General features: G+C 41.2%; 11 protein-coding genes across 31 annotated transcripts in view; 6 read left to right on the plus strand and 5 right to left on the minus strand.

Annotated features, from left to right (window-relative positions):
• Positions 1–4,757: 4,757 nt before the first annotated feature.
• On the plus strand, positions 4,758–15,630 carry efcab14 (EF-hand calcium binding domain 14). Of its 3 annotated transcripts, none has more exons than XM_061693849.1 (10): positions 4,758–5,478; positions 6,958–7,106; positions 7,226–7,371; positions 7,906–8,004; positions 8,103–8,210; positions 10,344–10,496; positions 11,892–11,982; positions 12,069–12,197; positions 14,210–14,378; positions 14,495–15,630. In XM_061693849.1, exons 1-10 carry the CDS (start codon positions 5,300–5,302, stop codon positions 14,502–14,504), a joined length of 1,233 nt encoding a protein of 410 aa, XP_061549833.1. In that variant the 5' UTR covers positions 4,758–5,299; the 3' UTR covers positions 14,505–15,630. The 3 variants fall into 3 exon arrangements, with proteins under 3 accessions (XP_061549833.1, XP_061549834.1, XP_061549835.1); XM_061693850.1 differs by having other exon boundaries at positions 7,229–7,371; XM_061693851.1 differs by having other exon boundaries at positions 14,210–15,630.
• On the minus strand, positions 14,855–16,825 carry znf830 (zinc finger protein 830). The gene has a single exon (XM_061693853.1). It carries the CDS (start codon positions 16,747–16,749, stop codon positions 15,742–15,744), a length of 1,008 nt encoding a protein of 335 aa, XP_061549837.1. The 5' UTR covers positions 16,750–16,825; the 3' UTR covers positions 14,855–15,741.
• Positions 16,826–16,867: 42 nt separating this feature from the next.
• LOC133411449 (ankyrin repeat domain-containing protein 13C-like) lies at positions 16,868–28,336 on the plus strand. Its single transcript, XM_061693848.1, has 13 exons — positions 16,868–17,664; positions 18,354–18,395; positions 20,130–20,234; positions 21,912–21,997; positions 22,096–22,141; positions 22,214–22,280; positions 22,646–22,790; positions 22,895–23,026; positions 24,942–25,103; positions 25,178–25,257; positions 25,346–25,444; positions 26,699–26,799; positions 26,883–28,336. The coding sequence occupies exons 1-13, from the start codon at positions 17,295–17,297 to the stop codon at positions 27,011–27,013; spliced, it is 1,566 nt and encodes a 521-aa protein (XP_061549832.1). The 5' UTR covers positions 16,868–17,294; the 3' UTR covers positions 27,014–28,336.
• Positions 28,337–30,533: 2,197 nt separating this feature from the next.
• Positions 30,534–39,992, minus strand: LOC133411624 (serine/arginine-rich splicing factor 11-like). 2 transcript variants are annotated; one of them, XM_061694196.1, is made up of 12 exons: positions 39,533–39,992; positions 38,279–38,412; positions 34,007–34,122; positions 33,853–33,933; positions 32,442–32,479; positions 32,245–32,378; positions 32,033–32,102; positions 31,839–31,958; positions 31,622–31,711; positions 31,435–31,518; positions 31,167–31,341; positions 30,534–31,006 (listed from the first exon to the last, which is right to left on the minus strand). In XM_061694196.1, exons 1-12 carry the CDS (start codon positions 39,652–39,654, stop codon positions 30,815–30,817), a joined length of 1,356 nt encoding a protein of 451 aa, XP_061550180.1. In that variant the 5' UTR covers positions 39,655–39,992; the 3' UTR covers positions 30,534–30,814. The 2 variants fall into 2 exon arrangements, with proteins under 2 accessions (XP_061550180.1, XP_061550181.1); XM_061694197.1 differs by lacking the exons at positions 38,279–38,412; positions 39,533–39,992 and adding an exon at positions 34,322–38,144.
• Positions 39,993–45,292: 5,300 nt separating this feature from the next.
• Positions 45,293–54,918, plus strand: rpe65a (retinoid isomerohydrolase RPE65 a). The gene is made up of 13 exons (XM_061695071.1): positions 45,293–45,414; positions 45,967–46,049; positions 46,180–46,330; positions 47,416–47,523; positions 47,588–47,729; positions 47,798–47,945; positions 49,002–49,216; positions 50,392–50,531; positions 50,606–50,735; positions 51,698–51,812; positions 52,912–53,006; positions 53,083–53,194; positions 54,389–54,918. Exons 1-13 carry the CDS (start codon positions 45,404–45,406, stop codon positions 54,532–54,534), a joined length of 1,596 nt encoding a protein of 531 aa, XP_061551055.1. The 5' UTR covers positions 45,293–45,403; the 3' UTR covers positions 54,535–54,918.
• A 549-nt stretch (positions 54,919–55,467) lies between these two features.
• On the minus strand, positions 55,468–59,860 carry LOC133412079 (RING finger protein 11-like). The gene is made up of 3 exons (XM_061695127.1): positions 59,266–59,860; positions 58,802–58,971; positions 55,468–58,614 (listed from the first exon to the last, which is right to left on the minus strand). The coding sequence occupies exons 1-3, from the start codon at positions 59,386–59,388 to the stop codon at positions 58,443–58,445; spliced, it is 465 nt and encodes a 154-aa protein (XP_061551111.1). The 5' UTR covers positions 59,389–59,860; the 3' UTR covers positions 55,468–58,442.
• A 529-nt stretch (positions 59,861–60,389) lies between these two features.
• Positions 60,390–102,920, minus strand: LOC133411137 (voltage-dependent R-type calcium channel subunit alpha-1E-like). Its single transcript, XM_061693064.1, has 46 exons — positions 102,604–102,920; positions 98,322–98,427; positions 97,330–97,469; positions 88,976–89,079; positions 87,759–87,917; positions 86,714–86,904; positions 85,711–85,814; positions 85,396–85,511; positions 84,436–84,489; positions 83,446–83,526; positions 83,137–83,346; positions 82,950–83,062; positions 81,800–81,912; positions 81,538–81,669; positions 81,074–81,143; positions 80,179–80,296; positions 79,463–79,530; positions 79,263–79,330; positions 76,121–76,867; positions 75,765–75,979; positions 75,557–75,689; positions 75,352–75,481; positions 74,858–74,917; positions 74,672–74,778; positions 74,296–74,307; positions 73,101–73,197; positions 72,840–73,000; positions 72,399–72,536; positions 72,115–72,316; positions 71,501–71,665; positions 70,479–70,589; positions 70,305–70,385; positions 70,099–70,218; positions 69,152–69,217; positions 68,519–68,610; positions 68,261–68,435; positions 68,063–68,190; positions 67,272–67,368; positions 67,091–67,196; positions 66,347–66,454; positions 66,172–66,272; positions 65,981–66,087; positions 65,801–65,900; positions 62,947–63,079; positions 62,692–62,855; positions 60,390–62,448 (listed from the first exon to the last, which is right to left on the minus strand). Exons 1-46 carry the CDS (start codon positions 102,918–102,920, stop codon positions 61,954–61,956), a joined length of 6,615 nt encoding a protein of 2,204 aa, XP_061549048.1. The 3' UTR covers positions 60,390–61,953.
• A 15,200-nt stretch (positions 102,921–118,120) lies between these two features.
• klhl14 (kelch-like family member 14) lies at positions 118,121–129,619 on the minus strand. The gene is made up of 9 exons (XM_061694476.1): positions 129,562–129,619; positions 128,005–128,908; positions 126,505–126,626; positions 121,829–121,918; positions 121,453–121,531; positions 120,709–120,899; positions 119,649–119,807; positions 118,981–119,138; positions 118,121–118,271 (listed from the first exon to the last, which is right to left on the minus strand). The coding sequence occupies exons 2-9, from the start codon at positions 128,883–128,885 to the stop codon at positions 118,131–118,133; spliced, it is 1,821 nt and encodes a 606-aa protein (XP_061550460.1). The 5' UTR covers positions 128,886–128,908; positions 129,562–129,619; the 3' UTR covers positions 118,121–118,130.
• Positions 129,620–166,481: 36,862 nt separating this feature from the next.
• On the plus strand, positions 166,482–203,020 carry dtna (dystrobrevin, alpha). 15 transcript variants are annotated; one of them, XM_061695234.1, is made up of 23 exons: positions 170,337–170,567; positions 177,093–177,160; positions 180,113–180,193; positions 180,268–180,481; positions 181,261–181,346; positions 181,881–182,035; positions 182,118–182,223; positions 183,870–184,036; positions 184,184–184,308; positions 185,512–185,520; positions 185,806–185,889; positions 186,025–186,066; positions 189,017–189,112; positions 190,599–190,680; positions 191,280–191,386; positions 192,811–192,924; positions 193,679–193,775; positions 194,895–194,918; positions 197,476–197,635; positions 198,302–198,391; positions 199,345–199,571; positions 199,665–199,703; positions 200,801–203,020. In XM_061695234.1, the coding sequence occupies exons 1-22, from the start codon at positions 170,551–170,553 to the stop codon at positions 199,680–199,682; spliced, it is 2,169 nt and encodes a 722-aa protein (XP_061551218.1). In that variant the 5' UTR covers positions 170,337–170,550; the 3' UTR covers positions 199,683–199,703; positions 200,801–203,020. The 15 variants fall into 15 exon arrangements, 13 of the variants coding, with proteins under 13 accessions (XP_061551208.1, XP_061551218.1, XP_061551212.1 ...); XM_061695224.1 differs by lacking the exons at positions 170,337–170,567; positions 186,025–186,066 and adding an exon at positions 166,482–166,614; XM_061695228.1 differs by lacking the exon at positions 189,017–189,112 and having other exon boundaries at positions 186,013–186,066.
• A 907-nt stretch (positions 203,021–203,927) lies between these two features.
• On the plus strand, positions 203,928–216,463 carry mapre2 (microtubule-associated protein, RP/EB family, member 2). Of its 2 annotated transcripts, none has more exons than XM_061695238.1 (7): positions 203,928–204,008; positions 209,104–209,231; positions 210,539–210,684; positions 210,765–210,981; positions 212,177–212,319; positions 214,903–215,061; positions 215,221–216,463. In XM_061695238.1, the coding sequence occupies exons 2-7, from the start codon at positions 209,111–209,113 to the stop codon at positions 215,323–215,325; spliced, it is 891 nt and encodes a 296-aa protein (XP_061551222.1). In that variant the 5' UTR covers positions 203,928–204,008; positions 209,104–209,110; the 3' UTR covers positions 215,326–216,463. The 2 variants fall into 2 exon arrangements, with proteins under 2 accessions (XP_061551222.1, XP_061551221.1); XM_061695237.1 differs by lacking the exon at positions 203,928–204,008 and adding an exon at positions 204,019–206,337.
• Positions 216,464–217,113: 650 nt separating this feature from the next.
• spidr (scaffold protein involved in DNA repair) overlaps positions 217,114–220,741 on the plus strand; it is a 46,372-nt gene continuing 42,744 nt past the window's right edge. For 2 of the 3 annotated variants that reach the window (XM_061693433.1, XM_061693434.1), the window contains exons 1-5: positions 217,114–217,421; positions 217,582–217,740; positions 217,823–217,886; positions 218,639–218,812; positions 218,891–219,021. In XM_061693433.1, coding sequence (XP_061549417.1) covers positions 217,407–217,421; positions 217,582–217,740; positions 217,823–217,886; positions 218,639–218,812; positions 218,891–219,021 — 543 coding nt within the window. In that variant the 5' untranslated portion in view covers positions 217,114–217,406. Of the gene's footprint in view, positions 217,422–217,581; positions 217,741–217,822; positions 217,887–218,638; positions 218,813–218,865; positions 219,022–220,741 lie in introns of those variants that run through there. The other variant, XM_061693435.1, reaches the window with a different exon arrangement.

Genomic DNA, 220,741 nt, shown 5'->3' on the forward strand with positions numbered 1-220,741 from the left:
TCATTATCTGGCCATTCAATTTGTGTCATTGATATGGACTAATAGCTGCCGCCTGCCGGGGACCCTAGCAGTCGCCTGTCAGCAACAGCTAGTAAGGGGCCCTTGTGAGGGGGATTCCTGACAGAGACTCATTGTAGTTGTAGTGTCTAAAGCTGTGCTTTGTCGTTGAAATGGGCCAATCGTGGCTGTCTCTTGGACCCTGTTCATCCCAGGGCCCTCTGCAATTGCCTCTCTTGTCCAGGCTGTGCACCGTAGATACGTGCCAACGGGAACGCTAAGCTAGGAGGGTCAAAGTCATCTACGCATTCCATATGAGTGGAAGGCAAGAAAAACAAAAGACCAAGGATGCCGATACATTGTGCTACATACAACTGTGTACAATGCTGTACAATTATGACAAGGGAACTGCGAGTTCCTTTCACGTGTTATATATATGTTGGATTTTATTTTCTAATTTAGTGTATTGATAGCATAAGCTTTGGCGTTCACAAAACAGTAACCCTCATGAAAATCGGTTGACAAATTAACACGTAACGACTTCATTTCAGTTTTCATGCTTTGCCTTCGACGGGAACGACGACCTCCCCAAGATGGCTGCCACTCGTACGTCGTATGCATTCTTCCCCCTGGCTCCTTTCATTAGCCTACATCAAGCTATTTCCTTGCATGTGCTCGACAGCCAATCCCCTCACTCACTGGCTGATTGCTGATTGAGTGTTGAACACTTTTGTTATCATGTCGTGTTGTTGAAGAGAGGCCACAAGTAGCTTTTAATGTCACTCCTTCCACATTAACACACGGCCAGTCCGACACACGACCTTTTTAATATTGCTGGCAACATCCTGTGAGAATGTGTGCGTACTCTCGTTTTTGCTCAATGTGAAATATTCACAATGACAAGCCCCGTTATGGGTGGGAGAAGTTAGCCTATAATGTAGAAAGTGATCTAGTTTGCATGGCCTCCAGACTCTTGTGAGTGTGAGCTCATTTGTACTTGACTCCAATGAAGCCTTCGAGTGAGAGAACATTGCCCCCTGCTGATGCCACAACACGCAGGAGAAAGTAAAATAACAGGGAAGAGCGTCCATTTGCTCTGGCGCTTTGTCCTCACTAGTGTCCAGGTAAACTGGAGCCTAGTCCATCTGACATTGGGCCAGAGGCGCGTAGATTCTGAACTAGTTGCCAGCCAAACAAGCTCACTCACATCTGCACCTATGGACCATTTAGAGCCTTCAGTGAACCGAACATGCATGTTTGGGTAATGTGGGAGGAAACCGGACTACCCGTAGAAACCCCACACAAGCACGGGGAGAACATTTCAGTAATATGTGATTGAATTCAAATGTCTCACCAGCCATCATTCACTTTTAAGACGGACGGTCAAATTCAAAGCTAAATTTCATTGGTCAAGTAATTTCCTTTAAAAAATAAACTGATTGACATCAAATTTCTCAAAGTCTAGCTTGATACACTGGACAAAAATCCTCTGGACCATGGAATTCTCTACTTTGAAGCCCCTGCCTAAACAAATTTGATTGACTTGAGGTTTCTCAACGATAAGCTCAATATACCGTACAAAATTCCTATGGAATGGAGTCTTTATTGGCCTGTCTAAATTCAGTACATTTTTTTCGACAGCCATAAAAGCATACAGTTCTCCATAGCAGCGTTCGCACCTGTGCAACAAAATAGATCGAGAAGTGGTGAATGAAGAGTAAATTGCTTGGCGAGGGGAAGGAAAATTTGGTATTCTGACCGCAGCTCCTGCTTCCAATTGATGATAATCTGTATTCACAAAGTCCTCCGTGTCAGACCAAAGCCTTCAAATAGCAGACAATTCTATTACAATTCAATGCATCGCTGTCTACGCTCTCTGCAAAGCACAACAGCAAATGTTTTGTTGTTGTTGTTGTTGTTGTAATCACATTCAGCGATGTGACATAAGGCCTTACGACCCAGAGTTTAAAAAAAAAAAAAAAGGATGAAATGAAACTCCAGCAGTGCTCGAATTCACAGGCCTCACGCTGGCAAGGATGTGTACCAACCACAGCGGGGCGCATGCCCCCCCCCGGCCCCCACCGGGTGATCCGACACTGATTGAATTTTATAATCTTCAAAACAATAACAACTGACACATTAGTCCTGCTAAGCTATGATAATATTAACGTTGTGTGGGCACCATGTTATTATTATGTGAGGAATTCTTTTTTTTCTGGGCGTAATAAAGCATCAACAGTTGGGCCACATCTCAAACTGAGATGCTAAGGAGCCCTCAGTGGCTATTGTGTGTTGAAGTTCATACCGGCTGGCTATTATTAGTAATTCTCCGCAGTAGTTTTGGAGGGAGCGCGAGGGCAGCAGGGGTACTAAAGGAATATATTTTTTCCCCAGCAGAAAGCGGGCCAGTGGGTGTCCAATTTTCATGAAAAAGAGCTAAAGGCCAGTGGCCTCTCACTTTCAAGAGTCTTGCTGGGTCACAGCGACGGTCGGCGGGACGGCCTGCTGCAGACAGCCACATGGCGGCAAAAGTCATTATTTACACAATGTACTGCATTCAGGATATAAATAAGTAAATACGAAGAAAAAGGACTACTCGATGTCCCTTACGCGGCTCGCCAATTAGCTTCTCACCCCATGAGTTCGATTGACCATCTAATTTTTTTGTACTGTGCAAAAAATCCTTATGACCCAAGAATTAAAAATAAATCCTGTACGCTGTCTAAATTTGACACACCGCAAAAAAGAGTATTGTTAATAACCTTGCCAAATTTCAATGATTGCAAAACAAATCGCCATTTATGTAAAATAAGGCTTCAAAATGTCGACTGAAACCACGTCTTGCTTAATTGTTAACTCTCAAACAAATGCTACTACTATGACTTGGAAAAACGGATTCTTTGTCTGGCATCTGTCTTATGCCTACACATATCTACAGTACATGTTTGACCTGCGAAAATATATCCGTTTAAAGCCTCCAGTGACTGGAATACAGTATATCCCACCGGGTTGCCACGGGACCTTTTTCCAACAACGAGGCGCTCTAAAGCTTCCATGCCAGCCTGATGCCACGTTTGCTGTCAAGTCTCCCATATTTTTTCCTCCCTCCACGCTTTTCAGTCTTTCACTGCGTGAAGTGCACGCACTCACGGCCAACATCACGGCTCAGGTCTGACTGACTTGAAATTTCCCAAAGCAGTCTTGCTTAAAGGTGGCGTTTGCAGTATTCAAACCGCGTTTCTGACTAAGGCCACACCCCTCACTAACACGAACATGCACGTTACATATGTTTAACCTTGTTTTGTCTCAGGATCTGTCCAAGTCCTTCTTTTTAAATTCTGTTGCTTACTGGGGGTGCAAAAAAAGTGTTGGGTTTTTTTTTTTTGTTTTTTTACTGGAAACTCTACCTTTAATTGCCCCTTGGCATGGCACCTCCACTTGGGCAAGCCAACCCCTCAGCTTTCATGATCAGTCACATCTGACACCCTTGAAGTCTGAAAGACCTGAAATTTATCAACAATCTAGTTTAATATACCCTACAAATCCTTTTCGGTCACATAATTTCACAGGGATGTTATTAAGTACCAAATTTATACATAAACAATGTGAGTTAATTAAGTTCATAGGTCAAGCCCCTCAGCAAAAAAAAAAAAAAAAAAAAAAAAAAAAAGTCTGATTGACTTAAAATGTCTCACAAGTCTTTCTTAATAGAAAGATAGCCAACCTCAAAATACTCAGAGCCATTTGGACCGTCTCCCACAGAAAAACAACAACAACAACAACAATGGGGAGTGACAAAACCCTTCTGACATCTAAACAGAGAACACAAACTCTTTTTTCTGCATGGGTGGTTGTGGCTCAGTTGGGAAGGGCCACAGAGTCCAGTGCCCGAAGGGGTGGCGTTTTGGAATTGCGGCTTAACTGTCCGCTGCCGAAGTGTCCCGAACATCAAAATTGCTCCCAGCGGGGCTGGCAGTACCTCACACAACAGCAGCCGCCCATTGGCGTACGAATAAAAGCGCTTTGGCCACCGTAATGGTGGAGACAAAAGCAGTATGTAAAGTGCAGTCGATTTACAAGTATTTGAAACAAAAACATTTTAAACTATAAAGAAAGACGTTTGGTTGAAGCCTACTTTCAAATAGTCAATGTCTATTCCTCCTCGTCTTCATAAAATTAAAACCTAACTTAAATTATCCACCTGTAGCGAACCAAAAATGCAAACCCAAAAATGCTTCTGTGTTCCGTCATCATTTTATCGGGTGTGAAGTGTACACTCAACTGAACACTTGAAATAAAAGGGACCATTTCACCGAATGGCAACTAAACTATTTATTTTATTTACCTGGTTAATGTGATTTTTGCTCCAGAACTTCAGCGCACAGTGTCTGCACATCAGGGCAGTAAGACTTCACACCTCTTAAAATTTAGAAATACATTCGAAAAACAAATGAAATAAAATAGAAACAAGCATGACAGCACCACATGTGGCTCTGGAGCCACGGGTTGCTGACCCCCTCTAACTCAATACCATAGAAGGATATTATTATTATTATTATTTTTATTTTTTACAATACATTTTTAAATTTACTGTAAAGTTTAACAGGGCAAACCCCTGACTAAGCAACACAACAGCTTGATAGTTAGTTAAAAAGTGTCATTATTATGGTTACAAATGCTGCATACAAGTGGGCGGGACTAGAGCGAGACCGGAAGTTGGAGCCTGATCACTCCACCAATCAGCTTTGCGCTAACTGGAACGTTGCATCTAAACAATATACTGTACTGTACATGCAGCAAGGCCGAACCGACCGACGCCTCAAAACACGTCGCAGCAAATTTGACTTTTGACATTTAATATGTCGTGTCTATATTCATACGCACTTTAGCGTTGACAGAAAAAAATGCTCGTCACAGGCGCATTTCACTTTGAATGCCGTGGAGACGACCTTAGCCACTCGTAGTTGTGTTCGCTAAGCGTTAGCAAGTTGCCAAATGTAGCCGCGTTCGCCATCCGGCGGATTTTAATACGAGCGTTAGCATTTAAAGTTATTGCAAGCGGGGATTTTTAATAACAGTGCGGTTATGTTAGTCCATTATTTATAATTTCGCGGTGGTTGTCTGTCCTAGAGTAACCGGCGTCGTCCGTCCGGTGTGTTTATTTCCCCGGGACACTTTCCGCGATCGAAAATCTGGCGTTAGCTTAAACTCCAACCTCAAGTCAGCCAGCAAGCTGGACAAAACGTTGGATTTAGTCGGCTTTAAGTCGGGCGCGGCGGGTTCGCTGACCCCTCAGAAGAAAATGAAAAAGAGGAAGGAGCTAAACGCCCTCATCGGACTCGGGGACAGCAAGAGGAAGAAGGCGAAGAAGGGCTCCGGTCACCGGCTTCTCCGAACCGAGCCGCCGGACTCGGAGTCTGACTCCAGCTCGGAGGAAGACGACGAGTTCAACAGCATGAGCAGCGGAGCTAGATTTGGCAAGTGAGTGCTCACTGTTATATGTCCATAAACTGATGTCATCTGTGCCTTATTGGTAAAAACAACATTTAGAACGTTATGTGTAAACAATCTTAAATATATATATATATATATATATATATTAGCACGACTACTACAAGTCACATGACAGCACACAAAAAAAAAAAAAAAACGGAGAATAGTCATACAAAGACAAAAAAACTGTAGAACAAAGTGGGAATACTACAACAATTTTTAATAAACTGAATTTTTGGAAAACTATTTTTTTGAAGACACTTGATATGGCAATTAAAAAAAAGTAAAAGGGTAATTTTTTGAGGAACAAATGTACAACATTACAATAAAAGTTTTAATAAAGATTTGCAAGAAACATTATTAATTTATAAAATATCACCTGTAGAAAATCTGGTCCAAAAGAAACCCATTAAATTAGAGTAAAGCAGTGTAACTTCATTATTTCTCAACATTTCTGCACGACCCTTTAGTTTTGTCAGGTACTATGGAAGCTCTTCTCCAATTGGCTGAGAAGTTTCAGTTAAAAATATCCACGGATAAGATCGTACGGGCTGAAATTCCGAGGGATTCTCCAAGTCGACGTGTTAAAACGGTGTCACTTGCCCTAAAAACTTGATTTAAATAGTGCAAATGGAACATTGTTAGTGACAAGTGCAGTAGAATAGGTCATGTGCGTTGGGCATCAATTGTTTTTTTTCCTGAATATATTTGTAATGGGGAAATGAGAGACCTTTGAAGTGGGCCTTCTGTGTTTTTTAGAAAATTCCACAAAGATGGCGGCCACTTTTTAAGTTGCTAATTTTAAATGATAACGTTCTATGATTAGGATAAAGTTGTGATATTTGGAGTGTTAAATCATAATTTAGAGAATCAAGTTGGGATATAAGGAGAATAAACATGTAACAGTGGAAAATGTAATGAAACTAAAGTCTTAATAAAAGGAGAAAAAAAACATAATTTGATAAAAATAAAGTGTGTCTATAATGAGAATGACAAAATGGGAAGATTACAAGAGGGAAAAAAATCTGAATTATAGTAGTTAGGATATTTTACAGTAAACCATTTGTAATTCCTGAAAGAAATACAAGAAAAAAATCAGGTCGAAATTTTCCATGAGGAATTTGGTGCTATTACAAGAATAAAGGTGAGAGAGAAAAGCTGTAATTTTATGGGACTAAGTGGGAACTACACAATCATGAACTTAAATCTTAATTTAAAAAAAAGTTGCAATATATTACGAGAATGTCTTTATGTACATAATTATGCATTTTCTACTCGTAACTTTACAAATTTATTGTTAATTTCCTTCGGGGCTCTACCACTCTGTAGTTTTATGGCGCCGCCGCCTTGAACATGTAAAACGTACAAATCCCATGGCGTAGCAAACCTCTAAAAATATATTTTTCCCATGAATAATTAAAGAAGTATTGCAGTGTGTCTAATGTTGACGTGTTTGTCTGCTTACAGGAAAAGTTACAGTCAATGCTGCACTGTGTGCTACCCATTGTTTCTCTTCATTATCCTCGCTGCCTGTGTCATGGCCTGTGCTGGACTCTTATGGATGCAGATTGCCTTGAAGGAAGATCTGGACTCAATGAAGGAAAAACTGCACAGCAGTAAGATACACTTGAATGCAGCTGCTGTTGTGTTGAGATGGCCCATATAAAATTTTGAAGCCTTTTAACACTGCTGTTTTTTTTTTTTTTTTTTTTTTTTTTAATTATAAATGTAACAGTAGAATCCAGCCAAAAGGCGTCGTCAGCTGAAATACCAAAACTCAGCGAGGACCTGAAAAACAAGGACAGGAAGCTTGATGACATTGAGAATGGGAACAAAGGGTTGGGCAAACTCTGGTTCAACCTCACAGAAATTAACAGAAAGGTTAGTTGTCATCTTAGCTTCTTAACTGATTTTTAAAAAATGTGAGAGACTCCAGATGACCAACACAGCACACAACACATAAAATAATAACTCAGGATAATCGTTTAGACACCTCTGATAATCGGGCTTTTGCTGACTTTGGTCAGAAGTGAGGAAAACTGCTCAAATTGGGCATCATTAATGGTAGTGTGTTACCCTGATCTACATTACAACAGGGCTGGGGAACCAACCATCTGTGGGCCATTCAGGGCCCACCACAGCATTTGATGCCATCTTAAATCAATTAAAACTTCAGGAACTGTGAGGGAAAGAACAATGTTTTTATTTTGTTATTTTTAAACCTCGGGAACTGTGAGTAAAAAGAAGGCCCAAAACATTGTGAAGATTGTGATTGTGTGTTTATGAGATGAAAAAGGTTCCCCACCCCTTAGTTGCAATAGAAATCAAAGTGGCAGCATTATGAATTCATGTAGTATTTTTCAGTGTTTTTTTGTTTGTTTGTTTTTTTGGGGGGGGGGCATTGTCCTCATACAGATCATTTTGCTGGACGCTGCTGTAAGCCACTTAAAGGCCAATTTGAAATCGGCTTCCGATTTAATCAGCCTGCCCACTACAGTGGAAGAACTTCAAAAGGTAAACAATACGGAGTTTAAAAAAAAAATACTGTACATTAGTTAATGTTTAATTATTTTTCCAGTCATGTTTTTTTTTTTACCTTTTTTTTTTTTCAGAGCGTGGCTACAATCGGAAGCACGCTAACAAGTGTTCAACACGACGTGAAGACGATGCAGACTGTGCTCGAAAGTCAGACAGATTCGGACGACGGGCTGAAGACAACGGTAATTTCGTACACTCCAGGCCACAACATTAGTTTTTCATTTAACAGTACCCGCTCATTTGTAGGGGAACTCCAGCGATTTCACGGGTGAACTTATTTCCTCGACGTCGCCGCAGAAAGCAACCATATTTCAAAATGCATGCCTAACTATAAGGCAGTGGAATCATGTGATTTATCCTAGTCAATTGGCGAGGAAAGTTCATGGAATGCTGAAAAAGTTAGCAGTCAATATAATTAAAGTAAAATGCATTGTACCGGCGATCGCATTATGTTTTTTGGGGGGTTTTTTTTGGTTAAGGGTAAACGAGTAATCTAAATATTTTACAAATAATTACAATTGAGAGTCATAATTATACAAGTTGATTAAATATTTTACAAAATAAAATAGACAAAAATCATAATTTTACATTTAAGCAATATTTTATCATAAAACATTTATTTTACGAGAATAAAGCGGAAATGTTTCAGTGAAGTGGAGAATTAAGTTGTGATATTGCGAGAAATAAGTTGCAGTTCGATATTAAAGAATAAACATTTTACAAAATTCCATAATTCTACAAGCTAAAGATGTTATTTCATGAGAATAAAATCTTACTATTACAAAGAAATTTGTTGTGATTTTACAAGAATAAGGTGGGAATATTACAATATTTTATTATTTTTTTTTTTTTTTTATTCAACAAGAATAAAGTATTAATATTACAAAAAATATTAATAGGTAGATATTGGATCTTTTGAGTACAGTCATGTAACTGTGTCATGTAGTAGCTGTTCTACTTGTTTGTCCTCAGCTCTTGTGCTGCATATTAATCTTTTAATAACGAGGGCTTGCATACGGCCGAGATGTCAGCGGATATGCTTTGCTGTGGCTGTAATCCAAACCAAATGCTGGTTTATGTATTACAACATGCTTACGCAACATACATTATATGCTTTGCTCGAGTTTGCATTGCAGAAGACGCCGGGTTAAGACGGGGCTCATTTCTCGGCTCCATCTTCGTCATGGTTTCATTAATAATTCATGGAGCAAGTGCCAGTGTATTTCAGGAGATTACGTTCAGAGTAAAAAGTAGGTCAAACAGTTGAGAAAACGAAAAAGGTTGCCCTAGAAAAAGATGATGAAAACACTGTTTTTGTACTACAGCCTCCATAGTAACCATGTGTTTTGTCGTCGTTTGATGCAGCTCATAAATATCTTGGAGTGTGAGATTTTATATTTTTTGCTTTATCTTGTGAATTTCAGTCGTTTGGCAGGCAACATGTTTTAAAGCAGACTTGGAATGTGTTCACACCGTCCCTGTTTTGTCTGATTGAAACAAACATTGGCGCCTTGACGCCTATGGGTAAACACTTCTTTGATAACCAATCACTAACTTTCTTATTTTAGGGGTCATCTAGAATTGCAATCTGGAGAGTGCAGCCAAAATTCTTGTTCCACTGTAGTTTCATTCACGCCATAATGCCGTGCCACAGATTCATAACTTCTGCCCTCTTTGATCAAATCTAAAAGTTTCACTTTTTCACTGATGGTCATCAGAATCAGAATCATCAGTATGTCCAAAAAAAACACACAAGGAATTTGTCTCCGGTAGTCATCTTCTTCTTCCTCTTGGGCGCCCCGGAGGAAGCTTTCGTAGAGAGCGCTTCGGCGGCATTGTAAGGATTGCTTCACTCATCAAAAAAATTATCGCTTAAACAAAAAAAGTTATTGCGAACACAACAGCGTGGACGAGACTGGCGAGACACAGCAAGGGAAGATGCTGGGTGAGGCTCCGATGATGTGCAACCAATCAGCTCACGGGATAAATCCACTCGTGCTCTCATTGCGCGATGTCGCGCCGGGAACCAATCACGCGCCTTGTATGGTTGCCCGTACAGTACAGGCATGTACAAATCCTCTGAGTCGACTCATCTCTTTGTTTGGCATGCAGGGAAACCTCTCGCGCGCATCAACATGAAACCACGCGTCTTTCCGAAATATGGCTGCCGATATGGCTGTATTTAAAAAAAAAAAAATAATTTCTATGAATATTTTGGAAAAACCCGCGAAGCACTGAAGCCGCAAAATGTGAAGCGCGAAGTGGCGAGGGAACACTGTATTTATATGTGCGTGTGCATTCGTGTGTTCTAACAGGACATAAGTGACCTGAGGAAAGCAGTGAGCGAGGCCAACCAGGCGGAGGCGAAGCACCACACGTGGAGCGACGAGCAAATCCACACGCTCCTGTCCACCGTCGCCGAGCTCCAGCACAGAGTGTCGTCTCTGGAGAGCGGCTCCCAACAAAACGTGAGCTTTTTCTTTGGCTTTGTGATAGTTATTCTAACAGGGGGAGAAACCTGAAAACCAGAAGTACAGTAGATATAAAAAGTCTATACACCCCTGTTCAAATGTCAGGGTTTTGTAATATAAAAAATTTAATGAAGATAAATAATTTCAAAACATTTTTTCCCACTACTAATGTGACCTATAACCTGAACAACTCAATTGAAGAAAAAGATAGAGGGGACGCAAAAAGAACCCTGCTGAGATTATGTGGTTGCACAAGTGTGCACACCATTTTATATCTGGTGATGTGGCTGTGTGCAGAAGTAACCAATCACATTCAAAGTCATGTTACATGGGGGTCAGTACACAACTGCCCCCATTTAAAATGGCTCTTAAACCCCAAATAAAGGTCAGCTGTTGTAGGTGGCTTTTCCTGACATTTTTTAAGTCCCAATCAACTGGAGAAAATATGGCAAAACAGTGACATTACCAAGAAATGGATGTCTCTCCAAAACTGATAAGAACAAGAAAACTAGTCAGGTAGGCTGCCAAGAGGCCAACAGCAATATTGAAGGAGCTGAAGAAATGTACCTGTTATACCTGTTTAGTACCTGTGACAACAATCTCCAATCTTCTTCATATGTCTGGGCTATGGCAGAGAGTGGCAAGATGGATGGCCTTAACATACAAAGAAAAACATCCAAGACCGGCTACATTTGCAAAAAAAAAAACTTGAAATCTCACAAACGCCACAAACACATTTGGGAAACTGTGTTACGGTCTGATGAAACCAGGATTGAACTTTTTGGCCATCATTTCAGAAGGTACATTTGGCGCAAACACAACACTGCTCATCACTAAAAGAACACCATACCTACAATGGAGCATGGTAGTAGCAGTACCGTGCTTTGGGGCTTTTTTCCTTACCTGGAACTACACCCCTAGTCAAGATGGAGGGAATTATGAACAGTTCCAAATAACAGTCAGTGCTGGCATAAAACCTACATGCTTCTGCTAAAAACCAAAAATATGTCTTGAGAAAAGCCTACTACAACATCTGAACTTCATTTGGGATTATTCAATTTAAATTGTTTGCGAACATTTTTTTTGTTAACAATAATCTTGGCATCCAACAAAACTCAATGCAGCTCTGCTTATAATGTGGCGCTAACATGATAGCAGGGGTGTCGCATCTATTTGGGATGTGGGTGTAACTCTCTAGTTCCGTGGCCAGTTTTTTTGATTTTGTATTTTAGAGTGCTTATTTTAACACTTGTGTAACAATTTTAAAAAATTGCTAAATACATGAGTGCGAATTGTGTTGCAGATGTGCGCATTTGTTATGGTTAAGAGTTTGTTCTGTATCTATAAAAGATTAAGAGCCCACAATATTATATTTTTCTGCCATTTTTCCAGTTGAAAGATGCTGAATTTCAGCCTCTGATCAGCAGCGGACCTCAAACGACTGAGATGACTGAGGCTCAAACAACCAAAGTCTCATCATCAGGTGCTGCATTGTCAGTGCTAAAGCAGCTGCTCACTGCCTTTTACTTTTCTTACTGTATCTTTTTTATTTTTACTATATTTTAACAGACAACTTCACGGTAAGTCCTGATCCGCAGACTAGCAGACGCCCACGCTTCCTCCTCCCGAACCGCTCCAAGAGAAACACTGATGTCAAATGCCAAACGAGGCGCTTGCTTCCTGGAGTCACTTTGAAAGGTGTGTAAAAAAAAAAAAAAAAAAAAAAACCACCACCAACATTCAGTCAAAACCTGCATTCGACATGTACACTTTGTTCCAAATTATCAAGAATATCCTGTTTTTTTTTTATTTTCCTAGACAGTCAATGCAATTTACTGTGAATAAAATGTTTGATGATCAACAATTACATTAGCTTCTCTAATAATCTCGATTTTATTTTGCACAAATCCACCCTCATCAAATTTCCTTTTTAGGTTGTTCCACGGGTTCTCAATAGGGTTGAGGTCAGGGAATGATGGTGGCTACACCATGAGTTTCTGTCAGTTTATACCCAGAGCAGCATTGTCTTGCATGAAAATTATTTTATCGTGGAAGGCACAGTTGTTCTTTTGATACCGGGGCAGGAAATCGTCAGCTAGAAACTCCACATTCACATGCCCCGTTATTCCCAGCCCAAAACACCAAGCTGCCAGATCCTTTCTGCTGTTGCAACTTTTCTGGGACACGGTGGTCATCCACCAACCATTCAGAACTCCATCAATCTGGACCATCCAAAGTAGTCTGGCATTCATCAGTGAACAAAACCGTTTGAAGCAGACCTTCTCCCAACTGCTATCTTAATACGATCTATTTGCCTCTCATGAACTTTCCTTAATGTCTTTATCGGAATTAAGAGTCGTCTTATTTAATAGTATGATGATTTTCTTTACATGTCAAGTGTTGTCGTTCCTTTCCCGCAGAAAGAGCCCTCTTTCCCCCCCAATTACATTATTATACTTGTATACAGTAATCCCTCGTCTATCACGGGAGTTAGGTTCCGGACCACCCCTGCAGTAGACGAAGTCTGTTAAGTAGCGACCACATATTTTTGGAAGTATTTATACGTATTTTATAGCTATATGAACCACCCCAGACTCTTTATTTTAATCTTTCCCACACTCCTATTAACCTCTACCATAGTCTTTAACACCTTTTAAACTCTTACATACAGTAATGCACAGTAATATTGTACACCATGTACATTTTATTCTTTGTAATGTATTTGAATGATTTATTTATTTACGGTTTTAATGTTTTAGGCTAGGAAGTGTTCATTTTACCACAAAAATAAATAACAGCATAGACTCAAAATCCGACAATGTGGCCAATTATGCACCATATGAATGTGAAAATCCGCAATGCACTGAATCTGCAATAGGTGAACTGCGATTAATTGAGGGAACACTGTGTATATTCTGCATAATGTGGAATGTTTCTGATTTCCTGGAAGTAGGCTCCACTGAGAAACTAATCGAATCTGTCTGAGATTGATAACGGCGATCTAAAGCAATGATTCCCCTAATTTTCTGCGAGAGATTCTTAGTGTGTCATGGGAAATTATCCAATTGCACTTATTTGGTCAGAAAATGATTAAGATCTCAGTGTGTGTCTTTAACTCCTGCAAATATATCAACTTTGTGTCCACCTAAACTGGACCAGATTTCACACTGATTAAGTAAATTTGTGGGTAAATTGAGATCCTTATTTCAGGAGGAAACAAAATGCAAAAGCTTTCTCAGAACTACATAGTCAAATATTTAACATAAAAATCCTAGCTGCTTAATGCGAGTGGTACCTTGACTTCTGAGTTTACTTTGGTCAGTGACCAAGCTTGTAACTTAATTTACTTGTACAGCAGATCAGTTTTCCCCATTGAAATTGAAATGCCATTCATCAGTTCCAGCCCTCCAAAACACAATTTCTGTTGCATTTTTAATTAACAAAACGTGTGATGTATTGAAACATATGAAAAGACAACAGAATGTAAAGAACTAAACTAGTTGTATAAAGTGTAATAAAGTCAAAAGTCAAACGGTAGTGTCCGTGTGTTGACGTGTTCCTTTAAAGGGCGTCGCCGCATAAATGACATCAGGTGCTGAAATTTGCAGACAACACGAAGCAAAAAATTGACAAATTGACAAAACTCTTACAAATCGGAGCGCTCGTAAGATCCCACTGTAATACCTTTTTTTTTTTTTTTCGTCCATAAGGTCTGGAAGAAATCTTCGCTAATGTCGATGACGATCCGGCGAGCCTGACGTACGAAGAGCTTTGTGGGAAACTCGGGCCGTCCCCTCCGAAAGCTCGCGCGTTGAGGTGCTTCGACAGCAACGGCGACAAGAGGTACTCCCTGACGGAGCTGAGGGCCGCGTTCAGAGTGTGAGCGAGTCACCCACGAACAGCAGTCAACAATATTCAAGGAAGCCCAGCGGGGTCTGGGGTACGGTTTCTGTAATTGCTGCACTTTTATGTGTGAACTGATTGTCTTCTTCCAGTTTTGTTTGATCCAGCACAACCTTAGCCCGTCCCCAAAAAGCTTCGTCGAATCCAATCATCGACAGAATCTTCACTTATAAGTATCATTCTCAACTGACAACTCGACACCATCAGTCGCTGAGATTTTTGTTCTCCCCGCAACCCTTCACGCTCAACTTGTATAAGCGTGAAATGTATTTATAGACTTTTATGAATGTTTACAAACGGACTACTAAACGCAGATTCTGCCAACCTTTTTCCCATTTTTAGCCACTTTCCTATCTTAACTGAGACACTTGATTGAGCCTAATCCTGTTCAATTAATGTATTTAATGCATCTAAATAGCTTAAGTGTTTTTCCCCCCCCTCTTCCACTCAGTCCCGTCCCCCCCCGTTAAACAAGATTTGAAGGGCTATGTTCACTTGGAAACACCAAGATATTTATGTAGCAATAATTAAGAGACATAGCATGCAGTTGAGCAGAGGTGGGCAACCTACAGCACATGGGTCAAAAACACAATAAATAATTGATCAAGGTATCATTTTTTGCAGTATGGCCCATGAATAACTTGATAAAATAAGAAAATGGCTCTCCATGCCTGCAGTAGGCACATCAAGATGAATGTGTAACAGGTAGTACAACAAGCACTGACATCACTCTTATAATGGACTTCATATTATGGGCAGCCTAATGGTGTATTTATGGAATTTTCCATAAAATGACCACTCTGTAAATTCTCATTTCATTTTGTTCAAGGTGTTGGAGGAGTTATTTTAGAATTCTGAGCTTAAACATTGTTCTTTTAAGTTGTGCTTTGCAAGTTGCTTATAATAATGTAACATGTAAACATTTATTTATGACAAAGCTAGAATTGTCAACCACGCGGCGGTAGTTCAGACATTGAGCTCGGAATGCAACGGCAGGGGCCACTGTGAAAGGTGTTGCTGTAGATCAGGGATGGGGAACTAATGGCCTAAAACACATTTAACCTACAAACGCTCAGAAAGTATAATTAACATTAGTTTGATCATATTTTTCATTGATTTAGGATGGCTCTTGGAGGACTGGTTCTCCATCCCTGATCTAAATGCTGCCACGATGAGATTTTATTTGTGTTTTGTTTGTGAGCATCAATGAATAAAGAGTTAAAACATTTTTGGGATGGTGGTCTGTGATTTGAAAGACGTTTCACTGCTGTTTCCTGATATTTAATGTTGACAATTACAAACATTTCAGTTGGTGGTGAGTTTTACTTTTGTACATTAATCATGCCAGTGCTCCTTTCGCCCTCCAGTCCTGGGACAAAAGTCCAAGTAGTTCTTCTTCATTCTCCTCTTCTTCCTCCTCCATTTTGGTTTCAGTCTCCATGGGTTCCTCCCTCCTCGGCTGAGACCTTCTTTTCGCCACGTCCCTCTTGTCCCTCAGCATCTCCACCCTCTTGTAACACTCGATCTGCTCGTCGATCTCGTCGATCTGTCGCTCGAGGCGGCCCTCCTCGTCGTCCTCAGCCACGATAGCCTCCGACTTGGTGTTCACCTGCCGTATCTCCTTCTGGAACTCTTCCCACTCCTTGTCCATGTGGTCCTTGGGCGCGTCCACGTTGCGCACCTTGGCGTCCCGCACCGGATCGTCGAAGAAGCCTTCGGGTAGCGCCTCGGCCGTGTTGTCCTTTTTCTCGGCGCTTTTCTCCGGCGGCGGTGGCGCCTCCGCCTTGGCGATGGAGCCCGAGTGGGAGACGGCTGGGGCGGACGGGATGGAGCTGTCAAAGAAGTCCGCTGGTAGTCCGGCGGCTTGAGGAGCGGCGGCGGTCGTCCCTGCTACCACAGTCGCCTCCTCCTCGTCGTCATCATAGACTCCCGCGAGGAAACTAACGCCTTCAGACTTTTTGACAGAGTTCGGTTTCGCAAACAAATCTTCAGGTACCGCCGAGGCGGACTGACCTGCATCCGGCGTTGATTTCGCCCTTTTTCCGTTGACGTCCTTGTCGTCGTCCGTCGCTTTTCTTTTCACTGGTTGACTTTGTGGTGTTTGTTTCCCCTCTTTTTGCTCGCTCGCTTTCTCCTTGTGCAGTTTCCCGAGTACGTGAGCGGGCCACAGAAGCTCCGACTTCACCTGCGTATTGCACAGCACACAGCTCAAGTGGCCCAAGCTGTTATATTTAGCAAACGGGGACTCCACGCGCTTTTTCCCAGACGTTTGCCTTTGCTTCTCTCTCATCAAGCGCCTGAGTTCCTCTTGATTCACAACTTTCTTCCCCTTCTTCGCCGTGGCCATTCTGGCGAGAGAAAAAACAATAACAGCACGGCTACTCGAGTTAGCTTACTGGACGAGCTGAAACTATTATGGCGCATGAAAATGACGTCAACAGAATCTCTGTGAATCCCGCGAGAGTAGCTCAACTCGAGTGGCTTATTGAACCGTCCCGTCTGTGTGTTTGATATTTGCCGCAAAGCAACCGGTTTGAGATCAATATGCTTCCAAGAATGAATGGAGGGGACGTTCTTCTAATTGTTTGTGGCTCAGTCTTGGCTACGTTTTATTTTGATGTGTGTGCCGTTTAATATTTAACACCTTTGAGGTTTTTGTCGCCGCGCCCACCGTGTACTGTATATGCATGTATATATATTTTTTATTTCGGGCTAGCTTAGCAGTAGCACCGCTTGTCGGATGCTAGCTTAATGTCGCCGTCAAGTTTGGCGGTCGTAAAGCAGGGGAATTAGTCATTTGTATCCATTTTCCCCATTACTTTTCATTTATTGTTAATGCCGACAAAGTGTAGTTAGCTAGTAGCTAGAGGACTTGAGGTCTTATTTGCCGTCATGACAGGTGAGACGATACTTGCCGCGCGCAAGGATCACTACAAAGGCAACAAAAATGCACAAGTCGTCGACTCGTTCGACGACACCACCAACGGGACCATCCCCAGCGGGACTGCTCACCATTTGAAATCCAACAAGGCTTTCCTGAAATCGGTCAAACCGGCGGCACTGCACCACCAGCAGCTGCAGCTGAATGCAAACAAGCTTAACGGCAACGCGTCCATCGGCACCATTGTCAACGATGACAATAAGAATCCGATCATCCTCACCAACGGGGACTTCCCGGTGCACGAGTGTGTGTTCAAAGGAGATGTGAGACGGCTCTCCTCCCTCATCAGGATGCATAACATCTCTCAGAAAGACGTGCACGGTAAGAACCATCCCATCAGTTCATTGTTTTCCACATCCTGCACATATTTCAAATAAGTGTCTAAATGCTGAAGAGCGTATCGTATTCGACACCAAAATTATTTTTCTTATTTCATCAATGTTGTCATTCTACATTTCTCTCCCGATTCAAATCATTCCAAACTCAAAATTCGGGGTGCTCCCCGCACCCTTAAATGTTTTTGAGACAACCTAAACAAGTGTAAACCCAAAGAGTACAGAAATGTGGGAACTATTTTCCACTTCCCCCAAACTCCTACTTGTACCGCAATTCCATCTTTTCCATGGAAATAACTACCATTGAAATGAACGGACACATTTTCCAAATTTAACTCATCCTTCCACATTTCACACCTTATTCAATTGATTCAAACTGTTGCGACCTCAAAATGTTCAGCCTATACAGGTCATATTGGAAACTCTTTTACATATCCCCAAATTCCCACAGTATTACACATTCTCCATGACTCAATTCACAAGTAAACAATGATATTTTACATATTTACCTTCTCCTTCCACATTTCATGACCGATTCAAACCATTTCAACTTCCAGTCTCACATTCTACATTTAAACCGTTCAATTAATTCTACAGCATTTTAGTTCAGTGTCAGCTCTTCAGCATTCGCATGCAATTTCTAAAGAATTTGGATTGAATTTGTTTCTGTTTTAGGTAATACACCTCTCCATCTGGCTGTGATGCTGGGCCACAAAGGTAAGCGTGCATTCACGTGACATGGACAGATGTTTACAATCTGTTGCTCAAGATTAGAATAAATAGAACACATGGAAAATTATGGAAATTGACGTAACCTGTTCTAGCGTCAAACTGTCGGGCAATTGTTACGTTACATTTTAACATTCTGAATCGGAATGGTCCTCAAATAAACGTTATAAATGCAGCAATTAATGCGAGTCGAGTTAATTCATTGTGCTTTTTATTATTTTAAACCTTCACAGGAGCGTAAAAGAAGCTAGCCACTGTACAGTAAAATAAATAAATTAAATCATTCTTTGATTTATGATGAACATGTACCATTTAAGGTGAGTCAACTTCATTGCACGTTGTACCATATTTGACACTCTTATCTTTAAAATGAAGTAACCACTGTGTAATAAAACGTAAACTAACATAAAAGTACTCACCCTTTGATGCAACGTAGCGTTTTAAGGAAGGATATTTAAGGCAACTTACCTTTATAAATTAAATTTTTACGTAATTTTTTTTTTTTTTTTTTTTTAACATTCTGAGAAATATAATTATAAAGTATAAAAAGAAGTTAGCCGCCTTATAATAAAACACATTTTAAAGTACTCACCCTTTGATGTGTGACAGAAATTTAGTGTTTAAGGTCTTGTGTAAAAATAAATTTACTTCACAATATCAATACTTAAAAAGTAAATTGTAAAAAGGATGTTATTATTGATGGTATTGTCACTTTTAACCACGTTGTACTGAACAGCCTGGCCAGAAACATGTACAACCCCAATTCCAATGAAGTTGGGACGTTGTGTTAAACAAAAATAAAAACAGAATACAATGATTTGCAAATCATGTTCAACCTATATTTAATTGAATACACTACAAAGACAAGATTTTTAATGTTCAAACTGATCAACTTTATAGTTTTTAGCAAATAATCATTAACTTAGAATTTTATGGCTGCAACACGTTCCAAAAAAGCTGGGACAGGTGGCAAAACAGACTGAGAAAGTTGAGGAATGCTCATCAAACACGTGTTTGGAACGAACATCCCACAGGTGAACAGGCTCATTGGGAACAGGTGGGTGCCATAATTGGGTATAAAAGGCGCTTCCCTGAATTGCTCAGTCATTCACAAGCAAAGATGGGGCGAGGTTCACCTCTTTGTGACCAAGTGCGTGAGAAAATAGTCAAAGAGTTTAAGGACAATGTTCCTCAACGTACAATTGCAAGGGATTTAGGGATTTCATCATCTACGGTCCAAGTCCCATACAATTGCGGCCATACAATTCTAAGTTAATGATTATTTGCTAAAAACAATAAAGTTTTATCAGTTTGAACATTAAATATCTTTGTAGTGTATTCAATTAAATATAGGTTGAACATGATTTGCCAATCGTTGTATTCTGTTTTTATTTATGTTTAATACAACTTCCCAACTCATTGGAATTGGGGTTGTATAATACTTTATTTTGCTGTAAGTTCCTATTTGTTTGTATGCATATCGCACTTTTCTACTTTGCCTTTCCTGGCACCTTTCCTTGGTTGCATATCCCCCCAAAAAAGCAAAACACTTGTGGCGTTAATCTTTTACATTCCCTCTAAACTGAAGTACTCTTACATCATGCATCGCTGGTGGCGATTTGTGTGCTTGATTTTGTGACTTTTGAGGCATTTTTAAAAAATGAATACACTCTGAATACACCTGTTTATACATGTAAATTTTTTCTTCTTCTTTTTTTTAAGAATGTGCCCTTCTTCTTCTGGCCCACAATGCACCTGTAAAGATGAAGAATGCACAGGGGTGGAGCCCTCTGGCAGAAGCTATCAGCTACGGTGACAGACAAATGAGTAGGTTGCTACACTTCCTCTAATACGCCGTCTTTGTGGCTTCATGCCGCTTGTATTTACATCTTTGAAGTGGCGGACACACATAGCGAGCTAATATCTTAACTGATTTTGAAAATGTTCAAGATTCCACACATGACAAGGAAAAAGTTGTGTTGTGTGTTCATCACTTCTCTATTGCGCACTGCTTTAGAAAATGGATGGGGGGATCAATTATAAAGGATGTTATATACCTTACGATGTTCTACAGCTCGGCGTCAAGACATTTTCCAGAACTGGAGTTCTCTGTCTTAGAATGGAGGAGCCCTGTTAGTTGCTTCTCTGTGCGTGTTAGTTGGTGGATTTGATCCGAGCATTTATGATTCTGGCGTGGGGCATCAGAGCAGCTTTGGCGCACAGCCCGAATGACGGCTTAGTGTCGGGAAGCTCGTCGCAAAGCTTTACATATGAACAGCATTTGGGATGCCTTCTCTCTTTTCATGCTGTGAATCTTTTACAGGCCTTTAAAGATGGAAGAGTCTGGAGTGAATAATTGAAAAGTAGCCTGCATGGCAGCGCTGCTGTTTTCCTGCAAGTGTAGCCACTTTGCATGCACATTTGCACACGTACCAATGCAACCGTTTTTAATAGAAAAAGTTAAATGAAGGGTGTGCTGATATTTGTGGTTTAAAAAAAAACGAGACAGGTTTGTCCTCCATCGTCACCTTTAGCCGCTGCAAAGAAGTGCTTTGTCAGCACGTTACAGTCCGCTGCTCCGACTCCCACACTGCATCTTGAGACGTGTTAGCTTAATATGGAGCCAGCCGCCCGTGCATGGCACGTGTGATTAAGTCGCTGCTGGAATTGTTTTCGTAATGGTGCACCGCTGGACTTTAATATTTACGGTGTTTACTTTTCTTGCTTTTTATGCACTTTTAATGCATTAATTAATGTCTTAACTTAGCCAATGTGCACTCAAGTATTTTCTTAAGTGGTCACTTCATTTTGTACACAATCAAACAAACGGTATCAAAAATTGTGCCCTTACAAAGATAATAGTGCTCGTGCATGTTACTTAAGCCTTCTTGTTGTTACTTCTTCACTTTGGCCCTGACACCAGTTTAACCGATCGACACGAAATTGCGTGGACATGTCTAACATAACAGGACACATGAAAAAGTTGCAAAGACCCGTGGCTGAAATTGAACAGGAAGTCGGCCGTTTTGGTTTTAAGCAGCCCTTTTGGGGCCAATTCCAGGGCTCATAGGAGGAAATTCGTTCAAATGAGCTCCAATCGCAAGACAGTATCATGCACAGAAACTGTTTTGCTAAATTGGGCACAGCATGGGGTCACATTTTTATTTTTAAATTGGTACAGACTGAGTGATAATTCATAAAACAATAAGCTTATTATTGTACTTATAGTGTAACATAATTACCATATTTCCTCAAATATTGGCCTCATCGGATCATCCACTTGAATTGCCTCGAATAGACACAACTGCCCTCGCTGTGACATTTGTCGGTCGACATTGTCACCGCAGCTCACGCAGCGCTAGCACAGCAGACGTGGCATCTGTAAAGCGGAACATGCTAGCATCTTATTGAATGACCTCTCTGACAGCGTTGATCAGAAGTGAGTCTTCTGGGTGTGAAGGCACGTGTCAAGAGGTTAATTCATTTTTGCTTCCTGTCCCGCAGTCACAGCAATACTGCGCAAACTCAAGCAACAATCCAGGGAGAGTGTGGAGGATAAAAGGCCAAAATTACTGAAAGCCCTCAGGGAGGTGAGCATATCAAATGACATTTTTATTTAATTAATTAATTAATTTATTTTTTTACAAATCTTTGCACTGTTCATCCACTAATCTGCTGTTTCTTGTAGCTTGGCGACTTTTACCTGGAGCTGCATTGGGATTTTCAAAGCTGGGGTGAGTATTTTGTGTAAATGTCTTTAAATGCAAATACTGTCAAGACTTATAAGTGTCTTTTCTTCATTACAGTGCCTCTGTTGTCCCGAATGCTTCCCTCTGATACTTGTAAAATCTACAAGCAAGGCATCAATATCAGGTAGCCACAAATAATGAACATTAAAATGTTTTATATTAAAAAAAATCATGATACAATAATTGTGTTATTATATATTAATGGGGGGCTTTTTGTACAATTGTATTTTTTAATATCACAAAATAGTATAAGTTTCCACAAATAATGATAACTGGATTACAATATTATTGATTAGATCATATACTTTGGGGAAATATAATAACCATCCACCCATCCGTTTTCTACCGCTTAGGCGAGATCGGGTCACAGGGGTTGTAGCTTTAAAAGGGACGCTCGGACTTCCCAGTGGCTCATTTGCATGAGACACAACCAAGGCTATTTAAAAAAAAAAAAAAAAAAAAAAAGTCACATCCTCCCTTCACATTCAGACTGGACACCACCCTCATCGACTTCATCGACATGAAATGTCAGCGCGGAGACCTCAGCTTCATCTTCAACGGCGACGCGCCGCCCTCGCAGTCCTTTGTGGTCCTGGACAACGAAGCCAAAGTGTACCAAAGAATACACCACGAGGTCAGACATTGTTCACCTGCAGCAGACGAAGAGGGAGCAGCAGCACTTCATTGGCTTGTGTGTGTGTGTGTGTGTGTGTGTGTGTCTGCGCGCGCGCTTCAAAGGAGTCGGAGATGGAGACGGAGGAGGAGGTGGACATCTTGATGAGCAGCGACGTCTACTCGGCCACCTTGTCCACCAAGTCTATCACCTTCTCCCGTACTCAGAGCGGCTGGCTCTTCAGGGAGGACAAAACTGTAGGAACTTGTACTCTTATTTCCTCATATGGTGGCTATCTACATTCTCAAGTGTAGAGAGGACTAGCCAAATGTATTTTTTATATGATCATACATTTAAAACCATTTCCAGAATTAATAAACAATATGGATTTAATATATAGTGTTATATTAAAATTTAATATTTAATATTACCATGATTAAGCCAGTCTTATTATGTAAAACAATCTATTATGTAAAATGTACAGTGGGTACGGAAAGTTTTCAGATTCCTTTAAATTTTTCACCCTTTGTTGCAGCCATTTGTTAAAATCATTTAAGTTCATTTTCCCTCATTAATGTACACACAGCACCCCATACTAACAGAAAAAAAGTAATTGTTGAAATTTTTGCTGATTTATTAAAAAAGAAAAACTGAAATATCACACAGCCATAAGTATTCAGACCCTTTGCTGTGACACTCATATATTTAACTCTGGTGCTGTCCATTTCTTCTGATCATCCTTAAAATGGTTCTACACCTTCATTGGAGTCCAGCTGTGTTTGATTAGACTGATTGGACTTGATTAGGAAAGCCACACCCCTGTCTATATAAGACCTTACAGCTCACAGTGCATGTCAGAGCAAATGAGAATCATGAGGTCAAAGGAACGGCCTGAAGAGCTCAGAGACAGAATTGTGGCAAGGCACAGATATGGCCAAGGTTATAAAAAAATTCTGCTTCACTTAAGGTTCCTAAGAGCACAGTGGCCTCCATAATCCTGAAATGGAAGACGTTTGGTACGATCAGAATCCTTCCTCGAGCTGGCCGTCTGGCCAAACTTAGCAATTGGGGGAGAAGAACCTTGGTAAGAGAGAGGTAAAGAAGAACCCAAAGATCACTGTGGCTGAGCTCCAGAGATGCAGTCTGGAGATGGGAGAAAGTTCTAGAAAATCAACCATCCAGAAGTCCTCCACCAGTCGGGGCTTTATGGCAGAGTGGCCCGACGGAAGCCTCTCCTCAGTGCAAAACACATGAAAGCCCGCATGGGAAAAAAAAAAACACCTGAAGGACTTCAAGATGGTGAGGAATAAGATTCTCTGGTCTGACGAGACCAAGTTAGAAATTGTTGTGGCATGTGTGGAGAAAACCAGGCACTGCTCATCACCTGTCCAATACAGTCCCAACAGTGAAGCATGGTAGTGGCAGCAGCATGCTGTTTTTTTTTTTTTCAGCTGCAGGGACAGGGAGATTAGTTGCAATCGAAGAAAAGATGAATGTGGCCAAGTACAGGGATATCCTGGACAATTACCTTCTCCAGAACCTCAGACTGGGCCGAAGGTTCACCTTCTAAAAAGACAATGACCCTAAGCACACAGCTAAAATACCGAAGGAGTGGCTTCAGAACAAATTCGTGACTGTTTTTGAATGGCCCAGCCAGAGCCCTGACTTATACCCAATTGAGCATCTCTGGAAAGACCTGAAAATGTCTGCCCACCAACATTCACCATCCAACCTGACAGAACTGGAGAGGATCTGCAGGGGGGAATGGCAGAGGATCCCCAAATCCAGGTGTGAAAAACTTGTTGCATCATTCCCAAAAAGACTCATGGCTGTATTAGCTCAAAAGGGTGCTTCTACTAAATACTCAGCAAAGGGTCTGAATACTTATGGCTGTGTGATATTTCAGTTTTTCTTTTTTAATAAATCTGCAAAATTTTCAGCAATTCAGTTTTTTTTCTGTCAATATGGGGTGCTGTGTTCCATTAATGTGGAAAAATGAACTTGAAGTATTTTAGCAAATGGCTGCCATATAAAAAAAGGTATGAAATATTTAAGGGGGTCTGAATACTTTCTGTACCCACCGTATGTGTGTTTTATTTTCTCTTCTTTCTAGTGGACATTTGAGTTTTTGGGTACGCGTAGACTAACGTGCACTTTGACACGGCGTTGCAGGAGCGGGTGGGCAACTTCCTGGCAGATTTCTACGCCGTCAACGGCCTGGTGCTGGAGTCCAGGAAGCGGCGCGAGCACCTGAGCGAGGAGGACATCCTCAGGAACAAAGCCATTATGGAGAGCCTCAGCAAAGGCGGCAGCATCAGCGAGCACAACTTTGAGGTGAAAGGTGCTTCTTTTAATTTTATTTTGGGTTGCTTCGGAATGGGAAAAAAAACCCAAAAACTTTTTCACAGTCCGTGAGAAGACAGTCCCTCTCGGCGCCGGCCCTCAACACCATTTCCTGGGAAGAGTACATCACGGCAGAGCATGGAAAGTAGGTAGTCATTATTTGACGTTTTTTTTTTTTTTTTTTTTTGTATCAGCAGGACAATGTTGTGATGGTTTCCTCCTTGTGAATGCAGGCCTCCTCATGTGGGAAGAGAGCTGGTGTGCAAAGAGAACAAGAAGCACTTCAAGGCCACCGTAGCCATGAGCCAGGACTTCCCTCTGGGCATCGAATCGTGAGTACCCGCCTTTGACTTGACACGCAAGGTATGAGATAGCTGTTACTAGATTGAAACTAATACAGGAGCTTCTTTAATCCAGATTTAAATTTAGACTCTTATTTTTAGTGAGGAAGTTTTGCAGGGGTGTACACTTGCACTGTTAGTAAATACCTTGAGTCACTCTCTTTAAAAACCAAAGACTAAGTCCGAAAGCTTGCTGTTCTGATAGATTGCGACCTGACTTTCAACAGTCATATCAAATCAATTACTAAAACTGCCTTTTACTATCTGAAGAACATATCCAGAGTGAAGGCTTGCATGTGTCAAGCAGACCAGGAGAAGCTCATCCACACTTTTATCTCAAGTAGACTTGACTATTGTAATGGTCTTCTGACTGGACTCCCTAAAAAGAGCATTAAACAGCTGCAGCTCATTCAGAATGCTGCGGCTCGCGTTCTGACTAGAACAAAGAGGTCAGAGCATATGACTCCAATTCTAAAGTCTTTACACTTTTAGAATAGATTTTAAAGTTCTGCTACTGGTCTATAAATCACTATAAATGGTTTAAGTCCTGAATACATGAATGAAATGCTAATGGGATATAAACCCAGTAGGGCTCGTGAGATCGACAGACTCAAATAGTGGAGCACAGAGTCCAAAGCAAGCATGATGAAGCAGCATTTAGCAATTATGCAGCACACAAATGGAATAAGTTGCCAACAGAAGTGACGTCAGCCCCAAGTGTGCTTGTTTTTAAGTCCAGGTTAGAAAGTTTTCTTGTTTCCCATTCTTTTTCGAGCATTTCCACTTATATTAAATATTATTATTTATTGTTATTATATTATATTATTTTTTATTTTATTTAAAAAATATATATTTGTTTTCAGTGTTTATAAGTGTTTTTTTTCTTTGTTTTTAAATGCTTTTACTCATGTAAAGCACATTGAGTTACCTTGTGTATGAAATGCGCTATATAAATAAATTTGCATTGCTTTGTTACCTATAGTGGAAACGCTGTACTGACCGACTTCCAAATATTTGCGTGAGCACACACATATTTGCAATAATTTGTTCCACAGTCCAAACTGTCACAAAATCTTTATGAACTGGTCAAATTTTAACATTGTGAATTGTCATACAACTCCAAGCAGAAGTTGACCAGTATAATTTGAGTACGTTTTTTTCTTAAACACTCTACGAGAAGCTAACCAGCTGCTAATGTAGTATCGCTAATAAAGGGTGTTGTTGTTGTTGTTGTTGATTATTCAGCTTACTGAACGTGCTGGAGGTGGTGGCACCCTTCAAGCACTTCAACAAGCTGCGGGAGTTCGTCCAGATGAAGCTGCCCCCCGGCTTTCCCGTCAAACTCGGTACGCACGTCGCCCCCCCCCCCCCCCTTTGTTCCGGCGACTTGGCTCCCCTTCGGTAACACCCCTTTCTCTCGTTTCCGCAGACATCCCCGTGTTCCCGACCATCACAGCCACCGTCACCTTCCAGGAGTTCCACCACGACCAGTTTGAGGGCTCTCTCTTCGTCATCCCCTCCGACTTCAAAGAAGACCCCAGTCGCTTCCCGGACCTCTGACCGCCTGGAAACTCAATCCTCCATTGAAAATCACTCCCGCTATTGCATATATATACTAGCATACTGTAGTTCTCAAAATGGCTGCCGGGGGTATATATTTACTTAACTGCAGATGGGGCAGGCCTTTATCTTTTGGAATCGTAGTAAACCATATTTATCGAGCGAGTTTAAAATGAATTAAAAAGGACTTGAGTTGCATAAACACGGACGCACATGTTGTGGCGCGACCATGTTGGGAATGAAGCTAGTCATCTCGATCACTAGATCATCTTGAACTAGTTTACAACACGCTGTGGGTTAGACAACGCACCGGCCCACAGACTGTTTACGTGCTACTGTTTTGGTTAGCAACAGCGTTCAAATGCATTTAGTCGTCAATGTCTATGAACTGAGATAATTACATTTAATGGGCTTTTTTTCCCTGATGAAGAAAAAAGGGAGGTGTTAATTCATCGTAAGTAAAACCGCAGACTTATTGGGTGCGGCGTTGACTCGAGGGGAGGCCACCGTTTTAAGAAATCTGCTTTCTATGTTTAAAAAGGGAGCTGATGGTCGGCCATTTTCTTGCTGGATCCAAAGCAAACCTATGCTTTCATGCTGCTATTCTCCTCAAAGGACTCATTAAACCCGTTAAAGCTAAACATATTTCTTAAAGAGCTAGATTAACTTTGCTGAAAATTTGATACAAATTCGTACAGTATTCATATTCAATATATGATTAATTGAAAAGTGAAGTTTTGTTTTGTGCAAAAGGACCACTAAATGAATGGTCTGTTTTCAATTTAGAATTTTGTCTCGTTTAATGCTTCAGGCTTTACAGGTTTAATATTCATATTCTCATTTGTTTCAAGTGTCCTGACACTGTGTTGTGTAAATAGTTTTGTCTCTTCAGCAAACAAACAAACAAAAAGGTTATATCCTTATGCTTAATTATGCATTTGTACATATATGTCTCTCTACTCATGGACTTACTCTGTGTAGCAATACATTGACGGTACGCAAGAATGTTTATAATTGAGCTCCGAAACGCGTTCATGTTCCACATTCAGGTTAGCTCACGTTTACCTCGTCGCCCGCCCGTCTTTTCCATGGTCCTGTCAAAGATTGTAACCCGTGTTCAGGTTTACTGTCGTTGGCATCAAGTTCCGCTGCTGCCATGTTTGAGGGCACCTTTTGTGGTACACAGTTGAAACGAGTATGTCACACCTTCAAACACCTTTTGTGCTGACAGTAGCTTGTCTGTTATTATTTTGTATCAACTAAGCTGTGAAGTTGTTGCCACTCATCCTTCCCTTTTCAATAAAGCACCAGCATCACATTTCACTTTGTGTCAAATGTTCAACTTCTACCATAAAAGTGTGTTTATAGATGTCCTATTAAATAAATATGCACTTAATTCACTACTTTGTTTGCTACCGTTTAATTATTAATGGTCTTTTTTTTTGTTTTCTTATTGGACTAGCAGTAAGTAATAAGTATGATATTTTACATTATAATAACACTAGCTCATGAGCTACTAAAGTGATAATGATACTATAATTATGAGGTACTAAGTCATAATTATGATCTTGTGAAAGGAACGAGTAACAAAGCTGTGCACAAGCTCTACGGAAATCTAAACGTGAGCTTGATGAAGGTCTCGTGTACTTGTACATCACAAAATGTACTAATAAACTCCACCGTTCAACTTTTTGCCTGTGTTTGAACGTCACACAAAAGGTGACGTAGGCGGTAGGCGGGGCTAGACCTGCTGATGTTTCGGTTGACTAAGTAAAGGTAGTGTGGTTGCCACGCGTTGAAAAGAAGTACTTTACAATGCCTATATTTACCCAGTAAATCAAGTGGCTCATCTATATATATCTAATTTTCACTAACGTCGTCGGCTTACTACCCTGAGAACGTCTGATCTCGCAAGCTAAGCCGGGTCGGACCTGGTCAGTACTTGAATGGGAGACCGCATGGGCATGCCAAGTGCTGTTAGCCTTTCGCACCTATAATATTAATTTACACTGGGTGCTCTTATTACTTGTACATGGAAAATATACTCTATATATTGATACTGTACATCATTATGAATATATTAGTGGTGCCTTGTGTTACTGTTTGTGCATCATCATTAATTCATTGGGACGCCTTTGGTTGTGCGTGACATGGCCATCGGGGGGCAGTATAATCCAGTCATGAAGACACAAATCAAGGCTAACCACAGCAACCACATAGCTTTGCCTTAAAGCTGCTTAGCTTAATGCTAATAACCAACCTACAAAACGCCATTGAATAGCATCTACGTGGCGGTGTTAAATGAAAAAGTGGCAACAACACATAGACAATATAACTACTCACATGCCTATTTTCTTTGTGCTCTGTGACAAAATACGAATACTTTTGCAGTTTACTGAGTGACAGCAGTTGTTAGCCTTGATTTGTGTCTTCATGACTGTAGGATACTGCCCCCCGGTGGCCATGTCAAGCACACCCAAAGGCGTCCCAAAGAAATAATGATGATGCACAAAGAGCAACACAAGGCACCACTATTATATACACATTGATGAACAGTATATATAGAGAGAGTGTAAGTAATAAGAGCAGCCATCGTAAATCAATATTATAGGTGCAAAAAGGCTTAATTAAAGCACATGGTATTCCCAGTGGGTCTCCCATCCAAGTACTAACCAGGCCTGACCCTGCTTAGCTTCCAAGATCGGGCGTTCTCAAGGTAATATGACCGGAAACCGACCACACGTGAAATTTAGATGGAAATAGATGACACAATATTCCTAACGTGCCGCATGTTTTGAACCAGACTATGAAACCCTAACTCTGTTTTTAAAACCTACCTTGAAAGCCTAACCCTGTTTTGAAACCCTACCGCTAATGTGAAGCCGCACTTTAAAACCCTAACCCTGTTTTAAACCTATTTTGAAACCCTAACCCTGTTTTGAAATCCTACTTTGAAACCCAAACCTGTTTTAAACCCTACTTTGAAACCCTTAACCCTGTTTTGAAAACCTAACTCTGTTAAAACCTTTACCCTATTTTCAAACCACCCTTTGAAACCCTAACCCTATTTAGAAACGCTACTTCAAAACCCTAACCGTTTTAAAACCCTAATTGCAACAGTCAGAATGTGTGACCTTTCTTTCTTTTTGGGCAACCCCAACAGCCCAAAAACATTATCTTGCCCTTCCAACGTTGCCTCACTTTCATCAGGACGCAAACATTCTAAAAACGTGATTCCCCTTAAACCCAACTCCATACTTGCATAGAAACCCTAAGTTTATAGAAAATTTAGTCATTAGACACTTGTTCATGTATAAACAATATCTAAATAAGAAAAATGTAAAATTGTTTAAACTTGTAATGCGACAAATAAAAATCAATCTCTAAACCTTATAATTGGCACTGAAAATAAACTAGTCCAGCCACTTTCATAGTGTATTTAACTAACTGTCTGCGTATGTCAAACATGTTGGTCACCAGAAGGCGCAGATGAAAGAAAAAACAAACAGACTACACAGCATCATTTACCAAACGGGTTTTATTTATATAAAAGAAACCATGATAAAAGAAACGTTTCAAACATTTCCAAATAACGAGCTGCTAACATCGACGAGGGAGAGCCTACCAAAAAGAAAGCATATGAATTATATGTGTAACGTGAGCAGAAAAGCAACACAATTGGACTTCCAGTTTAACTGTGACAAAGCATCAATGCGCTAAATGTGACGGGTGGAGAGGAGGCAAATCATGATGGGGAGAGTGTTCTTTTTTTTCTGCTTTGAACCGAGCGTGACGGCGCGCTTAGTCGCTGACATCCATGTCGTCTTCGTGGGCGTCGCCGTCATCGTCGTCGCCGTTGGCCTGCCGCGAGTCGCCGTTGCCATCGGCGAACTGAGGCGGGTAGTCCGAGTCAGAGTAGTCGGACGCCTTCCTCTCCTGACGCTCCTTTTCGCTGTCGTAGCCCTGCTCCTCTTCGTCGTAATCCCTCGTGATCTGAAACCACAAAACAAAACTTTTTTTTTTTTTTTATGTGTAAATGCAAATAAGTTCCAGCTACTTTGCCGGGTAGAGGGGCTGCTGTAGAAATAAAAATCGATTTTTCTAATGATTGCAGGGTAAAACCTAAAAATATATTTGTCATTTTTGCTTTTACCTTGATATCTTCCTTGTCTCCTGCATCAGACTTGCGGTCCCGGTCCCGGTCCCGGTCCCTCTCCTTGTCCCTGCTTCTCTTCTTCTTGCTGGTGGACCTGTCTCTCTCCTCTCGTCCTCTGTCTTTATCGCTGCGGCGCTCGCGCTCCTTGTCGCGCTTCTTCTCCTTCTTGTGCCTGCGTGGCAGACAATAGAGGCCACTTACCAATCTCTCAAACAAAATGAAAGCGTGGTGTTTTTTTTTTTTTTCTTTCTTCCCTCCCGCTGACCTGCGAGGTGACGGAGATCTGGAGCTCCGTCTCTTGGGCGACTTCTTGGGGGAGCGGCTGGCGCTGCGGCTGCGCCTGCGCCTCCTTAGTCAGGCGGACCACAAGTAAAAAAAAAAATATATATATATATTTTTAAAGACATTATCGTGGTTGATACGATTGAGTTGGTTGATGTCCTGTCACTCACCGGCTGATGCTGCGTGATCTGCGAGTGGTGCTGTAGCTCTTGGGCGGCGTTTTGGACCTCCTCCTCGCCGCCTCTTCTTTCTTACGATCTCTGCCAGGAACATTTGACGTTTTAGCTCACTTACGGACTGTGGAGAGGCTGCTCGAAGGCTAATCGACATTCACTTAGTATGTATACGATTGATTGGGGCACAATGTGTATTCTGACACGTACGTACCTGGATCTGCTCCTGGAGCGCCTGCCTCTGTCTCTGGAGCGGCTCCGCCTCCTGCGAGGGCTTTTGGAGCGCCGCTTGCTTCTGGAGACCGAGCGCCGTCTGGACCTGCTGCCGCTTCGCCTGCAACGTTGACGGCGTTACCATTTGTTTTGATCAACATACAAAAAGGTGTACATTGCTAGTGTTTCTCAAACCTGCGTCTGGACCTGGATCTGGAGCGCCTCCTTCTGGACCTGGACCGAGAACGCTTCTTCCGGCTGTCATCTAGTGGAGCAACATAAGATAGATGTGTGAAGAGATAGATGTGTGAAGTAGTGCAATCACATAACTGAAGAATGAGAAGGAAGAACAAAAAGAATGACAAACAGAAGAGGAAAAAAAGAAAAATAAATAATCGTAGACTCACTTCCGGGTTCGATGGCGGCAGAAATGAGAGACTGTGCCTCTCGAACCCGCTTCATGGCCTCCTCCATTTCCTTGTTGGCTGCGTCGGCTTTGAGGCCGGCGCTCAGGTTCAAGCCGGCGGCCAGTGGGTTGAGTCTACGGCAACACGTGTTAGTTTGTACGTTAAAAAGTCAGTCTGTTCAGTCTGTGTCCACTTACTGAGGATCTGTCATGAGCTTCAGCAGCTGGTCAGCAGCCTACAAACACAAATAATACAACACTGTGAGTACAAGCTTACACTTCATACACTTTGGAGTCATAGTAATCATCAACCTCTGTGCCGAGTATGCCCTCGCTCTAATGGCTGTTAGCATCATAAGGGATGACATCAGAGCAATCTAATTGGTCACTCCAACAATGCCATACCATGATGTCGTCTTTAATTCGCTTGGAAGAGTCAAACAATCTGAATTCAAAAGGAATAATAAAAGAACTGTATTGTGTGAAGCTGATTGTTGTTCAATGACATCATGAAGCCAGCTAGACAAAATGGGAGTCCATGACCAGTTGAGTGAGTCAACTAGTTTGCTCTCTCAAGAAGTGTGTGTCAGCTAGACTGTTACACAGGATTTAATGTTTGTTAAAACATTTTAAAATTCATGATCATAATTGTGTCTGTGTCATTTTTAACTTACTGTGACTATCAATTACCAAAATACAAACATGCATGCTAAAATTGTTTTTTATGTCTGTGTAGATTCATCCAGGTGATGGTCATTTGCAATGGTTGAATCGGGGCAACTCGATTTTTCTTGTTTGCTGAAAATGTAATACATGATGTAAGCTATTGTACTATTAAGCTAACAATTATAAAAATAAGCATCTACAAAATTTAAATTTTTTATTTTTTTTTTTCAAATGAATGAATTATTTCCCATGGTCAATCAAGTTTTCAGCTAATAATTCATTTAAATGCTTATATTTTAGTATTCAAATTGCAGGTAGGTGTAGTGCACAGGTGTCAAACTGGTGGCCCAGGGGCCAGATCCAGCCTGCCACGTCATTTCACGTGGCCCGCAAGTGTGTGCATCGACTGTGTTCCTCGCTAAAATACAAAAATTGCAAATTGGCTTCACTTTGAAAAGTATTGAAAGATTGCAAGCATTTTTTTGTTACCAACCACCCTTTTAAAATAAAATTGATTCATACTGTAGCTGAACAGTTTTTACTGGCTTCTGATTTCAAAAGTAATTATCCATTTATTTGTGTACATGTAATAATATGAGGCAATCATATGGGTTTGCAGCCATAACGGCCCTCCGAGCGGAACCAGAACTGTGATGTGGCCCGCGACAAAAAAGGACTTTGACATCCCTGTTGTAGTTTAATGGAATATTTAAATGTTTTACATTTATTTTAAGAAACAAAAAAGTTTGTGATTTTGGTTAGCTATGAACTCATATCAAATTTATATTTAAAATATGAAAATGTTTCACTTTGTGGGGAGTAAATTTATACAACTTGAGTCATTTTGAATTAAACTGAAATAAATAAAAAGAACCATTGTTAAGTTTTCCACCATATTCTAATTTATTGAATTACACTTCTATATGTTGTACTGTGTGACCACCTGAGGATTCATGTTGGGTCCTGGGAATCCAAATGCAGCCATTGCATCCATGTTGAGACCAGCAAAGGGGTTTGCTCCCATCTGAGCAGAGAATAAAACTGTTAATTTGCTGATTTAAATAGATTCCCAGCAAAGTGGAGGTTCGACATCTTACAGCAGGATTGGGCATGGGGTTGGGAGTGGGGAGAAGTCCTCCACCGGGCAGGATCCCCGCAACGGCGTTTGCCGGCGCCAGCAGGGACAACGCTTTAGCCTCGTCCGGGATGGATCCTGAGGGGAACACAAGGCGGCGTCAGGACGGGAAGCAGTGACTGCGTGCGCGTCAAACATGTCCAAGAAAAGTGCCTTCACACTGAGAGGTGTTACCTTCCAAGGGTGTGCAGACTTGAACACAATGATTGCAGTGACACAAACTAATGCTGGCATACAATCACACTAAGTCCAATGAACACTGCCAAGAATGTATCACCTGAACGTGTTTGCTAAGTCATGAACCAAACGTGAGCAAGCCCAGCTCTTCTCCAATGGGCAGTGAGTTTTCATTTAGACGGTTTACTCAAACAAGCGACTCACTCACGGCGCCTTCGCTACTAAAAAGCACACAGAGAAAAAAATCGGAGATACAAACAACAGAGAGAATTTTAGGGCGGTTGGCAAAAAGTCTGACACAATGTCTCCAAAATAAATAAATTAATTTTAAAAAATACACATCACAGTGAAATATACCACATGATAGTAGCAGCATCAAACTGCTGTAACATTTTTTTTTCTCCTTACCTGTAATTGCATCTATTACACTCAACTACTCAAGTCACAGGAAAGTAAAAACTTTAGCAGCCAAAAGCATTTTTCAATCTTCCTTTTACTTTGTTTGATGGTCGTGAATTAAGTATCACGGCAAGTAAACACACCCCTGATTTAAAAACACAATGTGACCTGGAACCTGTACATTTTCAAAAGGAAACAATGCAGGCATAAAATAAGCATTCAAGCGTGACTTCCCTAAACTTAACACCAGGGTCCTCAGTTTGCGTTAGGAATTTGGACGCAAGTCCATCACGAACATACGCTACTTTAGTAAAGTACGTATTCTGCCGCCGCTGCGCAAAACGCAGTGATGCCTTGAGGTACAAGATTAATTCGTTCGGTGACAACTCTCAAAACATCTCAAACCTCTCTTATCCCATTGAGAATGGAAACACCAGTAATAATAATAAGAATTCATAGAATGTAAAGAATTAAATGTTTTTTTACTTTTTTTTGTTGCTTCAATTCAGTGGACATTGTACTGCTCCTTCTGGTGTCCGCACCTTAGCCACCTGGGAGCAGCATAATACTGACATACAAATATACACGGAGAAGGTCACAACTTCTCAAGAAGCCACAGAAATATTAATTGTGCTTCATAGAGGATAAAGAATATGTCATGAGTGCTGCTTCACCGATTGTGTTTAAAGGATTATAACATTGTAACACTGATGCTATTAGTTAGCCTGTCTATGGTGTTTTGCATTGCATATGAGCATTAAGCTAAACAATTTCCCCAAAGCAAAGCTAATAGCCTGTCTATGGTGTTTTGCATTGTATATTAGCATTAAGATAAATATATCTACCCAAAGCAAAGCTATGTGGTAATCTTAACTCCACAAGTAATTCTCTATGTTTATGTGGACAGTAAGCATTAACTGGGCTCCAAGACACTATCTGAAGAATGGTTCACTATTTGCCAAACTGCTGCTTGTTGCAAAGTGAGCAGTTGCATTCACTGCTACCACACAGCGCTCAATCTCCAATTTTAGTTTAAATCAAAGCAAAGGAAGGAGGAAGGAAGGAAAGAGAAAAAAATATAAAAATTAACCTAACCCTAATCTCAAGGCATCACTGTATTTTGTAACATCAAACCGTATGTTGAGGCTGTTGCAAACCGAGGAGCCCATGCACTTAACTTTTTGGTATGAGTTTATTAGCATGGCACATCTAAACTGGCCATTATCTGCAAGCTGGTCTTCGCAAAGCCATACAAATGCAAGGGTATCTTTTATGAGGTCAGATTTTCAATTGGGTTTAGGTCTGGGGTTGGTCTTCTGTAATTGGATGTCATTCTTCCTCTTGACTTGTTTTGGAAGAGCTCTTAAGTCCCACCACCTTGACTAAAGCACCCCAACAGCATGACGCTGCTTACCCCGCAGTGAAGTGCCCCTACCCCCTTTAATTCCTCTAAAACTCTGACAGTCAGACATTGTGGACACACACACACACACACACACGACAACATGTAAACAAAAAGAGCACACTGGAGAAAGAGAGAGGGGGGGAGAGAAAATGGCTGCAGGAGACAAATTAAGTCGGATGGTATTTTCTGCAGCAGCGTTTCAGTCTACGGGACTGGCTGAGCCAGGGAAAAACAACTGTAAAACACAACAACAAAAAGAAGACCACTGTTAAATGTGAAACAGTGTAGCAACATCCAGTGAGTCATGTCGGCGGCCATCTCAGACTATTATGCAAGTGCTTTTAATGACTACGCCTGGTCTCAAACCTGTTTTGGATACAGGTTTGTACAGCGTATGCATCTTGACAATATATACGCTTACAACTAATCACCACGTTGTCTTCGGCATGTCCCAATTCAGAATCAAGTGCTTATTTTGGAAACTTCCTGGTATATCCGTAAGGTGCACTCTCACTGGGCCAACAGTCCCATAACGTGCTCACGCATGGTTAGCCGCAGCTGGTAACTGTACAAGATTCAGCTGTGCCCAAGCGCGCACACAAATGTCTACACTTTATGATACGACGCTGCATTACTACTTTAGTCACCACTTTGGGGCTCATTTTGAGTCATTATTATATTAGTGCCACAAAGAAATAAATTAAAAAATATATATCTATACTGTAAAATTACAATGTAACAAAATAAAGACAAAATAAAAACTACATATAATATAAATAACTTTTACAGAAAAAGGGTCAAAATAATGAAGTAAATTTTTAGTATACTAACCAAACCTGCAGTCATTGTCATACTTTAATCTCATAAAATTATCTTTTTTGGGGGTGGGTGGTGACTTTCCCTATAAAGTGTGGCCTTTTTACAAACTCTCTACTCAAATAATTACAATTAAACTTACATCTTTTTTCCCAGTAATAATTTGACTAGTCTTGTAATTTCAACTATTAAAAATACAAGCATTTTTCTCATATTTTGACTAATTATATTTCAACCATTCTCTTAAAATTTTAATTCTCAAATTTCACTTTATACTAGTGATTAAAAATATTCTGGACAACTTTTGCCTTAACATAGAAAATTTTCATGAATTAGTTTTATTCAATAAAAGCTACTTTTCTCGCATTGTGACTCATATTTAGTATATTATCATAATTATGTTATTGTAATGCAATTACCTTTTTTATATTTTGAACATTTTCTTAAAATTACTCCCCCTCCCCCTAGATTAATATGATTTTATTCTTGTGATGACACCATTCTCTTCCAACTAAAACTTCTTTGGTCAGAATATGGTGACTATTTTCTTAATATTACAACTTTTTTTTAATAAACTATTTGACCCTTATTCATGTAAAACTTATATACCTACAATTCTAAATTTGTTTTACAACTTTGTCACTGTAGACATCACTCTCCAGAGTGCTGCTAGACGGTTATGCAAGGTTGTAGTTAACTCGCAGATGAACTGATGGAGCATGATACAGTGCCCTTAACATTAGTGAAACAATCATGACATTAGGTATCATGCGTAATATGATTTTGCTCTTTTCAGAGGGTACAAATGCACATCTAAAAGCATGCTTGAGCATCATAAGGTACCTAGTGTGAGTGCAACCTGCGTTATACAAATGTTTAATAGGTCCATGTTTGAGCAACTCTGTAACTTTACGTAACATCTAGTGCTTCGCTCTAAAGCACCTAGGAGAGATGGGAGTTAATGTAAGAAGAGAAAGAGAGAGAGAGACAATAGAGGACAAATAAGAGAGGGGCGGGGCTTGAAAGCATCCGGGCCTTTTGCAAATGTTTACAGTCCCCTGTTGGCAGGCAGAGGACCACTTTCAGCCATCAACCAGGAGGCTGCTTTTGACTTCTTCACTACAAATCCACACACACACTCGCACACACAGGCGCGCACACACAGTCACACACAAATGACAGAGAGAAGTTTAACAGAGGATAGTCCGGTATGGGGGGAGAACTTAAATGCATGATTGAATTCAGAACCCACAGTTTGAAATTAACCAACTCATTTTCCATAAGGCAGATTTTTGGTATGCTGCCATATATCTTTTGGTCAGAGAATTGCATTGGTACAGTAAACCAAAATTTCCATTACATATAATGTGAATACACTCGTGGTTAACAAATGAGCTGACTTCCGAGTCGTTGGCGGGTTTTCGCGGGGACACAAACCTTCGGCAAACGGGACCACGATCAGAGCTCGGTCGACAAAAACAGTGTTGGTCAGATGTTGGGACACGCCAACAGACTCTGGCTCCTGGAACTTCACAAAACACACACGTGATGTCACCGGCATAGGGGAGTCACTGCGAAAGAGGGGAAAAGAGTCAATTCTTTTATAGACAGCAGTAACCATTGGCTTGCAATGTAATAATACATCAGGATAATTCAACTCGGAGATGTGACTTTGTGACTATCGCCTATTTGCCATTTTGGTGCTTGGGCCAAAGCTCAGTCTAAAATAAATGTAGTGCATTGGTGTTATTTTGTGGAATCTAGGAGCCATTATTTCTGACATATGCATTTAAAAAATAAGCACCAATACAGAAAATGGCTAATGGGAAAGTAGTAAACATCTAATAGTTGCGAAGCAGCGACATACATGGCGGAGTCCTCGCTACATATAGAACTCAAATCATCTGCCACACTTTTTTTATTATTATTATTTTTTTTTAGGGGTAATGACGTTAAGATGAGTTCAAACTAATAACATGCTTTGGGATCATTGGTTGGGGTATAACGGGTTAAAGTTAAACGGTTGATATCAGAAATTACCAACATTTGGGGGGCGGGTGGTTCGGTTTCACGCAAATGTTCGCTATTCGCGATATTACAGATGCAAACAGCAAAGTGCTCAATGGACGCGAGATTACAGATGCAAACGGCAAAGTGCTCAATGTACTGCTTAAAAAAATATATCCACGGGCAAATACGGGAAATAATCGTTGCTTTAGTCCATCTTGCTTTGTGAGAGATTCTACCATTTTGTTTGCAGCTTTTTTGTGTGTTAATTAATTACTTCATTGTTGAGTTCGAATCGTTCTCTGTGGAATCGTAAAAATGCACTGTGTACTTACTGATATATACGTACTTAACGTAGGTTAATTGAACAAACGCATGCATTTGCTTATCTACGTTTGGTTGCATTTTGCAGCGAATCCCATTTGTAACTCTGCTTACGGGGTTGTTTTGAAGCCAAAGAATTAAACCCATATGTCACAAAGGAAATATTGAAATTACAGGCACAAAAAAAGGCTTTTCCATCGCAACAATTTAGCCAAGTTAGCTAGCCAGGCTTCACCCCTGGCATTAGCATGCTAGGCCTTATGTAACGTTTCGGACTGGCTTTCATGGTAAACTAAACAATTAGCCACAAAACATATCACCAATAAATTAAGTCATTAATAAATCGTTTTGTTGACTCACTCTGGCGGAAATAACTTGAGCTCTTCGATGGTTCCCAGGAAGCCAAAAAGAGTTCTCATCTGCTCCGATGTCGTGCTCGGCGACACGTTTGTCACCTGGACAACCTTCGTGGTGTAACTCATTTTTTCCACTTAACAAACAACAACTACGTCAAACAATTATATTTAGTCACGCTTACGGTGACCTTTGGGTGGTAGAAATAGCGATTTTTTTTCGATTTTTAGCGGGTTAGCTGCTAACTGGTGCAACAACGGACTACCACAATTCTGCGGCCATCTTGGGGATTAAATGATGCGTTCCAGTTGTAGTGGGAAATCGAAATTACAAAATTCCCTGTCGTACATTGCAAATTCGAACACCTCCCCTAGGCTACTGTGTTCGACAGAGGTAGACAAGTTTTGGGCCCACGACCTTAAAATATGAGTGAAACGACGTCGGTTTGCGTGCTCATATATACCCGTTTTGATGGCCACGACGTCTTTAAAGTCTGTGTCGTAACGACACGTCCTTCATGTATGCTTATTCATATGAAAACAAGACAAATATGCGGATAGTCAAAGGAAATATGCATTCCAAGACCCTATTGTTTCAAAAATAATGTGATCAAAAAAGACCCCTATAAAATATTGGCAATCACTGAAACTTTGTTGTTGGTTTCGGCTGTATTTTATGCGACCACCTATGATGTGACGTACAGACTCTCCGAATTCCGCGGTTGCGTGAACGCTCCATCAGTACGCGTGCGTGCAACTCAAAAATGGAGGACGGTGACCTGTGATGGTGACAGTCTGTCGTATCGTACAACCATTATAATAAGACGCAACCGGTTTCAGAACCAACAGATTCTGATGTTATCATATTTGACAGCTCGTCATATAATACACCGGCCAACTTTAAATAGGGTTCAATACTAACCGACCTTTGTAGTGACACGTTTTCTTTGCGACAGGACGAATCGATTTACGCCAATTAACCCGCCTCATACAACAATTTCAGTACTGTGTAACGTTTCCTCTCCAACGTTTTGATTGCTGAAAAAAGTACATTTAAGTTTATTCAAATACCAAATAAAATTGTTGACACTACACTTCCTGTCTTGGACCTGTAGTGCTTTTATGGACGTGTGTATAAAGTTACCACAATGACTGACATATATCCAGTCCTTCTGTTAGTACTGTATAATTTGTACAAAATGTGTGTACTGTACTATGTTGTCCACTTGAGGTCGCTATCCTCGTATACAAATGTGTCAGAAAAGTTCCAGGACAAAAGGGGACCGTCAGTATTTCAGTCCTCAACAGGGGGTTGGCATCGGCCCCGTTGTCATGGTGATGAGTCAGGTGGCCAAGATGGATTGTTAGCTCTGTGAGAGTCATATCCCATAATATTTCAATGGCAACTGTGCAAACTTCATCCTGTGATTAAGGGCGTGTGACGTATCATGAAAACTCATAACAGGTGGGGGGCGGGGACATATCCAGTGATGCGGAATGTAGAAAAATGGATTAATCCCAACTGTTCAAAAAGATGTCTCCATGACAACCGAGCAAACTGTATTATTATATATGGGTTATTCCAGAATTGGAGGATATTTTTCTATCCTCCTCATGAAATTTCAAATAATATATATATATATATAAAAAAAAAAATATATATATATATATATTTTTTTTTTTTTTTTTTTTTTTCAGTCATGACAGAGTTTGGTATTCAAACCAAAGCAACCCTGTTACTCCAAAAAAAAAAACATAAATATCATCCATCCATTTTCTATACTGCAAGTTTTTCTATTTATTATAATTTTGTTCTTGACCAACACAACCATCATGTACTCTTGAGCAAAACCTCTAACATTAGCATGGATTTTCAACCTGGTAACTTAAATAATAGTAATCATAGTAATTGGACAGAAAATGGTCCGTTTTTTAAAAAATGTCATGCCTAAATTTTCCTTTCATTCTGGAATGGACCATATAGTGTCCACACTATATATTACAATAGTATTTGTTCTAAAAGGACAAAATAAAAGTAGTGTGGCATGATGACTAAGCGTCATAACTCACTTCTCCCCTCAGTATGAACAATGCGGCGTTTGTCCAACATAATCCCCCGTTTCCCTGGATTAGAACTGTACCGAGACAAGAAAATTATGACATTTTACGTCCAAGAACCTCTGGCCTAAATTTATCAAGTCAGCAATGACTTTATATTTTTATTTTAGATTTTGGACCCGAACACCAGGGGGTCCTTTGGTGCCCAGAGACCGAAAAACAAATGGCATCCAGTGCCAGTTTCACCAATTGGCACAAAATTCAGTAGGCATATTCATCTTGGCACGACACACAGAAAAAGTCAAGAGAAAGGGGCAATTTATGGATCTCATCTTTTTTTAACATTTAAAATTTTCAGTGTAAAATATGAAAAATAACAGGAGAAAAAGTTGTAATTTAATGGGGAAATACATATATTTCAAAAACTAAAATCAGATACTTTTAAGAGAAAATGTCAAATATTAAAAACAATTTTTTAAGAAAAAGTGTATTTTCCAAGAGTCTTATTTTCAAGAAAAAAGTCAGGCATCGTTGTGAAAAATAATATCTTCTGCATCCTCCTCTCGAACACCAACTGCCGTCATGTCTTCCCTCACGACATCCATCAATCTTCTCTTTGGTCTTCCTCTCGCTCTCTTGCCTGGCAGCTCCATCCTCATCATCCTTCTACCAATATACTCACTATTTCTCCTCTGGACGTGTCCAAACCATCCAAGTCTGCTCTCTCTAACTTTGTCTCCAAAGCATCGAACCTCGGCCGTCCCTCTGATGAGCTCATTTCTAATTTCATCCAACCTGGTCACTCCGAGAGCGAACCTCAACATCTTCATTTCCGCCGCCTCCAGCTCTGCTTCCTGTTGTCTCTTCAGTGCCACTGTCTCTAATCCGTACATCATAGCTAGCCTCGCCACTGTTTTATAAACTTTGCCCTTCATCCTAGCAGAGACTCTTCTGTCACACAACACACCTGACACCTTCCTCCACCCGTTCCAACCTGCTTGGACCCGTTTCTTCACTTCCTGACCACACTCACCATTGCTCTGGACGGTTGACCCCAAGTATTTCAAGTCCTCCGCCCTTGCTATCTCTTCTCCCTGTTGCCTCACTCTCCCACCACCACCCCTCTCATTCATGCACATATATTCTGTTTTACTTCGGCTCATCTTCATTCCTCTACTTTCCAGTGCATGCCTCCATCTTTCTAACTCTTCCTCCACCTGCTCCCTGCTTTCACTGCAGATCACAATGTCATCTGCAAACATCATGGTCCACGGGGATTCCAGTCTAACCTCATCTGTCAGCCTATCCATCACCACTGCAAACAGGAAGGGGCTCAGGGCTGATCCCTGATGCAGTCCCACCTCCACCTTCAATACATCTGTCACACCTATAGCACACCTCGCCGCTGTTCTGCTGCCATCGTACATGTCCTGTATTATTCTAACATACTTCTCTGAAGAATGTCATCAGGACCAACTACTTTTACATTTTTCATCCTCTTTAATGCCTTTCTAACTTCCCCCTTACTAAACATTGCCACTTCCTGGTCCACCACACTTGCCTCTTCTACTCTCCCTTCTCTCTCATTTTCTTCATTCATCAACTCCTCGAAGTATCTATCTAGCACACTACTGGCACCAGTCAACATATTTCCATCTCTATCCTTAATCACCCTAACCTGCTGCACATCCTTCCCATCTCTATCCCTCTGTCTGGCCAACCTGTATAGATCCTTTTCTCCTTCTTTAGTGTCCAACCTGGCATACATGTCATCATCTGCCTCTCTTTTGGCCTTTGCCATCTCTACCTTTGCCCTATGTCTCATCTCAATGTATTCCTTTCGCCTCTCCTCGGTCCTCTCTGTGTCCTACTTCTTCTTAGCTAGCCTTTTTCCTTGAATGATTTCCTTTACTGGGAGGTTCCACCACCACGTCTCCTTCTCTCCTCTCCTGCCAGAAGATACACCAAGTACTCTCCTGCCTGCCTCTCTGATCACCTTGGCTGCAGTGGTCCAATCTTCCGGAAGCTCCTCCTGTCCACCGAGAGCCTGTCTCACCTCTTCCCGAAAAGCTGCACAACACTCGCCCTGTCTCAGCTTCCACCGCATGGTTCTCTGCTCTGCCTTTGTCTTCCTAATCTTCCTCCCCACCACCAGAGTCATCTTACACACCACCATCCTATGCTGTCTAGCCACACTCTCCCCTACCACTACCTTACAGTCGGTAACCTCCTTCAGATTACATCGTTTGCAAAGGATGTAATACACCTGCGTGCTTCTACCTCCGCTCTTGTAGTTCACCCTATGTTTCTGCCTCTTCTGGAAAAAAGTGTTCACTACAGCCATTTGCATCCTTGTTGCAAAGTCTACCACCATCTGTCCCTCCAAGTTCCTTTCCTGGATGCCGTACATACCTATCACTTCTTCATCACCCCCTATTTCCTTCACCAACATGTCCATTACAATCTGCACCAATCACGACTCTCTCTCTGTCTGGGATGCTCAGAACTACTTCAGAATCAGAATAATCTTTATTTGCCAAGTATGTCCAAAAAAACACACAAGGAATTTGTCTCCGGTAGTTGGAGCCGCTCTAGTACGACAACAGACAGTCAATTGACAGAGAACACTTTTGAGACATAAGGACATTGACAAAAAAAAAAAAAAAACAGTCAGTGAGCAATAAAGGGTTGCTAGTTGTCTGGTAATGTTGTCTAGCTCCTTCCAGAATTTCTCTTTCCCCTCTAGGTCACATCCTATTTGCGGGGCATAGCCACTAATCACATTATACATAACAGCCTCAATTTCAAGTTTCAGCCTCATCACTCGATCTGATACTCTTTTCACCTCCAAGACATTCTTAGCCAACTCTTCTTTTAAAATAACCCCGACTCCATTTCTCTTCCCATCTCCACCATGGTAAAATAATTTAAACCCTGCCCCTAAACTTCTAGCCTTACTGCCTTTCCACCTGGTCTCCTGGGCACACAATATGTCAACCTTTCTCCTAATCATCATGTCAACCAACTCCCGAGATTTTCCTGTCATAGACATTCAAAGTCCCCACATTCAGTTCTAGGCTCTGTGCTTTCCTCTTCTCTTTCTGCCGAAGAACCCGCTTTCCACCTCTTATCCTCCTTCGACTTTTACCCACAGTAGCTGAATTTCCACCGGCGCCCTGCAGGTCGACGGCGCCGGTGGCGGACGTTGTTAACCCGGGACACGACCGATCCGGTGTGGAATTCTTTGGATGAAAGCTCATATTTGTTTGGCAAAGTTTTAAGCCAGATGGCCTTCCTGACGCAACCCTCTGCATTTATCCGGGCTTGGGACCGGCCTACAGTTTGCACTGGCTTGTGCCCCCCATAGGGCTGTATTAATCACAATAATAAACATGGTTTCATTAATACCTGTGTCAAACAAAAATGAAGGCGTAGCTAACATTGTAGCAAAGCTCGGTATACTGTACAGAATGTATACTTTGCATGACTAAGCACCTTATTAATTGTAAAGGTCAACAACTGGCCCCAAAACCCCATTGCGACATATTTCTAATTCTGTGTGCACCACAAATCCGGCTTCAAGCGGGCCTGCGACTGAAACATCCAGCACGGGATATATCGCAGCACAATAGGATTCTTGTTCACACTTGAACCTGATTGGCCAGAAATAAAGGGGGGTAAAAAAGAAAAAAAGAAAACTAAAAGCTTGACAACGCAGCTTGTGAGGTGGCACGAGATGGATAAATAGCTCCAGTCTGGCCAGAGAGTCCAGACTTGTACGTCAAGAGTTTGCCTTGTTTTATTCCACACTAGAGGAATCATGGTCAGCAGGTAAAATTGGAATTGAATCAGATATTTTTTTGTTTTATTACCACAACAACACAGAAGGTTTCCTGCAAATAATTTACATTGTTTAATCTTATTTAATCACATTCAATTTAATTTACCAGGATTCCATTTTAATACGTGTAATTGCTACTAATGTGATTTAATTTTGTTATTTCATTTTATTATGCCCATTTTAATCGTAATGGATTTAATCGTGGTGCATTTCATTTTAATTTAATTTAATATATTTAACTGGACTGTATTTTTGCAACAAAATACATTTGAATGGTTTTAATTGTCATTCAGTAATTGTTATTTAATTTGATTAAATGTAAAGTTATTGTATTTAAGCCACAGTAATTATATCTATTTCAATATCAATGTTATTTAATTGGATTACATTTAAAGCAAATGTTTTGAATTTGCAGTCATTGTATCGATTTACCTTTTGAGGAATTTAACTGTAATTCATTTCATTATAAGAGATTTAATCATGCTTAATTGAATGTGACCTAAGGTTGTTTAAATTAGATTTTATTTGATGCTTGCAAACAGATTTGAACACCCAGCCGGTGGCTACAAGAAGATCTTCGAGACCTGCGAGGAGCTTGCCGAGCCTCTTCCCGCAACGGTCATAGGTTCCCTTTTTTTTGTGTTTTTTGTTTTGTTTTATTTATTTATTTATTTATTTATTTATTTTACTCCATTATGTTGGATTATTATGACAGACCACTTGGACGCCTGAATGTCTTGTGTTATTTTCCCCAGGAAGGATTCCTTCCTTTCTGAGGGGAAGTCTTCTGCGTTTGGGTCCGGGTCTTTTCGAGGTGGGAGACGAGCCCTTCTACCACCTCTTTGATGGACAGGCGCTCATGCACAAGTTTGACTTCAAGAACGGACAAGTCACCTACTTTCGCAAGTAAAATGCCTCAGAAGACTTTGTTGAATAAAAAAATCAACGTTATCGTCAAAACAATCTGTCGTAGGCTGGTAGTTTGAATTTAGAGTCCTCCCCCCCCCCCCCGTAGAAATGAATTAATCCAGTTTGTGGTCAAATGTCATCATCATCCAGTCAAACCTTTATTAACTGCAGGCAGGCTTTGTTAAACTAAGTCACATTTTTACATTCTGAATAAGTAAGTAGATAAATTGAATGATGAGAGGTGATTCAGACATCTGTAGTTTATATTATTTTTTTACATTGTCATCGCAACACGAGTCCAAAAATATGTAAAATTACACTCGGTTAAAGGTGTAATTTTAGGAGAATAATGTTGTAAATTGGACAAAAATATGTATTTCGGGGGGTAAATGTGTATTTTCAACAAAAAGTGAGATAGTTTGAAGAAAAAAGTTGTGTGTGTGTATATATATATATATATATATATATATATTTAGAAAGAAGATCCAATCTTGTGAAATGAAAATCAAAATGTAATTTAATTTCACTTTAGGGCATACATCAAATTACACTGGGTTAATTTAAATGAGGAAAAATATCAGATATTTTTGAGATTTTTGTCAAGTTAAATACTTCAGTTGCTAAGCTATGTAAATGTTGCCTTTTAATGTCAACACAATTCCATTCAATCATTAAGAACTGTTTGTTTTTAAACATTTATTTGGGTTGAATTGGTAATTAGCTTTTATTCATACATTTTAATGAACTCATCATAGCTTTTTATGTTTCTATGTTCAAGCCGTGTTCATGTTCAAACTGTGAAAAATGTTACAGTGGATTAATGAGGCTAAATATACTTTTTCAGGGGGGGCGGGGGGGAACCCTCATTTTTGATGAACACTTATGCCTACTATGCAACTGAATTTTAATGTTGGTTATGATGGTGGCACTTGGTGTAAAACGTTTCAGAACCACTACTTTAGAAGATCAATGTGCTGCATCCTGGTGTTTTTGCGTCACTTTTGGGGCGTACTTTTGGTCCAATGCCGAACTTGTGTTGCGCTATTATCAGAAAAGTTGAACGACGCGTTTGCTGTTTCTAGATTCGTCAAAACGGACGCTTACATGCGGGCCATCACGGAGAAGCGTGTGGTGATCACCGAATTTGGCACATTCGCTTATCCCGACCCCTGCAAAAACATCTTCTCAAGGTACGTAGACGACAGTCACTGGTTTCTCCCTCAGTGTTTAAAACATGCTGAAACCTGCGTGTAGGTTTTTCTCCTACTTCAAGGGTGTTGAGGTGACAGACAACTGCCTGGTCAACGTCTACCCGGTGGGCGAGGACTTTTACGCCGTCACCGAAACCAACTACATCACCAAAGTGGACCCCGAGACTCTAGACACGCTGAAGAAGGTGCGCGCCGTGGGAGAAACAAACGACGAGGCCCTCTTTGTTAAAAACGCTCCATTTGTGCCTCACAGGTGGACATGTGCAACTACATCAACATCAACGGCGTGACGGCGCACCCCCACATCGAGAGGGACGGCACCGTGTACAACATCGGGAATTGCATGGGGAAAGGAGCCACGCTGGCCTACAACATTGTCAGGATTCCACCCACGCAGAAAGGTTTGCGGCAATGGATGACGAAGGCCAAGTATCGGGGCACGCAAAGGGGGTTGCACGTCAAAATCACGTGATCACCCACTTGCTCAAGTCACGCTCTGTCGTCGTGGACTAGTAGACTATAGTCTGTAAAACCTCAAAGACACAAAATAGACAAAATATCCAAATATATACCAAACAAATGACACAATGGCTTGCTACTTTGTTCCTCTCGGTGTTTGGTCGCATTCGTAGGTGTAACCCGCAAAAAAAAGGTCCGGTTCCATGTTACAAAGCAACATGGTATTTGGTTAACATGTTTAGCAATATATATATATATATATATATATATATATATATATATATATATATATATATTTTTTTTTTTTTTTTTTTTTGTTGAAAGAAAATGTCTTATTATTTTGTGAAAATAGTAATAATAATAATAATCATAGAAAAAGCATACTTTGGGAAAAAAATCCCACATTTTTGAGAAAAAGTAGTATTCTGTATTTTCAAGATTTTTTTCTTCCCCTAATAGCTTCAAGAAAAAAGTAATTTAGCTGAATTGATTTGAGAAAAAGAGTCTTAAAGGTTAGGGAATTTAAAAACTGTATTTTGAAAAAAAAAGTCAAGATTTTTTTTAGAAGTTAACACATTTTTGGAGAAAATGTTTATTTGAGAAAAACAATTTAGTTTCAGGAAAAAAGTATGTTTTTGCAGAGAAGTTATAAAAGTGGTATATATTGAAAAATTGGCAATTTCTCAGCTCCACAAGGTCAGATCTGAATCAAATGTCTTGTGTGAGGAAGGTCCCGGCGATTTCCATCCCTCCTAGATGTCGCCATTTAACCCAAACAATTCTTCCTGGTGTGTCGATTTACCATGTCTATAAATAAATCTGTGAAACGTATTTAAAAAAAATGATCAAGGCTGTCAGAAAAAGACTTGCTTTGTCATCAGTAAAACGACCAATTCTCAAACAAAACAAAAACAAGCTGTTATGGTGTAATGTTCAGGTTTCTTAATAGTTTTGTCCATTTCGTGAAGTCTAACATCCTCGTCACGCTGTCGTCTCAGACAAGTCGGACCCCATCGAGAAGGCCAGGGTGGTGGTGCAGTTCCCCAGCGCCGAGCGGTTCAAGCCCGCCTACGTGCACAGCTTCGGCATGTCGGAAAACTACTTCGTCTTCGTGGAGACGCCGGTGAAGATTAACCTGCTCAAGTTCTTGAGCGCCTGGAGCATCCGAGGCTCCAACTACATGGACTGCTTCGAGTCCAACGAGAGCCAAGGGGTAGACATAAAAACACCCAGTGGAGACTCCAAAGTTGAACGCTACACAATGTTGAACAACTTGGACTTTGGCCAAACATTTCTTGAAAAATATGCCTAACAAGTCAAACCAAAGGATGGAGTATTTTGCTTTTTCATATATTTTTTTTTATCCCACAAAACAAGCATCAGCCAATCTTATCAGGGGCGGGGGGGGGGGGAGATTTTCTGTAAAAAAAAAAGTAAAAAAAAAAAAAAAAAGGGATATTTCTCTGGTAAATTTTGTAGCATTATGATGGAAAAAGTCATATTTTTTTGGTGACAAAAAGTCATTCTATTACAATGAGAAAACGTTCGAGTTTCCATAGCAAAAAAAAAAGTTATCTTTTTAAAAGGAAAAATTAAAGTTATATAGTTATTGGAAAAAAGTCTTATTTTCCGTCTTAAAAAGTCTTTATTTGTGGAGGGAAATTACAGTATTATGAGGGGGGAAAAGTAAGATTTTTCCTGACAAAAATTTTTACTTATTGTCAGGGGAAAAAAGTCACAATTTTACATAACAGTAAATATATATATATATATATATATATTAAAAAGCAATAGGATTATTAAGAGAAAATTCAGATTTTTGTCACAGTCTTTTTAAAGAAAAAAATCATAACAAAAAAAAAGTCAGATTTTCTGTGACATGAAGTTAATTTTTTTTAAAAAGAAAAAGTGACAGTATTATGAAGGGAAAAAGGTCAGAGTTTCCGTGACAAAAATATATACATATTTTTTTTAAGAAAAAGTCACAAAGTTATGAGGGGGGGAAAAGTCAGACTTTCACTGACAACAATTCTTTGTACCGTAAGGTGAAAAAGTCAGTTGTTCAGTAGTTGTAGTATTATGAAGGGGGAAAAAAGTAGGATTTTCAGGGACAAAAAGATTTATTTGGGATAAAATGTTGTAATATTGTGACAAGTCAGATTTTCCATGACAAAAAGTGAAAAAAAGTCTCTCCACTGGAGTAGGTTTTTAATATTGTGTGGGGGAAAAAAAGTGACTTTTCTGTGACAAAACCAAAGCTAACATTATTTCCTATGGGAAATATGAATCGACTATGTTCCACTTTGGCGGTTCTGCCGTCGATGTGTTCAGGTGATTTGAAATGCAAACGAGGCGGCGCTAACGTTGTGATGCTGATTTGGTTCGCAGACGTTGTTCCACATTGCCAGAAAGAATCCAGGTGAGTACTACGACCACAAGTTCAAAGGGGCGGCCATCGGCATGTTCCACCACATCAACACGTACGAGGACAACGGCTTCGTTGTGTTCGACCTGTGCGCGTGGAAGGGGTGAGTCGCCGCAACGTCGCTGACAGATTTAGTTTGACGCTGTTGTCCTCCTTCACGTCTATCGTGCGCATCAGCTTCGAGTTTGTGTACAACTACCTGTGGTTGGCCAACCTGAGGGCCAACTGGGAGGAGGTGAAGCAGGCGGCCATGATAGCGCCCCAGCCGGAGGTCCGCAGATACGTCATTCCCTTGGACATCCACAAGGTCAATCACGCTTTCTATAAATCCCAACTGACTTCAGGTGACGCACATAGAATAGATCTTTTCATACGGTCCGTAAAACCTGGCATTTTTTCTGCTTTCGGAGGTAGTATCAGAGTCGTCACAGATACGCGACGACACTTGTGTAAGACACTTCCAGAATGCCGAGACTGCGGTGTCAAGTGGAACACCTGGCACTCACCGCCGCAATCAGTTGTTTTGAACGCAGTTATCAATGTTCGGTAATATCCCACTCAGCTCGGTTCTGAGTGAAAGGCAATGACGGAGCTTCCGTTACATCTGTGCTATTTTGCAAGCGCTCTGTGGAAAAAAAAAAAAAAAGGCTAGACTTTGCTGCTTCAGCCTTCAGCGGCAGTATCAGAGACGGTGAGGTGTCCACAATGCTTGGACTGCGGTGTGAAGTTGAACACCTGACATCCAGTCGTGTTGTGTTGAAACCAATTTGTTGCCGTCCGGAAAAAGGCAAACGCGGTCGATCTTCTTTTACTGCTCTGATGGGGCAATTTTGCAGGATCTTTACCGGAAAGCAGTTAGACCCGGCCATTTTCGGCATTCGAAGATAGAAGCTGAACCGTAACAGAGGCAAGAGAAATTCTCAAATGTCAAGACAGTAGACAGAAGTTTAACTCCCTCACTCACTTCTGTCCTTTTGTATTGAGGGCAATTGTCACAATCTGACAATATCCCTTGGCTGGAATATTCATTTCGCAGGAATTCTGCATGAAAGAGCTTAGACCCAGCGTCATAACGTAACATATCAGAGCCGTAACATATGTCGAACTCCCAGAAAAGTAGGATAGGGGTGTGAAGTTTCGAAGTGTCGAAAGCAATTGTTAGTTGGATTTGATCCGTCACAGCAGAGCCTGGCGCCGATGTCATCTAATGATCCGATTGCGGTTGTTACACCGCTTCACAGAGGCTCAGCTCTTGTGCATGTGATGCAGGAGGAGCAAGGCAAGAACTTGGTGAGCTTGCCTTACACCACAGCCACAGCAGTCATGCACGCTGACGGGACCATCTGGCTGGAGCCCGAGGTGCTCTTCGCTGGACCTCGTCAGGGTAAAAACTCCAATGCATTCACGCGTTCAGTCTTGACACAGTTTAGGAATATACCAAAATATACCATAAATGCAAGCTACCGGTCAAAGGTTTGGGATCACTTTCAGTATTTGTCTTATCTATGAAAGACAAGCACTGTTTTTGATGAACATTATAATAATCCAAATTGCAGTCTCTAGATGTTGTCAATATGGTTTAAAAAAAGAAAAAAAAAATCTTTTAAAAATAAGGACTTTATTTAATTGACTTCCAGACTTCTGAACAGTAGTGTATCAGCAAATGTTTGTGATTAAGGGTCATATTTGTTTTTTAATTTTGGTAAAAAAAAAATAAATAAAAATAGATGTGTATGGAAATTGTTGTTTGTTTCTAAATAAAATAGTTCATTTTTATGTTTGTGTTATTTGTTATACGTAGTATTGTAATTATGTAACAATTGATAAAATGTTTTAACTTTATATACACTTATACACACTTTATATACTTTATATATATATTATTTAACTAATAGTTGGGCATTTTATTATTTACAATAAATCAATTATAAAAGTTCATTTTAATAATTAATTCTCATTTGTTTGTTATTACTTTAATTATGATTATATTTAACCAATTCTATTAAATATACAGCATGCATGTAATGTTAAACATATATGTTTAATGATAGATTTAAAAAAAGAATGAATGAACATGAATAAAACCATTGGTGAATTTTAGAGGGAAAGAAAATCAGCAAAATTACAGAACATAATGTTTTTAAATGTTTTATTTGACCTTTATTCATCCAGGCAAGGCAATTGAGAACAGATTCCCATTTGCAAGGCTGACCTGGCAGCAGACAAAAACAGACTCTTGATAATATAAATGCTCGGCGGGCGAAATTAAACGAGTCGGCCGTACACCAGGGGTGTCAAACTCATTTTTGTCGCGGGCCACATCGGAGTTCTGGTTCCACTCGGAGGGCCGTTCTGGCTGCAAATATGATTGCCTCATATTATTACATATACACAAATGAATGGAAATTACTTTTGAAATCAGAAGCCAGTAAAATACTAATACTGTACATAGTAATACACAGTGCATTTTGATGTGTTTGCAGCATTTGAGTTCCCACAGATCAACTATGAAAAGTACGCAGGGAAGAACTACACGTACGCCTACGGCCTGGGTCTCAACCACTTCATACCAGACAGGGTGCGGACTGGGCCTCACGGGCAAGCTGTCGCGCGCACACGCTGCCCTTGGGTTCACTTGAGCTTCCGTCTTGCAGATCTGCAAGTTGAACGTGAAGACCAAGGAGACCTGGATTTGGCAAGAGCCGGACTCGTACCCTTCGGAGCCCCTCTTTGTGCAGACCCCCGACGGTGTTGATGAGGACGACGGTATGTACGCTCACTATTGATTTGACACTGAGGGGTTAATCCGATGATTTCATTGGATCTCATTCGATTGGGTACGGCAGCAGGGTGGATTATTGATGAGCACGTCTGCCTCACAATTCTGTGGTTCTGGGTTCGAATCTGGACTTCAGTCGTATGTTCTGTCCCGTGCTTGAGTATACGCCAGCTTCCTTCCACATTCCCAAAACAAACATGTTGGGTTCATTGAAAACTCTATAAATCGCCCAATGGGAGTGTGATTGCTTGTTTTGTCTATATGTTGCCTGTGATTGGCTGCTCACCAGTCCAGGGTGTACCCCCCTTCTCTTGCCCAAAGTCAGCTGGTATAGGCTCCAGCTCACCCATGACCCTAATGAGGGCAGACAGAATAGAAATTGGACAAATGGATAGACAAACTCGGTGGTGTTTTTAAATTCAAATATGAAGTGAAGCTATCATAGGTCATTTGCATTGTGGGTAATTTATGCTGGTGGAAGAGAGGAACTATCATCAGCGTATCAAAGATGATAGCTGTTCGGATTTTTAAAGCCTTTTCTCATTGTAGGAAACGATGGAACAGAAAATCTGTTTGAGTCAAACTGTCACCATCATAACACATTTTTACATTCTTAACGGTCACAAGTGCAAAAAAGAAATGACCTAGTTCGAATCCCCTTTGAGACGCACATGGCGACGTCCGGTGGGAGGCTACCGATTGTGACTCGGAGGCGCGGGTCTTCACATAAAGACTTCCCGTCAGACCAGTGTAAAAAGACGTTCATATATGATTCAGTTGAGTACAAGAAAAAAAATAAGTGAGGTCCTTTTAAAATTGACATTCAAAAACATACAATCGTGTACTCACCTGCACTTCCGCCTTGGAGGCGAGTCTCTCTATCACTGTTCATCTCAAAACACTCAAGTGAAAAATTCCATTATGAAGGTGATTACAAGTGTAAAAAGCAGTTACATTTTAAATATCAACATTAAAATGAGAATAGTACATTGTTTGTACTAGTGTAAAAAGACGTTAACTATGTAAACACTACCTTGAGTTACATAACTTTCATGGCACCCCTTCTTGAGGCTCGGTCTCACTTTGTGGTCCACGTGTGGCAAAAAAGCCAAATAAAAAGCAAAGCCAATAGACAACAATTGATGTGTGCCAATGTGAAGCGATATCTGTTGCGTGGCCAGGCGTGCTGCTGACCATCGTGGTGGCGCCTGGCTCCCAGAGACCAGGGTACCTCCTCATTCTCAACGCCAAGGACCTGTCTGAGATCGCCCGGGCTGAGGTGGAGTGCACCATGCCCGTCACTTTCCACGGCATGTACAAGCCATGATGGCAGATATTTTGGGTCTCTTTCAAAATAAATGCTCTCTCTAGACAAATGAGTGTGGTTTTTATTTGAAGAGAACGTTTGTGCTCGAATGATTTGCTTCCCGTCGTGTCAGGCAAACTTGAGTGCAATTACTCTGTAAACCGACATTGTCAGGATGTTTGCCGAGATTAAATATGTCACCATAGAAAATCTGAATTACTAGCAGAGTTTTCTAAAGACGGATTTATTATGCAACTCTGATTTCCAAGTAAAAGCTCCCCTGTGTTCCGGTGCAGAAAATCTGATTAAGCGTGTCAAAAGAAAGCAGAATGTTCCAATCAAAATGGACGGAAGGTCCCTGATTACAACACAAGACTTAAATGTCAATGCCTGATGTGCTTGTTTGGTTGTGAATAAACTTATTTTTTAAACAACTGTGATGCTGTCAGAAAGGTATTCATGTAAAAACGATGTAATTATTATTTGAAAATATAAAATGCACAACTCTAAATTAAATAAAACATTTCGATTAGAATATATATGAAAAAAATAACCAATGTACTACAAAATATATATATATATTACAGATGTACCTTTTAGATAACGTTGACACTGTCATACAGGTATTGATTTAAAATGTAAAATTCATAAATGAAAAAATATAAACATCCAATAGAGAATATAGGTATTTTAAATATAAAAACAAAATAAAAACAGAAAAATACGTGAACATAAATTAATACAAATAAAAAAAATAAAAATAAAACAAATACTGTTTTACATTTTTGTCATTAAAAACAAAGTACTGTATTTCTGATACAGCTGTTGCATTGATTTCATTGAACTGTGCACCTATTGAAATGTTGGTGAATGCAGGTATTTTTATATTTACGTAGAGCTTTCTTTGGCTTAAAGATTATTAGAGGACGTATCAATGACACGAATCATACCAAGGAAGGTCTTTCCAAATTTATTGTATTTTCTTCTTTACACACAAGGGCTAGTTTGCCCTTGTTCCAACAAACAAACACAAACATAAGAAATAAAACAGGATTACAGGAAACACCACGTTCAGATTGTGTTTACAACACTGCAAAGGGGGAAAAAAAAACATGATATAAAAACTATTTTTGTAATTAACACAATTTGGGTTTGAACAGAGGTTTGCGCAGTGAGGCGTTCCTGCGTCTCAACTACCCTAAATGCAACCCAAAAAAATAGTAAAAGTAAGAAAATGTCACGCTACCCCCTTTGAATGATAACCTGCTGTAACCAAAACATGGTTCATTGAATAATATTTTATATTGTTACCGGTTGTGCTCGGACTCGCCGTCGGAATCCCCATTCGCTATACGCATTGACAGTAACGAATGATTAGCGAATCACAATCAAATCGTTACTCCTTGAACTGTTACAGAATGAAGACGTTGCCCAACAAATTAAAAATCCAACTTGATCACTTGAAAACTATCGATTGCCCCCTGGTGAAGACCTTGGTAGCAGTTTATTATTTGTTTTTTTTGGGTGGGGGCTGTCGCAGATTTTGTTGCTACAACAGAGAAGGCAACGTGTTTGTCAACCGCTTTTCCCTCCCAAAAAAGCTGTTGCCAAAACGCTTCTTTTAAGTTTAAAATGGCTTACTTTAACCAGGATCCCTCACCTCATGGTGGCCGTGGTCCATTATATGCCGGTGCCGTAAAATGCGTAAATCCATGCTGGCTGGCAACATCTGCTACTACTAAGCCAGCTAGTTCTAGTTAGCTGGCTAGCACTCATCAATTATCTGTCACGATGTTTTAAATGAATCTTGCATAACTTTATCCAATTCATCTGCTGCGGTTGCGGTCTACCATGAACAATCGTGAAGCTCCTCACGGCCATCAGATGCCTCGTTCCGCAGAGATTATCATCTCGGAAAAGAGTACGTGACCGGGTAAAACTGTGGCTACAACTGCGTGTATGCGCATGCGCAGTAAGTCAAAATGGCGGCGTAAGTACACACAGCATTGCAGCTCTTGTCAGAATAAAATATGTACTCCGAAATGCAAAAAATTATGATGCGGGATTCTTTTTTTCAAGCGGACACGCGAGTGAATCCAAACTGCCACTCATTCATTCGTAGTTCTAGGAAGCGGAGATTGACGGGACGAGAGCAAACCTCTGTCCGCACACAAGCGGGGCTGAGAGAACAGTAACAAAGTTGATAGTGCAAGGTTATTATAAGGTCTACATATATTAATGATATGTTTTTATACACTGTTCTAAAGTGCAAATCCGTGGATTGCATGTCACAATCCGCCTGAGCCCTTTACACTAGCTGACCTCCTGCTGTGCGTGCACACACATCAGCTATTTTAAAAATTCTGCTTATTTTACATCATACAGCATTTTAAGCTCAAGATGTAATATATTTCCCGTGTACTTTCCAAGCTCTGCTTATGCTTTAGTTTTTGTAGGGGGTAGCGGTGTTTATTTATTGAACTGCAGATGGCAAAAGGTATTTTGGAAATAACATTAAAACAATTTTACGTGAAGTCAAAGTGGAGTTTAACAGAAAAGCATGAGGAGGACTATGGAAAAATAATCAAGGGAGAGTGAGCGGAACAAACATTGTGGAGCGACCACGTGTCAGGGTCTACTGGAACACTGAAGTCGTCGTCTCCACATAATGCAAGATCATCTTTCTTTCAAAATTGTCCACACTTGAATTCATTTGAGGGACTGCTTAAGTGTCTTAGTAGGTGCTGCTGTTTTGGTTAGTGTTAGAGTACAAATGCACATTTAAGTATTTTATGTCTGTGCGCGCACTTTCTTGAGTGCAGTTATTACCGGTTTATTTCCCTCATGGAATTAATAATAATAATACACAATACTATATGTAACAGTGCTCCCTTGCTATATCGCGGTTCACCTATCACGGATTCAGTGCATTGCGGATTTTCTTTTTTCAGACAATGTGCCTCATAATGACAGTCTCTGCATTGTAGGCAGCGCAAAGCATCATGGGGCTTGCTGCTGCTTCCCACAATTCCTTGCAGTGCTCTTTTTAACTAAAATGTTGGAGAAAATCAAGCTAAACATTCCTCTTTACTTGCATTTGTTCCATATTGTTGGCCCAACCAAGAACTTCCATATTGTTATGAGTGTGGGCATTTGCTAAGTGTTCACTGTATTACAAAGCAACTTGGTAGGTTACCAAATGTTTGATTTGAAACTGCTCAATTAGGCTTCTTTGTCTCCAAAGTAAAGACACCCATTTGTTCTTACGTCAATCATTGCTGCCACATTATAGTCAATTAGCCAGCAATGCTAAATGAACCAAAGATGTGCAGGTGAGTAACTGCACTGTACTTACCCCCCCCAAAAAATCTGTAATGCACTGAATCTGCAATAAGTGAACCGCGATATAGTGAGGATTACTGTATTGAATATGTATGAGGTGAGCCAGGGGGCTTCACATAAAAGTATGTTACATACACCATGTTCATTCCAACTAAAAACATTCATACTGGCTCTTGCCAGTGAATGACAGACAGACAGACAGACACACGCACGCATGCACGCACGCACGCACGCACACACACACACACACACACACAATAGTCAATCAAGATGCATAAATATGTAAAGTATAGCATTAGGCAACTGCTAATAAAGTGTGAGCTCTAGTGATACGCTTTAAGATTTTGGGTGAATAATTTAAGAGTGAGGTGACCACTGAGACCTGCTCAAGTGGACACACATACAGACACAAACACACACAGATCTCCGCTACATAGTTGACTGAAACGTTCTTAGCAACACATGGGAGGTGTTCGAACAACATCTTTTTCAAAGTGCAAGACGACAGCCAACCTTTTCTTTGTTGTTTTTAAGCTAAACCCACAGTGGTCACGTGTAAGGCGAGCTGACGGGGAAGGAGGAGTGCGTCAGTTGGTCTCGTAGGTGGAGAGCAGGGCAGCGTCGACGGGCTCCATGCAGGACGGGCAGGTGAAGGACCTCATGAGCCAGTCGTCTATGCAGTCCATGTGGTAGATGTGCATGCAAGGCAGGAACCGCACCGGGTCGCCGTACACAAAGTCCAGCATGCAGATCACACACCTGCCAAACAAAAATGACAATATAAACTAATTAAAATAGTATGAAAAAGTAATTTGTCTGTTACTCAAATTTGTCACATTAATTAGCCGATATGTGTTTTTTCTGTAAGTTTCAGACCTGCTGAAAGAGGACAAGGCGCCACACCTGCATGTGATATTATTAATGAGTCATAATTCACAATACTTACTCTCGGATCTTCTTCTCTGCGCCATCTTGGCCGCTGTCGTACACGCCCTTGGGCAGGTGCTGGATCAGTCCGATGCGCTGGGCGATACGGATCTGCTCCTCCTCCGTCAGCTGGGTGGCCAGACGGGCCTGACTGGGCGTGGGATGGTACATGGGTATGTGGGCCTGCTCCTGTTGGCGCACAGAGACGGCAAACATTTCCCTAACTGGTTTTTGTGGTGGTCAGACGAGTCAAGCTTACGCTTACTGACGACTGTTGACAATCTTGAAAAGCCAGTCACATGGTGAAAGTGTGATTCCAAACAAAGTGTAACAACATTAAGCACTATAGTATCCATTCTGGTCCCTTGCCACCCGGAAGTACGTGTGACATCACTGTGAAAAGGCTTTTACGTCTCAACAGTCATAATAAAGTTATTTTTGATTGATTCAAGTCCGAGTTGGTGTTTGTTGTTGTGTGCTCACCTGGTAAGGGGGAGGTGGTTCAAGGTCTGGATCCGTCCCGTCCCCGACGCTCGCCCTGTCAGACTGGGACTCATGAAGCAGAGAGATGTCGTCCGACGTTGGCGACTTCAGACAGTTGCCCATTTTTTTTTTTTTTGGGTAGCCCCTTTGTTTAGTGCCCTTCCCAAACAGAATATCTTGAAATAAACGCTACAACTGACGCCCACGATGGCTTTCTTGTTGTTCTATGGTGATGTCACACACACTAAACAAGTATCTTCACTGTGAAGACGGCATGTTTGATGACACTCAGTTTCAGCTCATGTTTACACCAAAGCTCCGCCTCGAATCCAAAAAACAAAGAACTCCTGCTAACAGCTAACCAGCTCGAGTCGTCCAGCAGCTGGGCGACTTCCTCATTTCCTCGCTAGTACGGAATGTTGTACAAAAAAAAATATCCACGACAAAAGCGGTGCCCACACTTCAACTAAACCGTCTCGAACTCCGACATAAGCGCCATTTTCGTGGTTTATCCGCCACGAGTAACATTTAAACAGTTTCCAAGCTATCCTGTCTCGCTAGCCGCTTCTTAATCTTTACACCGACATGTTGAGTGTCGTTTGGTTATGACGTCATGACAAAACTCTTTGAGCCCATTGGCTCGTTTCATTACATCCAAAACAATATCAAAGTCCCGCCCCTTATTCCAATTACACCAGAATGGAAATGAGTGACACGTCCTTTTATGCCCCAAAAGGCATAAACTCGCATTTACGAATGTAGATTACGCGTCGTTCTGATTTCTGATCACGTTGTTTATTATTAACCATAACTGATTTTTTTCCATGAGCTACGTTTGCATCTCGTGACGCGTTCATTGTAGTCGGGAATAGTTTGTCTTTGAAGACCATTACAATATTACTTAATATTTACCCTGTTTTAGCTCCACCATAAACTTTTAACTTGATTTAGAGAAATCGCTGGTGTTAGAGTCACATTTATAAAAACGAATGTTTTGAATGAGTTGTTCAGTTGTGTAGAGCTCAATAAATGCACACTCAATAACAGTGTGGAGTTGGGACACATTTATTTGTATATACAGCTATTATACACTTACAAATTTTGTTTGTATTTTCTTTCCAGGAACTCATGAAACAAATCTTTTTTGGGGGGGTGGGGTTCGTGATTGTCACAGATTTGTGTTTGTTCGGGCAATTTGAACAAACACGCAAATCTTTAGCGACCATTCAAAATAAAGCTTTGACTTCTAAAGCTTACCAGCCTTTTTACGATTTATTTATTTTCTCCTAAACGTTACAAAGAGCCTCTGTACATTATTAGTAAGTAGTAGAGAAACGTGTAGTGATGTGTCTCTACAGTCACTGTCTGCACTGGTTTCTATTTTGAATATTCACAAGGTAAAAAATGATCAACTGATATAAAGTGTCGATGGTGTTCCTGATAGATTACATTGCTCCCATCTGTAAAGGGTGTCTGTCGACTGGCAAAAACATTAAACAGGAATGATATAGAAGAAAGATTTTAAAGGTTAATTTAGCTGGTTGAAATGACAAAGAAGCGTGTTTTCTATTATTCTACAGGTGCATTCTTATCTCACAAGTAATGAATTAGATGGGGGGGGAAAAATGACCCCCCCCCCCCATGCAGATCCATTCATAGTGTATTTAAAAAATATAAATAAATAAAATCCAGCACTACTGTCGTTCGGTGATCCATACTTGGAAAAGTTGTTAGTTTCTTTGTGTGGATGCTGTGATGGTCACAATGTATTTACAGAAAAGTCATTGATAGGAAAATGTAGTTACATATTCACACTAAACTTAAACACTGCAATGAGCAACACTAAATCATCTAATGGCTATCATTTGATTCATTGTACAGTACTGTGGAAAAGTCTGAGGTCGCCATTAGGTTTCCTGTTTATAAATGCTATAATGACCATATTGTATTGGTACAATGTCAGTAGATTGAGCATAAACCTCCACCAAAACCAACAAAAATGAAAAACGAAACTAACAAAAAAATTAATCTGTTGTCCATTTGTGAGTTTGGCCGCCTTCTGGTTCGCGGAGCATGGCAAACAGACGGGAGGTGCCATTATGATTCTTGGGGGTGGACTGCTCCATTGATGCTTTAAAATGTGTCGAAAATAGTAGCCGGACCTTTATCCAGACCCTCACCAAAATGTTATAGGTTTTTCCGAGGCCCATGCACCACGGCAGAACAAAGTCGTGGGATACCGTGTTGCTGTGTGAAATGAGGCTAATGCGCTATTTCAACTTTTGCCCAGTACTGTATTTTTAAGCAGGGTACACGCGTTAACTACTGTACAATCGGGCTGAGTGGATTTTCTCCCCAAGCTGCTGGGAAAACGGTCGGGGCCGACAATTCTAAATGTTAAATACGTTTACTATTTATGAACAAAAATCATATGTGTTTACCCCACTTTACTATCCTTTCATCCTGTGGCTGCTTCCAATGAACAATTGTTCCTCTCTCATCAAGTAGAAGGCAGGAAGTAGACCTTTTTTTTTTTTTTTTTTTGTGCTTTTTTTTTTTTTTTGTGCTTTTTAAATAGTAATTGTTTGATGTGAATTGGCAAGGACAGTTTCAGGAAGAAGTTTTTCTTTGTTGCTGTCAGCTTGTGTTTTAAAATATTGACAGCAAAGAGTCGCTGTGTCTTTGTCCCTAGCAGCGGTCATCCTCCTCGGTGTCGCTGAGCGGGTCGTTGCCCGCCACTGAGGCCGTCTGCGCCAGACGCTTGCGAAAGTGTCCGTTGGGGACCTGCCAGCCGGTCCGCAAGCGCGGGCGGGCAGAGCTGACGGTGTTTGAGCGTCCCAGGCTGCAGGCCACGGCCGCCTCGAAGGTCAACGTCTCCATGGGGCCGGTGGGATCGGGGCTGTGGTCCTCTTCCTGCGAGGCCAGGAAGGGCTCGGAGGGGAAGCGCCGTAGAGGCGACGGGTGCAGGCCCGCCTCGCCCCCTCGCTCGTCGCCGACGGCCTCCCGGTCCCCCCCGGCGGTCTCTGTCTCGTCGTCCTCGCCGACGGAAGGGTCGGCGCGACACACGAGCGGTGAGTAGGAGATGTGAGGACGAGAGCGGGTGGGGGTCTGCGATGAAGGTCGTCGGACACTGGGGGTGCTGGATTCCGATGTGGAGGGCACGGGACTGTCTGAGCTGTTACCCTAAGGATGGTTCGAACAACAATCAGTCAGTCAGTCATGCTGTGGTAAGCAAGTGGTAGAGCGGCGCTTAACACATTGCGGCCCATTCAGTCGTCAATAAAATGGTCGCCATTACCGTACTACTGAGCAATCGATTAATGAATCGATCAGGGGTTGGACTTGACCACTTTCTATCTGAAAATTGCCAGCTGTCCCAATCCGTTTTTGCCTGGTTATCAACAACATTATCTATTTATTTTGTACCTGTTTGTCTCGGTGCCGTGTCCTCTCCACGCTGGAGGAACGCGACGGCTGCAAGCTGCGCTCCTCCGAGTTGCAGCGCGACGCGCCCGGAGAGAGAAGGTGGCAACGCTCCTTGGACCGGCCTCGGTCCCGCTCGCCCCGCTGCCAGTGCTCGGACCGAGACACTGGCCAGAGAGACGGAAATGACGATGATCAGCCCCTGTACTAAAAATATGGCAGACGACAGATGGCGGACAATGCGATTTGCTGGCTGACCTGCCGCCTTGTAGCTCTTGTGACGAGGTCGATAAAAGCGCTCGGGACTTTTCTCTTCCGGCCAAAGACCGTTGACGTGCTGGTCTGATGCGGAAGAGGCGGAACGCTTCATTGATCCACCGGCACCCTCCGTCTGGATAATAAAAAAAAAAAAAACATGAAAAAGACCCACATTATATTCAGATCATTAAAGTTAGGAGCTTTCATCTGCATGCTTCAGTAAGAAAGGTTAAGCCTCTGGGTTCATGCACCTTTTCAGATATTAAAATGAAGCAATTTAGTTATATCATTATTAAAAAATATGATGTTATTTGTACTCTGTCACAGTAGACCTAGTTTAAATTCATAATTGTTTTTATTCATTACAAAAATATTAATATTGGTTACTTTAGTTACAATAAATTAAATTAATCAGTTATTCAAATTTTTTTTCAGAAGATTTGTTTTACTTTATCACAATACATTGCAATTCATCCACCAATTGCTTTTGTTTTAAAAACATCTTAAAAAGTACCCTTTTTTTTAAACACAACAAAATACAATTGTATTATGCTATAAAAAAACACAATGGTGTTTTTCCAAATAGGAAAGGAAGACAAAAAATGAAAGGAAAATATAACATTTTTGTTTATGTTATGTTAATATGGTTTGTGTTACTGCTCCATCTAACCAACAAACAATTATATCAGATATCCATTTAAAAAAATTTTTTTTTTTTTTTTTTTACTGGGATCATTTTGTCCACTTTTAGGAGACATTTTCCAGCAATTGTTTACCCTTACAGCTGTGATAAAAAAAACAAAAAAAAAAAAACAACCAACCACACATTTTGATGAAGATGTCCATGATAAGTATGACATTACTTTATCACAATATATGTAGTTATGCTTTAATGAAACATAATGTGGTTCAGTACCCTCCAAAGAAAATACTGTAACAACTTTTCAGACCTGTAAGACATTAGAAATTCCAAAAGCGTCCAAGCATCCATAGGAACCATGCAGCCCCCTCCTGACTTTAGGAGAGCAGTGACCCACAGCCACGTTTCTGACAATTACCGGTAAGCCTTCATCAGAATTCCAAAGCATCAAAGTCAAAAACTTGCACTTGTTGGAGTGGCCCATAAGGACAAAAAAGTACTGTCGCAATGTCGCCCATGCAGCCGCTGGGGAAAGTCCAGCACACATAGGAGACCGTATCATGCAGGAAGTGTGTACCTGCCACTCTACAGCCAGGCGCGGCACGGAGGAGGCCCGCACGCACAGGCCCCTCCCTAGTGGAATCCCCGAACGGCACTCGCCCACCTGGGTGAGCAAAGACAGAGGAGGAGGACCTGCCTCGATCATCTATCGCGCCACTATCACCGGCGCTTTAGTCCAGCCGGGGAACAGGCGAGTTAACGACAGGAAGAGAGATGCGTCACAGGGAAAGATGGGATCCATATTTGAGCCGTCATGCTTGAGAGCCACACACACACACACACACACACACACACAAAAGGACATCCGTCCACAGCGCCAACAAGCTCCTCTCATCTGTAACCCACTAAACCTGACAGTGTGGAGATAACTGACATGAACAACAGACTTTTCTCCCACTACAGTAGAAGACTCCAGAAGAAATGTTCTACCATGGCGTGAGAAAGTAGTTTGGAATTAATGCAGCCAGTGACAAGGAATTGCAAGTGTGGAATGCTTTCTTGAATGGAAACTACAGTGCAGGGACAAACGTATTGGGACACATTGAAAGTAAAAATGGAAGAAAATGTGGACTGTGACTAACAGATTTTCCTCTTATGGGAAGAATTTCTACAAGATTACAATAGAAATGTGTCCTTGTTATTTTGTCCAGGTTTTGTGGAACCTCCAAAGTGGAAACAAAGTCCGTTCAATTATGCTGGTTGACTTCCAGTTGGTTTTACTTTTAAAACAATTTTTCTCATCCAAAATGTGAACATGAAGTCATTTTCATTCAATTGTCACCATCATAAACTCTTTATTAAATCTACAAGCAATTTTTAAATTAACATTGAAACCTTTGGAAACATACAAGTGTAAAAATAAGCTAAACATTGTACGATATACTGTGACCAAAATTCAGTAAAACTGCATGGACCAGAACTTCAACTCAGCAATTTTAATGCTGAAAAATAAAAATAAAAATCACACTTTTTTTATATTTGTCTCAAAACATTGCTTATTTATATAAATGTGGGGTTGTGAGTAATAACGCTTGGTAAATTCTGCTTCGCGATGATAGTAAGACCCCACATCGAATGATCCAATCGCGGGTTCACAATGGATGTTTGGCCACCGAAATATTGCCAACGGTCAATCAGAGTGAAGTTGTTTTCTATATTTAAATTGAGAAGATGAGCGATCCAATCAGACAAAAACTTTTCCACATGTCACATATTAATGAGAAATCTCAACTGCCAGGTGAAAAAGAATAGCTTGAAAAAGGACATTCTGGGCATTTTCAACCCAAATTATCTCGCAAACCAGGTGAAAGGACATCGAAGATTATTATTTTTAAAATGATAAAATGGACCTCTTTTTCGCTTGCTGAAAAAGTCGACTATAAGTCAAAACTGTCTTAGAATCAGTACATTAAGATGTTTTTACTAGAAATAAGTTAAAATCACAAGGTAAGATTTTGGATTTTTACAGTGTAGATTCCCCCTGAGCTGAATTTGCATGACGATAACATTTTGGGGGGATTCTGAGGCATATTTGTCCACAAAAATTGAGTTGAACTCTAACTTTGTCAACTCTGGAGGTTCCACTCTAGTGTAAGTGAAAAACGTTTGCGGTCATCATCACACGTACAATCTGAACATTTACTCTTTGCTTACCAGGTTCTGTTGTTGACCAGCATCCGTGTCTGAGTTTATGGACTGCAGAAACAGCTCCTGTGGTGAAATGGGACTCAAGGCCACAAAACCCCCTCGTGTCCTGCATGGGGAATGGGCATATAAATAATAATAATAATAAAAAGGTGCATACATGTGCAATTAAAGCAGAAATAAACTGACAGGGCGGATCCAGCGCTGTGGGCCATCATGGCCAGAGGCTGCGCGTTGGACAGAATGTCCTCAGGGAGGGTGGACGCATCCAGACGCTTGAAGATCAGGTTGCTCTTCTAAATGTAAAAACAACAAGAAAATCTTTATTTGTATTTGATTTTGAAATACAGTTGTAAAAGTCACAATCTCGTCGGTCTGACCTGAGCTTCCAGCTGTTGCCGCAGCTTCTTGGCCTTGTTCTGCTTGAAGTAGTCCATGATCATCATGGAGGCGTAGATCTTCCCCACCGTCATGTCCGTGTCTGCAAAAGCCAGTCAAGTCAATGCTAATGTTAACTCTAACACAGCTGCTTGGCCATCAGCGCAGAGGCCTCACCTTTGTTGATGGGAACCAGAAGGTCCAGGTTCTTCTGGGGCAGGTAGGGCCAGATGATGCTGATCTCCTTTTGCAGTTCCACATCCAAGGCGATGCGGTCCTCGCCACCTGTGACACACACACACACACACACACACACACACACACACACACACACACACACACACACACACTGCTTCTTTATCAAGACTAAAGACATTATAATCTACTATGGTAAATTTAATACTGTTAGTTAAGATAAGCTTTTTTTTTTTTTTTTGCATTTTTAATTTTTTTTTGATACAGCTCTTGTATCTCGTTTGTCAAGCTGTACAGGAGTCCTGTTATATTTCTTGCATTAGTTCAGCATTATTTCCTCCCCCCCAAAATTGGTTTGTTAAAATGTATTTGTTAATGTTATATTTTTTGTTATCCATGTATCTCATTCATTTTTAAAAAAAATGATTGTAAATAAAATACTTTTATAAGTAAAATAAATAATTTTACGTTGACATTCAACATTTATTTATTATTTTTTTAAATTAAATCATTGGTTAAATAATTTAATAATAATAAAATCTATTATAAATAACAACTAAAAATGGGAATAAAATATTTAAAATAAATAAATATTTTGCACACACATTTTAACTTGTTTTGCCTTAATATATGAATGACCTGACCCATCTTTTATAAATTAAATGTGGCTCTTGTCAAAGTTTGCCCAGCCCACACAGACAAAGCGCAAATGCATCTGATCCTTACCTCGGGCTATTTTGATGTCCAGTGCCGTGCGTATGAGCGACAAGAGCGTGGAGGTGAAGTGCACCGTCATGTCCTCGTCCACCGGCATGTTCATCAGCACCAGCCTCTGTGTGACAATAAAAGAAACGATGGCATTATACCTGCTTTGTGCCTTAAAAGCCTTCCTATTCACTCTTGTTACCTTATAAGCGATCTTGGCAGGGCATTTTTTGCCCAGGCCCAGGGGAGGAGACATGTGTGTTAACATCTCATACATGGCGGTGTAGTGGATGCGCCCACTTCATGGTGCAATATGCAAGAAGAAGAACAGAAAAAGAAAATAAGTGCAATTTCAGTGACTTTGATGCGAGTTTGAAGGCATCACTATTCGGTATCGTTTCTTTGGTTATCTGCTACCCTCTCCTGGAGAAACAGAGAGCAATTATGGCAATACTGGTACAGTTATACTCAGTAGTGTAGAGGGCCATGCTGTTAAAACATTTTTTTAATATCAATAATTAACCAATTTGATCAAAGTCCTGAGTACTGAGAGATGCAATATAAAAAAAAAAGCCTTCTGAAAGATTTTATTTCGAGTTTAAATCTTAGCTCTGGTATTGTATCTCATTAGATTGAGGAAAAATATACAATTAAGTAAATAACTCATTACAAAGAAAGTTGAAATAACTCATTGGATTTGGCCTTCATGATATAATTTTATTTATATAAAAATAAAAAGCATAACTAAAAAAAAAAAGCATTTGACTCAATTGTAACATAAAAAAAGATTACAAATTAAAATGAAAAATACCAAAAATATAAACAAGTAAATAAATAATAAGAAGAAAGTATTTTACTGATTTGTAATGCTTCTTTAAAAGAAATAGTAGGAAGAGGGGGAAAGTTAAAAATAATTTTCCTGAATTTGGCCTTTAATTGACTGACTAAACTGGCTGGAAAAAAAAAGAGAAAGGAATTGTGATCGACTCTCACCATGCCAGACGATCGTATTCTCCCCAGATCCTGACAAACTCGTCCAGGTGATGCGGTCCGAGGATTGAGGAGTCTCGTGTCAGGTACTCAAAGTTATCCATAATGACAGCCACGAACAAATTCAACATCTACAAGTGACAAAGTGCATTTAAAAACCCGAGAAAAACGTCATCATTTAAGTATGGTTTGACTGCTGACCAGGAAGGAGCTGAAGAAGATGAAGGAGACAAAGTAGCAGTATGCAAAGTCGGTGCCGCAGCCCCCCTCGTGGTTCGGAGACAAGGTGAAGGGGGCGATGGATGGGTCGGGCTCGCACCCCTGACCCGACAGACAGGAAAGCATGATCTCCTGCCAGGACTCCCCCGTCGCACTCCTGACGGTTTAAACACCAGCGAGCGGCTTATTTGCATGACAGTGAACATCAACATGCGCTAGCTAACGCTGCGTGAGGCCCACCTGAAAAGCAGCATGAGCGCGCCGAAAAAAGTCTTAAAGTTGTTGTGCTGATTGATGTGGCTCTCGTCATTCAGCTTGATGTTTCCAAACACCTGCGGAACACACGCGATATCATTGTTACACCATAACAACAAAATACAGTACGGTACCAGTCCGCTGTGTAATGCTTGTTGACTTCCAAGTTGCTCTAATTAAAAGAATTCCCAGAGGAAATAATAATAAATAATGTGATCTATTGTAAAACCTTTATTAACTTGTTCCCTGATTTGTACAGACAATGTTTTAAGTAGCATCTTAAAATTCACACTTGCCATACAACTGTCACTAGGCATTATGCTTTAAGCGACATTTTGGCTGGCATCTGCTTGGTAAAATACATTTTGTATGCAATTGATAATTAGTCAATTGTACTGGGTAGCAGATAGTAGGTTATCCTCAAAATTTCTGTCGTGGCATCACGGGGGGAAAAAAACCTTCTCAAGTCTCACGAGAGTTTCTTATGTGGGACACGATGACTGTTTGAACTCCAGACATGATTTGAAATTTGAGGCATACTATTCTTCCGGACAATTTTTGACGCGCTCTAGTTTGATTTCGGAGGTTCCACAGAAGAGAGCAAACTGGAGACCTTACCTGCATTCCGATGATGGCGTATATGAAGAAAAGCATGGCGATGAGCAGGCAGACGTAAGGAAGTGCCTGTTGGAAACCGAGCCCAGAAATGATCACATTCAATTTTATATTGAAATTGAAAGGAAATATATATGATGCTAAAACTATTTTTTTAATGGCTTGTTCACAGATAATAATAATAAAAAAAAAAAAAAAAGTAAATCTTTTAAGCAAATTTACATCATAACCCCACCCACACCGAGTTTCTCTGCCCATGACATGGGCAGCTAGGCTGAGCAAAGATCCAGAGCCACTTTCAAGTGACAGCCACCTGTGCTGTGTGAAACACTATCATGCATAAAGTCCCACAACCCCCGTGGGTGTGACACCCCTGCGATCAGTTCAAAGTCTGATGGTAAGCAGAGCTGCACTGAGCTTTAGACAGATCTAGACCATAGATTGTACTTCTCTCATGCAACCGCTATACTCCTTTATTTTTCCGTTGTGATGCCGCTATTTGTATTTGGTTTTTGCTTTTTTATCATAATTTCACTTTCTATATTTTACGCCGTGTTGGCATTCGTGTGGACGGCACAGTCAGAATTTACTTGCACAGGGGAAACACGTTCCGTTCTGTTTGGATGAGAAACGCTCTGAGTCTTGAAGTGATGCCTCCACAAATAAAACGAATCCCCCTTTTGTTTTTAGACAGGGGCGCCCTCTCTCAAGGGGGACCCTCTCAATTAGGTTGATTTCAGCAAGACAAGAAACAGGGTGTGATATAATTATTGATCCTTGGGGGTCACATAATCGTTATTAAGACACTGGAGAAATGTTGAAAAATGTTGGTGAAACAAATGCATACTATGTCTCCTTTAGAACACGGCGACTTGGCCACCTAAACCTTACGCTTTGCTATCTGACAAAACAAATACATAAGCTTCTTGGGGGAGATAAAGATTTCCGACCTTGAAAGACTGAACGAAGGTCCATAGCAGGATGCGAATGGTGTAACCCTGCCTCAGCAGCTTGATCAAGCGGGCTGTTCGGAAGAGCTTTAGGAAGCTCATGTTGATGCTGTTCATCGACTGGACCGGAGAAGAACATAACAGATGTTATTCGAAATTCTGCCTTGACAATAATAGTACACATATTTTGAGAGTTTCTGCTCCACCTGTAAATCCACAACGATCTCAGAGATGCTGCCAAGCACTGTGATAAAGTCAAAAATATTCCAGGTGTCTCGGAAATAATTCTGCGGGAAATAAAATGACGGCACGATCATACACGAACACATTACTTAATAGTTCAGCAAGAAACGTTTGTGGCATTGCCTGTTTTTCCTCACCACAAAACCAAACGCCATGATCTTGAGAATGCACTCCAGGGAGAAGAGGACGGTGAAGGCTGTGTTGAGGTGCTTCAGGACAGTGTCATAGGCTGTGGGGGCCGAGTGGTACTGAAGAAACAAATTAAAAAGGACTTCAATTATTGGTGAATGTCCATCATAGAAGATGTCATGATCAAATTAACACAGGGGTGTTGTTGAAGTCCTCATTCATCCATCCATTTTCTGTACCCCTTTTCCTCGCTAGGATTGGGAGTGTGCATTATGATTTATGTCATGAAACTGCAAAACCATAACAATATACCCGAGTAATAACATAATTATTACACTGTAATACACTATGTCATAATATATATATATATATACTGGTAAATTATGACATAAGTTAAATTATGAGATAAGTTAAATTATGACAGTGTGAATGATTGATTATTATAGCACTGCAATACAATATGTACCAATATTTGTGTGCCACATATTGTTATACATTTGTAAAATATATATATACATTACAAAAATATTTGCATGAAAATCCATTTGCACTCATAAAGGGCTCCTCTCAAATCCTTTAAATTCCTTATCGTAAATCTTGATTAACTGATTCTGACAATTTTGTTCAAGTCACAGTCACAGTCTATATTATTTCACGATATGATATGATTATAATATACATGTACAGATATTAATAAAGTATCATTTTCAATATGTAAAAAAAAAACAACAGCATATTTTTATAGTAAGAGATTTGGAAAGTCTGTCTAATAAATGCTAAATGTTTACTAATTCCATGATACTGGCAAATATCAAAATATACCCATATAATATTACAATCATAATGTATAATACAATATTGTATATCACATTATAACTGTGTTGTAATATGCAGTATATTACATCACTTAATTGATGAAGTATCACAAATTATTTATAAATTAAAAAAAATAAAACAAAACAGACATTTCTTATATACTTGTATTCTCTGCTGTTGAGGAATTAGAAATACAATTTGACTCAAGTTTTACCTTCATCATGAGGACCACCGTGTTGAGGGCGATCATCACCAGCACGGTGTACTCGAAAGAGGGCGAGGCCACAAAGTGCCACAGCTTGTACTGGAAGGTTTGCCTGTTCTGGGGCATGTAGCGCGTCATGGGCTTGGCGCTGATGGTAAAATCAATGCAGGCCCTCTGAAAGAGACAAAAAAATAAAAAATTCAATTAAAAAAATAAAAGGAACGCATGCTTGAAGATTTAGGCGTGGTACACACATTGCCTTTTAATCCAGCAAAGGACTGATTATCTTAAAATGATCCTGAGGTTAAAATTATCCTGTGGTTTGTAGTGTGGAAAGTGATTTTGTTTTTTCTCCTCGCCGATCAGCTCAGAAAACCGTTGGACTGATACATTGTGAACGTTAACTTAGTTAAAGATTTATGCTTGCAAATAGACATATGGCAAACCTGTGTGGTGTGCAATGATGATCATCTGGGCTATACCAAATGCTATAAAAGCAGTAAGCACACACATGGGGATTTTTTTCCCCCCGCGTCATGTGTGGTGTCGCTCACATTAAAAAAAACAAAAACGGTTAGGATGCTGTGTGTGTGTGTGTGTGTGGTGATGCGACAGAGCCGCACCTCATTCTTCTCCAGACTGCACTCCTGAATCATCTTGTCGCCCTGCTCCTGGAAGGTGATGATGATCAGAGCCACGAATATGTTGACAAAGAAGAAGGGGAAGACCACAAAGTACACCACGTAGAAAACAGACATCTCCATGCGGTTCCCTCGACTCGGCCCCATGCTCTCCTCCGTCACGTCGGTTGAGTGCTGCAACACCCTGCCAGGGAAGACAAATCCAACTCTTGTTTATTGTTCGTTTGAAAAGGCAATGTCCCATTTGTACTACCAAAGTCACTGACTGAGGCCATCCCTCGCCGGTGGAGACGGTGAAGAGAGTGAGGAGGGCCCAGCACACGTTGTCGTAGTGGAATTCGTGTCGCTTCCACTCTCTCCTCTTCACTTCCTTCTTGTCTCTGGTGTAGTCGATGTAGTAGCCTCTGTGGTGCACACATGTATACTTTCTTTAATGTACAATCCTCAGAGATCAGTATCATAAATCGTGAGAAAGACTAATAATGCTGGTTCGATACGTAAAAGCATATCAAAACAACCCCCAGGCATATCAAAACAAAGCATATCAAAACAACCCCCGATTATAGTCACACTGACAATGCTTGTCTCCTCCATTCCACACAAGCGTTGCGTTAACTCAATTCGCTATGCTGTACGATTAAAAGATGAAGACAAAAACAAACCAAAGACAATTGGTTTTGAGTGGTGGTCTTGTTGTGTGCACTTACTGGCACTCCTTCTCCGTGTTCATGGAGCTGTCGGTGCAGTAGAAGAACTTGCCCTTGAAGAGCTGCACGGCGATGACGGCGAAGATGAACATGAAGAGCTGGTACACGATGAGGATGTTGAAGACGTTCTTCAGGGACGTCACCACGCAGTCGAACACGGCCTGCAAAGAGAGCGAGAGAGGAGAGAACGAGAGAGAGGAAACTAAATGGTTGATCAAGGTAGTCTATATTTTTAAAGAGAGGGCGCGCGCAGATGTTTACCTTGAGTTTCGGAAGCCTCTTGATGGTCTTGAGCGGCCGCAGGACTCTCAGAACGCGAAGGGACTTGATGGTCTTGATGTCACGACCTTTGTTGTTTCTGTTCAATGTGTCAAAATGTGATCTTTAGGGTCAAGTTTGGGCAGTTTTTAACTAGTGCACCACAACATGAATACCAGGAGTAAAATAAAAACACATTTTAAAGACAATGAAGCGCACAACGGCGGCACGGTGGACGACTGGTTAGCACATCTGCCTCACAGTTCTGAGGACCGGAGTTCAAATCCCGGCACAGCCTGTGTGGAGTTTACATGTTCTCCTGGCCTGCGTGGGTTTTCTCCGGGCACTCCGATTTCCTCCCACATCCCAAAAACATGCGTGGTAGGTTAATTGAGGACTCTAAATTGTCCATAGATGTGAATGTGTGCGCGCATGGTTATTTGTGTATATGTGCCCTGCGATTGGCTGGCGACCCGTTCAGGGTGTCCCCCGCCTCTCGCCCGAAGATAGCTAGGATAGGCTCCAGTACGCCCGCGACCCTAGTGAGGATAAAGCGGTACAGAAAATGGATGGATGGATGAAGCGCACAAGATTTTTGCGTGAATGACAGTTTTGGGTGTCTATTCACGCAACTGCCAATAGTGGCAGGCCTTTATTTGTACAGAGACTGTTTTGGAATAATATTAACCAATTGTATCGATGAACAGCAATCCCTCATTTATCACGGCGGTTAAGTTCTGGACCTTCCCCGCAATAAGTGAAATCTGCAAAGTAGCGACCACAAAGTTGGATGAACCGCTTCCCCATACCCCAATTAACCTCTACCATACTCATAAATACTTTCTATACTCTTAAACACCTTTTACTGTAAATTCGTAAACATACATTAATGTAGAGTCGCACTGTACACTGTACATGTTATTTCTTGTAATATGTTTTCATGAATGTCCCCTTCATTTGTTTTTAACAGTTTTGATGTTTTAGGTTATGAAGCATGTATTTTACCACCCACAAAATTACAGCATACACTCCCACAATATGGTGAATTATGCACGATATGAATGTGGACAAAAAAAAAAAATCTGAATCTGCGATATAGTGAGGGAAAACCGATTTAAACCCAAAACAAAAAGGGGGAAAAAAGGCAAACCAAGGTATATGACAGTGAAAGTTTAGTGTGACATAATTAAATGTTTACCCCATCACATTCCTGGTTGCCCCCACAGAGACAGAATCCACAGGAACAACAGAGAAAAAGAGGGCATAGGCATGAGGAGAGAGACACTGTGAGCTGGAAGAGTCACAGCTATAAAGTCACAACAGAGAAATTAACAACAAAAGGCAAAACACTTCAAAAAGGTTATTTGTTACACTGAGAGACAACAGACTGTAGTGTAAAGTCATGACACAATACAATTAAACAGAAATATAGCTTTTTTGTTTCCGGCATCATTGAGGCACAATGCAGTGAAAAGTGATATATACAGTAACTCGTGTGCACGGTGATTGATGACTGGCAGTGAGTCAGCAAGCGTGTTAGTCACTGGCAGACGGGCGTTGATAGGGTGACTCACGTCAGAGCGAAGGCAATGAGCGCCCCCACCACCACGATGAAGTCCAGGATGTTCCACATGTCTCGGAAGTAGGAGCCGTCGTGCAGGATGAGGCCCTGATCGATCATCTTCAATAGACAGACACGCAATTTGAATCACGTCACGGTGACGTTTTCCCGGCAATGAATGGTGCCGGTGGGCGCCTACCTTGATGATCATTTCAAAGGTAAACACCCCGGTGAAGACATAATCAAAATAACGCAGGACCTGAATTAAAAAGCACAGAGACATGTTTTTTTTTTAATACAAACAAGCTCATTGGTGTATATTGTATCCAGTTAAAACATGGATGTTTTTGTTGTTGTTGTTTTTTTTTAGTATGACAGTGAAAATAATGATGGCGTCTGCATTCCCATCCCCTTCCTTGCTGAAAAAATGCTACGCTTCTGTAAGATGTCATAAAAACGGTGATTTATTTATTTAGTACTTTTTCTTCTAGTGTAATGGTTTATAGCTAGTTAGGATCATTAATGCACTTGTATCTGCAGCGTTTGAAGGGCAAGACGTAAATTGTGCAACAAGTGTGTGTATGTGTGTGCGTGCGTGTGTGTGTGATCTACATACACCACTTAAGTCATAATTAGGGTTGCAGGGCACATATAGAAAATCAATCCTGCACACTCACATTCACCTTTTCGTACCTTGTTTCTTTCCGAACTGGTGGACACGGGGTCTTCAGCGGCCAGCGCGATGCTACTCGCCACAATCACGAGTAGGATGGTCATCTCGAAGTAACGTATGGTGACAATGTAATGGCAAATCCTTCTGATCCTGTGGACCAAACAAAGGAATGACAAGGAGTTGCGTTTTGTTTCATGCAAGAAGTGGGAATTTGTATTATCTTACGGGTTGGAGGCCTTGAAGAGGAACATACTGTCCGGAGCTACAGGTTTGGGAGGAATAGGAGGTTCCTCTTCTTCTGTGTCTTCCTCTTTGTCTCTCTGCTCAGAATGATAGGCCTCCAACTCTTTACTGTTCACTACAAGCCAGAAAGTTTTTGTCGGAATTGATGTGACAAGGATCTTTGTATCACCCTGACAACGTCCGAGACTACCTGTCATGGGTGTCAACTCCAGCAGCGGTTGTGCGGACATCTCAATGGCCACGCATCTTTCTGGATTGGACTTGTCGCGGTGGAGGGAGCCCGAACATTTCTCAGCTTCAAGGGTGCATACGGTGTACTCCGTGGCCTCCAGAGCCGTCTCCACTGGGATGGTTGGACAATCCAGAAGCCGCTCGCACTGAGGAGGTTCGGGAATATCGGACATCCTGAGGCAGGAGACAAATACAAGTTGGTACATATATAATCAAAGGACTTCTTTTGAAAACCTTACACTGTCAAAAATTTCCTAAGGGGGTAACACACAAGTGAGAAAACCCTTTAAAGGTACCCTTTTTCTGACAGTCTACCTTCCATCTTCTCCAATGTCTGCATACGGGTTGACGATACACATTCCAGAATTGTCCTGGACCTGGCCCTCTGCCTCAGCTTTCTCCTCATGCTCCTCCCTCTCGTCCAGGATCCTCCTCTCCTGACTGAGTGAGCGCTTGACCAGCGGCACATCGTGTGGGGCATGCGTACAGTCCAGGCTCTTGGCCTCGGCACGAGTGTCGCGGTGACGGTGGCGTCGGTGTCTGGCCCCTTCCTCTGGCCCTTGACTGGGTCTGAACTTGCGGGCCATTCTGTGCCGGCCCCCGCCTGTCGTTCGGTGGTTAGCGCCACCCGTTTTCTCCTCAGAGAGGTTGACCAAAGGCTCGGCCACCGGGGGTTCAGGTATGGGGATAGTTATGGACATTGGCGGTTCAGGTAAGGGCATCCCCACGGACGCGGGGGACTCGGGCAGGTGAGCCGGGCTGGCTTCTGAGGAGAGCGCGGGCACGTGGTGGGTACTGGGGGTTTCGATGGTGTCCTCGGCGGGGCCGCTGAAGAGCTCCTCCCTGCTAGCCATCTGGCGGCGTTTTCGCAGCTGATTGGCCCTCTGCTCCCACACGGACATGTTGACTTTTCTCCGTCTCTCACGGCGGTTGGCGAAGGCGTTGGAGCTGTTTAGGGGCTGCTCATCCGCGGCTGCCATCGCTCCGTCCGCCTCGTCGGGGAACGTAGGTCGACCTCGGTGGATAGCGCGTTTCCTGTATAGGTAGGGTCTTCTTCTGCCACTAAAGAGCACAATAAACACAGTATCGATATTTGGCAGCAACCAACACAATTTTGAAGGACTAGTTTGACATTTTGGACAGTTGAGTGAGAAGACATCAATTATCTACTGAAACTACAATGCTTAAACTTAGCATAGCTTAGCCAAGCACAGCATAAACAGTTGTAGGGAGAAACAGCTAGCCAGATTCTGCCTCAAATGCAAATGTTACATGATTGCTAACGTTGAATGACTTCCTCAATTCACTATTGGTGAGTCCTAAACAAAACCAGAATGTGTTGCTTGAATGAGCGAAGTCCCGCTAGTTGTTTCCCCATGCTAAGCTAACAGGCTTCAGAATACATTCGACTTGTCACGATTCACTAAAAGCAAGCACATTTTCCAAAAGGTCAAACTATTGCCTCACTGGTGGAAAAAACACATTCAGACTAATATTCATGTAGCATACCAGATAAGCAATAAAACAAACCAACAAATAATAATAAATAATGCTAGAACAACTGAAACTTGCCAGAAAAGATTAGGCCTTTTCTGTGACTCGAAAAGAAATGGGAAAAATACGTGAAATAGTCCAAGCTAAAGGAATAAAGGCATCCAAAAAAGAAGAAAACATGAGGTTACCTGAGAGATAATAAGTGAAAAACCCACAAGACCACAAAAGGGAAAGTGCAGGATTAACACAAAAGCATAGTGTCAAATCTAAAGAACAGAATCTCAACAAGTGTTTGAGGGAGACATTTTTACAGAAGACAGATGCATACAGTTTTACTTACTGTTATTCTGATTCTGTTGTCCGTGTAATAAATGAGTGATGATTTGAAAACAAGACATTAGTTTTACAACATACACAGAACAGTGGTGACACAGTCCAAAATGCAACCCCCCAATTAATGATGTGCAAGTTTACACAGGTTTTAATGGCATGTTTCTAATTACCACAGCAGATGTATGCATTTCAATTAATCCACGTAATAATCAAAGCATTTAAGGTGGAATGATTTCCATGGGGACCAAATGTCATTTTGGCCAGTGCCACTTTACAACAGGAATAAAACGAGACAACATGATGGAACAGCAAAACACATTAAAACACAGCAAAATCATCTATGCAGTACGTCCAACAAACAAATGACACGGTGAGAGAATCTTACCAGTATATGCAGATATACTGTAGTTGTTTGACTTTAGAGTGGGGTTTGTTTGATTATTTTTCTATACTTTATTACCTACAAATCTGCAATATTTGAATTTTACTGAATTATAAACAACATTATTTTAACACAGTGCAAAAATCAACATGCAGACTTTAAATACTGGTTTCAGAAAATATTGATTACAACACAAGAAAAAAAAGGAGGAAGAAAATGCTAACTGTTGCAAATGTATATACGAAAAATTCAGAAGTAGCCTTTAGCTTTTTTTTTGCAATATCAAAATGATATTTAATTTACATTTTGTATTGTTCAATTCAGAGGGTTATGTAATTATTACAGTAAAAAATTAAAACAAACGTCGTCATAAAACATCAAAAAGGAAATGTAAATACATATTCAAATATAACATAAAACAACTTTCACTACTATTTCTATTTTTTACAATAAATAAAAATCAAAAATATAAATATTTCATAATGTATTAGACAACAGCTACATGTAGTAAATGAAAAACAACAAATTATTTAAACCGTAAAAACAAGTTCAATCAATGCCAATCAATCAATGTGAAGTTATTTTTAAAAAACGAATCACATTGAATATGTCACATTTTCTTAAGGCTCTCCTTTTGAGTTTCCATACTGTTGATGCACACAAATATTTGGTACTGATTTGTGAATCACTACAATAAAAACAGGCAAAACTAACGCGCACAGCCCTTGAGCAAGCCATGTCCATGCTCGGATGAGACACTGTATTATTTGTATTGATTTATTGATTGATTGATTTATTAATAGGCACAAGCTTCATCGTGTATTTCCTCTGTCATGCCGCAATCATTACTGGGATTTCTCGCTTACAAAGTGTCCACTCGAGCCTCGCACACTGACTAAATACCTTCCGGTGTGACTAGACGAGATCATGAGCCACCGGGTTACTGCCAGGCCAGAAGTTCATGACCAATCACAGTGCAAAGAGCCAACAGAATAGTGGCGAAGCAATCTGAAGAAGTCATTGCACAGACAGTTTATACTGAAACTGTCATTGTAGCTGAACCCTACTACTTTCTCCCTGTCATTCAATTACCATATTCTGTTAGAATTCAGTGAGTTCTAGTGGGACACTGGGGTGTTCAGGGTCCATTTGGAACATCTCAAATGTAGAAAATTCCATTATTATTTTTTTTCAAATAAATCTTCTCATCCCGGCATGGTCATATGTTTACATTAACCCTTAACTTACTCAGATATTAAGCCATCTCTGCCTCTGGCATACCGTTGGTTGAAGAACTCCTCTTCCTCCTCTTCATCCTATAGCAAAGTGATCAGACACGTCGTTTGATTAAAGTGACGCAGTCATTGCATTTTAGAGGGACGCGCCGTCCGTCCACATCGGCAATTAAAGAACAGTCAAATGTGGAGATGCAGAGTTGAAGATCCAACCTTCGTCAGTTCCTGCGCATTGGCCAGATTATCCACAGCGATGGCCAAAAAGACATTGAGGAGTGTGTCTGACAAAGAGGAAGTCAAGAACAAACGGCGCTGACTTATTTGCATCATTTACTGTCCTGTCTTTACCAGTGTATCTGCTCATTTGTTGCTGACTCACAGTACATCTCCGTTAAAAAAGGGTTTCTGTTTTCCAGTTTGTTTACCGAGTTTTTCGCTCAGCCCTGCAATTCCGAAAGCGTGTTATTGCTATTCTCAACCCAAGCACTTCATTGCTTCTGGAAAATTGGACTTTTTCCTGCAAAAAAACCCCCCCCCAAAAAAACAAAGGCGAGATCATGGTGAGAGAAGCAACCACGCGTCAAATATGCCGCACCAGAGCATTGCTGGAAGATCTCAGCATGAAGTATGGCGCTAATGTCCTATGCTGCTCACAGCCACGAGTTGGCATATTTGCTCCATGGAAGAAAAAAAACCTTCCAGGAGCATTTAAACATCATCTCCCGCGCTCTTCAGATAGCCAACGCAATAATAAATGCCATTTTGGGTGTGTTTTTTTAATAGACAAACACACAAAGAGAAGACAAACTATTGATGTTGTACTTTCCCAAAAAGAAAAGATTAAAGCTGTTACCCCCTAAATTCATTTGAACACCAACTCTTCACACTTGCATGCAAAAGCTGAGTTAAAATGTGTTATCCCAGGATACAGTTTCCAAACAGCGTGAGCACGATGAAGTAGATGGACGACCACATCCCGTACTGCACGCCTCCTTGCGAGCGAATCCCGTTGTACATCACCTCATTCCAGTCTTCGCCCGTTAATATCTGCAAGTAAATAAGAACACTATTTAGTCCTTCTGTCTCTGTGTGCCCTGGGATTACCTGGCAACCTGTCCAGGGTGTAGTCTGCCATTCGCCAAGAGTCGGCTGAGATAGACCCACGCCAAATTCAACATTTGTTTCATAATTTTTGTAATTTAAAGAAAATGAAATTTGGTGGAAAAAACAACAACAGCAGCATCATCCACTCAGTGACAGCTTCAATAGGTATACAATCTCATGACACTCAATACAAGATCGGTGTCTAATATTCTGCTTTTACAAAAATATGGTAATTGTATGTCACCGTGACTGTTACTCATGTTGTATGCTTGCCTTTTTCTGTGGTAGTAGCAATACTTGTGTACTCAAGATGGGTAAAAAAAAAAAAAAGTTTTATTTTGACCAAAAACAACCCACGTTCATCAGATCTTTTAGTCAAAGGGTGACTGTAATTTGAAAAAGCTTTTGTGTCGGATGTCACCTGTACTTAATGTTGCGACTGGCAAGTACAGTGGATTTGCAAAAGCATGCATTTAGTAAAAATAGCAACAAGTAATCTTTATCGTTTGTTAAAATGAAGCCTCAGTTGTGTGACAGATCTGCCTTGGATTTGGTTCATGTTTGTGATGTTGATTCACGCATGTGTGTGCACGGACGTGTGGGCGGGCAGCGGCCGGCGAGCAGAGTTGTTTAATCTGCACTCGGGGTGAGAAATCTCCCAGGGTGCATTGTGTCACGGAGGCAGAACAGAGGGAAGAGGAGGGTAGAGGGGTATCGAACCTGAAACACTGTCATGACCGCAGCTGGAAACGTGTCAAAGTTGGTGGGAGTGTAATCTTCAAAGATGAACCTAGAGGGGAGGAAGATGGAGAACAAAAGCCGGGGGTCAGATGAGACCATGGGGGAGGAAGATGTTCAGCTATTTTCGCTTCCTCGCTGTCCTCCTTCAGTATTATGGAGACAACCCGTGAACGCAAACCTAAACAACAGTCTTGGATAATGGGCCACATGCTGCTATTATCTAATCGTATGTAGACGCCTGTTCTGGTAAATTTCCATCACAGTGGAGAGTTTTCATTTGAACCATCAAACCTTAAATTGGGGAAACTGCTCGACACGCTTGGAACCCAGGGTAACCGTGTACCGACCAGGTTTTTCCATTTTAAAGTGACACCAGATGGACTGGTATCGTTGCGGTGGAAAAGGGGCATTGTTAGTGAGAGGTGAAGATCCCCATGTCCTACCGTCCCCCGAAAAGCTGCATCCCCAGCAGAGCAAACACCACAATGAAGAGGAAGAGCAAGAAAAGCAGGCTGATGATGGACTTCATGGAGCTCATGAGCGACACAACCAGGTTCCTGAGAGAGGCCCAGTATCTGGGAAAGAGAAAAGGAAAACAAATAAAACCGCTAAAAGTAGTAATAGTGACAAGTAGAAGTACGTTTATCTGTCTTTCATTTATCTGTCTTTGGTGGCTGTTGGAGGCTTTTGTTGGTGTCCTCTTACTTGGTGATCTTGAAAATCCTCAGAAGTCTCAGCGCCCTGAGCACGCTGATGCCAAACGACATACCGGGCCTGAAGAAGCCATAAACCACCTCGAAGATGCTGCCCACGATAACCTGCAAAAAAAAAAAAAAAAAAAAAAAAAAAAAAACAGGGGAACACGTCGCTCAAACTCACTGTAGGGAAACTCCCCCCCCCCCCCAAAAAAAAAATCATAATTTAACCCATGTTTCACACGGATATTTAGTGCAGATTGACGCAGTGTTGGGTCAATCAAACTTTGCTAGAAACTACAAAGGAGCGTCTGTCTATTAATTTTTAAGACACTGTTAGATGTGTAATGTACATATAGCATGATGAGTATGAGTGAGCTGAATGGTACCGTTTTTGGACAATAAAATGGCAATTGCTGGCATGCTAACGCTAATCGCAATTGCTAAGCGTTGAGGTTTTTTTTTTGCTATCTCAAATCCTGCACAGCAAATTTATACCATTCTCTCAGTACCAACATATGCAGTTTAAGGATTGCAGTCGATCCCTCATAAATGAGGAACAATAGGACAATCGATTCTAAAATCATTCGATCGTGATAACCAGCTGCAACCTTTTGTTGTCATTGTTGTCATGGCAATATAAGTACATTTACCAGTACATTCTACAGTAATAGTAGTAGTAGTTTGGCTGCAATAGTCAAGGTGTAAAATGTTAAATATTTCCAGTAAAGTGGCCATATTATGAAAAATGTACTTTTCATAATTTATATAGAAATAATTGAGCTGCGTTGTTAGTATAGATTAATATTAGCTAACAGTGTTTCCAGCACTGGCTTCTCATAACCAGCACATACTTACGTAAATGTTCAGGCCAAGTTATAGAGATGAAGGTTGGGGGTATTTGTCTTTGGTGATCTCATGCGCCGCATCACTACATTATGTGACAAGGGTGATTCTAAGCTATGGTAAGACACTTACCTTTGTAATAACTTGTTTTGCAATATAATATGATGTATATTACGTATATTGTTAATATTTCATATTTGACACAAACAAACGAAATGCGTACGCCAGAATGACATCCCGATGACGTTTCGCGAACGCTCCCATTATATGACAATATGCCAATTTGAATCATCACAAAATCACACTGCACTCACGCCACAGTCGAAGCAGTTGAAAGACGAATGGAAGTAGAGGCGGAAACCCAAACCGTACATCTTCAGGAACATCTCAGCCAAGAACAGCCCCAGGAACACAAACTCTGCATAGTCTGGAAAGTAGAGAATAAATAATCCAGGAGTTCAAAATAGACGCCATCTGCCACCAAAAGAAGTGGTGACCCACAGAGGAAGATAGTGAGCCAGTCGGGTTGGTCGTGGTGCACGATGGCCACGCAGATGGTGTTGAGAGCCACCAGGCTCAGCACCATCAGGTAGAACGTGTCAGTCTTCACCATGCGGCGGATGGAGATGCGCAACATGCGCTCTTTGCGCCGCAGGTAAGCGGCCGGACCGCGCCGACCGCTGCGGAAGTTCATCCTGGAGCGGGACATGCCTGCCAGGTAAGGATGGGGGGAAAAGGTTTCCCACCAAATAACGATTATGTATAATGGAATTGAAAAGACAAATGAACGAAGACAAGTAAAAGGCTTACTGGCGGTGGACATATCCGTGTACTTGTCTTCGCCTGGGGCTCCTCGACGTGGGCCCGTCTTCTTACTCGCCCTCTTCAGCACTTTTGAGACAAAAACTCAAGTTTAAGGTACTTTTTCATTGTTACATTTCACTACATACAGTAGATTAGAAACTCTCCATATGACTCTCTATTCCCAACTACGATGCAACTTAAAACTACGGCTATTGTCAAGCAAATTTCCCCTGGCCAATCAAATTCAACGAACACCATTATTATCATAAGTCTGTAAAAGATTATAGTGAGCGATTATCCTGTGGTGTGTGGTGCGTTAAGAGTGATTTTTCCTTCCGATCTGCTCGGGAAACGGTTGGGGTCGAGCATCAGAATGGTATAATCCGTTCAATAATTATGATAGCGCACGCTTTGGCACATGCTTTGGCATTGACAAGAAAGTAAACCTTGTGAAAATCGGTTGAGAATTTGACTTAATTTCTTAATTATAATTAAGAAATTAAGTCAATTATTATTGTTATTATCATATTATATTATTATTAGTGGCGAGGCTAGCCCTATTTGGGTTGTCCACCAAATGGTCTTTTTCAAGGTCTAAAAAGTTCGATCAAATTTCAGAAGGGTACTTTCCAAAATTGGGTCATGGGCGCAGCCCACCCAAAGTACTCGACCCAGACTCGCCCTTGGACTCCACGATTATGACGTGAATCGGAACAATAGACCTGAAGCTCACACTATCTGTCACAAATAGATGAAAAACTGGGTGTGTTGCGTTTTTGTATAACGTTTCTTGCAACTCATTTACCAACAATAAAAATGACAAGGAGAAAAGTTACAAATACAAAGAAGTTACCAGATAAGTTAACAGTTGCTTCTTGCACTACTATTATCGTTATGCGTGTGTTTCGTTGTTGTACCGTCATCGGTCAGTCGGCGGACACTTGAGATATTTAGATGTCGTGAGAGTTCTGCAGCACAGTGAGACGGAGACCTTACCATCTAATGCTGATCTCCCTGAATTCTTGTTCTCCTCTGCCAGCATTACTTCCTCTGTAATGACACAAAAACGGAAAGTTTTCAACGGTATTTCCACAAAGAGTGGCTGGGGGCTGTAAAGCATCGATGAACTGAGTTACAGTGTTTTTCATACATTGGAATATTTGTTATGTTTGTAGTGATATGTGCTTGTTCTAACATACAGTACGTACAATTCCAGATTACGGCTCCACCGAAGGAATGGAACTCTTTGCTGCGTGTCGGACGGTCCGAGTCCCCCGAAGTGGTCAGCGCCTCTTGACAGTGTCAAGTTTTTACCTTGTTTGACGCCCCCGGTTGCGGGTATCGGTATGGGTAACTTATACCGGCCCTTGATTGACTTGGTATGAGATTGCTTAGGACCACCGCGCAGCAGCATGTACCACTACATGACCTTTGTTAGTAATATAATTACTGTATTACCTGTTGTTTTGTCCTGACGCCAAAAGGGAGCCGTGAATTTGTGAACGTTGCACCCGGTGACTACCTGCGGTAAGTGCCTATTAGTCTATTTGAGGAAATACGGTGCGCATTGAGTGGACGGTTCCGGTTTCAGGGAGCGAGGCCGGCGCTGATGAAAACGATCAGAGGTCCGTGTGACCTTCGTTGAGAGAAGGAGCTCTTATTCCCTCCTCAGTGCTCACAATATCTCTCACTCTCGCTTCCCACACTCACCCACACCAACACACACATATTCACATGCATACGCACATTTACTGTAAGCCAGTGAGTCAGCATCACCTTTTCCTCACCCTCTACTTTGCGTGGGAGATGGCCGGCGCAGACGCCATTGTAGCGCTTGCGTGCGCAGCCCTATAGCGCAGACGCCCGGTTCGTATCCGAAAATGACATGGGGTGAGTTTAGCTGAAGAGAAAATGGTGGCTGGAGATCCAAGCGTACATAGCTGAGTGCTGCAGTACCTGCCCTGTCTATCCAGGCGCGGTAGCCGTTCAGTTCGCGCTCCACCTGCTGCTGCCTCCGCAGCTTCATGAAGGCTCGTCTGTTCTCCACCCGTTCCCTCTCTTTGGCAAACTCTCTGAAGCGGGATGCATTTTTAAAAAAAAAAAAAGAACAACAACAAAAGAAACACTTTTAATATACAATCCAGTGTGAAAAACAACTACATATAACAGAGGTGGGGAAGCTTTTGTGCTCAAGGGCCACATTTTGAATCGGCCAGATAGGCCAGGTCATCAAACACGGAGGAATAAAACCCAGCAAGTTGTGACACTCACCCAGACAGGACTCCCAGCACCAGGTTGAGAACAAAGAAGGAGCCAATGATAATGAGTGGGATGAAGTACATCCAGTTCCACGTGGGACCCAGTGCATCATTAGTCTGAAACCGCATTCATCGTAGAGCAATCACAATCATTGTTACATGGAAAATAACATTTATCGGAACCACTACTACTTTTTACGAAGGTACCAGGCGCAGCAACTTAAGATCAAGCGACATTTCTCTGATTTATGTTCCGAGCCTAGGCACGAATGGAAACTCATTTGTGCAATGTGAACAGGAACAGAAAAAGGACACAACGTAAGCAAATGACACCAAAGAAAGCTCTGTGTTACATTTGACAAAGAATATATAGTGTTATTAATTATAAATGAGTCACAATTGTATATATGACTATATATTTTAAAATAAAGCATATTTGTCTTACATATAAATATTTGCAACAAAAAGTTATTTTTTATAATATTGTATACTTCAAGCAATAACAAACAAATACAGAAACTACGCCTACTGGAACAAAATCAGCAGTGTGAGAGCCACTCTATATTTGTACACATCAAATTAATAATTGAATCAGTGCTCTGTATTAAATATACATTACAAATGTATAAAATATACAATTTCATTATTGGCAATAATTTTACAAATTATATTTAAATATTGTTTTATTTAAAATAGTTAAATGTAACATTAATTGGAATAAATCATAAAATATTTAACAAATGTAATATTATATAATAATACAATACATGTATAAAATAATAATGATTAAACAATCAGAAATATGAGACAGATGACATATTTGTACATATTAAATTAATAAACAAACCGGTGCTATATGATAACATTATTTTTAATTATAGTAATTAGAAATGATAGCATGTCATTTTAATTGCAATTAATAGTATAAATATTTGATAAATGCGATACAATAATGTACAAAACATAACTAAATAAATAAATCGAAAGAACATCCGTGAAACCGTTCCGGCACTTACGTTGTAGAGAACAGCCGTCCATCCCTCCATGGTGATGCACTGGAAGACGGTGAGGACGGCGAACAGGATGTTGTCGAACTGCGTGATGCCGTCGTTCGGGCCGATCCACGTGTCGTTGCAGTCGTACCGCTCCGGACACTTCCTCACGCCACACGCGAACGCCAACTCGGACGAATCCACCGTTTCATTGTCTTTAAAGAAAAAAAAAAAAGCACCTGAGCGTCAATCAGGGTGGAAAAGAAACATTGAACGTGCGCTGACCTTGCTGGGGTCATTAGCATACGCAGAAGGACACACGCATGAGCAGGACACAAGCCGCCATGTTGCGTGCGGTATACATTAACGCCTCGAAACGCAAGTCATGTTCCGCCATCTGTCGAGTGTCACAGAGCACCCACTCCACTGTTGGACACTCGAGAAGCCTGAAAGAGACACTTAAGACTTAAGGTACGACTGTAGAAAAACTCTTCGTAAGATCTGAGATGACTCCAGTGATGTCATTCTGTCTTCGAAAGATGGGTTTTTTGCTTTTCGCCGAGGTTAGTATTGCAGGAAACCGGATTGGATATTAGGTTTATTGAAAGTGAGAGCTTGTTTGTCTATATGTCCCCTGCGATCGGCTCGCAACCGGTCCAGGTAGGTCGAACAAAAGTCAGCTGAGCTCGGCTCCAGCTCACTCATGAGCCAAATGAGGACGAGCGCCATAGAAAATGGGTAGACGGATAAATGTCCAAATAGCACATAAATGCTTTGCTTTTCAAACTCAAGTGCAGCTCCACAATGGACCAGCAGTTAATTAATCCGGACTGCCAAATGGACCGTGGGATGTAAAGACATGATCAAAACATTTCTTTTTTTATTGCGAGGACACGTGCCGCTGGTTAAACAACATGTGCACGCCCACCAGCATCCGAAATGTTCTCTGGTGTTTCGTTTTGTGACACATCACGGTAATGACGTAACCCACCGGACACAGCATTAGGTACACCTGCGCAATGCAAGGAGAGCCAATACGAGAGGCGTGCGTCGGCACACCGGAGCGTACCGAGGATGTCGACAGACGGCAGGCAGGTGTGGTGAAGCTTCCCGCTGTAGAACTCCAAACCGATGATGGCGAACATGAGGATGGCGAAGAAGAGGAGCAGGCCGATCTGCAGCAGAGGGATCATGGCCTTCATGATGGACTTGAGCACAATTTGCAGGCCTGAGGGTAAACGGAGGATGACTTCAGTTGTGTCAACAACAGAAAGTGGTTTCAACTAGCGCGTTAGTTTATAATCAACAATTCAAAGTGCTCTGACAGCATCGAAAAAGGATCGCAATAGCCCAAGTTTAGAAAATGAAAAGAATGCAAATGTATACAAATGTGTCAAAATACAATAAAATATGTAACTAATACAAATTAAAATATTAAACAAAAAATAATTCATACAAATTAAATGAATGGAAATCTTTTGTAAAAATCATTTAAAAAATAAGCAATATTCCCCAAACAATTTTGGAATTTAAAACTGAGGTGTATACAGTACTTCGTAATGAAATATAAATATTTAGTACAACAAATATTTAGTACAACAAATATATAAACTATACAACATTTTAACAGTTAATACATTTTAACAGTTAATTTTAATACCAAATAACAATAAGAAATACATTGATAAAAAATGATGATGATCAGAAATTACTCTAATTATTTAGTTTGAAAATTCAACATTTTCTTATTTGAAATTTTCTTTGTGTGTGTGCTGTATTAATATGCAATAGTATAATAAATAAATTAATTAATGAAATGAATATTTTTTAAATAAATCAAATAACAAAATATTTTGGGATTGGAACAAAATGTGCGCTATGTATGTATGCTTAATGCATAATATAATAATAATAATACTTAATAACAAATACATATTTTTTTTCTTAATAATCAAAGTTAAACATTATTTTTAAAAAAGGTATCTGTCAATCAAATATTTGGTGATTGGAACAAAATGTGCTATGTATATGATGGGTTAATATAATAACACATAACAATAAATAGTACTTACCAAACTTAAATGAAAAATGATCAAAGACCCTTACGAAATAATGTGAGTTTTAAACTGGATAAATAAATAAATGGATCACTCTCCTCAAACATATAAGGATGCCTATTAGATCTTTATCCCATCTCATTAAACTAGGTTGTAATTTGTTGTAGTTGTATTGCCACTTATTGTTATGAAGCAGTATTAAATAGACTAAGTGTAGTAAATGACTCACTGGGGATGCCGGAGACGAGTTTGAGGGGTCTTAAGACTCGCACGGCCCTCAGAGTGCGAAGGTCCACGGGGATGTTCATGTGCGCGCCTGCCGTTGCCAGGATCCTAACGGGCGGACGGGACATTGTCACATGTATTGCTTTTGCCCTGCGATAGAAATATGATGTGCAGCAGGGACAAAAAGATTCTCTTTGTTCTGTGGAGCTGAGCACTTTTGTCCAGGGCGTCTGATACATTTCAAAGACAAAAATAGCCTAAACAAAGAGGTGTAAGTCCTGAGACGAATGATTAAGGCTTCCTCCTGCGGGAGCTGCACGGAAAATACATATACATTTTTCATATGACGTAAGCCAAGTGTGGCGGGGCCCGATTTGCATTTTGCAAGGAGAGAGACTATATATGTTATTTTTAAAACAAAGAATAGACTGTACAGCCAGTGTATGAACAAAATACACCTGGCAGGCATTGCTACTCACATCTGCCCACACACACACACAAACACACACACACACACACACACGGGCGCACACACACAGACGCATTTCCACCTACACACAACGAGCAATACTGAAGGCAAATCGTATAAAATGATTATTTGTCTACCCTTGCTTTTTTAATATTTCAGTCATGCACACAACTAGTGTGCAAAATCATACACACACATATGCAAGGTAGTGTGTTTTTGTCTTCATCTGGCACAACCCTTGACATGCTACAGCCCTCTTTTCTCCTATTAGACTCTGTGTGCGTGTGTGTGTGTGCATGTGTGTGTGTGATAGAAGGCGTCACATGGCAAAGACTCAAGCGCAGGCCCACGCTGAAGCTCTCCTGTAAGCCGTGGGAGGGAGGAGAGCGAGCGCATGTGTGTGAGTGTGTTAGCGTAGCGAGAGACACCAGGACGAAGGAGTGGAGTGGGATTCTGTGGAAATAGCCTTCACTCCAAACAGCACCACAAAAGGCAGCAGGCAGCGTCGCCACTTCAAGGCTGCGCTCAGCTTTTAATGCTTTGGTCACCTTATTTCATGACATGGCACGGTCAGAATAATAGAAACAGCTCTCATTGTGATGCACTGCACTTGTACACCACCAAACAATGTGTGAGTGTAACTTTAATTAAAGTCAAGGTACAGGCTGTACTAGGAATTCAGGTATACAGTTTGCACAATGCTCAATATGGAGTTCCACAGAGTACAGTTCTAAGTCCCATTTAACTTAATGTATATAAACTTTAGCTACAACAATCATTGACCTTTTATCCTAATGTTAAAGTCTATACTTCCTTAATTTCATATTTTTTGGGAAGAGGGTGAGGAACATTGGTCAGACCCAAATAAAGGTGGCCAAAGACACTTGAGAGTCTGGCTCCTCAAAATTGCCTCAACACCAAAAATGGACATATATGACCACCTGTTCTAAATATTGAATATCTTTGTGGGACATTCAAATCGGCGGCACGGTGGACGACTGGTTGGAGCCTCTGCCTCACAGTTCCCCACAGGCGGGGTGCAATCCCCGGCCTCGCCTGTGTGGAGTTTGCATGTTCTCCCCGTGCCTGAGTGGGCTTTCTCTGGGCACTCCGGTTTGCTCCCACATCCCAAAGACATGCGTGGTAGGTTAATTGACGACTCTAAATTGCCCGTAGGTGTGAATGTGAGTGTGATTAGTTGTTTGTTTGTATGTGCCCTGCGATTGGCTGGCAACCAGTTCAGTACCCCGCCTCCTGCCCGATGATAGCTGGGATAGGCTCCGGCACTCCCGCGACCCTTGTGAGGATAAGCGGCTCAGAAAATGGATGGATGGACGAATGGATATTCAAATCGAAAGGACATTGCAACCCCTGCAGGATATAGCACAATATACTGTAATGTGTTAATTATTCTAGCCATGGTACTGTTCAACTGTTGACAGTCAACAACCAGTCAGGGTGAACATTTTTCAGGAACTTTTTTTTAGCATCACCAAGTGAAATAAAAAACTTGCAGATTCTCTGGAGTAACATTTTCTGCATATACATTACCACAACGTGCTATTATAATCCTTGATATTAGCAACTACTGAGCGCTTAGATAGGTGGCTGGTTTGACATCCCAATAATGCTAGCTATAGGCCTTTGTCAAATACGCCAAGAGAAGATGACACAACAACATCCACATTCTGGCTAGGGAGGACCGTTGGTTTGAAAGAGGTGAAAGTGAAGCCATCTGGGTCAAACTAGAAAAACTAGAAACCACCTATCGTCTGCATGTAACAACATCCTGACATCTCGCCCTCCAAAGGTCGCCTCCTTCAACAGGAAGAGTGGCCCTAACGAGCTATTTCGCAACAAGAAATGTGAACGATGGATTAGTATGCAGCATGGCCGTTTCACCAATTACACCGGGCAACAAAAACAATCTAGTGTTGACCACCCCCAAGGGACACACCCACCAAGGAATAGAAAGGGAGCCTGCACACCTACAATTTTAGAATTGAAGAAGCCTTTTGCATGAAAGGTGAAACGTCTTCAACAAACAAGAACTGTCCATTTGCCTTGATTCAACCTTTGCGGAATATCTACAAAAAATATATCTAGTTTATCAGTTTGAACATTAAATATGCTAATAATATATATAATATCTTTGTTGTGTATTCAATTGAATATAGGTTGAAAAGGATTTGGAAATCAATGTATTGCTTTTTTTTTTTTTTTTTTTAAAAAAACAATGTCTCAGCTGTATTGGAAAATGGAGTTTGTACTTTCACCACCTTTGGTGATCTGAAATTTCAGCGACTGCTAATAGCTAAGCTAACTTGCTACTTTTATCACCTAAACACAGCTGTCAGACACACAATCGCAAATATGGCGAGCCACAATTTACTTTCACTTTAAATGTTCAACTTTAGCGGAGGTCTTTGCTTTACTTAGTAGTATACCTTTTTTTAAAAAGGCCATTTATCGTTTTTTAACATTTGTCTTTATTATATATATTCCGCCATGAGCGAGTTGTGGGATCTAAGAGAGATCGTGTACATAAAGCGCTGTTGCAAACTGGCTACGGAGAGGCTGAATTAATTACATGCAGCCTCTTCCACACACCTCCACCTACACTCCCAACGCAGCCAACAACAACCACAGCACAGCAGTTGCCATATGAGCGCAGCGTTGGATTCCTGCGTGGACACTTTAGTGGCTTTCACGCAAGCTGAAGGACACCAACACATTTACGTGACGCTATTGAACTGGAATGATGTAACGTTCAACTTGTACAACGACATTACCAATGAATGTCCCCTGAAACAAGAAACGATTTGGCTCAGCAAAATATCTTTTAAAAAATGTTTTAAAAATGTTCGAAAATACAAATAAAAGAATTTGAAGATGTTCCATCAGCTATTATTCCACTGCTGTTTTTTTGCCACGGTATCGTTTCACTACCGGTATATCGAGGTACTTTATGCAGGTATAGAATCGAAGCCGAAATGTTGTTATCGTGACAACACAAGCGGCATAAAACTTTGTCCAACAACAATTTCTGTTTATACTAAGAATTACATCCCATATCAGATGCGGCCCTGGTGAACAACGACCGCCATCGGCACCGATTACTTTGTACAATAATGTAAGTAACGTTCTTCACAAAGGGCGTCATCACTTTCATCTAAAATGTGGACCAGCAACCACACACACACACACGTTAAATTTCTTTGCTGTCGAGCTAAAAAAATAAAAAATTAAAAATCATGTCTATGATTAGAAAGTGTCACCAGAGGGCAACTGTGGCGCTAAGTTTAGGAAGCTCGCGTACATGTTCGATGGCAACTAACGACTACGAGTCTTATGGGAGCCATTTTACTGCTAACCAAAGGCAGCGTGGGGCGATGCATTCACCACAGTAGGACACTTCCACGCCAAATTCAATTAGCCGACAGGTTCCTCCTTCCCTTCCACGCGCTCATCACTCAGATGAAGGCTTTTTTTAATTGAGCCACATGTCCCAGCAGATTGGCTTGTAGCAATTCATTAATACCATATGGAAATGAACGCCGCCAGCGCTGGCCCAGTGGCCTCGATTGGATTCCCACGTGGCCTCTGTGACACATGTGCACGCTTTCTTTTAAGTCTGACTTACTTGTAACGCTACTTGACTGTCTATGTGTGCGCACGCGTGTGTGTGCGTGTGAGACAGATAGACAGAGAAGCAGATGTACCCCGAGATAAATGTGTCAGATGGCAGGCAGGAAACCAGGCCGTCCGTCACCAAATGTGGTTTAAATTAAGCAACTTTCTGGGTTGCACTAAATACTGAAAGGTTACATCAATTCCATGCACGCTTTTGCAAAAATATCTGCAATCTCAATCTACAATCTTTGCCCCTCCTGGAAGCCGTCACCTTATCGTGGTGGAGGGGTTTGTGTGGCCCAGTGTTCCTAGGAGCTAAGTTGTCTGGGGCTTCACGCCCCTGGTAGGGTCACCCATGGCAAACAGGTCCTCGGTGAGGGACCAGGCAAAGCACGGCTCCAAAAACCCCTATGAAGAAAGAAACAAATGGATCTAGGTTTCCCTTGCCAGAATGCGGGTCACCGGGGCCCCCCTCTGGAGCCAGGCCTTGAGGCGGGGCTCGTAGGCGAGCGCCTGGCGGCTGGGCCTGCGCCCGTGGGGCCCGGCCGGGCACAGCCCGAAAGGGTAACGTGGGTCCTCCTTCCCATGGGCTCACCACCTGCGGGAGGGGCCATAGGGGTCGGCTGCAGTGCGAGCTGGGCAGCGGCTGAAGGAGGGGACCTTGGCGATCCGAGTAGCCACATGCCATTGGAATCCATTCAATGTTGTTAACAGAGGCATACCCTCTTGATTTTGATCTATCTTGATTTTTGTGCAAGTGCAACACTTGCAGTGGCTGTTCGGCAGACCGGTCTGAGACAAGCTGGGCGTTTCGGCGCAGCAAGTTACATGTGTCCACAGAAGTGACAATTTGGTGGCAGGAAGTTGGTCTAGACTAGACATTGACAAAAAACAATTGTGCAAAAAGATGCAGAGTCCTCTAGCACTTAGAGCAGTTCGAACGACTAATATTGCAATAGTCCGGTGCAATGAGATCGCAGTGTCCTCTTCCGCACAGCGATGTCTCCATGCGAGACTGTCATCGTGTCGCATTTACTCTAAAGGGAATGAAAGGAGACGCTTTGATTGGCAGCGATTGAAGTCGGCTGTGTCCACTCCCGCAGCGCCGCAGACCGCCATTTTTTTAAATACGCGCGTCTGCGAAATTGCGAAAACCCGGTCTAACCTGTCTCCGTGTGGATTTACGCCGCCCGTTGCGCCGGATTTACGCCCGAAAATGGAGCTCATTTTAAAAGTAAATTCCACTTTAAAACTGCAGGGGGAGCCGTGCAGCCAAGCAAACAATTATTCCTGACTTCGACTTTAGACCACGGCTGACTTTGTGCAGCATGAGCTGCCTGCCCAACCACCCACCCGCCCGCTTGCCTTCTTTCCATAAAACACTGCAGTTACACAACCAGCATCACTTAAGATGATACTCCAGCATAAATCACCATTTTGTGATTACTCTCATCTGACTTGAACTAGATTCACTTGCTAAAAACGTTTTCTCCACAGGATTAACACGTTTTTTGGGTTGTTGTCTCTCTCTTTTTTTTTTTTTTTTTTTTTTTTTTACAATGATGCATGCAAACTTGGACAGAATGACATTGCTCGTGCTAGTTTTTTGTTGTTGGGTTTTTTCATGTTTCCAAAGTCTGACTAAACTGGGGTACACACATCCTGGTAATCGGGCCGTATTTGAGCTTTTTCCTCTATAGAACTACAGAATCAATAATAAATGATTGTACGGCGTTTGTGAATAAATAGTTTTATGGAACACAAAAGTATCCCTCACATTATATTTACCCCATTTTCAAGCAGCTAAAGCCCTCCAGTTTTTCTGTCCATTCTTTATCCCGCTGTTGTGAATGAACAGGAACTTAAGAAAATAATTTGCCAATCACATCACAGCAATGTAATACATTTCTTCTGCTTCTACTATTCTTTCTTCTTTGTATTTTCCGGCAGTACAGATACCCTGTTGCGACCATGCGGCCTCTGACAGGTCAGTTTTGCTACTGTGGCAGATATCTGATTTGGGGAACAAAACTTGTGATTTTCGGTGTACGGCAGATGTGTGTGTGTGTGTGTGGTGTGCTGTGTTTGTCTGAGTTCACCACACACTTTAAGGTCGCTTCCTGATTGGCTATCGCGTCACAGACATGTGGTCCAACTCACCATTAACAAAACATTTCCGTCTTAAATATTGAACAGTTATAATATTTACAGTTGTTTATATTTACAAACAAAAAAATGTTGATTTCATACAAGAGAGAGCAAGACTATCAGATGGAAAAATGAAGGGGAGAAAATGTGGGTGTCAGCTTGAAACGAGATGTCAACACACCAACAGCTGTGGTCCCTGAATTCAGGACGACATACGGCGCTTCGCTCCCGGGCAACTAATTCACTAAACCCAGCGCTCAAATTAAAACCCTCATTGTGTGTGTGTTTTGGGTTGGTTTCTAGCCCGCTGCTTCCACACCACCTCTCCACCCCCCCCCCCCCCCCTCCCCCTTCTCAGCAAATGGAGAGTGGCGCTGGCGGCGACCGCAGGCAGGTTTTAGACACAAGTGCCAATCCACTTATCCACCCACCTGACACGAAACGCAAATACTGCCTGCTGCTCCATGGAAACGCACATTTCCTGCATTTGTATCGCTAGCTCTGAATGGAGGACACGGTCTTGGCAAAACTCAAAACCAACCCACTGGGTCAGGCTTCATGCGACCACGATAGAGGCCGTTAGAGCCTGCAGCTAACGGGAGGTGGGGGGGGGGGCGTAGTCGGACTCTTGCACGCACCAACATAAGTTGCATATCTGAAATACATCTTTCACCAACCGCAGCCTAGTAAACAGATAAAAGCCAGCCAGATAATATTCAAAGGGGTGGTCGATGTTTTGGTGATGTCCTCGAAAACCAATGGTCAGGGGGGGTGCTGATCACACCTTTCCCACTTGAAAACCAATCGACCACGCGGGGTGGTCTTGTGGCTCTTGAGAAAAGAAACAAAAATTTACAACAAAGACTCACACGTGGGGAGCGGGGTGGCCGGGTCTCAGTCTAGGGTGGCCGCGGCCACCCCCCTGGCCACTCCCTGGTTCCGCCCCTGCTGATTGCATTGCTGAGGTTACATTTCAAAAAGTTGTTTTTTTTTTTTCAGAGGCTCCAATACAGTCAAAGTTGTCAGATTATAATGTACAGTAGGGACTGTATATGTCTAGTACTGATACTGTAAATGTCCAATGTGATACTCCCAATGCCAGTGTCCAATATGGTCCTGCAAATGTTGCAAATACCGCATATGGATACACAAATATCCAGTCATGATACAATCAATGTCCAATGCAATACTGTACATGTTTCTTATTGAAACGGGAAATTACCAGTTGCAGTAATGTCAATGTCTAATGTGATACGGCAAACATCTTGTATCTTTAGAGAAAATGTCCAGAACCTATAACAATGTGATACTGCCAGTAATACCGAAAATGTCATGTACTGATAACGCAAATATCAACTAATGATATAGAAAATGTCCAATGCAGTACTTTAAATGGTCCACTGGCTGTACTGGAAGTGTCCAGTGTGATACTACAAATGTTCAGTACCAATATTGAAAATGAAGATTGTTTAAATGTCCAGTTGCGACACCCTAAATGTGTGAAACTGCAAATGTCCAATAGTGATACCACAAATGTTTATTACAGATACTGTAAATAGCCAATGAGATACTGGAAATATCCATTAGTGATACTACAAATATCCAATTTGTACTGCAAATGTTCAGTACCAATTTTGCAAATATCCAATGTGGTAATGGGATATCATGTGCAGTACTGATACCGTAAATGTCCAGTTGTGATACAGCGCATGTCCAGTGTAGATAATGTAAATGTCTAATGCGCTACCTGTAGTAAGAATGAAAATTTCCACTACCAATACTGTCAATATCCAATGTGATAATAAAGAGTGATGATGAAACTAATATCCAGTGTCAATATTGTGAATTACTCACACAATACTGCAAATGTCCAGTACCAGATTTCAAATGCTCATTACAAATCATGCAAAAGACCAATATAGAGAATGCAAATGTTCAATATCTCGATCGAAATTCCAAACAGGCCTGAGTTGGGCAGACAATTCAGACAGCAAAGAACAATGAAGAAAAAGGACATGGATCTCTGAGCTGCAGCAGGCGACTGTGATTATTCGCCTTGTGCAAAACAAACATTCCGGTTACCCAGGAGACGGACCGACGCCACTCACCCGCTGAGCACGACGATGAAATCCATGACGTTCCAACCGTTCCTCAGGTAGGAGCCTTTGTGGAAAACAAAGCCCAGCGCCAATAACTTGATGCCCGCCTCGAAGCAGAAGATGCCAATGAAGTACGGCTCCGTTTTCTCCTGCGCACATGAAAGACGGGTCAGTGGGGGTGTACGAGTCGTCCTGATCATAAACATGTCACACAGTCAAAACAGTGTTATGTAGCGGGTGACGTGTGTCAACACGCCAACCGGCCTGCAATTACAAGTGTGTGTGTAGAAGGGGCCACAAAACACACAATAACACACAGCTTCGTAGTTCATAGTTGTTTATGTTTACCAAATAACTGCTGTCGTCATTACTTGCGTGACGACTGGAATTAGTATTGATTCAATTGCCATGTTGTGAACGTTTTGTATCAAAACTGCAAATGTTCCAGGAGGATACTGCAATTTTATAGGACTGAAACAGAACGTGTCCATTAACAGTATCAAATTTGCAGTATCAATATTGTGAATGTTCTCTAATGATACTGCAAATCTCTGGTACCGGTAAAGGAAATCCTTCTGTATCTATATTGAAAATGTCGATATCGCAATATTGACAATATAGAGCATTGGTACAGCAAATGTTCGGTATCAATATTGGGAATGTTCCTTACAAACACAGATTGCAAATTTTCTGATCGTGCAAACGCCCTGCATTCATATTGTAGCAATCCACTGGATATGTACTGATACAGGTAATGTATCAGTACATCACCTCTAGCAGCACTTTAATCAACCGGGATCATTCAGTTATGTATTTGCTGAACCAAATGATCATTTCTGACATGCCACGCTAAGTAACAAGTTTGCTGGTTTCACCTAATATTGTAAAAACATTATACTTTATACCATAAAGACCGACACAGCATTCACTTGAAGTTGTTGTAAATAGCAAATAGTTGACTCTCAAGTCCCACAGAACATTTTGCACACATTGGCGCTCACCAGTCTCTTGGCCATGGGGGTCTTGTCCTCTCCAGGCAGGTGCTGCTCCAGAGCCAACACCACACAGTTGGCGGTGATGGTGGCCAGGATCATGTACTCGAATGGCGTAAGGGCCGCAAAGTTAAGGAAAGGGACACTTTGAAAAATCATTTACATGTTAACGGTTCCTAACAATATAGACTAACTCTCTTCTTTCAAAATTCACAATTGTATCAGTTGTGTGCAGAAACAAAAACAATCTCCTGGTGGATGTTTTGTTTTAAATGAAAGATGAATGAAGGCGTGTTTCGTGCTTCGTGATACGGGAGGGAATCTGTAGTGAGGCTGCTGTCGCTATGGCAACATTCAAGTCTTTCAAAGTCATTTTCATGGTGAAACACGGAGAGCAGGTGAGGGAGGGAGAGAGCGAGCGGAACCCGGAGCGCCGCCAAGTCACCTTGACCTGACTGGGAGGACGAAAAACTTCCACACAGACATTTGGGATTTGCACTAATTTTCATCAGTACTGTAATGTAAACGTACACTTGTGACATGGTGAATGTTCTGTATACGACAACAGCGAACGCTCAATACCGATACTGCAAACGTACAGAATTGATGGAGCAGATTCTTAATGTTCTGTACCAATAGGGCAACGGTCCAGTATCGCCATGATGAATGTTCTGTACCACTATTGCAAATGTATGCTATTAATGTAGCAAATGTCAAATAATGCAAATAATGTAGCAAATGTCCGGTAGCTGTATGGAAAATCCATATCAGTATTATGAATGTCCAGTATCATTATTCTCTGATACTGCAAATGTCCAAAGCCAATGGACATGACGAATGTCTAGTACCGATATTTTGAATGTCCAGTATCAATATTCCGATTCTCCAGTAGCGATGTCCATTTTCGATATCACGAATGTCCGGTATTACTCTTGTAAATGTCCCACCAGAGCTATGAAGTACTTTCTGTCGAGTTGCATCCATACGGCTGCAGATGCAGAGAGCAGGGCAAGGGTCGTCTTCAACACTAACGCGTACATTGAGCGAGCGGGAGCTGACGGTGACGAAAAGCTCGATACATATTGTCTCGTCCTCCAGCGACAGGAGGTCGGCGCCTCGCAGTGGACCAGCTGGGTTGACGACCTGGAGACCAACACCCACTCGCGCTATCGCACTCTCCTTGACAAGTGCCAGTTATTGCTAGCAGCTCAATTCCTTCTACTAGTCAAGCACTAAAGGTTGACTCGGAGATGCTTATAATGTCGCTAGTAGTACTGGTAGCACAGTTCTGCCTTACTAGTAACATGTAGTTGTCCTACTAGTATAAAGTTGTCCAATTAGTGTGTAGAAATGTCATACGTGGTTGGAGAGCAGCAGTGGAAAAAACGTTACTAGTAAGACAGTGATTCTACTAGTTTGCTAAAATGTCTTACTAGTGAGCTTTATTATCAAGGATATCAAATAAACGCTCAAAGTGCTTACCATACTAATAGTAGTAATAGCAGTAGTAGCAGTAGTAGTAGTAGAGGTGGAAATAAATGTATTATTATTGTTATATTAATAGTAGTAGTTGTTTTTGTTGTAGTAATAGGAATAATAAGAGGAGTAACTTTAGCAGTACTTACAGTAAGAATAGTAGTACTAGTAGTGGGAAAAGAATGATACTAGTAAGACCGCGGCACAGAATTAGTATACTAGCGCGTACTCGTACATGGGTCTTAAGCTAGCCTTAATGCTCAAAGTGCTTTCCATTCAGAACTCTCCTCATAGTCCGCTCGGGAGGCTGCAAACTAACTTGTGCCGCACGCGCTCGCTCGCTGTGCAAAGTGCAACGTGACGAAGCGTCGCGCAAAGCAGCCCAGAATCGCGTTGAATTCATCTGAATGTTTTGCACTTGGACCGGACAGACAGGGACAAAGACGTGGGTCTGAATACGCCGACATTTTGCCAAAGCCCTCCCACACGCCTCTCTGCCGATTTGAAGTTCCCGGAGCGAGTCTTGACCACTCGCAACCCCTCGCCCCACTCACCCACACTGGTTAGGTAACCAGAGGACAACTGGCAGGCTGAAAACTAGAGGGGGATGTTTGGAGAAGAGCCGCAGCCCGGTACGTCGTTTGGACAGGGAACACGGCTCCGAACTCCATCACCAGCACAACCATTGTTGTGCTTCCGTTACACGGAGATCAAACACACACACACACACACACACAGACACACACACAACAAAACATCCTGCGCAAGGAAGCAGAAGAGCTACTGAGTTGGATTTGAACCGACACCCACTCAGAGCACTACAAGGCCTACAGAGCTGTGCTTACATGTGCCCACACTGTGTGAGCCTCCCCCACAGGCTGCTTCTAATGATCACAACGCACATGCATGCGCGTGCGCACGCACACACACAGAAGCACACACACACGCACACGCACACACACACACACACACACACACACACACACTCTCTAACTTTGTGTCCTTGAGGTGAGCACGCAGTGGAGAATGTACACAACGCAAAAATTGAATTCAGTGTGGGGGCACTACGGACAAAAGTATTGGGACACCAACAGGAAGTGGAAAAATCCAATTTGCCGTCTAATCCTTCTCTAAAATGTGGGTGTGTTCATCCCTCAAGTGTTCGATAAATTGATCAGATTCAGTGGGAATTAAAGGGAGGCTTCATCAATCCGTGGCGTCATATGCGTAGTCGTGAAGTAGATGAGCACAGTGTACTTGTTGGCCGTTATCATACATTCCTATTGGATAAAATTGTAAGAAGAAAAAAACAACAACAACAACATGAGCAAAGTGAAGTGGCCTCAACTTTTAGGGGATGTTGGCAAATCACAGCCTCGTTGATGACAATGCAATTCCAAAGTCGGATTATGTGTATTTGTTGACGACAACAATGCAAAACCCAGCAGGAATCTTTTCTCTCTCTTTCAGTTCAGTAAAAGTTTGAGATGGTTTCAAATCGCAGGTTGACATCATTTTCATTTTCTTCACTGCTTATCCTCACTAGGGTCACGGGCTGCTGGAGCCTATCCCAGCTATCTTCATAAAACAGTAAAATAATAAAAAGTAAAAAAAAAAAAAAAAAAGAAAAAAGTATGCCTGGTCAAAGAAGGGGTACATTATTGTTTTTTTTTCTCAAGTGTATCCAGGATGTGACTGCCTTTTAGGTTTGTTGAATTAAAACTTTAAATACATGTAAACTTGAAAAAGTTTCATCTAAAAGGGGACAGTATTGCAGTTTAATGGCATGAATTCATTTAAATTAAGAACATGTAACATTGTCCAAATTTTCCAAATATTAATTAGGGTATTTCGAAAATAAAAAACACATAAACTCATTAGATTATACCATTTATGTATTCATGTCTGCATACAAAATATTATTATTATTTATTAATTAATTAAATAAAATATGTAATAAAATGAAAACACGGTGAGTATAAAATGTCTAACACACCCTCATTCAAATGCCAGTTTTTGTGATATTTCTAAAAAAATGAGAAAAAAGATAAATCATTTGAAAGAAAATTCCAAAATGAATGAGGGCAATAACCTGTAGAACTCAACTGAAACTTTGTTGATGTTGTTTCAAGAGGGGAAGTAAAAATAAACAACTGAGATCATGTGTTTGCACAAGTGTGCACACCCTCTTATTACTGGGAACATGGCTGTGTTCAGAATTAACCAAGCACATTCGAACTCGTGTTAAATGGGAGTCAGCACACATCTGCCACCACTTCTTGGAAAGCCCATATAAAGTTCAGCTGTTCTAACAGGTTTTCCTGACAACCTTCTAGCTGAAGCCTGAGGGTTTTGTGCTAACACTGACTGCTATTTTGACCTGGTCATAATTCCCTCCACCTCGTCTAAGGCCCCTGCTACATCTTTTATATATATATATATATATATATATTATATATATATTTTAAAACTCCCAATGCTTTTGTTCATATGTGACATTGAACGCAAGCAGGGAAGTTTCGATTTGTGTTTATGACCAACTTTCATTTGGGTGTACACCATTGAATTGGAATTTAAAAAATATATATAAATAAACATATGAACCATATCAACACCTGATTGATATTTTGTAGCCTTCATTTGTCGGCACAGAACAAACAGAGATGCTTTAGATGTCAAGTTAGATGACTTATACATGCAAAAGATCTCAGCTGAAAGCAGACAAAAGTAGTAAATGTTGTGTTGTTGTATTTACAAGAGCGAGGAGCTGTCTGTGGTGCTGAACAGACGCGTCACAAATCCTCAGTAAGGATATGGCCACTCGATGATTCGGCGTGCGTACTTCCTGATGATGTTGTCCTCCGCGAAGATGAACAGCGACCTGTTGACCGTCAGGCAGTTCTGCCGGTGCGGCACCGGGTTGTACAGAGCCATGGTCCGGGCCCGCTGCGCCTTGGCTTGCTTCATGGACGCCGTCATCGCGCCCGATCCGTCGGCACCTCCTCCTCCAGCCGCCGCCGAAGCCCCGCAGTCCTGCGCGTCGCCGCCGGGGCCGCCGCCGCCGCCGCGCTCCGCGTCTCCGTCCCCAGAGTCCACGGTGCTCGGGGCGGACTCGTCTCCGAAGCGAGCCATTCTAGCAACAGAGTTGAAAAGAGAACAAATGCCGCCGATCACTCCATTTCATGTCCCGCCTGTGAATTGCGCCCAAAACAACTTTTAGCATCAAGATGTGCGCGTAAAAATCCGCGGCAAGTCCTTGGAAACTTTGCGCATCACAGCCAAACGGAACGCCGAAAGTGAGTGAGTGGCTCCATGGCGCGCACACATCCAACAATGGCGGAGGAGGAGGGTGAGAAGGAGGAGGAGGAGGAGGAGGAGGAGGAGGAGGGTGAGGATCACCTGCTGCACAAGTGGTCAGGCAGCACAGCACACTGGCAGTCAGGAGCCCTCCCACCGCATGAAGGCACGCACACTTGCACACCACCTTCTGCTCAGTGGAGGAGGACCAGTTGAGGGGCGTCCACTTGGTTACCACAGCAACACTGCTGCATTCTTTTTACACATTTAAACAACCGTCAATGCCAATGAGAAACATGCAATACTTGACATTTTTGTTGTTCTTCTGTTTTGTTTCGCTTTAATACTTGCCGATACTGCACATGCTTTGCACTAGTAGTTCAAGGAGTTGTATTTGTAAGAGTAGCAGTAGTCGTCATTTAAGTAGTCCGAGTAGTAGCAGTAAGCGTGGTAATATGAGCAGAAGTAGTAAGAGTACTTTTAGGTGTAGTAAGAGTAGTCGTACTTGTTGAAGTAGAAGTAGTGCTTGCAGTTGTAGTAAGAGTAGTAGTATACAGTAAGTAGTATAGTAAGACCTGAATTGAAATGTCCAGTATTTATTTCAGGCTGCTCACTGAGCGACCGAACTGGGCGATGGCAAAAACAATTACAGTTGGTCACGTGCCCCCGCACACCTGGCAACACACATACCAACTCGCTGCAATGGAAAAACTGAAACCTGTGTTGTTGTCATCAAGAAACAACATACTGAGGCGCCACATATTGCCTACTACTGTAAACAAACACAAAAATAACCACAAACAACATGGTGAGATTGTCAAGAAAGAAACAGACTGCTCTGGCTGCTGTAGAAATAATAATAATAATACAAAGAGAGGAAACAGGGGGAGAAGAAAGAAGAAGAGTATATATTTGAGAAGAAGTTGGCAATATACTCTCCACGCTACGCTTTTTCAACCTGGGGTCCAAATTAATTTCATCCAAAGTTTCACGTGACGTTTTAATCGCACGGCGGACCGCGTCCAATGTTCTCCTGGGCCGTCGGACATACGGTCCACAAGCCGTATGCTGCCCACCCCGGTGAATGTCAACAAAAACAGATCGTTTATAATAGTAAGCAAGCTCAATGGAGACCGGCTTGTACTACAGCAATATTTGAAAAGTAGGCCGTTGTGCTAATATTGAAGCAAAAGTCAGGCGTAAAAATAGAGCGTGAAATAGATCTGCTCCTTTTTTTTTTTTTTTTTTTTTTTTGGAACAGAGGAAAAAAATGACAAGTGTTTTCCTTGCGTGCCACAAGTGAGACCTCATTAGGCCGCCGCTGGCTCCATCTGCTGCGCCTCCGTCTTCACATTCTTTCCTAAAAATGACATTATTTATACGTAAACAGGGTTTCAAAAAGCGAATACGCTAAATAAAGTCTTCTCAAAAGGTGTGCAGATGGGCGGCGGCGTTTGAGGGCTCAGACGGGGGATTGTGGCGGCAGCCAAGAGACGCTCACAAGCGTACGCTTGGCAAACAAGCACAAATCTGCAAGGGAGTCAAAAAAATACAAATAAAGCCTGAGATTAAGTTGAAAGAGAGCTGTATTTTTTTTTTTTAAATGAACAAAACCCATATAGAATACATAGTTGCACCCCATGTGACATAACAAAGTCACATATCATCTCTGTCCAATGAAAAGCAAAATCTAAATCTATGAGGAAGTCGAGCTTCATTTTCTTAAATCAAACAGTTTACATCATATCATCAGTCAATGTCCAACGCAAAATCGTTTCTCTTGATTTTTTTAAAATCAATAATAATTTAAAAAAATTAAAATCGAGGAAGACGAAGAGGTGGAAAGAGGGTTCTTCAGCAGAAAGAGAAGAGGAAAGCACAGAGCCTTGAACTGAATGTGGGGACTTTGAATGTTGGGACTATGAGAGACCATCTGGTCCAGGAGACCAGGTGGAAAGGCAGTAAGGCTAGAAGTTTAGGGGCAGGGTTTAAATTATTTTACCATGGTGGAGATGGGAAGAGAAATGGAGTCGGGGTTATTTTAAAAGAAGAGTTGGCTAAGAATGTCTCGGAGGTGAAAAGAGTATCAGTTCGAGTGATGAGGCTGAAACTTGAAATTGAGGCTGTTATGTATAATGTGATTAGTGGCTATGTCCCACAGGTAGCATGTGACCTAGAGGTGAAAGAGAAATTCTGGAAGGAGCAAGACGAAGTAGTTCTGAGCATCACAGACAGAGAGAGAGTCGTGACTTGGTGGTGGAACCTCACAGTAAAGGAAATCATACAAGGAAAAAGGTTAGCTAAGAAGAAGTGGGACACTGAGAGGACCAAGGAGAGGCGGAAGGAATACATTGAAATGCGACATAGGGCAAAGGTAGAGGTGGCAAAGGCCAAACAAGAGGCAGATGATGACATGTATGCCAGGTTGGACACTAAAGAAGGAGAAAAGGATCTATACAGGTTGGCCAGACAGAGGGATAGAGATGGGAAGGATGTGCAGCAGGTTAGGGTGATTAAGGATAGAGATGGAAATATGTTGACTGGTGCCAGTAGTGTGCCAGATAGATGGAAAGAATACTTCGAGGAGTTGATGAATGAGGAAAATGAGAGACAAGGGAGAGTAGAAGAGGCAAGTGTGGTGGACCAGGAAGTGGCGATGATTAGTAAGGGGGAAGTTAGAAAGGCATTAAAGAGGATGAAAAATGGAAAGGCAGGTGGTCCTGATGACATTCCTGTGGAGGTATGGAAGCATCTAGGAGAGGTGGCTGTGGAGTTTTTGACCAGCTTGTTCAATAGAATTCTAGTGTGTGAGAAGATGCCTGAGGAATGGAGGAAAAGTGTACTGGTGTAAGAACATTTGTAAGAACAAGGGCGATGTGCAGAGCTGTGGGAACTATAGAGGAATAAAGTTGATGAGCCACACAATGACGTTATGGGAAAGAGTGGTGGAGGCTAGACTCAGGACAGAAGTGAGTATTTGCGAGCAACAGTATGGTTTCATGCCTAGAAAGAGTACCACATATGCATTATTTGCCTTGAGGATGTTGATGGAAAAGTACAGAGAAGGTCAGAAGGAGCTACATTGTGTCTTTGTAGATCTCGAGAAAGCCTATGACAGAGTACCCAGAGAGGAACTGTGGTACTGCATGCGGACGTCTGGAGTGGCAGAGAAGTATGTTAGAATAATATATGATACATTTCCTCAGTGAGCATAATGCTTCAATTTAAAAAAAAAAAAAAAATTAAAGTCATTACCGTTGAATGAAAAGCATGTACTGTGTCTCCATTTTAATTTTGGAAATGTACTATAATAATAATTTCTTTAAACATTTATTGTATTATTTTTATTATATATAATTTTGTTCATTAGTTCTTAAATTTAAAAATATATATATATATGCTTAAGTTCCTAAGTGAGCTGCATTCTTATTTAATTTAAAAAAAGAAAAAGATGTGTAACATGACAAAATCATGCACTTGAATGCACCTGATGCTACGTTAGCATTAGCATTCCATTCACTTGCACTCTTACATAAGACATATACATCATCTCCCGAAATGTTTTTCCAATCCTGCAACCAGCATCTCTCTTTCTATTTCATTTCTTGTTTTTCTCGCTCTCTATCGATCTCCACTGTCTCCAACTGTCTGCTGTTTCCATAGCGACCACCAGGCTCGCTTCAATTCCCGTTCCCGTTCTTTTTATTTCTGCCAACAAAAGACATCTTTCACAATGGCTCTTCCAACAGAAATCTGCTTTTCGCCACACACGCCCGCACGCACGCACACACACGCATTCACGCATGCTACACTCACACACACACGCGCACACGCGCACACGCACTCACACATACACACACGGACACACACACACACACACACACACACACTGAAGTGCGGCGATAGTGTGAGTGGCTCAATGTGGCTTAGAGTTTTACTGTAGTTTGCGTTTCTGCCTAGTGGAAACTACACAATATGGACAAAAGGAGGAATCTGAAGAATCTCAGCGATACCTAGTTCGTTATATTGTGGTTGTCTGTCCTTTAATTAAATGTAGAAAATACAAAATATACATAATTTTTTCTTTGTTCAATTTTTGATTAAATGATTACTTTTTTCCACATGACAAACTACACTTGGTGCTCCTTACTACCAATCTTTTTCCAATCAGAATGCATGACAAAATCAAAATGATGACTGGTGCGGTACACTATGGTGAAATACATCTACATATTACTAGATAATAAATCAAGGTTTTGGTCTAGTTCCCCATTTATTCATTGCTTGTTCACATTTTTTTTCTGGTTATAAAATATGAACCTATTGCCCGTAGGTGTGAATGTGAGTGCGAATGGTTGTTCGATTTGTTTGTGCTCTGCGATTGGCTGGCAACCAGTTCGGGGTGTGCCCCGCCTCCTGCCCAATGACAGCTGGGATAGGCTCCAGCACGCCCGCGACCCGAGTGAGGAGAAGCGGCTCAGAAAATGAATGGATGGATGGATGGATATATATATATATATATATATATATATATTCCCACTTTTATCCAATCAGAATGCCTCATAAAATCCAAAATATGCCTGGCAGTTGTCTACAGCTTTACAAAACTAGTTGGTTGGTAGCCTTGGTAGTTCAGAGTCCGGCTCTGATCTGCTGTCTTTTGGCGTTCTGCAGGGTTCAATTTTAGGGCTGCTGATTTTCTCTTTGTATTTGCTGCCACTAGGTTCCATCTAGAGAAAGCACAGGATTCCCTTCCGTTGCTATGCTGAGAAAATGTAAAGGATTGTTAGTGGTCTTGGTGTCGCAATACTTTTGTCAATACATACTGTATATGCCTGTGCTAGTAAAATGAGAAAACCTACAGTATAGGGATTAGTATAGAGGGGAGATGTGATGCAACTTCCTGTAAACCACTGGAAGTTTGTTTTCACGTAAGCTGTAAGGTGGCCATACTTAGGCATTTGTGCATTTATATAATTGTACGTAGGCTTTCAGCCAACATTGAGTCAAGTGGTTTCAGTATTTTATTTTAATTTTTTTTATATTCTTTCCTTTGACTTGTTCCCTAGCAACGGATATGCGTTTGTACTGTTTGGACCAATGAGTGCCACTTTAAATGTATGACTAACTATGCAGTGGAACCGGATGCTTAACGTTCATTGATAGGGGAGTTCAAATTATCTATAAATGTCTAACGAAAGTTGGAGTTCGGGTTGGAAAACATGCATACTTTCATCTGTTGGATATGTAATAAAATATATTAAAAGTAATAAAATTATAAATACAAAATAATTAATAAAACAAGTCTATCCATTTTGAGATAAATTACATGTATGCAACAAAAAAAGATTACATTTTTTATTATTACTTTTGTATTTAATCAAAAGAATTAACCTGATTTAGGAAATTATTTATCATTTCTTATTATCTTTTAAAGAATTAAAAAGTAGGAAAATTATAAAATAACTTAACAACAACAAAATTGGAGAACAATGTTACTGATGAACCTTAAGAGATGATTTTAAAGTTATTTTTAAATAAATAATAAAATTCATATAACTAATATATATATAAAAATGTATATGTGCTGTTTGTCAACACAAAAATAATATTTGTAATGATTTTTAATCAGTTGAAGTCTCTTTTTTTGTCTTTGTACAGCAGCTGTAATTTTTGGTTTCTTAAATACGATTGAATATCATTTTGATTGCCGTCACACTGCAATCTAACATATACATAAATAATAATTTTAAAAAATATACAGAAAAATGATAATTAAAAAAAATAATACAAAAATAAAAATAAAATAAAACAAATCACAAAAAGGCCAACATTGTCCAATTAAATCACTTAATTTACATCCATTTGTGTGGAATGCAGCGAACTGAATATTTTCCCCAAGTTTCACAAAAATGTCAGACCATTTCTAGAATGTTCCTGTCATTTTCCAAAGGCCAAGTGTAGCCGATTCACTTGAAACTTGTCAATCCCAAATGCATCCGATGCTGTCTTGAATCCCTAGCATCCCCTAATGGACAAATAACTGCAATACACCTGGTGCTTAAAAGCAAAATAAAGAAAGAAAAAATACAAATAAAAAAAACGAGTGGCACAGCCTGGCGCACCCTTTCACATTCCCAATGTGTTATGTCCTATAATAATAACTGAGGCTTTCAACTAAACAATGATCTGCTAATTGTTGCAGTGGATGGCGTGGGTGTTGGGAGGAAATAGAGGAAGGAGGTGGGAGGAAGTGTGTGTGTGTGTGTGGGGGGGGGGGGGATTGGGGTGTGGGTGTTACGCTTGATGGAGAGCCACTCCACGCTCAAGTGTTGGCAAGCGGCTCATCACGGCACCCTCAGATCAGCGCGCACAAACACACGCACACAAATAGCCAAACGCTGAGTTGGAATCAGTCGGAGATGACTGGATGACTCATTGCTTTCCTGCAGAACCCTTAAACAGTAATATATATATCTATACATACAGGCAGCACCAAAACAGAAAGAATCCAGCATATGTACTTCCTTTCAAGGTGACTCACTCATTGACAACACTTCTACTGTATGGCTGTGATGGCAACGTTTTCATCTTTTCCCTTTTTAAAATATATTATGATATTACTGTATGTAATAGTATGTTGTACAGTATTAAGTCCTCCACACGCTATACTTTTTGGTGAACAAATATGCAATGCAGTAACGAAGCAAGTTTGTTTTTATTATTATTATTTATCACATGATCAAATAAACACCTCATCCCGAATAGAATTTTCCATTTTACTCATGCAAAAATTTGTGAGAGAATGTTAAAAAAAAATGTTGGCGAGCCAAAAGGCTCAACAATTAAATCAGTCGAGGACTACCATGTTGGGTAATATTTTAGCAACCCAAATATTCCATGCAAATATGTGGGTTAAATAGCTTTTTCTTTTACCGCAGTTCCGCTGAGGTTTTGTGTGTTTTTTTACAATTGCATCAAATGCGTTCATGGGCCACATGTGGCCCACGGTCCGTAGGTTGCCTAACACCGATACCAGGTGTCGGCATCGGGCCGATACCGGCCTCATTTCAAGGTAGAGGGTAAATTGCATAGTTAAAAATCCAAGGTACACTTGAAATCAGTCATTGTCACAACTCAACTGAACAGAAGCAGGTGCAGGCTATTTAAGGCGCTGAACATTTAAGCTCACCTTTTGGGGGAGCTGGAAACGGGGGTGCATCCACCCATGCAGTGATTCATTTAGAAACAAATTGTACTGCCAACGCCAAGAAAGTCGGGACCGTGAGCTCGTGGTTAGCACGTCCGCCTCACAGGTGCGAGGCCACGAGTACGCGTGTTCTCACTGTGCTTACGTGGGTTTTCTCTGGGTACGCCGGCGTCTTGCCACATTCCAAAAACATACACGTGAGCTTCATTGAACACTCTAAATGGTCCGAAGATGTGAACGTGAGTGGAAGTGGGCTTTTTTGGCCTGTGATTGACTGCTTCGGGGTGTACCTTGCCTTTTCCAATGGCCCTAATAATTTATTGTTAAACATTTGGACTATATTATTTGTGTATTACAAGAACACAACAAAGCAAATGGACGTCGAGTACCCGTTTTATTGTTGTTATTTGTGGACTATTAAAAGCTTCTTTTTACACTTGCAAAACTCATCAGGGCATTATCAATCTGCTGAATACGACAGTGGTATGGAAACAGGAGTTCAGAACAACTTACTCCCACTCCTTCCTGCGAGCTTGCGGCGTGCTCTGCATCTTGTGAGCCTGGTGAGCCATGATGATGTCCTTCTGCTCCACGAGACCCCCGCGGCGCCGGAGAACGGCGTGCGGGCTGGGGGACCCCGAACCGCGGTCGGAATCGTCGGCTCCCCCGCGCGGAAGGTCGAAGCTGGCCGCCCGAGCCGGGAGCTCCAGGAACTCGCTGCGGGGCACCTGCAGGGAGCAGGAACGGACGCCCTGCGCCAGGCCGGGCCGGGCGGCCGGGAGGGGCTTCCTCCAGGGCTCGGGTTCGGGGAGGGACAGGGACGAGTGGACGCGCTGCTGCCCGCCGGGACCGCGCATGGGCGGCGAGTGGAAGGTGGGCGTGAGGGAGGGCGACAGGAACTGATCGGAACTACTGAACATCTCTACGCCGGCAACGGTCGACCATATAGAGATGCCTGGGCACCGACAAAGAGGCAGAACAAAACAGGACGACATATTAGCCATTTGGGCCTGAGGGGTACAGACGAATACAGAAGAACATATCGAGCAGAGGTGGAACCTTTTGTACTCGCATTCGATTTTTTTACATTTTTAAAAAGGTACAGAGAGGCCATGTCATTTGTAGATCAGATTGAAATTAAAATGTGTCTGTAAACATGTATAATAATAATTCAGTTTAATTTTTTATTGTAAAATGTACCCTTTATTTGATTATAACAATTATCCAATATTTTAATCAAATAAATATAAAAAATGTCAAACATGTAAAATGGTTTATTCTATATTTTTATTGTATTATTTACAATAAATGAATGAACCAATTATTTAATTACATAAAAATATTTTACTTTATTTTATCTAACAAACAAAACCAACATATGTGAACAAACCAATTTTTAGGAAGAAATAAATATTTTTTTCAAATGATCAGGGTCATTGGAAGCTGAGGTAAATAGAAAAAAAATGTTTTAATCAAATGAAAACATATACAGCAAATACATTTTCAGGAGGCCTGTAATATTTGTTGCATTCGTTTCCTAATTTTCCTAAAATTGGTTAAATAAATAAAAATATATTCATAGTTTAAATATGTTTTATTCATGTCTTATTATTAAATCATTGGTTGATTTATTTGAAAGAATAAATGAAAACCTTTTTATTTAAATGTCATATACATTTAACAATGTTTTATTTAATAAATTTTAAAAAATCCGTTTGTCATGAAATAAAAACAACTATAAAATCAATAATTGGTTCATTAATTAATTGTAAATAATTGAAAAAAACAAAATAAACAGTTATTACAAACATAATGCATACATTTAAAAATATATATAACGGAATGCAATGTAACTTGTGATGATAACCATAGGATAAGAAATGGAATCTACTGTGTTCCTGATGCACTCTCTGACCAAGAAGGTAGTTGTGGCGATAACCATAGAAGAGGACATGGCACTTATTGCGATGTACGAAAGCAGGGCACAAGTCTCTCTACCGGCTGCTCAGTACAATCAGTCGACAATAGTAAAAATAATAACAGAAGAACAGAATGCGCTGCCAAAATGTAGTTTTAGACTTCATGTGAAGAGACTCGCCTGCCCCTGCTTGCCAAGGGGGAATCCTAATTTCTTTTTACACTTTTACCAGAGTTAAGAATGACAAGAGTCCATAGACGTGGTCACGAAAAACAGCGCAAACAACAACCGCGTGGCGGCTGAAAGGAGGATGATGAGGATGACGAGGGCGGGAGAGGCCAAGGCACAACCGTGACCCACTCGTCAAACGTCAAACGTTTGGAGTGGAGCGCAGAAAGCGCAAGAAAACCCAACAAGGAATGAAAAAGTCGCAGCTCCGCGCAAGCGTCTGCTTCACCAATCGAGTCCAATCAAATTAAATGCTTGCGCGCCATTGCTGCCTGCTTCACGAATAAAATCAAATGAATTGAACATTAAAAGGTGGCCCGGTGGACGATTGGTTAGCACATCTGTCTCACAGTTCTGAGGTTCGGGGTTTACTGTATGTGGGCCACCGGCTTTCCTCTCCAGCCTTCCATCTTCTGCCACTCCCACTCACATTCACGTGTGGACAATTTGGTCTTCAATGAACTAGCACGCTTTTTGTTTTTATAAACGAGCGAGGAATCCGAAGAAAACCCACGCAATTGTGGGGAGAAGACGCAATTGGCCAGAGCAGAGGCTCGAACCACGAACTCTTGATTGCAAGGCAGATGTGCTAACCACTAGCACGACATGCTGCCTGTTAGTTTTTCTTCCCTGTTTATTTTAATTTAATAAAATCAATTTAAAATATTTGCCGGCGGCGTTAATAATAAACTAAATGTTTTCAGCACAATGCCATCTGGTTTACTAATAAAATAAATAGTTTAAACATTTAATAAAATGAAATAACATTTTCAAAAATGCCATAAGGGCTAGTAATCAAATAATAACAAATATAATAAAGTACCATTCAATTAAAATAGTTATAAGCGGATGCCACCTGGTACACAAATAAAATACAATAAAAATAGAAATGTAATCAAATCAAATAACTATATTTGTCAACTGCATTGATGATAAAATAGGTTGATAATAAAATAAAATATGCTCATAAAATTCATTTTTGTCACCCGAGTTACAAATAAAATGAAATGCAATTTTTAAAAGTTAAATAAAATAACATTTACTAGCTGTAATGAATGATCAAATAAAATATTTTAACATGAAAAGCACCTTCATCATAATAAAATAAAATGTTTGCAATTTGATGAAACCTAATTTACTGATAAAATAAACAAAAATGGTTGAACATGCAACCCACACGGTTGATGATAAAATGAAATATGTTTGATCAGGTATGCCATGTGGGTTCATTACTAATACAAAAAAAAAAAATAACACTGATTAGTGATCTTGTGGAATTGATCAGTTACAAAATAATGACTGCTCCAAATAAATATATATCCAATATATATTGGTTGAAATGGAGATTGGAGTTGCTGGTCCATTTTCGCTTTAAACAGTCCCCAGGGCTCACAATGCACACTCACGCACACACAATGAACAAGAGCTGCCTGCTGGGTTCAATTGGACCAGGTGAACATTCCTTAAGAATGGTGAAAATCGTATGAAACAAATATGACATTCATGCATGAATCAGACAACAGTGAACCACTTTTACCTCCATAAGACCCTCTTTTTCCTTCACGGAGTCCAGCTCAGGTTGCATCCCCCATGCAGACCCTCCCTGCCTGCTCCACACAAGTTGGGATCACGGATGAGGAGGATGGTGGTGATGATGATGAAGAGGAGGATGCTTTTCGCGCGGATTCCTTGAGTGATGGTTCCTGCCGATGGGGGGCTAAAAATACCCGAGGGGTGGCTGGCAGCCAGGGAGCAGCGTTCCTTCCTTCCTTCCCAACGCGCAGGAGCGTAAACACGAGCGAAGCGTGGAAAGAAAGCGAGCCCACCACCCCCGACAAGCCAACCGCCCCCTCGTCCCCTCCTTTGCCACCCCCATCCGCACCCCATCCCACTTGGCCGGCTGCCGTGCTATGAGTCACTTTGTGGGCTTCTCTACTTCTGCAAACTAGAAACAATGTCAATAATTGCTCTCCGTTGCATAGTGACCGTTCAAAGAAGATCTGACTACAGATCAGCTCAGTGCAACAGGTTCATTGAAGACTAAGTGCGTGTGTGTGTGTGCGTCTATATGTGTGTGTGTGTGTGTGTGTGTGTGTGTGTGTGTGTGTCTAACTCATACACTCACCACCAGATGGTGGACTAGAGCCACATACTTGAGCTTCTTCTCTATGGATTGTGTCTCAATTAATCGTCGGCTGCTTCAACCAAACTTGCAAAAATAAACGCCTCCCTTCAAATAGATGGCTTCTTGTATGTTACAAAAATGGCAGGAGGATGATGAGGAATTTTGTTCCCGAGCAAAGCCGCTCGATAAATAAATCAAGCACTATAGTGCTGGTTAAGGCATCACAGCAATTGGACTCGAAAAAATAAGCACCTAGATGCCTCCATCTGTATCACAAAGTGACACTGGGATAATGAAAAAGGTTGTCGCCGGGTAAAAATGGAAAACAAATCAATCAAGCAACTAAATCAGGCGTTTTAGCGTTAGTTAATACGTCACAGCATTTGCACTTGGAAAAAAATAAACACCTCACCTCAAATAGATGCCTCCATCTGTATCACAAAATGGCACAAGGGTAATGAAAAACGTTGTCGCTCGGTAAAAATGGTAACTCATCAAGTGCCTTATCATTAGTTAGGACATCACAGCATCCACCCATCCATCCATCCATCCATCCATTTTCTACCGCTTATCTGAGGTCGGGTCGCGGGGGCAGTAGCTTTAGCAGGGGCGCCCAGACTTCCCTCTCCCCAGACACTTCCTCCAGCTCTGTCGTGGGGGATACCGAGGCGTTCCCAGGCCATCCGAGAGACGTAGTCTCTCCAGCGTGTCCTGGGTCGTCCCCGGGTTCTCCTCCCGGTGGGACGTGCCCGGAACACCTCACCAGGGAGGCGTCCGGCAGGCATCCGAATTAGATGCCCCGGCCGCCTCATCTGGCTCCTCTCGATGTGGAGGAGCAGCAACTCTACTCTGAGATCCTCCCGGATGACCGAGCTCCTCACCCTATCTCTAAGGGAGAGCCCGGACACCCTGCGAAGGAAACTCATTTCGGCCGCCTGTGTCCGGGATCTCGTTCTTCTTTCGGTCACGACCCACAGCTCGTGACCGTAGGTGAGGGTAGGAACGTAGAGCGACCGGTAAATCGAGAGCGTCGCCTTTCGGCTTAGCTCCTTCTTTACCACAACGGACCGATACAAAGTCCGCATCACTGCAGACGCTGCACCGATCCGCCTGTCGATCTCCCGTTCCATTCTTCCCTCACTCGTGAACTCCAAACTTTCCTTCACTTCCCCTCGTAAAATGCATTCTCATAATATTGCGCATTTTTAAAAAATATAAAAAAGTATTCATGACCTTCAAGTCACAGCAATCTTAGTTATTATCGCACCTTGACCACAAGAGAACCAGCAAGCTCTCATCCCTTTCCTGTGACTAAAAAAAAAAAAAGTGCTATAATTGACCACATGGTTAATTAAAATGTCACCTGTATTCACTGCAGTTATTCCCCAAGGAGATGAAGAGGTGTTTAGCATTGGGACCGCAGCCTTCTGCCTGCCTTGCACACAATGATTAAACACTTTAGAACAGCTCACAATTGAACATAAAGCTTCGAACAGTGCTGCCCATACACATACCTTTGTAGGTTACTCGACCAATCAGAGCACAGCGGTGTGTCATAGCTCCACCCTTACGCGAGCATTTAGACCTTGCTGTGCCTCTCAATGAATGAGAATAGAGAGAAAAGTTCATTTGTTTCACGAGTTTACTCATTAATTTGATAGATTCATTAAAAACATAGGATGCTACTTTGTCTACATGTGCCCCGTGATTGGCTGGCAACAAGTCCGGAGTTTACCCAACTTCGCTCGCCCAAAGGCTCCAGTTCACCGTCATCTCTAACGGGGACAAGCACAATTTATTGAAAAGAAATTAAAAAAAGATGGATAGAGTTTTTAGTCATCAAGTGTCAGTTTATTTCCATATTCTAAAATGCAAAGGACATAAACAGGATTTGAGAATAAATCCAAAAATGTTTCACTGCAGCAAGCGATTATGTACAAGAATGAAATCAACAAACCTTTACAGGATTCAACATTTAGAATCAACTTTTTTTTTTTTTTTTTTTCTAAACTCAATAACATAGACAAGACTGGACTCATTTGTACTGAAAGAGTTTTTTTTTTTTTTTTTTTTTTTTTTTAAGTTTAACACAACACAATAATTCATTTACATTATTACAGTGAACTCACAGGCTCACTATTAGTGCATTAAGGTCCGCTGTATGCTTATAAATAAAGGAGTATTAGGCCCACACTGGGGGAAAAAAAATTGTAATCGTAGTAGAATTTGTTTTTATTCATTCAAGAAAAAGTCATAATCTTGTGAGGAAAAAAAGTCACAAAAAAAACTATTTATGCCTGACAATCACTTATCTTGTTCTGAGATATTTTCTAGAGAAAAATTATATTTTCAAGAAAAAAAGTTGTCACCTTGAAAGTCTAAGATCATTTCCTTTGCTAAAAAGACTGTTGGGAAAAAAAAATCTAATTGTTAGTCATAATATTATGTGATTCAAGTCGAACTTGAACAAGAAACAAGTGGCATTTGAACAAATAAAGAAAAAGAAACAAACAACTTTCCTTCACTTCCCCTCGTAAAAGGTATTCTCATAACATTGCGCCTTTTTTAAAATATAAAATGTTTTCCTCGAAAAAACAAACATATTTGCCATTTTTTCCCAACAACTTTTTTCCTCATAAGATTACCACTTCGTTTTCGTAGCTTCGAATAATTTTTTTCTTTTCCGTGTTGCCCGAATACTCCTTCATACTCATATATGGAAGATTGTAGTATACCATAATACTCCTGTAGTTGGCGTGTTCATTTTTAGTTGCCACTCAATTACCCAAACATGCTTCCAGTACATTGGCGAGCAATTACACTTTGATTGTACCATCGATATGTCATTCATTACATTGATCATGAATAATAATTAGCGTGTCACGATTGAGATTTTTCATTAAATGAACCGATAGGTTAGAAATGTTTGGAATTGACGCAACTTGGGCTGCACATTTTGAAGTCATCATGTTTTTTTTTTTTTTTTTTTTTTTTTAGTGTACTTTGAAAAGTAGAACAAATGCTCTCATTTTGGTGGCAGAAACATGATTTAAAAAAAAAGAAAAGAAAAAGAAAGTATGTGCAGGTGACCAGGCGTTAACATAGTGAGCCATGGTGACTATTTATACATAAATAATAACTCACCCAGTGCTGGTTGAGTGCCAACATCCAGTGGGAATAATCTCTGTTTCTTTCTCTCAGTGCCCGTGTTCGAATTGATGTGTACCAGATATACGATGGACCTGAAAGCTAGCATTGAGCAAATGCGTGCTATAGAGTAGAAGAAGAAAACACCCACTGACAGTGTCAATAAATCAGAGCTCATATGAACGTGACCAGTTTAAATACATGATTTACACATCGCTTTCCTTCCTTTCTCTTTACACCTTCAGAGGGGAATACCCAAAGTGCTCCGATCAAACTTGTACAAAAATAATGCATACACCCCCACATCACTGAGCAGAAGCGGGAGATCGGTGGTAAAATTGCTGCCTGCTTACAAACGGACGGACGTTACTCCCCCCAATCATCGCTGAGGTTGCCGCCCATGGGCTGGATTAGTTGTCATTTGTTGAAGGGGAGGCAGGCGGGCAGGATGACTGTGGAACAAGCCGGGCCCGCCAAAGGTTCCGCCACCTCGCCTTCCAACTCTGTCCATGTGGCCTTCTCCGGGCTGTAGCAGATGGTTGATGATTTATACGCCCCCTGGGGGAAAGAGGGGGAATTCTTACTGGAAAAAAGTCAAATGCATACATTCAAGCAAATCTCAATCTTAAAAAAAATTAAGGATTGTTTTTAGATAAAAATGGCGTGTTATTGTTTTTATTTGTATTTCTTAAAGTCATATTATTCCATTCAAAAAACGTTTTTTTTTTTTAAAAAAAAAGTGAGATTCTTAATATACCGTGGTTTATTTTTTAAAGATAAAGATTTTTTTTCTAGAAAAAAGTTGCAATTTTAATATAGTTGTATTTTTAATGATTAAAAAGTCAACTTTGACATTGTTAAGTACAAACTCGTAATGTCATGAAAATCAAGCAGAATCTTTTTTTCTAAGATAGATGTCTTATTTTTGCACAGAAATATCTTCATCTTAGTTCAACGAGCATTATAGGATTAAATCTGCACGTTTTGCTTTTTTGCTTATTCCCAAAGATGAAGCAGCCTCGATTGACAAATTTAAGAAGCCCAAGAAGTCAGACATTTTTAAAAAATTATAGGATTGTTTGGGCCCAAGTCGAGATTCTGAAATTTGAGACTGAAAATGTCAACATGCTCCAAATGCTCCATTATAATTGCATTGAGGGGGGAAAAAATAAATGAAAAATGTGCAAACAAATCTGCAAATATGTGAATCTGCGGGTGTCGAACCGCAAATATGCAGGGGTCCGCTGTATCTATCATAAATCAGTACCATGCTCCAGCTGTAGCCGCCCACGAGGAAGATGCTGTCGTCGAGGACGGTGCAGCCCGGCCCGCTGCGCCCCTCCAGGATGGGCGTCTGCAGAATGTTCCACTGGTCCGCCTTGGGGTCGTAACACTCCACTAACATGACGTCTAAATGAGAGAAACCTGTGAGCGGGGGACAGAGAATGAAGTGTTTCCTCTTATTCTTAGTTGGACTTCGCATGTTGCTAAATCACCACAAAGTTACTTGTTTGAATGGCCTTGAACAACAAATGTCATCGGCTGCTGTTGAAGCTTCAAATGAAGGTTTTAAGACAGACGTTGAGTTTCAAACATGCGTTAGGGTTTGATATTCAGTCTTGAAGCAGAGTGTTGGGTTTGAAATTAGGGTTTCAAGACAGGCTTGGTGTTTCAAATCATGGTTAGGCTTTCAGTCCACTGTGAGGGGTTTGAAATTGGGGTTTCAATCCAGGGTTAGGGTGTCAAATAAGGGTTTTAAGATGGGGATAGGGTTTCAAATGAGTGGTTTCATGGGTAGAGGTATAAAAGGGTTAAGGTTTCACATTAGGGTTCGAAACGGTCACCTGCTCACGATCACGGACAAAAAAAAAAAAAAAAAAAAAAAAAACAATCAATCAATCTTTTGATAGTTTCCAGACACGCTCCGGCGCCTACCTTTCAAATGGTTTCCCCCGATGGCGTAAAGGCGGTCGTTCATCCCGGCCAGCGTGTGAATGGCGCGCTTTGTGTTCATGTCCTGCTTGCGAGCCCACACGTCCATCACGGGGTCGTAGCAGTACAGCCACGACACGTACTCGCCGTTGTGGACCCCGCCTGTTAACAGGTGAAGCTCTCTATCAGCAAACACACTGGATTCATTCATTAGCAGTGGTACAAATACGTTACTGCATATAAGTAGTATTTTTCTGACGACTTTTGACTTTTACTCCTGACATTTGAAAACGAGCACCTGTACTTTCTACTCCTTTTTTTTCTTCTTTTTTTCCAAATAGGCTCGTTACTGTTTTCAACATTTGCGGATGATGACATGACATAAAAAAAAAAAAATGATGTAAATAGAGAGAATTCAAGTTAATTGCTGTTGAGATCTTGACTGATTGATGAAGATCTTGGAGGCTTAAAAGGCAGAAAAAGAAATGGACAGCAGTGTCAATGGAAGGACATGAACCAGGGAGCATTAACAACAGATTCAGACAAAATGCTTTGTCCAACAAAATGTAATGTGGAATGATTATGACAGAGCACAACTTCTCGAAATTCTGACTTTTTTTTAAATTAAAAAAGATACGCGCTATTTCACAACCATTTTTTATTAAATCTTGAGTAGTGAGTATCAAATTGAGTTATGCAAAATGTACCGAGAGAACTTCACAAAAAGCAACAGTTTGGTTTATTGCCACTCCTAGTCGAAGTTTACAGTAAATTCAACATTAAACTAAGAGAATTACACGTTGTGGATTTAAACAAACCACATTACTTTGTCTTACCAAAGTCCGCTTTCTTAATGCTAACACAAAATGCCACAGACGAGAAAACGAAACGAGCATCGATGCTGTTGTGTTTTTAATATTCACACCAATTCTCACAAGCATATATTCTTTATCCTCTGCGAAACACTAATATCACTGCAGCTTACTGAGCAGTTGTGCCCGTCGTCTTCATGTCTACACGTATGTATATATTATACTGCCCCTCTGGTGGCCATGTACTTGACCTGAAATGTAGATCTTGCCGTTGTGCACCGCTCCCGCGTGGGCGGCCAGAGGCTGCGGCAGAGACGACACGTAATTCCACTCGTTGGTCTCCAGGTTGTACGACTCCACGCTGGAGAGGTAGCCCGTCTCGTTGCGGCCGCCGATCACGTACAGGTGCTTGTCCAGACGGCAGGCGAAGAAGCTGGCTCTCCTGAGGAGCAAGCGGCGCCCGTGAGATGCAGCGAAAGAACTCACTTGCCATCGTTATTGCGTTTAGGGGGACGTGTTACCTCTTGCACATATATCACAGAAATACTTGATGCGTTCTATTAATACCTCCTCGTTTTGTTTCAAAACAGATCAGACATTGAATTGCAACCGCTTAAAATAACGTAATGTCTCTGACATTGATTTTAAGAGTTACCCAACTCAACCAAATGAATAACCTCCAAACATGACAAATTAGGGTTTCGAGAGAGTGTTAGGGGTTCAAATTAGGGTTTTAAGCCTGGGTTAGGGTTTCAAAGTAATGTTTAAAGTCGGTGGTAGGGTTTCGAACAAGGGTCAGGGTTTCTAAAATAAGTCAGCGCTACAGGTTCAAATCAATCCAATTTATGCAAATGTAATTTACTTTCATTTCCATGGTACGCACACCCTGATGGTAATTCTGAAATGAATGGATTTCATTAAAAAAATAATAATAATAAAATCCTGTCGCAGTTTGATAAAAGAAATTCTGCAAATAGTCCTCAAAGTGGCCTCACCTCTCCTGCATAGGAGGAAGTTGTATCCAACCGTTGAATCTGGGATCATAGCGACTTACAAAATTGGTACTGTGTTTTCCTACAGAACAGAAGAAAATATCATGTTTATCATCAGGTTTTGACAGTTTTTGCGTCCTACTTGATTGGTAGCACAATTCCGCAATGAAGCAACTGGACACGTCAAATATTTCACTGCTACTTCTTGGTGCCAAATAATGACAAGTGCGACTGGAGGGTATTGTTTATCCACTCAGTGCTCACCTGGCTTAATGTTGGGACCGCAACTAGTACGACAGTGTGCCATTCACACAGAACGATCTCTTCGTTTAGTCAGTACAAAAGGACGTAAATGGAGAGTGAGGTACGTCGCCGTTACCGTTGGGGTTCCACTGGTCCTCTCCGCCGAGCAGCAGCAGGAAGTTCTCCACCTCCACAACGCAGTGATGCGCACTGTTGTAAGGCATGACTGTGTCACACACAAAAGCAATAGAATTAAACAATTGAATTACAGCATTGGAAGGGAGCCGAGCCCAGAAAAAAAAACAACAACAACGTTTGGTTAATTAGTTTTTGCGGGCCACAGAAAGTACCCATGTTTCCTGTCTAAAGCGGGGCACAGTGAACCCCGTTTAATGCGGGGGATACATTCCAGACCTCCCCGCATATAAAAAAACAATCTCTTCAGAAAACTGAACCGAGATCGAGCGGGAGACACAGTACAGACATAAAGATCATCAAGCCGAATTTGAGCATTTTCACTCCTTTGCGATCAATGTCAGAAAAGGCCCGATTATCGGATGTCTCCTCAAGATGATCCTGAGCGATTATACTGTGGCGGGTGTGTTAAGAACGCTTTTTCCTCCCCGATCTGCTCAGAAAACAGCCTGGTGGCAACAACAAGTTGACTTTCAACTATGAGGTAGATGTGCAAACCATAGTCCACCGTGATGGCCAACACCGTTTAAACGGAAGAGCATTAAAAAACAATTTAAAAAGGGAGGAAAAAAAGATCACAGTACTGTGAGGGGCTTTTGAATCCAATGTATCAGTCGGGTTTTCCTGGTGGGATATAATTATAGAATGGAATCAGGGGTTATGTGTGACCCCTTAAATGCTAAATTGTTTCCTCATTTTGGATGATTTTATGCTTTCAATGTTGCAGAAAGAGTTTGTGGAAGACTCTTTTCAGTCCATAAACAGTAATCCTAAACTCAATTATTTCTACAGACACACTCCGAAGTCTTCCCAGAAGAGTTCAAGGAGTCGGTGAGTGTCCTTGTTATCGGGGGGAAAAATGAATATTTGATGGAGTTCACCTGCTTTTGCGCTCCCTCCCTGTCCTCCATCTTCTTTTGTTGCCGTGACCCCCATTGAGATGTAGAGAAATGGTCTTGGGCGACAGTCGTAATGAACATGATCGTGTTCACTCAATAAATCTCGGGTGAGGTGTTGAGTTGGGGGGGGGGGGGGGGGGGGGGGGGCTCTGGTGGAGCACAAATCAGTGGAATGTTAAGGCCCACCTGTCTGTCTCCATCAGTCATTTCCACTGCCGCCTCCCCGGCGCCTGATGGATCGCAGTTGCTGCAGAATTAGACAGCCTTGAATCTCATTTCTTTCCAATTGGCCCTTCTCGCTGCAATCTCACTCGGCCCTGCCTGACATGTGCCGCTCCTCGACGAGGCGGCGGGAAGCGAGAGAGCCGCTAATACCACATACACTAAACACAGCTTTATCTCGAAACGAGGGGATTAGGTTGCCTGCCTCCAGTGCACCTCAAAGACAAGTGCCATATGACTGCCAAACTCCCTTACATCCTATTTACATTATCGTTCAGTCAGCAGTATATAGGCCACGCATGGGCGGCTTGTTATGTGATGTCTAGTGACTTGAAATCATCTTGTACCCGTGGAAAGGGGCTGGCGGGGGGAAGAGGCTTTGCGGAGAGGCGAGGCGACGTACAGTAGGAGGAAGCGGGACATTTGTCCTGCTTCTACAGGTGCCTCGGACACAGGCAGGCGGCGGGATAAGCGGCAGGCGAGGCGGCATACCTGAGACGGTGAAAGGCATAAAACATGCCATTGGCTTTTACCTCTCCCCCGTGTTGGACCATATTGTAAAATGAAAGTGGATGACGTTAATCTACGCTCTCGCTTTGAGATCCTCCTGCAGGGTCCTTTCCATGGCTGCTGGCTACAGTGAACTCAGGGGCTCACTAGAGGGAGTCCGAAACCTCTGCATGGAAGCAGGCCGCGCTTGACGGAGTCCACAGCTAATGCGCCAGCTCTGCCTCTCTCTTTTTCTTTTTTTACGCCATAATTCCCGCACGAGGCTGGAGTCGCTTTTATCTTTAATGATGCAAAGTATGCGATTACGGTCCTTTTGTTCACACTCCTGTTGGTACACTAGATGGCAAACTTCACACTGGGATCAACGGCGAGCGTCTCCGTGTGACACACAACAAGAGGGAAGAGAATCAAGAATCTTCCCAAATTATCTTGATGAATGTCTTAATCAAATGCTGTCCCTCTCAGGTTTCGCCTCATTGGAAAGTTATGATTGAATGTTAATAATCTCCCTCTCTTTCACGTCCATTGTGTGCGCAGACGACATCAGACGCTCGCTGATGTGTTAAGGGGATGATTGTGCAGTTTTGTCCTTCCGCAAGGCCACGGACCATTTGAGTGTTAACTTTTTTAGTTGTGAGTGATGGAAATCCCCACTGACCTTTTTGCTAGTCGCCGTTTATACCCATGAGGGCTGAGGGTAATGAGCAAATGACAGTGCAGACTGTGCATGTGCATGTAGAGTGCAAACTGATGAATATGGGCAAATGTGAGGGGGAAAAAAAGAAAGAAAAACACCAAACAAGAAAAGCGACTGGAGCATGGACACACGATAACCATGACTTTTAAAAGACGACAAAAGGAATTATGGGGGGAAATTATTATTATTTTTTTTTTTAAATGACAAAATGCGTGATGTGAATTGCGGCACAGGGCCGAATGGACGGAAACAAAACAAAACAATCTGCTAACGTTGAGGAATGAGCAACAACAAATGAAAGCTCAATAGCAGAGAAGAAAAAAAATATGCTCTCCCATTATCTGAAGTTTGACCTTTGCATTATGAGAGCAAATAGAGGGGTGAGTCTGGAAAAGGTCAAGGATGGCAAAGAGAGAGGAAAAGTGGCTACATTTCCACACACGAAATACAAGGTATTACCAGGAGGGCATGGACATACTTGGCAAATAAAGATGATTCTGATTCTGATTCTGATTCTGATAATTGATGATCGAAATACAGAAATACAAATATACAGAAAAACAAAAATACTCAAAATACAAAACCCAAATGTGTATGTCACAACACGCTGTAGTCTATCACTAACCTAAGCTAACGTAGTATGGTGGTAACTGAGCGGGCATTTTTGTGCCACGTGACCACGTATTTTTGGACAAACTAGTTCAGTTCACCGTGCACTGGTTGTAACCTTAATAAACCGAGCACCGCTCTGCTCTGCTGCGCTCTTGATGCATTTCGATGATGAACCAGTTTGTAATAAGGAGAATAGCATCTCTGTTTCCATGGTTACCTCAGATCACCTACTTCTGTAATATTGCAATATTGAAGCCCAAACCGAATGAAAATGCTCCATATAAACACCTCAATCGGAATAAACAGGCCGAATTGGAATGGAATTGAATCCAGATTCACAGGGGTAGAATATTCCTTTTGCCAAACCGATCAGAAGTACATTTTCGTTACGTAAAACGTGAATCAGAATGGTGTCGGGCTGCGCTCTATCTGGGCATTCCCTGTCTTGACGTAAATGCGCAGCGACATCAACGTTTACACACATGGTGGCTTCTTGCCAGAGCGACTGAGATGCTTTCAACTACCTGTAACTTGTTTTTTAATCAGGCTTTTTTTGTGTGTTTTTTTTTTTTTTGGTTTAATAAAAGTGTAAAAACAATCAGAACTACTGTGCTAAATAGACGACTGACCTCCACCTTGAGAAATCACGTGATGTTTACGTTGATCTGCACATGTCAAACGTCTGTCAAATTGCCGTTCTGATTAAATGTAGCGACCCATGTTAAATGCCAGAACGGAATAGATTACATGTAAACATTTGACCAGATATCTTTAATCGGAATGATTTCAATCAGAATGACAAAAAAGTCATCATGGAAACCCAGCTAGTGCCTCTGATGATCGCAGCCAACCCGCAGGTGTTGCATTTTAGCGTGAATGTAGCTCAACTTTTCTTTGCTGACTTAAGTTGCGTTTCTTTCTTTCTTTTTTTTTTTTTTTACATCGCAAACCAGTTGAGTGTAAATCAACAGCACCTCTGCTGGTTGCAGCCAAGTAACACACTCAATTCCACGTTATTGTCAAAACTGCAAACGATCCATTCATCGGTTGTGCCCATTCCAAGTCTATGCTAAAATGAATACTAACAGTGTTCGAAGAAATTGCTACTAAAGCAATATTTATTATTCTATTTATTTATTTCAAGACAATGTAGTTACAGATTGTTACAAACATCAAGTGACCTGACTCCTATGTATTAGTTTTCTTTCTAAATCCAACATGAGTTAGGGGACTAAGGTCACAAACTAATTTTAATTTAAACTGTGTTCGGGTAAACAATTAAAAGCAATTCAGCCGGTATTGATCAGCGCTAGTGAAGAATCAAGATGAATTTGAAAGCCACTCGGCAAAGATATCACTCAAACCCCGCATTCAATCTCTGCCACAGCAGATCATTAGATTCAAGTGAATCTCATCATGCATCTCGGCAGCATATTTCAGCAAAAACAAGGCGAACCAGGCGTGACGCTCCGCAGCGGCGTGAAGTCACGCTCTGATTAGAAACTTATATTAAAAAGTGATAGTGATATATTATTACCTGAAGGATTTAGGGAACTCCTTCGCTCAAATTAACCCGTGTTAAAGTCATCCAAAGGAACGACCGTAAAACTCCCTGAACAGGAGAAAGGTGGGGGAAAAAAAAAAGCCCTCAAATAAAATCCTTTGCTTTAAACTCACTTGTGAGAATCTTCCATGTCTTTTTTTCATCGTCGTAGTACTGGACCAAATTGCTGGGGAGGCGATCGGGGCCAGGGGGCAAACCACCCACCAGTAACAGCATTCTCTTATTGGAACGGATTCTGTAATGACAACAGTAAACAACAGGAATCAATGGGAAAAAAAGTAACACGCTGCACTACACGTCCCATAGAGGTACATCGGGGGCTCTTGCACACATTTATTACAATTAACAAAAGGCACACTTTTCATGGCGCTGTGTTATCGAATGGTTATTACACTCGGAAAAGGTATCGTTCTAATTAGCTGTGAAGCGAGGATGGTACTGCAGGGTGCCATGCCGGAGGCGAAAAGGCAATTGACGACATAACCCTGCCTATACAATGTCTCCATCTCATTGGCTGTAACGATTCATGTGACGTCCCCCTGGCCGTTTCGTGAGTTTGCGTGTGATGTCTAACCCCGCGGGCGCCACGCTTAGCTCTACATTTAGGGGAATCGCCTGGCCCCTAATGGGCTCCAACGCAAATCTAGCAATTAATCAGAATGTGCAGTAATTATATTACATTAAACTCAATCACATAAACCTTATTTCCTTTTTCATATTGTCCTTTTTATGCATGGCTACATCACTAGCTTCTCTCTCGCTCTCTCTGCGCTACGGGCCCACTTGGAAGTGTTTTAGGGGTTATTCGTATGCAAATGAGCCCCTGGACATAGATAATGGTGATGAATTGAGAGGAGAGATACAGTGGCATGTGAAACTAATTATGAGGATTGCCGATTCCGTGTTCGTTTCGGTGCATGTGTGGAAATAGATATGTCACACGTGGACGACGCAGATTTATGCTCTGAAAACGCTTCTGAAGTAGAACGACTCTGCTTTTTATTATAACGTCACTGCCAATGAATTAACTTTCTGACAATAAGTGTCTACTGTCAGCTCCTTAATGGAAAGTCACAACTGACTTTAAACTCTTGTAAATGTCATAACTGAAAATGACTGCATGCATTCTCATGAGATTGATGTATTTAGTGCCAATGAATCACCCAGCCAACCAACGCCTTTTGGATGTGCTGCATTTTATTTACAGTGTGACAAAGGGCAGATAAGCTTCACGACAAACACAGTTTTTATTTATTTTATTCAGTCTTTATTAATCCAGGTAATGTAACACATTGGTGGGCAACCTGTGGCTCGTGGGCCATAAATGGCCTGTCCGAGCACTTGATGCGGCCCGCCGTGTGAGTCTAAAAACAGATAAAACTTCAGACGAATGGTTATAAAAAGTCCCAGAACATTTCACCCACAAATGATCGGAACATAAACATTTGTACAGTCGCAAATGAAGTTTGTCTTTTGGATTAAACTGAATAGGCCCCCCCAATGCAATAACATGGCAACACCTCAAGTGACTACCTACAGAAACTACAGTCGGTCTGACCACAACTTGTTGACATTTAGAAAACAAAAGTGGTACCTGTTGGTTGTCGTCTTACCTGCTGGCTGTGGTCTGCTTGCAGTGCTGCCTGAAGGGCATCAGGTGGTAGTTCATGGCATCCAGCAGCAGCTTCTGGCACACGGGGTCAGTCCTCATGAAGTCCACCGACTGCACCCTCTCCACCAGCTCCGGAGCCGGTATGAGAGCGAAGCGCAGCCTCTTCATCAGGTCCGGCGCGTAGTGCATGCGGATCTCGCGGTCGTGCTCCAGCCACAGCACCGACATCTGAAAGAGCGCCAGCTCCGACTCCACCGGCGGCGGCAGAGCGTCCAGCATGGCGCACATCTCCTCGAAGTTGAGCAGGAGCACGTCCTCCACCAGGTACTTGTTGGCCAGCTTCTTGGTCTCGTCCAGTCCGTGGAGAGCGGCGATCTTGCAGATCTGCTTGTAGTTCTGCACCGAGATCTGGTCGTTGAGAAACTGCACGCTGAGTTTGGTAATCTGGGGAACGTTGAGTATCTTGCTGACCGACAGCACCTCTTCCACCGTGTCCAGGGAAAGAGTCACGTTGGCCGTGTACAGGTACTCCAGCACGAGTCTCAGTCCGATGGAGGAGCAGCCCTGCAGGACCAGATTATTGATGGGCCTGGCGCCGGGGGTCACCAGCTTGTCGTCGGGCGAGGACGAAGGGGTGCCGCTGCTGCCCTGGTCTCCCTTGCCGCCCTCGTTGTTGCTGATGGCATTGTGGGAGGAGAAGAGCGACCTGAAGTACTGGGAGCAGGATGCCAGCACCGCTTTGTGGCAGTGGAAGTGCTGCCCTTGGGCGGTGAGAGTGACATCGCAGAAGAGCTGCTTCCTCCACAGCAGGTTGAGCCCGTGCAGCAGCGCGTCACTGTGCGCCGGGTCAAAGGTGGACGTTCTGTCACCCGATCTGGACATGGCTTCCTAACTGTGGACGCCACCTGGGCAACACATAAACCATGCAAGCCATTTACCTTAGAGCAGCACAACGCATGTAGGCTCAGTCTATTACAGAGAGGGAAAACTATCTGTTGGATGAGTTATTGAGCCGGGATGCCTGAGAATTTGCATCCCACGTGGATGATCTTCAACTTCAACACGCGCACACACACAAACGCGCAAATGCTTTAGTTTGCATCATGCAACACAATACACTATTCGTGTATAGTCCAGTTTTAAAGCGAGGCTGTGGTTTAGGTGGCGCGGGAGACCCAAAAGGACGACCGAGATGTTGTGGAGCTCGACACGGCGACGAGGCTCCACTCGGCGGCTACGGAGAAGCGAGATTCCCGCTAGAGAGAGCATGCGGCATGGATCTCTTCTCGTCCTGCCCTCCTGCAGCCGCGCAGCTCCGCTGCCGCCGCCGAGACGCCGCACGGCGCGCGCATCTCTACCGTAGCCCGACAAAAAAAAAGGGAAAAAAAGGAAAAAAAAGTCAATCTTCTCGTCCGCGGGAATCAGAAAACCGCTCAAAGTTCTCGGCGATATACGCGTCTTTTGTTTGCGTCCGCGCCGCGACAAAACGCCATTTGTGCGTGCGTAAACTTACGCGCGCCTGTGTGACAACTAAATGATGAGAGCAGCCACAACTTACCTGACACGCACTCACCACGCACACACTCCCTCCAAAAAAAGAAAGAAAGTAATCTTCGGAGGGGGGTCCCCAGAAAGCTCACTCAAGAGTCCCTTCTTTTGTTCTCCTTGTTTTAAAAAAAGCGAATCCGACCCCCCCCCCCCCCACCCCCCAAAAAGTCCCAATTTGGCGTTATTTGTTGATCATTTGTTTCCTCGGAATTAACCTGAAGTGTGCGAGTGTGTGAGAAGGGAGCCGTGCTTTCTGCAAGAGGAGAAGAAGAAGAAGAAGAAGAAGAAGAAGAAGAAATATACGTGTGACAAATTATGCTACCAAGAAACAACACATCATTATCCTTGGGCCTGGGGCTCAGTGAGTCGTAACGAGAGTAATAGGAAATCCACGGTTGGGGAGAGAAACGGTCGTGCATGGCCAGTGGAGAGAGACCATGCAGGGGTATGGATGCTGGAGAGACTCGCAAAATTATGGCTCAAGGCTATTGTAAAAACTGTCGAGCGTAAATGACTGCGATTTCAAACATCTATGGAAGAAAGGAAAGAGGGAAAAAGGGGGAGAAAAAAGGCGAGTCTCTCGGTTTTTTTTCCACCCCTCGCTGTTATGGAGAGAAACCGTCAAGTTTTAGTGCGCATTGCTAATTAGTCAATTTCTCTCTGCCTTCACAGCCCGGCGACTTTGCTGCTGAGCTGAAACTGCTAATTTCTGGGACCAGCCTTTTTTTGGCTGTGAACTGGATGGATGAATGGCTTGTCTCGCACAAATGACAAAAAGCCCCTCTGCCTTAATCTCCATCGGCAAAATAACCCCTCATCTCCCACCCCCCTGGAGCTAGTCCTTCAAAACGCAAGGTGCTCCATACAACTTGTGCATATGCATCATAAAGTCCATGTCCACTCTATGTTCATAATGCACCTATGTTTTTATGTATGCAGGGACAGGACAATAAAAGCAAGAAAAGATGTAGGCCTGTCACACTTTCATCGACTCTACTTTTTATATACAAGCCTGGACACACAATGAGAGTAGAACCCAGAGTTCTTTGTACAACTTGTACAACCCCAATTCCAATGAAGTTGGGACGTTGTGTTAAACATAAATGAAAATAGAATACAATGATTTGCAAATCATGTTCAGCCTATATTTAATTGAATACAGTACAAAGACAAGATATGTAATGTTCAAACTGATAAACTTGTTTGTTTTTAGCAAATAATCAACATTCCAACAAGCAACACGTTCCAAAAAAGCTGGGACAGGGTCATGTTTACCACAGTGTTACATCACCTTTTCTTTTACCAACATTCAATCAACGTTTGGGAACTGAGGACACTAATTGTTGAAGCTTTGTAGGTGGGATTCTTTCCCATTCTTGCTTGATGTACAGCTTCAGCTGTTCAACAGTCCGGGGTCTTCGTTGTCGTATTTTACGCTTCATAATGCGCCACACATTTTCAATGGGAGACAGGTCTGGACTGGCAGGTCAGTCTAGTACCCGGACTCTTTTACTACGAAGCCACGCTGTTGTAACACGTGCAGAATCTGGTTTGGCATTGTCTTGCTGAAATAAGCAGGGATGGCCACGAAAAAGACATCGCTTGGATGGCAGCATATGATTCTCCAAAACCTGTATGTACCGTTCAGCATGAATGGTGCCTTCACAGATGTGTAAGTTACCCATGCCATTGGCACTAACACAGATGCTGGCTTTTGAACTTTGCATCTATAACAGTCCGGATGGTTCTTTTCCTCTTTGGCCCAGAGGACACGACGTCCGCAATTTCCAAAAACAATTTGAAATGTGGACTCGTTGGGGCACAGAACACTTTTCCACTTTGCATCAGTCCATCTTAGATGAGCTCGGGCCCAGAGAAGCCGGCGGCGATTCTGGGTGTTGTTGATGAATGGCTTTTGCTTTGCATAGTAGAGTTTCAAGTTGCACTTACGGCTGTAGCGCCGAACTGTATTTACTGACATTGGTTTTCTGAAGTGTTCCTGAGCCCATGTGGTGATATCCTTTACACATTGATGTCGGTTTTTGATACAGTGCCGCCTGAGGGATCGAAGGTCACGGGCATTCAATGTTGGTTTTCGGCCTTGCCGCTTACATGCAGTGATTTCCCCAGACTCTCTGAACCTTGTGATGATATTATGGAGCGTAGATAATGAAATCCCTAAATTCCTTGCAATTGTATGTTGAGGAACATTGTCCTTAAACTGTTGGACTATTTTTTCACGCACTTGTTCACAAAGAGGTGAACCTCACCCCATCTTTGCTTGTGAATGACTGAGCTATTCAGGGCAGCTCCTTTTATACCCAATCGTGGCACCCACCTGTTCCCAATGAGCCTGTTCACCTGTGCGATGTTCCAAACAGGTGTTTGAGGAGGATTCCTCAACTTTCTCACTCTTTTTCGCCACCTGTCCCAGCTTTTTTGGAACGTGTTGCAGCCATAAAATTCCAAGTTAATGATTATTTGCTAAAAAAGATCAAGTTTATCAGTTTGAACATTAAATATCTTGTCTTTGTAGTGTATTCAATTAAATATAGGTCGAATATGACTTGCAAATCATTGTATTCTGTTTTATTTAGGTTTAACACAACGTCCCAACTTCATTGGAATTGGGGTTGTATATGCATGTGCACAAATAGGCACCAAAACCTACTTTTAACCACTATAGCCAACAAGATAGATGTCACAATATAACTGCATCAACTTTTCAACTGCATCAACAATTCTATGAGCCACAATCTACTGTACTTTCAAATCACAGAAAAGCTTTGAACACGAATTACAGCTAACCATGCCACTTTCTGACACCATTTGTCACCAAATTCCGATAAGTCAAAACACTCAACCTGGATTTGAACCAATGTCTAGTCAGTAGAATTACGAGTATCTGACCATGATGACTGGCAGAGGACCATGTCCCCTTCTGGACTCAGGGCCATAACCCGAATGAGGCTGCCAGCTGACCCAAGGGTCTTTTCAAATTGGCATGCAATAAACACAACTGTCCCACTTCTCACCAAACTTTGCCGAGTACTACCATGAATATGGATTTGAACTTTGGTCCACCTATACAGGTGCCACAGACCAATTCCAGTGCCTTGACCATCTCTGAGGTCTGTTTCAAAGTGGTCAACCGTCCCAAGAGTCCTATCGATTGGACACACAATGGCTGACCATCAATTGTCACCAACCTCTGAGGAGTGGTACCCGCAACCTGGTTTGAACCCAGGTCAAGCAGGTTGAAAAACCTGTAAGAAAACCACACGGCCATGTCACACACGTGCCCTAGTCCAGACATCTAGCGCATAAATCTGGTTGAAAAAGTAGCATCCCCACAGCCAGGCTCGAAAGTACCAACATTGAGTAAATCATCACACACATTTCCCGTACAAGTGCCACAGTCCCATCCTAGTGCTCCACCCATCGCTGGTGTCTATCTCACAGTGTTAAACTGTCCCAAGAGTTCTGTCAATTAGGCAAACAATGGCTAACCATCACACTACTGCCACTTTTTGTCACCAAACTCTACAGAGTCGTACCCTCAAACTGGATTTTAAGCCATGTCAATCAGGTCGCAACGCCACAGTCAAGCTCCAAGCTACGATACCAAGGTTGGGTAAACAACCACATAGATGGCACTCTTCATCTCAATACCTTCAAAGTGATGCGGTGTTCCAATCATCCTCGTACCTCACCCATCTCCAGGGGTCACCCAAGGGTCCTTCCAGCTGAGTACTCAACAAACTGACAACATTTATTACAGAATTTGAAGAATCAGGCATTAAACCTCAACCCCTAAATTCAGGTCTATTAGCCTGAAGAAACACTAAACTAACCATGACACATAAGAGACTGGGTATGTAGCCAAATTGTAGGAATGAATGCATGCATCATCACACTACCTGATCCTTCTAAGAGAGTGCCTATGTCCCACACATGTGGCCAGTACAATCAACCCAGCACCTTACCAATCTCTGGGATCGATCATACACGGGTCACCCATAGGTCCTTCCAGCTGGCCACTCAACGCATAGCCTCACGCCTAGCCATCCCATTACAAAACTGTGAGAAATCATACACCTAATCTCAACCCCTGAATCCAGGGATCAAATAGGTAGAAAAAAACAGTACACTAAACATGACACATGAGAGCCTGGGTATGTTAGCCACATTGCTGGAATGATAGCTAACGTCACCACACTACCTCCTGACTTCGAGAGGGGTGCACGTGTACCATACTTACCCAGCACAATCGCCCAGTGTCTCACCAATCTCTGGGGTCTATCACTTAGTTATCACCTGTCCCAAGGGCCCTTTCAACTGGGCACGCACACACAGTTAACTGCCACACTTCTGACACCAATTGTTACAGAACTCGGAAACCTGCAAATGGACTGAGAGACCAGGATGATAGGCAGACTGACTTGAAATTTGGTGACTTTATGGCAACGGATGGTTAATAATGGTATAAAAAATAAGTAGAGAATGACTTATTAGGACATAATGAACTGTCAATTAAATAAAGAGCTCAATTAGAGCAAAAAACCTCCATGTGGGACTCCCATGGGCCCGGCCATCACAGGTACCTCAAAAGTATATGGAATGACAGATTGGGATAAATGTTCACGTACTATGAAACAGAACATTGTGCTATGGTTATGGACATGCACTAACTAACACATGTAAGATGCTTGTTATCCACATAAAATGTTTGAGTGACATTTAAAAAAAAAAAAAAAAAAAAAGAGAGTAAAAAAATTTGTTTCAAACATGCCGAGTTGGTGTTTACTACAGTCTAAATCATAGTTGTGAGGATGTGTGGCAGCGCTACAGTAGTTGGCCGTGTTGCACTTGGGAGTCACATACTGTTATCTTTACAAGCGCTCAGTTAGCACTAAATTACCCAAGTCTCCAGCGAGCCATTCTAACACAATAAAATGACCATTTCCAAACTCTTTCAGCTCTTTGTAGCAGCTCAGTCTCCCGAGGCCGCTGGTCGTCAGATTGCACGGCGTTTATGGTTGCAGTGTGCAGCAGGAGGAGGTGGTGGTGGTTGTAAAGAGGGAATGGGGGTGGTACTGGTGCTGGTGAGGAGAGGGAGGTGGGGGGAGGGGAGGGGGGGGGGGTCATCAGATAAGAGAAGAATTTCAAGACTAATTAAACCCGTTGAGACAAAGAATCACACTACAGTGATTTACAACTCTGTGCCAGTTAACCCAAGTCATATTTAGGTGTCATATTACACATATCAGATCAGGTCCACGTGCGTGCCTCTACGAGGAACCCATTAGAGATGATGCCAACATCAAGAAGACACTTATATGTAAGGTCACGCATAGACGGATTTTGTATTTGAGCTTTTAACAGATAAAATAAACAAGTCCACTGGCTATACTGCAATGCTATCGTAAGTTATAATGGGTTGTTTTCTACACTGCATGTGCACACATTATAAGGTCAGCCCTGTTTTTTTCCCATTAACATAAAGGGTGAACATTTACTCCCATCAGCGCACCGAAACAAAAAGACAAAATCCAAAGTTGTGAATAGCAAAGTCTTTCATCCATAATTCCGTTTGCTAGCTTTTGCAGACATAAAATGGGGGGAGGGGGGGTTATGCTGAGATAGAAAGTATTATTTTCCTAAATGGAAGGTGTCAGATGGTCACGGAAATGTGATCGGCTGTTCAAGATCACTGCTTCCCATCTGCAATTTGTGACGTGTGAAAGATTCAGCCCAAATGTGCTCAGCGAGCGTAAATCCTCAGCACTTTCTCTTATCGTGGAAAAGCAAGATAACCAGCTGTTTACAGATCACAGAACATATCATATTAATATCATGGAGAGAGAGGGCGATATAATCTTGTATGAGAAAAAAAAATGATATATTTTGTTAACTATCTGTGGTATGGTATTGAAATCTATGAATTCAAATGTGTATTGTAAACCAATTACATTGTACAAGTACACTGGCACAATTGCATGAGATCTTATGCAAGAGCTGTACCAAGAATTCAAAAGGTGTCATTTCTGTTAAAGAAGTATTCATTTAACAAGTCATACTAATGTCATACTGCATCATACTAATATGATGTAATATTTTGCTTGTTTCATGTTCCTTAATAAGGTGGCAAAATTTTAAAAACACCTTTCAGTAGGATGCAATGCACTTCTACACCACAAGGCTGAGTAAAAATGCAAAAAAAATAAATAAAAAAAAATATAAAATAATTACAGTATCTGCAAGTTGCCAGTGTAAGACCTTGTCAAGGCCTTTCTGATCAACTTTAAGACCTCTCATTTACTAAAGTTCAACATTTTATCTTAATATGCCATCCATCCATTTTCTTCTGCTTATCCGAGGTCGGGTTGCGGGGGCAGTAGCTGGCAAGCACCGACTTCCCTCTCCCCAGCCACTTCATCGCGCTCTTCCAGGTTGATCCCGAGGCTTTCACAGACCAACGGTCTCTCCAGCGTGTCCTGGGTCGTCCCCAGGTTCTCCTCCCGGTGGGACGTGCCCGGAACACCTCACCAGGGAGGCATCCAGGAGGAATCCCAATCAGATGCCCAAGCCACCTCATCTGGCTACTCTCAATGCGAAGGAGCAGCGACTCTACTCTGAGTCCCTCCCGGATGACCGAGCTTCTGACCCTATCGCTAAGGGAGAGCCCGGACACCCTGCGCAGGAAACTAATTTCGGCTGTGTGTACCCACAGCTCGTGACCATAGGTGAGGGTAGGAACGTAGATCGACCGTTAAATTAATTAATTAAACCAAACTCTGAAACTGGTCTTACAGGGACCGAAGAGCCCGTATCAGTGGGTTCGGTACCCCATACTTCCGAAGCACCCACCACAGGACTCCCCGAGGGACATGGTCGAATGCCTTCTCCAAGTCAACAAAACACGTGTAGTCTGGTTGGGCGAACTCCTATGCCCCTTTGACGATCCTGACGAACGTATAGAGGTGGTCCACTGTTTCACGGCAAGGACGAAAACCACCTCTTGAATCTGAGATTCGACTTACCGACACGGACCCTCCTCTCCAGCGCCCCTCAATAGACCTTACCAGGGAGGCTGAGGAGTGTGCTCCCCCTGAAGTTGGAACGCACCCTCCGGTTCCCCTTCTTAAAAAGGGGGAACACCACCCCAGTTTGTCAATCCAGAGGTCCCCGATGTCCATGCAATGTTGCAGAGGCGTGTCAACCAGGACAGCCCCACAGCATCCAAAACCTTTAGGAACTCTAGGCCAATCACATCCACCCACGGGGCCTTGCCACCGAGGAGCTTTTTAACCCCCTGGTTGACCTCAACCCCGGCGATAGGAGAGGCCGACCCATAGATCCAAGACTCTGCTTCCTCATGGGAAGGCGTGCCGGTGTCATAATAAGCATAATATTTATACAGTATGTCCAGTATATTATAATATGATGTTGCAATTTGTGTTAATGCAAACTACCTGAATCTACATTATCTGTACACCATAAAATGCAACACTGACTTATTCTTTTCTTCTACTGGTTCAACACAATTGGACAACAGTGTGGCATTTCAGACCTTGAACTGCAGAGTTCAAGATAAAGTGTAATTCTTAAGGATAATTAAGGCTTTAATTTGAGGAAAGCCAATGTAAAGATCCTACACTGAAATTTGGGTTTTGGTTAAAGCAAGTTCAATGTTCTATTTAAATAAAAGGTCAGCAGTTTCGATACTCCCAGAATTCCACATTGTAAGAGATTTCATTTGACACACTATCAGAACGAAATAATATAGTACGTCTTAGCACAGATGGGGCTAGTTGAGGTCACGAAACTGTATTTCAGACGATCAGGAGTTTCTGAATGGGTAGCAGCTGCTTCACAAAGACTCTTAACATTCTCCTCACTTCTCCATGAAGGGACCAAATGAGGAGAAAGCGAATGAGTCAAAGGTCGCAACTTTTCTTTCTTGCTCTCATTTTGAGAGGGGAAAGAGAGTTGATTAAGAGACTCATACAAGTATTTATTGTCCTGACAGTTAAGCGTGTGCATGCGTTGCTATGATTAGAGAGGACTCCTAAACCATCCACACGGGCGAGAGGATAAACAAGACAGGACTAGCACTTTAGCGTATACAGTACTGCATGTGCCATTCGGGGAGCCCTGCTGTTCTCTAACCTCCACACATGGCGTAGCCACCACAGACACGCCTCAGGGAGTCAGTAGGCAGCCGGGAGAAACAGGCGGTGCGCCCGCCCCCCCCTTCCTTCCATGTGCAAACACAGGAACATCTATGTGTGTGCGTGTGTGGTTCTCAAATTAAAGAAAGAATACTAATTGTGTGCTTCAACTATAAATGAGACATGGAAGCTGACCTGAGACAAGAGTCCAGACTGCATGCTGTGTGGGTGGGGGGTGCTTTAAGGCGGGAAGTAAGGAGGAGGGGTGCTGCTTCTGCTGCACAGTCCCCCAGTGTGATGCATCTACCTTCAGGGTGGCAGCAGGCGTGGAGTGGGGTGTGACGGAGCGAGCACGGGCTCAGTGGCGCGGTCACCTGGGGACGTTGAAGCTGTTGTAGCAGGACTGATAGTTCTTCCTTGGGAGGACTGCAAGATGAGCCCTATTGTGTTAGCAAAGTCCTCATACAAAGTTCTCAAGCCATCAGCATCATACAGATAGCTGTTTCTAATATTTTCTCCCTCTCGTTCAAATTGTGGCCAATGACTGTATATAATGGGGTACATCTATCGATTTCTAACTGTTATCTTAACTGGTGTACTTGAGATGAACAACACCGAACATAACCATATCGCCGATAATCGTTTTGCTCCTTCCATAACCACATGGGTGGTGTAGTTGCAAGAATGACCTGTGAGAGGCAAAATGGTGCCACAGGGTATCCTGACTGCTGGACAATACTAAGAAGAAAAAGAAGAAGCTAGGCGTTCAGTCTCACGGTACAACCATGGTGCTGCTGTTTTGGTTAGCAACGGGCTCAGCAGTTGACTCTACAACGCGTGTGTGTATGAACAAATGCATCTGTCAACTGAGATACAGTATTTTAGTTACCTGACAGGAAAAGGTAGGCCTCTATTTTCGGAGGGTGTTTAGTTTTCAGTGGAGAGAACTCGAAGCGATTTCCTGGAGCGCAGCATCTATGAGAGTAGATTGAGGCAATAGATTCAATGATTTCATCGAAAGGCCACATCCTGGAATAGTGGTTAGCATATGTATCTTGCAGTCGGGCCAGGCACTAGCCCACCAGTGACCCAAATGAGGACAAGCGCTATAGAAAATGGATGAATTCATTTGATCAAAACACACAATACAGGTATCTTAGAGAAATATTTTATGGTAAACAGTGTTTGCTTCAGTAGATTCCTTTGGCAAGGGGAAGCTGGGCAAATTATTCCAAAGTTTTTCACTTTTGAAGCGTACATTTGTGTTGCAACTATTCAGAGGCCTATCTTTTGGAAAACTCGGCGTCTGACATGGTCAGCTTTCGCAATTATTCAGTCCACTGACAAGTGAAACAAATGGGACCAACTCAGTGCATCCTACATTATCTTCACTTCTCGCATTCCCAGACAATAATTAATACAATGACAAGTTTCTGTTTCTGGGCACAATATAAGCTTTCTGAAAGCTGTTGCGAGAGAGAGGAACTACACCCTGGGGTGATGTCATACTGTACACGGTTGCCCCTTGCAAGCCGGGTGAGATGGTGACAGCGCTTCTTAGCTGGGATGATATATGTACAGTACAGCGATGAAATAGAAACGTCAAGAAAAAAAAAATGCAAACACCCTGGCCTATGCAGCATGCACGCCCTTGAACTGGACAATTCCACATCGTATGGAGGAAGGTCACATGACATGAACTCATCAATGCAGAAGTGCGGACCACCTCGCACTATTTCATCACATTATCATCTGAAGCCAATCAACATTGTGACTAATATATGTAATAAAGTGCATATACGCACTCATTGGACACTTCATCAGATACTCACAGAATCGAATAAGATCCAATACAAGAGCTGTCAGACAGGTATTCATTTAACAATGTGTTTATTATTGCACTGCATCATAGAGAGAGTTTTTTTTTTTTAATTATTATTTTGGGCACCTTATATAGCGACATGAGTCAGTCAAATTATTAGACACACATCTGGTATGATGTTATGTGACACCATAGGAAATACAAATAAATTAATTAGTTCCAGCCTCAAACTGTCGCCATCACAAAACATTAATTAACTGGACAGGAAATGTTTTAACGGACAAAAGTTCAAGAGAAGGATAACAGTGTATAATTAAACAAAAATACAGTAAAACGACTCAGCCTTTGAAGACAACTGACAATGGCGATGGAACAGGAAGAGCAATACTGTCTCCTGCTTGCGTTTCAGAGGTACTGTATGCAATTGTTGTGTCGTGTATAGTAAGTGTATTGATGCAAGCATTAGTATTCTTGGGAACGATGATTTGCATAAACAACTGATATTTAATAATACTGCACTGTGTCGCGGTAACTACTTTACTTTCTGGTTCTAGGTTTACCATCATACTCTTCTTTTGCTCTTTGCCATCGCTGGTAGCCTTCAATCATGACATCACAAAAATGCCAAAGTCAAGACATGCTTCAGAAGTTCATCCTTAGGATGCACACAAGAGTTTGTGATGTCACACATCATGACGGTTTGTTTGATCTTAGAGCCATTTCTTGTCCAATTTTAAACCTCTTTTTGGGTGTTCGGCTTTAGAGGGTCCACTGCACACGCAGAATAAATACATACGGTTCATTCAACACCTCTCTGAGTGTCAATCAAAACATTATTTTGTTGTAGCATGAAGATTTGAGTATGAAAGTGTTCAGAATTATGCCATCGGCCGTATATGGTTCCATCTTATTTATTTCAGTTGTTCAATTGTTTCAAGCAAAACTCATCGGCGTCAATGTCGGACGGAAACCTCCTATATCACACAACAATATGTATATATATATATATTCTTTACAAATTACGGACCAATGTAAAGTTTTAAAAATGGCTTGCTCGCTTTTAAAATGAAATGCTCAACAACAAAAAAAAGCAATGGTTTTGGAGATTAAATCTTCACTAACACCTGAAAATAATTCTTGCCTTATTTCTATATTAAAAATCCTTATGATTGTTCATGTAATATTCTAACTTCTTGAGATGGTGAATTTTGTCAGTGTAAAAAACGCACATCATAAATCATGAAATATTTCTGTGTTCAGCAAATCTAGGAGTTCCATTACTTTAAATTGAACTACTGAAATAAGTGTTTTACGAAGTTTTAATTGAGAATGTGCCTGTATATTATTTACAGTGTAACTATAATACATGTATATTATAATAACAAAAAGCAAAGTTTTTGGTGCGTGAAGGGACCAATACGTCCCTTGAGAGATTTGCCACTACTCCTATTTTGGCCGACGAGTGTATTACAGGTTTTTTAATTATAGAGGAGCACATTCCCCCAGCATCCATTAAAGGAATGCCATGCTAATTTTAAAACCTCACAGCAGGCACTGGCATCGATGGCAAGAAAAGTGGATGAGTTTCTCTTTAACAGCTGTAATTTGTGTTTTCCAATCACCAAGCTGATTTCTGCTCATTATGCTCCGGTTTCACACCGGTAAGTGAGCAAAGTTTGGATTGATTGACTCTAATTAACTAAAAAATGTTCCAAGCCACGGATTTATTATCATGCTAGCTAGCCACAAATGTCAGAGACTTTCACAATTATCCCACTAAGATAAATATCTGGGAAAATCAGACGAGTGTGAAAGCAGAAGGAACATGTACTGTTATCGTGATGAATTAGTTTGGCATGTTTTCCGCACGTTGAAGAATCACTTGAGAGAATACACAATTTAAAGCATTGACAGATCATTCAGTTAGCAAAACATTGGGGAAGCAAGGAATTACAGTGCCTATAATTACGATCGTATTGGTTTTGTGAATGGTTTGTTAAAAGATACGTTACAAAAGGTGGTCACGTGCAACATGTTTTCAAAGGAATTTAGTAGAAAAAAACAAAAAAAACACTCTTTTACATTTTCTATTCATAACTGGAATTTTTTTTAATATATATATGTTCTATAAGAAGGCCCTTTTGGAATTGTTGTGTTCATCATTATTTGAATCAGTCACCTTTTTGGCAACCTCAACTTGCCCAAAAACTCCAATTTTGTTGTTTACAAATGTGTGTATCCTGGAGAAAATGTACATATTTTAGCAGTCCCAAACACAACCCCTTAAAGCTTGCTCATTACCCCCCCACCCCCCCCCCCCCCCTCCCCCAGCACCTCTTAAATTCCCTGTAAAGTGGTAATAAATTACCACAGAGAAGAGTGTCGTTAACAACCCCGCCATAACAGTCATGAATACTCGTCTCGTCACTGGTGTACCCCAAACATTGTCAGCATCTCACTCATTGATATTTTGCACACAGTAGCACATCTCTTCTCCACCCACATTCTTTCCCTGTTCTCCATCGCCTCTGTGGTTCAACTGTGTTCTCTGGCTCGGGAACAAAAGGCGGCCTGGTCAAAGAGGACACCTCCATTTCCCTGTTTTCGAAAAGACCTCAAAGCAGAGAGTTTTCGTTAGCCTGAGAGCCACGCTCCGATTCACATGGCTTGCCGCTGATGACTAAAAGCGATCGCTGGGGTGAATCGGCGCGAAACGGGCCCGTCGTCTGCATGCCACACTGAAATGATGCTGCCTGTAAATCAGATTTTTAGCAAGGATGCCGCTATAGAAACCACGAGAAAGAAACACTTTGATATATCACAGAATACAAGCCCACAGTCAGACTTCTGCATCCTTGTCACGCCAAAACTATTAGGTGTCCACCTCAGTGTTTTTTCAGCATTTAGGTGAGTGCACTTTAAAGCGATGACAGTTAACTGCAACTTTCATTCATTCAGGGGATTCACAAAGACCATGAACATATGTTGAGACACACGAAAAAAATAAATAAAACATTTGCAGAGAACGCCATGTAATTCTGAAAATAGCTACAGGGATTTATTTACACAACTGCAGATAGGGGGAGGCATCTATTAATAGGGAGGCCTTTATTTGTACGGATTTTTGGAATAATAGCAAATAATATTGACAATATATTACAATGCGAGTCTAACTAAAAAAAAAACAGAAAAATTAACATTATGGAGAAAGATTTATTTCGTTTTCTGCAGCAGACAAAGAATATATGCCTGTGAGTATTGTTATATATTATCGGTCTGCATTTGTTGCACCACCATTGGTGTTGAAATATCCGTTGCTTAAAACTGTTCTAAAACAGCGACACCGATGCTATGTGTTAGCCCATTTATGACGTTTTGCATTGTTTGTTACCATTAAGCTAAACGGACTTATCTAAAGCAAAGCTATGTGGTTGTTTCAAATGCACGTGTAATTCTCTTTGTTTTGTTTAAAAGTAAACTTCGCCAACGTTTGGTGGAATTGTTAACTCTCAAACTTGCTTGTCGTTAAGAGAGTTGAGTTCATATCTCAAATTTATGATCGCAAGTCAAAGCAAAAAAAAATCAACGCCTCGTATCTCGAAAAACCTGAAGTCAGGTCATTCATATTTCTAGGCAACACTGTATGTGGAGCCTCAAAATGTTGTTTCCTGATAAGAACAGGAGGGATAGCATTTTATCCATCGCAGCAAGTTGGTATGCGCGCGAGGGTCAATCGCCAGGAGTGCAGGTGTGAGCAGTCGGCTGTAATTAGTCAGGAATTGTCCAATTGGGTTGCGTTCGGCCGTGTCGCTCAGTGTACCGCGGGTCGAAGTCTCCACGTCTGTTCAACTGAGAGACTGTTTTATGTAAAAGGGCGGTGGTACGGTGAGAAACTGGTTAGCACATGTGCCTCACATTTCTGAGGACCTGGGTTCAAATCCGGCCTCGCTTGTGTGGAGTTTGCATGTTCTCCCCGTGCCTGTGTGGGTCTTCTCCGGGTACTCCTGTTTCCTCCCACATCCCCAAAACATGCATGGTAAGTTAATTTAAGTCTCTAAATTGCCTGTGTGTGCACTGCGATTGGCTGGCGAATAGTTCAGGGTGTACCCCGCCTCTCGCCCAAAGATAGCTGGGATAGGCTCCAGCACTCCCGCAACCCGAGTGAGGATAAGCGGTACGGAAAACAGATGGATGGATGAAAAGGGAGGTGTCTATTCAAGGGAAGTGTTTATTCGTCGCAAGTGCATTATGGAGCCGGTGACTAATTGCAGACGGCCACAATTTCTGGACGTGATGAATATCATTTGTTGAACCACGGGGTGACGATGGAAACGTAAACGATTGTCTGTCTGTATATGTGCCCTGTGATTGACCGGCGACCCGTCCAGAGTCGAGTTAGTCTTTCGCCAGTGAGCTAGGTTAAGCTAGAACTCCTCGCAACCCTGAACAGGATAAGCACTGCAGAAAAATGGATGGATCATTTGTCAACGCAGTAATGATTTTGAGAGGTCAATGTTAGGGAAAGCAAGGAGAGCAAGTTAAACTTAAAATTTCAGTGTGAGAAGAATATCAACTTAATTTCAAGCAAAATTATTCCCATTTTGTTTTTTTTGTTTTTTTTTGCTATTGTAATGTTTTAAGCTACTAGTACGCAGCACTGTCAATGGGCGTGATGTTGTTGTGTCCACACTGCCCCCTTCTGTTGCCACAAGCAGACCAGTCGGCCAGCAGTACAAAACCAACAACGTTATCTCTATTAAGCTGCCACAGACAGACACAATGGGAGCAACACCGTATTTTTAAGCGATCCTGAAAGCAGCAGATTTGCAACAAACCCCCCCAAAATTTTATTCATGCAACATTTTCATTATTCATCATTGCTATTTTGATGGATGTAAATATTTAACAGGTCAGATTGTGTTTTGCATGTATTATTAATTCGGCAACATTGAACTTTCAAAATGGAGCATGCATCATCAGCATGATGCTGGTGATCCGAAAATTGATTTTTTAATGTGATTCAGTTAATATTTCTATTTGAAAATAGTGTTTCCCGAGGCTTCTCTCTTTTGTTCCCATAGTGTGGAAGCAACATCCTTTTGTGCACACTATTTACCCCTGGATTGCTTGGGGCTAATGTCTCAATAATTTTCACTCCTTTCTCAGGTCCTTCCCACAAAGGACTTAACTAATGATCCGTGGACAAAATGAAGCATTCAAATTTATTCATTAATCATTCATCTCCAGCTCATTGAAAATGCTAAACTTCCACAAAATTAAGATTGAATATTGAAAAGTGATTGAGGGAGACAGCTCTCCGAGTGACGGAGAACGCTGTGGTTCTATCGAGAATCAAAACGCAATCTCTGAATCAAACACGCGGATCCTCACGTAGTGGTCAAGGTGTACTAAGTGCTAGTTAAGGTCATCGGCTTTCACTAGTTGTAATTAGATCTCAGAATCTGGAGAAGCGTAGAATTTCTGTCAACACGGCCTGTAATTATTCTCTTTTCCAATTAATGGTGACATAGATTAATTATCTGATGAGGCAAAGCCAATTGCAATCATTCACCCAGCTAAAATTAGATCAGTCCTGACAGCAGCATGAAAGTCACCTGTTTCATTGTTATGGATCCGCAGCGAGTAAAAGAGGAGGGGGGAGGAACATAGTGAAGCGTGTGAGGGTAAGTAAGTTGTCCGGTACAGGTGAATGTCCCGAGCTGAAGGCATCTACTTGTCCAAGCTGGATTGTTTGTTCAGGTCACTAGTGGTGATGGACGCTTGGAACACAGAGATGAGCTCAATTTCCTGTGACAACGTTTCGTGTTTGAATACACAAAAGCAATAATTAAAAGAAGAGGCAGGCTGTTTTGGAATAAAGTCACAGCTCATAGTGCGCTACTTATTTTGAGAACAAGAGACTCTTGGTCAACCAAGTGTGGGTTCAGTGCTCTTCTGTTCTCAGCATGCAGTTTTTCTATTAAACTGCCTGGCACTGTCAACCGGCTTGGGAATGTGAGCTGGCGCAGCCATGCAGAAATTCTCTGACTAACAATTATATCAGAAACAGGATCTTGGATTACTGTCCCCCAGGACTGGGCCGGTGGGCGTCTGCTCCAATCATTACCGGGCATTCAACAAGGCTCCGCGCTGCTCTCCACTGTTAGCCATTGTCAATTATGCCATCCCTGGTGTAAACCCCACGCAACACAAAGCTGAACTGCCAGTTCCGGCTGTAGTGTAGCAGGCTGACAGCCCACTGCATCCCCTCCCCACCACCACCACCATCACCACCACATCCCCTGCACCCTGAGGTTTGCGAGCATCCTTCCCTTCAAGCTACTTTCGAGCAAAACCGAATCGAGCTCGCTGTAGCCTGACCTTCCTGCGGCCTGGCTCACGGGGTCAAGTGGACATGATGGATCCGTAAGAGGCCCACCAGGATTCAGTCTGGCTAGATCAGCCATTACTTCTGTTGATTTCTTACTTACAAACTGGCAAATGACATAGCTAATTCATGTCACACTCAATGAAAAGCTATGACCATCGCTGTCCGATTCTTAATATTCTGACCGTTCTTTAATTTTTCTCCTTTTCGAGGCTTGGCCACTTCACACAAGGAGCTAAAGTGAGTGCTGCTTGCTCTGATGGGTCCTGCGCTGAGCTGTGACGGTGCGGTGCGCTTGAATACACCGGCTCTTTTGTCCTTCACACTCTGCAGCCCGCTGATAGCTCCTCCCCACCCCACCTCGAGCTGTGTGATATGCCGGGGGTGGGGAGGGTTTGTGGGGAGGGCGAAGGGGACTTGGGAGGTGCATTCGAAGGCTAGGCCAATGAGAAATGGCTACCCTCTGTAATGTCCGGACTGGACCCATCAAAAAGCACGTCAGCAGTCTGTGTAGTTTGTGTGGGGAGGAAAGCACTTGATAGTATTATCACTTGGTAGTCCCCTGAAAAAGCTCTAATCAAATCATTGTGTCAGCATATATTGGATAAATCATCTCACTTTTGACAACAGCATAGCGATTGAACCTGCCTTTTGTGGCTGCTAAGAGGTTCAGGTAAAAGACATACTAAGAGGTGAAAGTGGTCTTTTCCTTGTGCTCGCACGCTACCTGGCTCCGCATAACGGCAGACAAAATGATTCATCACTGTCCCTCTGTCCGCTGTGACCTCATCTCACATCACAGCACAGATGAGACGCTGATTATGCTCTAATTGAAGATCCTTACATCTCAACCTTGCGGAATCTGCACCTAATCGTCCGCATGAGAGACTGAGGGCTATTCGGCTGCCCCCCCCCCCCCAAAAAAAAGACACATTTTAATGTAACGTGAGCTTATGTCCGACACACGAGGTCAGTAGCGTAGGCACCTTAGCAGACACATCATCTATCTCACCAGTCACTTGTCTGAGAACCAAATGGACAGAGTGCAGTAGGGTCAATGCTGTGAGACAAGCATAAATAAAAATTATATTGCATGTAAATAATTTGTATCCTTACGAGCCGCACCATTGCTCAACTTGAGAGGCTTTTACACAAGAACCCTGTAGTACAAATGAGAGTTCTTGTTTCTTTGTGTTTTTCAATTCAGTTCAGCGTACAGATGACTTTACGTGCTTACGACTTTAAAGCTCCTGAAGGCTTTTTAATTTGAAAACAATGCCACATACCACGCACGCACCAACTGGTGTTATCCAAAAGCATATTTTTAATACTCAATTTAGTGTATATACAGGTTAAGAACTGCAGTTATGGGAGCAATGTCTCTCCGCTGGTTGCAGTAAATGAGCACTTGCCTGGAGAAGAGTCATCAAGCTCATTCTCTTAATCAGGCCTGTGTTCTGCCATAAATGAATGAACGTGAGCAACTCGGGGATGTTCGCGTCCTCCATTGAAGAGAAGATGTGGCTTTCAACATTTACACGGGAGTGATAGTGCATGTGCTTTCACTTACAAGTTTGTCTTTTGGTTTGTTGTGTAACTTGTGTATATGAGCGGCCAAAATGACAATTCAGCCCAGTGTAAACCCTTAAACACAATCCAAAATAAAACAAAATCGGCATCAGGTATATTAGCACTTCTCTCAAACACCCCTGGGAAATATAGGCCTAAAAAAAAAAATCAGAAGGTGCAGCAACAATGTCATGGCCTCACCTCAAAACACTTCCAGGGTCGAATCAGATTGTTCTGATGTTATCAGTAAACTCCTCATTACGCTACAGTAAGAGCGCCCGTTTCCACTTTGTTACTTCATACAGTATCTATGGCGCATGTATACTGAACATGTGTTTTTGTTTTTTGAAGGTAGCAAGAAAAAAACAAAAACAACAACAACACTTCATAAAAACACACAATTGTTAACACATTTTGCATCATCACTGTATGTCGTTTGTGTACATTTCATATTCTAAAATGTTGGGGCTGACATACCCGTGAACTGCCGCAGGCCTTTGCTAAGCACCTGTGCAGCCCAGTGTTTATGACGCACCATCAAGGCAAGTCTAACAAAGACGAGCATTTGAGTGACTCAGACATTATCATCCAGTATAAAAAACCTTGCCTGGGATAAAAGTTTAATCACTTTGTCGCGAATGGTGACAGTTTGCACTTTACTTGACATGCACACATACAAATACCGTACCTGGGCTGTTTTTATTTTCTGGTCCGCTTCTCGACAAAGAGCACGGCAGCGGTCCAGTTCAGCCTGGCCGCCGAGGCTGCGTTGTCTGAAGTATTTCACCAAAGCTTTGTGCATCCTCTTCTGCAACAAAGAGAGCTAGAGGGAGAAAAGGCAGAGAAAAGGAATTGGTAAGGCAGGGAGAAGAAATTAATGGCAGTGTTCAAGAAGAATGATGGAGGGGAATAGAGAAAGCAGTCAATAGCCCATTCTGCAGTACACGGGCCTGACAGGAATTTCACAGTCTCTTGGTTTCTCTGCCCACTCGTGTGCACTCATCAGAATCCAGTCACATCTGGCTGCCAGGATGGGGGGTTAATTTTCTCTAAATGCTTCAGCAGTTTTGTTCTAGCCGAGGCAAACTCTGTGACTGCAAAGCTGATGAGTAAAATATTTCTACTTCACCCAGTTTAACTTTATACCAATCCCCTCAAGACATATTTTACACGTACACACGGAGCCATGAACCCCCCACCGAAGGCAGAAATTATTCCGAGCCTCTTGGAAAGGCATGCTGCTTGCTTTATTATTTGAATTCAGTTTCACGCAAAAAGAGGTTTCCATTCTGATTGATGACATTGCAGTCCCCCTATCCCCACCTTTATTCTTTCGACAAAGCTCATCATTGCCTGGCAATATATGCTCCAATGCTGGGAAGTGAATTGAATTAGCTAAGTCATCAGCTCCTTGAGGAAAGACAATAACATCAAGGCTGATTAGGGTACCTTGTTAAGAGAGCTGAGCATACCCATATGAGCAAATACATGCTAACATGGTCAATGGGGGTAAGAGAGTTTCTTTTTCACAGGGGCAATCAGATATTGATTCGTTTCAATGTTAAGTCACAATAGGGATGGTGCTTTTTTTTTTTTTTTTTTTCTAAATTATCTTTTCATGGGATGTGTACTCAGAATGTGCTGAACTCCTGTTTCCATGCCTATGTTGTGTTGAGCAAATGAATGGAAAGTGTCCATAGCGAAGGTTTTCGTGGATGTAGCTCAACTTTCCCTGGCTAATTTCATGTTGTTCATTAGACAGCAAACTATTTGAGGCTGAATCAACAGTTCCTCTAAAGGTTGCAGCCAAGTAATGCATTCCAAAGACATGATTACTGGGGGTGTTTATCCATCCACTCAACTGAATATGGGGGCAGGCATTGTTTTGTCAAGCCTTCTTTGTTACCTTTCAGCGTACATACATACAATGTTAATTTGTTGTATTGTGACAGCATAATGGTTCATTTACACCGGTTCACCTTGACGGCATTCAGTGTTGTTGCGATGCTGTTTTTTTATTTTCACTGCATCATTCCGCTGAATATCAAACAGATTCATGTGTGGTGATGATTTTCTGATTCCAACAATGGTAAAGGCGGTTACACAAGAAGTGCCTCGAGTCAAGAACAAATCAATTAAAGGAAATGGCAAAGTGCAGTCTATGCATACCTAAATGTGGTATGAAATGTTGGCGATGCAATGTTAGTAAAATAGTCCAAACAGGAAGGAGTATTTGAGTATGTAAATTTGACTAAACATGATAGGTCTGAATCTACATGTTGACAAAAGCGTGTTATATAAAAATATATAAAAAATACAAAAAAATAAATTTAGGCATACAGCAAAGTAGCCGAGAGGCTTCTGTTGTCAGAATGTCGAGAAGAGACAAACAAAAATGGTGGAAGGCTGAAGGATGAGTAAAAGGAAATCAGGCTTTGATCATGAGCGTGGAAAATCCTGTCCACAGGATTTTATTTTTGCATGCATTTTGCACTTGATAACATTCATGCAGTTAGATGAGGAATTGCTCAAGTAAAGGTATTAGTCAGTTTTTTTCGGAACAAATAATATGTGTTTTCTTGTCGCAGCAAGAGCACAGCCTCTTGCTGACATTAAAGCTGTCAAGTGCAATTCCATTCCGGTTAAAAAGTGTCAGAAACTATAAAGATTAAAAAGGGGAGAAGCACTCGTCTCCATCAAGACATCTTCTGATGTTAATTTAGTACCCATGACACTCACACGCACGTGCTTGCACAGTTGCACACACAATGTAACCTGTGGTTGTTGGCCAAATGCGGTGAGCATATGTGGGCGGGGGGGGGAAAACACATGACCACATTATCTATTATACACTAGCCTGAAGACGATGGTTCCTGCAGTATCTTTGCTTGTTCCTTAACTGGAACCTTCATAAAAGTCAAGTTAACTACAAATCCACGGTCGTAGACAACCACAATGAATATCATTGGGAATCCTCTGAAATTGCATGCCTAGGTACCAGTAAAGGCTGTTCAACAAAACAACCAGTTCCCAATAATATGGTCAATTCAAACTGAGTTAACAGACTTTTGAATGACATTCAATCAACAAGAAAATACTTTACTTGATCAGTACTGAAGAAAAAGATACTATTTTCAGCCTTTGTTGAGATCTAACGTTTGGTTAAAGCACACAAAATTGTAACACGATGAAAATACAACTGTGACCTCCACGCGAAGGTAGAATGCACCAATATAAATCAAATGGGATCCATACAAATATAATAAAATGCTCCAGAAATACAACAGAAAAGAACACTGAGGCAACCAAATATAAAGACAACATACCCGTGTATAAAAACAAAAACATTTCTGCCTGTGGTTTTTATCACTCAATACACGCAACGGCCTCTTGTTTGGCCTTCATGAGGAGCTTCTGCAGACCTTCATACTTGCCGGCCAGCCACTTGTGTTCCCTCAGTGCAACTCTGAGTGCATCCTACACACATGAAAAGAAAAGGTTAGTAGTTCAACAACATAAAAGTTTGCCATCACTACATTTCAACTGGTTAAGAGTTAGCAGATGGGAGTGTGTGTGTGTGTGTGTGTGTGTGTGTGTAATTTGATTTTAAAAAAATGTAGTTTGACAGCAGCACAGTCAAGTAGTGGTTAGAGCATCTGCCGCAGGCAAGGTGGTTCTGAGCCTTTCTGTGTGGAGTTCGCATGTTCCCCCAAGCTTTTGTGGGTTACTTCTGGGTAGTCTGGTTTCCCACCACATTCCAAAAACATTCATTGTTAGACCATTTGAAATTGTCCTTAGGTGTGAATATGATTGTAAATGGCTGTTGTGTCTGTGATTTGACCTTGCACCCAAAGTCAACTAGGATAGGCTCTAGCTAACCTGCAAACCTAATGACAACAAGTGCTGGAGAAAATGCATGAATGAATGATGTGAAAAGGGGTTGAATTAGGGCTGTCATTATTGAATGTTTTTGGAATCGATTATTCTATCGATTATTTCACAGATGAATCGAATAATCTAATAAAAAAATTTTTTGCATTAGTGTATTTCAAAATAATTTTATTTGGGAAAAAAAATGCCTCAAGTCAAGCTAAATGTGGGAGTTCGAATCATTATCACATAGTGCGTAACGCGATAAATCTTGAGAGACTTTAGCAAAGTTAGCATCGAAAGGATTAACAAGTGTGTTTTGCCTTTTGAATTTTCTTTTTCAGAAACTCATTAAATTTTTAATACCAGCTATAGCTCCAAAAGGCCACTGGGTGCCAGTATTGTTCAGCAAACACCTTCATTATTCCTCTCGATTAGGTGTCTTTAAAGGGTGAGTACTTTTACTTTATTTTTGCTGGATTAATTTTTTTTATAATGTTAACTTCTTTTGAATGGCAGTTAAGAATGCTTAAATATTTTGCATGCACCATTAATAAAGGTTTTATGATGGCAACAGTTTGAGACAATTATTTCCGAAGGGGAGAAAAAAGTGAGAATTATAGCACACCAGAATAGAAAAGATTAACTGATTTTTTAGCTTTTTTTTTTTTTTTCAAACACGAAATACACTGCTCGAGTTCACTTTATGCAAGATGAATAACTGCTGACGCAGCACAATGCACAGCACAAATGCAAATGTGTGTAACTATGTGATGCACATTAGACAAGTAGACCATTCTCATAGAATGATGGGAAGTATGGTACAGGTGATATTGCCATGCCAAGTTTATCTACAATATGCTGAAAATGTACTGCTAATTAAGGCCAAACGAATAGCAATGGTCGGAATCCTCAACTGTGGCATCTGTCTACATGTCTCTCCTCTCATGTTGCCACTAAATATTTAGTTTACCTGGCGGCATAATGGAGTGTGTTCCCCTATAGTAAAAAGCCAACAACTCTACACTGATAAGATGAATCCAGCAGAAAGGGGGCCTGTAAACATGACAAATGCCTGCTATTGATTTGGGTTTAATTACTCCGTGCAGCTCTGACAAAGCCCATCTGATGCTGTTGTGAAATGTAAATGGAACAAATTACACTTGGTTGCACAGAAGAAACTGATAGCGTCTGCAGTTTACGTTGTTTACTTTGCTATTATCAAAATATGCGCATTAAGGGGGGTGGGCAAAATGGAATGAAACCTCGAAAGTGGAACACAATCCATTAGGTGACGCAGGTTGGCTTCAAAGTTGTGCTTATTATCATAAAAACATTTTACATAGGAAATAATTTCAAGATATTAATTGGTTGCGGCTCTTCATAAAACCTTTAGTAACTCTACGAGCAATGTTTTAAGTAACTTTTTATTTTCCCTACTGTCATACAAGCATAAAGTAGAAGTTAACCACTGAGTAATAAAACCAAGTACAACTAAAATAAGGTAAAACTACTCACTGTTTGAAGATGTCAGACAGTCACATTATTGAGAGTAATGGGCTGTTAAAATGTGCAATATGTTGACAAGCTTCTTCATTTTTATGCTAGTCATTAGCCAAGATGCTGTTTTCGAAAGCCTCTGCTTTATATTTAAGTATTAAACAACCAGAAATTTCCATGTTACACTCTGTTTCATGACCATTTCTGTTTCCCCTCGCTAAAACCGATACCCCGTACAAGACACCCAAAAAAGCCAAACAAAAAGCATAAAACAAATCCTTCAGATGTCACTGAGCTGAATGAAGTCTTGCGAGATTTGCTGTTATCTCACCTGACGTCACACATGATGATGTTTTGAACTCTTAGGAAGCAGATTTTTACCACAAATTTGGGTTGAACTCCAAAAAAAGATAATGATATTTCTATGGGTGTGAGTGTTAATAGTGTTTTTTTTTTTTTTTTTTTTGGTCTGTATGTTCCCTGCGAATGGCTGCCGACCAGTCCAGGGTATACGCTGCCTCTCACCGCAAGTCAGCTGAGACAGGTTCCAGCTCACCCACGACCCTCATAAGTAAAAGCGCTATGGAAAATGGATGGATGGATATTTGTATGGGACTAGAGGTTGAAATGCTAATGTAGATATCACACGTTTTACTTTAGTCTGCGTGATTAAAGTAACCAATTTACTTCTGGCGGCCGACTCTCATTTTTGTATTTGCCGGGGACTATTGTTGTGGCATCAAATTTTGTGCAAAGACGAAAGCCTTTTCTTTGCTTGGCTAACTCTTATCCGGCTAATGGGAGTTGTGTCTGTGCGACTTCTAATTCTTAAATTGTCTCACACCAACAACTTCCTTAAAGTTGCTGCACTTGGATGCATGCCGGCTTAAGCTCCATTGCCTTTTCTTGTTTTGAACTAATGCATTCTTGATCACCGTTTAATGAAACTATATACCACATGGCGATTTCACATTAGATAAGCCATGTGAAACCTCCATCAGCAAAGAGGGCTCTGGGATGGGGCTGATAATCCTGCAGATGAAAACCTCCCAATGAACAGGGCTTCCTCTTGCAATTCCCGGTGTCTTTTAAATCCCATATCCAAATTATATGTTTATCCCGAAGCAGTGTCAGCCCACAGGTAAGAAGCAGTGCGAGGCTCGCGGCATCTCCCTGCGACACACATCATCAAATACATCCAGACAAAAGACTATAACAACTGTGAGTTGTCATTTGTGGGAAAAGCACTTAAACAAGATTGACCATGGCTTGTAGCTTTAATTGCCCACAGATCTTTTGTCTGCATCTTGAGGGGGAAGCATAACGAGCAATGTGCTGACACTAATCCACAAACAAACAAACAAACAAACAAACAAACAGTGCTTTTTATTTTTTCAATCCCCTCAATGTTTGACACCATTCGTCATGTGCTTAATTGTCAGGGTGATGTCGCGTCGCGTCGCGTCACCTTGGTTTGTTGCGTTTGCTTTTTTCTCGCCGGAACGTGAGCACCGTGCCTCTGCATGGATCGCCGCATGCGTTGCAGGCAGATATGGACATCTGAACGCAGGTTGCTCATTACGACAGCAGCTGAGTCCCTTCTGAACTCGGCCACATAGTAAGAAGCCCTGAAAAGGGAAAAATATAGCGTGAAATGTAAAAGAGGGCTCCAGAATCAAACCCACTGTTACAGTTTGAAGAAATCCGCTAGCTCGGTGTGTGTGTCAAATATCACTCAAAATCAATAGTGTTCCTGCATTGACATAAGACAATACGATCTGTTAAGTTTAAGTACTTTTGTATACTACTGATTTAAGATTTGATGTGAGCTCGCTCGGCTTGTGTCAGATAGCATTCAAAATCAATACCTTGACAATAACCATAAGAATTTGATGACTACTGTTCCATCAATGACTATAAAGTGGAACTTCGATTTAACGGACCCCGATTTAACAGACCAGTTGGAACTCAAAATTACCCCTTTCATGCACCAGTGAGGTAAATTTGGATAAACTTTCAAACATTTTCAATCTTTTTAAAATATTTATTTACAATAGTTTTGCACTGTACTATGTGTTTTTAGCCCACAAAAAGTACAACACATTTTTTTTTTCTGTACTGGTGTGTTTTTAGGCCACACAAAAAAAGTGCATCAATTTAACCGACAATCTGATTTAACGGATGACCCCTCCCTCCTATTAGTCCGGTAAATCGAGGTACCACTGCATTCATTTGAGGTATGAACTCAGCTAGCTCAGTTAGTGTCTTATGTCATTCAAAATCAATAATCTTCGTTCAACAGTAACCCCTCAGAGTTTCACAATTAATTAAATCATCATATACAGTATTGAATGCAGGATGCACTGATTTAAGGTTTGACCTCAGCTAGCTTGGCTTGTGCCTAATATCCTTCAAAATCATGAGGTTTATTGCGTGAAAGTTTGGTGGTTAATGTTCTATGACCGTACTGATGGAAAACTGATAGCTTGGCTAGCTTATGCCAGAAATAATTAAAATAGATCAATAGAGATCTTACTTTGGAATAGCCCTGAAAAGTTGTAAGGATACAATAGACTGGCCTACAATTTATTGGTTTCAAGAGTCTTCTTATTGGAGTTTTGCCGTGGCTTCAGACATGCGTCCAACCTTTTCTTCCATTGTATTTGAAGCAGCTTTGTATTGCTTCCGCGTCTTTGTCAGGTCACCGATTCTGCGAATTATGCTGTCATATTGTCTTGTCGTTGCAGAGTAAATCTCCTGTACACAAAGAATGCACATAAGAAAATCTGTCACTCACTTTATCATTAACAAACGCTACAGAATAAGGCCTCTTTAGTAAGTGTGAGACGTTGCTTTCTCTACCTCGGCAGCTGTCAGTTGGTCATGTTTCAGTTTTTTGTCACTTCCAAGTCCAGCTAGAGTATTCATGTGCTCCCGCTGCATCTTTTCTGCTTCTTGTGTCAACCTCTTGAAATTCTATAACCACACATACACACTGTGTCAACTAATGTAATTTGAATCAAAGTATGTGGCTAGTGTAGATGATGCAGCACCTCAACTTGTGATTCCAGGGCTTTAATTGCTGAGGACGCCTCCTCAAATTCAGCCTGAGGTTTTTGGTTGATGAGCTTTGGGCTTGTTTTGTGTTGGTGCAGCTCGTCACTCATATTGATACATTGACCCTGATGGAATAAATACGAGCATGATGGTCAAACCACTAAAAGTCGTATATACTTGTCCGTGACGCAGGGCGTTTTGGTACCTGGGCCTCCAGTGGCGACTTAATCCACCTTTTAATACCACCAATATCACTTTGAAATCATGAAAACAATATAATGCAACATATAATAGCACGCAACTGAGCCACATACAACATTTGGGGTAGTTCAGAATCTAAATGTTCTCTCATAATATGACAAAAACATGAATAACATACAGTACATCACCCATAAATTCACTAATGTGTACAGACCGCTACAAACCTGTTTTGCGAGTTGAATTTGGCTATAACAGGTTTTGCTCCCACCAACCAATCAGAGAACGAAAAAATGCTGACATTATTGTGGGTCAGGTAGCTGGCCCTGGGAGGCGAATTGTCGGAAAACGTCAGCCATCGGAGGAGGCTGGGCTGGCCCACCACTGAAATTTATATACAGTATTTTCTCATTGCAGATACCTTAAGCCCTTCCAGCACGGTCAACTGACCCGTCAGCGTATTTTACAGCGCTTCCATCTCTCCCTTTAAGGAGTAAAGAAAGGAATCCACAAGAGTGTCGAATGTCCATCGACATGCACAAAATGTACAACAGGTTATGGGGGTACGCCTCCACTGACCCTGACCAACCTTTCTTCCGTGAAGGTGAGATGCTGCCGCTGCTTCAGCTTGGCCCGAGTGGTGTTGTGCTGGGCCGCAATTGGGGTCACTTGCTGGCGTACCTTTTCCCACTGCACTTCATTGGCGGAGCATCTGCTTCTTTTCCTTCTCGCACATACGCCTCACTGCCATCTGGCTAGATTGACCGTGAACACATAACGTTAGGTGCAGAGTTTTTACTATTTCTACATAATAGATGAAATAAAACTAGCTAATGTCATGGTTGAAGTATCAACATTCTGCTTTAATATAAGAGGTTTCACAAAACAAATAGAAAGAGTAGTATTACCCTCATTCCCAGGGGCTCAAAAGGTGTTTGCACCACTGACATAATTGTAAATGCAACCATAATTTTCAATACTGGATAAAAAGGCAAAAAGGAAAAGGAAAATCAGACATGAGTGGTGATGGAATTTAGGCAGTCATTGACCAAAATTATTTTATCTAAAAATAAAAAATGTGAAATGTCCAAAGTACTTTTAAGCCCATGAAATGGATGTACTATGGCAAATGTAATATTTTTGTGAATGCTCTTACAGCAATTTCTTCACAACAATCATATGTTGACTGTTTTACTTCAAATTCAAACTATAGACCGAACTACACCATACACTGGAAATACTCTTCAAATTAAATAAAGATCACTTTTGATTGACACTGTCATAGACAAATTCATTTTAAATTTGTTAATGTGGTGGTTGTTTACACTGGTGTAAAGATTCATTGCATCATACTGAGGGGTGTTGCTAACATTTTGGCCATTTTATCCAGTTAAATAAGGGTGGGTCTATGTTTAAGAAACACCTCTCATAATGATGCAATGCAGTTGAATAGCACCTATTTTATAGTGTCAGTCCCAAAAGGCAGGATTTTGGATACCATTCTCTCATTTTGTAGATTTAGCCCATGGAGTGTTAAATCAGCATCTATCTCGCCTCAAAATTCAGTGGATGCTATTTAACGCTCCACTTTTGTCAGCGATGATGAGGTATCTCTTTGATATTTGATGCTTCAAGTCTTCAACTTTGTTCTAAAGCTCTGTGTTTTCTTTTGAGAGACAAGCAAACGTGCTGCGTTTTGACTGAAGCTGCTCTTCTGCGAGGACACCTCAGCTACTCCATTAAGTTTCTGTGGATGTTTCAAACAATGTTTACACAATATGAGTGCAACCAAGTCCTGTCTTAGTAGTCAAAGTCAAAGAATGGCAATAATAAAATATGACAGAAAAACATCCTAAAATGTACATTTAGTGTTAATACAGGTATTAAGTTAGCATGACAGTACAGTACTTACCGTCTTCTCAATGTCTTCCTGTATTGCAACTAGTTTTTCTTTTAATGTCTTACTGGATTGCAGTTAAAACTGAATTTTACATTTTAACTACAATCTGCAATTTAAAAAAGAAAAACATAAATATTTTCTACACATGTCAGTGTTCTGCTTATACAGTAGAACCTCCAAAGTTGAACACAATCCCATCTGTGGGATTGTGTTTGGCCATCGACTAACTTCCAAGTTGAGAAGACAAATTTTGCCATTGTAAATAACGAAGTGAATTCATGTTTTAAATAACATAACATAAATATACAATGATCAGTTACTTGATTAATTTCTGAGGCCTCCAACACCATTATTTGAACAACACGCTGCGTTGCGGCGGCACACGTTCCCTCCACTTGTGCGACCGCCTTCTCGGCATCTGCGATTTCAGCGCATAGGCTTTTCTCAAGCACTTCCAACTGGTTTAACTCTTCTCTGAGGTGACAAATTGTTTTGTAGGGAAGTGAATTAAAAACACGGGCGAGGGAAGGATGTGAAAGCTAAAGTAGCACTGCATATGAAAAACAACAGGCAGCTTTTTGACTTTGACTTGTTTTAATTTACTTAAAGGGAACATGCTATGGAAAACTGACTTTTTAATTGCTTGTGTACAAATAGTTGGGTCGCCGAAGTGCTTGCCCAACCATCAAGTGTGAAATTAAACAACCAAGTAAATCTTTTGTTATCTGCCTATTTCTTAAAGTGTCTGAGCAAACAGTTCTGAACTTTGCCAAATTCTGACATTACAATTAGCCGGTGGTGGCTTAGTGCATGTGCCATCCATTTGCAGTCTGCACACGGAAGAAAACATAGTGCTCTGGAGGAAGTTTGCGAGTTTCCAATAACACCACAAAATGTCCCTAACTTTTTTGCTCATCACTTTTATTTGGAAAAATAGTCATGAGAAATGTAGGAAAAGTCGCTATCACTAAGTCGGAACTGGGCATCATGGTTACGAAAACCGTACTATGCATTTGCATAAGACAGAACAGCTCCCCCAAAACTGATTGATTGCAACCAGTGTGACATGTGGGTACTAAGTGTACTGTATTTATTTAACCTTGGTGTATTTTGACAGAAGAATGTCAGAGACCAGAAAACTATTTTAAATAGTGGGGAAAAAATCGCATACAGTGATCCCTCACTATAGCCAAAATTTGTGAATGATTGACAAGCCCCTAAAGGGGTTTGTGATTGCTTATATCATTTCCTATAATGAGGTTCGTACAAGTAAAGATGCCCCTGTGATGCATTATCAAGCATCAATTAAAAAAAAAATCATATCATCATCGATACATCTACTTATCTGCAGTCACAAAGCTCAGGCTCCATCCCTTGTTGTCATTGTAATTAAATCTGTCCTCGCCATTGGCCTAAGTATTTCATGGGGCGGGGCTGCCTAGGCACTCACATGCACGAGATAGGGCTACTTTCTCAAACTGACTAATTTCAACCGGACAAGAAATACAATGCGTAAAGTGTAATTTTATTCTTGATATCTATTGTGATCTGTTTTTTTTTTTTTTTGTCTATAGAAAAGTGTATACAAAGCGTGTGTGTGTTAAGAGTGTGGTGACAAACAGAAAAGGAAATGGAACATATCTTGACGGTGCACTTACCGCAGGCCACGACGTGACAGTATCATTCTGCAAGCACTTTTTTTGTTCACTCCCCATCAAGAGTGCGTCAGCTATCTTCAAATGGCGAGTAGTTTGACTTTATTTGGGGGCGTTTTGTACAGTGGCTCACTTCTTTCACACTTGTGTGAAAGGTCAGGCCTTTCAGTTTTTTTTTATAGTGACAGTTCTATTTCTATCCATCTATCCATTTTCTATCTCTTTTATCGTCATTAGAGTCAGGGGTGAGTCTCTTCCAGCTGACTTTGGGCGAGAGGCGGGGTAGACCCTGGACCAGTTGCCAGCCGATTGCAGGGCACAACTCTACAAACAATCATTCGCTCACATTCACACCTATGGACAAATAAGAGTCTTCAATGACGCTAGCATGTATGTTTTTGGAATGCGGGGGAAACTCGACACAAGTGGGCTGGAATCAAAATCCGAACTTTGAACCAACTGATGAGATTCAAACCCCAAACCTCAGAACTATGAGGCAGACAAGCTAACCAGGCAAAACCTATGTCGTCAGTTGTATAACTAGTTCCTTTATTTCATATGAACAAAGTTGTTTTTTAAATAAGAATAGCTTGGAAGTCAACCAACTTCAAGGAATGTTTGACTTTGGAGGTTTCAATCTATCTGCATCTGCGTCCTGCAGTGCTGTTCTACACCACTTCAAACAACAACCAAAATAGTAAACACATTATTAAATACCTCTTTGGGAGTGTCAACCAAAACTGTCTTTTTTGACATTTATTTTGTTGTTGTCTGCCTAATCAAGTAACCAATGTGTTTAATTGCTGTATGTAAAGTTTCACCTTTTAAAGTCAATGGAAAGCCTTCGACAATCAACTCGGCATCTTTACTGGGACATCTGTAGAGGAAAACGTAATATTTCACTACATAAAACTGTATGTTTACAAAAAAGACAGCAAGTAATAACCTTGAAGTGTCGCTGCGTTGGTGCTTGGCCCGGTGATCGGTTGACCATTTCCAGGCTGGCAGGAAATAAAACTGTGACTTTTTGCGCTTTTTGTCTGTGTTCAGTCACCTTCTGTATACTGGTTGATGATGCCAGTTGTCCACCTTCCTGCGGAGCTCCTGAATGTGATGAACAGCATTGCCGACACTTGGCCAGGAACTCTTGCGCAGAGCACAAGTATGACATCATCCAGAGGAGACGATCGGAAGGCCTGCTTCATGAGAACATTGAGCTCTGTGAACCAGACTTGAACGTTTGTGTATCACAAACAAACACTTGTCTCTATTTATTGAAACATAGACGCTTGAAATATTTGTGAAGGTACAACCATCGCTGCATGAACATCAGGAAGCAGCAGATGCAGTTGGAACAAACACCTGCTCTATTTGATTAATTTGACTCTGAAAAGTAATTACAAAAGATTATTTGGCTGTGAAAAGTCTTCTGCGACTCCTTACTCTCACTTGGGAGTGTGGTCGTATAGACTGACATGTTTTGTTTTTGAAAGTGTCAAGGAGAGAGCAGCAAACTCCAGGCAAAGCCATGGTTGGGAAAGGGCGCCATCTGGAGGTAAGCAGGGTAAAAAACAAGTGATGCATGGCAAATATTTTGTGTCCAATTTATACAAGAAATACTTTGTCACTAAACGCTAATGCATGAGGGAAACAGGGAATATATATCAGCCAATTATAATAAAATAAAATAAAATTGCTCTTCACTCCTCAGTATTATTGTAAAGAAAATGTTGTCCCTAAAGATCTTAAACACATGTTGAATTGCTTTGCTGAAAGAAAGAAAAAAAAAAGATTTTAAACTAATAAGAAAGCAAAAATTCCTCTAGAATTGAATGTTAATGATTTGTGTTTCTTATATTTTGGTTACTACTAATTAGTCACATGGGGGCCAAGTATTAGAATATAGAAACAGCTGTCAGTATGATGCAGCTTCCATTGGCTGCGTCATGCTGTGCTGTTAATGTTGATAAATGCCAACACTTCCAGAAAGTTCCACATAATTGTTGATAATACAGGAAGCCGAAAATGGCAGCAGCTAGGTGTACATAGAACAATTGTTTTCATCGCACATCGTAGTTATGGTTGCCCCTAGGGGGCGGTTATGATGAGAAATCACTTACATTTCTAGGGGTTCATATTAGGTACAGAATAGAAAAAAATTAAATTGCCTTTAGGCTGGGGCAGATTTAATGATATTTGAAAGAAAACATCAACAGGTTAAATCTGTTCTTTTTAGGAATGTGCCACATCAATAGTGTTTTTCTTTTTAGGAAATGAAAGCTGCAGACAAGTGAAACTAATAGTTTGAACAGTATAAATTGTGATGCTATAAAAACACAAACAATGGCATTTGTTATTAATTTGGCTCTATCCAAAAAGCTGAGAGGGGGTAGTTTAAATGCGTCTGTACTGCGTTAGTTTTTGTTTTTTTTAATCCCCCCAGTGCTACACCGATATTTGTGTGTGCATGTGTGTCATTTTAAACGACTTAAATTTGACTTACTGCCAAAAACATATCGCTAGCCATGACTTCTGCTAGCCAGAAGCGGAGCTGCTTTGTGTTTGTTTACGGACACGGTGTGTGGCTAGAGCACGAGCCAGTTACACTTATTGCCCCTTACCCAATATGTTCTGTGTGGGAATTATAGGGGTTGAATAGACTAGTCGTCTAAACTACTCCGCACCGACGGTTAGCGCTTAAAGTCGACTAATCACGAATCATGTGTTTGCGGGATCTTGTCTTCAAATCAATTTACAGAGGACAATTCGCTCGTCTGCAGCTGTCGCTGGCCAAAGATAATCTGCCGGGCTATAATCAGAAGTTGGTAGTAACGCGCTACATTTACTCCGTTACATTTACTCAAGTAAGATTTTCGATAAACTGTACTTGTCAGAGTACTTTAAATGCAGTGTACTTTTTACTTTTATTTAAGTATTTAATTGAAGAAGGATACTTTTAATCCGTTACAATGATCGACATGCCGTTCGCTACTTTTATTTATCCATTCATGGGTGTGTGCGTCTGTTTTTTAGACTACATCTTTGACTTCCGCATAGGGCACCGTTGCGCCAATCAAACGTGAACACTAATGTCATTTGACTCCAATTCACCAATCAGACGACACAAGGCAGTCACATGACCACGCACGTACCCTTTGCGAGCCAATCAAAATTACTCATTTGGGGGGGGGGAACAGCCGTGCGACTGTGCTTACTTTACAGAATATGAAAAACAACAGCTTTAACATCCAGCTTTTAAATTGTGACTGCCCGAATTTGGATATTTCAGCCCACTTCTAACTTGAGAAAACACCTGGCGGAAAGTTGCAGATGTTTTTGCTGTTGTTTTGGCAGTGGATGTGGCCAAATTAGCTTATGCTGTCGCACACGCACGCAGCAAACAGATTCTTCAAGAAGTCATTTAAGTGAATAAAGCAACTAATTTTTCTGTAGGGCCCAATGCATGTGTTGTTGGTTTTTGGGCATTTAAAAATTGAAATGGTGGGAGGTGTGTCTCGATTCCCATATATTGTTATTTGATTATTAATGCTCTGATTTAAAAAAATAACATTTTTATTTTTTTTTTAAATCAGAAGTTACTCATAAATTAATCTTTACTTGAGTAGTTTTTTCATTGAGTACATTCTTACTCAAGTAAATATTTGGATGACTACTTTTTACTTGAGTCATATTCTAAAGTAACAGTACTCTTACTTGAGTACAATATTTTCCTACTCTATCCACCTCTGGCTCTAACACATCTAACACAAATTTCCGTGTGACACAGTCTTCATACGTCTCCCCGGTTCTGAAAGTATGAAAAAAGCACCATTAGTGGATGAGCATAGCAATTAGCCTTGTGTATCTAGCTTTGGCTTATCCGATCGCTGCTAGTCTTAAAAGATTCATACCAGCGGGACCACGGGACTGGGAAAGGAACGAGAGATGCAGGGCGAAGTGAAGTTTAAGCTTTGCCGCCAAAAGGTTATGCACAATAATGCACAGACAACAACTGTATGCTCAACATCACTATACTTGTGTCACTTTACCAAACTGATCTCAGTGTCGTAACACTTTGAAGAGCAGGCTCTTTAAAGAGAAACAATTGTGGGGGCCTACTAATTACAATTTACAATGACGAAATTCAGCGTAATAGTGAATTGTATTTTTTTTTTTTTTAATTTTATGTCGTTATGTGAAACTGAAAATTTTGGAACGGCTGTCCTGTACTGAAGAAGAAGAAATGTCAACGAAATCATCGACGTCGACTCGACTTTAAATTAGCATTGACTACAAAAATGTGTTAGTTTTGCAACCCCTAATGGAAACCCTAAAGATCACCCTATCGTGTAACTAAGTGCCCCTGCATTTGATTATTTTCATTTTCTTGGTTAGTTATGAGGCGGCACGGTGGCCGACTGGTTAGAGCGTCAGCCTCACAGTTCTGAGGACCCGGGTTCAATCCCCGGCCCCGCCTGTGTGGAGTTTGCATGTTCTCCCCGTGCCTGCGTGGGTTTTCTCCGGGCACTCCGGTTTCCTCCCATGTCCCAAAAACATGCATTAATTGGAGACTCTAAATTGCCCGTAGGCATGACTGTGAGTGCGAATGGCTGTTTGTTTCTATGTGCCCTGTGATTGGCTGGCAGCCAGTTCAGGGTGTACCCCGCCTCCTGAGGAGAAGTGGCTCAGAAAATGGATGGATGGATGGTTAGTTATGATCAGAAGCCAAGAAAACTTAAGCGGCAGCAACATAAAATGACGTGGGGGCCAGATCTGGCCCACGAGCCACAAGTTTGGCAAGTGTAGAAAATAACTGCTTCTTGCTAGTAATGAGACTTAAGGGACATGAGGTCCAACCACAGTTTTCAAAGTGACTCATTGACATGAAGCATGACAGAAACAAAAGTGCAACTTGCAGTCAGTAGAGGAAGAACACCTGTGTCCTCACATTCGATCTACAGTATTTACTAAAACTACAACTATATCGGTTATTTTAATCATGAATGCATCTGTCATTCATTTTTTTTTCAATTGAGCGATGAATCGGATTACCTTTATTAAAAAATAGGACATTATTTCAAATTTAACAGTGCAGAAAGTGCACAACCATAAATTGATTATGATTCAGTTACTCGTTTGGTCCATGAAATGTCAGAAAATCGGCAAAAATGTTACATTTCTGTTTTCCTACTTTTTCTTTTTATTTTGACGTTCTTTAATGCTCTTATTTAACAAAATAATAAGTTACTCATACTTATCTACTCTTACTCATGTAAGTATTTGGAGAGCTACTTTTTTACTTTTACTTGAATCACATATTTCTAAAGTAACAGTACTCTTACTTAAAAGTTACTTGAGTCCAATTTTTGGCTAGTCTACCTACCGCTGGTCATAATGCAGTAGAGCAAGTTGGGTCCAATTCACGAGAAGAAAATGACATTAACTAGCTAGACAACAATGTTTAATGGTGTGGGACACTTTAGGCTAAGGTTAAAAAAAAGTAAGGTAAGTCCAGTTCAATCTTACTGTTTAAAAGCAGAAACCTTTCCATCTCTTCTTGGCGTAAACGTGAGGGCCTCGACAACGTCAGGCATTGGACGGTGACATGGACGCCAATATCCACAATAAACAGTCACTGCCTATGAAAGGACCGAACTCTTTTAGTAGGTTCAACACAAAATGAGCAAATGCTAACTGAACACTCGCGAAAACTTTATCTTTTGAGTCCACCCGCGTGAACTAACGCTATGGCATAAATTGATACCTTCACTTGTCTTCGGATATTGCCATCTCACTCACTTACTGATAGCCGCGTCAACGCCTAATTGACCAACTGAGCTAATAACAAATTAATGAGCTCGGCGGGGGTCGTTGTCATGACAGAACGTGAAAGTGAATATCGACTTACTTGTAAGTTACTCGTTGACCTACGCTAAGTGGCCCTTTGCGTGACACGGTTTTGGCTTGCAACACCCTGAGTTGGAAAGTTGTCCTTTTTCCAATGTTTCACGTAAATCAACCGAAGCGCTGCCAATCTTCCTGCAGCGGTTACTAGGCAACAAGGAGCTGCGCGCCAGGGTCCTTGAGGCGTTCATGGACATTGCCCACGGTTGGAAAAAAGTCTGGAACAATATTAACAATTAGTTTAACTAAAACATTTATCTTTCATTGGTCTAGGTAAATACGGTATTCAAACGTAAATTAAAATCAACTGTAATTCTGAAATAACAACCCCATACATATGGTTTAGTATTTTTAATGCAGTATCGCAATACAAGTAACTCCAATGTCCTCTTCTTTTAGTATACGCGTACAAGTCAGTAATTATTTACAGTTGCAGTACATTTACTTAAAATATTAAATTCAAAATATGAAAACAACAATAACATGATCATTTTTGTTTGTGAGCAACTGTTTTCTACGTTTTTAAAATCTTTTTTTCTGAGCAATTAATACTATTCACTGGCAAATACTCTTCCAGTCTTGGGGCGCTAACATTACGTCATCGTCCAAAAGGTCTTATTTAGTAGAGAGTGAAAAAAAAGGAAAACTTTGCAAAGGCATCTTTGCTTAACGGCCTAGTATTTCTCATTTTTTATTCCAAACTTGAAACATCCTGCAGCCACCAAGCCCCCCCCCCCCCGCCCCCCCCCAACAAAATGACTGGCCCGAGTGACGAGATTCCGCATTACGTCATCGCAAAGGCCACTCGTGTGCGTGTGCACGAACATCCGCGACAACACCAGCGAGTAGGAAAAGGGTGGGAGGGGGGGGTGGGGGTGGGGGGTAGTGGATCGGCCGCTCGTAGTGATGCGTCTCCCGGCCACGAAGGAAGCCTGATCGCGGGCTGCAGGACACGGTCGGCTGTGGTGGTGGTGGTGGGATTCCCGGAGGGACGATGTGGCGTGACATGCCTCGGAATACATTGTGGTAAGTGGCCGTGCAGCTGCAGTCAAATCGCGACCTTAACCCGGGACTGTACTGTGCGTAGATTGACACTGTACGCTGTGTAATGACACTTTTGCATTGCTATAAACATAGGTTTGGTGCGTTTAGTGTTACGCACAGGTGTCTCTATGCATGCTGAGCATACGAGTAGGCGCCTGTTGCAGTCGTTCTTGCTGCCCTTTTTACCTTTTACCACAATGGCTGCTGTTGATTTTTTTACCTTTTACCACAATTTCTTTTACCTTTTACCACAATGGCTGCTGTTGATTTTTAACATGCGTTTCTCCCTGTGCCCAGGCCAGTGCTTGGTGATTTTATTTTAGATTCTCAAGCATGCATTTGAAGTGTGTTCGGTTTTGTCCCGTACGTGGTCACCTGTGTTTGCACTCATTCCAGTCATTGTCGTCACTGACGACCTTTAAAGCAGGCTTTCCCAAACTTTTGGGATTAAATTATAAGGACAGCACAGTTGTCTAGTGGTTATCACCACTGCCCCACAGTTCTGAGGTTCTGGGTTCAAATACTGGCTCAGGACTTTTTGTGCGCAGTTTGCATGTTCCAGCATATAGTGATGCACAGGTACAGTATGGAAACAAATTAAATTGCCTTTAGACTCTAAATCACAAGTGTCAAACTGAAGGCCCGGGGGCCAGATTCAGATTCCTGCATCACTTTTTGTGGCCCACTAAAGCAAAAATGGTATTTTACTTTTCATTTTGGCAGAAAATGTGTGCCAGGATAGCAGTTTTGCTTTACTTTTAACACATCTTGCAAGGATTTGTTTAATTCACAAACTGAACAATAGTTGCACACTTAAATATGTATTTTCCACAATTTTCCATAACTTCAGATTTTGAATTCAATTTCTTGTTAACAATACATATTTACAGTGGTGCCTTGGCATACGAGTGACCCGACTTATGTGTTTTTCAACATACGAGCCGTCGTTAGGCCGATTTTTTTTGTGTTTTTTGTGGGGGGGTTTTTCTGCTATGACTTACAAGCAGAAATTTGAGATACATGTGCTGTATGGCGGCAGTGAACTCAACTTAATTCACTTCACAACAGGCAGCAGTTTGGCAGGTGGTGAGCAATTCTTCAAAAAAGAGGCGGCAAGCGGTTTATTGCCACTTTACTGTCAAACTAAACATAAAACCAGAAGAATTACACGTTTTGTATTTAAAGCAACCACATAGCTTTGCCTTAGAAATATCGACTTGGCTTAATGCCCACAAACAAAATGCCAAAGATGAGCTAACAAAAAAACATCATCGTCGCAGTGTTATAACCCTTTGAGTGACTGTTATTTAAATACAAGTGGTGGGGCAGCACAGGTAGACACCCAATTTAACAACACTCACAAGCATGTATAATCTATCCTCTGTGAAAAATGACAACTATGACTGCAGCTTACTGAGGAGTTGCAAGTCCCAATGTATATCTTGTATCTGTATTATACTACCCCCAGGTGGCCAAGATGCACACAGCAGAAGGAGTTGCACAATCTCGATGAATCATGACAAGCTGTTAAATTATATACTTTCTATTTCATTATGTTATTACTATGTTTTTTATTAAATGCAATATAGTTTTCACAGCCTTCTGAGGGAACCCAGAACTACTATGTAGCAGCAACCAAAACATGTTTGACATCCGTGCAACTGCCTGTGTGTGAATGGTTGTTTGTCTCTAGCCGCCCTGCGATTGGCTGGTGATCAGTCACAGGTGTGCGCAGCCTCTTACCCGAAGTTAGCTGGGCTACCGCACATCTGAGACTAAAATGATGACAAGCAGTTCAGAAAATGGATGGATGGATAAAAAAAGCAGTTCCTCCTTGGGACTGATATGCACAAAATATGTTTTTCCATAACATCGACATAAACCAATGCTAAAGAACAAATCTAGCACAGGTTTATTACAACAAACAAATCAAAAAGCCAAAACATTTTTCTTGATATTAGTGTATTTGGCACAGATCTAACACACAGACACTACATTAGCTACAGTATTCTCTATACATGTAATGCTTGCAATTGTTTGGTGTATGTTGAAAAAGTGTGTTTTAATAAGTCCTAAATATGTTTAAGTGTGGGGAGGATAAACCTGTCATAGGTTTTCACCTATTGTGGGTTGATCTGGAACATATCCCTCGCAATGAACTCACTGTACGACCAATATTACTGTTAACAAGAATACTGTTGATCATGATAAATCTCAACACTTACTATGCATTTGAGCCACCCAATGCTCATTTTTGGTATTTTTAAAGCCAAAACCATGGCGATCATTAATGACCAGAGAGCAAGAGGAAGAGACAACGCTGCTGTGCTGCAGCTTTGTTTTTCTCCTTCTGGCTCCGAGGATGGGAAGCCGGTGTCGTTTATAGTATCACGATGCAAAGAATAACTCCCGGCCAATTGGTGTTAGCAGCTGCGATGTGCCGCGAACACACAGTGGGCCGACACGCTAGCAAGTGTGTTTGTTTACGGAAATGTCGCACCATGATGTGCTCCAACTCGCCACGGAGGAGACAAATGAACTTTAGTCACACAAATAGACTTGTAGTGTACGTTGAGTAAATATAGTATAGCGTGTGGGTCATTTCAGAATTGGAGGACAATTGTAGACAGCAACATTTTCTTCAAATATCTAAAAAATATGTATATTTTTTTAAATCTCTAATTACAGTAACAGGGTTGCAAATAAATGCTAATGTTAGAGTTTTTGCTGCAGAGTACTTGCTAGCTGTGTTAGCTGCTATGCTAACTGGTCAAGAACAAATGTAGCTGTATAGTAAAAAAGAAAAACCTTGACATAGATATGCCTTTTTCTGATAATATGAGTAAAAGTTTTGTTGGTTTGAGTGACATACTCAAGCTTGAAAAAAAAAATGAAAAACAGAAGCGAGTAGTCCATATAACATAGTTCTACCCATGATCAAAGCAATTAGCTTTATTTTTATTTATTTTTTATTTTGATGAGTCACGAAGCTCACTTTTTTCTCTCCCTCTCGATGGCTGAAAAGGTTTTAGTAACAAGTTTGCGTGAATATTGAGGGACGCAACTTCAGAGCACAATCACTACTATTTAAAACATGTCTGTGATCAAGTAAAATGTTTTATTGACAAGGAAGACATACCGACCAAAAAAGCTGATTTAAAACTTATTTTATCTATTATATTTGATATGTAAATTGGTCATCAAGAGGGAGGGACAGGAGGAATAAACATTTTAGAGGTTGCTCAAGAGCTATTTAGTAGTTTAAATTATATTTAGCAATCACTTTTTTTTTCTCAGGACAATTATAATTTACACAACAAGTGCATGTTTCTGTATGTGGTTTGAAATTTCATTGGGGGCACTGAAAATGTCACCCATTTCTTTAATGACCCATATACAGTATAACTTCGTCTGAACTGTCGTCGCATGTTTGCCCAAGTTAAAAAAAAATCTGACGCCTCATTCCTTGCTGTGTCTTTTGCCGGGATTTAGCCCCTGAGGCTGTCGGGGGTTAAACGGTATGTATGCGATGGTTTTCTCTTTTAAGGGCATTCATTTTCCAGTGCTGCCAGAGTGACAGGAGCACAGAGAGAGAGAGAGAGAGAGAGAGAGAGAGGTGGGGTGGGGTTGGGGCGGTGGGAGAGAGTAATGTGTGTTGGGCATGTGCCAGGAACGAGGTTTAGGGTCTTGCAACTGGAGCGCCAGTAAAGCTGCACAAGAATGTGGAGCCTTCTCATTTGATAGTTAAAGATAGAGGCAGCGCAGGCCGCTTCCTAGACACGTTCTAATCTTCAGACCAACGGTTCGGCTCTTTTGTCGTAATGTTTGCTCCTTAGACGGGGATTTGGCCTTGTGTGAGCTTAATTCCGTCAGGACTTTGTAATAAGTCAAGGCAAGGCGAGTGGAAGCAGTCGCAGCATGGTGTTTTATGAGAGGTACAGTACGCTGTGATTTGTTTTGGCTGCTTTAATATCTACTCATGTGCTAGATTGTATCAATCTCTGTTATTTCCCAGAATAAAAACAGTCTGCCGAAGGTCACATGGCTCGGATGTGACGTGCGAGCACTGCTATCATTGTTCGTCTTTTAAAATTGAACATGTTTGCATTTATATTCACTCACAGTAGAAATGATGAATGGATCTGGCCTGGAGTGTGACATTGGACTATAGTGGCTGCTCAAAGCACTGCTACATACAGTATCTCAAAGCACATTCGCCATGGCATCACAATGAATCAAGCACTACTCCATGGCCGTGTCTTGTCCTAAAATGATGGTCATGTTAATCAACCAGCTTTTCTCTTGCATTTAGGATCATGGCTGCTAGTGGTTAGCATTTCTGCCTCTCAGTCCAGAGGAGCTGGGTTCGAATCTCAGCTCCAGCCTTCCTGTGTGGAGTTTGCGTGTTCTTCCCGTGCTCGCGTGGGGTTTCTCCAGGTAGTCTAGCTACCGGCCACGTTCATAAGTAATGTAAACATGTACAAAGACTTACAACAATTCACTATTACATTTGTCCGGATTATTGAGGCAGTGGCAAAAAAAGCCGAATACACGTTTGGGCTTTCTGGCATTATTTGCCCCTCCAACACTATATAAATACCGAGCCCTGTCATTCCATCAGTGGCCATGATAACTTGGCCATTTCTACCACTACAGTGTGCAATTATCTATCAAACTATGACTACAACCTGAAAAAAACCCCACATCTTCCCTCAAGTGTCATGACCCGCGCGGGTCTGCGAGTCTGCTAGTGGCTAGTAGCTAGTAGCTGCTAGCGGGCTTGCGGACTGGCATTAAGTCGTCTAATACTACACAGCCTTGATCCATGTGCCACGCGTAGTGCCACACAACAGAGACACTTCAGGGAATGTTAAACTGTCTATAAAGTTTGCTAGCCAACACGCTTACGAGCGAGTGAGCTGATGACTGGAACAGCGGCGGGGTTGTCGAATACGTCAGCGCCTCGTGCAGTGGTGTTGTGTGTGAGTCCCGACATAACAGAGACCCCTTAGGGAACGTTAACTGTTTATTAAACACAGCGCCGTACATTATTCAGCCTTTAGCTGACTACAAAAATATTCACACTCTATGAACCTATTCTGAAAAATGAGTGTGGTGCGTTTTCCTCGGACATGCCCATAGCGACTGACAGATATTTTTTTTATGATTTTAAAGCCTCATATTATGTATTTGGCAATTCTTTTATTCATTCAAATTTGGCAGGCTTGTCAACAATACTTTTTCCACTTTACAGGGCCTTTAATTAGGATAAGTAGTACAGAAAATAGACAGATGGATAATGAATACAAATGTGTACTATACTTTCTACTCAAAAGAAGCGTATCGCTGTACATAATTAAACTAAAATAAAGAAAACTACCCACCCTTTAACATGTGATATCGCTTTAAATTACGCCAAAACACATTTTTCATCATCTATTATTGATGTTGTTATTGTTACTTTCCTTGCCCAAGTTTTTATCCATGTCCAAATTGTAATTCAGTACCTTTATTTCATTTGAATTTGGGCATTTTACAGGACATGTTTCGTAACATTCACCCCCCCCCCCCCCCCCCAAAGGGTCAAGATGAGCAGGTTGGCACCTTGCATGCCAACCTTCACCACAAGTTAATGAATAATCCTGAGAATGTGTCATCTTCTGCTCTGAATGGGCAGTAGATGAAAAGCAAGGTTCACGAGCACTTGAATGTGTGTGTCGGTGTGTGTGCGTGTGTGCATGCGTGCTCTCAGCTGCCCCTGAGGTCATTTCGTTCTGCTTCAGTTTGGATCTTGTTGGTGTTCATCTCACTAAAAGTCTGTTCACACAGATATCTACAGCCAAACACCACCAGCATCCTCTGTGCCATCTTCCGGATTTTTGGAAAGTTGTCTGTGCTTAGTGAAGCATAAAACTCATCCAGTTTGAGAGTTGAACTTCTCTTTTAAGACAGTATCACATTGGAGATCAATCAGTTCCATCTGCAGTTCGCGTGGTGCTGTTTCAGGTTCTTGTGTGACGGAATATTGGATGGCAGTTTATCAGATAAAGGTGTTTTGCTGAGCCTGCAAGCTTGATTTTAACTGCTGAGCCGTAGCCATATTTCGCATAATCAGCATGCTTGGTAGAAAAGTGACGGATGATGTTATATGCCTCTAAAACCGCAATGGTTTCTTAACAAATTCGACATAAAGCCTTTGACCGGACTTCAATGAAGAAGTATTTAGTAGTCCATTCTATATCAAACGTTCGGCACTCACTGTCGACTTTTCTTTGCTTTGGCTTTGGTTCAGAGCAGTAGCAGTGTAAAAACAGAACAGCCAAAGTCAAGTCAATGTATCACTGTACCTACTGCACTACATGGTGGAACCACTGGGCATCACAGGACAACCTGGTGGAACCACTCGGCATTACAGGACAAGGTCAAACGAATATAGTCATGATTTTGATATGATTTGGGCGATTCTGTATCTTTGCCGGGCCAGATTGAAATGATCAAGGGGCCTGATGTGGCCCTTGTGCCGTAGTTTACCCACCCCTGATCTTGAAATCCATTTTAACATATTAGCACATTTTTTTTACCACTCCATCCGTACCTCAAAGACCCACAAGTGGCTGTTCGCAATGATTGGGATTAGAAAAAGATAAAGAAGCCTGCTGATTTTAAATTCTGGTATTTTTTAAATTGCACCACGTGTGTCTGAAAAATATAGCTAATTACTGTCAAAGTAATATAAAATAGCATGCCTGAATGATTATCTCAAGCCGTTCGTCCAAAGAAAACGACCGTCCCCACTGAGATTCCTCTCATAAATGATATTTATAAGTGAAAGAAAAAAAAAAAACTTTCCTCCACAAACTTTGCCCGTCTGCAATGGGAGGTGTTGAATCAGGCGTGTGAGGGGGATTTGGAGGGGGTGGTGTGGAGGCTTGCTGCCATGGCAACAATGCACATGACTAGGTATATTAGATTGTCTTGGACAGTGTGCGGCGAGGCGTGGTGTGAGTCGTCTCTCGACTGCTCCCTCTGCCCCGCTTCCTTGAAAGTCTTGTCCTCGTCTTACTTATATTTGCTCACCTCCCCTCGGATTCCGTGTGGTTGTTTGTGTGTCTGTGTGTGTGTGTGTGTGTGTGTTGTTCAATTTGGAAAGCTAGGAAAATAGTGGGGGAGTGAAGAAAGGAAGAAACAATGTTCAGAGGCAACAAGACAGCCCTTGTGTCCTTCCGATATTTGCGGATTACTTACATTTAAGGTTTGATTACTGTCGCATAATTCCTTGCTGAAATTGACTCTATTTTGTGTATTTTCATTGAGTGTGGATCGAGTATTATAGCTTCTTCAGACCCCTATTAGCCTGCTAGGCTAAAGGCCTCTTTATACTCCCGCATTGCATCACGTGACCGACGAATTGGCCCGCGCGGCCCCTCTGCGTAGCTCGAACACGGCAAAAATAGTTGCTGCGCGTAGAACGCCGCGGAGATCATCTCTCGTGATTGGTCCGTTTTAGTCACATGCTGTGATGACGTACTCAGCGTGCCCCTTGGTTCTACTTACCATCTACGCTGCCGCCTTCTCGAACGATTTTGCAGCATAATTAAACGTATCATCTGGTCATCTAGGTCCATTTGTTCCAGCAGACACTGTTCCACGGTCGCCATTGTTTTGGATTTGTTACTTGTTACTGTCAGGAAAGTAAAAATGGGTACCGGAAATGACCAAGAAAATGCAGAGGAAACTCCACCCTGTGGTGTCCTAGCCAATACCAGCCGTAGCGACACCCCCGACTTGGAGGTGAACTGCAGTACATTTTAAAAATTGCGCACGTGGGTTGCACAGTTCTGGGGACCGGGGTTGACGCGCGGGACAGCCGCAGTGACGTTAGCGCGGTCGCCGCCCGCGCGAGTATAAAGAAGCCTTAATAGTGAGTAGGTGTAGGCCGGTTTCAGATTCTGGCGGTATGATAACCATGAGCAAAAAAATTGGGTAGAAAAACAACTTTTTTCCCCATGGAACGAGCTCCGTAGGTACATTAGTAAATGTAAAAAGAAAATAAACAATTGAATGAACAATTGAAGAATTGAAAAATCAAAAAGTAGTACAACAGTAAATGAGTGGCCACTTCTCTGCTCTTCTCTGCTTTGTGAAGTAACGTTAGAAAGGAAACAAACTGATGTTAGCCATGCTACTTAACTAGGTTGCTAAATATCTGCCTCAGTAGCGAGTCTAGAGTATTTATTTCACCAGTTGTAGACACGCTAACTGTTGTAGCTGGTTCCAAACACTGATGACAGGGTTATAGTAATATATTAAGATTTCCTTGAATTACCAAACTGCTGTACTCCAAAAATTCCAAAAAGAGCCGACTTTTTTGACAAGGGGAAAAATTGAGGGCTCGCTGTCTGCTCGCATCACTTTGCCAGCGCAAAAAAAATCAGCTCATGCCAAGATGGAAACTTTTAGTGGTTTTGAAACTGTGACTTTTTAAAACCACAGTATACTTTGACACCGGTAAACGCCCCATACCCAATGGTGAGTGTGGATTCCGTTACCACGGTGACTCGGGGCAATGATATGTGGCTGCATATAAAGCGACTACGAATTGCAACGCGCATGCGAGACCCCACAAAGACAGCTAGGATTGTATTTTCCCTCGTGGAGTCAGCACCTCATCACCAAGCTGCTGAATTATAATTTTCAGTTGGTGTACGGATCCATGTAGGTGGCGCATGCAGTGGACACATTGCCAAATACAACCCCCTCCCGGTCTCACCCACCGACAATGCCTATCAGAATTATAAACATAAATGTGTTTCAGACAATGGCTTGAAAGTGGCTCTGGATCTTTCCACAACCTCCCTTCCAAGTCATGGATGCAGAAACTCACTGTAGGGGTAGTTGGTACTGTATTTAAATTAGCCTCACTGTTAACTGTTAACTGACTGTTAACTCACTCACAGACACATTCTCCGAAAGGCAGATAACAGATTTACATGGTTGTTTAATTTCACACTTGATGGATAAGCCATGAAAAGGTCAATTTTCCAATACAGTGTATGTCCCCTTAAGGTCTCTTGAGATTAGGACTGGGCAGTAATTGATGGCTGAGGATTCTGTCTCTGTAATTTACCAGTCATTTTGCCCAAAGATTGGGTCGATGTAGACCAATTTCCCATACCTTACATCATGCTCGTCTTCTTTTGACTGCAAATTAGTTGCACATTACCATCACCTACATCAGGGGTGTCAAACCCAAATTCACGGTGGGCCAAAATTAAAAATTGGGACAACATAGCGGAGCAAACTCAATATTTAAGGAAAAATCACTGCGATGTGCACGTTTCCCTTCTCTGCATAAATGTAGCGTTAAAGTTTATCATACGACAACAAACTTACATTTTGCTTAAACACTGAATCTGGAATAAACAAACGTTTAATATGATAAACACAAGAAATAAAATTTGCAATAAAAGACATCAGTGGTATTTGTTTGTTGTTTTGTATTTAAATAGATAACGTGAATTCTTCTGTCTCGCCATCTTCTATTTATCTATCTCCAACTACCTTTCTTTTGAATGTAAATCTTTTTTCAAAGCCCAATGACAAAACAACAACAACAATTAGTTTGACATACATGACCTACATGACTGGAGTAGAACATCACCAAAAATGAATGAAATGAAATGAAATGTGGCATTTTTCGCACTTTTCGCGGGTGATAGGGACTGAGCCCTGACGCGAATACCAAAAATCTTTGATAAATTGACTCCCGAGCAAAAAGGTTTGTAATTGCCTACAGACGCCACAAGATGACAGCAAAGCACTTTTCTTCTGTTAAACAAGGCTATGAGTTGACAAAACGAAGCTACTCCCCTTGCTTCAACATAGTTCATTAGCCCCAAGATGCCACAAGATGGCACCCACGCAGTATTTTCGGATTAGACATGGCTTTGGCTTCAGCGCAAAACAGCTATAGTAAGTTTTTCAGTGAATAAAGAAGGATATGTCACCCCCCCCCAAAAAAAAAAAAAAAAAAAAAAAACATCCATGAATAGGCAAATATGCTAATGCCAAACTGCAAATATGCAGGGGTTCATTGTATTATATGTGTAACGACATATTTTTTTAATACAGCTCTTTTATTGCATCTAATTAGATTGTGCAAGTCTTCCTAATGAAGTGTTCAGTGCATTTGTACAATATGTATGTACAAAAAAAAAACATCAAAGTATATAAATTTTAGTTGTGGTCACGCAGAATAGCTGTCATCTCATCATGTCTGCTTGTATTAATGAAGTGGTTAGAGCCTCGCATGCACAATGGTTTTTATCAGTTGCCTGACGCTTCAGAGAATTAAGTCAAAAACATTTTGTGTTCAGTCATCAAGCCGTGATTTTTATGAGGACGGCGCTAAAAATCAGGAGTGCATAGATTGACTTTTACTCTCTCTCTCTCTTGATCAGAATGATTGAAGACTGCGGGTGGAGCGGGGACAACATGGCAGACAGAAGGCAACTGCTTGTCGAGATGAGTAAGTACTAAGGCGCACAAGCCCGCGTCCTGGTCGACGCTGGCCTTTTTCACCCACTGGCCATTAAAATGTCCACTTCTCCCAAGTTTGCGTGTAAGACATGATGGAGATGAAATGGTCCGACGAGCGTCATATCCAGATTGATTATAAACTGAGAGGATGACATCATCCCCTTTCTGATACTGAATCACATCATATTTTGTCCATCTCATGTAGTCCAATAAGGTAACCAAAGATGTGCTAACCAGAACGCTGTGCTGCCCCAGTGCAAACAACCACAATTGTAATAAAATTGTTAAATTAAAACATTATTATTATTATTTATTTGTTTTAACCAATTGTTCTCTACACTACGAAGTGGCACTGATGGTGTTGTGGTACACTCGCCTGACTTTGCTGCAGGCAGCGTGGGTTCAGTTCCCACTCAGCGACGGTGTGAATGTGAGTGCGAATGGTTGTCCGTGTCTATATGTGCCCTGCGACTGACTGGCGACCAGTTCAGGGTGTAGTCTGCCTTTCGCCCGAAGACAGCTGGGATAGGCTCCAGCGTCCTGCGACCCTAACCAGGATAAGCTGTGTTGAAAATAGAAAAATGGACTAAGAAGTGGGAAGTAAATAAGTACTTGTACTTCGTTACTGTATTTAAGTATAGATCTTTCAGGTATCTGTACTTTCCCTGAGTATTTATTTTTCTGCCGATTTTTTAGATTTTACTCCCTAGTTTTTAAACACAAATATCTGTACTTTCTACTCCTTACCTTTTAAAAATGAGCTCGTTACTTTTACAAACTAAAGTTAGCAACGACACGACGTAAAAACCAGAACGCCCAAAAAAAGTACGTGAGTCAAGCTCATCGTAGACAGCGTGCCAAGACTGACGCTAAGCTAGTGGGGGCAAAGTGTCGGTGCAGTCCATGTTAGTGGAAACCAAAATAACAAGGATGCCTGCACATTGTGCTGCGTACGCTTGCACACACGTCGTCTAATCACAACAAGGGAACTCCGAACTTGGAATAACTTTTCACAAGTAAGAATATTTGTTTGGGCTCTTATATTTCACAATTGCCCCAAATGAATGAACCACGTTAATTTTCTAGAAAGCTAGCTTGTTGAAGTCTGGCTAGCTGGCTGTATCACGTTTGAGCATTAATTTAATGCCAACACACTTATCTGCCCACTGCTAAAACAAAAGTGTAACCTCCCATTTGGCATTGGACAAATACGTGTTTGAAACAAATCTAGCTTTTTCATTTTTTTATTGTTAACAGTAGAATTTCACTGTATATAACTTCATTTCAATAGGACAAATAAATGGTTGTCTTTTCATTTAAGCCTACCTGCTTTTTTTTGTTTTTGTTTTGTCTATTGTTGCCCCCATAGAAAGCATGCCAATCATCTAGAGAGAAACACAAATCTTGCTATATGTATTTATTTGGCGGCACGGTGGACAACTGGTGAGCACATCTGCCTCACAGTTCTGAGAACTGGGGTTCAAATCCCGGCCCCGCCTGTGTGGAGTTTGCATGTTCTCCGCGTGTCTGCGTGGGTTTTCTCCGGGCACTCCGGTTTCCTCCCACATCCCAAAAACATGCACGGTAGGTTGATTGAAGACTCTAAATTGCCCTTAGGTGTAAATGTGTGCGCGAATGGTTGTTTGTTTAAATGTGCCCTGTGATTGGCTGGTGACGTGTTCAGGGTGTACCCCGCCTCTCGCCGGAAGGTGGGTGGGATAGGCTCCGGCACGCCCACGGCCCTTGTGAGGATAAAGCGGTACAGAAAATGGATGGATGGATGTATTTGCTATTGGGTTGAAAAATGTCAATTTACTTTTTACATTTATAACTACATTTACTTTTGTACTTTTACTTAATTAAGGGAGTGTCTTTAGTACTTTTACCAAAGTAGTTTTTTTTGCACCAGTACTTTTACTTATATATTGAATACAATTACTTTTGACATCTCTGGTCACACTATAATGTGCAGGTGTACTTAATAAAATATCCAGTGATCATACTTAAAGAAGTATCCACTTGAAAAAAATGCAGGGAAAATATATTACTGTGAAAATGTGAACTCATCCGGCGCGTTTTTAAGACTTTTCACAATAAGGGTTGAAAAGCTCGAGTGAGCTTTAGTTAATTGCTGCGGCTGTAGTCGTCGGCCCATTAAAAAGTAACTTCACACTAGACTGAGAGGCGGCGCTTCGCTTGTATCGCTTTGGACGGCACCCAAGGTCCTAGATGGGCTCGGTATTAAGTGTTTTGAAAGCATTAAAATGGAAAAAAATGTTTTGACTAAAGCCGCGTACACTCATACAGATTTTTAACAAATGTGAGAGGCCGCATTCATGATGAGGAAAAAAATGGGCATGTGTGCTCTTACTGCTCTGTTTTGTGTGGTGTACTTAATATGACCGATATAGCACACCACAAACATAATCATATGTTGACCACCAACAATCGCGAGTCTCCTCCCGCAAACGAAAAGTCTGTCAATCATAGTACCACGACTGAGCTGTGAGAGGCAGACTGCTGGAAAATACAAAGAAAAAGAAACTGACATATGACAATTTGGCCTTTGCTGCTTTTGATCAAAATAAAGGGAAAATGCTAAAAAATAAGGCCCAATTCTTGGTATGTGTTTACAATGCTTAAGGATTTGCGATTGTAAATACTAAACAGGTTTAACATTTGCGATTGTCAGCCCGGTCCCCAATTTTTTTCCCAAGCAGATCAGGTTCAAATTCAGATCAATGATCGGTATGTGTGTACCCCGCTTTACTGAGATGTTCTGCGGTCAAAAGGGGTTACCTTTCAGTTCCACCTCAGTGGCAGTCAATTAACAGTCCAAATTGGGATTAATACCAAATTGTGGCTTTTTTGTTGGATATTTGTATAAAAATGTAATAGATTATTTGATTCTAAGGGAATTCACTCGGCAAATCTTCCTCAGGGGCGCAGGATTTGGACTCCATTCGACTGTCAACATACAGAACAGCCTGCAAACTCAGATTTGTACAGAAGAAATGCAACTGTGAGTACAACAGTCGTCTTACAGTCTCGTGTTTCTCCATGTGACCTGTACTATTTTCCCCGCTTTTTTCCCAGTGCATTTGATCGACATCTGGAATGTCATCGAGGCCTTCCGAGAGAACGGTCTCAACACCGTGGACCTCAACGCCGAGCTCCCCGTGGCCCGTCTGGAAGTGGTGCTGTCCACCATATTGTACCAGCTGAGCAAGCGAATGCCCACCACGCACCAGATCAACGTGGAGCACTCCATCAGCCTGCTGCTCAACTTCCTGCTGGCGGCCTACGACCCGTGAGTCACATCTGGTTCTTAGGCAAATACAGCGACGAAGGGACGCTGCGGATTATTGACTGTAAAATTATCCAAGCAAATGCAAGAAGAGTGTGTTCGCTTTTGTATAGAAGTCATACGAAAGACGGTGGGTGCAATATTTAACAGTAAATGTGCTCCCAAAGTCAAAAATGCATCCGTCCATTTTCTGTAGCGCTTGTCCTCCTTAGGGTCACGGGTGAGCTGTAGCCAGTTGACTATGGGCAAGAAGCAGGGGACACCAGCCAATCACAGGACAGTTTAGACAAACAAGCATTCACACTCACATTCACACCTATGGACAATTCGTTTTTAATCATCCTAACATGCCTGCCCACATGGAGAACATGCAAATTCCACACAAAGGAGGGCCCGAGTTAAGATTTGAACCTAGAACATCCCAACTGTGTGGAAGATGTGCTTAGCCACGAGTTCACCGTGCTGCCTATAAGTCAAACAAAAAGAAAATGAATAAAAACAAACTGGGTCAGTGAACAACAACAACAACAAACACTAAGAAATAACCCTGAAAAAAAGACAAAGGGGAAATGTGAAGACTGAATAATTCGTAATTATAAACATATAAATTTTAAATATTAGATTTTATTTTTCAATTGGATCAATTTCATTCGAGTTACTTGTTTCTGTCTTCTCTCCCCTGTTCTCACAGTCTTTATTTTTCACTTTGTTTTTGGAGGGGGGCATTTTCTTTGTTTTTCTATGTGCATGACAATAATTGAATATTCTTTGTTTGTTTCTAGAGATGGCCACGGCAAGATATCGGTCTTTGTTGTGAAGATGGCCCTAGCAGCCTTTTGTGGAGGGAAAATTCTGGATAAATTGAGATGTAAGCAACATTTTTCACTTGTAATTGTTAACAAAAAAGAAAAAAAGGATATACTTCACCACTGTAATAAATGTGTTTTTAAGTTAATGTACTTAGTGTGAGTAATTTATGGTCTGAGAATGAATAAGGTTTTGTGCATGTTTTCTGTTTATTAAAGGAAACCATTGGTTCTGGAGGTTCGTAGGACCCATCAATAACAATATGCTATACATTGCAACATTGATGTGATATGTTGACGTGTTGCATGAAAAAATCCCGAGGATACCCAGTGGGATATGTTGGGGTCATCTACAACCTTGCACTCCTCGTTATCTGAAGGCAATGACTTCATCTAACGGCTGGTGAACAGTAAAAGAAAGTGACTGGTTCCTTGCTGTTAGTGTTTTTTAAACAAAACGATTTGAACAGCTGCTTGTCTTTAATTTGTTTCCCACAAATAAGTGGGGTTGTGGCATTGTGTGTGATGCTGTAATTAGCCGACTGCGTTGGAAGCAGACTATTATTTTGATTCGTTCGCATGATGCCGCCCTACAGATATTTTTTCACAGATATCCGATCCAGCGGGAATCATGGTGTACGCACAATTTGACCAGTTCCTGAGGGAGATTCTCAAGCTGCCCATGGCGGTCTTTGAGGGTCCGTCGTTTGGCTACACGGAGCAAGCGGCCAAGAGCTGCTTCATGCAGCAGGTGAGGAGTCATGAATTAAACTCCAACATGTATTTTCTCATATTTCCCACCTTGAATATCACTTGGTATGCACTGTGAGCAGAAAAAGGTCTCCCTCAACATTTTCCTGGACACGTTGATGTCAGACCCGCCTCCTCAGTGTCTGGTGTGGTTACCACTCATGCACCGGCTCACCAACGTGGAAAACGGTAGGCAGCACACGAACTACAGTGGAAGAACCTTTATGTTTCAACACAGTCCCTTTTAGGACACTAGGCTACCTTCCGTTTGTTCATATTGAGAAACCATTTTCCAAGACGGAATAATGGAGATAGAAATAATTGAATCTCATCTCTGGCCTTCTTGTGTAGAGTTAGCGTGTTCCAACCATGCTTGCAAAGTTTTTATCTGTGTACTCAGGGTTCCTTCTCCATCCCAAAAACATACACGTAAGATTAACCGAGTATTCTATTAACCTTTCAAAGATATCCTAGCCCTGCGATTAGCTGGTGAATAAGTCCAGGGGGTACCCTGTCTCCAGCACTCCCGCGGCCGTAATGAGGATAAGCTATATAGAAAATGGAAGGGATTTAAGGCGATTAAGACGTATAGATACAGATACAATACAACAGAGATTTGTGGTTCAAATTCTACACTCCTGCAATAGAGAGGTATGCAATCAGATTTGTGTCAAAAAGAATTCATAACTGGTTAGCTTGCCATGTATGAGTAAGACGTCCTTTGCATCACAACCCAGAGTCACAACACAGTCATCACACGAGCAAACGCGTACGCCTCAGGCTGGATGACCTATGAGGACCTCACACCCTTTGTATGAGTCCTGCAAGGGCCATACTCTATTTCCATCCATCCATCCATTTTCTTTACCGCTTATCCTTACTAGGGTCGCGGGCTGCTGGAGCCTATCCCAGCTATCTTCGGGCGGGAGGCGGGATACACGCTGAACCGGTCGCCAGCCAATCACAGGGCACATAGAAACAAACAACCATTCGCACTCACATTCACACCTACGGGCAATTTAGAGTCTTCAATTAACCTACCACGCATGTTTTTGAGATGTGGGAGGAAACCGGAGTGCCCGGAGAAAACCCACCCAGGCACGGGGAGAACATGCAAACTCCACACAGGCGGGGCTGGAATTTGAACCCCGTTCCACAGAACTGTTAGGCAGATGTGCTCACCAGTCTTCAACCGTGCCGCATACTCTTATTTATTTAAAAAAAAAAAAGACACGACAATGTTTATTGTTATACATTATGAGCATTTGTGGATTTAATGTTTTCATAACGAGTCCTCCATTGCTTGGAATTGCTGATTTTATTAATGAATCGCCATTTGGGGTCCCTCAACATGGTTGAAAACTGACCAACCTTTGCAAGCCAGAGTGTCCTGGTGAAAATGAATATATAGGAGTCCCACACGACCTTACTTAAATTGCTCGGAGGAACTCTCGCGAGGGAATTCACCCAAACGAGCCCCAATCAGAAGCAGGGGTCTAAAGACAGATGACCGATGATGAAATTTGATGATTCTTTTTTTTATTTTTACCTACGCCGTCTAATATGGGCGGAGCATGACGTCAAATCCTGAGGATCATTAAGCGGATTTGCCATGAAAGTGGGGGGCGTGAGGGCCTGTTTATCACTGCTCGAATCTTTAATTTGTTTTTAGAAGTGCATGGTTCGCCCTATCAACTACTGAGCTAAAGCAAGATATAATCTCATCTCTTGTGTCCTTATATTACCATAAATGACTCCTCTATTAAATGTGCTATGCAAAAATATCTGCGTTTAATATCACATCTATTTATGCATGTGTGTTCTCCCCCCTGCAGTCTTTCACCCGGTCGAGTGCTCCTACTGCCACACTGAGAGTATGATGGGCTTCCGCTACCGCTGCCAGCAATGTCATAATTACCAGCTCTGTCAGGACTGCTTCTGGAGGGGGCATGCCAGCGGTTCCCATAGCAACCAGCATCAAATGAAGGAGTATACATCATGGGTAAGGAGTGGGGAGGGGAGTGGGAGGTGTGTCTGCAGCCGGACCAGTCAATGCGGCTATTTTAGCACCATGACGTAAGGGTCGCATTCAGTCCATGTTTAGTGTTTTTAAAGGAATTAGTGTACTCCTCGTGTCCTCTATCTGTAGAAATCCCCCGCCAAGAAGCTATCCCACGCCCTCAGCAAGTCTCTGAGCTGCGCATCCAGCAGGGAGCCTCTTCACCCCATGTTCCCCGACATGCCAGAGAAACCTCTCAACCTCGCCCATATTGTGTATGTTCTTCATCATTTTCTTCCGAGTTATTTTCTGTACATTCACCCAATGAGATCGATCCAGTCGCTGCCTTCAATAAGTCTTGAGTGATTCCGGTCAATCCTGCAGATCAGCTAATAAATGAGGTTTAATTACAGCCCAGGCAGTGGTTGCAATCTACGACAATGTTGCGACTGTTGCCTTGACTTGAGCGTTTGTGTCTTTGTATGAGTCTCTTCCGGCGCTTTTTGTTAAATCAGGTCGTCGCCCCAACATACTGTAAATAGTCTCTGGAAGCCAAAGTGTTCCCATGAGAATTTAGTAGAAAATCCCATGAAAAGTGAGGCTTAAGATAATTATACTTTTTTTTTTTTTTTTTTTTTTTTTTTTTTCAGACACAGCACAACTTGACTTTATAGTGAGAAGCAATAACAACTCACTGGAGACTTGAATCGGACTGAATTTTCCCCCCCTTCCAATCAAAGTCAGCACAAACCCTTTCATCAGATCAATTTTTCTTCCCGATCTGCTCCCAAAACGCTCCTAGCAGTAAATGTTAATCCTGTTCACTACTCATGACGCCAAATCCTTATGACAGGGGAATCACCTATCCACGTACTCTGTGATTGTGACATGAAACGGAATGAAACCCAATCAGGAAGCGACTTGAAGTTTGCGTGTTGTCGTGCACAAATTGAGGAGCAACTGGTTGTGTTGTGTTTATAGAACACATGTTGTGTAAAAAAAAAATAAAAAATAAAAAACAATAACAACCATATATTCAAAGTGGCGGCACGGTGACCGACTGGTGAGCACATCCGCCTCACAGTTCTGAGGACCGGGGTTCAAATCCAGGCCCCGCCTGTGTGGAGTTTGCAGGTTCTCTCCGTGCCTGGGTGGGTTTTCTCCGGGCACGCCGGTTTCCTACCACATCCCAAAAGCATGCGTGGTAGGCTGATTGAAGACTCTAAATTGCCCGTAGGTGTGAATGTGAGTGCCAATGGTTGTTTGTTTCTATGTGCCCTGCGATTGGCTGGTGACCGGTTCAGGGTGTACCCCGCCTCCCGCCCGAAGATAGCTGGAATAGGCTCCAGCAGCCCGTGACCCTAGTGAGGATAAGTGGTAAAGAAAATGGATGGAGGGATATATTCAAAGTTATCTCTGTGCTGCTTATTAATTTCAGATAAGTGACTTCTCTTTTTCCTTTACTTTGTTCTCTCAAGAGACACGTGGTGAGTGTTCTTTGATTCTTTAACACCTCCCAAAATGTGTCCCTTTGAATCATAGTGTACTTTTTGTTGTAATGCATTGTGATCACACACCACTCACCCACTCTTTAGCAGCTGTTAACTTCTTCTGCTTCTCCGATCACTTTATTGCACTTTTTTTTCTTCATAGTTTGTGCTTTCATAACTATAATATTTTACATCAGAAGCCTGAACTACATCTCTAAAATATATACAATATAACTTTTTGGTCAGTTTTCTGATGGAAACCACCACTTGTCCTCTACCTAGGCCGCCAAGACCAATGAACGTCACCAGTGAATCCTCGTTTTCCCACTCAATGCCAACATCAGGGAACCCATACTCCACCAAAAAGTGAGTACAGCAATAAATGTCCTGGATTGTTTTCAAGGGATCATTTCAGCTTTCAGCACTCCCGGTGGAGTCCAAACAATTGTGTATGCCCGTATGCTACCTCCTTTTACTGAATGCGCTTAGTTTGCCTTACAGCAGGAGTCATGATATTGCTCAACATCTGTTGAAAGGCAGAGGGTAAGTGACACAGGTGTGTGAGAGTGATCCGGTGCATGTGTGAAGTGCACTAATACGTACTAATGAAAATGAAAATACTGATCCTGTGAAGACCACTGACAAACATAATCGTTCAGAGCAGAGCGATGCTATTACCAAGTTGTTTTTCAGGTATTGCTAGAATTGAAGTGTAGTGCAGTGTATAACAAGTGTATTTATGTTAGCGTCTGCTTGAGAAATTAACTAACTACCAAGCTACTTAGCTACCTTTCTATCAAACCTACCATAACTACTTACCTACTTTACCTACCTAACCTTCTTAATGACTTATCTTACTACATGACTATCTACCTACCTACCTAGCTGTTAAAAATGATCTATTTTTCAGTTACCGTAATTTCTTGTGTATAATGCGCATTTCCCCCCCCCAAAAAAAAATTCTCAAAAGTCAATAGTGCGCATTATACATAGGTATAGGGGGGGAGGGAAACCAAAAACTTTCCCATTTATAAATGTATCCCGCCATCTAGAGGAAAAAGCTGTACACTTTCATTCCATTATGCCACCGCCCCCTAGAGGATATGAAAAAGTTGTACACCTTCATTCTGGTACGCTTTCGGGTTATGAAAAAGGTGTAGCCTACACTTTCATTCCAATATGACGGGTACGTATGACTGCATATATGCACAATTGTGCTCATAAACCTACATACCCAGGCAGAATTTGTGAAATATTGTTTTTTTTAAATACAACTGATGACTGAACAACAACCATGATTAATTGATTTATGGTTATGTTTTGTTTAATGATAATGCTTCTCTGAAATGCTTGACAGTTTAATTTGGAATCCATTAAAATAAAATTAAAAGCGTTTCGCCTGCCCCTTCATGTTTTCTTTAAAAAAATTCTACCCATCTTTCAAATTCTGCCTGGGTAATCAAACATATGAGCACAACTGTGTGTTTTCTCATTCACTAAAAAAAAGTTGGGCTGTGAATTACAATATAAGAGGTAGTAAATAAAAAGAAAGTATTACATGTTCAAATAAAGAGCTTAACTTCAGAATAATTATTTGAAAAAACTAACAAAATACAGATAATCATTTGGGTAGACGCAAAATCATGCATTGTAAAAATTCATTATACATCGGTAGAAGGGTTTTCCAGAATTGTGAGGTCAACTTTGGAGGTGCGTATTATACATGGGTGCGGAGTATACACGAGAAATTACGGTAGTACATTTGCCTTTAAATGTTACATTAGGTTAGTTGCCCAGAAATGTGGAGGAATGCTGGTTTTAGTGTACATACAGAAATACAATATCTGCTGATCTGTAAAGTGGTTAAGTTTCTTGTTTCTTTTCTGAATGAGGAGTATATAAGCAAGCCGTCTTTGAGCTCAGTCACACCTGCACTTAATATACCGTACGTGCAAGTGTTCCTCCAGGGAACACTTCTCTCTTTCATAAAGGGGAAAAAAATATATCATGTGATGAGTGAGTGGTATTCTATACGTTATTGAGCATGTCAGAGTATCTGGACACTTTGTGTTCACACAGTCTGCCAAGCAATTCATAATATGTCAAATCTTACACAAGCAAGACTGACAGTGCCAGCGGGTTCTCGTACCAAGCTTAAGACTGGAATTCCAAGTTTTACCAGCGCAGATAATGGTTAATACTGCATACTGAAAGACTACTCACAGCTGAACTGGAGAACCACATAATTGAACCAGACTTTACTATAATAACAGTAATTACTCTGCCAATGCCCAACAAACCCAAGTATGAATCCTGCACTTTTCACTGAGAAATTAGGGAAATAGTTTTGCACAAATATTAAAATTTGAATGGATCTTTTTTTTTTTTTCTTTTTTTTTTCACAGTGCTAATTAACCAACCAAACCAATAGCAGTTTTGCTTTGGCACCATCTGGTAGCATCTTGATGCCAAGGAAACAATGTAAAGTGAGTTGAGGAGCTTCATTAATTGCTGTTTAAAGGCGTGACAAAGATATAATGTCTAACTAGGTTAATGTGACACAACCAAGACATTTTCCAAAAGATTATAACATCGCATTTAATCAGGGTAGATGCGACATTTTCTATGGTAGTGGAAGCCCTGAATTGGGACATAGCTCCAATATTCGTCACAAAACCAAACTAACCATTAGCTCAAAGCAAAAATTGGTACACATAACAAAAAATTAGTTGTTGCCGTTTTTTTAGTTTAGCACACATTCTGAATAAATCAATGTTTCCAAATTAGGATAAAAGAGCAAATTCAATAGTTTAACAGCTGGTCATAACCCCGGCCGGCTGATAGCTTGTATGCGCTAGCATGAACCTGAAACTGAGGTGGCTACATGGACTTAAGCCCGAGTTCATTTCATTCTGCGCACAACCTTTGCTTTCTTTACCATGGCCTCAAATTCTCTGACGTTTAAAAAGAGGGAGCCCGTTGTTCGGTAGCTGAATGCTCTAAGTATCAAATTTAACCACATGCTTGTTTAGCATAGTTAGCTTTCTGGTGGAACCTGAACTTGGATGATGGACATTGACACCTTTCTCAGTTTTGAGGTTTTTTTTGTTTTTTTGCCTGATCAATCTTTTTAATGGGAGTAGAAGTTTTATTTATTTATTTATTTTAATAGAATAAGCTAGCAGTGTAGCGTGTAAACAGTACATGCAACGTGTAGTTGTCTGCAGGCGTGGGGCATGTCCTTAATCACGCTGCAGGCCTTCATCAGCACACATAATGTGGCCTTGTTCCTCTTCAGTCACCCGTGAATGGCTGATTTTCAGGCGTCCACTCAAATGTCTTTTGTTGGTTTTTTTCATGCCTTCCTCTCATGTGCCAGCCCTGCTTTTGTCACCTGTGTAATACCATCGTTGTTTTGTACTGTTTTTTTATTTATTTATTTTTTGGGGGACAATTTGATATATTTTGTTTGTGACTTTCTGCACGCATCCAGGTTACACTGCAACCTGGATGCGGTTGACAGACTCGCTGACGAGCACATTCTCATTGGCCTCTATGTGAAGCTGCTTCAAAACAACCCCAAAAAATGGTTAGTGGGCATGCTGCTGTGTGCCCTTCCCCAAATAAGCTGTGTGGAGACCCTGCATGAGTACATCAGGATTTCTTTTCCTTTTTAAAAAAACTATTTATTTATTTAATAATTTTTTATACAACCACCAGAACAGCATATGTACTGATTTACAATCACTGGCCAATTCATGAGATACAACTAAATGAGATCCATACAAAGAAAATTAGAAATGCATGCCTGTAAATGACCACTCAGCACAACTTTATTAATAGAGCACTTTAAAGCCAACCACAGCTGAAACAAAAATAGAATTGTGTTGTGTTTTGTAGTGTATTGAATTGTAGTGTATTTTTTAGGAAAGAAAAGTGTTCTCATTCTGTGACTTTTTTCCCCCCCAGCAAAATTCTCAGCAATCATATGATTATGACTTTTTTTCTCAAGAAATTATTATTTCTTTAGTTTTGTCTTTGTTGTAGAATTATGACTTTATTCTTTTAATATTACATGTTTTTTCTTCTCTAAACAAATATGTCTTTATCTCCCGAGATTAATTTGTTTTTTACTAAAATTATTTTTAATTTTTTTTTTATTCTCCTAAAATAACCGCTTTAATTGCCTAAGATTTCACGTTATTTCTTGAACGATCATGTTTTTTTCTGAAAAGAAATACTTGTAATCGCCCCCCCCCCCCAAAAAAAAAAAAACACAGCTTGTTCTCATTGTTGTTTTTTTTCACTTAATATTGTGCCTTTATTATGATAAAAGTAGGAGTATTCACTAAAGATGACATGGTTTTTTTTGTAAAAAAAAAATCAGAATTTATTCTAATAAAACTATGGCTTTTTTTTCTGAAGAAATATGACATTATTATGCAATTTCTTGAAAAAAAATCATTTTCCTCTCCAAATAATGTTTTTGTGTAATATCAGATCAAGGCACATTAGCGTGGACTTGCTCCAGCTAGTGGGCAGATTTGGTAAAAATCTGTTAAAATTGAAGGCGATAGCATTTCGGCTCATTCATGTTCTCGTAATACATGTTACAATTGCATAACAGCAAATACTTGTGACAGATTAGCGTTTGCAGCGAGCTGATTAATGCTCACGTCTGATGGGTTTGCCTCCATGTAAAGTAACATTCAAAAGCAGTTTGCTCCATTTTGCACAGACTAAAATTTTTTATTTTTTTTTGTCAGACATCTTATGTAATCTCTCTCCTTCATATTTATTTCCACGCTCACCAGCAACATAAAAATAGAGTTGCCTGCGTGTGCACTAATATGTCTGCCTGCGTCTAAATGGAAGTTGGCCACACTGTTATGTCTGCAGCCATATTGAATTACTAACCCAGGAGTAACATATCTGCCTGTGTGCGTACAGTGGTTAGGAATGTTTTTCTTGACTTATTCAGCTCTTCTATCTGTATTTTTTTTTCAAAATGTGTGCGTTGCTGTGTATTCAAGGTGCCATGTTTTGAGTGCCATCTCTGTTTTCCTCTCCATCAGCTTGCTAGAGAGCAGCAACCACCAAGACGAGGAGCATAGCCTCATCGCCCGCTACGCTGCTCGTCTGGCTGCAGATGCCGCGGTGAGACACATGAACATGCAGTGTGGGAAATGATTAGTTGAGCCCCTGCTGGATTTGTAAATTCAGAGCTGTAAAACACTTTTATACTCTTAAAAAAAACAAAAACAAACAAACAAAACAGGACTTTATTCCTGTAATAATATGCCTTTTGTCCTTGTAAAATGACTTTATTCTTTAAATCCCTCCTGATATGATTACAAAACCTGTTGACCAACGGAAAGAAACATCCCAGCACTGTTCTTACCAGCAAGAGTTTCTCCACCAAGGACTAACTTATGCTTTTATATATATATATATATATATATATATTTTTTTTTTTATTTTTTATTTTTTTTTTTTTTTGAAATATATTTATATATATATGTTATATATATTTTTATATATATATATATATATATATATATATATATATATATATACACACACACACACATATACACACACACACACACTCACATTCATATCGTCTGATAATATAAACGACCATAAAAATGTGTTTTCTTGATAGTGAGCAAACTTACAAATTCAGCAGGGGATCAAATAATTATTTTCCACTCTGTACCTGCAGCTACTTAGTGCACTTTACTTCTCTGCTTCAGGCTCAACAGCAGCAGCAGCAGCACAGAGTCCCCGCAGACCTGCCGTGCTCTCTGGATGCCAACAAACAGCAGAGGCAGCTCATCGCCGAGCTGGAGAGTAAAAACAGGTGAGGGAGTGAACGCCCCGAGCAGGCATTGTTCTTTTTCTTTGTTTTCACAGCGCATGAGCGAAGTTGAGGCTTGGAAAAAGCTTTTTTTTTTTTTTTAAATTGACAACTGTATAAAAATGGTCATAATTTGTATATTTTGTTTTGTGTAATGTATTAACATGAATTCATACCCTCCTCACATGTTAGTAGAGTATATCATATAAAGTATATACTGTATAAACATAATAAATCTCTGAACATGCAGCAGATGAACTCTTTTTTTAGTTGGGTTTATGCTGCCTCCTAGTGACGAATTATCAAGTATTTATTTGGTTTGCGTTTTTGACATTTTTATTCGATTCAATTCAGTTTTATCTATCGAGCACCAATTCACGGCAGAGGTTATCTCACACATCCATTCCCCCAAAATGTTTGCTTCCTTCATTTGCAGTTTAACGACAGCTGCCAGTTTTTAACTGACATGTAGTCATAATACAGAAATGAAACACTTCAATTTCAAAATGCCCAGCCCATTTTTTTTGGAGAACATTATCATTTTCTCCATTTTTCTCTTTATAATTCTGTCAATATTAAAATATAATAATAATAATACATTTTATTTGAAGTGGTTACAGGGGGAAATGACTTTTTTAAATGATACAGAAATGGAAAAAAATAGAACATGGTACAGCAATGAAGAAAGAAAATGCATTATAAATAAGCTAATAATAAATTATCTTATTTCAAGTGGGTTAGCTCTTGATTAATTCAATATTTAGTATTAATAAGAGCATGTATTATATAATTTCTAAATATAATCATACGTTTTAATTTTGACCAGCTATTAAGTTAATACTGAACTTAACATAGGAACTTACATTGATACAGAACTGATTACGATGAATAATATAACTTAATAAAAGAATAATAGTTTTTAAAATTATAATAATATAATACTTTTTCATATTTATCTTTATTTCTATTAACCATTTGGACAAACTTAATAAATGTCCGTGAAACACAAGTAAATTCAACATTTAAACCCCTGATAATAATTTGAGTGCTATATATACATCTTTTTGATTATTAATATTTTAGATTTAAATTATTCATTCAATCTTATGATAATGTTTTTCTAATAAATGTATCATTATTTAAATGTGACTTAGAGACATCACATGGTTCTGCAGCCACAAATGTATGATAATAATACGGTTCTTTTGCCTCTGAAGGGTTACCGCATGCATCATTTTCCCTCAATGTTGCCACCAACACCCAGCCAAGTCTATAAAATCGCACATTCATCCATCAGTCATCATGGCGGGAGCTCCCCTGGACCCTCGTAACAGTCATTAGCCACTAAAGGGCTCTGAGGGGCGCATTATGTGCCATAAATTAAATATAAATATTTTTTTTTTGGTCTGTTTGTGCGTGTCACACAGAGAAATCCTGCAGGAAATTCAACGACTGCGCGTCCAGCATGAGGAGGCCTCGCAGCCCCCGCCTGACAAGGCTCAGCAGAATCCTACTCTGTTGACTGAGTTACGACTTCTCAGGTAAGCGGGGCCCTCTCCATCCACTACATAACATACAGCACATAATTCAATTTAAAGGGGATATTTTATAGAAAATGGACTTGTATACAGATACTGTAGTTGGATCTCTGGGGTGCCTGCCCACCTATCAAGTGTGACATTAAACAATTAAATCGTTTGTGAGCTGCTTAGGTCAAAAAACTTATACAAGCGAGCCATTCTGAGTTTTACCGAATTGGGAGAAAACAGTGGGGCCAATTTATATAACTCCGCCCCATTACTGAGTTTTTCCACCCACAACTTGATAGCTATGGTGGGTGAAGATCCATTTTTAAATGATAGTCGGACGACACAGAAGCACTATCATGTCAAAGCCCCAAAAACAAGCAGAGCTGCAGTGTTAGCACAAATTAGCATTAGCCAACTGTGCTATCAGTGTTAGCTTTTGATAACCAACACAAACGTCAGTGTTGAGTGAAATTGTCAAGATGGAGGTTGACAGTATTTGTGTTTGGCGGTGTTTCCTGCACACACTCGCACGCCAAGTGTAATTTGGCGACTTGGTGATGAAGTGCTGACTCAATTCTCAATCCTTGTTATTTAGATACCAGGGAAATGTTTGAAATTTGGAGGGGGGAATGCTGAATATATCTGGTTAAGAAAAAGCTAAGTGTAGATTGTAGCTGCTTGACTTACTCTGTTTTTTTACATTTTACTATGAATGTGACATAATGATGTCATCAATCTGTACCTTTTTTTTCCCCGCCCCTGTCAGGCAACGCAAAGATGAGCTTGAGCAGAGAATGTCGAGTCTGCAGGAGAGTCGCAGAGAGCTCATGGTGCAGCTGGAGCAGCTAATGATGCTTCTCAAGGTAGCGGAGACAAGAGCCCTCCATCTTTTTCACTACTTCATCCAGTCACCGTGCTTTCTAACTTCGGAAGGAACGTTTTTATACATTGTGTTTCATGTTGGGAAACTACAGTTGAGATAACAGCATTCAAATTGATCCATTTTGTGTTTGGTATTTGCAGGTAGTGCCACGTAATATATATTCCAATAATGTAGTGTCAAATCTATCTTCATAAATATGTAAACAAGACAATTTTAAGTCACACTGTAAAGATAACCATTCGTCCATTTTCTATCGTACATACCAGTGGCGGCTGCTGGAGTTTTCTCCAGGGGTTCTGTCTGTTTGTCTGTATCTATCTACCCATTTATCTACACTATCTATCCATCAAAGAAGTTACACGGTGACAAGTATTAGAGCACGTAAACATTCACCTACAAACAACGGTAAAAACCACATCATGTCAGCCTTTTAGATGAAGATAGCAACCTAGCACTTTTGGTTAATGGGCTGCAGGGTAATCGGTACAGAGGATGGATGGATGGATGGATGGACTTTATACATTCTATGTAAAGGGTAAGTGTATTATTGTTTGTTGGGAGATCTAATGTTTGACGAACTTTCGGACACTCTCTTATTTTGTAACATGCCCCTGGAAGTCAATTGACCAGTCGCCACTACTACACCCTCACTAGTGTCACAGGTGGGCGGGAGCCTGTCCCAGCTGACTTTGAAAGGCGGGGTACACACGGAACTGGTCTGCATAATGGCAGGGCACATATAGACAAACAAGCATTCACACTGACATCCACACCTACAGACAATTTCGTGTTTAATGAACCTAACGTGCTTGTTTTTGCAACGTGGAAGGAAGCCGTAGGGCGGACATACAAGCACAATGTATGACAATGTAAATTGCAAAATGGGAGCTAAAGAAGCTTAACCTTTGATTCAAGATGCACATACAGTAAACTACTTTCTACATTGTCTTTAAACATGTAGGATGCATTCCTACTTAGTGTAAAAGGATCAATATGAATCCATTCAAACATGCACGGGATGGGCGCATTCCTATTTCATGCTAGAGTAGATTCAAATGGACCTTAACATAATGTGGTTGTTGTTGTTTTTTTCCCACAGCTAGCTGAGGAACAGAAACAAGCTGTAAGTGCGAAAAGTGTGAGGGAGGAAAAAACTATTTAGCCTATGTTTTGAAATGAACATTAATTGTTGCCAGGTGAGCATCTTGTATCACAAAAAAATGGATCAATTAAACAGCTTAGCCTTTAGTCTCAGGAGTATGTCGATATTTCATGTAATTTACAGTAGTACCTCACATTATTTACTCCAATGCAGAGTACCAGGTGTACTGTATTTGGGGGGAGGCAATTATTTGAACAAATGTATTTGTATCCATCCATCCATTTTCTTTAGGCCTTATCCTTACCTGGGTCGCGGGCTGCTGGAGCATATCCCACCTGTCTTCGGGTGGGAGGCGGGGTACACCCTGAACCGGTCGCCAGTCAATCGCAGGGCACATAGAAACAAACAACCATTCACACTCACATTCGCACTACTACCGGCAATTTAGAGTCTTCAGTCAACCTACCACGCATGTTTTTGGGATGTGGGAGGAAACCAGAGTGGCCGGAGAAAATCCACCCAGGCACGGGAAGAACATGTATACTCCACACAGGTGGGGTTGGGATTTGAACACCGGTCCTCAGTACTGTGAGGCATACTCTATGTATTATTATAATAATAATTAATAATATGATCAAAGGCACGGTGGACGACTGGTTAGAGCGTCAGCCTCACAGTTCTGAGGACCTGGGTTCAATCCCCGGCCCCGCCTGTGTGGAGTTTGCATGTTCTCCCCGTGCCTGCGTGGGTTTTCTCCGGGCACTCCGGTTTCCTCCCACATCCCAAAAACATGCATGAATTGGAGACTCTAAATTGCCCGTAGGCATGACTGTGAGTGCGAATGGTTGTTTGTTCCTATGTGCCCTGCGATTGGCTGGCAACCAGTTCAGGGTGTACCCCGCCTCCTGCCCGATGACAGCTGGGAATGGCTCAAGCACGCCCGCGACCCTAGTGAGGAGAAGCGGCTCAGCAAATGGATGGATGGAATATGATCAAAATCAAGAATAAGAAAAAAAAATATATATTTTTTTTTATTTGCTACTTAATTGGCAGTTGAGGCTAAAAAATAGAAAATAAGGACGATTATGGACACTTTCTTTTCAACCTCCATTAATTTCATCTTTACAGATGCCATTTGCCTTGCAGACAGTGTATTGACACACACAAGCCACAATTCACATTGCCTGTCAAGCTTGTCTTTTTCCCAACTTCGGTACTGGTATCAGAAGCGGGCCAGCATCTGTGAGTGAAGGTATTCCACAACAATGTGGCGTTTATTTGTTCCGATGAAGGATTCACTGGCATCTATTAGTGTTGAGGCCACTACTTGAGGATGCACGATATGAGCTTGTAACAGTTCCAAGATACAAGGTGTTCACTATAGGCAGCCACAGCTTGTAGCTAGATGCGGTAACAACAGGAATAAAGCAGTGCATGTAGACTGATTTAACAGACTGCACATACTATGTTTCTAACCTGTGTATAATGCTTCAAAACAATAGAGGTGTGCTTTGAATTTAACACATTGTGGGGGAAATATTTTTTATCCCCTGCTGAATTTGTGGATTTGCTACTTACAAAGAAATGAACAGTCTCTTAAAAACAAGAAATGAAATTCAAAAAATAAAAACACCCCCAAAACATCATGTTTCCACGACACATACTGGAGTTTGGTGTTCTTTGGGTCATACTCTGATTTTTGTTTGTTCCTCTTTCAAATACAGTGAGACGAACGAGTTGATACAAAATAGCTCCATTTTGAATTCATCTGACCACAGCACTTTATTTGAAGCCATCTGAGGCATTTACAGTCGATGTTCACTGGGAAACTTTAACCGGGCCTGAACAAGTGCCTTGTGAACATTGCGGGCACTGCATGATTTCAGTTCTTTACAGTTCAGTGTGTTACCAACTGTCTTCGGATCTTTAACTAGTTCCTGCCATGTACTTTGAGACTGCTCTCTTACCTTTCTCATGGTCATCCTCACTTCAGGAGTCAAGATCTGACATGGCGCTCTAGACCGAGGGCAGTTGACGGTCATTTTGTCTCTTTTCAGTTTAGGAATAACGGCAGGAATAATTGTCACCTTCTCACTAAGACGTTTGCTGATAGTTTTATCACCCGTTCCAGACTTGTGCAGGTCTACAGTTTTGTCCCTGACATATTTTGACAGCTGTTAAGTCTTGCCCATATAGAGATTGGAAGGTAAGACGTTGATTTGTAGAATACGTGTGATTCATACCCATGACCATTTGAGATGAGGAGCATTGGGAATTGATTGTGCACATACAGTATGTGCTCCACGTGGGCACCAGCTAATCTGTGGGAGCCACAATTCTAGCTAACTGAGTTGTATGAGATCAATTAGTTATTTAACTGAATAAAAATGAACAATTTATAACATCTATTTGTTTTTGTGCATTTTGCCTGACATCATAATTGAGCAACCATGCAAATTAGAGACCGTTCATTTCTTTGTGAGCAAACTTAGAAGTTCAGCAAAGAATCAAACCATTATTTCCCCAACTGTAGCTTGCTACGAGAAAGATGTCCTTATGTGATCTTAACGTGTTGCAGACTCAGGGACCTGGCTCTCCACGCTCATCACCCAGTCACACCGTCAGCAGGTCCATCCCCACGCCCATCCACTCGGACTCGGCCGGAACCACCCCGACTCACACACCTCAGGATTCCCTCATGGGCGTGGGAGGCGATGTTCAGGAGGCCTTTGCTCAGGGTAACGCAACGAGTTTCTACACTATTCCAAAAAGACTGCAATGTGGTAATACTGTATGTTGTGAACTCATTTAGGGCTGTCACAATGAAATCTTTTTAGAATAGATTTTCCGATTTATATTTGGTCAAGTACTTGAGTAATCGCCCCCCCTCATCAAAATCTAAGTATTATTATTATTATTTAATGCTAACATGCATTTTATTCTCAATTACGAGGGCTGGACTTCTATCCTTGAACTGAATATTTTGGTACGGAGTGTACGGTATAAACAGAATTTGATACAACAAAATCAGCCTTTCCTAAATGGTTAGCATTCACGATTAGCATTAGCGTGCTAGTAGATAAAAAAATAAATAAAAGCGCTAACTACCCTTCAGCTCACACATACATCATTTTATATGTACATTACACATCTAATAGTGTCTTAAAAATCAAAGTTTATCGATGGCCCAACACTGCGTCCATCTGCAATAAATATCCTTGTAAAACATTGTTTCTGTTGGCTCAAACATGATTCCGGGGAGAACTTTTTTGTAATTTTTTTTGGGGTCCCGGCAGAGCTTCGAGGCAGAAATTCTGCGTCGGCCTATATTTGAAGTCGACTCAGCCGAGTCTTTCAATTTTTTTTCCCCCAGCCCGAAACTTATTATCTCTTCTCGGTCAAAGGTCCCAGGAGAAATTTGAGAAACGACCTCCTCATCGCTGCTGACTCCATCACCAACACAATGTCATCGCTGGTCAAAGAGTTGAATTCAGGTACAACTAAAATGGGAGACATTCTTACTTCTAACAGTCTTTCTTTTACACAGGCCATCAATGACATATTTTTTGTCCCTCTCTATTAGCTCGCGCTCCTATTTGTAAGATTGAAGGTCGAGGGGTTGAAGCTGACCCGCAAATTTCTAAGTTAGTTTCATTGATCTACACAAAATTGGGAGGACATGTCTATCGTAACGGGACACACAAAAAGTCATAACAGGTGGTGAAGCGGCAGCAGCGTTACGACGCTCGAAGTTATAATCAAGTAGATAAAAGTTCTCGCAAACTACATCGCTGGGTCACTAGCAAGCTAACGTACACACACGTTAAAAGAAATGAGATCAACAAAAGCAATAAAAACGGATCAGTAAGGACGAGAGGAGTGCTGGCTCGTGACCATCCACACCGCTGCTGGCAGCCAATGGCGCCTCAAAAAGACGTAGATGTTCATTTGCGGCACTTTTTGTTATTCTTTTCATTTACACAGTAATTATTATATGACCATTTTATGCTACAAAAACGCAAAATAATAGTTTTAGTAAGTGTTTTACAACTACGCTTTACCCCTTGCTCAGGAAAATGTCTCATTTCCGAGCCATCATTTCCTTCAACTCTTTGCATGGGAAATGAATCGGACAGGCTTAAATAGCATTTTGTCATCTCCTCTAGTATTGGCTTGGGTGAAAAGTATTTTTTTAACAAAAAAAGTTGTGAATTCTAGCTTTAAGGCTTCACCATGAAAAACGAGGTGCTAGGGCCCATTCATTGCTGTTTGCAGTTTTAATTAGCTTTGTAATGGCAGATTTTTTTGGGATACAGCTCTTGTATTCGATGTAATTAGACTGTGCCTAATGTTGTGGCCAAAGTGTACATACTGTATATATTTTATAGTATGTTCTTTGTTCATTCTGGATTCAAAGATTTGTATCAACTGCCATGTTCTCTCTCAGAGGGTGGAAGCGAGACTGAGAGCACTGTGGGTTCCGATTTCGGCCACGGCGACACATTTGCAGTAACAACAACCACCTCAGATCCCTTCCTCAGCTTTAAGCCCAGGATCGCTGCGGCGGAGCAGGAAGAGGAACGCTACGGGAACGACCTGGAGCGGCAGCTGGAGGACGAGCTCAAGTTTGAGGAGTTCATCAAGCATCGGCAGGAGCCGGACAAAGCCTGCATGGTGAGCTCTCCTTTTGCAAATGTCAAGTGGAGCCATAGAAATTGGGTTCTAACCTGCTGTTGTGTGGTGTTGGCGTTTACTTTGTGCTTACAGGTGACGCTGCAGCAGTGATAGTACTGCTCCAGGACACTGGTGAATATGCACAACATTATAGAAAACAAAACAAAAACCAGAAAACTGCACAAATTTGAATTTAAATCTAAATTGTTACCTCGTTGATTCCTGATTTGAATTTAAAACAATCATGGTAATGTTTTAACATTTTGTTGGGTTTTAATTTTTTAAATATACTGTACTTAAATAATTAAAATAAATGATTTAAAATGTTTTTCAATTGAAATGAAGATTTAAAAAAGTATTTAATTTTGAAAATATTAAAAAACATTTTATTTTAAATATTGAAGGATTAAAATACAATGTTAAATGTTTCATTTTAATGTTACAATATATGTATAGTCTCCAAATAATTAAAATAAAATGAGATTGATTTAGGGCGGCACTTGGAAGACTGGTTAGAGCGTCTGCCTCACAGTTCTGAGGACCGGGGTTCAATCCCCGGCCCCACCTGTGTGGAGCTTGCGTGTTCTCCCCGTGCCTTCGTGGGTTTTCTCCGGGCACCCCGGTTTCCTCCCACATCCCAAAACCATGCATGGTAGGTTAATTGACAACTCTAAATTGCCCGTAGGTGTGCATCTGAGTGCGAATGGTTGTTTCTTTGTATGTGCCCTCCGATTGGCTGGCAAACAGTTCAGGGTGTACCCCGCCTCCTGCCCGATGATAGCTGGGATAGGCTCCAGCACGCCCGCGACCCGAGTGAGGAGAAGCGGCTCAGAAAATGGATGGATAGATGTTTTACATTTTTTGTTGCCAAATCTCTTTTTTAAACATTTTTTTCAATAATTAAAATAAAATGATAAATAATTTATTTTAATGTGAAAATGAAATGTTTACAATTTGTGGAGATACTTTCAAATTGACATAAAAAATATTTTTGTGTTTCCAGGATTTTTCAAACATAAAATGAACTGAGAAATGTGTTTTAAATATATAAAAATTTTAATTTACATGTAAAAAAATATATGTTTTAATGTAGACTCCATAGAAAAATTAAGTTACTCTTTTCAAACTCCCCCATTTGATGCTTCTTAAATAATGTATAATTAACATCAAAATGTTAAACATTATTGCATACAGTAATTCTATTAGTGACATTGTGTTCTTGTTCACAGATGAGCAATATCAAAAGCAACAATAAGTGATGACACTGGACGCGACGACACTGGCCAGGATCCTATAGCTTAAAATATAAGTTTGTGTAAAGAATCTATATATTTTTAACCAACCTCATATTTAAGGTGAAACTGTGAGCTGATGAATAAGTCAAGAGATTAAAAATCACCGAGCGCTCTACTATTATTATACCACAGGTGCCATATCAGCCACGTGATTATTGTTTTTCGCTTTGTATTTGACTTATCAAGCCAATGTAGAAATGTACTGTTTTGTGTCTGTGTCTCATCTGATTTATGATCCAATACAAATATATTTGAGTTGTATTTTTAAACTATACAATGCTGACCTGGTCAAATTTTACCACTACAGTGGAATCTTCGGTTTCGTGATTAATACGTTCCAAAAAGTCTAAAACCTGAACTAAAACTGACTCATATGAAAACAGGCAATATTTCCCAATATTAATCCGTTCCAACCACTCAAAAATATTAACTATATATATATATATATATATATATATATATATATATATATAATAAATATGACTAATGAAATGGATAAATTAACATTAAACATCACATTTATTTTTATTGAAGACCGTCGTACCAAAACTAGTACAAAACTGAGGTTCCACTGTATTACCATGTATTTCCTAATCTCATTGTTGCATGTTGTTTTTGTAACCTATATTTCAGACATCAGTGATGATAACAATATACACTGCCTTAGCTTCTTGGAGGACATTTCAATGGAGTTCAGTCAAGCCATCATTGGAGCATGTACAGTAGTAGCCAACAGCAGCATTCAAAAGCAATGCACTGGAAAAGAAAAGAAACACTGTAAGATGACTCTTAAGATGTAGTTAACCAATGTAATTACGGTCATGTGATAATTACAGTTATTTCTGCTCAAAGTGGCCACTCTTAACTAGATGGGAGAAGCATTAGATTGTAATGTGAAACTAGAGTTAAAAACAAAAACCACAATATTGCGGACTGGAATTGAAATGCTAATCGTGTGAACATAATGGAAGATCATTTTGAATGCTGCGGTAAGACTCCCCACTTGATTTCATCTGACAGAATGTTTTTGTGTTTTGTTGCTGATGTTATGGTTAGCAACAGAGTTCAAATGAGCCAAGTCATTAAGTCCTTAAAATATCCGTGTATGCCATTTTTGGAATGAGAGAAGTAATGTTTCAGCCTTTTTTTTTGTTGTTGTTGCATAATGGGAAACAAATTGTCTATTTGAGGGAGGTATTTATTTATCCTGCGCAGACCCGGCAGACTAATTTGGGCACGGCATCTATTGGAGGCACAGCCACTATTAATAATAATAATAAGCAAGAAGGAAACATGACCGATACTAAGAACTGAATTAATTTGGGAGACTGTGTATGTGCCTAAGTGGGTGCTACTGTTTTGGTTAGCAACGGAATTCAAATGGGTTCAGCAGTTACCGCTTTAATGAAGAGTAGCATCTATAAACTGAGATAATTACACTCACTACCTGTTTTTCAGTAATATCATGTAATATTAGAACAAAAAATAGCAAAAAGAAAACAAGACTTGAATTCATCTGAGGGACTGTTTATATGCTTCGGTAGGTGCTGCTGTTTTGATTAGCAACAGTTGAAATGGGATCAGCAGTAGACTCAAACAATAGTATCTATGAACTGAGAAGTTACTGGACTGCATTTCTTGAATGGGTTTGAGGGAAGCGTGTATTTGTTTCAAGAGGGGCACGGTGTCTATTTGTGATGGCCACTATTTGAGGAAATACTGTAAATTATATTTTAAAAAAATAATAAAAAAACAGGTTTACAATCAGGTTTCTAATTGAATGTTGCCCCATCTTTTGTCATTGTTTCGTGTGCTCCGGACAAATGTAAGTCGGTGTAAAATGTTGTGAGATTTGCCTGCTTTTGATCCAAGGCCGCAGTCGGTCATCTGGTGCAGTGTTGGCGGAAGCAGGATGTGATGTTAGCGAAGGAGCTAACCTATATTTTGGTTACAGCACTGAAGAAAGTTAAATAAAGAGTCGTTCGAAACACAGCCCCAAGTCTCCTTTTCATGACATAAAATTGTAAAATGAGTACCGGAATATCTATTGTTTGGACTTATTACGTAGTTCTTGCTGTGATTTTTTTATTTTATTTTATTATTTATTTTTATTTTTTGCATGGTTGTGATGCATAATAAAGTGTTGACACCATGCCATAACTCTTGCCCGGGAACTCCTTTCTATTTCATTTCAAGCACGACACACTTGAGTTGCTCTGCTTCAGCACTGTACATTTATTAGCTGTCGTAAACTCACTGCAAGCTGTACACGACACGCGACGACTGCTCCCTGGTCTTCACTGTGTTTTGTTTGTTTTGTTTTTTTTTTTTTTGGTTCCATGTTGTCAAATTGACTTTTGAAAATCAGATGTATGTACCGTACTGCATTTTGTTACATTATGAAGGACATATTTTTTAACAGGCAGTTAATCCATTGAAAATATAACGTAAAACATGAATCAAATTAGAGTATAGTGTATACTGTAATACCGACTCTCTTTTTTTGGGGGGGGGGGGTGATGGAAATGCAAAGGAACAAAGGAATATTTAAGTTAACCGTTCCTTTATTCCTTTACTCTTTCATCTTTGAGGATGTCACCACCACCTTCGCCTTTAATGGTCCACACACAAGAGTGCAGATGTTACACTATTTAAAATCAGATATATGTACTGCACTGCATTTTGTTTTAGTAGCAAGGAGATTTGTCCAACCTGCATTAAATTGCATTCCAAGTCTAAGGGGTTGTCACTTTATAACATGTAAAAAAATAAAAAGAAATACAAATAAATTAATATATATTTTGAAAACCAACGGTGATTTACAAAAAGGACAGCAACAACAACAAAACGTGTGTTATTAAATATTTATCATTTTAGAGCCCGAAGCTTGAGGAGCGAAAGCAGTCTGTTGTTACAAACCATCAACGCACAGGCACGCGATTGGTCAGCCTGGTGACAGATGTTATGCAACTACCAATTGTGATCGACCTCGGTGACATCTTACCCAATTAGGTGCCGTTACTCAACTCAGCGATGACTTTGAATGGGCGTTAGAGGGGTGGGGTGACTCAGCCGGAAAATAGCTTTTTTTTTTTTTTTTTTTCTTCTACACCTCGTAAACCTGAGACTCGGGAGTAAACGGGTGAGTCCTATCGTGCCGCCGTGTGCTTTTTCTTCCTTAAAATGCTTGGAAAACGAGCAACATGGTGAGAAAATGTTGTTCCTGGAGCTTATTTCCGTGTGCGTAGCGGTGGTCCCGACCGACATACGTGGGCTGTCACAGTCTGTCAAAAGTGTTACACAGAGCCAAAAAATAACCATTTTATCCTTGACCTAGCTGTTTTTGAGCTAGTTGTTTTGTCACATTAGCTTTGTGTGTGGTGTGTTGCGTGAAGAAATTTTATTTGTGGCTTTGATTGGGTCGTAGTAGCTATAACGTGAAGTCCGCTATAGCTTTCGTGCTACGGCTACATCTGCTTGAAAGACTACAGGAAGTGGCCTATCGCATTTCCCTCCAATGGGAAAAGGGCCAATCTATTTCTGAGTAGCGGAGGGGTTGCTAGCTACTGATAAACCTGGTGTCCGTTTACGCTCGTCAAGTATCCCGGTCTATTTTGGGGTTTGGGTTGAGCACTTTTCATAAATAAAATTTCCTCTGCTCCACTGAATGGTGGAATTGTTGTTAAAATATTAAGTAGCCCAAATCAATATCAGTCAACAGTATTACCTCCGCCATGCTTGCTTTTGTTTTGGTTACGTCTGAACCGCTGTTCTCTAGTGGATGTGTATACCCACTGTCACTCTTATGATTTGAGTTTTAAAGCGCCGTAAACATGCTTTCCAAAAGCTGGAACAATTTAGTTTACATTCCTCCATTTTAAAAAATTAAGTAATGTATTGCCTGGCTGACTGATTGGTAATGCAATGGTGAGTCTTAAAAACAACGTCGATCTGTTATGGTCAAAACAGATCAAAAGTAACTGGAACAGACAGTTGAAGGTGCTTACTCAGCAACTGTCCAATGCAAAACAAATGTTAAGTCTCTTGCAAATGACTGCGTTTGATTGAGTGGGACACACATTTGGAACGGTTCAGAGTGATTCCTACTTCTGAAGGTCAGGGTGGCTCTAGAGATGTATATTATTTGATTTATTCTATGCCTTTTCACTTTCCATAAATGGTAAATTTTTTAGTTTAAATTTACAAAATGTATGCAAAATAAACCCCTATTTTTCTTTATCCCACCTACATTTTTATATCATTATAAAAGTACAGCTTAATTTTGAATTCTATTGTGTTTTAAACTCCCATATCAGTGGAAATAAACACTGGTAATATCATTGAATTTTAATTCCCCAAAACCTTTTAATATGTGAAAAGCATACTCATTTTCTGCCGACTCAAATTTTATTTATTCTGTAGTCTTTAAATGTGTTTTTTTTCTTTTAAACTATGCTCTTAATTTACATAAATGTGTACTGTACTGTACTGGTATAAAAAAAAATCACAAAATGTGTTTGTGCAAAACAAAACAGTTTACAATTATTTTATTACCACATAAATTGACATCATTTGTATTGCATTTTTATCATTTGTTTAAATTTGAAGTCTACTATCCCCTATCATGAATTTGTAATACAATATGTGTCAAAATTATTTGACTATGCAAAAAAACATGCTTTTTGTCTTCTAGCTAATTAAAAAAAATGATTTTATTTGATCATGTTTTGAACTCCACTTTCACTTGACATAAATGGTAATACTAGTAATGTTAAATGTATTTAAAAAATAATAATTTATGCAGAAAAAACATACTTTGCTTCGTATTTTATGCCACCTGAAATTACTATATTTCAAACGTACATTACATGTACGATCATAGGATACAACTATACATTTCCTTTATTCTTTTCAAATTTAATCAGCTTTCTATTTTCTGGGCGTTGACAATTACAGTTCCTTTTGAATCATGACTGAACGATGGGCCATTGTTGTTGTTGTTGTTGTTGTTGTTGTCGTCGTCGTCGTCAAAAGCATGATTAGGGAGTGCGAATTGTGCTTTTCACTGAGTGATCACTGATGGATGCTTTTTGGGTCGGAGTGAAGCAGGCTGCCCACTAAGCGGCGTCGTCTTCACATGACCCAGCTCCACCAGCACCTACGTCATCTTGGCAGTTTGTCAAAGAATAAGCAGAGCGAAGGAGAAAAAAAAAAAAAAAAAAAGAATCCATTCCCTGGTTGTCGCTTTCCTCCGTGTCTTTTTCTTCTCGGCCCACCCCCGGTGTTCGCGTGTCTTATTCCCCGGCGGAGAGTGTGCGAACAGGGCGTCTGTTCAACGCTTCCGAGACGCAAATGCCCGGTCCCACCCAAGCCCTTTCCCCGAATGGAGAGAATAACAACGACATCGGCCCGGACGGCACCAACATTATTCCGTACAGGAAGAATACCGTGCGAGGGGAGCGCGCCTACAGGTACAATTCAGTTGGTTTCAAATTAAAAATTAGTTTTTTTAAAGGGGGGAAAACACGGGGGTGTTGTAGCCTCGTCCCCCCGCTTGCTGCTCGTCGTTTGCGGCTGTCATGTTGGCCATGTTGGCTAGCAACCGCGATTATCCTGCTACCGTAATCCTTGTAAAACTGTCTTTTTTTTTGGCCACGCATCGTCGTCATGTGTGATATTTACCTTAGAACACCTCTAACCCATGCACACACTCGTAAAAAAAATCCTTATTGTTTATCGTGTGTGTGTAATAGTTTGTAAATTCGACGTTTCCCCCAGCCCCGTGCCTCCAGCGGGTAGACGTCAGGCCGGGTCGCGGTGCTCTCCAGCCGGCTAACAAAAGCATGCTCGAGCCGCTCGCTTCCTTCCACCCGCATTGATGACAGGCAAACCCCGTTTCACGGCTGTGTGTGTGTAAGGTGATGGTCGACATAATAACCCGTGATTTAATAGTGTATTATTGTGTGTGTCGGTTATATTTGAGTATTTCAAAGTAAATGGTTAAAGGAACTGACAGTACAGTGTTTCCCCCAGATGGGGGCCCTGCCGCAAAAAGCGAAAATTCGCAAGTAACGCAAAAACATTTGCATCTGAAATCATCATTCGCCATTGAAATGAATGAAAATGCAATTCATTCTATCCCATTATGCTTATCCTTGACCACCTGTGAGGCATTACAATACGTTCTATCATTGGTTGGCTATATTATCTGCTTCAGCCGTACGTTGTGCTTCTTCTGGTGTGCATGCCTTGGCCACCAGGGGGGGGGGGTAGTATAATACAGAAATAGAGACACATGAAGAAGAGTTTCACAACTGCCCGGTAAGCTGCAGTAATATGAGTCAGGTTTTTTTCTTTTTTTGTAGATAACGAATATATGACTGTTAATATTGTTATATGTCACACAGTTTGTGTTCAAATAATCTGTTGCTTAAAAGGTTATTACTATGGCCATCGATGCTATTTGTTAGTCCCTCAGCTCATATCTTAAAAAAACTTATAAGTCAGGTCATTCGTAAGGTGCTTTACTTCTTTGGCACCAATATGGCAAAATAGGTGAGTTTTTCAGTGACTAAGGGAGGATAGGTTTCAAAGAAATGTGCAAGAAGAGTTGCAAATATGTGCGAGAACACTCCACAGGGGTCCTCGGTTTGCAGTGTACCGTTCCTCCAGCAGCAAATGTTGTACGTTAGTCAGAACATAAGTGATTAACCCAATTGGTGGGTCAAAAACTGGGTCACAGACAGCTATTAAAAAATGGATACACTTGAATTCTGAGTTTTACAGAGGTGAAACGAGTTCCCACAAAGAACATATTATTAGGTAAGGGACAGGAGCGTTACTTCCTCACACTCTAGCCTCACACCTGCTCCGTAAACAAGTACAGTGCAGCTCAGCCTCTGCGTAGCAGGTGTCATGGAGATAATATGATTTTGGCGGTATGGCAAGCTTATTTGAAACTGCGTCTTGTGAACGTTAATATAAGTGCAGCACAAAAGAAAACTAGCGTTGTTGTTCATTTCCTAAAAAGAAGGCAAACCGATATTGCAATTTCCTAAAAAGAGATCTGCTGAGAAATGTTATTTAATCATTTTTATACATTAATTTATCATGATAAACGCTTGTATAAAAATGATGACTGACATGTTCGTGGTGAGTGTTATGGCGCTTCACGCACGAGTTCATTTCGCGCCATTTGTAACCTCACAATATTGTATTGCAGGACCGCCATAAAACCGAGGATCCCCCTGTATAAGTCGACACGATTACAGGATAGAATTGTGTAGTACAGCTGAAAGTCACATTACATGGAGTCTGGTTAGCTTCCGTTAAATTGGTTCTGATTGTGATGAGCTGCAGCCTAAGGGGACCGAACAGGTGATATGTAAGGATGACTCAGCAGCAGCATCACACTAAATTGGGACTGCTGTATATTTGACATGAGTGGACCTTGTAAGTGCTCATTCTTGGTCTTGTTTGGTTATCCAGAGGTGGGTCCACCCTGGACCGGTCACCAGCCAATCACAGTACACACGACGCACAACATTGAAATGCTCATTCACATATATGGACAATTTTGAGTTTAATGAACCTGACATGCATGTTTTTGGAATGAACATTTTGGATTTGTCACTATTACACAATGTCCATCTAAGAGAAATCATTTTAGTTTACTTGCTTTGTTACAGACACAATATTTGTACACTACAACCCCTATGAGAGAACACATCTACCGTCATAAAACCTTTATTAAAATAACGGGGAATGTTTTAAGTGCTGTAGCACAAGTGTAAGGAGACCACTGTGACATTGCAATAAATTAAAACTACTACTCACCCTTTGAAGCTAACTGTTTGAAGAGCGATATTGTCACCTAGTGGCGTTTCATAGCTTTAATGTCTGTAAGCAGGCAGCATAAGAACACATCTTGAGTTGTGTGTTTGGAATTGTATACACTGCTTGGTCAAATGTACGTATTAATTTGTATTGTTCATGTAGTACTGAGCATCCAGAACTTTTCCTACGTTGCAGTAAGTTCAGTTTCCTGTTCTATGGTTATCAGAATCAGAATCATCTTTATTTGCGGTTCCTCAAAAAAACCTCCAAAAAACACACAAGGAATTTGTCACACAATGGTATGATAGCACACACAATTGTTTGCTATCAAAGATATTAACAGTACATACGTTTGATTTTCACACTGTGGTTTTTAAGTGTTTTTGTTATGTGGATTACAGCTGGGGGATGGCGGTCAACGTGTATTCTACCTCAATAACCCAGGAGACAATGAGCAGGCATGACATCACGGCCTGGGTTAACGACATCCTCTGTCTGAACTACACCAAGGTGGAGCAGCTCTCTTCAGGTGAGGACCTTTAGCCATCCCCATCCGTCCGATAAAAATGTCCATCATCCGAAACAGTTTGTTAAAAGGCACCTGTGGAAACATGCGCACCTCTCCCCGGCCACTTTCACTCTGAGTCCCCACTTGCATGCCTGCATGTTTGTTGTCGGGCTCTATGTGTGGTGTGCAACACACTATATACATTGTCGTGTGAGTTGAATTTCCCCCCTTGAAGGATTTTAATGAGTTAATAAAAACAGGTGGCAGATGGTCTTGCCCTGCTGTGACCAAGTAGTAATCCAATTCTAAGCCACTCTGCCAACACACAGTAAGATGCCAACTAATTCCTGCATCTTGATGACTTTGTGTGTGTTCTCGACTAGTTGCTTGTTTGTAAGATTTGTCTGTTTGTGTGGCAGCATTCCAGTTTCTCTCAATCATAGTGAGTTGCTCTTTTATGGCGACTGGCTGCTAAGAAATTCTGAAGGAAACAAGCTCTTTCATGGCAGCCTGTGTCACTGTTGTTAGCTGCTGAAATAATCCCATTACAGTAGACAGCATTTTTTTTTCCTAATATAAACTAGTTCGCACACCCGTCAAAGTACCCCAATGATCAAGAAATATTTCTTGTCTCACTGAAATAAGCTTGGTGTTTTTTTTCGTGCAAATGAGTGCCAGAGCCCGATCATTGAAATTAGAGTGGCGTCGACTTGCATGGGCAGAGCCCAGACATAAAAGACAATGTAAAACCTTTTCACTCGTGGAGGCAGCACTTCATACACTACTCTGTGTGTACACATGGAAACATAACTAAACAAAAATCCAGCAGCCGCATCGACAGGTTCACCAAGCAATCAAGTATGTGTTGCTCATCAGAAGCTAACGCTAATCTATGCACACACAAAATAATTGCTGCTCTGCTTAGCTTTTCGCTTTGACATGATAGCATGGCCGTCACACCCGCGGGTGGTGTTGGTGTTTCTGCATGATCGTGTTTCTGACAGCGCGGGCTGACCCATGGTTGAAAATGGTTGTGGATCTTCACCCCTCCTAGCCGATCATGTCATGTGTGGGAGAATCTTGGTGTGGGGCTGTAATGTAAATTACCCCACTGTTAGAATGTTAGAATGGGGCAGAAGTGTACAATCAGTAGAGTCCTTTTTAGAACTAGTAAGATTACAGAAGATATACTCGGTTGTTTAATTTTTCACGATGTGTAGCAGGCAATCCGGAGAGGAAACTATTAGTATACAAACCACTAAAAACTCGATTTTCCATCATCTGTCCCCTTTAAGCCTCCGTCTTTTTTTCTTCTATGCCGTGCTTAGGAGCAGCCTACTGCCAGTTCATGGATCTTCTTTTTCCGGGCTGCATCAGTCTTAAAAAGGTCAAGTTTCAAGCCAAACTGGAACACGAGTACATTCACAACTTCAAGCTGCTGCAAGCGTCTTTCAAAAGAATGAAAGTGGACAAGGTGGGTTTGATCATTCACACAGGAAATGCTTCGCTACTGTTGTTGTGCCTTGCTTTAAAACCTTACCGATGTCCATTCAGATTATCCCGGTGGAGAAATTGGTCAAAGGCCGATTTCAAGATAATCTTGATTTCATCCAGTGGTTCAAGAAGTTCTTTGATGCCAACTACGACGGCAAAGAGTACGACCCGGTGGATGCTAGACAGGGTCAGGATGCCATTCCCCCGCCAGACCCCGGCGAGCAGATCTTCAACCTGCCCAAAAAGTCCCACCACGCAGCTAGCTCCCCGACCGCAGGTAAACACCAACTTCAAATGGAATTTCTCAATCCCCTACCATTAGTGGTTTAATGGTACACTACATATCACGCTTCACTATGTGCACTGGTTTTAAGATCACGGTTTGGTTCACGTTGGTCCTGTAAGGAAAGAATGGGAAACATATAAACAGGAACAGATTTAATGACATTGAAAATAATATTATTTGATTAAAATCTGGGCGGCACGGTGGCCGACTGGTTAGAGCGTCAGCCTCACAGTTCTGAGGACCTGGGTTCAATCCCCGGCCCCGCCTGTGTGGAGTTTGCATGTTCTCCCCGTGCCTGCGTGGGCTTTCTCCGGACACTCCGGTTTCCCCCCCACATCCCATAAACATGCATGAATTGGAGACTCTAAATTGACCGTAGGCATGACTGTGAGTGCGAATGGTTGTTTATTCCTATGTGCCCTGCGATTGGCTGACAACCAGTTCAGGGTGTACCCCGCCTCCTGCCCGATGACAGCTGGGATAGGCTCCAGCACCCCCGCGACCCTAGTGAGGAGAAGCGGCTCAGAAAATGGATGGATGGATGGATTAAAATCTGTGAGTGGCAAGATGGATTAGTGGTTAGCATGTCCATCTCACAGTTTTTTGGTTTGTGATTTAAATCTCAATTTCTGCCTTCCTGTGCGGAGTTTACATGTTCTCCTCTTGCCTGCGTGGGTTTTCTCTTCCCACAGTCAAAAAACAAGAATGTCGGGTTCCTTGAAGACTCTAAATTGTCCATAGTTAGAATGTGCAATTGGCTGGCAACCAGTCCAATGGGCACCCCGCTTCTTTTGCCAAAAGTGAGCTTAAAATAAATAAAAGTCTACATTGCACATCGGTGTGAGCGGTTGTTTATGTGCCTTGCGACAGACTGGTGACCCTGGTTTACCCCGCCTCTTGACCAGAGTCAGTAATCGTCCTAAATGAGGACAGGTGCTGTAGAAAATGGCTGGCTGTATAAAAATTTGTTACATTTGTTTGACGTATTGCTAAAAGCTGACTGCGAGCTGTTATGTTGCTTAGCCAGAGGCTGCGCTTCAATGTGTTTGTTTACACACTAAACGTGTGGGTAGCTTCTGAGGCAGTTAAATTCCATTTCCGAACCAAATGTTGCACACCCAAAAATACAAATAAATGTACCGTTATACCCCTACTTCATTTTTTTTCTTCTTTACACTCCTTACAGGAGCATCAAGGTCAAGCGCCACAACCCCAAAATCAGCGACACCAACATCCCGACCCTCCTCAGCCAAAAAGATCCCTACGGCATCAACCCCCGCCAAAGGGGAGAAAGAGCTGGAGGCGCAGGTCACACAGCTTACTGACCAGGTAAGTCTTTCATAAAACTTGCCTTCCAATCACCTTTTTCTACTGCGCAATATCTACTCTGCTTTGAATATGATTCCATTTTCTTCACTGTAACCTCCTGTGCATATTCTTCTTCTCTTAACACACTTTGCTGAGGCTTCTCTTTACTTTGTGATATGTTGTAAAAAAAATAAAAAATAAAAAAAGTTTCCCATCCCCCACCAAAAAAAACCAAAATGAAGGAGTTGATCCTTGTTGCATCGAGGTCTCGCAAGATAAGCAAACACCCCCATGAACATGGACCAACTTCATAGGTTCATGCATCAGTTTTAATTTTTTACTAAAATTATCACTTGGCTTCTGAAATTAGGGCAACATTCAGAGGTTCCACTGCGATGTTGTGTAGCATTTCCCCTAAAAATGTCATTGGGTACGTCCAATCCATCGGTCTTGCTGTCAGACAACAGGGTTATCTCTAAGGGACGAACATTAACATATTATCTCTGACTGGATGATGTTCTTAGCTGAAGTTAAATAATCAATACAGGACTTTAAAAAAGCTAATGATTGAGTCGCTATCCATAGGCTAATCAATAAACCATTAGACCTTCGAGCACAGCTCCTGACCTCTAAAACGTGCCCTTAAATCACGTCTAATACAACTCAGAATCGATTTGCTACTGCGGTTAAGCCGTTACAGCATGTGATGGGGGGACAATGACAATGGGCCTCATTCACGAACCGTGCGTATGCACAGATTTGTGTGTCAAATGTGCACAAATCTGTGATTCCTCAATATGTTGTTATGTTGACTTTGTTTGTACTCTGTGAACAAATTTAGAACCTCCTCAGACCATGGATATAAAAAACCCTCTGCGAAAAAGATGTCAAATACACATCTTTATCCCAAGAAGATAATTGGAACTACAGTCATTTAGAAAAACAATAATAGCTTCAACGATAATAACTGAAACTAGACATTTTCTGAGTTGACTATCCTAATTACAGTAATAATGAAAAGGACACTTCTCATCACTTTTACCCTCTTTCTGTTCAAGTGCTTTTACAGTATGTGCATGCATGTGTATGTCCCGTTGCAGCTGTCTGTGTGCCGTATGATGTTGTCACTCAACAAGCAGAAACTGTGATCGAACAGTTTACAATTCCTAATTTTTCCGACGCTTTAGTGTTCTTTCTAAATAGTGGCGCACCTAAAATTTTGGGCCAAAAAATGGCTCAAAAGTGCATTTTCAGCCCAAACAGGAACGTTGTTATGGCGCAAGCAAAAACCACGGCCAGTGAATGAGGTCCATTGAAAGGATTTTGACTCGTGGAGGCAGCTTCACCAAGCAATCAAGTCTGCGCGATTTATCAGATGCTAATGCTGTTGCGCTCATGGGTTAGGCGCATATTTCGGCGCAGGTGAAAGGGACAGAGCCCTTACACGAATAATGAACAACATTTAAATGACACGCCCCTAAAAATGTTTATACAGTAATTTCCTATATTAATAGTATAAACATGCGATATGGTACTAAAAATTATAATCCCAAACTGTTTAATATCTTTCCAAACTCATTTTACATTGCGTTTACCCCCAAAAATAAATGGCTTACAGATTACCGGAAGTATGCGTGTATGTTCCCGTGACAAGTCGTAAAAAATATCTAATTGTCAAGTAATAACGAGTCGTCAGTCATTTGTCAGCGTGAAGTTTTTAATAGCAATTGAGCAGAGCAAAAACATGCACATCACATGCCGCAAACATTCCCTGTAACTTTCGCAAATGAGGCATCACGACAGATGGAAGATCTTAGTACAGTCGAGATGTATCACTTCAACATAATGTACTTCCTTCACATCAATTACGTCATATTAGCTCCCGCTTTGGCGCCATCTTGTGGCAATGTAGGGCGTTCCAGAAAGAGTACAAAAACATGAATAGGTGAGTTTTTCAGCAAAAACGTTCAGTGAATTTGTGAATTGTGAACATCAAATCGGCGGGGGCTCACTGTATTAACAAACAAGCCATTAAAAAGGCAATTTTCTATAATATGTCCTCATTATGACACCGTGAAATTATTTTGGTTAAAAAAAACAACAACAATGCATAATGAGTCCTTTGAGGTTTCCAAATGAATTAACTTGGAATATATCCATGCATCCATGCATTTTCTGAGCCGCTTATTCTCACAAGGGTGCTGGAGCCTATCCCAGCTATCATCGGGCAGGAGGCGGGATACACCCGGAACCGGTTGCCAGCCAATCGGAGGGCACATAGAAACAAACAACCATTAGCACTCACATTCACACCTACGGGCAATTTAGAGTCTTCAATTAACCTACCATGCATGTTTTGGGGATGTGGGAGGAAACCAGAGGCACAGGGAGAACATGCAAACTCCACACAGGCGGGGCCGGGGATTGAACCCCGGACCTCAGAACTGTGAGGCAGACGCTTTTAACCAGTCTTCCACCGTGCCGCGGAATATATAAAGATCTATCTATCTGTCTGTCTGTCTGTCTATCTGTCTATCTATCTATCTATCTATCTATCTATCTATCCCCCAAAAAAAATATTTATTTATTTATATATTTTTGCAGGTGAACACATTAAAAGTGGCCCTGGAAGGCGTGGAGAAGGAGCGGGACCACTACTTCAGCAAACTGCGAGAGGTGGAGCTCCTTTGTCAAGAACAGGGTGAAAACAACGCTCCTTTCGTCGAGCGGCTAATGGAAGTCCTCTATGCTATCGATGATCAGGTCAGTAAAGCAACATACAGTAAACCGAGTTTTTCAGAAAATAACAGGATAGGTTACAAACAAAAAATGCAAATAGGTGAATTTGCAAGTTTCTAATGGCGAATAGGTGGGGGAATACTGTATTCTTCTTGTTCTCAACTTCTTCTTCTTCTTCTTCAGGAGAGAGCTGAGGAGCTGGCTGAGGGAGACGGCCCTGATGTGGACCAAGAAGGCCACGAGGAGGCGCTGGATGATCAGCAGGAGGAGGAACAGGACGAATACTGACTGAAAAACACTCTTTCTTCTATTTAATGTGAGAACTCTTCCTCTCATGGTTTTTTGTTCTCTCAAAGACTGAGCAGATTGAAGCCACCTCCCGAGTAGACACCATCACCTTGTTACATTTTTTTTTTATATATATAAAAGTATCCCTCCGCTCACTGTTCAATGTTTTTGTGACTTTTGCTGTGGTCACAAAGTGGAGCTCAGACCATCACAAGGACTATCAAATGTTTCACTCAATGAAATGCTGAAGTTGTTGCTGTTAGCTTTCCAATTTTGATTTAGGTTGTTTTGATGTCCACAATTTGAACCACAAGATATTGCAATAAGCAAAAAGCCCAGAAAGGGCTCGTAGTAGCTCTTATTTACCCTTCCTTCCTTCCAGCACGTGTTGTTGCACTGACATTTTGAGTGTATTGGACAATCTGTCCAGAGACCCTCGCCATATTTATTCTCATTCTCGAGCCTTAGACATAGTAGATTATGTGTTCTGGGTCCGTGTGAAGACGGACACTGCAGGCATGAATTGTGACTACAACACTATTGTATGACTAAACTAGGACATGTTTGAAGCATTGTCACGCCACGCCACAACGGTTTCATTGATAATATGCCATAACTGTTAGGAAAGAAGATGCATATTTTCGGGGGCATAGTCGTCCTTTACAATGCAACATTTTTTAAGTTTTCAAACCTCAGCTTGTGATGATTCTTAGCGGTTAATTTCTGGTGTAAATGGTCAGTCCACTGAGTGTTTTGTTATGCTATATATTCCAGTAAGTACATTGTATACCCTTTCTTAATATTGCATTATTACTAACAGACAGCTGGGCAGCGCACCATAACGCTTTAGTCATGTTATATATTATTGTGTAAATGAAAAGGAATGTAAACCATGTTTGCTGTCAATAATTAATGAATGGTAAATGTTACATTTTTTTCTTCCATGTCCCACTCATGATACATTCCCTAGATATTTTTTTGTTTTTTGCATGTTTGCATTTTATTTGTGAATAACTTGACATTTTTACATATTTAATAAGAAAAGCGAGTATGTTAAGTGAGCTTCTTTTGTATGTTTAATCTGCTATTTGAAAGTTGAGATTCGGATGGATTTGCTGTAATAAAATGTTTGAGTCCACGTTGTCATGCCTTGAATACTTTACAAATAATCTTCACAGTAATGAGAAATAACAGTATTTTTGATATAGACTCGATGGATGTCCTATTTTATATTTACTCAGCGAAAAACCTTTACAAGATGGCACGTTGGCTTTACAATACTGTAATTCAGGGGTTACCAACAGTGGGACACGCTGGGCTGCAGGTAGGCCCCACGGACCACAAGAGTAGCCCATGGCCCCACAAGAGTAGCCCATGGTTCTAAAAATAGCTCACCAGTGATCCTAGCAATGTGTTGAAGTGATTATATAAAAGAATCATCAATTTACTAATTTTATAGGAATAATAAAGTGTTGCATGTTGATTATTTGCTCCTGCCTTGTTAAATAAAGAATTGATCATTGGGGGAAATAATCATGATCAATGTCTTCACATAGATTCATATTATTTACAACATAAGTAAAGGTAATTGGAGCAAATGTGTTATTTCAGAAATGTGTATCAAACTGGTACCCTTCGCATTAATCAGAACTCATCAAGAAGTAGCTCAAGTGTCAACTAGGTTAGTGACCGTTCATCGAAAACGTCAGGTTCTTGCCACACAGTCGGGCCACCTGGTGATTAAATGCACCGCAGCTGTAGCCTTTTGATAAACTTGATAGTTTTTGATCGATGTAATAAATGTATTTAGAAAATTACAGGCGATAGCAACCGTAATTCAAAGTACAGAAAATATTTCTTCTTCTGCCTAACACAGTCGGAGCATGACGGTGATTAAACCAAACGCACCGTAACTAGCATGGGGTAGTGCATCAACTACTGTAGTTCCATTTTCTACCATTCAGTTTGAGTCCCAAACAATGCGGCAGTACAGGTTAATTTGACATTTTCAGTTGGGGTTATGCGGTGTCAAAATCCGTACAAAGTAGTCTTCGGCCCGAGCGAAACTTTATTTACAAAGCATGTCTTCGAGAAAGGTAAGAAACTAGCTTGCTCCTGTTGCTAATGAGCTAGTTGTATTCAACGCTAATTTGGCAGTTTTGTTATTTCCCACTTCTGACCGCTCACAGCTGATAGTTAAAAGGGTCTAAACGCCAGGTGCTGTTTGTTTCCCATTTGATGTGTGTGTTTGTCAAGCGTAAACAGTGGTCTAGGGATTTAAAGTGTGTCTTCTTCCCGGATGATATTGAATGCGGTGTGAGAGGAGTGAGAAAACAATCCGCACTTTCGTCATCGTCTTCAGCCAGGAGCTGGGAAAAATGCGGTGAGAGTTTTTTGGACTCTCCGCTCATAAAGGTGATTTCTTCTTCTTAATTATTGTTTTTTTTGGGTCACCCCAGTATTATACTTAGCGATTATATTTGCTGATTTGTTGCAGGATGTGAAGACCTCTGGAAGAAAACTGTCTGTAGTAAGAAAGTTGGCGCATTCACCAGTTTCAGGTACATTGTAACTGGTGAAAAAAGGTTATTTCCGATTGGTATTGATTCAACAATATGTTTATGATTAACATAAAAGCAGTACGTACTCAATTTATTAATTTAATCATTAAAGGCACTGCTCAGGCTACATTGTTATACATTATGTATACAGGGTAGGCCAGAAGTGGGTACAGTATACACTAACCCCCCTCTTTTTCCATCCATCCATCCTCCCCTGTATCCATTTTTCTTTCCTTCCAACTACTTTCCTACCTTCCATCCATCTTTCCTTCTTTCCATCCTTGTGTGGTATCCAAAACTACTACTGATCCATTTTCTATAGTGCTTGTCCTCATTAGGGTCGCAGGTGACCTGGATCCTAGCCCAGTGTGGTACAACCTGGACTGGTTGCCAGCCATTTACAGTGCACAGATAGACAAACAACTATTTACAATGATGTTCACACCTATGGAGATTTTACAGTATTCAGTGAACCTAACCAGCATGTTTTCGGAATGAGGGAACAAACTTCAGTACTAGCAGAGAACTGACATAGCATGGGGAGAACCCGCTAACGTCACGTAGGCTGAAATAGAATCACAAACCTGAAAATTATGAGGCCGACGTCCTAACAACTCCACCACTGTGCTGCCCCAGAATAATAATTAGTCATAATGTAGCTAATATATTATATATATATATATATATATATATATATATATATATATTTCCCCCCCCCAAAACATGGCATCTATCCTCCTCATCCACCACAGACAATCGCAATGAGGACACGGTGGACATTGCGTGGAGCTCCTCCAGCGACAGTGGACAGTCAGACGACGATGACGACCCCCAACAGCGACGTCCCCAGCCTCAGCTCGCAAGGAGACCTCCGGCCACCTCTCTGTCGCTCCCAATAGCACCGCACACACTCAGTACTGATGAAGGTACATTGGGAAGAAGCCTTTCAGAACCAGTTAACCAGTTTTAATCGCAAAAGTCTTCCTCGTATCTACTATATTTAGACAACCTGGCTGTCACAGAAACAGACGAGTCAGAGCAGGACGTGGAAAAAGACAGCGGCCAGCAAATCTCCGACTACGAGTCGCCGTTCCTCGATGAAGAAACCGAAGACCTCCCAGCTAAGCCTACGGATGTGAGTGAAAGATTTTCACGCCAAACTATATTAAAGTAAAACTACTCATCCTTCGGACACCTGACAAACAGGAATAAGGTCCTAGCAGAGACTGATGACAAAAGTTCAATTTATTTTTCTATGGTTATCATTACACTAGTGTCCCATTGGGCTGATGATGCAAGAAAGCCAACAAAAAAGCAAAACAAATGGACTGGATCCTTTAGATGCTCACTTAGCTGAAGTCTGACAAGATATGTTTTATGGAAACATTTTTTTAAGTTGAACTTGTCTTATGCCATTTTCCGATCTAATGGTTTGCTTAATTATTAGTTACTTCAAGATAGCCCATTTCTGCAGCTAACTCATTGAGTCTGAATTAGGGCTGCAACTAATCATTATTTTGATCATTGAATAATCTGTTAATCATTTGTTTGATTAATCGATGAGTCTGATTAAAGAAAAAACACGTTGATTATGATTTAGTTACTGGTTTCGTCCGTAACATGTCAGAAAATAGGCTAAAATGTTAAACACTATTTACCAAAGTAAAAGCAGATGGGACAGTTTTAAGTTAAACAAGTTCTCTTTATCAAAATAGTTGTCGATAAAATTTAAAATAGATTTGTTGTTGATTTCACCTCTAGTCTGAATGTTTACCATCTGGTTCCCTTTTGCCAGCCGCCTTTTTATTTATCTAACTAGTGGGGTATGAATGTCCACTTCATGTTTCCATTATCACAGCAGTCAATTTTGGCAGAAAACCTGTCCTGTTTAATGTTTAGGTTTCCCTCTGACAACACCCTATTTAAGTCGCTAACTAGTTGGGTTTTATTTATTTTTTTCTACCCCGGTTCCCTTCTGACAGCAGCCCATTTTTGCATCTAAGTTGTTGGTTCTGATTGGTTACTACTCAGTTCTATTCGGGCAGCAACCCATTTATGCAGATAACTAGTTGAATTCATCTTACAGGTATATTTCCAGGTCATTGTTATGTACGAACAGTAGATGGGGCTATATACCTTCTTTAGCTCTCTAGTCAAATCATCTGATGGAACACATGCATGTTAACCATATTCTGACCAGTATGTCTGTATCATAGGGTAAGTACAGTGAATACATGTTTACAAAGGGGTGTTTGTTTTAAATTGATAATAGAAGAAGAGCACTTTTTTAGTATCTGCATAGAGCAATTCCCCCACTAGATAGAGCACTGCTGACATGCCTACAGCAGGATCAAACCAGCAGCCTGCCTGCTATGCACTTTTTTAGAGTCTTCTGGTCGTGTTCCAGACTGTCAAAGTTCACAAGCTGAGTTTGCAATAAAGCTTTGGCTGAGACTTATCCGCTGCAGCTATTTATCCTGTGTAGTGAATGTTTGTGGGGTGAAGAAAATGTGTTTTGAGACTGTGAAGGAGTCCAGCTGTGCTGTTGATGACATATTTAAAGCACAGTGTGTTTTTTTTAATGATTGTCATACACATCTACAGTGGATATGGACTGAAATACCAGTTTTCTGTTTCAATGTTTACCATCTGGTTCCCTTCTTGAAGCATTCTGTTTATTTAGCTAGCTAGTTAAGTCTGAATGTTTACGATCTGGTTTGCCCTTGACAGCTCGCCATTTATGCATATAACCAGTGTAGTCTGAATGTTCACCTTGTTTCCGTTATTGCAGCAGCCCATTTCCGCATAGAACTAAATGGGTCTGAATATTTATGATCTATGTCCATTATTAAGAC

The sequence above is a fragment of the Phycodurus eques genome, chromosome 13 (genome assembly GCF_024500275.1).
Source record: "Phycodurus eques isolate BA_2022a chromosome 13, UOR_Pequ_1.1, whole genome shotgun sequence".
NCBI classification, from domain to species: domain Eukaryota; kingdom Metazoa; phylum Chordata; class Actinopteri; order Syngnathiformes; family Syngnathidae; genus Phycodurus; species Phycodurus eques.

What these genes read in the sequence shown, in the direction of transcription:
- LOC133411137 (XM_061693064.1), bottom strand. Translation starts at nt 102,920, where the DNA reads ATGGCTCGCTTCGGAGACGAGTCCGCCCCGAGCACCGTGGACTCTGGG. An exon ending in CCCCCATGGCCAAGAGACTG is followed by an intron (nt 97,470 to 98,321) that starts GTGAGCGCCAAT and finishes TCATGTGCGCAG; the next exon opens with GAGAAAACGGAGCCGTACTT. An exon ending in GACATTGGAGAAGATGGAAG is followed by an intron (nt 75,980 to 76,120) that starts GTAGACTGTCAG and finishes CTCCTGCCTCAG; the next exon opens with GATGTCCGATATTCCCGAAC.
- dtna (XM_061695234.1), top strand. An exon ending in GCTCACCAACGTGGAAAACG is followed by an intron (nt 182,224 to 183,869) that starts GTAGGCAGCACA and finishes TCCCCCCTGCAG; the next exon opens with TCTTTCACCCGGTCGAGTGC. An exon ending in TCAGGAGGCCTTTGCTCAGG is followed by an intron (nt 197,636 to 198,301) that starts GTAACGCAACGA and finishes TCTCGGTCAAAG; the next exon opens with GTCCCAGGAGAAATTTGAGA.
- klhl14 (XM_061694476.1), bottom strand. Translation starts at nt 128,885, where the DNA reads ATGTCCAGATCGGGTGACAGAACGTCCACCTTTGACCCGGCGCACAGT. An exon ending in GGACCAGTGGAACCCCAACG is followed by an intron (nt 121,532 to 121,828) that starts GTAACGGCGACG and finishes TCTGTTCTGTAG; the next exon opens with GAAAACACAGTACCAATTTT. An exon ending in GCGGCTACAGCTGGAGCATG is followed by an intron (nt 118,272 to 118,980) that starts GTACTGATTTAT and finishes TCTTTCCCCCAG; the next exon opens with GGGGCGTATAAATCATCAAC.
- efcab14 (XM_061693849.1), top strand. Translation starts at nt 5,300, where the DNA reads ATGAAAAAGAGGAAGGAGCTAAACGCCCTCATCGGACTCGGGGACAGC. An exon ending in AGCGGAGCTAGATTTGGCAA is followed by an intron (nt 5,479 to 6,957) that starts GTGAGTGCTCAC and finishes GTCTGCTTACAG; the next exon opens with GAAAAGTTACAGTCAATGCT. An exon ending in GAAGGAAAAACTGCACAGCA is followed by an intron (nt 7,107 to 7,225) that starts GTAAGATACACT and finishes TAAATGTAACAG; the next exon opens with TAGAATCCAGCCAAAAGGCG.
- znf830 (XM_061693853.1), bottom strand. Translation starts at nt 16,749, where the DNA reads ATGGCCACGGCGAAGAAGGGGAAGAAAGTTGTGAATCAAGAGGAACTC.
- LOC133411624 (XM_061694196.1), bottom strand. Translation starts at nt 39,654, where the DNA reads ATGAGTTACACCACGAAGGTTGTCCAGGTGACAAACGTGTCGCCGAGC. An exon ending in CTCAAGTTATTTCCGCCAGA is followed by an intron (nt 38,413 to 39,532) that starts GTGAGTCAACAA and finishes CCTCTTTCGCAG; the next exon opens with TGACTCCCCTATGCCGGTGA. An exon ending in AGATCCAGGTCCAGACGCAG is followed by an intron (nt 31,959 to 32,032) that starts GTTTGAGAAACA and finishes TCAACGTTGCAG; the next exon opens with GCGAAGCGGCAGCAGGTCCA.
- mapre2 (XM_061695237.1), top strand. Translation starts at nt 206,219, where the DNA reads ATGCCCGGTCCCACCCAAGCCCTTTCCCCGAATGGAGAGAATAACAAC. An exon ending in GGTGGAGCAGCTCTCTTCAG is followed by an intron (nt 209,232 to 210,538) that starts GTGAGGACCTTT and finishes TGCCGTGCTTAG; the next exon opens with GAGCAGCCTACTGCCAGTTC. An exon ending in TCACACAGCTTACTGACCAG is followed by an intron (nt 212,320 to 214,902) that starts GTAAGTCTTTCA and finishes ATATTTTTGCAG; the next exon opens with GTGAACACATTAAAAGTGGC.
- LOC133412079 (XM_061695127.1), bottom strand. Translation starts at nt 59,388, where the DNA reads ATGGGCAACTGTCTGAAGTCGCCAACGTCGGACGACATCTCTCTGCTT. An exon ending in AACCACCTCCCCCTTACCAG is followed by an intron (nt 58,972 to 59,265) that starts GTGAGCACACAA and finishes GTGCGCCAACAG; the next exon opens with GAGCAGGCCCACATACCCAT. An exon ending in GCAGAGAAGAAGATCCGAGA is followed by an intron (nt 58,615 to 58,801) that starts GTAAGTATTGTG and finishes TTTGTTTGGCAG; the next exon opens with GTGTGTGATCTGCATGCTGG.
- rpe65a (XM_061695071.1), top strand. An exon ending in GATTCCACCCACGCAGAAAG is followed by an intron (nt 47,946 to 49,001) that starts GTTTGCGGCAAT and finishes CTGTCGTCTCAG; the next exon opens with ACAAGTCGGACCCCATCGAG. An exon ending in GACCTGTGCGCGTGGAAGGG is followed by an intron (nt 50,532 to 50,605) that starts GTGAGTCGCCGC and finishes CGTGCGCATCAG; the next exon opens with CTTCGAGTTTGTGTACAACT.
- LOC133411449 (XM_061693848.1), top strand. Translation starts at nt 17,295, where the DNA reads ATGACAGGTGAGACGATACTTGCCGCGCGCAAGGATCACTACAAAGGC. An exon ending in AAGCAAGGCATCAATATCAG is followed by an intron (nt 22,281 to 22,645) that starts GTAGCCACAAAT and finishes CTTCACATTCAG; the next exon opens with ACTGGACACCACCCTCATCG. An exon ending in TTCCCTCTGGGCATCGAATC is followed by an intron (nt 25,445 to 26,698) that starts GTGAGTACCCGC and finishes TTGATTATTCAG; the next exon opens with CTTACTGAACGTGCTGGAGG.